Source organism: Podarcis raffonei, chromosome Z, assembly GCF_027172205.1.
Source record: "Podarcis raffonei isolate rPodRaf1 chromosome Z, rPodRaf1.pri, whole genome shotgun sequence".
Taxonomy (NCBI): Eukaryota; Metazoa; Chordata; class Lepidosauria; order Squamata; family Lacertidae; genus Podarcis; species Podarcis raffonei.
The window spans coordinates 40,176,138-40,386,504 of record NC_070621.1 but is presented as its reverse complement, the minus strand read 5'-3'; the positions used below and the strand labels follow the sequence as shown (position 1 = coordinate 40,386,504).

Below are 210,367 nucleotides of genomic sequence, written 5' to 3'. Positions count from 1 at the left end.
GAGGTTGCATGGTTGTGGTTGCTTCCAGTGAGATATTGCGAGAGCTCTGCAAGATCTTGTTAGAAGTTGCTGCAGCCACATGGCTTCAGTGGGGACAGTGGGTGTAGGTGGGTGGGCTTGCTTGTAGGACATGGAGCAGGGATCGTCATGAGGATCTTAAGGGCTGGCAGTTTATTATACTTCTACACCAGGGTGGGGAACCTCCGGACCACAGGCCAAATGCAACCTTGCAGGCCTATTTGGACTCTCTGCAGGCTACAGACCTGAGTTACCGCCTGAGGCATGAGGGATGAGGGACAACAGAGCCTTCTCTGCTGTGACACTCCAGTGTGGCAGTCTTCACTTGGCTCCTTCACCACACTGCAGTCCAATACAATCCTATTTCATCACACTTTTAAATATAGTCTCTTCTATTGTGTTTTGGCTACTATGATTTACTGAAACTGCTACCATGGTGATTTTGTGGCTCCTTTTCATCCATTGTGAACTACTTTTGGGTTCACATACTATAGGAAGGCATATATATATATAAATTAGCAGATGTCACAGGAGCAAACTCTTAGGAGCATAGGAAGCTGCCAAGGCAGACTAATTATTTTATCTAGGGATGTTCTCCAGGGTTTCATTCAGGGAGTTTTCCTAGCACTACCTGGAGATTGAACTCAGGGCTTCCTGTGTGCAAGGCATTAACTCTGATCACTGAACAACTTCCCTTGCAATGGAAGAACCAAGGCTCATCCCTTGCAAATGACAAGGTGAGACTTTGTGACTTCATTGCATGCAGGACTGTGCTACAGCCTTTAGCCATGTAAAAGGACTATAACCACCAATGGGTTCTAGCTAGTTGCCTGTGATCATTTTATTCCCTCTAGAATTTGTGATTCATGGCTATGCTGAAACTCATCAGAAGTGTCATTCAGAACAACTTTCCAGTCAACTTGATCCTCTTAGGAGGCAAGGTCTGCCTTTCAGGATGATTACCAAGCTGTGGGCTTTGCTCAGCTCTGTGACCTCAATACTCCAAGCCAGCTGGTGTCACAAAAGACTGCTGCTGGTGGTTTCTGTTAATTTCTCCTGCACATAAGTCTTGGGGGGTGGGAGGGAAGTGGCAAGCATCCTCTGTTCAACCACACAAGATGGCATTAAACAGAACAAATAAAACTACTAGTCAATGGGCAGAGACCTGGTGTCATGGACTGCATGTCCCATTTCCTTAAAAGGAAAGAAAAAAGCTCAACAACTTTGACTGCCCCCCTTAACAAAAATCCTGGTGATGCCCATGGTGGGCTGGCTGGATGCAGAGGATTGGTGGGAGGCAGGGGAAGAAGGCTTAGAGCCAGGGGAGTGAGGTGGGGAGATCAGCAGTCAGAGGGAGAAGATTGGGAGGAAGTGCCGTAACCTGAAGAGGCAACAGGGTTTAGTGAACAGGAGAGGCTGGGGCACAGAGTGGTTCAGAGGCAGGTGGTGTGGGGCCAACAGGCAGAGTGGAGGCAGGTTGCTGAAGAAGTCAAGGAATCTCATCCTAATGCAACCAGCTCCTCTTCCCCCTGGTCTCTCAGAACATGCAGAGAAATGAAGAGAGTGGTGCAAGAGAGACCAGGTGAAGGAGCATTAGAAGCCAGGGACCCTCAGTCCTTGCAACTGCCTCACTGGGGAAAGAACTACTGATAAAAGTTGCTGTTATCACTGTATTGTTTTGGTTTCTTTGAATAATGCAGGGGTTGGAAAGGTTTACCTTGCCTAGACCAGTTCACTCCAGCAGTCCCCTCCGTGGGCTGGATTGAGAGTGTGCACGTCTGCGATTTTTGGCGCTGCAGAAGCGAGTCCCCGTGCTGCGCTGTGCCGGTTTAGTGCAGGGACTTGCCAAGCGGGTGGCTCGGTTGGGGGGCGGCTTGTGGGCTGGTTAAGCGACCCCCGTGGGTCGCTTGTGGCTCATGGGCCTTAGGTTGCCGACCCCTGGAATAATCAATTAGCTTCACCGACACTGGGTGTTTTACTGCTGACCTGCCCGATTCTGGCTTCTGACACCTGGAGGGTCACATTTGGCCCCTGGCTTAACAAATCTTGGCTAGGTCAGCAGTTGTTGGCCCATATGGCTGGCTAACTTTAAGCAGGTGGGTGACAATGGAACCAGGTTTTTCCTGGCACAGGCATCTGTGCAGCTTTTGAAAGTTCATTTAAAAGTCTTCTCTGTATGTTACATCCAAAATACACAATGAGTGCATACTATGCCAGGACAAGGAGCCCAGGTCATTTGCTTTACCCACATTCATTGATTTCCATCTGCAGTTGATCTTCCTGGAAATACAAAGGAACCCGCCTCAGGGGGTTATATAGGGAACCAACCCCATGTCTCTTCTGTCATCTAAGAATTACTATTATAATGGCTAGAAATGCTATGTGAAAATGCTATTTTATTGGGCTTTTGGCCTTGAAAACAGCTCTATCTAAAATCAAATTAAGTTTTGCCAGATGTTTACCCACACTAAAGCAACCTTCTTAAGAACCACCAAGGAGTGGGCAAGCAGGCCTAAAGACAGCATCAATGTGGTATGTACAGCTGCACAATGGTACTGCAACAGTTTTTGGTACAGACCTCCTTGTGTCCAGCAGCCTAGAAAGGAGGGCAATTTTTCAAGGCTATACAAGTGCAAAGAATAAGACAAAAACTTGAGTTGCATGTGCATGGCACTTGTGCATGGCACATGCAACTCTGGAATGCGAGTGCCCCCCTTTCCAATTCCTTCTGCAACAAAGGTGTCTGACATTACTTCCCAAAGTGGTAAACTACAGTTGACCCTTCCCTTCGAAACTAGTATCAAATTTTGGCTTGCAATTCTGGCTTGGTGGGAAGGAAGCACAAACCATAATTTGGTAGCTTGGATTGAGCAGCAAACTATGGTTTGGTCTGAAGACGGATGTACAGGGGAAGAGGGCAAGAAGCTGAAACTTACATGTAATGCCAAACTAGTTTAAGTGCTTTCTTTGGGTTGGTTCAGGTGCAACTTTTTTGCCTGTGAGAATTCTTATGAATTTGTAAGTGGTCAAGAGAGAAAACAACACATTTTAACACTCCCAAATGTACATGGCACACATTCCATACCACATGACAAAATGAAGAGTTTAGCAACACAAAACTGTTTATTATTTATTAAATGACACAAAATACCTAGATAACAGACTCACTCTTTTTAAAGGACACATATTTACATTATTTACCAAAGGAAAGACTTGCTGTACCCATCCACTGACTTTGAAATTTTCACTCTTTTTTTTTTTTGCACTGAAGGATGCAATGCCCCATTTGCAGACCTGTGTATGTAGAACATTTTTTTTTTAAGGAACAGGTTATTTCTCCCTCCCACAAATGTGTGCCTCCTCCCACAACCCAACTCCAAAGGTATTCTTCTGAATAACTTCTTTATACAAAAAGTATATTACATTTTTGAATGCTGCTGTACTCTTAGAACTTTAAAATGTGTTCAAAAGGAGGAAATGCTCAACTATATGAATTCATCAAAAATGAAAGTGATACTTTAAGAATGCACAAAACCAAAAACATTTTGTCTTAAAAAGAAAGTTACGACAGATGCTCTGCTTTGGAAAAGTTAAGAGACCAGGACACACATACATATACACACAAACAGAAAAATAAGCATCTGAAAGAGATCAGGAAAGTAAAACCATAGCTAACGTAAGTTTTTTTAAATTCTACTTTTTAAAAAGTTTACCATATATACTTTGGCACCTTTTTGTAAGCTAGAGAACAAAACAATCTTTACAACACATTTGCCATTAGTTTTGAAAGAAAATGGTCACGGTTTTCTTTCAAATGTACTTAAATCAGAAAGAAAGAAAAAATAATTCATTTTATAGGGTATAAAGTTTTTTTTTTACAAATCCCCAAACAAAAATATTTGTCAGAATAAATTTGCAGTTTTTAAAAGAAATGCAACTGCTTTGAACTGCACACAACAGAGGAAGATCTGAAAATGTCTGGCCAGACAGACTGTTTGGGTCGCAGTCTAACCCCACTGCAAGAAAATGTATTTATATATATCTATTATAAATATCTTTATGGCTCAATAAAGCAGGCACATGATTCCAGCAAAAAACAGGAAAAAGAAAAAAGTTGCTGGAGAATATGGCTGGAAAGTAGTTTTTGCCATAGCTCAATATCAATTACAGGAAGATAGGGAAAGTGACTTAGTAATTTAGTAATGCTCATTGGGGAAAAAAATGTGAAGCAAAGGCATAGTTTGTTAGTTGTTCATATTTTAACACACTGCTTCTGGAAAATGACAATTGAATGGATCATAATCACAATTGTGGGCACATTTCAGAATAGGATTAAGGTGCAGTTTCCAAAGAACTTACCCCAGATAAGGGTTTGCTCTAGTTGAAATTCATCTTTTAAAAGGAATTATTTCCTTCCCCAAAAGGCATTCAAATCACAAATTTCTATCAGGCACACCAAATTGTACAGCAGCTTTCATTTCCATCCATCCCCCATTGTGAACTCCTCCTAAGTTTATTTTCTATAAATAATGCTCATTCTGGGGGACACTTTTGAGAAACATCACATATAAGTGGAGCAAGGATGGCAACAGCAGAAGAGGCATCCTGCAGCTGACGCAGAACAATCTTTAAAAGCACATCCTGTGATGAATTCTTAGTTACCGTCTCCAAGATTTCCCAAACCTCACTTGATCTAGCAATATTACTCTGTAAATTGCAGGCTCTCGTACTTGAAATGGGTCTATTTTGGTGCAAGCATTGCCCTTTCCTAGGTGGCCAGGGCAGAATCTGAAGATAAGCCATCAAAAGATTTTCTGGCTTAAGTAGTTGTGGGGAGCTTTGGGAAGTCAGCTCTGGTGAGCTGTAACTATTATCAATACTGTGTCATGCTCAGTATAGAATTGCTCAGCTTTTGTTAAACAGGAGCACTCCAACAGAAGCCTGAAGAGAAACCATGAGAACAAAAACAAATTTAACAAACAACATTCAGAAAAGTTGAGCTTCAAAAACAATGTAACACACAAAAGAAGGTTGAGGATATGATTATTCCCCCACCCCTGCAGCCAAACTAATGTCGACCCATTCGTGGGTATAAAGGTTTGGGGGGGGGGTGAAGGTTGTTCCAAAGTCAGAAAGAGGCTTCAATGCCCTTGTTGCCTTTCCCAACTTCCTGGTATCTTCTGAGGGTTGTGCAATACTTGAAGACTAGCTTTCTAGATTCTTTGCAGCTATACAGTTAAGGAGAGCCTGGGAAGCCTGGCAGATTGATTCAAGGCACAATGCAACTGACATTAGATGCATCTCTACAAAAAAGCCATCTAGATTCCTGGCCCAATAGGAAGCCCCATAGGATTCTGCAAAGGATGAAACCCCCTGCTTTTTGTTCTTGTAGTGCTTACGTAAAGACAGAGGGAATCCCAAACCAACAACTGTGGTATTATTAATTTCTGAGTATACAGTGTTAACATTTTCTTCTTTGCAATACTAAAAAAATGTATTTTACTAATACTAAAATACATTAATAATAAAGGGAGCATCAGTAGTTTTAACCCCTGCACTTTCAAGGTTGCACAAATCCAAGCATGGGGTGCCACAACAACGAACAGTATCAGCCTTACAAGTGCATTCACAGGAGTGTAATTTTATTTCCAAAGAAATAAAAACTTGGGTGAACGTGAGATTGGCCTTTGTTATTCAGAGTGATAGTGAAATCAATACTTTGGCTGTTTATTATCAAACCCTTAAAAAGGGCTTCCCTTTAGACCAAGGACCCAATGGAACCACAAAGACCAGATACTTCCATACAGTTTTCTGCACACCGTACTGAATATCATGCGAAGAGTTCAACAGCATTCTTCTGAAAATGTAAATACCAAAATGGGCATGTGAAAATCAATTGAAATGCCCACTCTACTATACCCCCACCCCACCCCTTGTGTTGCTTCCGTTCAGCCACTGGTAGTAGAAAAAGTTAATTTAATGGGATCAACAGGTTTGCTTATCCATCAGCAACCAAGTAGAACATCAAGTGTGCAGAAAAGGAAAGAAAGAAAGGCCCATTGTGTGTTTATGCAATGTAGTTGTACTGGTTCGGGTTCTCCTTGTCTCTTTCCATGTAGTCTCTGTCAATCAACGACTCTATTCTCTTCTTAAGGTCCGCGGGCTGTGAAAGCAATTCAGGAAGTCAGCAACCATTTTTTAATCATGGTAGTATTAAAATATGTATATAATGATCATTCAGTTTTTACATATTAGTGTACTAATTCAATTCCTTCACATGGGTGCAAAGGTTTATAAACAGAAAGAAATTAAGATTCACAACACAGGTGGGCTTTGGACATGCACTTTACTGCATCTACAAAATCTTCCTATTCTAACAACACATAGCATATAGGCATATGTTCTGAGTGTTGAAAGCTCACAGCCTTCCTAACTTATCCTATATTGGAATTCTTTATCATTTGCTGACTAAATCTTTTGGTTTTGCTATACTAAAGGTAAAGGTAAAGGGACCTCTGACCATTAGGTCCAGTCGCGGACGACTCTGGGGTTGCGGCGCTCATCTCGCTTTATTGGCAAAGGGAGCAGGCGTACAGCTTCCGGGTCATGTGGCCCGCATGACTAAGCCACTTCTGGCGAACCAGAGCAGCGCATGGAAACGCCGTTTACCTTCCCGCCGGAGCAGTACCTATTTATCTACTTGCACTTTGTGCTTTCGAACTGCTAGGTTGGCAGGAGCAGGGACCCAGCAACGGGAGCTCACGCCGTCGCGGGGATTCGAACCGCAACCTTTTGATTGACAAGCCCTAGGCTCTGTGGTTTAACCCACAGCGCCACCCGCATCCCTTTTTGCTACACTGGACATTCTCAAAAACAAAACTATTTTTATCTTGAAAGTTCTGTAACAAGCAGAGAATTTTCAGGACTAATTTTGATGCCGATAGTTTAAGCAAGAACACTCATACTCTACCTTTACTGGGAATTTAAGCTGGTTGTATACTTCAGACACGAGCAGATTGTGGCTCAACGTCTTGCGCATTTTCATGATTCTCACAATTGCAGCATCAATTTGGTACTGACGATCCTGAAAGACTCTCTCTGTAGTGCTTGCTTGTTCCTCCACCTACAGGAGCAGGACATTTGGGGGGAAAAGCATATCAGAAATGGAAAAAGTTTTTTAACTATGTCAACTATAAAGTGAATGGATTAATTTAAATCAGCCATTAATTTGGGATGGGTGGATGAAATTACATTGGTGTTCCACGAGGTACTACTTCTGATAAGAAAGGCCACCCCCCTAAACCTGAGTATCCTAAATATATATTTGTATTCTAAGTCACCTGCTTCTACACAAGCCATCTCTGTTCATCAAGTTAATTATTTGGGTGTCACCATTTAGAAGTCAGGCAGGCAGGCAAGCAATGACTAATTATTAGGATCTCTCAGGAGGAGAATCCTGGCTTTGAAATACCTTTCCCATAACTGTATATGCCTACTATCCTGCACCAGTTTGAAAAGCTGTTATTTGTTCAGGCCTTTGCAATAGTATTTAAAGGCTGATTATTGTATATCTGACTAAGAACAAACAGGAGTCCTGCTAGATCATACCCAAGGTCTAGCTGACCCAGCAATCTGTTCTTGCAGTGGTGAACTGGACACCACTGAGAAGCTTATAGAAGGGCATGAGCACAACAGCCCTCAGCCGTTCATAGCCGTCAACATCTGGTGTTCAGTGGTATCCTCTCTACAATACTGGAACAGGTACTTGGCTATCATTACTAATAGCCATTGATAACCTATTCCTCCATTGATTTGTCTAACCCCTCTTTAAAGCCATCCAAACTGGTGACTACCACTACATTGATTCAAATGAAGTTTTAGTGTTTTATGACTTTTATAGCTTTTTAAAAAACAACTGTCCTGTTTGTTTTCGTTTTTAAATGGTGAAGCTGCATGGAAAGTGATTTAAAAAAAAATTAAATAAATATTAAGTCTTTTTGCGGGGCGCGGGCGGTGTCAATGAGAAGGATGCACATTTTGTAACACCAACAGCAACTGAAAAACTGTGGGATGTAAGAGCTGGTGGCTCAGAGGAAGCTCTGATTTAAATATTTGCAATGAAACATGATTTCCACCCTCTTCCTGGTCATCTTTTAGAGGGCGTTTAGCGGCAGGAAGGAAATGGAAATAAACCAGTACAGTGGTACCTCTGGTTGCGGACGGGATCCGTTCCAGAACTCTGGTCAGACCCCGAGGTTTCCGCAGCTGGAGGGACCGCTTCTGCACATGCGTGGCGGCAAACCACTTCTACGCGTGCGAGAAACACTTCCAGGTTTGCCGCTTTCGCAACCTCAAGTTTACGTTAGCTGAGGGTAATGTAAGCCGAGGTGCTACTGTATATTATAAGAATAAGCTATAGCTAGCAAGCTATAGCTTGCTAACCCAGCAAGGAACTGATGGCCATGAATAATTCAACCAGTAAGCATGCAATGTCAAAAGATGCTTTGCCAAACACTAGGAAAATGAAAATCTAATTTAACGTAAAAGACAGGTTTCGTTTGCAATGAGTCAAGAGCAAGTGTCTTGATGTCCCAAGCTCAGAAAAAAGAAGTTTGTGTAACCCCTCCCTCTGGCATATCAAATAGCTCCTGATGACTCCAGCAGCATAAATGGAAAGCTGGAGTCAACATAGCTGCCACTGATCTGCTTCTGGGTGATTTAGCCCACTGATCAGGCGACCAGAAAACATATGACAGTAATCTGAAGGGGGTGGGGGAAAATAGGTACCGTTTCTTTCATCTGGATCTGATTGATTTTTATCCTGAATAGCTTATGCCTGAAGTCATCATTGCAGGTAAATTTGTCACCATCTTCCACATCTTTGCCTTTGGGGCTTTTTGTTAGCACTCTGGCCTTGCCACAGGCTAATGACTGGAGGGTTCGTCGGAGCTCTCCATCCTCTAGAATAGAAAGGAGATGGTTTAGTTTTTTAGTCACTAGTACTCAGAAACAACAAGGAGCATCCAATACTAACCTATTCCAGTAGCTTGTTTTATCTCCTCTAAACTGAATTCTTCACCTTCATTAAACATAAGCAGCACTAAAGTCTGGAATAACGAAACCTGCAGCTCCTTTTTCCCCTGTCAGAAAAAAAGAATGATAAAAACATTTCTGCATTTCCTTAGAAAACTTAAGAAATTTGTTTAATGATAGTTCTATATGCATGCAGAGGGAAGTCCTACAGCTTGCAGAAATAACATCCATTCTGCAGAAAAGGAAATATTATCCACATGACAACTGTGTTGTCTTTAGAGCAGAGTACTTATGCCCTATGAAGACATAATGTGTAACTATGGTTTGCCTTCCTTAACTATGTATCTGAAACACTTAGACCAGTTTAGGATTGGCTATGAATGTGGTTGTGAAATTGCAGACAGTCTGAATTAACAATGCTGAAATCTATACTGAGCAAACTCTTGTTAGGACAGTTTTCCCGATTCTCCAGCTATTCTGCCTTCCTAATGTTTCCCTGTTTCTAGGCTTAATTCAAAGTGCTGGTTTCAACCTATAAAGTCCTTTTACAGCTTGGAAACCAATACAAGTCTATGCTCATCCAGGGTTCAACCCCCCACAAATATATTTATATTTATATTTGGGGGGAAATGACCCTAATTGAATACTTTTGATGGATCATGGAAAGCCTTGTTCTTGTGGGTATTCACCAAAAGATGGGCATTTCATCCAATGATGGCACAGGATGTTGGTGGCAGAACTGATGAAGAAACGAAAGCACATTAAATGAAATAAGGCAGAAATGGTTCAATAAAACTGAACAAAAGCCAGAAACCAATTTTTTAAAAATGGGATTGATCACTTAAAAAGACCTGTTACATTCCACATTTACTAAATGACTTCAATGAGTGATTAACACTATACTGGTAAGAAAACATTACCTCTTTAAATTCTGCTTTGAGTACACAGTGTCCTAATGTTGATTGCCACTGAAGTTTTCTGCCACTGTGCTTTCCCAAATAAAATGTCTTGAATATCTCTTGCAGTTTCACCATCTGAAGAGAAGAGAAATATGAGCTTAAAGTTGAAATGATCAACTTCTGTTTCCTTATTTCTGCCCTCCCCCCCCCTCTACTTTTTGACTGCTTATCTGAAAAGGCTCTATCACTATTATATGTGTACCATGAAACTTTATACTCAAGTCATTTTAATACCAGCATTTTACAACCAAAAGGGTTTAAGATTAGAATTAGTTTCTAATCTTCAATTAAGGACTGCTAGTTTCAACTAAGTAAATCTTTATTGTGCCACAGCTTCTTAAGATAATTATTTAATAAAGTCACCTCTATCCCAAATTGTTTAAATATACTTTTTTTAAAAAGTGCAAGAAGCTTCAACTCTTCCCGAAGTTTTGTATATTTATTTTTGCTGCTACAAAGGGAGAGGCTCCCAAATTACTTACTTAACCTATTTAATTTAAATAATTACACCTCAAAATATCCAATCTAAAGCTTGATGCAATCTCAGGAGTTTCTTGGCCATCTTCCAGCTTTCTAATTATTAGGTAACTAATGTTTAATTTTAATCAGTAGTTTATAGTCATCAGCATCAAAGAAGGGCAGTAAATTTATTTCATTTTGGAAGTGTTGTTCAGCTATCTTACCTCTGGTGGCAAGTGCACCTCCATAGGCACATAGGTTGGCCAATAACCCATAGTCAAGATGTTCACGGTGAGTTCAATGTTACCAGGTACATTCTGATTTTGCATATACTACAACAGAATCAAATGGACAGAATTGCCATACAGAACTACAAACAAGCTATAGGCATTATTAGCCATTCACCCACTCCATATTTAGATCCAATCCTTTCTCCAAGCTCAGAGGGGCAGAAATCAACTCCCACCTCCCCACTCAATCACCTTGAAACTAACAGGGAGATGGAAACTGGGCATAGGTCACCCTGTAAATTTCATGAAATTGAAACCCAGATTTTTCAAGCTGAATTTCCTTATCTACTGCTACATCATACTGGCTCACACAAAAAACAAAAATCCTTAACAGCATTACAAATTTGGCATGCAGAAGCCAAAATGTGTTGATGGAACTAAAGTATGAGTAGTTCAGTTGGTAGAGCATGAGACTCTTAATCCCAGGATTGTGCGTTCAAGTCCCACATTGGGCAAAAGATTCCTGGATTGAAGGGGAGTTGGACTAGATGACCCTTGTGGCACCTTCCATCTCTACAATTCTATGAGAGGCAGGTATGCGTGTTGTGAGAAAGCAAAGCAAGAGGGAATCCTTGCAATGTCCTTTTCAGATGTAACTGAACACAAGCGGATAATGATGAAATAAGGATGGCCACTTTGTACCCATACCTGCTTAAACTGTATCATGATGTCTTTAGAAAGCTCCATGTCTTTAAACATTCCTTCAAGTTTACTGGTGAAAGCAGCTCCACATTCTACAAAAGGACAGTTGTGTATTGAATTTGCAGTTAGGAATTTTGTCACTGTCAACAGGTGACTAAGAGCGCATCATTAACAAGAGGGCAGAGATATATTTTCTGTTTCAGTTCAAGTTGAAGATTAGGGCAGTATTGCAGTGCTGCTCAGGAGTGGCTGGGTTTGGTGGCCACTGCTGCAGATTGGTTCTGCTGGTGTTCCCTCACTACTCTGTCCTAGTAAAGCAGTAGTGACACTGTCTTTCAGGAAACCTTCACACATGACATTGTTTTTCTATACAGTGGTACCTCGGGTTACATACGGTTCAGGTTATATACACTTCAGGTTACAAACCCCGGTAACCCAGAAATAGTACCTCGGGTTATGAACTTTGCTTCAGGATGAGAACAGAAATTGTGCTCCAGGGGCGTGGCGGCAGCGCAATGCCCCGTTAGCTAAAGTGGTACTTCAGGTTAAGAACAGTTTCAGGTTAAGAACGGACCTCCGGAACAAATAAAGTACTTAACCTGAGGTACCACTGTACAGGAATACGCTCTGTGCAGGAAAAAGGTATGCACATTACAACGGCTAAAGAATACTCAAGTGACTTATTGTACAAAAACAAACATTGGGGATTTCCTATGGATAGTATACACAAAAGAAATTAGCAGAGGATAAAACAAAAAAACCTTACCATGTTTGAGCTTGGAAAGCATAGATTTTTCAGCATCGACTGATGCACTTTTGCCGACTAATAGCCGCTTTGCTAAATCTTTTTTGTAAAAGGCCTCAAAAACATCTTTTCCTGTAGAAGAGAAGCAGATTTAAAGCTCCTTTCCAAGTACATGTTCTCCAGAGGGGAACCCTGAAGCTCCCCTCATTCCAAACAGGTCTAGGGTCTTGATAGATTATTTTGAGATGGCCGAGAGATTCAGTGGAAGGTTTGACCCAACCTTCTTATTATTTCCTCAGGGTGGCTCTATGCTAGAACCAGTTGCTATCTATGCATTCCGACCCACCAAATTTAACAACACAAATAGTTTACAGATTCATTTTTAAAAATTGATGTGCGTAGTTCCTGTGTGTTAAGGCAATGAACCTGAGTTATGCAATCTTGAGTATTTAATTAACTCTGATTCCTGCAGACCTAAACCCCAAAACAAGCTGGGAGAATAACAGTCTTATTCTCATTCATTAAGTCTTATTCAGTCAGCATTATTGGGCCTATATTTTTTGCTGATATGCAAGGGTGCCTAATGTAAAGAAGAAGACCAGGTCTTACCATAAATAAACCTAAATATAATCATAATTTTATCCAACATCTTTTCGAGCTCTTCATCAGTAGCCTCTTTGTTACCTGCACGAAGCTTTGAATCCACATACTTAGCTGAAGAAACACAAAACCAAAAAGGAAGAGATAGATCTGAGTGGGAACTCCTAAATCAAGTCTTAGTTTATTCTTGACTAGGCTAGAAACACAAAACCAAAAAGGAAAAGATAGATCTAAGTAGGAACGCCTAAATCAAGTCTTAGTTTATTCTTGACTAGGCTAGTGTTCTATAACCTCTACTGGCTCATTGTCAGTTCTAACAGAAAAGAAGTGTCATGCCAGCAACAGCCTTAGCATCTACCAAATGTGACATCACTGTGGAAAGCAAAGGGGAACTAAAAACTCTGAGCATTCAAAACCACCATATTCTCCAGCCTACCTTGCTGCTCCTAAGTACAGTGGCACCTCTGGATGCGAACAGGATCCGTTTCAGAGCCCCGTTTGCATCCTGAGCAAAATGCAACCCGCGTCTGCGTGGGTCGTCTGTGCATGAGCAGCAAAACCCAGAATTAGCCCGTTCCGTTACTTCCAGGTCACCGCGGAATGCAACCCGAAAACGCTCAACCTGGAGCTACGTTAACCCGAGGTATGACTGTATGACCAATTCTTAAATATCAGGTCTGATTGGAAGCCAGCCCTCTTATTCCCCCTCACAGCCAAGGGGCTGCAAAGCTCCATCAGAGGAACTAGACTGACCGAGAACCAAACTCAGAAATACAACTTTGCACAAGGTATCTGCTAGCTATAATAAGTATTTCACTAGACTATAATTGTGCCAGCTGTGATTATATGAATGTTTCCAGGAGTACTGGAGTTGCTGTCCAAGTTGGTTGCTGTCTTCTATCACTTGCCTTTTCTCCAAACTAAAGAGCCCCAAATGTTGTAATCTTTTCTCAAAGGGGAGTTACTTCATCCCCTTGATCATCTTGGTCACTCTTTTCTGAACCCTTTCCGGTTTCACAATATCCTTTTTGAGGCAAGGGAATGAGAATTGTACAGGGCATTCCAAGTGTGGTTGCTCCATATATTTGTGTAACGGCACTATAGTATTAGCAGCAGCTTTGTTTTGGATGCCTAATGATTACTAGCATGCAATTCATCTTTTTTACATGGTTCAGTATCTTCACTGAGCTTTCCATTACCATCTTGAGACTATTATTAGTAGGAGTCTTAATAAGTTGAAATAACAAGAAGAAGAAGAAGAAAAAGAAGAACTACCACCTATAAGCTCAGCTGGTTTATTTGGTCTTTTGTTGATGAAGGTCTCAAAGGCTTCTTTCATGGCATTAACAAACTTCTCGTTCTTCAAAAAGCAAATGTCAATTATATGATCAACTTTATCCTTGAAGTCTAGTAGCTCTTGTACCATGGTTTTGTCTTTTTCTGGATTGATTACTATGGTGCTGCCGAATGCCTGCGAAGGAGGAAAGTTATTTATCACACACTTGTGCTGGATGCCACATATAGTTCGAACAAGATCCAGTGCGTAAGGACACACATTGCATGCTTTACACAAAAGCAGTATGCACTAATCAATTTATTGCCTATTTCATTACACCCTGCCCTTTATTCAAGGAGCTCAAGGTGGTGTACATGGTTCCTACACCCCCATTTAATTACCACAACAACTCAATGAAGCTGGTACAAAGTCAGCCAGGGAAGCTTTATGTTAACCCATGAAGATTTTCAGAATGTTAAGTCAAGAAAGGGAATGAAATGGATCCAATAGAGATGATGGCTCCCCACTGTGCTCACAACAATGTTGATGCAAACTTGTTCAGCCTATATTTTAGAAAACTATGGCGACAGCTTAGCCACATGATTTGTCATATATGGCTTATAAACCAAGATTTTGCAGACATCTTTCCCCACCTCAATAAATTTAAGACTTGCTCCTCCAAGTTAACTTTTCGAAATAAGTCACATATTGATACCTTTATATATTCAATCCATTGCTGCAAGAGAGCTTGCACTCCATTTTTCACCCTACTGAACAACTGATACAATAGAGACAAATCCTGAATTCGATTTTCATCCAAAAGGTGATTTAAACCTGCAAGATAAAAATGTGTTACTAATTACTCCAAATGAAACAAATGCAACAGAGAATATTTAAGAAACTACAGGTCTAAAAGGTGGGAGAAGACTGAAAGTGAGACAACAGATGAATTGAGAAACCACATTGGATGAGACAGTTTTCAGAAGTGAAGGTCTTAAATCTATTGCTGAGGCTGCTGCTCCTGCCACATGATTTCTAGTGAAGAATGGGTTTTTTATCATTAAAATGGGATAACATTGAAAAAATGGTGGCAAGGAGAATAACAATGTACACCTTCAAACACCTAGGATAAAGGATGGGATAAAGCAAAACAAACACTTCCATTCTGTACAGCTAGAGGGAGCCATTTCAGTGCTTTCACACACCCCGTAAGAGTAAGCAAAATGTGATTTTAAAAACACCCCCTTCCCTCCATCAGCTTTGGCACAATAATGGCAGCATTCCTGGATGTTGCTCTAGAATCTCATGGACAATGCTTCTGTCTGTATCTCATGCACCCAACTCCCACCAATATGGGTTACAGGCTCTCTGGTAATCCTATGTTAACTGCCTCTAAGGAAAAGCAGATTTCGTTCTCTTTGAAAAGCATGGTGTCTTAAGCATAATGACCATTTTAAAAGGCAAGAAAGCAAAACATTTAGTTTATCTCACCTATCCGTTGTCTTCCACTGAAAGTTGACATCCATATTGCCTTGAAACTCTTAATGCTATATAGGGTTGACAAATCTTATCGGACAACCTATACCCAAACTTTCTCTTTTTCTGTTCCTAGGAATATTATGTTTTCATTCTGAAACACATCTGAAGGCACTACAGTGGCTCCTTACCTGCAATGAGGACAGGACTTGCAAGCAGGGGCGTAGCAAGGGGTGTGTGGTGAATGCAGTCTGCCCTGGGTGCCATCAGGAGGGGGGCGGGTGACAAAATGCTGGCTGAACTCATCTCTGAATTTGTACTTGAGGCGAAGGGCACACATGCAATTACCTCGAGGAACCGAGTGGGGTTGAGACTGAGTTGCATCAGGCACTGTCGGCCAGGCCAGGCCCTGCTCTCCCAGGCCATGCCCCGCCCTCGTACAGCTAGGAACTGAGCGGGGTTGAGTTGTATTACATCCCCTTTGCACCTCCATAGCCAGGCCCTGCTCTCCCTGCCTGAACATGTGCTGGGATGGGCCCCTGCGATAGAGCGGAGGCAGCAGGGATGCCACAGAGCCCTGCCTGCTCCTCCTATGTGCCCTGCTCTGCGCTTCTGGGGACACTAGCGTCGGTCCAGTAGGGATGGGGAGCCCAATGTCGCCAGCAGCGGGGGGCGGGGCTCAAGGCAAGCATCAATGGTATATTTACCTGTTAATGTGACATTCAGACTAAAAATTAACTGAAACCCATTCTTTATTACCTTCAACTGGATTTATGACTGGATTGTGAATACACCTTGGCTGGAGAGGTTTAAAGAAGATTGAGTTTGTTTTCAAAGAATTCTTATAGATAAATTGGAATTTTAAAGTTTGGAACAGACTAGAGTACAGGAAAGTACAGGAAGTGGTGTTTCCTGGGAAAGCAGCCTTGACAAAGTGATAAGGTACTGTTGTAAAACTGACTGTTTTGAGAACCAGGGAAGGCAGAGTAAATTATGTGAATTCCACACGGTCCTGAGTATTTTGAGTATTTAAAAACATATCAAGGAACAAGGTTTGCTTGGAATTGAGGGGACTTTTCTCTGTGTGGAAAGAAGAATTGATTAAAGAGATGAAGGAAATTTGGGATAATTTAGCAGACAAGATTCGAGCCCAAATGGATAAAAATATTGAAATAGTGTCAGAACTGACTACTAAGATAGAACCATTGATAACAGAAGAATTGAATGTCTTGAAGCAAGGAAGGGAGGAAATTAGGAAAAATAGATGAGACTAACATAAAAAAAACTCAGGAGACACATAGGGTAGATATAGATGGTAGGGGTGGGAAGCAGGCAACACTTAAGAATGCCTTGATGGTTGAAAAGAGATTAAAAATACAGTCTCTGAGACAAAGTTAGGGAAAAAACATTTTAGGTGCTTATGCTCACAATGTTAAGTAAATAAACCAGAAAATAACACTTGTGTAAGTATCTTTCCTTTTAATAATTTCAAATGGGGGGGGGGGGTTTGACAAAAAAAAAATCCACACTGGGTACCACCTGGCCTTGCTTACGCCACTGCTTGCAATTCCTGGATGTATACCGTTTCGTATACTGTTCAGTGCTATTTCATGAACTGGGTGGGGAAGAGGGACTTTAGAATCTGAATGGGTCGTTTCTGTTTAGTATAGGGAACTGAAAGCCCTGAAGAAGCAGTAAGAAGAAAGATTTATATGAAGGAAGATAGGTTACCTTTCTGTAGAATGGCTGTTAAATGTTCACCTAGCAGCTGCTTTTCTACAGTAGCAATTAGTGGTTTCCTATAGGAAAAAGTGTTTAGAATTACATTCTTTTTGCTTACCAGTTAACCATTTTCAACCCAACTGGAACACCTAGATGCTTCAAACAATAACATTTCAATTACTTGTTAACAATGTGTTTATGGTCCAGATTGGTGTGTGTGTGTGTGTGTGTGTGTGTGTGTGTGTGTGTGTATAAAAAACTGCTTCTGGTCTCTCCTGTCTTTTATATAAAGCAGATAAATAATCTAGAGCAGAGGTAGCCAATGCAATGCCCTCTCGATGTTGATGAGCTACAACTCTCATCTTTGACAATTTATTCCCAGAACTTGTTTAAGTTTTTCATGGTTTTAATGGTGTCAACGCTTGTCTTTTCTTCTGGAAACTATGTAATTTCTGACAACTGATGTGAGTGTGGCCTTGCTAGACATTATTCTTTATGTCTAGGAAATTAAACCACACTTTGGCAAAAAGAAATGCTGAAACTAGGAGGTCATTTTTAACATGTTTAACACACCAGGTTGAGGGAGTCCACACACTTACTGAGTGCTTTGATCCAAGTAGGTGATAATCCTGTCTGCTTCTTCTTCCAAGCGTTTGTTGACATGATGGAGGTACTCTGGAACCTGACAGATTGAATAAATTATGGAGAAAAGTTAAATAAGGTGAGAATGGTAAATCCTTTATTGGGGGAAAAATGTCTGAGAAACAAATTGGAGCGGCATTATTATATCTTGTCGTATTATTGCTGAAATACTTAATTGTAGCCCGTGTCAGCACAACAAAGCAAGTCTTGGGAGCTACTGTTCTGCCCTCATTAACCAGGAGGTTAATGTCCCCATGGTGCCCATGAGCAATAAGATAATAAAATACCTCTCTTTCTTGCATAAGCCTCTGTCCTTCCGCTGCATATAGGCGATTTGTTTCTTCTAAGAATTTATGTTCAAAAGAATCCTGATAAATCTGTGGAAAACAGAAATGGGTCATTTGCTTAGGATGCTCTCACAGCTTACTCTGACATTATTCATTCATTCATTCATTGAATTTATTTATTAATTAAATTTATATACCACCCATCATCAGAAGATCACAGGGCGGTTTACAACACAACACAACAAGTACAGGTTCAATGTGATGGGGCATCCCTTGCTTACCTGAAGATCTGAAAGCATGCTGAGAAGGCTGCGAAGAAGGCTCCTGTCAATAGCCTCGCCGCTCCTCTCTCGCTCAACCAACAAAAGGATGCCATCAATGGTCTTGTTTTGGACCTTCTGATCGCTAATTATATGAGTCCTAAACAATTCTAGCCCCATATCCCTGGAAACGAATAAATCATTATAAGGAAGCAGAGACCAACACAGAGAGGCAGCTTTGTTCTACATTTATTTTGTCTAAGTGCTCAACTGCAGAAGTAATCTACAGGCCTGATCAGGTATTACTTTCTGAATACAGCACAAGAGAAAGTGAGTCTTTGGCTCTTTCATGCATATATGACCTAACCCAGCAAGCCAGATTCTCATAAAGGGTTCAGAAACTAGTAGTTGACCAGGCCTTAAGTGATCTGTGTAAATGTCCATAGCAAGCTCTTACCCCAAGGGTGGAATGGGCCCATTTTACCTGTACATTTTTCCAAGGACCAAAAAATGTGTGTAAATGCATTTAAGAGGCATGTATTCATATGAATTGGATATACCTACTCATATAACCTGAAATTTGGATAAATACATACATACTAGGAACTCTTCCAGAGTTAAGTTGAGAATGGGATTTAAAAGATTAAAAAACAGGGACTTCCAGGTTAGCGCCAACAACAAATGGTGGAGTTCCTCTGATCGGAGGAACGGGCTCCGTGGAAATTGGGTCTTCCTGCCGCGGCGAAGGCGGGGGCCCGCTAGAAATCCCAGGCGGAGAAGCCTGGGAACGTGGGGTTCGGCAGAGCACCAAGAGCGCCTCCCCTACTCACGAGGAAACCCCTTTTCAGGGCTCCGGAGTGAAGTGGGGTGAGCAGCGTGGTGCTGCGAACCGATCGCTATTTCCATGGAGGGAAGCCGTGCAGCCATCGCCGGAGAGCGCTGACTTTTTCCTGATGACATTTGGACTCTAAATCAAGTACCCGTGAGTAAAAACGGAGAATTGGATCAAGAAAATTGCAAAATTTATGAATTAGGCACGAAGCGGGAAGGTTTAAACAGGAAGTCTGCCTCCCGTTTTTTTTTTTTTTTTTTGTATATAGACTGAAGCAAAGACCCTGCAACCTAATAGCCTGGAAAACTGCTTTAAAATTGGAAATTTCCTACATTTATAACTAATAAAACCCTCTTGGAAGCAGGAGAAAAGGGGGGGGGATTTGACTGTTCAATCCTGCAGGAGGAGAGTAAAGGAATTTAAGTTTCCACCGTCCCTAACCTGGGGACGGGGTGTCGGGACAGAAATTGTTCGAGACGTCCATTGATTGAAAGCGGAGTATCTTTGACAGATAGCTAAAGAGAAACAAATTAACTTCAACGCTACTTTCTGCATTTTTGTATTTTAAAGAAACAAAGTATCTGAAAATTGACAGGACTTGAAATCGAAAGTAATCTTCTTTGGTGGATATATTTTAAAATTGGATACAAATAGAAATTGTGTCCCCTAGAGGGAGCTTGTCAGTTTGTTGTCGCAGTTTATTTGTAGACAGCTGTGAGATTTGGATCGTGGGACCAGCCGTTTGACCTTCAGAAATGTGTGGGAAGGAAGATTTGGTGTCTGCCCTTGGCATGACAAATGTTTTGCTGGAGCAGCTGTGTGATAAAATGAACTTGATGCATGAAAAATTGGATTTGATGAGTGCAGTGGCCAGTGAATATGATTTAACAGAGAATAAGGATAAAGAAGCTATACAGCGATCAATTCAGGAAACTGGCTTAACAAGGCAAGTCGAAGGGCAGATGAAGAAGGAAGAGGTAGTGATTACTCCTCAAACAACACAAATGGAGAGATCTAAAGTCCTGCAGGAACAAAAGCCACTGCGTTGGAAGATGGAACTTGGAGAGTGCTGGGAAGTGTTTGAAATCAAGGAAGCTTTTAACTCTAGTAGGACTATGAAACAGGTGAAGAACTATTTTTTGGACAAGGTTCCTTTGGATTACAAAGATGTCAACGAGGAGTGGGACTGGGGGGAAGGGGCCAGTCTGATGAAGGAAAATGGAAATTATTACCGGGTGGAACCCTCCGGAGACCCACTCCCCAAGAATCTAATAATAGACAAAGAAGTGCGTAAGCACAAACAAGAACAAGAAAATCTGCGGAAGGGGCCTAGAAGAGACTTAAGGGCCTCGGACATTAGAACACCAGATTGATGGACTGGATGTATTGGACAGAAAGGACTGACACAATTCGAAACCAGGAAGAAGGGACCGCTGGATAAAAATTAGAGATACAAAGGGAAATTCTTTTGTTAATTTTGGAATCAGTGTAATATAAATATTAGGGAATATGCCGGAAAGGAATTAAATTGGCTTTAGTAGAAATGATTTAAGGAACATGTATGAATATGACGTAAACTTTGAAATTTTAAGATTTTTAAGATAAGGTTAAAGAGATTAAGGTAAATTGAACAACAGATAATGTTAAAAGATAGAAAGTTTATGTTGAATCAACAAATAAGATAGATTGTTAAGATTAATTATTTAAATTAAAATTGAGAAACATGGGAAGAATTTGCTGGAATAACAATTTAAACTAGAATACAAAAAGGGAGGTGTGAGGAGGTTCAAGAAATAAGCAAATGAAAAGTTGTAATCTGAGATTTGTATTTTTCTTTTCTCTTTTTTGGTTTTTTCTTTTTGTTTTATTTTTTTGCTGTACTTTTTTTTGTTTTTCTTGTCTCTTTTTTTGTGTTTATGTATGGATGAAAATTTGAATAAATATCATTTTAAAAAAAAAAGATTAAAAACAGGCAGTTGGCTGGGGGAGAAAACAAAAGGAGTGCTTCCAGAATTTAATACTAGTAGCAAGTTTAATACAAGCAATAAATAGGTTGGGAAAAAACTTATAGCTTCTTTCATGAAAGAAGTCCTTCTATAAACGGTATGATAAATTGAGGTCCAACCTAATGTGCACCACTTATAACACTGATACTGCACTGGGAACACAAGGCTCTAAACCAAACTCTGACACATTTTGTTCCTGTAAAAGTCACTGAGGAGATTTTAAATAAGTACACAGACAATGAGTAGAGCTCTGGAGGGCATAACCCAAAGGTCTGCATTTTGTTAAGCATGCTTAACTACATGGTTAAAAACAAAAACAAGCAGTCAATTGTTCCAGGCTAGCAGCATTCTACTTTTGCATCACCTGTTTTAAAATTTCAAGACTAAATTGCTATTTGCTTTTGCCACTGGCCCGTTTCATAGTAAAGCATAATTAATGGTTTACCATGAATGCGTCAACCTGGATTGTTTTGCTTCTCACTGTGAGCGTGCAGAGGAAACAAACCATGATAACACCTGCTTGGCATTATACCTGAACCAGGAATTGTTGTGCTCACGCAAACAGTGATTGAAAAACCAGGAACAAAAGAAACAATGCTAATTGTTCTTTGTTTCTCCACAGTGCTGGTGGAGAGGCAAGACGCAGGCATAAATGGCTTGTGTATGGCTTATTGTAATGTTTGAACACGGTGCCAGAAGACACGAGACCCTTTTGCCAAGCTGGTTCCTGATGGCTCAATTGTTTCCAACATTTAGCACTGCTGCCATTCTTGGTATCCAAACAATATGCACAGTGACCTCGTTCACCGTTCTGGAGCTAGTTGATACTTTCCAAATATGAACCTGGTTTAGCTTAACTTTAGCTTTAAACTGCCACACACACCCCTTGTGAAAATATGGGTGGTCAGGATAGCAAAGAAAACATATATACCAGCCATGCTACAAAGATTCTCTATTCACAGTCAGTTCACTGTGATCCTCAATCACAATGGAAGGGAAGAAAAACTGAATCTATATTTTTGACAAAGCATTTGGAAGTCTAAAATCAATACTTCTCTTTTCATTCTCACCAAATTGATGGCAGCATTGAATTTTGAAGAACGTATGTTCGATCCAGGAACAAAAAGATACTTCTAATCATTATCTGTAAGGAGGAGGGGGAAAAAATCAAGCCATAAACATTTTGACATAAAGCAAGATCATTCTTGTGCCCTGATCCTAAACATGATTACTTGGTTGGAAAGGCCACCAATTTTAACAGGCCTTGCTTCCAAATATGCCTTATTGACTGCAACTTTAGAAAGTCAAACATATGAACTGACTGACTCCTCCCTCTTGCTTTACCATGTTCCTTAAGATGAATGGTGCACATCCTCTTACTTGCCCCATTAATGTGCAGGTTTCCACAACCAGGACAGGGTAAGAGACACTGAAAAGCTGCTGCACTTCCTGTCACCTGGGGAAACTTCATTCCCTCCAGAGACTGAAGTGAGGGCACATTTTAATCTAATTCTTCATATAATATTCTGATGAAATACTTCTTTAAGCAGGTTTTATGGCGCTGCCCTTTTAAAATTACTGAGGCGCATTGCAAAAAGGGTTACCTTCCTAAGGGACCCCTAAAAATTATGCAGCTTAATGTACCAGATTTGAAGTAACAGAAACTGTCGCCAAGAGTTAAGAACTGAATGCCTAGGTGTCAGGACACAAAAGCAATACAACAAAAATAGGTCCTAAATATATAATTGCTTGCATCATTTCCTAATATTGGTATAAAACAAAAAGTTCTATTTGCCTAAATATCTGTGAGCAGAAAGCACTTCTCTCTCTGCACAGCTAATGATCTCCCCTGCCTCCACATCTATCTGTGACCCCTGGAAAGCTACTCAAGATGGTTCCTGTTCCAATTGGCAAGGCAGTTTTCAGGAAGTTGCAGGTGTTCGTGGGGGGAAACCATCTGGGACCCAAGTTCACAAAAGTATTATTTGGAAGGAAAACAAGCCTTACCATTTGTCTGCAGTGGTCTTGCCAACATTTGTCTATTTTCTTGAGAAAAAGAACACTGTCCAATGAATCCATGATGAAGGAGTTAAGAAATTTAACACAACAACTGGGACAACACAAATGCCTGATGACATTGTTCTTCTGCGTCATCGCTGGAAAACTCAATAGAAACAAAAGAAACTGCCAGCCCAATTTTAAAGCCTTTGTTTTAGGCTAGGATGCGATCATGAAAAAAATGTTTATTTAAAATCAGCTAAAGGCCAAGAGACCACCATTCTAATTTAATGGGCCACTATGTTAATCAAACACTTGTGATGACACAATTCCATTGAACTCAATAGCTTTAAAATTATGAAAGAACTTACCTTATCTTTCAAGTTAGGTGTCCACATTTGATAATACCCATATTCAAAGCATTGTGATCTAGTAATATCATAAGCATATACACAGCCTCAGAGGATATGAGCACCAAATCTCACCTACTTCCCAGTACTTATTGTTTCAAAAGACTATCCTAGACACTAAACTGATTTTTAAGACTCCAAGGATGTAAATATCCACTCTGAAGTTTGACAGGGAAGATGCTCAGAGGGAAACACAGAAGAACACAGATGTGTGTATGTATCTGGATTTCAGGCATTATAAAAATGAAGTCCACAAACAGACTTACTACACAAAAAGGATATTCTCTGAACTGATGGATCTGTGCTTTGATATGGTCTTCACAAATCTGTCTTAGCTGCTTGTACAAATTTGCAGAAATCTTATATGAGCAGAGATTTTCAACAGCCTAAAAAAGGAAAAGGAGGACACATGAAAAAAACTCCACCAACATTTGCAGGACTCCATCTACAATTCGTAACTTTTTCTGTACATGCCAGCTCTCAGAAAAACACAAGTCAAAATGATTCTTCCCAGCGAGTTTTTAAAAAAACATGCCTATCTGATGTGGGGGCATCACTAGACAATTAGCGATCAAAGTTAAGGGTGGTATTCAAAACTAGACCTACTCTGATTAGACCCAGTTAAATGAATATGACTAACCCACAAGAGTGGCTTTTCAGGAGATGCCAAGAACTTGTGGGAAATCCCCAGTATGTGAATGGAAGTCTGCTCACAGGTCTCAAGTCATTTGCAGTCTTTGGATACTTTCTGCACAAACACTACTCATTTAAAATGGGACTCCAAAGATCTGGCTCTCAATTTTGCTGTTAGTTCACAGAACAAAAATACATGCCAGAATGCACTGCAGTTGCATTCATGCTCCCCTGGGCAGAGTGCCTTTCAGCTGACTGAGCTCATTTAATATAACTACAGTAACATCGTGAAGAAGAAAATGGAAGAAAACAATGGAATACCAGACTAGCAAATGAGCAACATTTTAGACAAAGAACTCTGACACTTAAAGGACATGCAGCCCAAACAGGACCCAGTGATGAAGACTGCATAGCCTTAATTTTGCTTAGCAAAGATTCACAATTATAGTTCAAACATAAAATTATTTGTACGCTACTCTAAAACCAACGCTGCAATTTTAAGAACATTTACTAGTAAGTAAACTGCATTTTGAGGGACGCGGGTAGCACTATGGGTTAAACCACAGAGCCTAGGACTTGCCGATCAGAAGGTCGGCGGTTCGAATCTCCGCGACAGGGTGACCTCCCGTTGCTCGGCCCCTGCTCCTGCCAACCTAGCAGTTCGAAAGCACATCAAAGTGCAAGTAGATAAATAGGTTCCCGCTCTGGCGGGAAGGTAAACGGCGTTTCCGTGCCCTGCTCTGGTTCGCCAGAAGCGGTTTAGTCATGCTGGCCACATGACCCGGAAGCTGTACGCCGGCTCCCTCGGCCAGTAAAGTGAGATGAGCGCCGCAACCCCAGAGTCAGTCACGACTGGACCTAATGGTCAGGGGTCCCTTTACCTTTACTTAAACTGCATTTTCCGCAACAGAATTTACTTCAAAGTAAATATGGTTATGCTTCCATGCAACAAATATCTGCTGGGTGTTACTATTGAAGCCTGCTTGAATTTACTGTTTTACTGGCTGTTGAAACCACAAGGAATATATTTGTTGTGTTTTATTTTAGGTGCTGTATTTTAAAATTATTCAAATGTCATTTCAGTTGTTTGCTGGTATATGGAGACAGTACTCATCAAATAAGAACACAAAGCACTTATGAACACTTCAACTACACTATGTAAATACCACAAGCAGCCTTGAAACACACTGAAACATCAACATGTGACCCTCCATCCACATCAGCATGGCCAATGGTCAGGGATTATGGATCAGATAATCCCTTTGTTAGTCTTAAAGGCTAGCAAATTTATTGTGGCATAATCTTTTGTGGACCAGAACTATTATACCATAATACATTTGTAAGACTTCAAGAGTCTACAAGATTCTTTTGTTTTGCTGCAACAGTAATATAGCTACCTCTGTGAACATCGTCTATAAATGCTAAGTACCCTCATCAACTAAAACAAAGTCTATGTACATGTTAGTTGGATTTGCTCATATTAATTCTAACCTCTCGCCCTCCCCATGTTAAAGTATAGTGATTGTAACGACTTCAGGACAGAAATCTTTCTTTTGTTTATGTCACTTGTTCCCTTCTTCTGCAAAAGCACCAGGTCTACTGATGAAGAAGTTTAAACAAATTATTATGGACTAAATTAAGACAAATCTTGGAGAAGGAGATCCAAATTTATTCACTAATCTGAAATTTAGCACATTTGAGAGAAGGGGACTGGTATGAATAAGTTCACCTCTACTAAGGGGGTTTGAAGAAGTGGGAGACTCAAATAATCTAGTGTTGCTTTACAAGGATTTTTGCCAGCAGGGGAAGTAGTGCACTAAGGAGTATATTGCTGATCAAAACAATACTCGTAAGAATCTTTTTGAGGAATGTGGGAGAAAAATATCTTGTTGCTGTGGCATACATAATCGTGCATTAAAATGCACATTTGGAATTGGCTACATTTACTGGGCAGCTGCTCTTTAGCAGAACAGTTTTATCAAGTATTCACATCACCAGCAACTTATATTACTATTTTTAACACATGTTAAAAATAGATGAAAACAAATAGGGTCAATAGAAAATACAGTTACTTTGCTGTAAAAATATCTGGTGCTAGCTGAGAGATCACTTTGAACACATACTAGAGAGGGGTCCCCTAAGGCCCTAACCTTAGGAGGCTGACAGATTTCCACATATAAAAATATACTAGGATATCTTACCCTAAGATGTCAGAAGTACTGGTTGAAAACATGCAAGTTTATCCCCAAATAACCCTTAAATGAGCTTTTAACTATCTTCCACAAGGCTCGTCTATGGAATGTGAAAGAAAGAGCGGTTATCTAGTCCAAGCCCCTGTTCATTGAAGGATCCACAATACAAGATGAAACTCCTGCATCTCTAACAGATGACCACCCAATTCTTGCCTTAAAAACTCCAGCAAAAGGAGACCTGCTACCTCCGGAGGTAGTCAATTACTCTCCTAAAGAACCATTATTTCCTAATGTACAGCTAAGAAGCGGAGCTCATTACACAGGCTCTGCCTTGACACACTGACTAGACCCATCAAGCCTCCTCTCCCTCAACTGTCTTCTGGGGGAAGCCATTCCACCAGACTGCCTCAATGGGAGAGTAAGCAGGGTCAGTCCATTGGCTCTGCTGGAAGCCCAGCATCAGGCACCATCTGCCTCTGAACAGCGCCGACAGGTATATACGAAAAACAGTCTAGAAATTGGTGCCAGAGTTTTTATTTTTATTTTTCTCTTCCATCCTTTTCCCCTTGTGTGTTGTGGGGTTTGTTTGGTTGTTTTCTCAGATTGTAAACCTGTAGGTAAAGAGTGTCTTGTTTTGATTTTTAGTATGTCATTTTAGAGGCCTTTTTGGCTAAAGAGCAGGGTACAAATGCTATAAATAAATAATAAAGCAGAATGCCAATTGAATGCTTTGATAATTAATTCTCAGTAATTGCTGTGTGCCAGAAAGCACAATGCATTAACATTATCAATAACGTAGCAAGACACCCTTCTCAAAGTAAGAGGTAAGAGAAACATGGAGATAAGCCACAAGACAATTTGCATGGTATGCCTACAACTCAATTTCTAATTACTATTTCTTTTAAGTTTGACCAAACTGCGGGAGGTAGTGGAGGACAGAGGTGCCTGGCGTGCTCTGGTCCATGGGGTCACGAAGAGTCGGACACGACTAAACGAATAAACAACAACATTTCTTTTAAGGGACTCCCAAGGAGAAAAGATGTTGAAGGTTCTCCCATCAGCCGCAAAGCTTGGAATATATGTTAATCAACCTAGTACAGTATTCTACCTATGTGAATTCAAGAGTTGACACAGTTTTCGAAGGCCACGTAGTCCCATTCCCTGCTTGAGGCAGAAAATCCAGAGAAACATAGGAAGCAGTCTTGTATATAGTGAGATCACTGGCCTATCCAGCACAGTAGCATCTACACTGACTGGCAGCATTCTCTCCCAGCCCTGTTGGGAGATGATGACCTGCCCAGCCAGTGCCTGTAGGGTTTCAACAATGGAAAGCCTATCTTGTAATTGGTTCTATGGTTGAATTTTTCCAACCATTAAGATGTTTCTCTGAATGTTCAACCAAAATCTACCTTCTTGTAACTTAAGCCAATTAAATCGAGCTTTGTTTTCTGAGGCAAGAGAGATTCCCACAAGCCAATTAGAACAACAGCTCTTAGAAGCAAGGGCTGCCTGCTCGAGGCCGTTCCAACTCCAACTATGCAACTGTAAAATTTGGACTTTACTCCATTTGAAAGTTATGTCAGGAAATGTATGTGTATCAGATTTGTATCACAAGCAATAGGACTTATTCGTATGATGTTACTGTGTTAGCATTTTCTGTATTTTGCACTATACATTGTTTTACATTTTCTGGCTTTTATTGCTTTTATCTGCTGTATCTAATCTTGTAAGTCACTTTGAGAACTTTGTGGGTAAAAAACTAATTTAAAAAATATTAATAATAACTGAGTGTTGTTTTATATTTTAAATGTTAGGAACTTTTGTCCTAAACAGCCATGCAACAAGAAGCACTCTAACAAGATCCTTCCCACCCCCATTTTAAAATAGCAACATCAAATAGCCAAGGTTTCGGTCATTATTTTTGTTCAGTCTTTTGATTATACTATCCTATGGAATAATGTTCACTTCTTAATAGTGATAATAGTGATAATTTAAGAAATAATTCAACACCCCCCCTTAGATAAAAAGTACACTTAACAAGTGATATCCAAATAGTAGTTTCAAAGATTCAAAATCCTACACAGTTATTAACCGGAATACCTACAGAATACTCTACATTAAGAAGACCTTTGAAAGACAGGTATTGAACAAACTGAATACAAACTGCATGCAGATTAAGAATCTTTCCTTTGACATTCACTAAACCCAAAGTAAAGGTTATCTTTCCAAAAATCAGTGAAGATGCAAAGAAGCACACATAATCAGATTATAAAGTCTTAAGCAAAGGCTTAGTGGGTCTGTGAAATACTGCGGTTCTACAGAAAACTCAACAGTTAACTGGTAAAACTGAAGTGAGCGAGAAAAAACATGCATTCAAAATAATATAGGAACAGATAGGGAAGAAGGGATGGTAAGTGATAAAGAAGATGAGGTAATCCTGTAAAATATACACGAAAATGATACAAATGCTTAACTCTGCATATACCGTATTTTTCACTCTATAGGACACACTTTTTCCCCTCCAAAAATTAAGGGAAAATGTGTGTGTGCGTCCTATGGAGCGAATGCAGGCTCCTTGGCTTCAGCGATAGCAACGCGAAGCCTCCAAAGTACAGAGGGAGCGCTCCCTCCGCGCTCCGGAGGCTTCGGGTTCCTTATGCTGAAGCCGGGAGAGCAAGACTCTGCCTGAAGCCTCCGGAGTGCAGCGGGTTCCTTTTGCTGAAGCCAGGAGTGTAAGACTCTCCTGGCTTCAGCAGAGAGGGAGAGCTGCGCAGCGCCCCTTCAGCGAAGCAGGAGGAGAAATGGAAGGGGCTCCGTTTCTCCTGCTGCTTCGCTGAAGGGACGCTGAGCAGAGAGGGGGATTTTTTTTCTTGTTCTCCCCCTCTAAAACAAGGTGTGTCCTATAGAGCGAAAAATACGGTAAATGCTGCTTCTTTAAGGTAAGGGAATCTGTTACTTTTAAGGCAACAAAGAAAAGAATATACCAAGCATTTGTAGTAAAAGGGACTACTGAAGTTATGTCTTTTGATTTCTTAAGTGTGCTTCCTATAAAAACAAGCAAAATCCCAGGTGTTGAAGTATTTGAGGCTGGAGTTTGAAACATTTCATCATTGCTTCCTGCTTCTCTAGAAGTAAGTAAATACCACAATAAAAAAGTCAGTAAGCAACTTAAGTGCCCCATTTGTAGCAATACTGTAACTTGGATCTCCTTATGACAACTTGCCTTTCTAGCTTTTTCAGATTACTTTAACTTTACTCATTTGAAGAGTAAACTAATGGTAGTACACTAATTTACATTAGTGTTTAAAAGTATTTTAGCATCAAAAGTATTTTGAGTGCTGCAGAGCAGTGGATGACCTCATATTTCTGCAAGCACCAACAATTCCTCTTAATGTTTTATGGTATTTTTTATGTTCTATTATATGTGCCGAACACCATCTTGATACAGTGGTACCTCGGGTTACATATGCTTCAGGTTACAGACTCCGCTAACCCAGAAATATTACCTCAGGTTAAGAACTTTGCTTCAGGATGAGAACAGAAATTGTGCTCCGGCGGCACAGTGGCAGCAGGAGGCCCCATTAGGTAAAGTGGTGCTTCAGGTTAAGAACAGTTTCGGGTTAAGAACGGACCTCCGGAACGAATTAAGTACTTAACTCGAGGTACCACTGTACTTTAAACGAGTGTGCAATATATAATATATACATATATTACTAATAAATAATATCAAAAAACTGGGGAAGTTCTACTTCAATTTCATGTTAAAAGAGCCTCCCTGCCTGCGATGTTTCAACCTCACAATAGGTCTGTGTCAGCACACTAGGAACAAGAAACAAACTGGGATGGAAGTTGTCGTCCCAGCAATAAGCAGAACCTTTGTTTCCCTGTGAAGCTTATCATCCTATCTATCCAGAGAATCTTTGGTCACGCCAGCATAGTACTCTTGAAGATGTACTTCAAACTGTAGTTTGTCCCTCTCTGAAGTGCAGGACACCTAAAATTGTGACCAGTCTTCACTGTTTTGTTGAAGTGCCACTACAAATTCTAGAGTGCCTGAACCATAGTGAATGTACCAGAAAAAAGCCATTCAGATGAACATCTGAATATTTTACTGTGTTGATGGAAAAAGTATATCTGGCTTGATGAATTTGTGAAGGAGCTCTCGTTAGTTTTTTGAAGTACCATCAGTCCAACCTGGTCTTCACTGAGTGATTATGGGTCCTTATCCACACTTCAAACCCAGATAGTTTGAGGCCCTAGAAAGTGGGCTAAAAACCTCAGGGATGTTTACAGTCTTTACCTATGTTATTGAACGCTACAAGTTTTGACACTTACCTGATAGAGCTCTTCTAAGTTGTACTTAATTGAAGTACTGTTCTGAATAGCTTCTACAGCTTCCTTCAGTTTTTGCCAGGTTTCATCTGTGTAATTTTCAGGCAGTTTAGGTTTATCTGCAAGATATTAAAAATGAGTGTCTTTTACAGCAAATATATAATTTAAGAACATAAGAACAGCCTTTCTGGAGCAGACCAAAGGCCATTTAGTGAGCTTTCAATAGTGACCCACAAGATTTACTTCTTTGTCAAAACTCATGATCAAGGAAGCATTTGTACTTATGCTTACATACAAATAATCCCTCTAGGAGATGCTCAACATACCAGTTTCTGCCCCATCAGTAGCCAGGTCACAATAGTGACTTGCAAGTAAACAAATGAAAACTAGACATTGTCTCTGAACAATACAGATCTCTGCTAAACTGACCCATCAGAATGGTGAAATGGTTGAATTTGGGATGAGTCAAATGGATTGCGGGATGTGGGTAGTGCTGTGGGTTAAACCACAGAGCCTAGGACTTGTCGATCAGAAGGTCAGCGGTTCGAATCCCTGCGATGGGGCGAGCTCCTGTTGCTCGGTCCCTGCTCCTAGCAGTTTGAAAGCACGTCAAAGTGCAAGCAGATAAATAGGTACCCACTCCAGCGTTTCCATGCTCTGCTCTGGTTCGCCAGAAGCGGTTTAGTCATGCTGGCCACATGACCCAGAAGCTGTACGCCAGCTCCCTCGGCCAATAAAGTGAGATGAGCACCGCAACCCGAGAGTCGGCCACGACTGGACCTAATGGTCAGGGGTTCCTTTACCTTTACCAAATGGATTGCAGATCATGGGGACTTTGCTACTGAACTTGACAGTTCTATTAAGCAATAGTTGACCAGTACAAAACTAGATTGTCTTGGATTGCCAATCCCCGCCCCCCTAATTCAGAACTAAAAAGCATTTATGTTTTAAAAAATCAGCTGCTGTAATGTATTGTGTGCAAAGCTTTCTTGATTATTTTTCAGAATCTTCAGTATACAGACAATGCAACAGCCTGCCTCATGAAATGGAAATATCACAAAGAGCACATTACACAAGTATTCCAATATGCAAGTCTTCAAGGCAGGATTCAAGGTACAGTGGTGCCTCGCAAGACGAAAAGAATCCGTTCCGCGATTCTTTTCTTCTAGCGGGTTTTTCCGTCTTGCGAAGCAACCCCATTGGCGGCTAAGCGGATTAGCGCTATTAGCGGCTTAGCTGTTAAAAGGCTATTAACAGCTTAGCGGCTTTGAAAAAGGGGGGAAAAGCGGGGGGGGGGGAAATGGCGAGACTCGCAAGACGTTTTCGTCTTGCAAAGCAAGCCAATAGGGAACTTCATCTTGCGAAGCGCCTCCGCGACGGAAAACCCTTTCGTCTTGCGGGTTTTTCGTCTTGCGGGGCACCACTGTACTGGCTTTTATCTTACCATGTTCTAAATACTATATCCTCCTTACAAAGTGGATAAGATTCATTCTTCATGTGCTGCCACAGTTTCATGGATCAATTTTAAAATGCTCCCTTAAGCATATCATTTGTATGGAGTTTGAAAACCAAGCCATACAAATGTTCTTATTGACTTAGCATCATTTCAACATAATGTAATATCAAACTGATTAGTAGCCAGGGCTACTAATAAGCAGCTCTTGAGGCACTGTGCATATTCCTCATGTGGTGTGGCTTGAACATCAGATTTGCAGTACAGTTTATAAGCTAGCAGATGATGTTCCCTTTCTAGATCTACCATTTCAGCTGAAGATGTATCCTATCCTCATCCACAGACATTTCTACACTCTTCAATTGTGGCAAGAGTAGTATATATACAGCAAGGAAAGGAAAAGAAATACAGATTCTTCACAATACATACATAATTGGTACCAGTAATTTGTCAGTGAGGCATTTGCCCAACAGAAGCATAAAAAGAGTCAAATGGACGCTCAGTGAGAACTGGACTTATATACGAGTCAGGAAATCGAAATGCAAGATTCACATTTACCAGTCAGAAGCAAAGAAATGAGTGGAAAGTGTCTGGGAAAAGCAAACACGGTTTAACAAAAGACAGCTTGACCTGCATGTTAAGGGTAGACAAACAGGAATGTGTGTATGGTGGTGAGGCCAAAATTATAAAAATATTTTTTGTAATTACAAAAATAAGGACCATCTGTATTGTTTTTCTTTTGTAGAGTGATGGAAGGTACTTAGAAGTAAGGGCTTCCGGGTTAGCACCATTGACTAATGGCTGATTCCCTCCGAGCTCCGGAGGGAATCGGCTCCGCAGGATTTGGGTCTTGCCGCTGCGGCGACGCGGGGACCCTCAGAAATCACAGGCGCTGAAGCCTGTGAACCTGGTGACTCGGCAGGCACCATTTGCGCGCCCCCGACCCGCAAAGGAGCCTTTTTAAAGTTGGAGCTTTCGGGACATTTGGACTTAAAAGGAGTAAGAAACAAGATTCGGGCTCCACTTTTAAGTATGGAGGTCTGGCTGGAAGAAACATGGACCCTATTGGGACAGAGCTTCTCCGAGATCTGGTGTTTAATACTAAGGACTACCAAAAAAACCGGCAGAGAGGAATTGAGAGAGAATTAAGAGCCTCGGACGTGAGGTCTCCAGGCTGATAGTAGACTAAGACTGATGGACATTTGTTGGGGATCGAAACCGGGAAAGGGTGGGGTGGGGTTTGGGAATCCAAAGGGTGCACAATTATAATCTGTTTTTTTATTTTGTTTTGTTATTAGTATGAAAATTGGGGAATTCGTGGAAGGGAATTTGGGTCGACTTTAGAAAAAGGTTTTAAGAATGAGCACTGATGTACAAATATTGATGTTTATAAGTTAAAATTGGTTTTTCTAAAATGAATTAAATATAAAAAGGTCAAAAACTGGGGATAAGAACTTGTTGAACTAACAGTTTGAATTGGAATATAAGAAGGGGAGGTGTGGGGAAGTCAGGGAAATATGTTATTTAAAATACGGATTGTAAACTTTATGTGCTTTTAACTTTTTTGTTTTTTCTTTTTTGATTTTTTAATGTATTAAGGTGGAAAATCTCAATAAATATCTTTTAAAAAAAGAAGAAGTAAGAAACAGCCAATATACTCTATCATTTCCTGAAGTAAGATACTTCCTTTAAAAAAGCAAGTTAATTAACTTGATTAGAAAGCAGAAATGTTTTGAGACAGATATTTAAAAACAAAATATATTTTTTCAGAGACATAATGAAGCTCTTCAAAGCCAGAGATTAATACATCAAAGCCTGCTTTATCATTCTTGGTATGTGCATATCCATAAACTCCCCCCCTTACGTATACAGATATCAAAATTCACTAGAAAATGTTATATCCACCATTCACCCTAAGGTGGGTTGCAGCAGTTGCAACATAATATTAGAAACAGTTTTAAAAAAACTAACAGCAACAGAATTAAGGTTGGTACATCAGGTCCCCCATGGCTTTTTTGTCTTTTTACTGCAACAAATTAACACTACTACCCAGTGGCGTAGCGTGGGTTGTCAGCACCCGGGGCAAGGCAAGTAATTTGCGCCCCCCTAACCCATGGATTTTCGCCCCCTAACCCGTGGATTTGCGCCCCCTAACCCTAACCCCCAGATGTTGTGCCCGGTGCGGCTGGCCCCCCCTGCACCCCCCACGCTACGCCACTGCTACTACCCCATTTGAAGTTACAGTACCTAGTTTTGAGACTTTTGGTTAGGAATGGGCAATCTTCCCACTGCTCAGATCTACTATTTTTATTAGACTCCCAAGATTTGCCAACAAGTGACAAGTGCAAAAGAGGTGCAGTTAGAATTAAAGAGCAGGGTGCCTCTGAGCACATTCTGAGCATAGGAATTTCTTTTCAGAACCAGAACCAAACAGAACTCATTCTATCTAAGGAGTGCTACAACCCTAATTTAACACCCACATTACATGCTGCTTTAAAAACCTGAGTGTCCAGGCAAAATTCTTTGGCTTCCTCTCATTTTCCATCTAGCCTCCTCCATGTAATAAATATATGTATGCTGATTACAAGAATAATTTTAAGCTTTTTACTTGGGACTCAACCAAACATTAGAGGGAATATTTGACAGGTTCTCAAACTATGGAGACACACATGCCTCGAGAAAATACAAAATTCCAGAAATGATAGGATCCCCTCATTTCCTTCCCTACCATCCAAGATGAATGTCTCTGGCAAACAACTCTACAGGATTCACGTTATATTTGTGGAAATGATTGTATCCCTACAATTTTATCCTAAACTGACTGAGAAATAAGGAAAGGATGAAATAGCTGCTACCTCATTCTAATGAAAACTCCCAGTGTATGATTTTAGGAGGTCAAGGATGCTCTGCCCTGTTCTGTACCAGCACTGCATACTAGTACTTCAGAGCAGGGATCCTCACATGCAGCTGCAGGAAATAGCATACAACTTTCTTTAAAAATCTCTAAACACATGATTATGGAAAAGAGCTGTAATTTCACAAAAATGTTTAAGAAACAGAAGCATATACATCAATCTAAGTTTTTCTAAGCTGCAACTTAAAAATAGTCTGTCTTCAATATTATATCTTTTTGTCATACTTTTAAAAGCTTCACATTCCATTTAACTCAAGAACTGCAGCAAGAAAGGGGAAACCGGAGCATGGATGTATAGTGAAGAGCTGGGAATATGTTGAGAGGGACTGGTTTCATTTTTAGAGCCATTGGAGAAGTAATGAAAAATTCCTGTCCCTCCCCTCTGCAACCACCAATTACAGGGAGAGTTAACTCCACAAAACATATCTTTTTCAAACCAGCTATATGAATGAACACCTGACGCTTTTTTTGTTTGGCAAAAAAGAAAGCACTACACTTGGGGATAAAATTGTAATGGATCCCTGGTAAGTGGTCTGGTTTCCTCTAACAAGGGATTCCGTGGCAGAGTGGTGAATATGATCCCACACACCAAAGATTTCTGCAGAGTACGTGCCATCCCTCTTTATGTAGATACACATTTCAGAGATAAGGAATGAAATAACCATGTTACCTTTAAAGTTCTTGATCACTAACTTCTTGGCTGACCCAGGTTTACTGTTGGCAAAACTGGAGACAGTGGAAGAGGCAGCTTTGGTCAGGCCATTTGCGTGGTGTCCCACAGCTGAGGAAATTAAGAGGCTTTTGTTTTTGAACTGCTGCTGGTGGTGCTGCTGAGAAGAGGCAGCAGGTGACGAGGAGGAAGAGGAGGAGGAAGACTCTTCAGCCATCTTCGCATCAAGTCCAAAATAATCCAAGGAGTCCTCAAAGCGCAACTTCTTCTGCAGGTAATGGTTGGAAGAGGCAGCTCCTGATGAGGAGGAACAGGAGGCAGAGGTGGCAGGGGTGGTGGTGATGGTTGTGGTAGTAGTAGTAGCAGCAATAGAGGATGTGGAAGAGTTATTTCTGGGAAGAACGGAGGAGCAGGAGGTGATGGATTCAACCTCTTCTCTATCAGTGCTGCTGCTATTACTATTTAGCTTTCTTTTCTTGGAAGAAGATGAGGCGCCACCGCCGCCACCACTGCTGCTGCTGCTGCTGCTACCATCAGTGGCAGGTCTGACCTCCTGAGCTGCTGCTGCTGCTGAGGGGTTGGGGGAAGTGAAACCTGTGGGAAACATGAACACCACAGAGGTGAGCAGGCTGAAGGGCATCAAATCCTTCTGGTGGAACAGGTAGGAAGAGCAAGTCGCGGAAGATCTCTGCCTCGTCTGTCCAGGCAGAACAAGTGCCTCCTTGCCAGCCGGTTCGCTTCTCTTCTCTTCCCTCTCAGGAGGGAAGGAAGCCCTTGCCGGCCTTCCCTTCACCCCTTCTCGCTCGGATCGATCTCTCAGAAAAGGCGTCTGGCTCCCCGAGAGGGGAAGGGCAGCTCCGCCTGGCCACCCTGCCCCGGACTCCCGCGAACCTCTCTCAGCGACTCTGCCTCTGCCCGTCCCCTCACTTTCTCAGCTCCCGGAGGCGGCCAGGGTCCCCTCCACTCTCTGCCTCGCTCCTTTCCCCGAGATCACCTCTCTCCCGAGGAGGGGCGGAGAGGGGAGCCGGGCTCCCTTTCCCGCTCCCTCTCCCTCTCGCTTCCCCGCCACCTCCTTCGCGGCCGGGAGACGGGGAAACGAACAAGGGAGGCCGCCGCGCCGCTTGTTATTGTCAATACTACAGGCACAAGAGGCAGGGAGCCCAAAACATGGCGGTACATCCGGCCGCTCGGCATGCTGGGAGACCAACCCCGCCCGGAAGCTCCGAAAGAGGCGGCTGAGGGGGCTCTTCGGCAAGGGGAACTCCCGCTCCGGGTGTGCGGAGCCCGCGGGGGGAGACAGTCCCGAACATCCTGCCCTATTTCTCTCACTTACCCGCTCGCCCACTCGCCCCCGACCAGGCCCCGCGCCCCAACGTTCCCCCCCCCCCGGCTACCTGGCACCCGCTTTTCCTCCTGCCCTCTGACCTACCGGAAGTGCTCATGTTGCCGGGCGGCTGGTGGTGCTGCTGGCGGCGGCGGCGTCGGCGGCGCTGACGGCGCTGGGGGCGCGAGTCCTTCTCGTGCCCAGGCGGGGTGGTTGGGGAGTCCCGCGCTCCAGGCTCTGGTGATGTTTCTTCGCGGGAAGAGGCGGGGTTGCCGCCTTCGGAGTGCTGCATCTCCCCGGCGAAGTGTGTCGGCAGGTCTCCCGAACCACGCCGCTTGCCCTGGTCCTGGTTCTTGCTGCTTGCAGCAACTCTTCGTCCTCCTGGTCTTGGTCCTTCTTTTGCCTCGCCTTCCCAGCGCCCCAAACCCTCTGGCTTCCTTGGCTTCGGAGTTGCCTCGCGCACACGCGAGCGGAGGAGCTGGAGCTCCTTGAGAAACAACCTCTCCGTCTCACCGCTCTCTCCTCTCTGCCTTTTTGCAGGGGAAAGGGTGAGGAGGCGCGTGTCCCACCCCCTTTATTTCCTGGACAGAAATTGGTTGAGGGGATGGTCCCGGTTCCCGCCACGCCTCCATGCTTTCTTTTTTTATTATTGCAGTTCAGGAGCGACGTGAAGTGCGCCTCCGCTTTTCACCTACATTTTAAAAAATATAATAATAAAATAATAAATGCACATAGCATCATCCTGAGCAGGACGAGTGGGAAGTTGGACTTGGTAGATAGTTTCGTCCTCCTTGCTGGCTTGCGTTTTTTATCATTATCAGCCTGAAGTACAAATCGTATTTGCATTAGGGGAGGGGAGGGGTGAGATGGAAGCATCCAAGATGCTAATCAAAGGGTTAATACAAAGGCATTAGAACTCTGTGATGTCATACATCTGAGGCAAGTTATGTCAGTGGATACAGTTATGACTGTTATGAACAGCCTTTTGTGTGAAAGCAGCTGAAGTGTTGCACTGCTGTTTGCCTCAGAGTTTTAACCTGCAAGTGCACTAAGTAAAACTTATTTGTTATTTAAACTTTAAACAGGGAGTGTCTTCTGTAGTTTTTATAGGAGTAAAAATAGAACTAATTAAAGGGTCAAACAACCGGGCTCTTTTCCACATAATTCTGTAGAGTCTTAATTCCCACAGTGGGGACATTTAGGTAAAATATATTTAATGTTATGTTTAGTTTGTGGAGCAAGGAATCATTTCACAGTGGATCATACCTGTGCATTGTTACAAGAATTTAAGGTCTCAAATATGTAAATTAAATGTACAAGGCAAACACGTACATAAATATATAAACCACATGTCCAAAACAGTACAGGAAGATAGTCCTGAAACCATTTTGACTCTCCCAAACTGACCAAATGTTTCTCTGCAAGGAGGGAGGAAATGAAAAAAAAACTCCTCATTGTCTCTGTGCTCACAAATCCAGCCTTAAGGGCACATTTAAGGTGTGAATAGGGTGAGCCTGTGACCTGGCTCAGGAATTAAGTATTTATCATTACAAAAGAATGGCCAGGCTGCCCGTGTGATCCAATCAGTGACCATTGATGGGTTTTTTGCCAGACAGGATTTTGCTGGAGACCACCTTTTTCTGTGATTTATGTATGATGTATTGGGGTGGTGGTCTTGGGCTACACCCCTTCTGTGATGTATGTATGATGTTTCTGGGGGTGGTCTTGAGTTTGAGGGTGGGCAATTTCAAAAGTCTATACAGTGGTACCTCGGGTTACATACGCTTCAGGTTACAGACTCTGCTAACCCAGAAATAGTACCTTGGGTTAAGAACTTTGCTTCAGGATAAGAACAGAAATCGCGCGACGGCGGCAGCGGGAGGCCCCATTAGCTAAAGTGGTACCTCAGGTTAAGAACAGTTTCAGGTTAATAATGGACCTCCAGAATGAATTAAGTTCTTAACCCAAGGTACCACTGTATAAGGGCTGGCACACATTTGTTCTGGGTTCCTTCTCTTTCCTGCTTTGCTTCTCAATATTTTCTGGTTGGCCTCTGTTATTTTCTCCTACCGGTAGGGAACCCACTTTCTCCGTAAGGGAAAAAGGGCAGATTTTGTTTACAACAGCATATATGCCGAGAAATAAAGTTAATGAGGAATTTTAAAAAAGGAAGCATGATTATCATTTCACTCTTGTTTACTACAGAAGGCAACTAGATGACCCTTGGAGTCAACCAATCCTACAATTCTATGATTCCACTAGGGCAGGAAAGCTGGCTGTTTGTTGCTGTAGAGCACAATGAACTCACAGTATGCTACATTGTATATTAATAACAGCATTCTACAATGTGGACCTTCGCACACCAGAATGGCACTGCTCCCAGACAAACACACTTGTGAGGTATTAGTAAGCTTAGAAAAACCATAGAGTTTACACAAGTATAAAAGAAATAACCTGAAGGAGCACTCCAGAATAGTAAAATGAGGTTAGAGCATGTTCTGTGGTGGTGAAATATTGATTGACTTGGGAGTGTGAGGAGGAAATATAAGAGTATATTGGAAAAAGTTATGATTGTCTGAATGGAACTCTGAATCAAAGGCATTCTGCTCTGCAGTGTTTTGCCATATATCTCACTTTGGGACTTGGAAATCATGTCATTTGCTCTCTTCATGAGTACATTGGAAGCTGTATTAAACTGAGTTAAATCATTGGCCCCTTGAGCTGATAGCAGTTGTAGTTCAACAACATCAGGAGGAACAAAGGTTCCATGCTCTGGATGACGTTTGGACTACAACTCCCATCAGTCCCAACCAGCATGTTCAGTGATCAGGAATTATGGAAGTTGTAGTTCACCAGCACCCATGGTCTACCCTGAGTGGTAGCAGCTCTCTAGGCTTTCCTAATATGACTTATCTAAAGATGCCAGGGGGACCTTCCAACACGGGACCTTCCAAGCTGTATGTGACCTCAGAGACATAGCATAGCTATCTTAAATATACATGCAACTCAATAGTAGCCAGATTTTTAGCACTTCTGTTTGAAGAAGACTTCTTGCAATTCAGAAGTTTGTCAACTTTGTCTTATAAATATATAACATTTCAGAATGTGGCGCTTGTAGACACATGTTAAAATCATGTGAAATGGAGTCCAGCAAAATCTCCAGGAGAAGGAGGGTAGGGCAGGAAAGTTGTCTTGTTTTCCACAAGTATAGAGTATGGGAACTCTACTGTCCTAGTTTTGGTTTGTTTTTATTTTGAATAGTTTTAAAGTCAGTTAGCTCAGCAGTGTTAATTGCAACATACAGACAAGGAGCATATCTGTATTATCTGTTTTGCTTTTACGTGGGCTTGAAAGCCATATATTTTAATTGGCGGACAAGCACTGGGAGTGCAGCTGCTTTGGCTCAGCATTTAGCTGATAAGGAATGCTTACCCACTCCAACTTGCCCGAAAGATACTCTGTAGTTTTAAGATGGTTACCACATAAGCACGGACCCGCAGTGTTTTATACAAATCCTCCAGAACTTCACTGCCAAATTTAGTCCAGAAATTGTAACCCAGCAATAGGGGCAAGGGAGATGGAGATAACTGTAAAGAAATTGTAGCAAGATCTTCTTCTTCTTCTTTGGTGATCACTCGTAGCTGAGTAAGATTGTCTTCCATAAACATGGTTTTTAATAATGAGTCCGTAGGTGACTGTGGATGCCAATACTGGATCCACACGTCCTTCCACTGTGGGGACATTGGTTTCCTGGCAGGAGTGGATCACAGCATGGATTTGCCAAGCGTGCCTTCCTCTTAGCATGTTTCTCCCTTGCATCCTGTATTTGAGTGTCTTCAAACCCCATGACACCTTTGGTAAAGGCTGTTCTCCAGTTGGAGCGCTCACTGGCAAGCGTTTCCAAATTGTTGGTGTTTACACTACATTTTTTTAAATATTTGCCTTGAGACAGTCTTTAAATCTCTTTTGTTGACCACCAGCATTGCACTGTCCATTTTAAAGTTCGGAATAGAGAAGTTGCTTTGGAAGACGATAATCAGGAATCCGCACAACATGACCAGTCCAACGAAGTTGATGTTGAAGAATCATTGCTTCAACACTGTAGCAAGATATAGTTAATATGTCTTGTATAGATAGCCCTGGTCCTTTACATGGTAAGTGTGCAAGAAATTGAGCTGGATATGCCTTATCCCAAGTTAGAGGTTTTGCTACTTGTTCTTCTAATGAAATCTTAGCAAAGTGGTCAATTGATCTAGACTTGTTAGGAGCTGATACATATGCCTATAGGCAACCTCAGCTTTCTTCATAGTACGAAACCTCAGCAATGCAGAATAACTATCTTTGCATAGTAGGCTCAGCCACAAAAGAAAATGAAATTCCCTCACTGTGGGAACAATGCAGAATCACTATCTTTGCCTAGTAGGCTCAGCCACAACAAAAAATTCCCTCACCATGGGAACTTTTATGTGAACAATGTTTATTATCTAAACAGATGTGGGGGGAAAACTTTTGTGTGCTGTAATTGGTACACTGGTCGGGTTAGTGGAGACAGGAATTCTGACTAGCCCTGCAGAAAATACCTACCAGCAAAGAAACTGAAGTTAGTGATGGTTTGAAGGTACATCAAGATGGGGATACGTCTGCTTTTGCCAAGTCCCTTTCAGATTCTGTAACTAAATAATTAAATGACATCCATAAATATTGGAACTTGAATTCAGAAACCTGCTTTTGCACCAATATGAATGATCAAGAGATGGGCTTAGATGAGTTCTTTTCCATTCTTAATCTAAACCCTTCAGATCCAAGGCTACTGATAGTGGATGAGTATGCTGACAACTCAATTGCTACCTTCCAAAGAAATTATATTGGCCCTCCACCTACCGGTAATCTAATTTGTTCAAGACCCAATGTGGTGTCTTTTGATGGAATTTGAGAGGTTTCAGGTCAGTTCTCCACATTTCTTGCTGTACAGGAAGGAAGGAAAAGGCAGCGAACGATGGATAAACAAACATGCTCTGAAAGGTATGAGAGGGAAAGTCTAAATTCCGATGATGAATTCTTCTAGGAAGAGGCCTTCAGACAGATTGTCCTTCATAACTGGCCAGTGAAGAAATCCAGCAGAATAATGAAAACAAAATATGAACTTCAAGCAGGAATTCAAGCCATTTTTGGGACTTCCTTGGATTTAGGAAATTGTTTACATCATAAATGCCTGCCTAATTGTAACCAGAGGGGCAGCACTGAAGCTTTCAGGATCCTGATGTATAAGATAAATTTTGGTCTCTAACACATGTTTGCTGACAGAGTGCTGTTATTTGAATTAGAAGGTTGTCAAAATAATCACCCTCTGATGAAAAGTTAGATATCCATTCCCTGTATTTTCTAGAGAAAGGGAACTGCAGCCTGGAAAAGGCAACCTGAAAGGAAGGGGCAGGAAGTTTTTGAACCATAAGACTCCTGCCTTTGTCACCTGTCCTAATGATAATATAGATATGCTCCACTGGGGAAGGTAAGATTCATTGTATTCGCCCAAACACAGGTATTGGAAGAAATATGCCCAGGTTAGAGGAGCAAAACTCCTACCCTGCTAGCAATTTATTTTCCAGAAATCTATCCTGTATCAATTCTGATGTTTCTTACGATATACTGTGTTTCGATGTATTTTCCCCTAAAACAGCTTCAATCCAAATTGAGAAAACAACCTTGCTACATTTTAAGCTGGTAATGTGTACATAGCCCAGATCTGAATCTGATCAGTCCCTGTGCATGGTACATCACTCATATATATAGAACCTTGAATTCCATGTAGGAACAGTACAATGCAACTGTAAAAATGTTTGTTTGTTTGTTTATTTGTATACCACCTTTCACCCATAGATCTCAGAGCAGTTCACAACATTAAAAAATACAAGATAAAAACACAAAATACATAATTACAACAAAAACAAACCAAAACAACAACCCCCTCACACAAACGTTAAAAAGAGGTATAAAATGTTAATCAGCCCAAAGCCTGGTTGAAAAGGAATATTTTCACCTGGTGCCTAAAGATATGTAATAAAGGTGCCAGACAAGCCTCCCTTGGGAGTGTTGCCACTATCCAGTGTTATACAGTGGTACCTCGGATTACATACGCTTCAGGTTATAGACTCCGCTAACCCAGAAATAGTGCTTCAGGTTAAGAACTTTGCTTCAGGATGGGCACAGAAATCGTGCTCTGGTGGCGCGGTGGCAGCGGGAGGCCCCATTAGCTAAAGTGGTGCTTCAGGTTAAGAACAGTTTCAGTTTAAAAACGGGCCTCCGGAATGAATTAAGTACTTAACCCGATACTTAACCCGAGGTACCACTGTATATTTCTTTTACAGCACAGACATAATGGGCTGGATCAGTTCAACGTGTTGTAAACTCATACAGGGAAATCTGGTAGGGAAAGACGGGACTCCACAGCGCCATCTGTTGTCACAGTATTATTTCATATACTGTATGAAGGCTGCAAGGCTGCAACCCCGGGAGCATGACCTGCTTGTTTTATTAGGAGCTTGGTAAAATAATATTTGAAAGGGGTACTTGATGTCAGGCTGTGTGGGAAGAGGTGATTCCAGCCTGGTTAATGAATATATACATAATTTATTATTTATTGAATTTATATACCTGCAAGGCCCTATACTGTACCTGGAGTCTCAGGGCGGTTCACAGAATAAGAAGCAATCATATGGGAGGCCCTTTTGATTTTGGTGGCAATTCAGTTTGAAACTCTAGCCTGCATCAGTTTGGTAATGCAAATCAGCATTTCTAAGTAACTTGAAATACCAAGTGACAAAAATACTAGCATAAGTATAATAATTTGGTTGAAGCAACAGTTCTGATCAAATGTTGAACCTGTGTGGGACGACCATAAAGGTATGACCATAAAGCAAGGATGCAAGGGTGTGATTCTATTATTATTTTTAATTAAAAAACCCTTTCAAAAGCACTTAATTATACATACTGTACAGTGAATTATATATATGAATATATAATGAATGTACACACACACACAGTATGTATAGGTGTGTTTGAGAGGTGCTTAGGTTGCAATCTGAACAATGCCCACTCAGAAGTAAGTCCTGCTTGAATTCAGTGGGGCTGCACTCTCCAGGTAAGTGGGGTTAGACCTGCAGCTTTCATCTCCAGCCACAAAAAACAAAAGGGCACGCTAAACTGTGGTTGATTGGTCACCATAGCAACAGCAGCTCCAAAGTCCGGAAGGCAAAAAAAGTGAGCTACCGCATGGGTTTCTGGGAGTTGTAGTTCTACATTTTTATTTTGCTTTCCGGTTGCTGCTGTGTTCTCTCGGAAAAGGGCCCCGCGGAAAAAGCAGTCCTCCGCGACGCTAGGGGGCAGTAAAACCGCGAGGGTTTCCTTTGCGGCTGGTGCGGGGGATAAAGGAAGAGCCACGAGAGGCCTCGTGCTTGCGAGGGCTCGAGGGTGGGAACAGGGCTTGTGTGGGAGCTGCTGCTGCTGTCAGTCGCTGGCCTTCCAGGTCCTCGGTTCTTAGTGCTCTCCCGGGAACCCCGCCAAGATGTTCAAAAAGTGAGTAAGGGGCGGGCAGGAAACGTGGGCAGGATTTTGACACCCGAAGGCCTCACAGCCTGGGGCTTTCTGGCTGTTCACAGAGGGATCCTGGGCATGCTAGTTCAGAATCGAGCCCCTCCCTCACCCTTCTCCTCAAAGAAAATATGCCTAGGATTTCATGTCTTTTTTATTTTTATTTTTACTGCTGATGACCTTAAATAAAGCATACTCAGGAGTATGACCTGCCAGAATCAAATGGACTCAAGTTGCTTAAAACCACAGACTCTGCATTCGCACCCTCGGTGTGACTTAATGTTTTATGTACTGTGTTTCTTTATTGCCCGGAGTGGTATCTGTGTGCATCGGGAAGTCTCATCTGAAAATCTTGTTCCCTTTGGCAGATTTGATGAAAAGGAGAATGTGTCCAACTGCATCCAACTAAAAACGTCTGTTATTAAAGGCATTAAGAACCAGCTGATAGACCAGTTTCCTGGGATCGAACCATGGCTAAACCAAATTATGCCAAAGAAAGACCCTGTGAAGATAGTACGTTGGTCAGTATTTCTCTTCACACTGTTTTCCAAGTTATATTGGTCTATTCATGTTTGCCGGTAATAATATCCAGTAATCCTGGAATATTGCTCTGTCATGGTTTTTATTTAGATGAGTGGATGTAAATATTGAAAGTTAAACCATTTGGTTTTGAGGAATATATGAAATAATGTAGGCATGCACAGTCTGAAATATTCACTTCCTTATTGCTCAGAATTGTGAAATTTCTCATAAACTTTGTATCTTCCAGTCATGAACATATAGAAATCCTCACAGTAAATGGAGAATTGTTGTTCTTCAGGCAAAGGGAAGGACCATTTTATCCCACGCTCAGATTACTTCATAAATGTAAGTGTGTTGGAGAAGACATGTTGGGTTGCAGTTGAAAGAGTGCAGCAGTGGGGTTGTCATAACTATTAAAGCATGCAATTTTTTTCTGCACTCTGATATGTGTAAATAGGTGGCTTCATAACTACAAGTGAGAAGTGAAAAGCCTACTGGCTCATTGCTTTGTATCTGTATTAAGTTGTACATTCTCCAGTGTTTTCAGTTGCTGTATTGTGCATTATGGGTATATTCATATAGCACTGATGTGCTCTTCTGCTTATGTCCTTTATTTTGTTTAGTGTGCAACAGCTTCCTGCCCATTGCATTACATATTTATACTTCCCTTTTGCTTGCCTCCAACTTACACTTTGCCGTTTATGAGGCTTGCCTTTTTGGTTCAGTTATCTTCCTCCAGTGCATCCACTAAGTTGAGGGGAATAGAAGGTTAGCTACTACAGTTAGACCGTGTGAAGCAAGGGTCAGCAAACTTTTTCAGCAGGGGGCCGGTCCACTGTCCCTCAGACCTTGTGGGGGGCCAGACTATATTTTGGGGGGGAAATGAAAGAATTCCTATGCCCCACAGATAACCCAGAGATGCATTTTAAATAAAAGCACACATTCTACTCATGTAAAAACACCATGCAGGTCCCACAAATAACTCAGAGATGCATTTTAAATAAAAGGACACATTCTGCTCATGTAAAAACATGCTGATTCCCAGACTGTCCGCGGGCTGGATTTCGAAGGTGATTGGGCCGGATCCGGCCCCCAGGCCTTAGTTTGCCTACCCATAGTGTAAAGGAACATGGAGGTGGATAAAAAGAGAGAATTACTACCTGTTCAATATGTGTGCGATTGCCACAACCTGGAAATGGCCAGAAAAGGGGGTGGGCGGAGAGGGCTTATGCTCACTCCACTGACATTTGTGGGGGTCAGGAATGTAACCCCCATGCAAAATGGTCATTGCCTGCTTTAATTGCTGGTTTTGAACAGTGAGGATCTGCAGTGCTTACTATTATATTATTACATTTCCATATCAGCCTTCATCTGAGGATCACCAGGCGGTTTACAATATAGAAACACAAAAATACATAACTTAGTAACAAACAAATATAATACCCCACAGTTTAAAAGGCCATAGGTTGTTTAATTAGCCAGAGGCCTGGCTGAAGAGGAATGTTGTTGCCTGGAGCCTAAAGCTATGTAACAAAGGCACCAGGCAATTCTTCTGGGGAAGAGCATTCCACAAGCGGGGAGCCATCACAAAAAAGGCCCATTCTCAGGTTACCACCCTCCGGACCTCTTGTGGAGGAGGCACACAAAGAAGGGCCTAAGATTATGATTGCTGGGTCTGGGTTGGTTCATATGGAAAGAGGCAATCCTTGAGGTATTGTGGTCCTGAGATGTTGCTTTATAGGCCAAAACCAGCACTTTGAATTGGGCACGGAAACTAACTGGTAGCCAGCGGAGTTGTGAATGAATTGTTCCTTTTCTGCTGAAGGCTTTTTATGACTGCTTTTTTCAGTTTCATGGCTTCTTTTTCTCAGTGTCATAGTTTATTTCGTAATTTGTTTACAGAATTAACATGAATGATCATGCAAGCTGCTTTTAAAATACCTAATTGAAATAAATGTTTGAATAAATGGATTTAAATTTCATCAATGTATTAAGATTATAAATACCTAGAACATACCAAGTGTAAGATCACTTTTTAGAGAATACATGGAAGTGGTGGAATATTTTGCTGGTGACACCATTTTTCTTCCAATACAACTTCATATATCTTTAAAGTACACGTTTGTATAATCTAAATGACGACTGTATTAAATGTTCAGATAACAGTCAGTGTTGTATCTGTTCTAATTTTCCCCTGCCCCTTCTCAGATCCATTCATTCTACCACATCAACAAGTTGATAAAGGAGCCATTAAATTTGTACTTAGCGGAGCAAATATCATGTGCCCTGGTCTGACGTCTCCAGGAGCTAAACTTTACCCATCAGCTGCTGATACAATCGTGGTATCCTTGGATAGCTGCCCTGTGTTGCTCAATATTTCTTTTTCATCTGACAGGGCAAGCTGTACTGAACATAAAGGGTTATGTTTTTTTTTTAAAGTTGCATTAAATGTTTAGGTTTTATAGTTCAGTGTGGTGATCTTTCCACATAAATGTTGACACAACTTGGGGGACAGCAAACCATTGGATGATTGTAGAGGGTCCAGGGACTGGACTGGATGATCTCCTTCCTCTACCTTTCCCTCGCATGCTTTGTCTTCTTAGTTTGTTAGCTGGCTACTTAGTTTGATGTGAGCTGCATTGTGAGACAATATTTATGTCTGAAAAGTGTGATTAAAAATAAAACAAATAAATTGGGTGGACATAATTGGTTGCTTGGATGCGAAAGGGTTGAGGTTTTAGGGATTGAGAGTCTTGTATTTTTCAGTGCCTCTAGCTATACTATAAACCTAAATGTTCCATAGTTACAGGGAAAGGTTAGTTGCTTCAGCATGCTATTCTTGTGACCATTTTGAAATAGTGTTTCCCTTGTTAGTCTTTCTGCTGCTGTTCTTGTTGTCTTTTTTCATACTACATATCAGATGTTTTCCTTAGCTGGTGATTATAGGCAATAATGGCCGAAGGAAAGCAACATGCCCTGTGTGTTGGAGTCATGAAGATGTCGGCAGAGGATATGTGAGTTAATTTTCTAAGAAAAATAATGTACCTCTTTACTGTCATTGCCTGTTTTAGAGTGGGGTAGCTCAGGCCAACATGAAGGGCTTGGAAAACTTCAGACTTATTTTGACTCAGACCCACAAACTCATCCAGCTGCCACAGTAACATGGAAATGTAGCAGTAATAGTAGCAGTAGGTAATACAATAAATATACTTTCTGCCAAGATACCCAGGATGGCTTATAGTTCTCAAATACTAAAGCAAATGGTCCAAAATGTAGAATAAAATTCTCTCAGGCTGTTGGTGATCCCTTGAGGAGCTGATGCGATCCACAGCATCTACCTTCAAATAGGTCTTTCATTGTTTTTCACATCTCTGTGAATATCTAATATTGTCTGATGATCATTCATGATGGTGTTGGCCCAGCCTTGTAAATAAGCCCACAAAAGTTGCTAAGCTGTGAAGTTACCTTTTGTACTAATTTGGTACAGCTGGCACCAAAAGTTCCTGTATGTCCACTCCCATGTCTGCATTTGGGTGCAGAGGAGGAGATGTCTCTCCTTGGGCAGCCTGCTTGGTTCTCTTCTGGGTGCAGAAGAGCATTGCAATGCGCTCTCTCTCTCTCGCTCTCTCTCTCTCTCTCTCTCTCTCTCTCTCTCTCTCTCTCTCTTTCTGCCAGCCCACTTGCTTGCATGCAATTCTATGTCAATGTCACATATGACTACCAGGTGAATGCTTAAATACAAACTTGCATTGTCCTTTTCCATTACTGAATGACAAGGCTCTTCCCATCACCTCTAACGTTTCACTTTAAATTTGTTCTTCTATTTCCAAAAGTATTGGAAAGAAGCATGCATTAGTGTCATATTTCAGACAAGTCTCATCTGATAGAAGTTGGATTTTAACAAAGAAAAATTACTAACATGAGTATGATGCTGATAATGATAATGCTGTCACTTTATCTTGCCCGAGGCAACACAAAGCAACTTAAAACCAAACCAAACATAACCAAAACTGAGACATACAGGCAACCCTCTGTTTACACGTGTTCTATATGTGTGTGACTGTTTCACGCATATCATGCCAAACCTGGAAGTTACCCAGAAACAACATAAAGCTATCACTGAAACATCACTAAAAGGGCAGGGCAGAACAGGGAATTTGCTGGCTTTTTCAATGGGTTTGTTATACGTGATTTCACTGACATGCGTGGTGCCACACAATGTAACCCCCATGCAAATGGGGCCTGCCTGTATTCAATTATTGAATGGATTTCCAAGTCTAGCAGAATTATAGGTTTCATTGGAATCTTTTATTATATATTGCTGCATCTCCAAAACAAAGCAGTAGTTCCTTATGGGTGTAATTCAACTGCATATCAGTAATAGGAGTACTGTAAATAAATTTTCTGATCTAGGTTGAAAGCTCTCCTCCACAAAGAAAGACTTTAGGTTTTTCTCCATTTACATAATTGTTCGGAAAACCCATAAATTATTCACTTTTCATTGGTTATAACTGTACATCCTCTCCTCTTTTTTTCTTTTAAGTGGCAACTAAATAGTGAAATGAAGCTCTTAGACAAAATGTATATTTGCAATCTGTTTCATAAAAGATGCATATATTCAAAACTAAGATCCAGACATGGAATGTGGGCTTAACTATGAGTTTTGAGATTTCCCACAAAAATGAAATGTCCTCAGCTATAAATTTCCTCAGCCAGGATTTTGAAGTATATGCCTTAATAACATTCTATTGCACTTTTACTGCTAGCATTCTCTGAGCCCTTGAACAAATATGATGATGGATAGATCTTTTGTGGCTGGCTAGAAAGTTCGGGGAATCTTTTATTATTACATGAGATTGTGCCATTTATATCCCTTCCAATGAACTCAAGGTGATGTACATAGTTCTCTTCCCCACCCCTCCATTCCCCACCTTATGATGCCTGTTGGGCTGAGAGATGGCAGTGTCACTGAACTTTATGGCTGGTGGGGCTTTCAACCTGGGCCTCCCAGGACCTAATATTGGCAGTAACCAGCACACCATGCTGGTTTTGCACAGATCAGTAACTGGAGTTCCTTGCCCAGGTGATTTGCAAAACGAATTGCCTTCCAGACCAGCAGTAGATGTTCATCCAAATCTTCTTCCAATTGCATCTGTTAATAAGTGGTGGCAGTACTCCATATTATTTAATAAGAGGGGCTGTAGCTTAGTGGTTAAGCTTCTTATGCAGAAGGGCCCAGGATCTTGTTAAAAGGATCTGAAATAGTGCTGGAAGAAAATCTTTGCCTAAGAGCCATGTCATTCACTGTGCTTTAGCTAGCTACGTTATAGTATACCTATTGGCCTTAGGTTAGTCATGTCCACAAATTTTGAAGGGTCTACTCCAAGTATGATGTAGTTCGGTATAACACAGCGTTGGCAAGATGGACCAAGTAATCTGTTTTAGTATACAACAGTTTTAAATTACTGTATTAACTCAAATGTAATTTTTTGGCCAAATACACCACGAAAATTAGGGTGCGCATTAGATTCAATGGCGCATTAAAAGGTAAAGGTAAAGGTACCCCTGCCCGTACGGGCCAGTCTTGCCAGACTCTAGGGTTGTGCGCCCATCTCACTCAAGAGGCCGGGGGCCAGCGCTGTCCGGAGACACTTCCGGGTCACGTGGCCAGCGTGACATCGCTGCTCTGGCGAGCCAGAGCCGCACACGGAAACGCCGTTTACCTTCCCGCTTGTAAGCGGTCCCTATTTATCTACTTGCACCCGGGGGTGCTTTCGAACTGCTAGGTTGGCAGGCGCTGGGACCGAACGACGGGAGCGCACCCCGCCGCGGGGATTCGAACCGCCGACCTTTCGATCGGCAAGCCCTAGGCGCTGAGGCTTTTACCCACAGCGCCACCTGCAATGGCGCATTAGATTTACATAAATACAGTATGTAATTTGATGTATGATGGTGATCAAATTAACTCCCCTGCTTCCCTCTCATCAACTATCCTTCCCTATAAACTATTATGAATGTTTGAACAAGAAAAAAATGCACTCAAAATTATAAATAATAAAAAGAGCAAGTTTTCTGCTGAGACAGGATTAATATGCTGGAAGGAGGGAGGATGATTCACAGTTCTTATGCTTTAAAAGTGTAAAAGACACCCAAGGTGTGTATGTGTTTATAAAAAGTTCCCAATGTAGCCATTTCCCCCCAAAATAAAATGCTCATAGTTTTGAGAGTTGTTGTTAAGGGTCAATGGAAGAAGTATTTGTCTTAATTTAACAAGTTGGTGTGAAGGCTAGTCCTGTTGGTTTACATTCTAAATACCTATCCTGGAGATCTGGAAATCAATGTTTGCTGTTCTCTTCCCCTCCTTTCCTCTGCAGTGAGAAGGTCAACAAAGGAATTGGCATTGAGAATATCCACTATTTAAATGATGGTCTCTGGCATATGAAGACGTATAAGTGAAGCAGCAGGAAGAATCCATTGCCTTTCATCTTGGCCTGTTTTTAATTCTTCTTTCAAAATGTATGATTAAATGTAAACTTTGTGGTGATGCTAAATAAATCAAGTGAATGCTGAAATATCATCAGCTGAGATGGTTTTCTTTACACCTGTCCTTTGGCGTTTTAACTCTCATGAACTGTGGTGCCTACATCCATGAAATTGTCAAACCAAGTTTTTATGTGCTTCAGTAATAGCTAGTGTAATAAATGACTACTGCAAATAACCAGAGCATGTACAAAATGAGTTGGTAATGTGCAGCCCACAATATCTGAATATAACCCTGATGCTTAAAAGCTTGCCCTTATTTTGTTGAGGCAAGTTCAAGGTTCTTCTATTAATTTGCAAAGCCTGGTTACCTGAAGAACTGGCTGATTCCTTATATCCCTGCCCTGTCATTCAGATACTTGAGGGGGCCTCCGTTAGTGGCTTATCCACCAGGATCCATACATTCCGCGGTGTGATTCTGATTTTGCCCAACTCCCTCCTGCCTGAGATTAGACAGGTTCCCTCCCTGTTGAATTTCAGCTGCTTGCCAGAATCCTTTCTATTTCAGCAGGCATTTTAAGTAATTTGTACTACACCTGCTTATTGAACTTGAACTTGCCATATTCTTTTAAAAACACAAATCAGTATTTTTATTTATTATTGCAACCATTTAGGGTGAAAGCAGTTTATAAACAATGAAAATAAAAATTTTAAAAAGCTGCGAACCACAAAAAAACATACACCCACAACTTCAGAGTGACTTTTATGAGGCAGCAGTTACTCCAGAGGCCTAATTTATTTGGAAACTGAAAAGCTTCAGAAACAATGATAGTACCTGCAAGTTGCATCCAGTGCTCCATGATCAGAACTCTGTGCATGCAATGGGCCTTCTGTCTCTCCTTTCCCTATGTGCCCCAAAAATCTGCTCCAGAGGGTCCCCAGTCCTGCAGGGGGGGAGGAAAGGAGGGGGAAATTCTGATCCACAAGCAGAAGTCTCTTGCACTAGTGGAACTGGAGCTCTGGATACTCTAAGCCTGTTGCTTAAAAGGAAAAAGAACAGTCTACTAGGCATGCAGCAGTCCTTGGAAACATGAAACTGCAGTGGATAAACTTTTAAAGCCCATGAACTTCATTCCTTTTATCAGCAACCTGTGAGGCCAGAAGTAAAAGTGGGCAGAGCAATAGATGGCTGCTATTCACTAGGTTACAAGGCAGAAATGTTGACCCTCCCACCTCCATCCAGGCAAGTAAGTTCTTACAGTTCCAGGGATGCATCGCACTCACGCAAGAATACTCAAATGATGGATCAAGTGAGTTGTGGCCTGTGAAGAGTCCTTAGGCTAGAGGACCAAATTTGACTCCTACACTTGAGGTTTCCCCTAGGTTAGGTTTTCATTACCCACTGCCCCCTCAGTGCATCTATCTGCATTGCTGCATATACTCTGAATGGGGTCTAGCAGTAAGAACTGGCGTATGGATGGGGAGTAGTAGCCTCGGGGTGCCTAATGGAGTACGTACTTAACCACATTTTTACATGAATGACAAGAACAGAAATGTTTTATTTAAAAACAAACAATAAGGTTGAGTGCATCTCCCATCCCACCAAGTCAAAAGGAAATAACTGAAGGCTGTTTTGAAGGCATTATTTGTATTTTTCCATCCCCTTCAAGCATGAAAAGCTGCCACTGTGAAAGGATGGAAGACACACAAACCCCAAAACTGCAAAAAATAGATTTAATTTACAGTAGACTGAGGATGATTTTTCATTTTAAATATTCATATACCCACTAGAGATTTTTGTTGACAAGGAAACCTTGAACAATTTTTCAGAAGGCAACAACTCAAATTCTAGAAGAGAGAGTTGTTGTTTTTAAGCCCCTATCCCTTTCCCCCACTTGTAAAGATTATAAAACCAGTTTGTGCAAAACATGTAGTTACATCATTACCTTCAAATACAAAATTTGGATCAGCTTATGTACATGCTGTTTGCTGAAGGATCCTATACATTAAGACTACACATTTTACACCCTTCACATACAATCTCCTGAGGAACAAGTCTTAATCGTTATCAGAGCCTGGGGGAGGCAAGAAAACCAAGGCATCGTTAAAGCTATGCCCATATGCTCTGAGTCTGTAAACTCCATACATCATAACGTGCATGTGATTAGGAGCTAATCCGCTGAAGGTGATAGCCATATCTGAACAACAGCCTTCCACCACCTCATCTGGGTGAATTGACATGGCCTCTTTAATGAGAGAACCAACTGACTTGGTGTTGAAGATGTCCTTCTTTTCAGAGTCTTCTGCATTCTCAGCATGTACCCCAGTGTACTTCAAGCAGACAGCTAGCTGCTTATCCTCGGAGAGCTTCCAAATCATGCCCCCTTGTTCAGGACACTTGTCTGGATCCTCAAAAACTTTGTAAAGGCGCCTTAGTGACTCTATGCTTAAGACGATTCCTCCATCACCGTTCACATACTGCAAGTCTCCAGATGTCTCCGTTCTGCCCGTGTAGAATGGCTGGGACGAGTCTTGTTTCAGCAAGAAATATTTTAGGTTTTCAATAACGGCGAATGTGGTAGGGTGGGCCAGGAAGAACCAGTTGAAGTCATCTTTGTAGTTTTCATAGGCAAATTTGTATGCTTTTCTCATCATTGACCACATGTCATCTGTGTTTAGCACGATGGAGTCAAAGACTTTGACCTTCTCGGAACTGTAGAATTCTGCCTTGTCACAGTGTTTGCTCCATGTATCTTTAACAGCTGCCCAGTGCCCAAGATCCTTTGGTTTGACAAGGATGATGCAATACACACGGATGCTCTGGCTCAATTCCAGGCGCTCGTCCTCCGAGAGGTTTAAAACGTCCTCCTTTTTGGGAGCCTGGAGATGGCGGTGCTCGTGAGACGTAGTGCTGTGGCCCATCTTAATGTGTCCTAGAAGAGTGACCAAGACGCAGAAAATCCCTCCAAGCATCATGCCCTTCACAAATGAGCCACTTTCGGATATCATGTTTCCTAAGAGAGATCTGGGTGGGTGGGTAGGTGGGGAAGAAACACATGCTTTTTGCCAAACATATATACAAACAAATACCGCATCTGAATTTGTAACCAACTACGGCTGCAATCCTCAACACACTAAGGAGTAAATTGCATTGAGTATGGCAGGACTTTCTCCCAAGGAACCATAGCTCAATGAGCGCAGCACATGCTTTCCATGTGTGCACAATGGCTTGAGTTCAAGTTCCAGTGGCTTGTATCCAATGCAGCATTAAGTAACCATCCCCATCAGTGCAAGGATTTAACACTTGCAACAGGACTCCGCCCCCTCTTTCTCCCCTGCATCCTCCCCAAATCTATTCTGGAGTGTTAGGAGAACCCACCCACAGCATGGTGGGGATTGGTGTGCGTTGAAGTATCATTGTGCAAGTGTAAATGATGGGATGGTTACTTAGTGTTAAACTGAATACTAGCCAGCATCTCCAGTTAGGTAGCAGGTGGTGGGACAGTGGCCTCCTGAGATGATGAAGAGCTGTTGCCAGTCAGAGGAGACAACACTAGGCTCAATAAACAAACTGTCTACCTTGGGTTGTCAACCTGGTCCCTACCACCCACTAGTGGGTGTTTCAGGATTCTAGGTGGGCAGTGGGGATTCTACGGCACAAGCTGAATCCTCCTTCCATCGAGCACTGGTGGGCGGTAAGGAAATATTACCACGAAGAAAGATGCATTAGTGGGCAGTAGGTGTAAAAAACGTTGACTACCCCTGGTCTACCAGAAAAAGACTTGAGGGAATCTAATAGAATCTTGTAAATGTTCTAGCTTCAGTGTCATTATCTTAGAAAGGCAGCTGTTGCTTTCAAGTGCTTAAATGAAGAGGAGGTTTAGCATGATATTTTTCCCCACTGGTGATAAGGAACAAACACTCATAACACAGCATAAAGTAGGATGGTATTTCCTGTGCAGGAGTCTAGTGGTTATATGCAACTGAAGTCATACTCAGGGTAGAGCCACACAAATCAATGGACTAAAATAAGTCAAGTTGATTTATTTCAATTGGCATACTCTGAGAATGACATAGCTACATAAAATCCTAATATCTCTGTGAAAGGGAGGATGAGGAAAGAGAGAGCCTTTCATGCTGGCTTGTTGACAAAGACATTCTGGGACTGGCTAAACTGTGATAAAAGATAACAACCTCTTAATTGGAAAAAGTGGTCATTATACCAGCAATAGTCTAACAGCTACTTGCAGTGCAATCCTATGTTTAATTGGAATTAAGTTTCAAACAGTTCAGTGGGGCTTACTATAGGAACCAGCTGCACTATTGCAGCTATAGTAGCTTTTCTCTCATATCCTTGAACTGTTCTTTAATTATATTTAAATACCCTTCTTCACCTTAGGGAGATTAGGTCACCATATATATGTGCTGCACATAGGGTGCAGCAGATAACTGGCCTTGCCTCCTGAGCCACTATGTTGGATCTGGCTCCACATGCCTCCGGGGGTGGGGTACGGTTCTGGTTAGTGGTCTCCAAAGGTCTAGTAAAATGCAAGGTAGATCCTGCAGACCCGTCACCTGCAAACATGGAACTGAACATACCAAACACTCTCCTGCAGCTATGCAGCAGGGGAAATACTGATTATGGTAGGCAATGTGTCATTCAGGGAATGCCTGCTTTCCATTACTAGTCTTCTCAGAGAGCAACCCTGATAAGCTTCTAAGCAGCCACCACTCTAACAAATTCCACAAACTCTACCAACGCTGGTGGTGGTGGGGAAAGAGGACTTGTATCAAGTGGGCAGAGCTCACTTGTGCACTTGGCAAGCAGCTGTATCGCCAACCACCCGACACCGGAGAAGGAGGTGTATCAGTTCCTTTGAGCCAGGCGACACCATGGATCAGAAACTCAAAAAGTTTGCTTTTCGTCATCTTCCACTCTCTGCCAGTGACTTCCTCTGTGGCCATCAGGGTTGGATCTGCTCTGCTCCCCCTACTGTGTCTCCTCCATCTGTCCATCTGCCTGCCTGCTTCTCTCCGTACGCAGCTTTCCCTTCTGTCTCCTTCCTTCCTTTTTCTTCCTCCTGCAACTCTTGCCTGCTCTTCCTGTCTTTCTTCCCCCTCCCCAGCTCTGCTGGCCCACACCAGCAACCAAATTCCTCCATGGAGGTGCCCAGAGCAGCCTGCATGCCTTGCCTGGCTATCCAGAGCAGTGGAGGAGTACACAGATGAGTGGGCAGCCTCCTAGCCACTCAGAACCAGAGCTGAAAGGCATGATTTTGGCTCCCCCTTGGCAGAGCCCAACCTGGCCAACCCCTAGGTATGCCCCTACAAGTATGGGGTGTTATTCAATGTCAATCATACTCAGACCACACCCACTGAAATCAGTGGCGTTAACTGAACTCAAAACCATTGTTTCAGTAGGTCCACCTTGATTATGAAGTAGTTGAATATCACTCAGTAAACCTATTTCCACAAACCTGAAGGATATTTGTTCTGATGTCACACAGTGGTCTGGTCAGTAGGTGGGTTTTCCAAAAGGAAAAAAAAAATCAATAGCACTAAAAAAAGAAGAAAAGAAGTGTGGCATGTTAATTTTATGCGCTGTATAAAATCTGAAAGCTCCCACCACAAAACAGCCAGGCAGGCCAAAGTATATATTCTGTTTTCATTTGGGATTTATACGTCAATGTTTTAAGACAATGATCATTCTCTGGCATACATATCTCTCACCTACTGTTTAGGAGTTTACAGGAGAGAAATATAGTGACAGAAAACTGTTAGCAAACGAAGGACACAACCCTATGCTGCAGTTACCCTGCCTGAGGGGCTTTAGGAAGTGGCAGAATTTGGCAGATCTGGAGCAACAGTGCTGGTATGACATATTCACTGATAGAACTTAATTGACACGCCAGCAGAAAATTCCACCAGCAGCTAGCAGAGTGGAGAAAAGCAAAGCAGGAACAAAGGTGTAGTTCCAACATGCCTAATCTAGAAACAGTTGAACATGGAACAGAGGTCAACATTCTTTTCTTTGGCCAGCATATATGGGCAGAACTATATAATGTTCTGAACAGCATTGCTACCTTGCAAGACAAAGTTACAGAAAGGTAGCAGTGTTGGTCTGCCATAGTCAAAACAAAAAAATTTTTTCCTTCCAGTAGCACCTTAAAGACCAACTAAGTTAGTTCTTGGTATGAGCTTTCGTGTGCATGCACACTTCTTCAGATACATCTGAAGAAGTGTGCATGCACACGAAAGCTCATACCAAGAACTAACTTAGTTGGTCTTTAAGGTGCTACTGGAAGGAAAAATTTTTTTTGTTTTGCAAGACAAAGGCATTCTTGCGTCCAGATCTACAATTCTATGATCTATGAGAAAAGATACTCCAGCTCCAAATAAATCAACTTAATTTCTAGGTTTATCTGGTTATGAAAGTCTTTTAAATAATTTTCACCTTAGCATTGTACATTCTGAGGGACAAAAAAATGCAGAGCATAGCTGCTGTGAAGCTAACATACCAATAGCAGATGCCCACACTTTTTGTTTGAATATCACCTAGTTATCCTTTAACTATGCTGTTGTAGCAGCAAAACGCCACTGTACAATAATGTTCTTTATTTCTGGACACAGTGAGATAGAAATTTGCACTAGGGGATGACTATTCCTCTAGACTGAAGATAAATTAGATATTGTGCATATGGCAGGAAAGGACCTAAGGAAGGATTATACAGATTATTCAGTCTTCAGCTGAAATCAGCACAACACTGTTGGGTCTCGAACTGGTGGAGTGGGAAAAGATAAACTACCTTTTCCCTTCTCTATATTTAGTTAAAGGTAAAGGTAAATACACTGCAGTTAGGAGGATAGAACCTGTGGTCTTCTAGATGTTGTTGAACTACAACTCCCATCATCCTTGATCACTGGCCATGCTAGCTGAAGCTGATGGCAATTGGAGTTCAACAAGACCTAAAGGTCCACAGTGCCTATCACTGCATTAGAAAGCTACTGTAGTCTAGTGGGTGAGAGTGTGAGTAGGAAGGCCTTAGCTGGTTCAGATCTTGGTTGGTTGAACAGCTAAGGATTCACAAGGTGATCTTAGGCAAGCAACTATTCTCTTGGCTCCCCTCATTGCCACCCTGTAATATGGGGATACCTATACTAACATCTCTTGCCCAGTTGTTGTAAGGATGACTGAAGGCCTTGGAAAACATGACACATGGTATGCAGCAGCAAGACAAATAGGTTTGATGCCTTAGAACAGCCTTCCTCAGCCTGGTGCCATCCAGATGATTTGAACTACAACTTCATTTATCCCTGACCATAGTCCATGGTGCCTGGGACTGATGGGAGCTGGAGTCCAGCAATATCTGGACTGCATCAGTTTGGGGGAAGGCTGCTTTAGAGGCTGATTTTGGCACTCATTTCACAGGCCACTCCCTTGTTGTCAGTGTCCTAAGGCAGCCTTGAAAGTTTCAAAAGCAGATGTGTGTGAATATACTCCTTTTTGGGGGGTAAAATCAAGGCCACAAAGATAGAGACGATCCGCCCCCTTCCCTGCTCCCTCTCTCCTACTTAGGCAGTTTGCATCATCCAGCCCTGTGCTGGGATCTGGTCTTAGTGCAGCATCTGTGCCTCAATAATAAGTCTGAATGTGTATGGTATAGTCCTAGAAAGGCTGTGACTCAGTGGGAGAGCATCTGCTTTGCATGCATAAGGTCCCAGGTTCAATCCCCAATACCATCTCTAGGTAGGGCTGGGAGACTTCTTGTCTTGAACTCTGGACAGCCGCTGCCTGCCAGTGTAGAGAATATTTGCCTAGATGGACCAGCGGTGCGACTTTGTATAAGACAGTTTCCTTTGTTCAGCTCATTAAACGGATGCACAAATGCACAAAGCTTTCAAGGAGGCCACTGAAATAAGGGTTGGGGGTGAGAAAAAGACAATGTGGTACAGCAGACAGAGCATCAAAACGAGGAATGGTGGTGGTGGCCGGGGTGGGGGGAGAGAGGCAGAATACTTGTGTTTTAGACTTTTTTTGTGGTGGTGCCCTGCCTTTATAAGGAAGTTCAACTTGAATAATCACCACAATCTTTTTGCCACCTGCTCACATGATTATTGTTTGCTTAGGCATTTCAAACTGACTGTTGCCTGCTTTGCAGTGCTATAATAAATTGTAGCCTCTCGTTTTTTTCTACAGGGGGGATGTGACATTGCATTCTTATTACTGTATTATTACTATTCTCCAGCCTGCCAATTATTGTATACAGCCCTCTGCAATTTGTCAGGATGAAGAACAGTTTAGGGTTTTGGTTTTTTTAAAATTAAAAAAAACCCAGCCATCTCCTACTCAGCCATGAAACCCATGGTCTCTCTCAGCCTAAACCTAAAGGGTGGTTGTGAACATAAAATGGAGGTTTGGGGGGGAAAGAGGAAAGAAACGGCTATATTACCCCAAGCTCCTTGCAGGAAAACAGGGACAGAAAGAATATGAAGATCTACCCATTCAGCCACGAGGCCTGCCAACCATATCCCTCAACCTAACCTAACCTAGCCTACCTCGCAGGGCTGTTGTGGAGATAAAACAGAGAAGGGAGGGAGGAGGAAGGATGGGATGCGAATGCCATGATAATTAACAAATGCTTAAAAGTGTCCTTGCATCAGGGAAGGGGAAGGGGAAGGGCCCCCCCCCTCCTGACCTCATAAGACTCACCTAGGTAGGTTGGCAATAGCAGGAGCTGGGCCAAGAGAAGCCACCACCGACCTCCACTTTCCCCCCTCCCGCTCTAGGAAGAAAAACCGGATCCGATTCCGCTTCCTCTCTATGGTGGAACCCGCAGCTCCGCCTTGGCCACGCCCCCCACGCGGACTCGTTTCTGGAGGGAGGGCTTGGGAGGAGAAAGCGTGACGCAACTAGCCTCTTAGAGGTAGAAAGAAAAGAGCTCTCTGTGCACGCTTATCATTTCCGGTACTCATTCGAGCGCTTTAAAAAATAATATTAAAATAATAATCTAATAACATTATTATTTAATAATAATATGAAATAAGTCTTATTTCATCTTGGACATTCTCATTCCAGTTTCCAGGTGGAAACTTTCCCCTCCTGCGTTTTGCATGAGAAAGTGGTCGCCTAGTGAGGGATAATATGAACCCAGGTCCAAATCTTAAGAAACTCTCCACTACAGTATTTATCTCCTCTACAGTATTAATTTGCATTGGGAAACCGGAAGTGTTGCTCCAGTGGCATTAAATCTATGACCCCTTTGGGAACGGTCTAACTCCGCGAGTCTTCCTTCCCTCGTTCCAGTTCACTTGCGCATACGTCTTCTTTTTCCAGGCTGTGACGCTTCAGCTGCCTCTCCCTCATTCACCACCGGTGTTGCCACGGAAACAGTTCAGAAGCAATAATCCTGGGAGGCGTGGCGTCTTTAAATCGACTCGACAGAAGGGAGGGGAAATAAACATGCTGCATTTAAATAAAACTGCTTCGTACAGGGCTGCATATGCCTGAGCATGTGCACAGTTCACTTCCACCAAGTACAGATTCACTTGGGTCAGAGCATCTTTGAGCATGTGAAGAGTTCCCTACCAGCCATGTAGAAATTCACCCAAGCCTGCATATCTGTAGGACGTGCAGATTTCCTTCCCGATATGTAGAAATTCACTTGAGTTTGGGTATCTCTTGAGTACGTGCAGAGTTCCTTTCCACAAAGCAGAATTAATCATTATTATTTATTTTTAAGGGTGGGTAAGGAGTTGATGAACATGTGCAGAGGGCCTTGCCTTTGAAAAGGAACTGCTCCTTTGCCTGCTCAGAGATTGAGTCTACTGTGAAATCTGTTGCCCCTGGACCTCATTCTTCGCTTGCCAGTTTGCCTCCCTGCAATGGATAGCATAGAAGTCAACTCGCCTCTCAGATATTGCTCTGCCTGGCTAGCAGCCAGCTTCAGATGCCAGGCGATGGCCATGATAATGCTCCTAATACAAATGCAGTCATCTGCCCCAGGCATCTCCATTCCCTGCCCCGTATACAGTGGTACCTTGGGTTACATACGCTTCAGGTTACATACGCTTCAGGTTACAGACTCCACTAACCCAGAAATAGTACCTCAGGTTAAGAACTTTGCTTCAGGATGAGAACAGAAATTGTGCTCCGGCGGCGCAGCAGGAGGCCCCATTAGCTAAAGGGGTTCTTCAGGTTAAGAACAGTTTCAGGTTAAGAACGGACCTCCGGAACGAATTAAGTACTTAACCCAAGGTACCACTGTATTAGGGGTTGCAGGTGGATTCTGATCTATTGATGGGCCACTGCCCAATTCCAGCTGGATCACCTAGTGCTGTTACGTATATATAAACATATGCATCAGTCACCCACAATAAAACATACCAAGGTGGTGTACAGCAACATTATACAAATACTGTATATAAAATACAGTATCGTGATGGCTATATGGGACCTCCAGCTTCAGACACAATATGCCACTGAATACAATATGCCTGGGAACAACAGCAGAGGTAGACTATTGTGCTTATGCCCTGCTTGTGGGCTTCCTGAAGACATTGGTTGACTTCTGTCATTAGAAGCAAGCAGGACTAGACAAAGAACAGATCTTCTTACATTTTGCTGGCTGCTGCCAAGTACCTTGTGGGTCACAAGTTATGCAGGCCTTGTGAGCTGGATTCAGCTAAGTGGTCGCACTAGCTAGCAGAAGCTCACGCAAGGACCTCTGCTAGTGTAACAGGCTTCCGGGCTTCATCCCCTCACCCCTGCTAATTGGTGTGTGTGTCTGTCCGGAGAACCCTCAGAATGATGCATTGAGGGAGCAGAGGGAGATAATTGTCCTTTGTCATTTAATCCAAGGCATGGATAGCCATTCCCCTCCCCACCTTGAGTGATCTGGGCACCAAGGAGCAGGCATCCAATGACACTAGTTTGTTGGAAGGGCGTGACAAAATGCTACTGTGGCTTTCTTTAAATATCAGTATCTTGCCCAAATTAAGCTATTTGCCTTAATGGCAAACATAACAAAGGAAACAGATGTCATAAATGGCTCCACAGACTACACCTGTAGGGAACTTTTGGTTCTCCAGATGTTGCATCAGCCTCAGCAAGCATAGCCAGTGACCAGGGATGTTGGGAGAGGTAGTTTAGAAACGTCAGGAGGGCTGAAGCTATAGGCACACATATAACATTCAAGCTAGTCTTCATCTCTTTTATCCACAATAGTTTCACTAACATTTTATATTTGGGCAAAAGTCAAGAAAACAGCCGACTGTTGTCGTCTCAACTCTCCTTGAGTTCTCTTTCATGTAATGTGGAGCAGATTACAGAAAACAGCTGAAGCTAAATATTTATTTAAGAGGGCATCTGAGTGAGCTTTCTAACTGATGTATAGCATTAGGAGTCTATGATGCCCTCCCAGTTCACAGAAGAACTGAAGGAGGAGGTTCACTGATAACTTTGAAGCAACAGAGGAGTGACTGGCTACTGCCATGGGCCATATCTAATCTGGGAAACCACAGACAAGTCATAGAATCATAAAAGCGTAAAATGTTAAACAGTGAAAGCATCCAAATCCAACTTGAAAAGCTTCTGTTTTCCTTTCTTCCCTCTCGAGAAAACCATCCATAACAGTAATTATTACATTTCTAAGACAATAATGTGCTCTAGTTCTAAAGCAGGATATAATTTTGTAAATCTTTGAATATGAAGAGTAATTTGGAGCTTTTTCTTTCTTTCTTATGCCAGGCAGAAAAATTATATAGGTATATGTTTCTAAGTGTGTTGAGGGGGAGATGGATGAAAATGCTTTTAGAATCCAGGTAATGTCTGAGGAATATCAAAATAGTGTTTCTTATTGGGCAGGAATCCAAGGTAAGGTACAGGAGATTTTGAAGGGGCTTCAGAGATTGCACTGAGCACAGCCAAGTGGTGGGAAAGTCCTTTGTTTGAGATGCTGGAAACCTGCTGCCAGTTACTACTTGCCTTGATCATCTCCCACACCTGCAATATTTGGACATAATAGTCCAGATTTGCCTTTCAGGGCTCCTGCAAGGAGCATAATGTACACAAAATGTATTAAATGCTTGAAAGCACCATAGAAATGTTTATTGTAGTAGAATAATCTGAATTGGTATAGGGCAGATCCTGTGATCCATCACTTGTTAAAACCTTGATACAGGGCTCTGCTCTGCATTTTTTTTTTTTAACAGGAGGTTAGAACACCCTCAAGCAGCAAAACTCAAGGCTTTTTGTTACAGCTCCAAGATATATCAATGGTTCATCTATGGACCTCATTCCTGACCTTCGGGGTGTGTGGGAAGAGCAAAGCTCGTTTGTTCTGCCAGACTTTGGGTAAAAAAAAAAAGAAAGGGCAGAATAGCTCAGCTGTTGAGGGTACTGATTTTTGTTTCTTGTGGTTCTTAGCTCTTTCTTTTTAGGGTGTATCTAAGCATATAACAAATAGGCATATTTGTGTTTACATGAACAAAATTTTGTATCTTAGTCAAGAAGTGGGATGGTGGCCAGAGGAATAGTAGGCATACATCTAAATCAACAGGGAATTGGACTAGACAACCCTTAGGGTTCATTCCAACGTTACAATTCTAAGATAATATGTCTAGGGGAACAAGACTAAGGGTATATAGTAAGTGTATACATCTCCTTGCCTGCACCCAAGCAAACATGCATACATCCTTCATTTAAAAAGCAACATATATCACTTTGGCCAGGAATTCCCATCACACCTGGCCAGTGAGGTCAGAGGTGGCAACTGTCCAAAGCTGTTCCTGTCTCAGGGCCTAGAGCCCAGCATCCGGAGATAAACACAGCATCAAAGCAAGAAAATCAGCATAGATCAAAGCAAAAGAATATAAACATATATGAGCTCATTCTCACAACAACTACCAATTAGTTTGGGGTTATTCTGACTACCAAGATGGCGTTAAGGTGCATTCTCTGAATGTTCCAAGCAGTAATCATTTCTGTAGAACTTTCTGTTTGTTAATCCTTTCGGTAGAACCTTGCAGTCTGCAAAGTGATTCCAACACTTTTTTCTTTCAAGCCTCCTTGCGGCGCTGGGAGGGAGGGATTGCTCAGGGCTTTGGCAACACACCGATGGCGACACTCCAGTCCAGGCAAATACTTAGGCATTTATCTCTCTCCAGCAAATGTCTGTGACTGCTGGTTGGCATTTGACCTCCCGCCTTCCCTTTTATGAGGTGGACAGAAGAGGACCTACAAAAACTGCAAAAACGAACTTGGCCTGAAGGAGTCCATAATGGCCCAGGAAGGTCAAAGTTTGGGACAGGGAATATATGGCCCATACCCATCCAGTTGCTGCGAGACCAATTGATTGCTTGTTGCCTAAACATTCCCCAAGTGAATTAATTTTAAAAACATAAATACACCATACCATTAAAAAGTTCCTGTAAAACACCAATATTTTCATATGCCTATAACTCATTAATACACATACATGCACATATGCACACACATGTTCATATCTACCCACAAATGCATATCTATATAGACAACACACACACACCCTCCATAAACGCCACAGGAAGCCTTGGTAGCACTAACTGTAGAATCACAGAACTGTAGAGTTGGAAGGGACACTGAGTGTCATCTAGTCCAACCTCCTGTATGGTAGGAATCTTTTTGCTCAGCGTGAAGCTTGAACCCACAACCCTGAAATTAAGAGTCTTCTGCTCTACCAGCTGAGCTAAGTAGAACAAAATCAGCTCAGTTCAGCAAAAGCCTGGGGGGAAAGGCAAGCCTACCTAGCCCCGAAAAGATGTCAGCAACGGTCTTGGGTGGTCCTCACTGGGGAGAGCATTCTATAGATGTTGAGCCACAGCCGAAATGGCCCAACACCAATCTAGCCCAGTGGCATGGGCTATGGTCAAGGGCAATGGGACTCATGGTTCACTAACAGCTGGAGTGTCACAAGACTATGGCTCTCTCATTATCACATTTCTTTTTTTTTTTAAAAAAATATAATATTTATTAAAACTTCCAATTTAATACATAATCCAATACAAACCACATAAAGACATCCCAAATTACAACAACAACAACAACAATAATAAAGGCTAAATATAAATGCCGAATTTTATACCCCCATTTCTGTTTTTGAACAAGGGTCAGGCAAGGAGAGAAGCCCATTCTGTCTAAGAAGCCAGAATGAAACCCCATAACAGAAAATATTACTGAAAAAACCCTAAGGATTCTATCATGTGTGTGTGCAGTTGATGTCTCTTGGCTAACTAATAAAACCTTTGACTTTATTCCAGAGCTGAACTCTAGTACTGAAAACAGGGGTGAACTCTAGTGATCCTTGGGTGAAATTAAATCCTGAAATTATTCCCATGGGCAGAAGAAAAGCAGCCTGCTGATCTCAGAGAGAAGAAAAGCACTTATCTCAATCAGGGCTTCCCCCCCCCCAGCCGGAACTCACCAAAACTCAGTTCCGGCACCTCTCAGGTGGGCACCATTGCCATTAGAAGAGAACAAGGGGAGATGTTCGTGGTGAGTTCTGGCACCTGGTACCTCTGATCCAGTCCAGGAACTTCATAAGCAGGAAAGAGTCAGGGATCGGTAAGATTGCAGATTAATTTTACGCAATTGTAGTGACTGCGTGCTCTTGCTTTATTTGTTTAAAACACATTGGTGCGCTGTAGCAAGGGAAAGGGGCTTCTGCTAAATTTAGCCCACCCTGCAAGACTGAAGTCATTCAAGCTTTGCCGCGGATTTTTGCTCTTGCGAGCTCCTGTAGAATTTGAGAAGAATTAAAGAGAAGTAAGAAGGAAAAGCTTGCCATCTTGTGGCGAAGAAAAGAACGTCCCAGAATTTTCTGAACTGAATATTTCTTTGCTACAGTACAGTACAGTACAGTACAGTACAGTACAGTACAGTACAAGCAAACTGAATTGTTAAGCTCAATAAAAATAGGCAGACACACCAGGGGCAACTTGTGTATTTGGCAACATAATAAGTTACTGTTAGAAACATTTATGCTTATGATATATTCATATATAATTTTAAACCTCTTTATTCTATTACATCCTTTTACAAGTTAAGTTGTGTTTTTAACCCAGTTACATGGACCACTAATTTTGCAGAGCAATTCAGCCTTGAAACCAAGCCAAAATGGACAGAACAGTAACATTTGTGTGTGTGTGTGTGTGTTTGTATGAGAATGGATTTTGCTTACAAAGAGGGCTAAGAGGCAAAGAAGCAGATGAGCAAGCAGACAATCTGGACTTTTGTTACTTTGAGCTTTGTGCCTATGCGAAATGTGAGATGTTCCCATGCATGTGAAGAGGACCGTATTGAAACAAACCTGGATTTTGCCTATGCTACTTTAGCAGCCCAATGGCATTCTGGATCTTGTGAGATAGCACAGTGCTTCACCACCCCATATGGATATACGGACAATTTTGCCTCAGTGCTAATTTGGAGAAGGCAATTCGGTGGAGAAGCCAAGGTGGAGAAGGCAGGTTGGCACAGAAAAGCCCATTAAGGTCTAGTGTAACTGAAAAGACCAAGAACCAATTGGGAGGAAGACAAGTAAAAAATGGATTATAATTCGGAGAAGACTTAAACAGCAATATCCAATGAAGCACGTGTCTGCAATGTTCAACTGTTCCCCTATTTTTGCTTGTTGCAGGATCTCTTCCCTGAATCCTTATGTTATGTGTGAGAAATAGTATACCCTAGGTAGGATAAATCAGTTACTACAATTTCTATTCTCCATGTCAAGGTTTACTCTTCATGAGGGAGAGAACATCCTTGCTGTAACATTTGCTTATCATATAAAGCTTTAAACTTTTATTTTTGGTCTGGTTGGTTTTCCTGGCATTCTTGCATTCCTGTTTTGTAAATAATAGATCTTCTCTCTACCCACATTCTCCACACCATACATAATTCTGTATACATCTATCATATCTCCTGTCTTCCTCTTTTTCTTCCAACCAGAAACCCCAAATGATGCAATCATTCCTCGTAGCTGAACTTACATAGTTTTCTCATAGTTGCTCCATCCCCTTGATCATTTTGTGTGCCCTTTTCTGAGCCTTTTCCAACCCACAGCATCCCCCTGAGGTGAGAGCCCCAAACCCAGAGCGAGAAAGCAGGCAAAGTGGAAACATCCAGTGCAGCTTACTGGAGTTGAGAAGGGAAGCTTCTGTAAGGCAGGGAATTTACGCTTAAACAAAGACTGTGGTAATGTAGCAAGCAGTACAGTATACTTACAGAAGGAAGTGAAACATGCAAACGGACAGGAACAATGATGGGAAGAGCGCTCAGAATTGTGAGAGTAAAGGGCTCAGCCTAGAGTTCTGATTATCCTTATAATTGACATAGTGAGTATGGTATGACAATTACTTGTTATTATTTTAATAATAGTAACTTGGATGAGCTATCCCTCCTTTAAATGGTGAATTCAGGTAATGAGTGCCAGCAGGATTCAAGCCGAAAAGGGTATTGACATGCTCAGAGAGAAACCCCAAGGTTTGCAGAATCAAATCAAATCAAATCAAGTCAGATCAAATCAAATCAAAACAAACAAACAAACAAACAAACAAACAAACCCACACATAATAAAACAAAAAATAGAGGGAGAGGGGAGAGAACCGCCAGTCCAATGAAGACCTAATATGCTCAGAAACCACAGAATATTGAGTGTCAGCTGGGGGAGAACCCCCTTCCCCCAGTAAAACTGATGAACACCTTACAATTTATAGTATACATGGAGAGGGCATCACTGGCTGGCTGATGGTCTGAAACCCTGAAAAAGATCTCTCTGGTTCGGAGTTGAGGATATAGGTTTCATTTGTATATTCACATTTTGCATTCTGAGCACTGGCATTCAAGTCATAGCTCTGAACGCACACGGCCGGGGCAATCCGTGTTTCGGACCATTTCCCAGCATGAGATGCAGATGGTGGTGATCAAATCCTGCAGACTGGAGGTCATTCTGAAGTGTGCATTATATATCTTCTGTTCTGCATCATCAAGCCCTACTTCAGCTGCTGTTGATCATGTAACAGGGTGCTGGGGATGTTTTTCAATGAGTTGTAACTTGCTGCTTCAACAAATTGCTTTCCTGCTGCTGTTTAAGGCAGGTTCTCTCCATGCTCTTGACAGCATGACAAATGCAGCAGCAGATTTCAAGTGTCACCCCAATACATTTTTGACCTTTCTGTCCCCCTTTTACTGGAAAGAAGATTAGCAAGGAAAAGCTCTTAACCTGATGTGGCTCTTGAAGGCCTGTAACTGGACTGACAATATTGTTTGATACAGGAACGAGCTAGGTATGACACTCACAGAGTGAGAGTCAGAGATGGACGAATCTGTCAATTCTGATTTCTCTTATTTTTCCAACTTCAGCTCTCCACATTTCCACACAATTTGTGATATTTTTTAAAGGAAGCAATTCACACAAATATGCACACATGCTTGTGTTCTCCTAATAAGCACAGTTTTGGATGAAATTTTGCCTGAAATACACACTTTTGCAAACAATATCATTTAATATGTTGTTGTTGTTGTATGGTAATTTCACTAATGCACACATTTTCATAAACTCCATTCAAGGAGCAACGGGGGTTTGTTTAACCTGTCACTTCTCCATACCAGAATAAAAGCGCAGGGTGTTCTTATCCGAGAGATGTTGTTTTTAGATGACACCCTTGACTGTGCACTCCAAGAAAGGTCTGCAGATACTCATCAACCATTTTGCCCAAGCCTGCGTGAAGGTTGGACTCACTATCATCCTGACAAAAGCCAACATCCTGGGTCAGGACGTCGACAGCACTCTACGCATCAGCGTTGGTGACCACACATTTGAAGTCTGCCTGGGCTCCATTGAAACCAGCAACTTTTCCATCATGCTGAGCGGGACAAGCGTATTGGCAATGACTTGCCTCTCCAAAACGGTTTCGGAAAATGTGACACTTGCAAACAATACCAAGATGAAGGTCTACCAGGCTTGTGTGCTGAGCATGCTGCTTAATGGAAATGAGTCATAGGCAACTTACACTGACCAGGAGTGCTGCCTCAATGCCTTCCACATGCATTGCATCAAGAAGATTTTGGGCATCACATAGCAACACAGTCTCAAGCAAATATATGCTCTCTCAGCATGTTCACACTCCTGTTTCAGTGATGTCTACACTGGCTTGGTCATGCCCACAGAATGGAAGATGGAAGGCTCATCAAGGATGTGCTCTATGGAGAGCTGGCTCCAGGCACCATGCCTTTGGCAGACCAACTCTATGTTACAAAAAATGTCTGTAAACGTGACATGAAGGCTGGCAACATTAGCACCATCTTATAGGAATCGCTTGCAGATGACCACAGTGCCTGGAGACAGACAGGTGGTAAATACACAGCAATAAATAGAGGAGAAATGATTGCTGGGAGGAGTGCAGAGAGAAGAAATTCCATTGCGCAATTGTAACAGCAAAACAAGACACCTTCATTCGCTCCAGCTGCAATGAATGTCTCTGCCATATTGGTTTCTACAGCCACAGCAGGCACTGTAACCTCTAATGGTTTGACCTTACCCCGGATGGCACACTCTTTCATGGTCTCTCAGGACAGGAGAATGCCAACAGTAGCTGTCAGTATACTCCATTCTTGGTGGGTATGGAGTAAGAGTTAGTCTGCCTAGGTAGGATAATTCATGTAGTCCAATTTCTATTTTCCGTTTCTATGTTTACTCTTCATTAGAGAGACAACATCCTTGTTGTAGCGTTTGCTTAGCAAACGAAGCTGGTCTCCCGAGGCAGACGGATGCCAGCAATGTCTTATACAGGGCTGGGAAACCTGCAGCTTAACAATTGCATATAGTATTGGCTTAATTTTATTTGGCATTGGGCCTGATTTCATGCTGGTAGCAAGGAGAGAAATATGGGGGTAAGGGAAGAGAAAGGCAATGGCAGAGAAATAAATAAGAGAAAGAAATGGGGATAACAGAAAGAGAGAAAAATTCCCCTGCTTTGACTGCTAGCTCTCCCACTTTTGATGCTAGATCTGTCCATAACTCTCTTCAGCCCTGCCCACCACTGATTCTGGTCCCTCCCACATATTTTTGTCCCCACCCACCTCTGGCTCTGGCTCCACCCACTACTGACAAGTGGGCCTCTGAGTGAATGAAGCATTAAGCAGAAAAAACAAGGTGCCTCACCCTTGTCTAATAAGTTTCCACATGGACATTAAAACCACTGGTCATTACCTATGAGTCACAGCTTCCCCATTTCTGGAGATGAGCTATAATCAAGATATGCCTGATGGCAATTTTATTTCAAGTAATGTCAAACTGTAACCACTGACATGCCTACTGACGTCTTTTGCAGCGGCGGCATTTTAATGACCGTCCAGTCCCTGGAAAAAAGGTCTCATTTATCTCCCTGTAACCAGAGACTTCTGTCTGTTGATGGAGAGTTAGAGTTCCAGGCTGAAGTTATTCAAGGTTGGTAACTAAATTTAGAGGCAGAATTCACATCCATTATTCAATCTTTAATAGCATTTCTGCATCCAGTGGTGTGCATTGTCTGAGTTGTTGTCTATAAAGATAACATCAGCATAATTAACTAGCCAAGTGCTCAAAATGCAGTCAATTATTGGTGTCTCCTTTTGTAATTTACTTTCGATGCATCTGGAGTTCTTCACTATAAACCCTAAATTCTGCAAGCAGATTCAGTGAATGTCTATATCTATCCCTACACCTATCCATCTATCTGCATGCGTGTATATACCGTGTGTGTGTGTGTGTGTGTGTGTGTGTGTGTGTACAGGTAGAGCTGACTGATGCAACAAAACCCTGATGGAAAGGGATATTATGATCTGCACAGGAAAATAATTAATATTAGTACATGAATTAAAGCAGCTCACTTTGAATTCCCAAGTTATGAGCAGCAAGGGAGCACTGAGTGGCATGGGCCAGGATAAACAGTAGTTTGCAAAAAAAATCTATACATGGCTGGAGGGAGAGATTATTTTTATTTACTGAAATATACTCAGAGTCGAGAGTGGATTTCATGCTCTTTATTAAGCTCATAGTGGTGAGGAGGAATGGAAGTTCCCCACAATATCTGCTTTATTTACACAATGGGCTGCACGTGATTGGCTAATTCCGGGATTCTCCTGTAGGCCAATCAGGTGGTGGATTCACTTCCACCTGGAGCTGCATTGGGTGGCTCCTGCGGACCAATCATACTGCTGCATTGTTCTAGGACCAATCAGACTGCAGCATTCTGGATCCTATTGTTCTAGGACCAATCAGACTGCTGCATTTTGGATCCTATTGTTCTGGGATCAATCAGACTGCTGCATTTTGGATCCTATTGTTCTAGGATCAATCAGACTGCTGCATTTTGGATCCTATTCAACTCAGTACATAATGTTTACAATATTTGAATACTACCCAATAATGTTCTCTGGGCCAGGTCTGGCCCTACCATTAGGCAGAATGCAGTGACTGCCTTAGGCAGTGGAAACTGGTGTGTGTGTGTGTGTGTGTGTGTGTGTGTGTGTGGAGCACTGCCTCACCAATCGCAGTGTGCCTTCAGCTAGCCCGTACCTCCTGGTCTTCTCACTTGCCAGCAGTCCAAGGGATAGTATTGACTGTCAACCTTCTCTTCCTCCTTAGTCTCATCATTGCCCTTGTCAAACTAAGCAGGAACAAGGATGGGGATGGAATTAGAATGTGTAGGCTGTGGCCTCCTAGAGCCCTCCTCCTTCCGAAAGCTGTGAAAGAAAAGGGAAGAGGACTTTAGGACCCTGCCAGAGTCTGATGCCTCCTTCCTAAAGCCCAGAGCCTCCCTTACAGGGCTTTGAGATGTGGTACCCTCTCTGCTCAGTCCAGGTCTCCCTGCCTTCCACACTGCCTGATAGAGAGAGACAGCTAGACAGGAGAGAGGGACAGAGAAAGAGGAAAGTTAGAGAGAGAGAGTTAGAGAGGAAGACACACACAGAGAGAGGGAGAAAGAGAAAGAAAGAGTAAATGTGAGAAGACACACATACAGACCCATCCATACATATATTTAGAGAGAGAGGGAGCAGGGGAGAGATGCATGACAGTTGCTGGAAATATCTCCCTTGGTTTGCAGCAGTGCTTTTTTCTAAAATAATAATAATAATGTTTAGAGATACTCTCATTTTGACTCAAGAAAATCTCCATTTTATAGTTCAAATCGGGAAAAATAAACACAGTAAATGGACAAAAGTACAAAGATTCACAAATGTTTAGGGGTATGCGTACCCCTGCATCCCTCCAGAAAAAACAGCACTGGTTTGAAGTATCTGATCATTCTCACGATAACTCAGCCTTTGAGTTCCACATGTTGTTCAGACGCTTCTGCAGATGCACACCACACAACTAGGGTGAGAAGAGCAACAGCTTCAGCTGCCAAGGTAGATACGGCATCAAAGTCAATATGCAGTAATACATGCCTCTCAGAGAGTCAGGATGACAAGCTGTAACTTGGAAGAGGCAGGCATTAAAAGAGAAAAAAAGTGTGATTGGCACAATGTGAGCTAGATTCATAGATAGCATGACCAGATGCAAAAGATGCTGGGGATCCTGTTAGTGAGTTGATTGATACTTTTCAAGGATCATTTGGAAAACTGCCTGGCTTGTAGCAGACTTGAACAGATGTGCAGTCTACGCATTTTGCATGAGGGAAAACGAAAGATGTGCAATGACAAAATACAGCCAAAATAGTTTTTTTTAAAAAAAATTCAAGATACGTATTAGCATTAATAAAAAGCATATGTCTATTTGCTCTGCTATCAGAATCAAAGTTTGTTGCTGCTGCAAAATTCATCCCAGGAGGTATAGTCTTAAGTTGCAAGCACAATGAGCATTCCCTTTTATGGCCTGACATCTCATTCTGATTTGACTGCACAAAGTTTGCAGGGAGGTTATACAATGCCCACTGTTTATTGAGAATTGTTTATGGGGTGGTTTTGCAGTGGCACATCAAGCAATTGTTATTCCACATTTCCCAGTGCTTCCTCCCATCACTTTCTTTACTGTAAAAAGTCATTTAAATAAAAGCAAAAACTTGTCATATTGACAATCTAACTTCTGCATAAGTTTTGTGCAAACAAATCTGAACAAATGCTTAATAAAGATCAGGCGTAGTCTAACCCAGGCATAGGCAAACTCAGCCCTCCAGTTGTTTTGGGACTGCAACTCCCACCATCCCTGTTAGCTAGGGATGATGGGAGTTGTAGTCCCAAAACATCTGGAGGGCAGAGTTTGCCTATGCCTGGTCTAACCTCTGTGTAAGCTTTGTGCAAGTAAACCAGGATGAACGTCTGGAGGAGCCTTTTGCCTGGTTCTGAACCACCTCCGCCCCTAGATATTGTTCTCAACATCTTTCCTTGGATAAGTGTTCCTTTGCAGTTTCTACCCTCAACTGGCCTTCCTTCCTGAAACTCCTTTGAGCGAAAGGGCGATCTGCTTACCACCATGATTCCGAGCTCCTGCAATGGTTTTCCAAAAGAAACAGTAATCAAGATTTTTTATTTTTTTAAAAAAAATGCTGAACTGGTTCCATTTTATGTTTTCTTGGGGAACTATTTTGTTATTTCACAAGAGCACGTTGGCTGATGAGGTCTGCCAGCCCTTGTGGTAATAAATCAACGGAACACAAAACGCTATGTTGCAGCTGCACTGTAGCTGATTAGACTCCCATTCAAGGAAAAAGGCTTAGGCAATGCCTTTCCTTTCTTAGCCACCTGTACTGTGCTCCTCCTTTTCCCCTTGTGAAACAAGAGGAAAGAAAGACACTCAGAATGCAATTCTGCAATTTCTTCTTTGGAATGATAATCTACAAATGTATATAGGTCAGAAGAAGGAGAGACCTTGTAAATTGACGGAGTGTGAACCAGTAAAGGAAGTGGCCAAAAGTTAAGCGAGCGTCTGGTAAAAACACAGCTCTGCAACATTTTGTTGATGGTTAAGCCACTAACAAATGCTGGATTGATTTAAAGGCTGATCTTGACAAAACAGACAGCAGATTAAAACATTTTTTGTTAGAGTAGGGATAGCCAATGTTATGCCCCTCAGTCCCTTACAATCTGTGATGCTTGCTAGCACTGATGGGAATTGTAGCTCAATGTCAGGAGCGAGCCAGCAGCAAACTGATTAATTGAAACCAAATATATGTAAAAAAAGAATCACTGGCTTTTTGGTCTCAAAGGATTTTACCAATTGTTCTAATATTTCAGGTGTATGAGAGGCCGTGAAAGCTGCCGGTCCAAATAGTGTCCTCGGTGAGTTAAGGACATACCTTGCATGCAAAGACAGACTCCGGTGGATTGAGTGGATGAGACCAACAGTGGATTTCAAGAGGGAGAGTCTTCCAATTGACCTCTTCATCATGACAGCTTCTTATGCATTTGAAGAGTGTGAGCATGTGTTCCCCCTGACTGCCCCCCACCCCGGTTTTCTCTTCCCTAGATTAAATATTTCTTCTTAGGTCTTGGTTTGCTGACCATGGGAGGATCTGCACTTGTGGTTTATAACATTAATAATGTGTTATTGGGACGCGGGTGGCACTGTGGGTTAAACCACTGAGCCTAGGACTTGCCGATCAGAAGGTCGGCGGTTCGAACCCCTGCGATGGGGTGAGCTCCCATTGCTCGGTCCCTGCTCCTGCCAACCTAGCAGTTCGAAAGCACGTCAAAGTGCAAGTAGATAAATAGGTACCGCTCTGGCAGGAAGGTAAACGGCGTTTCTGTGTGCAGCTCTGGTTTGCCAGAAGTGGCTTAGTCATGCTGGCCACATGACCCGGAAGCAGTACGCCGGCTCCCTCGGCCAATAAAGCGAGATGAGCGCTGCAACCCCAGAGTCAGTCACGACTGGACCTAATGGTCAGGGGTCCCTTTACCTTTACCTAAAGTGTTATTAAAATGTGACACCAGAGGGTGCAATGAGCCACTAGCAGTAGGGAAACTGCATGTTAAAGGTAAGGTAAAGTTATAGAATGATATATCTAATGTTCTAATAACGTTTAAAAGATCAATGTAGATGCAGCCCATATTTTCCCTTCTCTGAACATGCTCCATTTGGACAACTCCAGCCTGCTCCCTCAGTTTTTTATATGCAGCCAATTATCTGGGTGATGAGGCTCCAGGAGTTCCTGCACCTAATCTAGGGTTTGACCTCCTTTGAATGATGTAACTGGATACTTAAGGCTTTTGGTATTATTTGCATTTATTTACAAATATGCAGGTTGAGCATGGATGGAGGCTTTGCAGCTTAAACCAGGGATAGGAAATTTGTGGCCTCTAGAAATGGCTGGACCTCAATCCCCATCATCCCTGAACTATTGGCCAAGCTAGCTAGCACTGATGGGAGTTGTAGTTCATAGCTTCTGGAATGCACTATGCCAGGGAAGGCTACATTACATACACAGATGACTGGAACTGATGCATTTATTTTTGTTCCGTTACTACTAACTCATTTCTGTCTAATTTTGGGTGGGATGGTGGCAGGGAAGGTGTAGCTGAGATTTGAAGCTTTTTCTGAGAAAGATATAACCAGAAGCTTAATTAAGGGGATGGAAAGCAATTTTTAGTGACAAGCCTACCTTCCTGCTGCAAACAGTCGTTTTGTGCTTCTTAGAAGTATAGACTGTATTGATTAACTCTCTCCATTCTTTCTTTTGTTGTCACTCGTCTGTTTCAAATACTGGCTCTAGTAGCAAATGGTGTGAATTTTCAATGAAGCAGAGAGGTGCTGTGTGTGTGTGCGCAAATAACAATCAGCATGCACACAAATCCCAAGAGGACGTATGGTTGCAGCACAGCAATAAGCAAGTAATTTTCTTTACAAAACCTTGGATATGTGAGCCGGATTGGGGTGCTGACTTTCTTTCAATGCCCTTTCTTGCTTCTCATCTCTTGTTGTTGCCACCCTACTGTCTCAAGACACAATGGAGTGTGCCTCCGAGGGTGAAGTCGAGCCGCTGTGTTAGCAGGACCCACATGGCCTCTCCGGGACTGCCCAGAAAACATAACCCCCTCATTGGCCTCCCTGATGTGGACCAACGAAAAGCAGAGCAATACATTTGGCACCAGCTTGGCTGCAGGAGTTGCCGGAAGGAGACATACAAGGCGTCATCCAACCCTCTTAGGGACTGCACTCTGGATTTGTGTTGGGTTTACACCCGAGCCTTTTCTTCTTCTGAAGATATCCCACAGGGCAGCAGAGGTTTAGGATTAGAGTTTCCCAGGTTAATGAGTCTTGTCTGCTCCTCATATTCCCCTACAGCATGTGCAGAAACTGCTTTCTTGACCGTTGAACCCACTATTGGTCTCATCCACTCAATAATGCTCTTTAGTTGTGTTAAAAAGACATTGTGGTGTTTTTTTTTATCCTGAACTTTCTGTCAAGGGTTACCTCAGAGAAGCAGAAGCAGCTGTACATGCAGTGTGCTTAAAACTGCATTAAATGTGAAACCTTCCTGCAGATATACCCACAGTGAGGAATGTGCAAGATGGATAAGAGAAGAGAGAATGGTTCAACATGGGATAGCAATGGGGAACCTGAGGCCATGGAGATGTTGCTGGATTCTAATTTCCATCATCCCTGACCAGGGGCTATGCTGGCTCCTGGAAGTGGTGGCTGGAGCCCATTGTGGCTGGTGGGGTGGAAAGCAGTGAGCCCAACAACGAACAACTGTCAAGAGTGCTTCCCAGCACATGGCAGATAGCCAACTATTTATTGTCAAGGGTCACTTCTACAGTCGCATCTACAGTTCTGTTTATTTACACACACCAATCTAGCGTCTAGGCAGCTATTCAGGGGGCCACTCCCCCTGCACCAGTTTATGTACCTTCCCTCAACGGGTTGCACGTGTGCAGCTGGAAACTGTGTCTGCACAAAAACTGCCTTTTCTCCTCCCTTTTCAACCCTCTCCTGATTCTGGGAGGCAGTGGTGCAGGAGAGGGTGAGGAAGCACTGACCTTTCACTTGCCTGACCTGCCTCTTCCTCTTCTGACCCATCCTGTGCTTCACCCTCCAGCTCTGATGCTTCCTTTGCTTCTAATTCTTGCCTCCTGGCTGGTACAGGTCCCCAGAAACCACTGCCCCCCTCTTCTGGTGCACACTTGTCAGTGTCCAACTTGAGTCCCTGGTTGTCCCAATTTATTCCCTCCTGAGTTCTTCAAGGCCAAACTTACTTTCAGGAGGAGGAAGCTGATAGGCAGTGTGCCCCCTGGATTGGTTGTAGGTAGGAAGGCAGGCAGGTGGGCTTGGAGGCATCAGAGGATGGAGGTTGGTGGGGCAGTGCCCCATTTGACCTAATGGATCAGTCTTCACTGATTCCTGGCATAGGGTCTCCTTTAAGCCAATTTGCTGGAAGGCCTGCAAGGTAGACCAGACAAGCAAAGTGAATGGTCCAAAGCTTTGCTTAGAAAGAAGCACACCACCCCCTTGAATAATTAAGACTCTCATTCCTCCAATAAAATGTAAAACAAGCCTGCCTAATTTGCAATTTCCCTCAACTGCTCCTAGTTACTCTGTTCGGCTGTTTTCATTGGGGAGTATTAATGGCACCGTTATCTTCCAATAATGTTGTCTTAATGCATGTTGTCTATCTGCCTCATTCCTATGTAATGAAGTGCTTGTGTTTGACAAACAACAAAATATATGTTTGGCTTTTGATTAAGAAGACCTGAAGAAATGTCTACAGCTTGTAGGCTGGGAGTGCACAAGCCCCAAAGAGGTTTATAAGCAGAAAATGTGTTTGTTGAGAAAGGCTTTGAGAAAGGGCAGCAATGCAGCATCTCTCAGGAATCCGTCCTGGCCCTCACTGCCAGGTGAAGAACTCATACTGCCAGCTTGGTTTCTGCCAAAGACTATAATGCTTAAATCAAAGGGGTACATAAGCAAGGCATGTTATACAATATAGTGGAATTGGATGACTAGGTATAAGCCAAGATGTTGATGCAACAAGTGACATGCTCTCTGCACCTCCCTTTGGAAAGGCAGCACCTACCATAGCAAATGGACAGAGTCCCAAAACTGGGCAGGTAAATGGGCACTGCTCTGAGTGGGTTGAGCTTGCAAGATGTATTTGTTTTGGTGCTGACACCTCTATGTCCTAAGAGATGGAGGCACAGTTGATGCTGGCTCAGCAATCCAACTTACTCTCAATAGCCGAGACAATGCTGAGTCAACCACCTGACTCAGTATAAGGCATCTTCTTATCTACCCTTGTAATGAGAGCAATGGTCACTTTTAGGCCCGGCTGAGACCTATTTATGTACAGTGGTACATCACAGAGCCTAGGACTTGCCGATCAGAAGGTTGGCGGTTCGAATCCACAACGGGGTGAGCTCCCGTTGCTCGGTCCCTGCTCCTGCCAATCTAGCAGTTTGAAAGCACCTCAAAGTGCAAGTAGATAAATAGGTACCGCTCCAGCGGGAAGGTAAACGGCGTTTCCGTGCGCTGCTCTGGTTCACCACATGACCCGGAAGCTGTATGCCGGCTCCCTCGGCCAATAAAGCGAGATGAGCGCCACAACCCCAGAGTCAGTCACGACTGGACCTAATGGTCAGGGGTCCCTTTACCTTTACCTTACCTTGTATTACCATTCTTCTTCAAATATTCTGCAATTTTTCCACTTTTTCGGGACCTTCTTTGTATAGTTCTCTGTAGCAGTTGACAAAACACCTGCTAATTTCCTTTGGGTCATCAAACCATTTATCGTCTATTCTGATTTTATTAATAATTCTTGTTTTTTCTTTAATTGCCGGGCCAAAAATTTGCCCGGCTTATTTCCGAATTCAAAATGTTTATGTTTTAGCCACTTGATCTTCCATTCCAACTCTTCAAACCTCAGGCTGATTTGTCGCTCAAGGATGCAAGGTTCTCCAACCTTTCTGGGCACATCTGAAAAAATAGAGAAGCTGTGGTGGTCAGTCACAACATAGTTGTTTGAGGGTGAGACATAAGACAAAATGGGTGCTGCAGGGGACACTGCATAACAAACTGGCTGCTGAATCTAAAAGAATAGAAAGTGAAACAGGACCACAAACAGGCGTGGGAATGCCCACAATTAGCTCACCCATCCATGGAAAAAGAAGACCCCTGTACCAGCCACCACTTTCGTCTCTCACATAGAGAAGTTATTTGCCCCTCTCTTCAGAACAGAAGGAAAGGCGAATGTCCAAACCTGGCATCAAGTGAAATATTGGCATCTCTGAAGGGGCATATTCAGTGTAGGAGAAGCTGAGCTGCTGCAAAGAGGAACTGACAGAAAGAGCACACTGTATCTCATGTACTGCAGATTTTAAAAGGGAGATATACAAATACCTTTTGTGACCTATCCATGGTCCTAAATCCTTCAACCAGCCTCACTGCTTTCTCCCAGCATCAGACCAGAACAGGATGTGTGCAATTCACAGGACTGCAGGATGGGGGTGACAAGAAACGACGCTAGCCATTTCTTCACTCCGCCTTCTTTCGCCATTAAAAGACAATTCATTGCCGGCTTTAGTGAAAATTGCCTGCCTAGAGGAGCAAGGAGCATGGAGGCTGTTTTGAGAACCTCATCCCTGACAGAATTGGTTAAAATGGAGAATCGCTGTAGCGTGAAGATCAGACTTAAAGACTCTGACAGGGTGCAGCAGGTTCAAATCAACCTTGATTAATCCATCACCATTGATTTAAAACTGAAGGTACACAGTTGACAAAGTCACGCTGGAGGTAAAGTAGGCCTGGAAGCTGAGATCTGGAAGAGAGGGGCTGCTTGCGGGTGGTGTTTTCAGGGTCCAACAAAAGGTGGTCTGGGTCCTAATATTTGGAGAACAGTTATCTTTTGGAAGGACTTCTATATTTTAAGGGCAGTCTGGTCTGAGTTTAAAGAACCTTAAGAAGGGATAGCAGCAGGGACCTTGAACTTGGCCTTCAGCACTTAGCTCCTGGACAGCAAACTGAGCAGCTCACCTGGTTGCAGTCCTCTTTTGGGAAAGATTTATTTATTTATTCCCCTGTGGCTTTGCACCCCCACCCTTTAGCCAAAAAGGCTCTCTCAGCACATCTTACAAACATCAGTTCTAAGGCATTCCCTGCCCTCAGGCTCCAATCTAAAAAAATAGACATGGCACACAAGGTGAAAGGAGTGGGAGGGAGAAGGGAAAAGCAAGCTCAAGCAAAAGTTTCTTAAAGCTACAGTCAGTAGCAGCTCCAGATGCCAAGGTTAGTCCCTCCCACAAAGCAACCCTCCTTTATAGGACCAGGTGGGATCTCATTGTCTCCTCATGCCACCTGATGCCTGCTGAATTGGTAGCTGCAAAGCCACTCTCTCGCCAGTCACAGCAGTGGCACAGAGTGTCTTGGAGAGGACACCAGCACCTCCCTCCCCTGGCAAGCTTCCATGATGGTGCAAGAACTCATCTGGGTTCCTTTGATAGGAATCCCTTTTTGGAGTCCTCTATTGTCTCGCAAATGGTCCTCATGTAGATGACATATTCTAACAATTTTTCACTGTCTTAATTGCTTAATTGTTGTTTCCGTGGGATTGTTTTAGTGGGATTATTTTAATTATGGATGTTTATACTCTAATGTTTGTGTGCTTGGTTTTCATTCTTTTTTTTTAAGTCACTTTTGGCATTCAGAGGTATATAAATTAATAAGAATGCTTGTGGATGATGGCAGTGACAGCAAACTTGTTCCCCAAGTGTGTGTTCTTATGTAGCCAAAATGACTTACATGCATGAGTCTTGGCTTTTAAACGTTTGTGGAAATACATTTGTTTGCTTATTTATTAGCACAGGGAGGAGAGTAAACTCCCAAGTCTATGGGAGGGAAGTAATCAATGAAGATTGAGCAACCTCAATCACCATGGGATGCTCAGACTGTTGTAGAGGAGGAACCAGGTGTGGCAATGGAATGGAGCACCTTGAAAATGGAGCATCTTGGCTGGCTGGCTAAACCTGGGACAGGAGCACTCTGCACTGCAACAATTTATTGCAGGTCTTCTTCTTGTTCTTTTGTTAACTTCCCACCATTCATGAGGTTGCAACAACAACTATGCCATTGCTTGCTGATCAGGCAGCACTTACACTTGGCAGAGTTAAAAGAGCACCCTTGCTGTCTGCATGGTCATCACTGTGCAGCAATTTATCATCGCCGGGAGCAGTGTAGTGAAAAAATATATGACAAGATCAAAAATTAGTCTGTCCATCTTTGAATGTTTCTTCTCTCCGACCTTCTAATATGAAATCTGTTGCTGTTCCAAGGAACCAAAGGGAGGGGGGCTGTTTCTCACCCCCACCACCCCCCACTTGCTCAGAGAGGTAATTATTCACAGTGACCTTCAAAAGGGATGCTGGCAAGATTATAGTTTATTTTGAAAAGGAAGTTTAGAGGGAGGGAAAACACAGCTAAAGGTTTTGCACCTCATTCAGCAAAAGGCCATTGCAGCAGAGTGGAGGAGAGCTGTTTGGGGAGAGGCAACTGGCAGACCTAGAAGCCTGTCATCGAAATCATGATGGCACACTGAAATATAGCCTGCATTGCTCAAGAGAGTGTTTTTATCTCTGTGCTTTTTAGAAACTGCTTTCCTTGCAAATAGTGCACTCACAGGGTCTCCCCCCTTTTTTTGATCCCACCACAGAAGGGATTTAATTTACGTTGTGTCAGAAGGTTGACGTGTCAAAGAAGAAATCGGTGTGTTGGGGGTGCTAGGTGGAGGGAAGGTTATTTATCACATCTTCTAATTTGTATTCCCTAGTCGTGGGGTAAAGCAGCCTTTGAAAGTAGCTGCAAGAGTGCATTCTGGCCTGTAGCCTTGAGAGAGTTACATAGATCCAAAATGCTACAGCCAGCAGTGGTGGCTCAAAGGAAGGCTTTGACAAGATGCTGCCCGTGGACCCCCACCTGGAAGGGACCCACCTCATCCCTCCTTTCCTGGAGTCCAGAGGGAGGTTGCAAAGCAAGTAGAGAATGCTGCTCTGCAGTAGTGGCCTGGTACCCCCCCCGTGTGTGTGTTGGCAGGCTACCAACAGTAGGTGGAGCCATATCCAATTTTGGATACAGCTAGTGAATTCTAGTTTTCTCCCCTTCCTGCTCTGTACTAAGTGCTACAAGGGCAACAGTGAGACTAAGCAGGAGCAAGCTGGCAGCCAGTGTTGCCCATCACTGGTAGGCAAGTGGGAGCTGGCTCAGAATAGCCTGAGGCTGGTGGGACAGTACCTCATTTGCTGTAAGAGACCAACATCGACTGTTGCTCCGCCTCATACTTTTTTTAAAGGTTTTTTTAAAATTAATTATAAGGAAAGCAAATATAATACAGATACAGTAAAAGCACCCCCTTCTGTGATTTTAGAGAAAGAAAAGACATATGAATGCCATAACTAAGTTCAAAAAGAGGGGTGGTGAAGATGGCGTAGAGTTGGGGTGATGTGGCCTGAGAATTGTTGTCAGAAGAGCAGCGATGCACGAGCGGAGAGCCCTATTACTGCTCTTGACCTCCAGATTTGCAAAGCTGTTTGTGAAAGTTTATTTATGAGCCCAAGATTGTGTATGCAATAAAGGACCACCATGTTGCAAATAAGCCATGTGTTCTTTCTCTTCCATGGGTCACTGTGACTATATGCGTAATCTTTTCTGATATTGCAAGTTTCCCAATATTTTTGCATCACAGTTCAAGAATGAGGCCCTGTAGATCATGCCATACTTGGGCTGCTGCCAGCCCTGCAGCAGCCAAGAAGGTCAGCAGTGCTTCATTCTTAAGCTGCTTGTTCTCTCCCACAAAGATGAAGAGAAGCAGCAGCTGTGGGGGTGAAAAAGCCCTGTTCCCCCAGTTATCTTCAATATTTCCTGACTACATTCCAGGATACCTTAAACTTTGTGCATTCCCACCAGAGATAGAAATATGTTCCTCTATGTCAGAAGTTTTCAACCTTTTTGAGTCCATGGCTCCCTTGACCAACTACATTCTTTCTGTGTCACCCCTGGGGGGCTCAGGAGCCCAGTTATGTCACCCCTTGCCTGCAGAGCTGGCAGCCTCCCACCCATTTTCAAACACTCCCTTGTGGAGCGTTTCTCCAACCTCCTCTCCTCTACCTTCTCCTTGGGTGTCCTCTGGGCAGTTGCTGCTGCTGCTGCCCCTGGTCTTTGAGCTGCCCCCTCTGCCCCAAAGAGAGGTGCCTCCTCACACTGCCCCATAGGGGCCTGGCAGAGGATGCCCCCAGCCTTAGTGGCCCAAAGAAGAATGGCCAAAGGTGAGTGTAAGGCCAGCACCTTAACTTGGGAGGCAGCAGTGGGAGCTGCTGGACCTGCATAGCGGACTGTCTCCCCTTCAGCACTGGGCACTCAACTCCCAGGCAGGCCTTGCACACAGCAACCACAAGAAAGGCCAGCACAGCACCTGCCTACCTGCCTGGCCTCCCACTTTTCTGTTCATTCCCAACAGCAAGGGCTGGTGGACAGGCTAGCTGGGCTCCCTCACCTGCTTGCTTGCTTGCTCACTCACTCACTCACTCTAAGGCTGCCTCAGCTCCTGGCAACCAGCACCCCCTGGTCAGCCCCAGAGGCACCCTTTGCCTGGGGAGCTTGTAGCCAGGGCTGCTGCAGCAAACAGCTGTGCAAGCCTTGGGGAGGCAAAGACACGAGAGGGCCTCAGAGGAGGGAGAGAAGGAAAGATGGAGTGACAGAGGCCAGTGTTGCCCACAGCACCCCTGATCATCATTTGAGGCACCCCAGGGTGCCATGGCACTCTGGTTGGAAGTCACTGGTTGGAAGTGGGTGCAGAATCTGAGGTTGGATTGGAGAGTTGGATTGGGCTCCTTTACCATCTGTGGGCAAGTTCCCTAATGTATGCTGATATGGATTTGACTGGTTTATGTAGCCAAATATTTTTCCAATCTTGATCTTCTATGCGCTCTTCAAGGTCCATTTCCCAGCTTTGCTTCAAACCCTGGAGTGTTTTGGTCTGACTTCCCACTAATTCCCATAGATAAGGGAGGCCGTTCCTTTGCAGTTGTAGCCTGTGTTCATGACCATGGATTCAAACCATGCAAGTGGCCCGCATGCATGTAGTTTGAGTGTTGTGTCTTTCAGTAGGTATTGGCGTTGTGAAGATTGTAGCCAGCCTCATTCGATGTTTTCTATGTCTGTGTGGAACCGCTCCAGCTCTGTCTCCTTATTCTGATCATGGTTTGTGTTCTTGGAGAGAGTGGGTTGCCCTCTTTTGCCAGGAAGCACCCATCATCAGCTGGCATGTCTCAAATGTATTCTTTTAAAAAACCTCAATGTTTATATACTGTAACAGTTTTGGTTTTTTTTACACAAACTGAATACCCCCACATATCCTCCTCACTCGTAATCGATAAAGTGAGCAATGAACTAACACAATGGTGGCATAAACAATCACAAAAGATCCAGTGAGAAGGGATGAAGTTCAATCTGAGATTTCTCAAGTCTTGCATAAGACCAGTTTGAGTCAGTTCAAGCTTTTTGAATCTGTCCAGACCAGTGACCGAGTTGATGATCTGGTAGCTGAGGAATACATTTGTCAGCCTTAAAAGAAATGCATTTTGTTTAATCAAGACTCCAGTATAACTTGTTTTGCTGAATAAATTCTTCAAACCCCAATGCATTTTTAAAAATCATTGTGGATCTTCCCAACAAACATTGGTTGTATCCAGCTAAATCATCCTCAGATTAGACCCAGTGAAATTAATGGAGCCAAATTAGTCATGCCCACTAATTTCAATGGGCCTATGCTGAGTATACCTAACCTTGGATACCACCCATTGTTTGAGAGTTTTGGGACAGGGACAGAGCTCCTGGTCATTGGGGCTGGCCTCAGATCTCCTGCCTGTTTCTGCCTCCTTTTGTTAAAACTTTGTTTTGAAGGCTGGGTGAGGCCTCAGGGCCCTGGCCTCTTAACTTCCTCAGAGGCCTAAAAATAAAAAGAACAGCAACTACCAGTGTGCCCACTAGTGCTCCCTATAGCGCCTGCAAAAAAGGATCTCAGTAAATATATATTTTGTGATATGCCATGTCCCCACAACAGCCATTTTGTGACTGGTACCCACAACGCTTTTTCAGATTTCTTGGTAGAGGTCATATCCACACTATTCTTTTAAAGCACTATCATGCTACTTTAACACTCAAGGAGAATCCTGGGAACTGTAGTTTATTAAGGGTGCTGGGAAGTGCAGCTCTCTGAGGGCGATGCCTTTAGAAGTTTCCAGGATTCTTTGGAGGAAGACATGATGGTTAACGTGTTGTAAGAGTGCTTTAAATGTTTGGTGTGGATTTGACCAGAGGCACCCTAAGAAAAGCCTTCGATGCAGAACTGAGTGCAAGAGACAACAGATGTGGGGAAAAAGGAATTATTTAGGTACACGGGTCCCAAGACTTTTTGGACTTTATAAGAAAGGGGAGGAACTAGTGCCCTTCCATCAGTTGTTGGGAGTACATTCCTGAACTTTGGCTGGAACTGATGGTAGTTGAAATGTCCACCAACTTATTGGGGTGTGTGTGTGTCACAGGCTCCCCATCCCTGTGTTAAAACCGGCACCTCATGTTGATCCTGGACATGTAGGGCTGCTGCACCCCACTCCCCCCATCTTAGAAGCACGTTGCTTTATAAACAAAACTTTCCTTTCATTCTGTTATCGTTAGGCTTTAAAAATTCAGATTGAAATTGGAATGAAGGAAATACTGCCTCAAGTTTTTGCAGGAATAAACTATGTAAAATATTGTCCTTGAGGCAGAATATTTGCCTTGATTGTGTAATGAAGCAGTCAGCCTTCAGTTGGCAGCTTTATATCACAGCGGTTGCTCGTCTCCCTTCCTCCTGCCCTTGGTTTTATTTGACAGCCATGTTCTTCCAAGCCAAACTCTGTCTTAAACATGTATTTATGGTGTGATCAGCTTTGGACTCCTCATAATAAAGAAGCGTTAGGAACATGTCACCGAGCAACTGCTGGCAAAAAGGAATAGCAATGAACTTAAATGTTTTAAGTGAACCTACTGCCACCTCCTTCTGAGTATAGAGTTCAGCTCCATTGCCATCATCATAGCACCCAATTCTGTCTTTCCTTGGTTCTTTCCCCCCCTCTTCGCAGAGCTGAAGCAGAAGGGGCAGAAAGCCCATCACAGATCCTAGGTTAGAGGTGTGTGACTTCCAAGACAAGCTGAATTGTACCTTCTGTATGAATTATGCAAGTTGAGCTAATTGGGCTCCCTTAAAGGTAGTTTCAAAAGAGAGGAAATCTACCAACTGAAAAACATCTACTCCCTCTAACAGCAAGCTCAAATGGCGAGTGCCCACAGATTTGATGCCAAAGCAGGGAGCCAATGAGAAACAGGCGTGAGGTATCAGCATTCTTGGGGGAATCCTGAAGTTTGCAGAATTTTTTTTTAAAAAATATTTAACCTCCCCTAATAGGCAACCACTAAAAACAATGAAAAAGACAATTATAAATACAATTCTAGATTCAGGTAGGTAGCTGTGTTGGTCTGACACAGTTGAAAAAAAAAAAAACTTACTTGGTCTCTAAGGTGCTACTGGACAATTTTTTTTTATTTATAAAAACAACAAAGCAACAAAAGCAATGAATCTGGACATGTCAGCCTGGTTCTAGAGTCCAGGGGAGTTGGCTGTCAGTTCAAGTAGCCCAAAAGCGGGTGCATGATCCAGAAACAAGCTACTGCAAAGTTCCAGAGCTGCAGACCAGGACTAGAAGAGCACAGTTCTTTCCAAGCATGAGTAATAATACAAGCCAGAAGCAGATGCCCCTTATTCCAGAGTGAAGGTGCTCAGAGGCTAGGGCTTTATAATAGGGCCTGGCAGTCAGAAATTGGCCCTTGGGAGTCAGCTGATGGAATAATGAAGCAGGTTGGTATTGCAGTCTAGGTGCGCTTGAAGCGCAGAACTTGCCAGGCTTGTAGGAGGAAGAGAACATTTGTTGGTGTAGGAGGTGAAGCTCCTGGAGCCTGCCTTTAATTTGGAAGTTAAGGACTTTGGCTGGGTACAGAAGAGCATGGGAGGCCAATGAAAAGATTTGAAGAGTAGTTCTTTTTTCTGTACCCTCTTTTGCCCTCTGCGCCTGGATAAGGTGGGATTTCATTATGTGCTTTATGAGAACACTGCTACTCTCCTCACTCACCACGGAACACTGGTTCTGATTGACCATTAAACATTAACCTTAGCTGTCCATTCAAACTGTATTTCATTCTTCTACTTTGCTTGACTTATTGCTGGACTTGTCTCAGCAGGGATGCAGGAAGCGTGGCTCCTACCTCCTCCTCCTGTGTAAAGACTTACCATTGCTCTTTAACATTTATCTGTTGAACTCTGCTAGCCAGGATAAAATGCTTGCAATGAGGGCTGGGAACATTTTGCAGCCTTGCAAGCTACACTGGGGTCATGTGGGTTGGTGCATTGCAGGCAAGTTGCACATGCAACACACATGCTTTCCACAAATGCACAAGCTTATAATATTTATTTACGCCTTGAAGGAGCCTGCTGATGATGGATATGGCTTCTCTCGGGACATCCGAAGGAATTACAGGAAATATGCCATGGATGCAGATCCCTAGCATCTCCAGAAAGGACTGGGAATGTCCCCTTTCTGAAACCCTGCAGAACTTCTGCCAGTCAGTGTAAACAAGACTGAGTTAGATAAACCCAATTGTCTGACTCTGTATAGGCAGCTTTCTGTGTTTCTCATTCCCTCTTTGGATGTGTAGCTAGAAAATGGTCTGGATGTATCTGATATCTATGCAGCAGCCTTTCCTAAACTGACACCCTTTAGATGTTGCTGGACCACACAGCTCCCATCATCCTTGAACATTGGCCTGGCAGGTTGGGCTGATGTGAAGCTACCCTATACTGAGTCTAGACCATGGTTCCATCTAGCTCATTATCATCTATGCTGACTGGCCATGGCTCTTCTGGAATGAGATTGTTACCCCTCTTTTATTGTCCATCCCGGGTCACCCAGCCACTGCCACAGTGTCCTTCCTCTTGGCAGATCAAGATGAGCAGGTGACAGCAGAGGCTGCAAGGTTTTTAGCTGGGGCAATTAGAATAAGATCCATTCTTTGACTACTGATTCAAAACCCTAAAATTCATTCATTTGACAGGGTACTCTCCCAGCTCTGGAGAGGGCGGTGAGTTATATCACTTCTCCATGGTTGTGGAAGTGTGTTCTAAAATAGAGAGGTGCTACCTGGACTTCCCATGAAGAACATAATAACTTCCTTCATGTATCAGACTTAGGGTTCATCTACACTTTCGCTTGACGCATATTTTGAACTTATTGTGTACCAATTAATTACCTCAAGGTCCATCCAGTTCAACATCCTGTTTCTCATAGTGAGTGGCCAAATGTCTCTGGAAACTTACAAAAATGGAATGATAGCGATGGTTCCCCCCCCTTGTTTCCACCATCTGATATTTAAGCTACGTACGCAGCTTACGTTTAAAGCGCTCCCCAATCCTGGGAACTATCAAATCTTTATCAGTAAGTTCAAGGCCCTTGATTGAACTTAATAAATCACTCAAAACAGCAAAAACAGAAGCATACCACCCAGCCTTCCACACTACAATACTAACAAACAATAGCATGTTACAAGGAGGAAGTGAATTGCTATACAAATTTATAATTTGGCTTGAAACTTAGTACCCAGCTTTCTTTCCTCCCCACAATCATCGTTTTGGTCATTTTGGCAGTCAACCATATGAGAATTGGGCCATTCCCTTTTAATGGGCAGAACTGCAACTGGGGAGCTGGCTTGATCAAATATGATTAGATGAATCTGGGATTGGAGACTGTTGTATACTCTACAGAGCTACAATTCCCAGCACCCTTAGCAAACTATAGTTCCTAAGCTTCTTTAAGGGGGAGGGAATGTGTTTACAATCTGCTTTAAATGTGTGTTGTGAATGTGACTTCCAAGAGAGACTGCCTATATAGATGGAGGTTCTAATAAGCTCTCATAGGTGATAGGCCTTGAATGACTTGTTTCCCATTCATAGCATGGTATGGAAAGAGCCATCTAAACTAGCTGTTAATCTTGAAAATAAAATACTGTAAATAAGCACTCATGGAATTTAGATAATTAAATATGAAATATGCTCCCACAAGTCTGCCACCTGTAATCTGCTCAAATGGGTTTCTAAACCTGGAGAAATCACAGCGCCAAAGACAGGCATTGTAAATCCTGCCTACTTGTTATTGGATGACATTATTGCTCCTTGACCCTCAATCATCAAGGCAGTTCAGAAATGTTCTTTTATCAGAATCCCATCTTTTTATCATTTGCTATCTTTCATTTCTGAGATTCAGGATCTGAACAAAATACATAATTTTCCAACACCCCCCCCCAATTCCTCTCGAAGAGGTATCCTACAGGACAGTTGGCAAATTGGATTTTCTATTCCCATTGCAGAACTCTTGCAGTTAATAAATGTGATTAGTGTAACAGTGGGAGATTGACTGTCCTGTCAAATCTTAATAAATGTATTATCTCTCCACTGGCAAGTTATAGCAATAGCTTTGCGCGGTTGCTGCTGTTATGACTGTCATCATTACTGTTAAAATCCCCATGTTTTTTTCTATTTCTTTTAAATAACCCATTCAAATATCTGAGTGCCCCCCATCATATCACATGTACTGCTGAAACATTACTGGCAGGGAGGGGGCAGGCAGGCTAAATATGATTTATGATTGTGAGCAAAAAGGTTTGATCATATGTACTTTGAATAGGGTAGGATAAGTTTGGTTCACTTTTTGCTGGGGACCAACACAAATCCTGACCTTGCTTGCAGATTGGATCATAACTCCCATTTAGATTATGCACTTCTCTGGATTTTGCAATGCCATTTCAGTGTACAAAAAGTGCACACAATGTATTTTATAATAAAAAAATGCATATAAAACATGTATTTTAAGGAATAAAATGCATTGACAAGTTTTGAAAATATGTATTTTAGAGGAAATGCACACAACAGTGTGTATAATAAATACACACAATCTAGATGGGCTCTAGTGGGCGTATGGCTCTTGTAATGGTGTCTTGGGTTTCTGAATGTGCCCAGGGGCCTAGCAAGGTTGGGGACTTCATTGCTGTGTTATTAGCAAGGGAGGGTCCTGGTTGTGTGCGGGCCCTGGGACTTCCCAGGTTAAGTGGTGGTGGGAGTAGCTATAGCCCTGGCCATAGCCCCTGGATCACGCCAAGCTGTTTTAGCCAATCCCCAGAGGGTGGCCTGATCCCAGGGGTTTTAAAAGGTGGCAGCATGATGCAGGTAGGGGCAATTGCGTCTCGCTGCCGAACACCCTCCCTCCCTAGAATTAGGTAGTTTCGTCTGGCCTTGCTTTGGTTTGGGTCACCTGTTTTGGAACAGGGGCTGGGCAGGAATTTTTTCCATTTGGCAAATTGGCTCTAGCCACTTGGTTTTTGCCTGCCCCTTAGCAATCGTCACAACTTGTAAGGTGGTGGTTAGGCATTGGCTCAGTTAGATTGTGGGGAGGAGAAGTGTGGCCATCACCTACCCCTCCAAGAACTGGGTATTTTGTTAAAGGAATCTGGGGGTCCTGGATCTCGTCCAAAGCCCGCTTGAGGGGCTAGGGCCATGCCAGGACCACAGGAACCCCAGGGTGAGCTTTGGTTGGTCCGCATTGACGTTGCTCCCTCGTTTGGTTTACCCCATTGGACTGCCACCCAGAGAGGTGGAGCCAGTTATAGTCGGGAGCCAATGCCTAAGCCAATACCGCTCATGTGATTGTAATTCAATAAAGCTGTGGCCAAAATTTGCCCAAAAAGTTAAAACTAAAATATGTGTCCGAGTGAAGTTATTATTGGGGGTGGGTCCTGGGTGCTCGAGGCGCAATGAAGTCCATTTTGTTCACTTTTGTTCCTCAGTGGTCATAAAGATGTCCTTGGAAGCTCACAAGGAAGCACTGGGGAGACAGCCTGTTTTATTCCCCAGCACCTGGTATTCAGAGCTATATTATTTCTGCATGTAGAGGATACATTAAGCAGTATCCAGAAGTTGTTGGACTCCAGTTCCCATTAGCTCCAGCCAGTATGGCCAATGACAGTTGTAGTCCAGCAACATCTGGGAGGTACTAGGTTCCCCATCCCTGACTAGTATCCATGGACAGAGCTATCCCAGCCTTTGCCAACTTGGTGCCCTCCACATGCTCTGCTCCTCAACTCCCATCACCCCCAGGCAACATATGCTACCTGGGGCTGATGAGAGTTGTAGTCCAAAATATCTAGAGAGTACTGAAGTCTCAGTGACCCTCTTGACTAATCCAGAGCACAGGGACCTGTGGCTTTCCAGACATTGTTGGACTCCCAATCCATTAATCCGCAGCCAGCATGGCCAATGGTCAGAGACAGTGGGAGCTGTAATGCAGAAACCACTGGAGAGACATAGGTTCCCTTTGCCTGGCCTTGTCCTATTTGGAAAAGTGCCATCTAGGCTGGGGGCCATTACTATGCCAAGAGAGCTTATCTCGTGTTGCATGAGAAAGAAATGAATGTTTGGGAGATCCAGGTCACGATAACTTATTCTTGCCCCAGGTGACCATGGGCAAAGGGTGGGAAAGGGCTTCTTAATGCACATTCCTAAGCTAGAACATTTTCGCACAAAGAGATAAAGAAGCTTGCCATATGTTAGCTAAACAAAGAAGAAAAGAACTAGTATGGCCTCGACAACTTAAGATGTTCCTTAGCTTAATTTTTAAATAATTTTAAATAACCTGATGCAACAGGAAATATCAGTCAGCAGGATTGTTGCTGGCCACACATTTGCACCAGTAAACAATGCAAAATGGTTTGTCAGTTTTATCCCCCAAAGAGCTCATTATCCTCTACCACAAAAGTGGTTATCAGATTTACTGGAAGTGAGAATAGACCATTACGTACTGAAGCACTACGTCCTCATTTAACGTCTCCCTTTCCTATAGGTCAGGGACATATTTTCAGAACATAACTGTTTCAAATATTTAGTTTTTGAAATTAACTACAGCTGCAGGATCGAAGAATTTTTTAAAGTTAGTTCTAAAACCAATCTACATCTTATGTTATGTTATGTTATTATGTACTTGCACTTAGATGTTGATCTGAAACTTTGAATTGATAAGTCACAGGTTTTCTTTTTCTTAAAAAAAATGACATTATAGTTTCATTACAATTCTGGTCTAAAAAAAAAAAGGATATTGTTGAGCTTGAAAATGTTTAGAAATAAGCAGCCAAAATGATCAGCGGGATGGAGCCACTCCCCTATGAGGAGGGGCTACACTATTTGAGGCTTTTTAGTTAGAAAACATAGTGAGTAAGGAGGAACATGAAAAAGGTGTACAAAATTATGTGTAGGGATAAGAAAGCAGATAGGGAGACATTTTTCTTCCTCTCTCATTCAGTGAAGCAGGATGCTGGAAGATTTGGGCTAGGCAAAAAAAGTAGTTCACACAGTGTAGAGTGTAGTTTGGAGTTTGCATCTGCACAATTATAGGATGGCCACCAACCTAGACGGCTTTCAAAAGGGATTATAGAAATACATGGAAGACAAAGCTATCAACAGCACACTAGGCGTGATGGTTATGTTCTTCCTCTATAGCAGTGTTTCACAAACTTGGGTCTCCAGCTGCCTTTGGACCACAATTCCCATCATCCCTGACTAGCTAGGTACTGCTAGCTAGGAATGATGGGAGTTGTAGTCCAAAAACAGATGGAGACCCAAGTTTGGAAAACCCTGTTCTACTGTATGCCTCTGAATGCCAGTTGCTGGGAATCACAAGGAGCTGAGGGTGCTCTTGCACTCCAGACTCGCTTTGGGGGCTTCCAGCAGGCATCTGGTTGGGATGCTGACAGAACAGGATGCTGAACTAGATGGGCCTTTGACCTGATCTAGTAGGGCTCTTATAATAAAAGAAGAGCAGTGTTTTATGAGGGGTAGGCATCAGAAAATTTTTTGACTGGACAGCCCAAGGTCACCACAGTTTTGCAGTGTAGGTAAGCCATTGAAAGTGGCTAGGGGGATTAATGCCCAGAGAGTATGTGCTCTGCATGGGGGCAGAGGATCTTCCTCAGTGGGGAGTTGTGGGTAATTTGGGGCATGATGAGAAGATTGCAGGCCACGAGCAACTGAAGGGACCTATGCTGATCCCAGCTGGGTGCTCAAACAAATGGGCTTCAGCATTCTTCTTCACACAGTGCATAGTTAAACAAGAACTAGTGATGGTGAGCAACTTGGAAGGCTTTCAAAGACAATTAGACAAATGCATGGTGGATATGGTAATGAAGGGCTACTAACCCTGATAGATTTTTTCTTCCTTTCCCATCGGAGGTAGTATGTGTTTCAAGTTGTGTTAATTATCATTAAGGACCAGACAGGAGTATTATAAAACACAGAACTTTATTTAAACAAGCTTTCTTTAACTCCAACTCTCTCTGTTTTGAAATTATATAGATAATTGTGATAATAACTTTCTTTTGCTAAAGTTATAAACTGAAAGATACATCAATGTATGTGGAGCTCAGTAAGAAGATTAAGACAGCAGTCAGGGTGCAGGACTAAATGGGCCTTTGGCCCAATCCAGGAGAGCCCTTTTTATATTCTTAGAAAGTTCAAGTTTGAACTGATCAGGGGCAAAGTCCAGAGCAGGTCTTTGAGTGAATAACAAGGGATGTTAGATAGCCTTCCGCTTATGTTTAAAATGAATGTCATCACAGCTCTTCCAAACTGTGAAATAGAGTTTAGACCTTATGAACTAGGAATGGCATCTGATTCCTTTTTGTCGACCGCAAAGCTGTGACCCTTAAACTGGTGTAAAACCAATACAAGTTTTGACTATAGAAAGATTTCAAATGCATCATAAAGAATGACACATATACAGAAATGAACCTGAGTAAGTTTTCAGAGTAGCCAAAAGAGGTCAGAAGGTGTTCAATTAAAAAAGAGAAGAAAAGCTGCTTGCTTGCAATCTCTGTACTGTTTGCTGAAAGGTTAATCCACTGCAGTCTGTTGGTGTAATATAAATGTGTCGGAGGAAATGTGTTGGGATCCTGGAGGTGGTAGAATGAGATGGCATTTTTGAAAGGAAGAAAAAAGGGTCTTGTGGAAGCTGACGATGAAATAAATGAGACAAAGAACGCAGCTTATTTACCTAACACTGAGATGCATGTGAGGGCTGCAAAGAGGATTTAAAAAATGCTGTTATGCTACAGCACCACAGCAGTAGCCATTTTCTTTACTTCTGAGCAATATTGTGCTTCTTTACCTTATGAGTTGTTGAATTTAAAAACATCCCCTCCTTAAACACAGTTGCTGGTCTAATTAACAGAATGATGAAAAGCCCTACCGTCTGCTGGAAGCAATATAATTAACAAGACATTTCTGTCTCCCCACCCCCTTTTAAAATTTAAAAACCCTCTATGACAGAAACAGATATTAAGGGCCAAAGTGGATATTTCCTTCAAAGTGGAAGGGTGTATCTGGGTATTAGATTTCTTCTCCCCCCCCCTACATTTGCTTGTACAGATCCCCAGGCAGTCCGTCTGGGCTAGGCAACCTAAAGCGTTTTGATTTTTAATTATCTCTTTAATTACTCCTTTGATATTAACTCATTTCATACTTCTCTATACTCCTCTAAGAAAGGACAAATGTTATGTTTATTCAAAACCTGCTTGATCTGGGAGGCATCAGGGTAAGAGGAAGTATACAAATTTGTGTAATATTCTGCAAAAGCTGCACCAACGCCTCTCTATGTGGATCCCAGGCCCTTTCTTTCTTCATTGACCAAATTCCCCTCTCCTTCTTACACAACGCACAACAATGCCCTGTGGAGGTTTGGTTGAGAACCAGGTTCATTCTACTTCCTCAGAGGAAGGAGGTCTAATAGTTATTCAGGGTCCTACTGGCTGGAAGACATGGACCTGCCACCATCCTGTCTCGGATAATGTGTCCCTGCAGTACCTCTCTGCCTCTCCAGCCTTGCAGAAGCCAAAGATTGCTGAGCATCCATCTAGTGGTGATACCAGGGGTGGCGGGTGGGATATATCTCAGGGGGCAGAAATCTAAGGTGAGCCAGCAGCCTGGCACCGGAAGAGCAATGGACAGAGCCAGAAGCCAAGATCAAAGAATAACCAATGATACAGGAAGACCATGTTGCTCAAAGCAGCCTCAACTGCCATGGGAAGCCCCTTTGTTCTCCTTCCTGCCGAGGATGACCCAGTGGTCAACCTGTGTGGGTGGAACCAGCCCAGGCCGGGAAGCTATGTCCGTCAGTGACTCAATAAGTCACCCGATGGAGAAACTGCAAACATATCCAGCAACATCTCATAGAATATTGCTTAGGATACTTGAAGGGTTTTTCTTTTTTCCATGGAAAGATTCAGCTTCCATTTACTGTAACCTCTTTTTATTCATTCACAATTCATATTTGCTGCCTGCGGAGGCAAAGAGCAATCCAAGATACATGCAGCCGGGGGACTAAAATAGGAGTGTTAGAAACAAATACTGCTCTGTTCCCAAACACTGAATATATTAACTAACTCTCTGATTCCCCCCCAACCCAGCAAGCTTGACAGTTTGCCCTCCACCCCAAAGCTCGCACTAACTTCGGTTCTGTTTGGATGCAGCCAGGAAGCAGGGCGGTTTCATTCTGGATGCAGGAATGCCCTTCATTCTCAGGGAAAAACGATGTCTGTTGCCCGCACTGCAGAGAAATCAGTTCTCCAAAAGACGGCTGTAGGTGTCACTGTTTCTCTAGCAGAGTATCCCTCGGCTGCTCTGCAGTGTTCATTAAACTCGCCTTTAGATTCTTCTTGCTTCCCCCCCTGCAATGGGAACAAATGTGTTTCCCAAAGATGGAATCAGCTTGCTTGACAAGAGCATTTGCCTGCAGGAAAACAGCAGACCCTCTCCGCTCCGCTCCCCTCCTTTGCTTTGCAATCCTCCCAGACTTTCGCTGCTTTCGCAATCAATTATTCCCTCTCTGGAGCTTCTGTCCTGCCAGAAGAACTTTGGAAACTACTGTTAACTCCCGCCCCCCGCAAAAAAACCCAACCCCATTGTTGCAAGCAAACAAACAAATAAATAAATCTCACCGCACTACCTGTTAGATAGGAAACTATTTTCAGTCTCTAAAATGATGTCTATTATTTTCCAAATACCATTGGATGGCTCCTGGGAAGGATGCATTTGGCAAGTGTAGAAACGCTCCTGACTGGCACCGCGACACCTCCTCTCTCCAATCTGGGGGAGTGCTCAAGCCTTGAACAATTTGCGATCAGGTTACCTGAAAGACAGTCTGTCTCTGTGCAGACTTGTAAGATAGAAAATTCTATCATGCCCTACAAACTGGAAAATGGGGATTTTCTGCTGTTGCCCCTGTAGTGTGGAATGTCCTTCCCTGCGCCATATGTGAAGCAGGAACAATCAGTTGCTTCAAACATCTTGAAAAACCCATATTTTCTGCCTATGCTTTTTCTGCCCCATTAGACCAAGCCCTGTTCTTATTTGTTTGAATTCCCCGACTACCTGTTTTTATAGGGTTTTATACAGCTCTTCCATTAGTTTTAAGCTGCATTTTTGCTTTAATGGTATTGTTTATTGTTTTACATTGTGCACTGCTTAAATATTTTAAAAATCATAAGCAGTTTATAGATGCCTTTAAATGAATAAAGATGACAGGATGAAGCTTGTCCATGCTCCACTTTTAACACTTAACATTCCTGGTTGCCCTACTCACCCAATATGAGGAATGCAAAAGGATAGGCACCAAAACCCAATATCCTGTGTCCTGTGCTTGAGGCTGGTCAACTGTTGGTGACTGTTCTAGAGTGGGGGACAGCATCTTGACATTCAAGCAGAAAGCAGCAGTAGCTGAACCAGACCTGGAATGGGCTGTGTGTGTACACGTGCTTGTGCAGTCCTGTCACCTAGAACCAGGTACTGGCTTCACAGATGGGAACAGAGCAACCACCCTGTCAGAGGATGTGCTTGCAATCTAGGCAGTCTCGCAGGACAAGAGTCCCATGATGGAGCATGCCTTTGAAAGTGTGGTGGGAGGGAAGGGGACTTTTGCTGTGGCATCTTCATTCCTTCTGTCCATTCTTGAAGTTCATGCCTTGCTCCTGGGCTTCTGAATTGTCCCTCCGAAGCACGGTGCCAGCTGCTGAGCCTGTACCATTGCTTGCCTGAATAAATATCTCTATTTTACTTATGGGTAAGACCCTCTGTCTGCATGTGATAGGTGGGATCCCTTGCTGTAACTTGGTTTCTAGTAGGTGCTCTCTACCATGTTTCTTAACCTGTAGGCTTCTTGATTCACATTCTATTGATCTTATCTCTGTCTGCTTTGAGTGTCCCATGTTGAGACAGAAAAGGGGGATTAAAAACAACTTTTGTTCACACACACACACCCCACAAATTGCTGCAGCTATTGTGTGTCTTCCCTCCTCTCCCTGGTTCTGATGCTAGGCTGAAGTAGCAGGCTTTCTGTGTTTTTGAAATGTGATAGTCAAATATCGTCTGCAGACACTTCTGTAGATTGCTGCTCCTACCCGAGTGCAGTTCTCGAAAGCAGATTGAACAACTCTTAGATGAGACTTCATACCATATTCTTAGAAGAAGAAAAAAATAAACTCAGGCTATAGCTGCGGGTGTAGAACAGATCTAATGTGACTCACGATCAATGCTGAGATGACAAGTCCTGATTTATAGACACCTTATTTCGTGTGTGCGCATTTTTTTTTAATAAAAAGAACAGCTTGACTTGTGCTGGACAGTCAGAGTGAGAGAAAGCATTTCATTAGATGATGAAACCCATTTTACAGAAGCTGTAAACTTTGATGGTGGTTTAATGGCATTTCAGTGCAGAATTGAAACCAATAAGTGAAGGTCTGAAAGGTTCAGTCCACCATCTCAGTTCAAAATAGAGTCTGATAGTATCCAAACATAACCAAAACCAGCCACCAGGAACTGCTACGGCAAACTGGGCCACAGTATCTTCAGTAGTGTTCAAATCAGTGCAGCTTGGAATGATTCAGTCCACCATCTCAATTCAAAATGGTGTCTGATAATACCCCGGTATAGTCCCAAACCCACTCCTTCATCTCAGAAATTGTCATGCCAAACAGGGCAATGACATCTTTAGAAGCGAACAAAACAGTACAGTTTGGAATGGTTCAGTTCCCCATCTTTCAAAACTGGATGGTTTCCAAACATGGATGAAAAGTGACTCCTTCATCTTGGGAGCCTTCTTGCCAAGTTTGGTGGTAATATTTCAAGAGGCATCTGCATGCATAGAGAACATACTTTGGTTTCTCTTCAGATCGTATAAATCTTTCACCTTTTACTGAATGCATAGAGAACGGATGGACAGACAGACAGACAGGTGGACAAACAGCTCTCCAAAACATACAGTAGGTTTATTTATTTATTATAACATTACTTATATAGTGTCAGCAATGTAAATGGAAGTTTACCAAGTAACGTAAGCAAAAAGTGCAGATGCTTGCCCTAAGGAGCTCACAATCAGCTTACAATCGGTGGAAAGAGGAGGAAATGCAGATGAGGAGAAAAGTCAAATAAGTGTTGGGATTCATTCTGCACAGAAACATGTTTGTACCTTTAAGAACAGTTTTTGTGAGCTCTGGGCTAATTGGCTGCAGCTGGCCATGGCTACAAAAGGAGAAAAGCTGCAGTTTGAACTCTGCCTGCAGGAAAAACACCCACAAGATTTGCTGTTTGTTGTTTTGTAATAAAGTCCTTATTTTAGTTTGGTTTTACACCGGTCTCATGGTGTCACAGTCTTCTGTCATCTGCCACCAGTGGGAAATCCCCCTCTAACAATAAGAACCAAAGGTAAGGAATTACTGGAGGCAGGGAACAATGGGAGTAGAAAGGGAAATGAGAGACGAATGTTAGCAAATGTGGCATCAGGTACTTTAAGCCCGGGGCTGTGCATATTTCCTTGGAAGAGAGCCTCTGAGGTCCAGATCTTGTTGTATTCATGAGCAAGTGGTAGCCAGGTGAGAGTGTAGAGCTCTCCATTCTGCATAAAAACAAGCACCCAACTGCTTCAATAAGGCCTGGATTAGCATCACACACATATGGCAATGTGCATCCTGCCTCTGTACCAACTAAAGTCACATTCACACCAAATATTTTAAATACATGGCTTCTCCCAAGAATCCTGGGAACTGAAGTCTGTTAAGGGTGCTGGGAATTGTAGATAAAGTAGAATTCCTGAAGGTCATAATCTTTAAATGTGTAGTTGGATGTGACCTTTGCATACGGAAGGCTTCTTATGCATGCGGATTTACTATGTCAGATGGGTGTGACTGTGGGCTCCTTGGTTTTGTCTTGCTAGGGCACGGGTGTCAAACACAAGGCCCGCGGGCCAAATCCGGCCCGCCAGACCTCGTCATGTGGCCCGTGTAGCCGCTGCCGGCCTTCACCTTTTATTCTCGCTTTTTTTTTTGACACAAGAAAGCCGCCTCTTCAGCGCATGCGCGGCAGCCTACAAGCCAGAGAACGTCTGCCCTCTAGCGGCGCCGGCCGTTCTACACAGGAAACCTCCACTTTACATGCATTCAGGAAACCTCCACTTGTTTTTATATTGAGCGCATGCCATCCTGTGATGTGACAGATCCAACGGCTGCCTGAACCCTTCTCTCCTGTACTGTAAGTCCTACAGATACAACTGGCCCTTTGAGGATGACCAAACTGCTGATGCGGCCCCCGATGAATTTGAGTTAGATACCCTTGTGCTAGGGCAAGTACTTTACTCTGCAAACCAGAATTCCCAGTGCCCTTGAACTGATCCCTGCAAGATGATGACTGTCAGGAGACGACCAGAGTAATGATGGGTTGAATCTCAAGTGATCATGGCTGTGCATAGGATTGCAAACATAGATTTTTTGTTCAGATGGGGGAACTGGGAATAAAGAGTTAAGTTACTGAATATGTGGCCGGCTTGCACCAAAACTGTTTATAAGACAACTGATCCTGACCACATACTGCAAGTTATAAAAGGCAGAACCTGTGACTCACAAGCACAGGAAGCTCGCCAGCAATCCTTTCCCATTACATATGTTTTCTGTTTTCCAAGCATCACCTGAAATACAACCTGCCACATTGGCAGCCTGAAGTGAATTGAACCTGGTGTCTTTCCTTCATTCACCACTCAGGTGCTGTCTCTGGTGACAGATGGAATCAGATGGCCCAAGACATATGGGGCAAGTGCTTGGTTGATCACAAGAGATTTCACAGTGAAGATGCTTTCCCAGCTTCATGCAGGTCCTTTTATATACAGTAACAGCCTGCATGGGGGGGGGGGCGGGAAAACCACAAGCCCCAATATAGCATGTGGCTATCTCCCTGCATGCTCTCCCCCTGGTCCAAGATGTCCTCTAAATCAATGGCTTTTTACTCTGAGGATGGGGAGTCAGCACCCTGGGTCAGGACAAAACATGATGGTCTGCCTGAAGTTAGTCACTGAAGGGAACTCAAAACATATTTTGATGCTCACAAAGGAAATTCAAGGTGAAGGAGGCTTTCAGGTAGGAAAACAAATGCAATCATGCAATTCCTAGAAAATAATACTTTCACACCTGTGTTAATGGGTGCGGACCTTTTGGGAGGGGTCACAGTGGTGGATTATTGGCTTTGTGTTCAGAAAGGCCCAGGTTTAATCTTCAGGTTTAATCTGCCTTGCATTCTGGGGTTGGACTGGAATGTCCTCCATCTTGGAGAGATGCTGCCAGTCAGTGTAGATAATACTGCACCAGATGGGCCAGGGGTCTGACCTGGTATAAGGCAGCTTCCTGTGGTCCTATTTAAATCAACACTTTCTTAAGAACCTTGAGGACTGGAAACTTAGCTTTGTTTTTAAGAAAAGCAATGCAGGAAGCACATCAGGTTAAGGAATGAAGGAGGATTTCCTGTCTTCAGGCCAGAGGGTTGGTCCTTTACAGCTCTGAAATTCTTCACCTAGGAGTGAAATCTGGAGGAGTTTGTTTGGAGAAAGAGGCTGAAAAGACCTCAGTGTACTTCCAAATTTTGTTGGAGCTAGCTGATTGCTTGGAGCTGTCTGTGGTCCTGTAACATCAGAGCGGCATTGCTTTGCTGCCTCCTCCTTGGGATCAGGCATTGGACCAGACCATAACAAGAGGGCCTTCTGTGTGATGGCCCCCTGCTTATAGAAGCCCCTCTCTTTGGAAATGTGCCTGCCCTCTCAACTGATGATCTTTTGTTGATGGTTCAAGACTTATCTCATCACATAGGGATTTTGGGGTGGAGGGTAGATTGTATAAGGGTTTAATAATGCCCACTACTGGCCAGTATTCATTTTTTATACTGAGATTTTAACTATTTGTTATGTATGTTATATTGTGGTTGTGCATCGCCCTGGAATCTTGAGGAATGAAGGACATTTTATTCTAAAAATAAAATAACTAAAATAACTAAATGGAACAAATCTTTGGCCACGATAAAAGGAAAGTGTACTTTCTGACTTGAACATATCCAGAAGGCACAACCTTTTGCTCTCTCCCTTTCTAATGCTTTGCTCCCCGAAACTAATTGCTCCCTTCAAAGAGCAATTATTTGCTTTTAAACTCCAGCCATGCATGATTATGGGGAGGAACATTGCATGCCCAAGTGACAGATTCTATTTGCCAAATGGAAACTGCTGTCCCGGCAGTTGATAAATTAAAGGATCAGAAGCAAATAGCCAAGCCAAGGTTTATAAATTACACACCCACCATGCACATACAGAGACACCCCGCAACCCTCACTCACTTTTGTCTTCTGCTACTTGTACTGCGAGGCATATAGTATGTGGAAAAGAGGACAGCTAAAGAACTGTACCCTCAGTGGTTCAGCAATGTTCTGCCCTGAGGGCTATTAATGCCAAAATAAATTTTAGAGATAAGACTAGAGAGGGATGACATTACAACGGTAGTGTGTATGGAAAAGCTTTCAGGTTCAATCCCTAGCAGGGCCAGCCCCTACCATTGGGCAGAGTGGGGCATCTGCCTTAGGCAGGAAGGAACCTCCTGACCTTGGGTGGAGGACACTATCCTATCACCAAACAGGGGTGATATAAGATTCAGCTGCCAAACTGGTCGTATCCTGCAACATGGAATAACAGGAGGCACCATCTTATCCTTTACCTCAGGCAGCAAGATGTCCTGGGCCAGTCCTGATCCCTGGAATCTTCAATTTAAAAGTAGCCAGGGATGGGCAAGATTATTTTTATCCCTGAGCCCCTAGAGATATGTACCCAAACAGATTGCACATATTGGGTTACATGGGCAAAAGAAGCCCCAACTGCCCTATACCACATAGTTTCATGGGTTTTATAGCCCTTCTCAGCTTCAGGCGGTGGCGAGATTTGGGGCAGAGGAGAGGTGGCGGTACAGCATACTAGTGCATATCTACTTAAAAAAAAAAAAGCACTGGTTATTTGTATCAGTTATTCCAAATGATTAACCACTGTGGACAGTTCATCTGATTTTCCTTCACTTGTTCCAATTCACATGCCATTGAAAAAGTTTCCTATACACTGATGCCTAGATATTTAAACCCTCAGTGAAGGTCCTCAATGGAAGTCATTTTGGACATCCAAAAAATAGGTTTACAACTGACATACATTTTTATTCGTATGGGGATTTTTTCCCCACCTGAAATTGACATTAAATCAAAAGGATTAAAATGCTACTACTACTACGACTATGATTACAATGATGAAGTTGGTGAGAATCCCATTGAGGGGCCTCCTGGGTTGATACCTGATAAAAGAAACCCCTAGATTCCCCAGAAGAGGAGGTGAAGCTGCCTCAAGTCCTTTAGGGCACTGGCAAGAAAGGCTTCCTCTGTTCTAATCTTGGCCTCAGAACCCATTCACCTTACTATTTTTATGGCATTTACAGGATGCCCAAGAACAACAATTCATTCCCCCAAGAAGTAGTGATAGCCACTGACTTTGGTGGCTTGAAAAGAGAATATGACAAATTCATGGGGGGGCAAGGCAATAATAGCCTTGTGACTACTTGCCACAATGGCTATGTTCTGTCCCCACCACCAAAGCCAGTTATGCCTCTGAATACAAGTTGCTGATAACTTCAGGAAGGGAGAGCACAGGTAGACAGCTCCTCCTTGTGGGCTTCCCATAAGGTATCTGGTGGGCCACTGTGAGCACAAGATGTTGGACTTGATGGTCTTTGGTCTGATTCAGCAGGCACCTCCTTAACAGTTCTATGGGCTGCTTATGCACAATGTCTCCTCGGGAATTCTATAATGCTTCCTAAAAGAAGTGTGTGTTTTCATCTAAGGAATGCTTTCTGCTGTGGAAGTGACTTGCCTTGTAATTTCAAAAAAGAAAAAGAAAAGGTAAAAAATACTGCTGACCTTTGGTCTGCCCTGTTCTGACTCCCTCTGTCTGATACAGTCATGTTAGTGAGCCTGCTGGAACTTGATTCGTTAAGAGAAGGATGGTGGATCAGTATCAGCAACATTCATCATTGCCTGGGAGCAACTTGAAAAGGGCAGAGAGGAGTTGACACGCCACTGGGAACATCCTTGTTACAGCTCAATTTTGGTGCAGCTTGCACAGAAGGGAATAGACTGCTCAGATGCACAGAGGAGAGGGAAGCAGAGCACTCCTTTTGGAACCTCTGATATTCTTCCACATATAGCAGCCAGCGCTTACCCTTTTCCAGGAGATCTGCTTGGTTATCTGTGATTAGAAAGAAAAAAACAGTAACCCTACACTAAGACTGAGAGACAGGATTCTGTGACATGTATAAATAATGCACATTTGCTTGTTTTCTCCTCTTTTCCAATCTTCCTTTCCTTTTCCTCTGCATCTTTTAGTCTGGTTTTGCTAGTCATGACAGGCGGCAGGAGCTGTGGGGTCTATAGCCAGAGAACCATAGCTCCCTGGACCCAGCATCCCCATGTGGGCTGGTGTAGTGTTATGGATGGGGAACCTCTGGGCAAGAGGTGAAATGCAGCTCTCTGACTGTTTCTAGATGTTGTTGAACTGCAACTCCCATCATTCCTGGCCACTGGCTGTGCTTGTGGGGGCTGATAGGATTTGTAGCTCAGCAACATCTGAAGGGCCAAAAGTTCCCCACAACTGATGTAAACAAGCTAGATGGATGGTAGATCTGACTCAGGTCCCTATGTTGCCCTAGTTTTTCAGAATACAGTGGTACCTCGGGTTAAGTACTTAATTCGTTCCAGAGGTCCGTTCTTAACCTGAAGCACCACTTTAGCTAATGGGGCCTCCCGCTGCTGCCGTGCCACCGGAGCACAATTTCTGTTCTCATCCTGAAGCAAAGTTCTTAACCTGAAGCACTATTTCCAGGTTAGTGGAGTCTGTAACCTGAAGCATATGTAACCTGAAGCGTATGTAACCCGAGGTACCACTGTAACTATTGTGGCTTAGACTTTAGCATCAAAAAGGCATCAAATAAAAATTCAGCTGGATCCATCTTTTTTCTTTTTAGGAAAGAAAAACTGAGCCATTGTGGTGGCATGGTTAGAGCTAAGATTGGAACACCAGAGACCTGGATTCAAATACCCCTCAGCTGTGAAACTTACTGGATAACCTTTGGGCACCTATTTCACCACCTATTTCACAGGATTGTTAATTAATAATAATAATTTTATTATTTATACCCCATCCATCTGGCTAGGTTGCCGCAGCCCCTCTCGGTGACTTCCAACACATATAAAAACACCAAACATTAAAAACTTCCTGATACAGGGCTGCCTTCAGATGTCTTCTACAAGTTATATAGTTATTTATCTCCCTGACATCTGAAGAGAGGGTATTCCATAAGAGAGCGCCACTACCGAAAAGCCCCTCTGCTTGGTTCCCTGTAACTTCACTTCTTGCAGTGAGGGAACCATGAGCTGGACCTCAGTGTCAGGGGTGAATGATGGGGGTGGAGACACTCCTTCAGGTATACAGGGCCAAAGCCATTTAGGGCTTTAAAGTTCACTTTGAAATGTGTTTGGAAATGTACTGGGAGCCAATGTAGGTTTTTAAGGACTGGTGTCTTGGTGGCCACTCCTAGTCACCAGTCCAACTGCCACATTATGGATTAGTTGTAATTTCAGGGTCACCTTCAAAGGTAGCACCACATAGAGCACATTGCAGTAGTCCAAGTGGGAGATAACTAGAGCATGCACCACTCTGGCGAGACAGTCCGCGGGCAGGTAGGGTCTCAGCCTGTGTACTAGGTGGAGCTGGTAAACAGCTGCCCTGGACACACAATTAACCTGTGCCTCCATGGACAGCTGTGAGTCCAAAATGACTCCCAGGCTGCACACCTGGTCCTTCAGAGGTACAGTTACCCTATTCAGGACCAGGGAGTCCCCCACAACTACCCACCGCATATTGCCCCAATACAGTACTTGTTGTGAGAATGAATCCACCATATATATCACCTTGAGTTTCTTAGAGGCAAGGTAGGAAATACATGAGAGAGGCAGAATGAACGCAAAATGCATAGTAGAAAGGAAAGTGAATGCTACAGCCTTGCAACAAAAGGACCAATGCCAAATTAATATCTCTGTGCGATGGCTTCAAAGATAGCCAAGAGACTAGACAGGTTTGATCCCATGCCCTCAGTTCTAATTTACCAGAGACTTATACATACAACAGGAGTTTTTTTCATGATGCCTCTTACCCTCTGGAACAGCCTCCTTTTGGAGATCAGGTGGCACTACTGGTTGTTGTCTTTCACCATCAATTAAAGACTTGCCTTTTTGCCCAGGTGCCCCCGAGAGAGAGAGCAATATTTGCTTAAGAGAGAGCTGTTGTTTGCAAAAAGCAATGGCAAGAACGCGAGGTTAATATAGATCTAAAAAATCTACACCACTTGTGAAGGGAGATGACACTTTCTAATAAGATTCTGAAATCCCAGTCTTATAAATATTAATAAGGCAAAGGGCTTTTCAACACATTCCAATTTTGTTGTTATCATTATGAAGTTTCATTCATATAAACTGTCTTGCAGGTTTGTTCCTCTGTCTTGCTTGTAGGAGAAACAGACACAGAGTGAAATTTGGAGTCACGCCACCTACCCTCTTGTCTATCAACCCTCTTGTGCCCATTGTGCGTCTGATTAAAAAAAAAAAAGGTATTGCAGCTCACTTTCACTGTCTGGATGATGCCAATCAGGCTAAAAGCTTGCAGCTATCTCAAGCAAGTGTGCTACTGAACCTCTGACAACTGCAGCCCACTCTCCCCTCCCTTCTGCTCCCTTACCACCCACCCCAAAACACAATGCCTAGCTTTTAGAAATGCATAAGGCTGCAGTGTGCCACCACATTTTGCAGGTGGGATTCACTTGCAAATCAGCAAATCAGGTTACACTTTGAAGCAGTGGTGTGTGGTCAGTGGACTAGGGGTTTTAGGCTAGGTCCCTAAATGTTCTCCAAAGCCCCCAGAAGCTTCTGCCCAGCTTAGGGTCTGATGGGGTCCAAGAGCCATCTCACCATCCCAAAGCCCACCTAGCTTTGGGAAGGGGGGCTCCAGCATCCTGTCAGAGAACTGGCTCCTCCTCCCCAAAGCCTGGGAAGCTTCTGCCTGGCTTAGGGAGGGGGCGGTGTGATGCTCATGTGTGTGACATTGCCCTCCTAAGTGCCCTTGCAATCTGGTGCTCTAACTGTTCTCCTTTGATAATTTTTGCTGCCTGCCACTGCTTCTAAGGTTGATTTGGGGCGCTTTCACAACAATCCCAATTCCCCCCGCCCCCGACTTTTTAAAGAAAGTGATGGGGGAAATATACTGGAAAGAGCAAAGAACAAATACGTGATGCAACATTGTACAAACTCCTCACAAAAAAGCCAGAACGAATGCTTGATAAACAGTGGGCACTGTGTAACCTACCTGCAAACTTTGCACAAACAAACTAGGATGGATGCTCAATAAAAAGGTCATCCAGAAGTGATAAGGATAAGAACAGTGAACAGTAGCTTTTCGCAGGCCTGTTCAGAGGGAGGGGGCAGCCTGGTATACTTGCCCTGGGCCTTGGAGGGCTAAACTGGCTGGGTGGCCCTGCCAGGGACTGGCTGATTTATTGTTTAAGTTCATAACTTTATTCTAACAAGACTCCCATCCCGAGCCTCAGACAAGCTCTGCGTGGGCCTACCTTTTCACATAGTACCTAGTGAACACATGTGCAATACATGGTGATTGCTAGCTAAGATGGCTTTCAAAAATGACTGGACAAATGTATAGAGGATAGGCATGAGAAAAGGGAAGCTGAGCCACTCCATCTGCTCTGCTGAGAGACCAGCTCCACTGGGGCCACCCCTCCCTCAATTTTCATCTCGGCTAAAAGCAGATGTTCCATCTGGTTGCAGCTGAGGCAGTGGCGGAGCAAGCCGATTGGGTGCCTGGGGCAGCATGCGTGCCCTGCTCCTAGGGGCGGGGCCAGCTTTGCATGGGGCCAGCTGTGCAGGGTGAGCCAGGGCAGGACGCTCTGTGGGGCCTCTGAGGAGTCTGACTGCCTCCTCCCACTCAGCCACCCTACAGCTGAGATAGAGGCAGCGGGCGGAGACGTGTGGCTCGGGTGTGCTGCAGGCCTCGCAGTGAGTGCCACCTGGCATTTTGTCACCCCCCTCAGTGGTGACACTCGGGGCGGCCCACCCCCCCTTTCTCTGCCCCTGTGCTGAGGGACCAGCTCCAATGGGCTCTTCTCTCAACTTTGATTTAAGCTAGCAGCAGCCTTTCCATCCAGCTGCAGCAGAGTGAGAGGTAGTAGGCGGGTCCATGCCATCAGTTCTGTTAAGATACCAGCTCCATTAGGCTCCTCCAGCAGCTACTCCATCACGCTGCAGCAGAGGGAAAGATGAGAGAAACCCGTTGCTCACCTGTGGCTTGGAAAGAAGTATATCATTTTTGTGTGTGCCAGGTGAACATCTCTAGAGAGCACATTCCATAATTTGGGAAGCGTGACCTGGGAAAGCATTATATCTTCATGGCTGAAACCTCATGTTGCATCTGAAAAAATCAGCAAGTACATGAAATGGGTTAAACACTTTGGCGTACTTAAAATCCTTTCAAAAATACTGATAATGTACTTGTCCTTTTTAGAATAGGAACTTGTCTGGAGCAGAACACACAATAAAATATGCATTCTCTGCTACTAGAGGCTGGCAGGTTGCTAAAATGGATTTCTCATTAGACTATGACTTCATGGTGGATAGCAAGGACGCTGTATTCCTGCACTCAATGTATTGTGAAGATTCCTAGAGAGATGAATTGCATTGGTTCAGGAGTACTTATACAGAAATGGGGTAGGGGTGGGGTGGGGTGGGGAAGAAGGATTCCTTGAACTGCTTTCAGCAAATTCAAATATTGCATTTCTTCTGCTATCCTAAATAAGAGCAGACAGACACATCCTTTGTAATTATGTATAAAAAGAGAGTGTGGCTCAATGACTCTCCTCTTTATGAAAGAATAATGGAATATTACTTACAGATGTGTCCTTGATCACAAACTGTTTTCAATGGCAATTGGCAGAAAAATAGAATGTCCTTGCTTTGGAGGCCACTGAGAGAAGATTCTTGAACAATATTGCTAATGCTCCTCCAAAGTTGTCTTCCCAATAGCTACACTACACCAGGGGTTGCCAGTCTTTTTTGGTCTGTCAGTCTTTTTGAGTGATTTGTTGTGGGCACAATCATTTCCTGATCAGTTTTCTACCCTGGACATAAACGTGAGTGTGTGCACTTGGGATGGGTTTTTTGTTTGCATTATAATGAGGAGCCACCTCATTTGTACAAACTGAAACATGGTTAATGTTCAAGAAGTGTGCTTCTCCAAATTTTGCAATGCAGTTCCCCAAGGAAATACGTGCAAGAACGCCTACAAGTGTGCACAAATATGCACGTTTTCGCAAAAATATACCAAAAACATCACATTTCATTGGGGGAAATTGCTTGCAGAAATGTGTGTACCAATCAAAGTTGCACTGGAATGTGTTCATTAGGAGAAATTCACATTAAAATGCCGACAAATATGCTCTATAAAGTTACAGTTTTTGACCAACATTGTTCAGGAAGATCGGATGGAAAAATAGCTGCTTTGATCCAGTCGCTCCTGGCCTTCTTATTTCTGCATGACCTACATACATGCTTCTGCATCACCTCACCCACCATCTGGATACACAAACAGTCCTCTTGGCAGCAGCAGGTTATGAGTACAGAAGAATGAGCACCACCATCGCCAATGGCAGAGCTCTTTCTTACCTGGATAGTTCATTCACATATGTTGGGGTATTGATCCTTACTTACGGATTTGCCGCTTTTTAAGAAACAGTTTTGCAACAGATAGAAGTGCAATAAGTGAAACTTTGGCTTTGCTTCACTACTGTTGTGAGTTTGGTACCTGATTGCTGTAAATGAATATGGGGTTTGATTTTTTGTTGGGTGTGTGGAGTGTTAATGGGACAGAATGACTGGATAATGATTCTGAATAGTCCATGGCCACCCTGTGTCAGTCACAACTTTAGTTAGCGATATGACATGTTAACGGTTCAGGGAAATATCTCTCAATGGGAACCAAAGGGAGTTGGATAATGTGACTTGAATGGAGAAACAGGAAACACATTGGCCTCCCTTCCAGGTATTGGCTAGCATGCATTGGTGCACACATACCAAGTGTCTGTGAGAATAAGAAAGGAGATTACCATTAGATGTCATGGGGAACCTTCTCTGTGTGTACAAGATTTGTACAGGCACAGAAGCTTCTTGTGCAGAGATATTTCTGTTTTGTTTATCAACTTGGTCAAGTGTTATGGACACTGATGCTGCTATCCACTCTTTTAATACTGAACTTATTGAGCCTGTGTCAACAGGGCAAGGTGTTAAAACAGGCCTGGTGAGAAACAAGGAATACCAAGGGATGTTTTTTAAAATTATTATTTTTAAAAAGTCTATAGGGACCTGACCACTCTGGAAATAGCCCAGTGAGAGATGAGTATGCATCAGTTGAGTGGCAGTTGGAAAATGAAAATGGGAAAGGTGGTGTGTGTGTGTGTGAGTGAGAGAGAGAGAGAGAGAGAGAGGGGTCCGCTTGAACTCCTTATAGTTTACAATAGCTTATCTGTTGTTTTCCTGAATTTTTGATCTGCTACTAGTTATTACAGTTTACATTTGTTATCTGTTTGTTTATTTTATAGCATTTTAAAGCACTTTTTCCAAATCTCTAAGTAAAAGCAGTAAACATTGTTGGTAAAACCAAAATACAAACTGAAATCAGTAGAACAGTAGTATGAAAGCACATGAAAAAATAATAATCAAGAATTCAGACAAAGGAAGACAGATTCTGATCTTATGGGTCAGAAAAAGCCTGGGCAAAAAGATATGCCAAAAAGGGAAAACATAATAAATTATATATCGTTTGTGGACTGAAAGCAGCAACAATGGCAAATACCAGTCATAATCACTATATTGATTTCTGCTCTAGAAATGGGATGAATAAGCAATTTCCACTCCAGGTTTCTTTTTCTTTGGAATTCTCTAATATCTGTGGGATACATGGTACCATTTTGTTGCAGATCCCACTTTTATAGGTAATAACAGGAAACACAATTCTGGGGCATTCATCCATGAAAATTTTTTGCTACCTTGACAAGATGTACAGCTTTGCATTTAGCCGATGGTGGAAATGTGACAGCAATGTGAACATCTGCTGGAGGAAGGGAAACATCTGGTGGTGAGAGAGAAGTGGAAAGAAAGGATGAGAACAGAATATTTTCCCTTTTTTTTCCTGGACCACCTGATTTTTTCTGTAGCGAGGTTTGCTAATAATTGCTGTGGTTCTTAATGCTTCGTGTTTTGTGCTGGAGGCAAGGTGGGAGGAGGGAGCAGAGATCACTTTTTGGTTGTTGCTGTCACCACAAAGCAATGTCCCATTTTGTGTAGAAGTTAGCAGCCCCTGCTGGCTTTCTGGCACCTGATCTAGACAGATGCAGGAAAGGTGAGGCAGGGTTCAGCCACTGTAGATAAGGGCAGCAATGAGCTCAAGCAGGGTGGAATGATGATCTTGCTGCCTGACTGGCAAAGGCAGGAACTGGCTGTCAAACTGAGCAGCTTGACAGGTGCTCGGTGTAGTCTCCTCCAGAAGCAATTGCCTGGAGGTTTGTGAATAGCTAAGATGCTGTGCTGTGCTTTCCCCCGTTGTTGGACATTTGGATTAGCAACACTAGAGGAAAGAGGTGCTGTTCATTATTTTCTGCTTTGAATAAACTATATTGCAGTCTCTTTTAGTGAATAGGACTTTCAACACACAACACAATAAGCAGACTGACACTGAGTCACACTCTTGGTTTGTCTAGCTCAGTAATGCCTATGCCATCAGCCCTAGACACTGACTATGCTGGGTGGGTATGATGGGAGCTATAGTCCAACAGCATCTGGAGGGGAACCACATTCACTATCTCTGGACTACACTTGTACTTCAGTGGCAGGACATTCACCTGGCAAGTATGAGATCCCAGGTTCAATCCCTGGTTCTGCCACGCAAGGCTAGGAAAGACTGCCTGAAACCCTGGAAAGCTGCGACCAGTCAGCAGAATACTGCGCTAAATGGGCCAGTGGTATGACTCAGTATAAGGCAGCTTCCCATGTTTCCTCTTTGACCCTGGGCCAGTCCATCTCTCTCTCTCCATCAACCTTGGTGGCTGTGGTGCTATAAATACTATTCATATTACATGCCCAGTTTGCAGTGATCCAACCACCACCCTGGCAACACACAGCTTCCACTTTCTTGACTCAATGATCTGACCTTCTTTTCTTATTTGTTCTTCCACTGAGGGAGGGAGGCATCACTGGCTTTTATGCCTTGCTGGCTCCTTGAACAGATGGGCAGTCAATGCCCTTTCAGCTAGTGAGGCCCCTCATTGGCAAATTTGAAATGAGAAAGAAATGAAAAAATTGCTTCTTTCCCATTTTCTTCCTCAAAGACTATCTATCTATCTATCTATCTATCTATCATCTATCTATCTATCTATCTATCTATCTATCTATCTATCTATCATCTATCTACCGTATTTTTCCCTCTATAACACGCAGATTTTTTCTCCTAAAAAGGAAGGGGAAATGTCTGTGCGTGTTATTGAGCGAATGTGTGGTCCCTGGAGCCGAAAAATCAGGCAAAAATCAAATCGCGCTTCACGGAGAAGGGAAACCTGAAAAGAGGAAGTGGCTGCTTTCCTGCATTCTGCCTCAGGGTCTTACTGCCCACCCGTCTCTGTTTCCTTGCTGTGTTTGCTGAAACGGAACAAAGAGCAGGGAAAGCCCCTCCCCTCCAGGCAAGCAGAGGGGAAAGCAGAGTGTGTTCCTTCTAATTCCTCTCTGTGCTCCGGTGCTGCTGGGGGAGAGGGAGAGAGAGAGGGGGAGGGAGAGAGAGAGGGGGGAGGGAGAGAGGGGGGGAGAGAGAGAGAGAGAGAGAGATGGCTGGCTTGGGTGGGGGGAAACTTTTGCCTTTCTTTTCTCCCTCCCGTTAAATCCCTCTCCTGCATTCTTAGCCAGCTGCTTCTCTGCACACCCCCTCATGTCCCTTCTTTGTTTTTCCTTCACTCCCCACTTAAAATGTGGTTACAAAGCATAGATCCACATGGATCCTCAGGATCTTTGCATTGGGTCACCCCAAATTCACCATCAGATCACATAGCATGTCCATGGCTACAGCCTGCCCCCCCAAAATCACGCACCCACTGTTGCCTGGGGCTGCAATGGTGCAAAAACGTGGTTACAAAGCATGGATCCACAGGAATTCTCAGGATTTTTGCATTGGGTCACCCCAAATTCACCATCAGATCACATGTCTGTGGCCACAGCATGAAGCACAAAAATGATACATCCACTGTTTCATTCAGAATGTTTTTTCCCTTGTTTTCCTCCTCTAAAAACGATGTGCGTGTTATGGTCAGGTGCGTGTTATAGAGCGAAAAATACGGTATCTATCATCTATCTATATCTATCTATCTATCTATCTATCTATCTATCTATCTATCTATCTATCATCTATCTATCTATCATCTATATCTATCTATCTATCATCTATCTATCTATCTATATCTATCTATCTATCTATCTATCTATCTATCTATCTATCTATCATCATCTATCATCTATCTATCTATGTATCATCTATCTATCATCTATCTATCTATCGGGGTTGAATCTAACAACTGCTTTGCATGCAAAAGGTCCCAGGTTCAATCCTCAGCATCTCTAGGTAGGGCTGAGAAAGAGTCTTTGCCTGAAACCCTGGAGAACCTCTCCCAGTTCAGCAGGCAATATTGAACCAAGGATTTGCCATGGTAGAAGACAGTGGCAATGTGTTTGTTAGTGAAGCACTAGTAATGTAATGTACTACTGGGGAAAAAACATTCCATCTGGAAAGGTCATAAATGCCTGGCTGATTGTCATATTTGGGATTGTGAATGAATTAGTACCTGGCCTAATTGACCAGTGACCTTGATTTCTGAGGTTGTGTGTGCATAGGAATGCCCTTCCTCTGCAGCTTCAGTCTGGCTTGTTTGGTTGCTAATTAGGTTTAAAGTGAAAATCGCAATAATGCCTGCTACAAACCGGTTTGCTAAAGGGTTGCAAGTGCAGGCTTAAAGAAGGACCAGGGAGATAAAATGAAATATTGTACACCAGCCCTTAATTTGGGCTAACCAAATGATTGTGGGTGTTAAAACTTCTCATCCCTTTAATGCAGTCCCCCTGGAACTTATTGTCAAAGCAAATAGATCAATCCAGCGGTGCATCGATACTGCTCAAATATTTTGAAAAACTTGACATCCTGAATTACCCCTTGGGATGCCAGAGTGCTATTACCCTGAGAAATTGAGCCACAGAGGCATTCTTCAATTAGAAGCTAGTGTCAGAGGAGGAGTACTGGAGGTGCGATGTGCTGAGAGGAGAATTGGAAAAGCTTAGGGAAGTAAACAACTACCTGGGAGCATATTGCAGGCCTAGGATATTGGAAAAATATGCTGGGAAGAAGGGCAGCAGAGAGATAAAGCATTTAAGGTGTTAAGAACACAAGAAGAGCCCTGCTGGATCAGGCAAAAGGCTCATCTAGCCCACCATCCTAGTCTCACAGTGGGCAACCATATGCAAGCAGCACTTGAGTACAACTTGAGATACGTAACAACTGGTATTCAGAGGCACACTGCCTCCAACAGTGTAGGTAGAACATAGCCCTTTGTGGTTATTAGCTATCAATGATCATGTCCTCCATAGCACTGGTTGAGTGCTCATTTGGAACATCTAAGGCCATGTGCCAAGGGTCCCTCTAGCTCAGATCTATAGACCTTTGGGAGATGATATTTCCAAACTTAAGTATAGTTAGCCTCCAACTTATGTGCATTTAACTTGTGCACATTCAGCCTTACATGCATGGCAAAAAAGGGGGGTGGGGTTCTAGGAAAAATGACTTTGACAACCCCATCTGCCATGGAACTCAATGGGTTTTGACTATACCTGATTTTGGCTTTAGGCAAAATCCCTGGAACATAACTTCAGTGTAAGTTGCAGGCTTATTATATATCCCTTAGCATCCTGACACCTCTAATGTTTTCTCTCTGCGAGTAATTGCACTAAGCATAGGATTCTGCAGCGTGGAAGTTGACAATGGTGGATGTTGGCTGTCCTCCCTTGTTGCAATTAGGCATACCCTCATTGCCTGTGTCCTGCCAACCTAGCAGTTCAAAAGCACATCAAAATGCAAGTAGATAAATAGGTACCACTCCGGCGGGAAGGTAAACGTTTCTGTGCGCTGCTCTGGTTTGCCAGAAGTGGCTTAGTCATGCTGGCCACATGACCCGGAAGCTGTCTGTGGACAAACGCCGGCTCCCTCGGCCAATAAAGAGAGATGAGCGCTGCAACCCCAGAATCGTTCGTGACTGGACTTAACTGTCAGGGGTCCTTTACCTTTACCTTTACATTGCCTGTGAGGTGCAAGGACTCCAGTGCAAATGCCTTACTTGGCACCTGAGCACTTTTGAACATAAGAACACAAATAAGACAAGTTTGCTGGATCAGGCAAACAGCCCATCTAGCCCAGGATTCTGTTGTCACAGTGACCAAGCGGAGGGCTGTGAGAAACCCGCAAGAAAGACATGAGCCCAAGAGCATTTTCCCCTCCTGCAGTTTCTAGCAACTGGTTACAACCATTTAACAAGCAGACCACAGATATCCTCTGTTAAATCTGGGAGAGTCTGCTGTCTTGTCTGAAAACTTAAAATAGAACCAACAGCTTCTTTATTTTCTCTGTCTTTCGTATACTTGTTTGCTGAATGTGGGAGGGGAATAGATTCCCAAAGCCACCAGTTTTGACTGCATCCTAATTTCATCTCATAAAAAAAAGAGAAAATCTGCTCACCGATTCCAGAAGCACCATGTAAAGATGCAGCTATTTCCTGGCTTTTCTTATAAGTGGAAGAAAATTAAGTTTCCTGTGATACAACATTGCTTATTGCGCTACGATTTATGAAGAGTTTTTGAGACTTGATATGCTCAGAGCAAGAGGTTGTATATTCCAACCCCAAGCTGTATTTTGTTTTGTAGTTAACTGTACTTGTAAGCATCTCTGACAGCTGAGACAGATTCATTTTATGTGTCCCAATTGCTTAGTTATGAGGCATCTTTTCCACTTTAGCTGCAAAAGCTGCTGAGATTTTATTTTTCACAAAGAAAGACTTGCAGTTGGGGTGGCAAAGCCTTGTTAACCAACTTTCAGTCTCGATGTTTTTTTGTCACCTGCTAAAACAGGAATGGGAAACTTTGGCCTCTGGGGTCTTTGCCTGGCCCTTAGAACTCTGCCCAAGCCACAACCCTCACCAGCCATGCTTTGCACCTCCCTTGAGTGTTTCTGACTGACTGGATGGTGCCCTTGAACTCTGATCATGCCCCTTGTTAACCTATAAGCTAACATACAAGACTCTATGCAGCTTAGGACCAGGTTACTTGAGACACTATCCCATATAGTCTTGGAAGGACACTGTGTTCTTGTGGGAGAGTTTCTTTTTAACAACCCAAAAATATCAGAGGTCCACTCCACAGTAACTTGGAGCAGGATACCCCTGCTTTGTGGAGAAACATTTCTGGTGAGATATGATAGGCACCCACGACCTGCAGTTTCTGGAAACAATTGAGGGCATAAGTAAAGGTAAAGGTAAAGGGACCCCTGACCATTAGGTCCAGTCGTGGCCGACTCTGGGGTTGCGGCGCTCATCTCGCTTTATTGGCCGAGGGAGCCGGCGTACAGCTTCCGGGTCATGTGGCCAGCATGACTAAGCCGCTTCTGGCAAACCAGAGCAGCGCACGGAAACACCGTTTACCTTCCCGCCGGAGCGGTACCTATTTATCTACTTGCACTTTGACATGCTTTCGAACTGCTAGGTTGGCAGGAGCAGGGACCAAGCAACAGGAGCTCACCCCGTTGCAGGGATTCGAACTGCTGACCTTCTGGTCAGCAAGTCCTAGTCTCTTTGGTTTAACCCACAGCGCCACCCGTGTCCCTAATTGAGGGCATACCGGTATTTGTATCCAAAAGCCTTTTCAGCTGGATAAAAAGGTCTCTGTCTTAGATGCTCATTTTGTATTATTTAAAAACCTATCTTTAGTTAGGTTTTTGTTTGTTTTTTGGTACTGTTCTTCTAAAACTATTTTTTAGCTATGCATGGTACATTTTAAAATTGCCTGGCAACAAATGTAAAAGGCAATCCATTAATTAAATCAATATCATTCTGTGAAATAATAGTACTTGGCATTGTGTAGCACGTTCAAGAGTTCAGAGTGCTTCACGTGTATAATCTAGTTTCATGAGAGCCAAGTCAGTAGTATCACCATATTACAGATGTGAGGACTGAGGCTGAGAGTGGCTTGCTTCAGGCAGCCTACTCAGTTCATGTCAGGATGTGAACTCGGGGCTTCCTGATTGATAGCGCATTCTCTTAAACCACTATGCTTCACCAGGAAAAGCACTAAGCCCTGACTGTTAAAATTAATGGAGCTTAAAAGTGCTTGACCTTGTTTTTCCTATCTAAAATTCTTATATTCTGACAGCATTCATAATCTAGAAAACCGCTGGGTTTGGAGAATAGGCATTCACTTTTACAAGCATGATTAAGTTAGGAGAATTTGTTTGAGAAATCTGCCCATTTCAGCTCTACAACCACTAAGCCATTAAGGCTCTTTTTCGACTGACCCTCAGTTGTTGCGTCGGCGAATGCTGCAGATATTAAAAGCAATTTATTTGAAGCTGAAATGTGCTTTCATGACAAGATCATGCATTTAAAGGCCTCCATTCTGTTCTTACAGACAGCACATTGCATCTTCAACTTGTCGCTTGCAAAACATAATAAAAAAGCCATCTTATGCAACTTGGAGCTGAACGAGGTGGTGTTGCTATGATAGCAGACCATGATGTCTTTAAGAACAGTGCATTTCTGCTACCCTTCCTTGCTCTAAACACACAAAACAAAAGCCAGGATTATCATGTACAGTATCACACTGCTCCCTATAATGCAGTCAATCGTTCTCAACAATCCCATTTTGGATAACAGCACAGACGGTGCAGAGCTTGCTATGGTATGATTATGTTGCTAAAGTTCGAGAGACAAGGGCATAATGTGAAAATTAGACCTTCCCTAAGAGTTGCTTGCAGTGCTCCTGGTGTGCAAAAAAGCTGCAATTAAACATCGTGTTGCATCAGGAAAGTGGCAGAGTTCCCTTGAACATTTAAGCGGTTAGGAAGTTTCTGTAGCCTACATGCTTTATGTAGATGGCTAGAAAAGGAGAATCAAAGGAGTGCCCTGTCCTCTGGCCATTTTGCTTGCTATTCTTTTGTGTTACAAAAATCACTATGGATGAAGGAATTTCATTCTGCTGCAGTTTGATTTTTAACCAGTACTCCCCTATTCAGCCAGCCTTCAGCTTGTAACGCGCGTTACTTACATATTTACATAAAACATATTCATTTCAATGTAAATAAAGCATCAAAACAATGTAAAAAAGGGCAAAAGCTTCATACAATCTGAAGAGAAACCAGCGTACTCACAACTGGCCCTTCTGTCTGTATGGCAGTGAACTGGTTGGACGTTTACTTACTGCTGTCATTGCAAGATTCTGGAGAGACATGGTGGGAGCAGATATACAGTGGTACCTCGGGTTAAGAGCTTAATTTGTTCTGGAGGTCTGTTCTTAACCTGAAACTGTTCTTAACCTGAGGTACCACTTTAGCTAATGGCGCCTCCCGCTGCCGCCACGCCACCACTGCGCGATTTCTGTTCTCACCCTGAAGCAAAGTTCTTAACCCGAGGTACTATTTCTGGGTTAGCGGAGTCTGTAACCTGTAGCGTCTGTAACCTGAGGTACCACTGTAGACTGTTGATATACAAAGATGCATGCAATGAGGCCAGAGAGCAGGGCTATTGAGGGGTGTGGCCTGGTGAGTGGAATGTGGTCTGGTGAGAGTTCTGAGGGCCAAACTGAGGGGCCTGGAGGGCCACACGTCTTCTCATTTCTGATCCAACCAATCAGGTAACTTTAGGAGACGCATGGAATTGCTAATTGCTTAGCTCACATTTAAAACCCCCACAAAAAAACAGCAACAGAAGATTGATCAGGATGGGGACCCTTTTAGGGGGTGGAGTGGCTTTACCTGTCACTATAGTTTTGATCTGGATCAGGCCTTCTTCCTTCATTGTAAAGAAAAGCTTGCATTGGCTCAAATGGGAATCTATCTTTTAATGTGAATTGCTAGCATAGAGGTGTTGATAGGGCAATCCAGATCTGGACTGCAGCAGGAAAGCAAAGGCTTGCTGTTCCCTTTGTCCATGCCAGATTCCCAGGCTGGGTGAAAACTCCCCTCCCCTGTCCTCCTCCTTGCTGTTTATTGTTTTAAAAGCCATTAATGCAATGACTAATAGTGTGATTGACTCTCATATAGTTTGGCCCTAAGAAGTGCACATTTACAATGATCTGTGAAAGCTCCAGTGTACCTTTTGCTATTTCCTACAGCTCAAATGTGGCTAGTTAGGAGTCCTGCTCATACAGCGATTAAAAGAGCTTTTAATAACTTTAATCAAGTGCTTTCCCACGAAATAGCCTAGTCGTGCACAAGCCTCAGCAGTAGAGAGGGACTTGCCCAGGAGATCTTTTTTTTGTCATCCTTTAATTAGCCCTGATAATGAGGCCTCGTTTTAGAGGAAATCTTAATTTAATAGCCTTGGTATTGAATGACCTTGTTGTGGGAAAAGGCATTTGTCTGTCTGCATGTGTGGAGGAAATGCAAATAATAAAGGTTGCTTTGGCCCGCTGCCAAGCAGCCATAACAAACTGAACGTCATTGCTTGAAATGTGCTTGCTTTGCAGGTCGTGCTGAAGAAGTCCCTTGCCTGGCTGGCAAAACATGTTTCCTAACCACAGGAATGATTTAGCCAGGGACAGAACAGTGAATACAGTATGCTATATGAGCTGGTCGGTGTGGGGTAGAGCTTAAGAGTGTTGGGTTAGGACTCCAGAGACCAGGGTTCAAATCTCCACTCAGGCATGAAGCTTGCTGGGTGGCCTGAGGTCATTCACTGTCTATCACTCTAACCTACCCCACAGGCTTGTTGTGAGGATAAAATGGAGAGGAAGAGAATCCTGCATGTTGCCTTGGAAGAAAAGTGGGATATAAGTGCAGTAAGTACCGTATTTTTCGCTCTATAAGACACACCAGACCACAAGACGCACCTAGTTTTTGGAGGAGGAAAACAAGAAAAAAAATAATCTGAATCTCAGAAGCCAGAACAGCAAGAGGGATCGCTGCGCAGTGAAAGCAGCAATCCCTCTTGCTGTTCTGGCTTCTGGGATAGCTGCGCAGCCTGCATTCGCTCCATAAGACGCACACACAGTTCCCCTTACTTTTTAGGAGGGAAAAAGTGAGTCTTATAGAACAAAAAATATGGTAAACAACGAAAGCACTGAATATTAACTGTGGCTTTGTTTGCTTGAAGCTCAAAGCAAGTGCTTATTTTACCCCAGGAAATAAACTGCCACAGGGGCCGGATTAAACCGACCAGCGGGCCGGATTAGGCCCCCAAAACAGACTTGGACATGCTTGCTGTATGTTTTTGTTCTTACAAAGATGTACTCCTTGCTGTCTGCCTCTTGTCACGTGCCTGGCTGGGACAGAAAGAGCATCCCAGAGCCTTGGAACAAGCTGGGACCCAATGACCAGTACAAGGTATGGTACGAAATATTTAACTAGGATTATGATGCTGGGTTATGATAGGTTATGATGATGAAGCCATCTGCACAACTCATATGCTTAAATCATCTAGGAAATCTTAAAATTGATTGCACAATGCACTTAATGTCCAAAGTCCATTTTGGGGGCCTAATCCGGCCTGTTGGTCGGTTTAATCTGGCCCCTGTGGCAGTTTATTTCCTGGGGTAAAAATATCACTAAAAAACCTCAACAACTTCAATCCAAAAAAAAGGCTAACAATTTTAGTTGGTCCTTTGGTCGGCCCTCACAGCCCTTCACTTCATCAAATCTGGCCCTCTTTGAAAAAGTTTGGACACCACTGAAGGGTTAAAGTCAAAGAGTTCAAGAGGAGCAGAGAAGGGCGTAATGGATACTGACCCCCCCATGCCACTTCTGTTGAAAAAGGGGTGTGGTTTAAGTAGCCTGGTTGCCCCACCCCTTTCCATTGTGCCCTGCCCCTTTCCCTGCAAGGGTTCAGGTGAGAGAAAACTGCCTTGGGGTGCAGCGAGCTTTGGTGGGGGGGGCTGGGGGAGGATGCAATGCCAGTGGGATGATGGAGGGGGAGATAGCAGGCAGGGAAGCTGCTGGGCAGGTGGGGGAGGGAGAGAGACCCTCCCCAAATGAAGGGAGGTGGGTGTGCAGCTGAGCCCCCCCCCTTTTGAGTATTCTGAATAGCATTATGGATACTATAAACACATGCAGAAATACAAACATTTCCTAAATTTCAGCTGAGTTCCCTTCATTCCAGGGGGTTGGACAACCTATTTCTTAATAGGTTTAATTGGGTTTGGTGCTTCCTCTCTGAATGTCATTCCTTGAACAGCTTCCTGTGCAAAGATATGGCTTGCTTTCATTGATCTGTTCATTTGTACATTTGACTAGTGTTGTGTTAAGTTGTGGGTGAACATATCAGACGACACAGCGATTCTTCAAACAGCTCTTTATTTGTAAGCTGGAACAGAACTGAACAGCAAATAGCTCAGCCGGCCTGCTTTTATAGGCAGCCAGCTATCAACATTATAGCAACAACAACCCAGGGTTTCCCGCCTAAAGTAACTGACATGGACCTGAGTGAAAACTATATACACAATACCCCTGGTGGCCAGGGTGAGAACTTCAATACATAACATGTGTGGAGGGAAATGCAGCCCCTGGGCTGAAAAATGTCCCCCTCCTGTGTTTGAAATTGTAGAATAAGAAACTGCCTCTTTCCCCTCAGCTGCTATGTCTCTTTGTGACATCACAGGAGACCATCCATAGACAGGGCTGGGGAAACTAGGCTTCCAAACCAGTTTGCATCCATCTCAGCCAGCGCAGCCTCATGGCATCTACTAGCCTGAATGCAAACTCTTCCGACAACCATCCACCAGCTGCTGCCTAGCCAGGTCCATTGCCAGAAGTCAACCAACTTCAGAGCTGAGTATCAGTCGCCTTCAAGTAGCGATCCCACCAGCAAGTAAACTTTGTACTTGCCTTCTCCTTGCTCCACAGCATCCCAGCACCGGGCGATTGCCTCCTTCCGCTTGCCAGCTTCCCGCCATGGGGCAGGAGACCACCTGGGCTGAGTGCCACCGAGCTGCCCATTTCTCTCTGGGGAGGGCAACTGCCGAGGCTTGCACCTTGGCCCACATTTATACCCACTCAGCAGCCAAATGTTTTTGTCACATCACAGTCAACCCACAGACAATGGCAGCAGCTGGGGTGGTATCAGATTAGGCCCTTGCTGCTCGCGGCAGCTCACACCCGATGGCTTTTACAAACTACTCTTGAGTTCCTGTACCAATAATTTAGGGGTTTTCACCACTTTGTAACTAGTTCAAGTTTTACTGCCTGCACAACTATTTCTGATGAATCTGACCTTTGGAGAGTTTGTAAGTAACACAAACACATGCTCATTTTCTAAACAAGGTGTTGTTAAAATGAATCTCTTCTAGCCAAGCCAAGCCAAGCATGGTGGTGGTTAAAGATTCAGAAATCACTTTGCTTCAGTTGAAGATTTATGAGCATAGAAAGCCTTTTCTGCATTTCGTTATGATTTGACCCTGACCTCATTCTTCTTGGATGCAAAACACAAAGTGAGTTATGCTGTGACATCAGCTCACTGGAAACCTATAAAAGCTACTCTTGTGTTTAAGTGATTCATATTCTTGCTGTATAAACCTTGAGTTTCATGAAGATGGATAGGAAATATGTTGGTTGCAGGAAGTATACAGGAGCAGACTTAAAAATGGAAATAAGTAGCCAAGATACTCAACTTTCCACTTTGTATTTAGGACAAGCACAATGTCTGGCTTGGAGCTGAGCTACAAATCTGTTGCAGCTCTTGCTGGATTGTGCCATTTCAGAATGCAGGGATGGAAATAATACATTTGTATGTTACAATGAAAACAAAGCTCCCTGCAGACATATTGGTTGGGGGCTTGTTCTTGGTTAGGGAAACAGTCTAGAAGAGGTATTGAGGCATCTGATCAAGATCTGTATTATGAGGCATCTGATCAAGATCTGCATTTTAAAATGAGCTTAAATATATATATATATATTTGCAGATGCTTGTGTGCAGAAGACCAGCTGGCTAAAAAGACTTTGGCAGATGTTTATCTTCCTAAACAGGGCCCCTCTGATTTGTATTAGCATTAGCAGGAGACGAGTGCCTCAGGGTTGTAAAAGGAAATTACAGGCTAGGAGCGAAAGGTCACACTGACCATACAAATTACAGAATACAATCAAGCTGCAAAGACACAATTAAAAGTTGGTAAATAGTAAGAATTATTGTGCCTCCCATTAGAGACTTGAGCCACATTTTCCTAAGGTTAAAAGGGCAAAAGCTAATGGAAATAGGGAAAGGGGGGCTTCTCTCTGAAGAAAGTGTTTTTAAGTTTCTTCTTACTTTGGAAAGGTCTTCTAAAAATCTATATATGTTATGTATGAAATATATTGGCTTAAATGTAATTATGCAAAGGATTTAGAAAGTAAGAAATGTTAGATTCTTATGTTAGATTCTTATTTCATAGATGGTGTGTGAGAAGGTGAACCCAAGATCTCTTTAAAATGAAATTTAAAAAACCATGCACCATCTGCTTTAGCCATCTGTTTTGCAGTGAATAGGGCAAGAGGGGCCAAAGGTTATCTGGTAATTAAGGTGCCTGGTCGAGGCAAATGTAAGATATATGACTATTTATTTGCCATTTATAGATAGAAGGAAATATAGCTCTTTGTCTCCCATAAAAGGTAATAGGAAATGGGTGTATCTTTTATGATTGGTTCTAGCAAACAGCCAATAGGAATTTCAACCAGGCTGATTGGACAGAGGCAGCCAAAGGAGGAGCAAGGGGGCTGGGCTGAGGGAATATAAGTGCTGACCATCAGGGCTGGAGTGGGCAGAGCTTTGGTAACCATATACCACTGTGTCTCTCATTTATTTGTCTGACAAATAAATTATTATTTTAATTTCTCTATTGCTGTGTTGAATATTTCATTCCAGCTAAGCGTTAACCACAAGCAGGGTGCTACAGTATAGCTGGATATATTGATATCTGATTATTTTTTGCTCCAGGAGTAATTACTTCAACAGTAAAATTAAGTTTTCCTCCTCTTTCTTTTCTAAATTCACTTTTTTCAAAAAGCATTTAACTTGTTGCTTTCCTTGAAATTTAGTAAAAGCATAATTTGTGTTGGAAAAATTGGGCCTGGGGACATGTTAATCACACCACTTCAAAGTGCCACACCACTCTTACCAGTATTGGGAGTAAATTGGGCTAGTTAAAGGGGTTGTTTAGTGAAGGCTAGAGAAGAATAAAGTTTGCCACTTGGTGGCATTGGTGAAGTTAACAACAAAACTACCAGACTTTTAGAAGACATCTGAAGGCAGCCCTGTTTAGGGAAGCTTTTAATGTATTAAAACAGACTATTGTATTTTAATATTTTGCTGGAAGCCGCCCAGAGTGGCTGGGGAAACCCAGTCAGATGGGCAGGGTATAAATAATAAATAATAATAATAATTATTATTATTATTATTTGGCTGGTTTACTTGCCTCCTTTCCCTCTCAATGTGTATGCCACAGCCTGTGCCATCACAAAAGACAAGCACAGATCAGCAGGAATTAAAATAGCTCCTATTGTATGTTTTTAAAGACCAAGCTAAATAAAAAATATCTTCACGAGCTGCAGAAAAAAATTAAGATATAGCATCAGCCAAAACACTTCATTGGGAGAGTGCCACAACTGAGGAGGCCCTTCCTCTGGCTGAAACTGCCTAATCTTTGAAGCTGCAGAAGGACTTCGGAAGGCAACCTTTATATTTGTCAGAGATGGTCCTTTAGATGGTAGATTGGCTTTTTAAAATTTCCTTCTGGTTGCTAGTTCTGCCTCTCTGGCTTATAAATGTTGCCTATTGTGATTTTTAAAAATACATTTTCAAAATGCAGTTATAACAAGGCTAATGTAAGTGTTGTATTTTTAAGAACTGCCCCTTGGGGGCAGAGCATGGTTAGAGATTAGAGAAATCCGCTTCTCTCTCTGTGTGTCTCTCTCTCTGTCTGTCTGTCTCTCTCTGGATCTTATTGCTAATTTTTTGATCATTTTGAGAACGTTTAGTTGAGCCCTAGTGAGGGATTATCGTTTCTATGTACATTGCCCTGTGAAATGTCAGGGCCTGTAAAAGGGAAAGGAAATAAAATATTTCATTTCCCTTCTGTGGTCTTGCAACTCAGATTGAACTGCACCTTTTTGACCCCTGCAGCCTGCCGTGGATATGGCCATCTTCCAGAGGTCTCTCACATTGTCACTTCCTGCCTACCTTCATTAAGGAAAAATGGCCGATTCGATGGGAAACATGACAAGATGTACAGGATTCTTCTAACCTCATTAGACAGTGAGGTTGAGGGAGTCCTGATGATGCTGATCGTAATGGAAAGCTTGGTAGAGAGAGGTCAGATAGTTGTGTCTGGAAAAAGAGATGACCGAGGCATTTAACAGGACACACTATGCAGATGTGCAGCAAATTAAGGGACACACACAGTACAAACAACTGGGGGGAAATCCAGCACTAGGTTGGTTTTTTTGGGTGGGTGGTAGTCTTGGTGCCCCTGAGTGTAGGCCTCCTTCTTTGTACAAACCCTTACCATCCTCGCTACCATTGCCACTGGCTGCTCTCATGCCAGGGAGGGTTCTGATGATGTAGGCAGGAACATCTTTTGCTTATCCTGCTTTCGGTTGGTCTGCTTGCTTGCTTATCTCCTCTGGACCAGATGAAGGGTGAATAAACAAGTAGCAACAACATGGAAGAGGAGGAGGCAGTGGTGAGATGTTAGACTCTTCACAGATTCCTAAACATAAAGGGCACTGGCAAATGTCTGACCACACCTACCCCTGATGCTGCTGGAAAAAGAGGGCATGGAAACTTGTAAGGAAGAGAAAGAAAGAAAAATCCCAGAATCTAGAGTTTGTAATATTTGAAAATATATTGATTCCTATTACTAGAGCAATTGTTATCCCAGGCTCAGTATGTTAGAAGAGCAACAGCAGGGATCATTCTGTTAGTAACCTATGGGTTAACTCTATTGACTGCTAGACATCCAGCCAAGAGGGCAGTTGTGGTGTAGAAGGTGTTACCTAGCAACCAGTCAGCGTGGCATGATTGTTCCTGAGGTAACTGAAGTTCTGATGCGCTGTGTAGTTCTGAAGGAGTTGAATATCTAACCCTGCTCTTAACAAGGCCTGAATTAGCAAAGACAAACCATCATCTGTCCCTTTCCCCTCAAATTATATGCTGTTTTAATTCAGTTTACACAGCAAAATGGTAGCTTCTTTTTTCTCTGGAGTCTGTCTGAGTTATTCAAGTGATTCTACTAGCACTATATACATGCCCCTCTTGTCATAATACTAGGAGGAAGGGCAGTAGCTCAGTGGTAGAGCATCTGCTTTGCATGTGTAAAGCTCCAGGATCCCCAGGTAGGGCTAGGTGAGAACCCTGTTTGAAACCCTGGAGAGCTGGCTGCTGCCAGTCAGTGTAGACAATTCTGAGGTAGATGGATGCAATGGTCTGATTCTGCACAAGGCAGCTTCCTATGTTCCTATATTAGAATTCAGGGACATCTAATTAAGCCAAATGTTGGAAGGAAAAAAGGAAAGTACTTTACACATCTCATGGTATATGCACTTCCCCAGGAGACAGTGAAGGCCACCAACTTGGATGGCTTTAAAAGAGGATTGGACAAAACCATGGAGGATGAGGAGATCAGTGCTATGCTTTATCTCTACTGTTGGAGAAATCACAGGTGCTGCCGAGTTCAGACTCTGCTTGTGTTTATATGGTTGGTTCCTGTGAGGAGAGGATGCTGGATGGGCATTTCACCTGATCCAGCAGAGCTGTTCTTCAATCTTTATGTTCTTGGCAGAAATGTTGATAGCCTTATCCTCTGCTATGCACTCCCCACCTCTATCTTATTCAACATCTTTATCAACGACTTGGATGATGGACTCAAGGGCATCCTGATCAAATTTGCAGATGACACCAAACTGGGAGGGGTGGCTAACACCCCAGAGGAGAGGATCACACTTCAAAACGACCTTGACAGATTAGAGAACTGGGCCAAAACAAACAAGATGAATTTTAACAGGGAGAAATGTAAAGTATTGCACTTGGGCAAAAAAAATGAGAGGCACAAATACAAGATGGGTGACACCTGGCTTGAGAGCACTACATGTGAAAAGGATCTAGGAGTCTTGGTTGACCACAAACTTGACATGAGCCAACAGTGTGACGCGGCAGCTAAAAAAGCCAATGCAATTCTGGGCTGCATCAATAGGAGTATAGCATCTAGATCAAGGGAAGTAATAGTGCCACTGTATTCTGCTCTGGTCAGACCTCACCTGGAGTACTGTGTCCAGTTCTGGGCACCACAGTTCAAGAAGGACATTGACAAACTGGAACGTGTCCAGAGGAGGGCAACCAAAATGGTCAAAGGCCTGGAAACGATGCCTTATGAGGAACGGCTAAGGGAGCTGGGCATGTTTAGCCTGGAGAAGAGGAGGTTAAGGGGTGATATGATAGCCATGTTCAAATATATAAAAGGATGTCACATAGAGGAGGGAGAAAGGTTGTTTTCTGCTGCTCCAGAGAAGCGGACACGGAGCAATGGATCCAAACTACAAGAAAGAAGATTCCACCTAAACATTAGGAAGAACTTCCTGACAGTAAGAGCTGTTCGACAGTGGAATTTGCTGCCAAGGAGTGTGGTGGAGTCTCCTTCTTTGGAGGTCTTTAAGCAGAGGCTTGACAACCATATGTCAGGAGTGCTCTGATGGTGTTTCCTGCTTGGCAGGGGGTTGGACTCGATGGCCCTTGTGGTCTCTTCCAACTCTATGATTCTATGATTCTATGATTCTATGATTCTAAGGTGGATGAGTCAAATAAATAAAATAATAAACCACATTGGTAAAGGACTGGATGCAAGCCAACCAACTTGAGGCTCAATCCAGATAAGACTGTTAGTGAGTGGTTCTCTAGACCAGATGAATGAGAGTTTGCCTGTTTTTTGGTGGGGTTACATTTCCTCTGAAAGGGCAGATACATAGCTTAGGGGTACTCCTGGATCCTTTGCTGTTGCTTGAGGCTCAGGATACCTCAATGGCCTACCATCAATTTCAACTGGTAGCCCAGTTTCTGAGCCTAGGTCAAACTGCTGTTTTTGACTTATAAAGCTCAGGACCGCAATATCTCAAGAATCACCTCTCTTCATATGCGGTCCAGAGAGACAGCAACAGGAGAATGGGGCTTTTCTGTGGAGGCTTCCCATTTGTGGAATACTCTCCGCAGGGAGTCTTGCCTGCCACCTTCATTACATACCATTAGGCAAAAACTTTATAACCAGGCCTCTGGCTGAGTAAACATTCTATGCCCTTTTAAATATATAGGAGGTGGGAGGGTGGGCGTGTTTATTGACTTGTTTTTCTTGTGTATTTTGTGTTCTCATTTTGTATTTTTTATGTTTACAACATAAAATTATGTTTACAACATAATCTTTAGATGAAAGGCGGTATGCAAATGTAATAAATAATAATGATTTGAAATGAGGTGAGCCAATCTTTTTGCCTTCTGAAAGTTATTGTGTGTGTCTGTGTTAAGTGGTGGGTATTCTGGAAGATGGAGCTGTGTTGAATTAGAGTGCTTCTCAAACTTGCAAATCAGATTTTGAGTTTTCATTTCCATTGATGAATAGTCAATTTTGATGTGTGTAGTTCCGGAACTCCAACCTGGAATTATTCATTTTGGCAAAACATTTAATTTGCTTCATGAGCTCTCATTTTGGCTAATTCACTTTGACATCAAGGCATACATTTGTGTTTCCATTAACATGATGAAGTGTGTGTGTGTGTGTGTGTGTGTGTGTGTGTGTGTAGTTGCCAATGATGGCATTAAGCTACAAAGTCACAAAATTTGGAGAAGCCCAGGAATGCACTGGCAATCTTTAAGAATTTTTAAAGTACTGTACATTTAAAGAGAGTATTTGTTTTGAGTATCCATTATGAGAAGTTCTCAAATGGTGGTTCACAGATCACTAGCAGCCTGTGAGCTCCAGGCAGCTGATTTGCAGAAAGCCCATGGAGTAATCAAGAATATCTGTACTTGATTTATTCTTTTTGATAATGGAGATGGAGGCCATATTGATCAGGACTGGATATCAACCTGTTACATTGTAGCCTATTTGCTTCCTGGTGTATCTGAGTAGGATTGTTGTGCCCAGTGGGTTTAAAATAGGATTGGACAAATCCATGAAGGTGGAATAAAGGTTTGAGGCTGTATACCTCTGAATGTTGGTTGCTGGGAATCACAGGTGGGGAGAGTGCTGTTGTGCTCAGGTCCCTCTTTCAGGCTTCCTATGGGCATTTGGTAGGCCACAGTATTAATAGGATACTGGGAACATTGTCCTTTGTCTCAGGTAGCAAAAATTTCTTGGGTTCTTATGATAGGTTGGCTAGTGTGTATCCATCATCATAGCCAAATTGAACTCCCAGGTTCAAAGGCAGTACAGTGGTACCTTGGGTTACATATGCTTCAGGTTACATACGCTTCAGGTTACAGACTCCACTAACCCAGAAATAGTACCTTGGGTTAAGAACTTTGCTTCAGGATAAGAACAGAAATTGTGCTGCGGCGGCGCAACAGCAGTGGGAGGCCCCATTAGCGAAAGTGGTGCTTCAGGTTAAGAACAGTTTCAGGTTAAGAATGGACCTTCGGAACGAATTAAGTACTTAACCCGAGGTACTACTGTATGTCCCCAAATATCAGCTGCCAGGGAGCAAAAGTATAAGAGGGGCACTACTTTTAAACCTTTCTGAAGGCATCTGGTTAGCTACCATAGGAAACATTATGTAATAGAAATTGTTTGCGTGTGTTATCCTATACAGCACCTCTTATGAATGTGTGTCTACCACCAGATGACCTCCTGGCCAACATTTTACGGAGATGTCAATGGACTTAAATTGTGGGAAAGGTTGGAACCCCAAGTTTACCAAACATTTGTAATTTTAATGTTTCTTGGACCTTTTCTACAACTTAGTTCCACGTGGATCATTATGGTAGGCTGCTTAGAAAACAAAAATCAGTTGTCTCCTTCCTCCCACACGCCCCTGCCCTTGTAAGGTTGTTGTTGTTTTTGAGGCATTGGTTGGAGAAAGAGGATTCAGTCCATTTGCACCCACCTGCCCTCTTCCTTGGATGGTATGGATAAAGGGGAAGGGGAACAATGAGATGGAAAGAGTCCTGTGAGTCTTCTCCTCCAAACTTACACTGCTCACATGAGTGGACCATTTCTGCAAGCACTTACATTAGGAGTGTGGAACCTCAGGCCTAGGGGGAGAATGTGGTCCTGCCGGCCTCCTCTCAGACCATGCCCCTCTTCCCAAGCCATACCTCTCACTGGCCCTGCTTTTTTACCCTGAGTTGTGGTGGGTTTGTTTTTGTTTTTTTTGTTTTAAAAAAATCTGTCTGGAACATTCCCTTGAACTCTGATAATGCCCTTTGCTTGCCTGCTTGGAGGATAGAGAGGGATGTGCAAGTGTGTGTAGAAACAAGCCTATTGTCAATTTAAGATCTGTTGCTCTACCTGAATCAGTTCTGAACAGAGTGCGACTAGGCTGGTGAAGTGTAGTGTAGTGGGTTTGATTGTTTGGTTTTTGGAGCTAGGTTCCATGAAACCTGAATAGTTGAAGTGGGACTTGGAATCTCCCCCTTCCAACCTTCTGCATTAGAGTATTGATTCTTATTTATTTATTTATTTATTTATTTATTTATTTATTTATTTAGGTAAGCAAGCACTATTTTCCTCTGCTCAATCTTTTAGTGCTGTTTTTTTACTCCACTTGTCAGGCAAAGCAATATAAGTCATTCTTGTGACAAGCATACAGCCAACACCGTGTACCAAGCACTGACAATTAGATAAAATAATACGGATTATTAGTGAAAATCTGCTGACATAACTTGGCTGGAAACACAGGCATCCTTGTATTCTTGGCAAACTTCGCCTTGTTGTTTAACCGCTTAATCCTTTTGCTTCCTGCATTTTGTAAGCCTCGCGGAAGGCTCAACTTGCCATGACTTTGTGCTTTCTGGTCAGAAGAGAAGGACCCTGAGGGTGATGATGGTTGGCCCCTGAAATTCCCCAAGAGGTAGACTCTCAAATGCAGGCCTCAGACTTGCATGCGGGAGAAGCCTTAACAGAGAGTGAGGCTTCTGTCCTTGGTCGTAGAGGAGATAATTTGCTGGCCTCCTGGGTCTCAGATGACTCCTTCCCTGAACTGCATGCCAGGCAAGAGAGCTTTCCTCCTCTGCATTTCTATGCCTGGGGTCTAAAAAAGGTCTTTCAATCTCAACCAGGAACACGTGCACTAAATATGCAGGTGTCTATTCAGAAGTGAGCCGCACTGAATTTAAGGGGGTTACTTTCAAATGAATATATGGATAATTTTTAAAGACATTACTGCTGAACAATATGGCTCTTGTTTTGCTAACCAAGTGAAAGTAATTCCTTTCTGACTTTACTGTATTCTGCACATAGAGAGAGATGCAGAGCACAGAAGCCTACCAATTGTTGTCAGACAGCTAGGAAAAAAACCCTTTAAAAAAGTAAAATGATGATGGTGAGAATGGTTTATCCAATAAAATGCTGCCCATTCCGAAAGTTCTGAAACAGATCTGTTCATATATCCATTTGTCCATCTATCTTATGCAGAGAGAGAGAAACAATTTCAAAAGCCAGAAAAAATGCAGGGGAAACTATCAGGGAGAAACTCTGATAGGATGGGAAAATGTGGCATCTCCAAGAGGTGTTTGGCAGGGTCACATAAAATGAAGTTGGGGACCTTTTAGGATTCTTGGCCAATAGTTGACCACCTGTGATATAAAACGTCTGTCAGATCCAGGTCAGCGCTGGAGCAGAATTGCTGACTTCCTACTGATCTTTGACTATCCAGACCAGGGGTCAGCAACCCGCGGCTCCGGAGCCGCATGTGGCTCTTTTACACCTTTGCCGTGGCTCCGGGGCGGATACTAGCGAGGGGAGGAGGCGCATTGTGACCCCGACACTCCCCACTGTGGCGGGCACTGTACTGGCTGTGACGTCGCATGGGGGCGGTGCGCGCGTTAGTCACGCACCGTCCCGATGTCACCTTCCCGCCCGCCCGCCCGCTACATTGTAAGGGACATGTACGCTGGTCACTGCATTGAAAGGGGGCATGTACGCTGGTCACTGTTTTGAAGGGGAGTGGAGAACACACACACACAAAAAGGTAACTTGTTAATTTAACGTTTATTTCTATGAGGAGGAGTAATTCTGAGGGGTCAAACAAAGAAATAATAAAAAAGTGACAAAAAAGTTATTTTTATAATGACGAGTTTTGTGGCTCCCAGTTTTTTTTTCTTTCGGAAACGGGTCCAAGTGGCTCTTTTTGTCTTAAAGGTTGCAGACCCCTGATCCAGACCAATACTACTTCATTGGGAGCTATCCATGGTTCTGACTTCACCATCCAAAGTGGCCAATACCACAATAAGCCTGCAATTTGTGCACATTTAAGTTGTGCACATTCAGCTTTACGCACATGGCATTTAAAAAAAAAAGTGTGTGTGTGTGTGTGTGTGTGTGTGTGAGAAAAATAGGAGGGATTCCAGGAAAAATAACTTTAGCAATTCCAATTGACTATATCCAATTTTGTCTTTTGGCTAAATCTCCAGAACATAACCCCTGTGTAAGTTGAGGGTTTATTGTAAAGATTCCAGCCCTGAACTGGAGATAAATTACATAGGCCTAGGGTGGTGTAGACTGTTGGTTGAACTGGAGGGACCTGGGTTCAAATGATTACATAGCCATGAAGTTCACTCCAGGGGTTAGTCTTTCACCTGCTGTATTTTAGCCTTGTTGTTGTTTACTCATTTAGTCGTGTCTGACTCTTCGTGACCCCATGGACCAGAGCACGCCAGGCACTCCTGTCTTCTACTGCCTCCCGCAGTTTGGTCAAACTCATGTTGGTAGCTTCGAGAACACCGTCCAATCATCTCGTCCTCTGTCGTCCCCTTCTCCTTGTGCCCCCAATCTTTCCCAACATTAGGGTCTTTTCCAGGGAGTCTTCTCTTCCCATGAGGTGGCCAAAGTATTGGAGCCTCAGCTTCAGGATCTGTCCTTCCAGTGGACATCACTATTGGGAAAACCATAGCTTTAACTATACGAACCTTTGTCGGCAACGTCTATGCTTTTTAAGATGCTGTCTAGGTTTGTCATTGCTTTTCTCCCAAGAAGCAGGCGTCTTTTAATTTCATGACTGCTGTCTCATCTGCAGTGATCATGGAACCCAAGAAAGAAAAATCTCTCACTGCCTTCATTTCTTCCCCTTCTATTTGCCAGGAGGTGATGGGCCCAGTGGCCATGATCTTAGTTTTTTTGATGTTGAGCTTCAGACCATATTTTGTGCTCTCTTCTTTCACCCTCATTAAAAGGTTCTTTAAATCCTCCTCACTTTCTGCCATCAAGGTTGTGTCATATACATATCTGAGGTTGTTGATATTTCTTCTGGCAATCTTAATTCTGGCTTGGGATTCATCCAGTCCAGCCTTTCGCATGATGAATTTAGCCTAGTCATCCTTAAAGGGTTGTTGCAAAGATAACATGAGAAAACCTTATGGAAGCCATTCTGAACTCCTTGGAGAAAGGGTGGGATACAACTGTTTTGCATTTTTAGAAAGCACATACCTCCTTAGACTTTTCCATGTGTAAATGCAATCAGTTAGACTGAATTAATCGAATAAGAACCAGGCAGTGAATCAGCCTTTTTTAAAAAAACAAAACAAAAAGACTTTAAATGGTTGACAGCCTTAGGAGGACAGAAACCATTTTGAATTTTGTTTTTCCTCAAGAAGGAAGATAATTATGTTCTGAAAAGCTTGAAGGCTGTTATTGCTAAGTTTCTGGATTTTTATTTTTTTCATGTAGAGAAAGGATGTTGTGTTTGAAAATCACAGTGGGACAACCATGACAGTGGGACAGTCAGATACTTAGTTTAAAATGAATACAGTTGTAAACTTATTTCCAGAGTGATATTAATCAGTATTATTCCTCCTTGATTTATCTTATGAAAATAAACTGGTTAAATGTTATAAAATATTTATACCCCAGCTCTGAATTACAGGAATCCATGAGGCAAGTTGCAAAATAAAGTCACAATAAAACTTTAAAACAGGGTCATGGAACCTTTCTTTCAGCCTGAAGGTTGTATTTATATATTCAGCAATGTATTTGCTACTTATCGCCGGAAGCTACTCCCAGAATTAACCTTTCCCCTCTAGCTCTAATTGCAGCCTGTCTAGTTTTCATTCTGCCTCGCCTCACCTTCTCTGTTCTCTTCCACTTATAAACTTCCTGGGACTTGATTTTATTTGAATGAGCCAGAAGAAGAATGTGGTGGGAGTCAGCTGGAGCTGCAACACCTGCACCCTCCTGACTGTTCTGGCTCTTGTTGGATGAAGAACTCAAACCTGGATTATTGGCCAACAACTTCAGCACAGCAAGGGTTAAAGGCACAACAGGTGTTAAGCATGGCTAAGCTAACTTATACATTTATCTGACCATTGCGCCTCCTGCTTTAAAAGAGCGCGGTGGGCACAGCTTTAGCGTGGCAAGCAAAAAAATCATCTTTGGATTGAGCAAGCTAATGGGCAATCCTTCAAGAGGGCTGTACCTGAGCTGTCTGATCATGTTGGAGCTGGTGTCTCTGTGCCCTAGATGATAGAGCAGGAGGAGACTTCTCTTCTGGCACCTATCCTGAGGGTGGGGAGAGTACTGAGATGAAGAAATGGGAGTGTCTGATAGTACCTTAGTGGGCTTCTCTTCTGACAACCTGCCTGACCCTTCCCTGGAGTCTGACACCTGTGGTGTCCTTCACAGATAATTCTGCAGCTTTCCAGGCACCAGATATGACCCAGCCCAGCCCATTGTGTCCCTCTTCAGGATCACCAGGCTCCATCTCTTCAAGCTCCCCCACTCTTCTTCTTGATCTGACCAGGCCCTCCAAGACATATCCATGGAAATAATGGCACTGCAAGGATTATTCCTTAGTTTGTATACCAACTATACAGTTGTCAACCTTCATGTGTTGTTAGCCTTCACCTCCCATAATCCCTGGTCACTGGCCATGCCTTCTGGGGTTGATGGGAGCTGGAGTCTAGCGACATCTGGAGGGCCTTTGGCTACCCACCAATGGTACACATTAATAGTTATTCCAATTCTCAGTGTACTGGGCCTTATGGCACCACACACCCACAAGAGAGACATGTCAGTAGGCTCAGGGGACAAAAATATATATGATGTTTTTAAAGAAACCCCCAGAACAGCCCAGGGAATATGGATTACTCTTGTGGGGAGAGGTGGGGGGACGACAGAAAACCAGGGGAATGGGATGAATATCTTTGAAAAGGCCATAGCTGGTTGGCATCCTGAACAGAACTACTCCACGTTGGACCATTTTTGTTGTGGGTCTCGCCTGTATTCATCTAATGCTTCCCTGGTTTCCAAGCAATTTGCAGAGTTATAATCAATGCAGGAGGCCAGACTTCTATTAAAGACCTTTGAATCATTTCTCCCTTTCCTCTGTATTATTACTTTCAAGACATGAGGTGAAGGATTGTGAAATGTTAACCTTCTGTATTTCTCCAATCAGATGCTGCAACATTAATTGCAAACCTCTTGATCTTCTAGAGGTGTTGAATAGAATTCAGTTGATGAATGAAATGGTGATAATTGGTTAATGGCTTATATTGCCCCCATTCTACTCTCCCCAGCCTTTTATCTTAATTGTCCGCTGAAGTGCTCTGACTAACTTCTTTCAACCCCCCACTTTACCTCATGTTTCTTCAATTAATTTCAGAGACTAACCTTCTCTTGTCAAGATGCTGGCCCTCAAAACTTCAGTATTTTAATGCATGGTTATCCTTTTGCTTGGGGTTTAGTCCCTAGCCTTGCAGAAATGAGGCAGGCAGCTACATTCTCATCATTGATGACACATACAGGATATGAACAGCATTCCCAACCTGGTGCCTTCTGATTATTTCGAACTCCAACTCTCTTAAGCCCCAGCCAACGCACTGTAGTCCAAAAAGAAAATGACTGTGCTGATTGGGGCTGATGGGAGTTGGAGTCCAACAAGATTGGGCAGAGGTTGATTTAGGGCAGTGTGCGTGGTGTGCTTGCACTAGGCGTGCAGCCAAGGAGGGTCCCTTTTCAAAGCCCGGTAAGCACTTGCCTGGCTTTGGGAAGGAGACTTTGGAAAGGAGGACCCTCATACTATGCTGCAAGGCCATTTAATGCCCTCCCCCAGCCCTTGTGGCAGCACCTTAAGCTGGGCTTTGGGAGGGCATGAGGGCTCTGACAGGGTCAAAGAGTCCTCCTGCCTCTTTCCCAATCTGAGCAAGTGCTTACTGGGTTTTAGGAAGGAGGTAGGAGGGTTCTAGGGATGCAGGTGGCACTGTGGTCTAAACCACAGAGCCTAGGGCTTGCTGATCAGAAGGGGTGAGCTCCCATTGCTCGGTCTCTGCTCCTGCCAACCTAGCAGTTCAAAAGCATGCCAAGTGCAAGTAGATAAATAGGTACCGCTCCAGCGGGAAGATAAACGGCATTTCTGTGCACTGCTCTGGTTCGCCAGAAGTGCCTTTGTCATGCTGGCCACATGACCTGGAAGCTGTCTGCAGACAAATGCCGGCTCCCTCGGCCAGTAAAGCGAGATGAGCGCCGCAACCCCAGAGTTGTCAGTGACTGGACCTAACAGTCAGTGGTCCCTTTACCTTTACCTTTAGGAGGGCTCTGGGACCTTGCTAGAGCCTCACGCCTATTTCCCAAAGCCTAGCTTAATCTGCTGCTACAAGGGCTGAGGGGAGGGCATCAAATGGCCTTGCACAGGGCAGCATAGTACTAGGGTCAACCCCAGGTTGTGGAAGAATGGTCAAGTGAGAGACATATTAGAGCAGTGTTGGAGAAGCTGTGACACACCAGGCCCCAACTCCCATAATCCCTAATCAGTAGCCATGTTGATTGGGGCTGATGGGAGTTGGCCTCCACAGTCAAGGGTTCCTTGCCTCTATCAGGATCTGGCATGGTTTGGTAGCCCCAGATGAATGAGGAGGAAGGAGGAGCAGGAGATGTTTGGGGATGGAAGACTGGCACCCGTGGATGGCAAAAGGAGGTCTTCCTCTTGCGACTCTAGATGTCCGAGAGAGGAAAGTAGATCTGGTGGCTCTCTTCTCAGCCCTGCTCATGGAGTGCAGAGTCACACTGGGGAGTGGGGAGGACTTTGACCAGCCAGTCAGAGGGGCTGAGCAGGAGGAGGTAGCAGTGGAGCTGAAGGCAGAAGGGCAGGACACAGTCTTGTTACTGAAAACCAGGTGCCACCTTCATAGATAGTATCAGGTGCATCTGCAGGTGTGCATGCAGCAGACTTGTTGCAAGAGTCCTATGGGTGACCTTAACTTTAAAAGCTTGATGGGATGGGTGTGTCAATTGTTGGGACATCTTCATAGCTTCTGTTTGGTCATGAACCTCTTGCCTTGCTCATGTACTTCTGGCATGGATACTGACTTCTGGACCTTGTGCTTGCTGTTGAACTTGTACTGCTATTAGACTGAATAAAGATCTCTCACTTATTCTTAAGTAAGAGCCATTATTGTGGTGTTTTGGGATGGGAGTCTGACAGGTTCCCCATCCTTTGATTGTGAGCTTGTATTCTTATCAGAAAAGCATAAGCAATAGGACAGCTTGGTGGTTTTGTACTTCCTGCCATTTTATAGTTCTTCAACAAGCTTGCCATCTTGCTTTTTGCTTGCCCTGACTTAAACAGAGTTATTTTGACTAACAAATGCATTTTTATGCTAAATGTACACTAGTATATACATTTTTGTACACATTACTTAGCTGGAGAACTGCATGGCAAAATTCAGAGAAAGGCAAATTTTGAAGGATGACTGTGTTTTGGTTCACATATTGGAAAATGAGAATTAGGTAGATTCACCTCTGAATACAAACTGAACTGAATGCTTCCCATATCCTTACCTGTACTTTTATCAGCTGTGCTGCAGAGGGAATTTCAGTAGATACAGCTAGCTAGACAAGAAAGAAAGAAAAATCTCCATTTGCTGAAGTTCTCCCTTATACCCCACAATTACAGGCAATCCCTCATGGCACATGTTTGTTGTGCATGGCATAGCATTTGCAATCCTTATCTTTGAGCTGGTGTGGCTAGGAAACTGAGCTACAGATCAGGAGGTCCCAGCACCAGCTTTTCATATTTGCATTGTGGAGGGAATCATATTGATCTACCTTACACATTTGTTGGAAGACAGGATGGTTAACTAGTGGGTCTCCAAATGTTGCTGGACTCCACTTCTCATCATCTCCAGCATGGCCAAAGGGCAACTGTGGTCCAGCAATATTTGGAGGGCCACAGGCCCTCCATCCCTGCTTTATAAGTAATACATACATGCTAAGCATTGATGGTTTTTGTTCTGCTGCACTTTTTTCAGACACAATGCAGAAATAGAAGGAACTTTTCTTCAACTATCTGTATCTTTTAGAATGTTATTAAATTGTGACAGGTGCTCTAGGTTCCTCCCCACCCTTAATGTGTGATCCGCAGAATGGCTTCCCTAATACAGCCTCTCACTGAACACTCTGATTCCTATACCAGTTGTGTCTCATGTCCATTTTATAGCAAAGGCAGGGATCCTGTAGCTCTCCTGATATTGCAGGGCTGCTGTTCCCCTAATCTCTGATGGTTTTCTATGCTAACTGGGGCTGATGGGAATTGGAACCCATCATCATCTGCAGTACTAAGAGTACTTCATCCCTATTTTATAGTTTTTACTTGGTTAAAATAATCCCTGTATGTTTGACAACTGCAGTCTTTGAATATTAGCATTAACTACTTACACAATTTGAGAGCTGGAATTGGCTCTTCTAAATCCAGAGGTGCATTTAGCCACAGCTGGTGCCATGTTTTATCTCTGCTGGCAAGATGAACTCTCAGTATGAGCTCTCAGGCTTTTGCCCATTTGGTTCATGTATGGTAACGAGGCGAATATATCAAGGTACACAGCTCCTGTCAGCTTGGTTTTCTAAAATGGATGATCATTTCAACAATACCCGCCTTTTGTGGATTGCTCCTGTCAGGGAATTGGTTGCATGTTAGGCTTTGATTTATTACAGAATGTATCAAAGACAATTTAATTTTGCTTTAATGACAGGGAAGCAAACAAATTAGAAGCAGATGTATTAATTTACAAAAATAATTTTCTCTTAGTGTTGGCAATTGCACAGTCTGGCTAACGATTAGTATTGACTCATGTCATAATATTGGCTGCTATTGTCATCTTGATTTATTGTTGCACCAATGTTCATGGGTGAATGTGTTAAGCACGCATACACAATTTTAGGTAACAGAGAGAAATATTGTTTACATTTTCCTGCTCATTTTGTCATTGTTTAGGCAGATGTAAGGTGTTCTTCCATTTTGGTCAATTAGCAAAGATGCTCTTATCCATTATTACCAATAACATTTTGCAATATGACTTTAATCAACAGGAGCATCACACACTTGTAATGGAGTCTGATGCCCATGGTCATGCCAGCATCAAAGCTCTTGCAACATGGGAGTTGTGCTTAACATTGCTGTTTTACCTGACACCTGAAGATTTCAGCAGCATGGAGAGTGCGGGACTGTACATGGAATAGTCAAAACTTGCATGTGGAAGGCCTTTTGTTCAATCCTTGACATATTCAGTTTTAAAAAAGGAACAAGGAGCAGGTGATTATAAAAATGCTGGTATCTGAAACCTTGGTAAGGCAGTGAATAGATAATATTTACTTCAAGTTTCCAGACCTTCAAATTCTAAGTCTCCTTTCCCCAGTTCTGTCTCATTGGGAGTAAGTCCAAAACACCAGGGACAGTCAGTTCCTTTCAGAGATGCCTCGCAGTTTCAGTAGAGGCTCTTCCCACAAAAAAATAAGAATCTTCAACTTTAGTGCCCTAGGAAGGCTTAAATATAGGACTCCTATGCTGCCCCAGGAGCAGTGGGCAGGGTAGACAAACATACACTGTTGATATTTGTTGTCAGGCCACATCCAGTGGCTATAACTTGATGAAAACCTCCAACAGGGAAGCAAGGACCACCTTTCTCCAGTCTTTAGGCAGCAGCTTACCCATCCTATTTCTTGTGTTTTCATTCAGTTTCCTCTCCATCTCTCAGGTTTTATATATCTTCCCTGTCTCCCTTCTGTTCCTTTTGCCAAAGACATAGCAGCTGGGCTCCTTCCTGGCCATCAGGCACCTGCTGGAGAGTGCTCCGCCCTTCTTCTACAAGGTGGAGTCTCCAGGCAATTTCCATATGTGGCCTGTTCAGGAGTCATTACCTGGTTGGCGCCTGCTTTTGCAGATCAGGGCTCACTTAAAGCACTAGATGCCAGCAAATGACCAGCAAGCCCTGATGGCCCATTCCTCACCTGCTGCATATCGAAGTAAAAATAGAAGCATCCTGTCGTGATCATATTAACTCAATCATGGAGCACAGCAACACTTTAGTGCATTCCAAGAGATCCACTTACTCTAACAAAGCACAGGACTGGACTGAAGCCTTTTATTCCACCAGGATCAGATCACCACCTGACAGACTCAATCCCTTCCTTGAGGCCTTAAATGGATAGGCCTCTGGCTTAGAGCCTATTCTACCTTTCTGACAATTCCTTCCAGTTTCATTGCTTGCATATGGCTTGACTTGTGGGTTGTATGGGTGGGCAGGATTCCTTGTGGGAGCCCATGCTCTAAAAGAATGGACTTCAGAGGTCCTGATTTAGGGTTCCCGGGCTTAGGGCCCCCAAAACCTCTGGAGATCATGTTGAAGCCAAGGGGCTGGGATTCTAGCACCTCTGCATCTGGTACAGCAGGTCTGAAGGATCTGGCTGCCCTTTCTTTTCTGAGTCAAAGAAGGGTCCTGATGAGGCATAGTACTAAATTTGTTTGGATTGGGATGAAGCACTTCTGTTTCCTTTTGCAATATTTATTAAGGGTTGTTTCCAATGCTGGTTGTACTCAAGAATAGACTCACTTAGGTTCATTAATTTCAATGGACCTACTCTGAGTAGAACTTAGCAACAACCCCATATGTCGCAATGTTAAGACAACAACACAATGTGCTTTTCTTACATTTTTATATTGTATATATGTTTGACCGTGTAAAAATAAAATAATATATATATATATTGTTGTTGTTGTTGTTTAGTCGTTCAGTCATGTCTGACTCTTCGTGACCCCATGGACCAGAGCACACCAGGCACTCCTGTCTTCCACTGCCTCCCGCAGTTTGGTCAAACTCATGATGGTAGCTTTGAGAACACTGTCCAATCATCTTGTCCTCTGTCGTCCCCTTCTCCTTGTGCCCTCCATCTTTCCCAACATCAGGGTCTTTTCCAGGGAGTCTTCTCTTCTCATGAGGTGGCCAAAGTATTGGAGCCTCAGCTTCAGGATCTGTCCTTCCAGTGAGCACTCAGGGCTGGTTTCCTTAAGAATGGATAGGTTTGATCTTCTTGCAGTCTATGGGACTCTCAAGAGTCTCCTCCAGCACCATAATTCAAAAGCATCAATTGTTTGGCGATCAGCCTTCTTTATGATCCAGCTCTCACTTCCATACATCACTACTGGGAAAACCATAGCTTTAACTATACAAACCTTTGTCTGCAAGGTGATGTCTCTGCTTTTTAAGATGATCCTAGCGATCTCTGCTGTAAATTATGCCACGACTGCAGCCCTCATTTGCCCTTCATATCCAATCTGGCTCCATTTCTTTAATCTGTGCTTCAAGCATGATAGAGATCATGGACATTACTTCAGGGCTGCATCATGTGGCACTCCAGGAAGCAGTAAAACAATTAGGATGCAAATATTGTCAGCATTTCATTATGCTGTGGCTGGAGATTCATGCCTGCACCGATATGCTGTGTTCCAAACCAAAAAGGCTTCTCCTATAAAATTGATTCACTGATTCCAAGGAGCCATTTCAGAAGCCTGCTCCCAATGTTGTTGGTAATAGAAAAATAAATGCAGAGTAAATAGAATTTCACAGCAGTGAGACTCACTGGGAAATCATCTTTAATACATTAGAAGTAGCTTCTTTCAGAAGCAGCAAGTTGTTAAAGGGAAAAGGGAGAGAAAAGGCCCACTTTAGGCCCTGATAGCTTGCATCTAACTTGATATCTGTTTCTTTTTGGTCCTTTGTTTTGACTTAACAGTGTAAGTAGCATCAGACCTTATTCTTCCAAAGTGATTGAGGATGTCTGCTTTAAAGGTTGCACCCTTAGAAATCCCCCCCAAACATTATTCTTAATCAGCTTTTAGAAATAATAACATCAAACCAACAGAGCTGAATTGAAATCTATATAATAATAATATCAATATTACATTAATTAATCTATACCATGGAGATATTAATGACATTGCATTTCCAGCCAATCATTTTATTTCTCCAGTGTTCACATACTGGTCAAATCTAAATAGGTGCATTGTACCTCAGAAAGCATTGACAACTGTCATTATCATCAGTTGGTCCTCTAATGGATGACCCTGTGAACTGCTGCTATTGAAAAATGTTGACTTCAAGGTGATACTCTAAGCTGAATAAGATCCATCTCTGGAGTTTCATCCAAGATGGCTTATTCATATGTGCAGCTCCTAAGAAGAGACCTGCTGCATGTACGGCTCATGTAGTCCAGCATTCTGGTCTCACAGTAGCCAACCAAATGCTTATGTTCCCAAAAGCAGGAATGGAAGGTAACAACACTCTCTTCACTTGTGATTCCCACCAACTGACATCCTGCCTCCAACATCACTACTGGACAAATGCTAAGTTATAGCATGAAAACTAATGTGCACACAGAACCAGCTACTATAATTCAGCAAAGGAGATCCACCTGTGCAGTGCTGATGAACATCTGGATGTGCATTTTTGGCAGAGAAGGCCCATAGCCCAGTGGTAGAGCACCTGCTTTGCATGAAGATGGTCCCAGGTGCAATCACTGGCATCTCCAGGTAGGGCTGAGACATTTCCCTTTCTGAAATCTTTGAGAGTCACTGCCAATCAGTGTAGCAAATACTGAGCTATATGGATCATGGATGCTCCTCTGGGTCATGACTTCAACATACAATAGTGACCCAGACATGGACAGAGAGGCTGTTGGACAGGGGTGCTGAGTGAAGAGGCACTGGGACCAAGCCCTACCATTTAACCACAACCCCTCCCCCCAAAAACCCTCAACTTGGGAGCTCTTGAGACTCCCAAGCCTGGAAACTGCAACCCTCAAGGGCCTCACACTCAGAGAGAAGGGTTAGTCTTCAAGACAAGTGACTATGTACACACTGTAAAGCACATTCAAAGCACAGTTACATCTGGGCACTAGTTTATTAAGGGGCTGGTGGGAATTGTAACTCTCTGAAGGGGAAACTACAGCACCAAGAATTATTTGAGGGAAAGTGTGATTTGGAAGTGGTTGAAAGGTGTATCATGTATGCAATCAAATATGCTTCATTTCTCAAGGGAATGGGGACCGAGAAAGTCAGACAGGCGCAGGGAGCATGAAAGGAATCAGGTGAGATGGCTTCCTTGACTCTATCCAAGGTCCTGAAAGATCTGCTTCAAACTGCGCTTGCTGGTATGTGGGATTCTTGTTCCTGCTTGTGCCACTCACCAGACCTGCAGTCTCCTGCTTGTGGGATTCACTACACCAGAACTGGACATCCTGTACTTTGCTTCTTCTTCTTTTGTTACTGAACTGCTAATAAAGCAACAGATCTGTCTGGAAATGGAAGCAGATTCAGCCCATTGATCAGGACAACACTTGCGTACCTAATTCCTCCCTTCTTTTTCTGGTCTTCTGTCCTCTAGTGATTGCTCAGGTAGAGTTATTTATCATCTTGCTTCCACAGGCACCACATCATCAGAGTGATGTAGCTCTTGTGATTTAATAGCCATTTTAGGGAGTCTGGCAGACTGCATCCCAGAAGGAGCAGGAAATGCATTCCATCAAGCTGTTTGACAATGGAGCTGGGATGTAACAAATGAACAAAACTCATTTGGCATGAAACTGATTTGGCTGGAGAAGCAAGTCTTCACCTCTGTGATGAGACAGCAAAATGTGTCCACTACCCTTTCCACAGGTAATGCACTTGGGAGGCAAAGAGTGATGGGATGAATGCAGGACTAACAGTGCAATCCTAGGCATGCCTGGGTTCAACAGAACTTACTCCCAGGTACGAATGGATAGGATTGCAGTCAAGGTTAACTCAGGTGTCATCTACACTATAAATTTAAAGTAATATCACACCAATTTAATGGCTTCCCCCAAAGAATCCTTAAAATGGTAGTTTGTTAAGGGTGATGAGAGGTTTTAGGAGATCCCTGTGCCTCTCACAGAGCTACATTTCCCAGAGTTCCCTAGAAAGAGGGATTGACTTTTAAACCACTATGCAGACCAGCTCTAAGAGGTGAATAGGTGTCTCTTAACAACACTTTGGGAGAAGCTATGGTGGCCTGATACTGCTTTAAATGCATAGTGCTGATGGGGAGAGTGACAGAACTTGGTAAAGCAGTCGAAAGGGAAATATGCTTCTAAGTGCTTTACAAGTGTTGGTGCTGACCTTTAAAGCCCTAAACGGCCTTGGTCCAGTATACCTGAAGGAGCGTCTCCACCCCCATCATTCTGCCCGGACGCTGAGGTCCAGCGCCGAGGGCCTTCTGGCGGTTCCCTCATTGCGAGAAGCAAAGCTACAGGGAACCAGGCAGAGGGCCTTCTCGGTAGTGGTGCCCGCCCTGTGGAACGCCCTTCCAGCAGATGTCAAAGCGATAAACAACTACCTGGCATTCAGAAGACATCTTAAGGCAGCCCTGTTCAGGGAAGTTTTTAACGTGTGATATTTTACTGTATTTTTGGTTTCTATGGAAGCCGCCCAGAGTGGCTGGGGAGGCCCAGCCAGATGGGCGGGGTATAAATAATAAATTATTATTATTATTATTATTATTATTATTATTATTATTATTACAAGCACAAAAACCAGTCACACAAACATAAAAATATAAGCATGCATAATTAAAAAACACAATAAAACAATTCCATCAAAATATTAACATATAAGCAGCTATAACTGAAACATGCAATAAAAACAATGCAGCAACTGAAACAGGTGACGGTTTAAGAGATAAAGGGGATGCCTGTATAAATCAGGTGTAGCTGGATATCATATTTTCTTTCTTTCTTTTTTGAATATATCTTCTATACTGTGGTTGTGAAAATGAAGGACTTTGCTTGTCCTGCACCTAGAAAGCATGGGTCTGAGAGGTTTTCTGCTTGTCCTATGATTTTTAGACATGGGTCAGGGCGGTTTTCCATTTGCCCAGCTGATTTCTCCTGGAAAACCTGCTCTTGACCACTGAAATGAGCAAATGTCAGTCCACTGAAAACCTGATTGACATTTGCTTTGGTTCAGCAGTAATGAGGTGGTTTTCTAGGGGGAAAGTGGTGGGACTAGCAAAAGTGTGGATAACCCTAACTCTTGGCTCTGTTACTTGTGACAGTTCTGAAATGCCACTATAGAGGAAAAAGCACCTTTTTGAATTACTGGTCAGGGCTACTTACCAGTCACTTGTATCTGTTTCTTTCTCACACCCTGCAGACTTCATTCACAAATAATGGAGTAGGAAAAAGACAAATCAGCTGCCATTTGCCATTAGCTCCTTACTTAATAACTTCTGATCCTGTCCAGTTACAGAAGTGGCAATCCAGCATAGAACACATTGCTCTTCCTATTCCCAAGAGGAGCAACATGGATGTGGGAAGGAACCACAGCATGGTATTCTTCCATATGATCTCAGACTCATAACCCTGAGCAGCCTGGGAAGGAGTTTGCCATGCTGCAGTGTCTCTGAGATCACCAAATGTAGCAGGGATTGTCTTTTTTTAAAAATGATATTTATTAGATTTTCAACAATATAACAAAGGTAAAACAATCACACAAAAACAACAAACACAAAGGAAAAAAGACAAAACATTACATAAAAATCAAATACACTTCAATAATGTATCTTTCTTTAGCGTAGTTCTTTGACTTCCTCTCACCTCCCTTTTTTGTATTCTGCTTCAATTTGATATTTTAGCAAATCCTTTCCATCTTTCCAAATTTTTACATATATATAACATACTTTCCTTAACCTTACTGACTTTAAATTCTTAACTTATAAGTACATAACTTTTTCCACAAACTTCTGCTTAAACCTATGGATACCTATCCACCATTATACAATTTCTCTTACAACCTGTTTTACTTTAAAATAATTTTTAAATTTTATAACACTTTATAACTTTGTAACACATTTCAATAAAAACTTTAAATTTCCCAAACCTCTCCCCACAACTCCTCCCCTGGACACCAAAAAAGAAAAAAAATTGCCAGTCCTTTCCGTTGATGGCCTCAAGCTCATTAGTCCGGGAACCTAATGTCAGAGCTGCTGCATCTGAACCCTTCAACCCAATTTTCAGATTTGTATTTTAAGAGATCTTTCCAAAAATATTTCCCAGTGCATCTAAATCTGGTAGCCCCAACCCCTTCATACATTTCCAAACACATATCCATCTTCCAACAATCCAAAGACCCCTGCATAATGGCATCCTTCCATCCTTTCAGTTCAAACTGAGGGCCAACCATTACAGTCTGGTCTGTACCACAGTCCGTCGTATATGGTCTCAACTTGTGGTCCACAAACAAATTTAATTTATAGTCCTCAGTTAAGTTAAATTTTCCCTCTTCTTCTTGGCCCGACTCATCGTCCAGCACCAGTTCTTCCTCTTCTTCCAGTTTTTCTTCTTCCAGTTTTCCTTTTGACACCGGTTGTGATAACAAAATCGATTCCTGGAATTCCACTTTCCTGTGGAGTTCCTCCAACAAAAATTTGTTCTTAACAATGCATTCAACATTGCTTCCGAGATCTGCATTTTGAGTATTTGAAGGTCAAACTGTAAATTCCAGACTTGTTTATCTGCAACTCTCAATTGTACATGCCACAGTTCCAAATTCCCCCACTAGAGGCATGCAGTTTCCAACAGTAACATTCTAAGAAACTTCTCAGCTTCTAAATATGAAGACATAACATTGTTGCGTACGCCATCTTTAAATCAGAAGGGTAGAGGGAATTATGTATATTTTCCATTAATTTTCAAAAGTCCACCTGTCAAAAGTTCTTGAGAAAAAAAAAATTCCTTAACATCAGACAGCTCATTCCCAGGTTTGAGCTGTAAGGTTCCCGATCTCAGAGCTTTATCAAGTTCAAAGTCTCCCCCTTCTTCTTCGAAAGAAAAAAAAAGGGGGGTAGTTTCTTCAAAACAGTGGATATTTAGATCTTTAAATCAAAGTTTCAGAGATTTTAGCCTGTAGTCTCTTTGCTTTAGTCTATTTACAAAGCAGGAGGCGGACTTCCTGTTTAGACCTTCCCGCTGTAGCTCCAAATTAGAATTTGAATGGATGTAATTTCCCAGAGTTAGATAGTCTTTAACAGGTTCTTAATTGTCTTTCAAGTTGTTCTACTCATGGGTAATTGTTGCTAATCCAATTGGTTACAGAAAAAAAGTTGGCGCTTTCCGGTCACGGCTATGCGGCTTCGCTCCGTGAGGAAGCGATCACCTCGCAGCACCGCGCCGCTCTCTCCTCTCCGCTCCGAAAAACCTCCCAAAAAGGGGGGTTTCCTTACGGAGGGAGGGGGCGCTGAAGGTGCCAGCCGAGTCACCACGTCACAGGCTTCTCCCGCCTGTGTTTTAAAACGGTCCCCACTTTCGCCGTAGTGGTCAGGACCCGAACTCACGGAGGGGCGCAGCCATGATCCGTTGGCACCAACCCGGAAGCTCTGTAGCAGGGATTGTCAATCCTTCTGGGCCAGCGGGCACATTTTGAATTTTGAGGAAGTGCCATTAGCACCAGTTCCAAAATGGCTGCCATTGGAACAACACAGAAATGGGCGCTGCACGTGAAAGAGCAGAAAAAGAGACAATGCCCCCAATTAGTGCAAGTATCCATCATTAGGGGAAGATGAGGAACCTACACCAGCCACTACTGCACTTGGTTGCAGAGAAAACTCCTTTTATCTCTCCTCTGTTCAGCATGAGATGCATCGGCATCCTGACATCCAGTGAAATGGAGGCGTGTTTAAGGGGGCAACTTCAATTTAGGATGTGCCAAGGCAGCATGGACACAAACTAACCAAGAAGAACAAACAGTCTCCTGTGGCTGTGGATTGTGAGGGGATCTTTACCATGACCCAGGTGGTAATGGCGGGCGCAGTGACACCCATGGGTGCTGGAGTGTCAACCCTTAAAATACAGTGCTGGAAAAGCCCCTAATTGACTTGTTAGCTACAGGAGAAGCAAGTGGCCGTGTGTTTTATTAAGCGGAATGCTGTTTTCTCTGCTAAATTGCTTAGTTTGGCAGCGGAAATTAGTTCTACTGCTGCCTTTAAAGAACCATTCGGCAGATTAGCTGTGTTGATCTCCTGTATTCTGTCTCCATGATATTCCTTTGAAATAAATTTTCATTCTTAAAGTCATTCATCAAGGTGGGCGGGCTTTGTAGAAAAAGGGCGCAGCACTGTCAGTCACTGTGACTCGTTTCCAAAGTTGCTTGCGAAGTCATCTTATATCCTGTTGCACAGAGAAGACAATGCTGTGGAAATGAAAAATGAGTTTGTGTAAAAAGTTATCTTCCCTCAAAGAGACTACGGAAATAGCATTTCACAGCAGGGTTTATTACTTTCCCTTAAGATATATAGACATGTGTTATCAGTTTAATGCAGCGATTGGACTCAGCCTCATGGAGCAATAACATCGCTTTCAAAGTCAAAGGAAGAGTTTAGCTGGCTTTTATGAAATTGCTTGCAGACTGACCCTGCATGTGTTTACTTGGGAGTAAGTATCATTTAGTTCAATGGGGCTGACTGTCAAGGAAGCATGCACATAATTAAACCCTCTTTTATAAGCTGGGATTTGTGTTCTGTGAACCTCTAGTCTTATTGAGAGCTTTGAGGGTCATGTTTCTTGCTAATTTCTAGACCCCAAAATTATGACCGAAACAGGTATTTCTCTCTCTCTCTTTTTAATATCAACTGCCATTTTCTCTCTCCAGTGAAATGCTAAGGTATTCTAAATGCAAATACCAAAAGGAAGAAATAAGATGCATTGCATCTCATGTGGTAGGCATTATAAACTAGTCATACTTTGTGTATGGAGGTTATTTAAGTAAAAGATAACATGTAATCTGCTAGCAGGCAAATAATTTTTTTTTTTTTTTAAATCATGAGAATTTCTTGCATTGGAGAATTTTTTTTTAAATGCACAAGGGAAATATTAAGGCACCAGGGACTTAACAGGGTTTAAAACTGATTCTTCAGGAATTCTTTTCAATACCATTTGTCTTTGACATGCTACAAAGAACAGGAGGGAGTGTCAGCCACTCTTTTGATTGCCCTTGATAAACAGCTGTTGCCTTTCCTATGTTGCTGAAATTTAGATGGGAAAATATTTGGGGCAGGGAACTAATTTGTCTGCCTTCATATAACCTTGTAAAGGGCCCTATACATTGATGGTAGTGAATGAATGAATAATAATAATAATGGTTAATAATAATAATAATAATAATATCTTTATTGTCATTGCCCCCTCTCAGGGACAACGAAATTACTCGACTGCTGCATAAAAACACTAATTAAAACAATACAGTATAGTACAGCAAGGAGGATTAGATGACTTTCAAAGTCCAGGCTTCCCATTCAGGGCTGAGATCGCTCTGGAGAAGAAGCTGTTCTTAAGACGGCTCGTTCTTGTCTTCATCGTCCTGTATCTCCGTCCCGACGGCAGGAGCTCGAAGAGACAGTGACCAGGATGCGATGGATCTTTTACTATGTCCAGTGCCTTCCTATGGCACCTTGTGGCATAAATCTGCTCTAAGGTGGAGAGTGGGCAGCCAACAATGCTCTCTGCTGCCTTAACAACTCTGCACAACCCCATCCTGTCCTGGGTAGTACAGCTTCCGTACCACACACATAAGCCATAAGTGAGCACGCTCTCAATGGCACAGTGATAGAAGGCAAGCAGCAGTTTCTGCGGAAGATGGTTTTTCCTTAGAATTCTCAAAAAGTACAGTCTCTGCTGCGCCTTCTTCACAAGCCCCCTTGTGTTGACACTCCAGGACAGATCCTCTTGTAATTCAATGCCCAAAAATCTGAACGTTGTTACCCTCTCCACACAGACCCCATCAATCAAAAGTGGCTGGATATTGCTCTTCTGTCTCCTGAAGTCCACCACAAGCTCCTTTGTCTCCTTTGTTAACATTTGGCTAACATTTTTAAACATACAAAGTGCTTCACATGCATTTTCTAGCTGTAATCTTCACCACAACAGGGTAAGTATTATTGCCCCCAATTTGCAGATAGAAAGACTGAGGTAGGAAGGTACTGACTTGCCTAAGGCCACCTAGTAAGTTAATGCTGTGCTAGAGGTAAGATATAAAACAGACCAAGATGAATGACTTAGTGTCAAAGTATAATGCATTGTGGAGTTTTCAAATGAGCAATCCTGTAGGGAAATCCGAGATGGCACAGCTGGATAATAGGACTGCACCAAAACAGCTATAGGTCAGGCTGTCTATATACCACCTCCAGAATTAGAGGCAGCATGCCTTGAATATTAGTCACTGTGGATTGTGAGTAGGAAAGGACTCTTGCCTTCAAATTGTACTTGTGGGTTTCTGCTTGGCCAGAAGCAGCTCACTGGACGGGGCAGAGCTGCTGCACGAATTTCCTGGCAGACTGGTCACTGCTGCTTGCTGGAAGGAAAGAGGAAGGCTATGCAGCAAGGAGGTTGGTGCAGTGCAAACATGCTTGCAGAGCCAATCGGTCACTCCTGGCAGTACACTTTCACTACATCAACCTCCCTGCTGCCTTGGCATGCCCTCTCTCCCTTCCAGTAAGCACCTGATAGATTATTAGTGTAGTGGCTCTACTCCATCTAGCCAGCCAATTTTGTGGCGCTGGCTGCTGTGGGAAACAGGATGTTGATTTAGATAAACCCTTGGTCTGATTCAGAAGGGCTCTTCTTGTGTTAGTTATTGGACACTGGATTCATTCCTCAGTCTCAAAGAGTGTGCAGTTTGCATTGCAGTGCTATAAAACCTGCCGAATCCCTAAACCCAAGCCACACATTTTTATTTGAAGGCAGTGAATCATAAATGTTGACTCCCAGTGAAACATCAGAGCCAAATTGAGCATCTCATTTCAGACCGTACAGAGGAACGGGGCTGCTTAAATATGCAGATTGATAAACATGAAAACAATCTTTCTATGTATACACCTTGAAATTGCTAATCTGCTGCTACAGGGCTGGCGCCTTGGAGAAATCGGAAATTATTAGAGGGCCAACGTTTATCTTGATCTGTCTATATTTAGTAAGCACAAGTCCTATAGGCATTCAACACTTCGCTGAGTACAAATTGCTACAGCTGTGGAAAATATGAAATAGATATATATTGCATGCAAAGCCAATCTAAATGCAGCATCCATCTGTTCCATAGACACAATATAAATTCACTTCTGCTTTGGTTCAAGGAAACTATTGGCTAGGCATGACATCACAAAGTTTTGTTAAGATGACTTGTAGGTTTGTGGTAAAGTCACCATGCTAGGGACAGCGGAATCTGTCAGTTTCTATCTTACTCTCCCTATTTTTCCAAACTTAAGTTTGACATGTCCTGTTTCCACATACTCTTGTGATTTATTTATGGTCAGTATGAACATTCAATCACATTATTAATTTCTAGGGATAAGAACATAAGAATAGCCTGCTAGATCAGCCGAATGAGCCGTTTAGTCCAGCATCCTGTTCTCATAGTGCCCAACCTGATGCCTATAGGAAGCCCACAAGCAGCACCTGAGAATTCATTTGTGTTCATTATTAAACTATATATGCCCTTTTGTCTGCATTTTTCACTGGTATGGATTTTTATACAACCTGTGTAGTTGGAGAACTGTATTGCAAAAGTACAAACCTGAAAGGAGAGCTGTGTTTTGGTTCATGCATTGATTTAGGAAGCAGAATCCAAAGAACTTCACATTAAAATGCAAACGAAGCAGATTCTAACACACACACCCTGGCATTTTGTGCATAAGCATTTTAACCAATATGCACTGATCCAGGAAGAGAGATCTGTATGCAGATGCAGGCTACTGTTAGTGGATTCTTAGATCAATAGTAGAGCCCATGCTTTACATGCAGAATGTTCCAGGTTCAATTTGCTGATATATTCAGTTAAGTGGACCAGGTAGCTAGTGATTGGAAGGACCTCTCTCTGAGACCTAGATGAGTCATTACTAGTCAGTGAAGGCAACACTGAGAAAAGTTGCCTGACTATAAGCCTGGTTCATATGTTCAGCTGTTAATCCACAGTGTTCAGCTGTTAATCCACGCTCTTCATGTGGCTGGAGTGATGCCTTTCTGGAACCAAAGCATGGCACTGATTAACAAAAGCAGGCAGTGGGTTCAGTAATTTCCTGGTCTTCATGCAGAAAAGCCTTTGAAGACAGTTTTGATATTTATCCTGGTCCAGAATACAGCTAGATCTAGAAATAAATAGTATCTTGCTAGTTGCCAGGAACTGCTGCATCTGTGTGCAGCTGCCCCATGTGGTGAATGGCTGAACTACAGGTGGCAACTTCTCAATGAAGCCTCTTCAGGCTGTGTGTGTATACTCTTGGGCAGAAAGGAGTCCAAAGGGTTTCCTGCTCCAACTCAGTCCTGGCTGAGCAACATGGTCTTCCTGAGCTTTGGTGTAAGTCTTGGTTATTATTCAGTCCTGGTTTCCCCCCATGCTCCATTACTTTTTCTCCAGGTTGTGGTCCTGACTTTTGGCTTGTTCCTCAGCCCTGCCTCCTTCAGCTTCAACTTGTTCTTCAGTCTTGACTTTTGGTTTACTTCACTCAACCCTGTATCCTGGTTTCTCCTCTTCAGTCCTTAGCAATGACTGGCCCCATGGCTCCTGTCTCCCCACCTGTCTCTGTGTATGGCTCAGGCACCGTTCAAAGAACTGGTTTTTACACTTGGAGGACCTAAATGGTTTTGGATTAGGGTATTTGAAGGGCCACTGATTCTCAAATAAACCTGCTCAATCAGAGGCCCAGTTCCTATCCCTCCCACCTTTTGAGGTGAACTAGCCACAGGGATATTTTGGTGGCGCTGCCTTATCAGCTCCCCCAGTGTCATGTTCGATGTTTTATTGGGTTTTCATTAGTTTATAAATGGGCTTTCCGATTGCTTTTTGTTGTTTGCTGCTGGCCCCCAAAGCAGATGTTTCAGTTGAATAATTGCTTTGTTGCTGTCTAATTGTTTGCTTTTATTTTATGGGCTTTTTAAATAGTATTACCTAAACACTCTCCAGTATGGTGCCTACTGGAGACCATGTTCTGAACCAAGCAATGCTAAATTTATGTTAACAGTAAGAGAATAAGGGAGTAAGTAAGTAATAAAAGAATAAAGAACACATACAAAGGCTATTTTGCTTCTTTCTTGCGCTTAATTCCTCTGTTCCATATATTACACATCTCTCTACCACGTGTGCTGATCAATCCATAGTCTTTTATCCTCTTTCACTATCTCCATCCTCTTTGGGCTGTCTCTTTCTGATTGGCAAGCCCAATTATTGCTTTCCTGTTTAAGCCCAGTCAGCAATTTTAGTCTCCTGACACAGTACACCACGTCCTGTCTCCAAATCCTCACTTAGACACTTGTCACGCAGTCCTTCACAAAAACAAAACAAAATGAAGCAAAAAAAAAAAACTTGTGTCAATCACCTTTCTGTTTAGAACTCTTGCCCAGACATGCTATGTGTGTCTTGCTTTGCTAATGTTGCAAGTTCCCGTCTGCTTTTAGCTTATGATATGCTGTTAGTCTCCTGATTCCATGTTATTGTAAACTTGCACACTCTTTATTCCCCCTGAATCATGAAGCGATCGATCAACTTGCATGAATATGCACATGCTGTTTTAGTCCTACCCTTCTGGTATGAGGAGGAATCCAAAACCACAGTAGTAGTATCAGGAATGATATACAGGAGCCCATGTTTCGGCTCTGCTTTGGCTCCATCAGCACTGACAATCTCTTTTTGTTCTTGCTTGATTCTCTGCCTCAGCGCTCCCCCCCCCCCGCATTTGATGCATTTGCCCATAAGCAGTAATTGTAGCAAGGCTCAATTTTGGATGCGCTGCCAAAATTAAAAAAGAAAGCGAGTGATGTGGTGAAAGTAAAACGGAGACAAAATGGGTCCCATGATAAAAAAGGAAAAAAATTGCAAGAATACCGTCCATACAGATGAGCTTTCAGTACTCTTCCTCAGGGAAAATAAATTAAATTCAGGCTAATCAACACACCCCTTGGAGGAGGAGAAATGACTTCAGGGTTCCTGCAAGAATGATAAGCTCCATATGGTTCCTCTGCCCTTAAATCCAATCTATAAAAGCACATTCAGACTTCCAGATAGAATGAAAAGTCGTGGAGAGAAATAGCACATGCAACACTTTGCACTAAATTCCCTTGAATTAGTTATCTCTCTTTTTAAAAATTTTCTGACAGTATTAATTTTCATATTTGTTGCTCAGATTCCTTTTCATGCGCATGTCCCACAGATGTTTCCTATAGGGCTGGTGGTCCTCCCACCATTGCTGACCCACATCATGTGTCAGCACAGAAGAGTCTCAGCAAAACGTTATGCAGCCTGGGATGTGGAGCCAGGCATATCCCATTATAACAAGTCTCAATAGCCATGGGAAATAGGGTGCCCCTTTCTTGTGATTCCTGGTAAAATGGGACCTGGGAATTACAGCATTGATGCCACTTGATACACAGCCAGTAGGGCGCTCTCTATGATGCTTGTCTTATCATATGGTCTAAAGCAGGGCTGGAGAACCTCAGCTCCTATTGGCCCCAGCCAGCATGGTCAATGGTCAAGAATGATAAGATTTGTAGTCTAGCAACACCTGGAGGACCACAGGTACCCCACTCCTGATCTAAAGGTACAGGTGCGCCTCCTTCCCTTGGAGGTTTTTAAGCAAAGCTTGCATGGCCATCTGTCATGGATGCTTTAGATGAGGCTTGTACTGTGGGGTCCCAGGAAAAGGCATTTTCATTGCTGGCTCCTCATGTGTGGACCTTCCTTCTTCCTTACTGAGGTGCATCAGACCCCACATCCCAATCATTTTAGGCCACTAGTTAATACTTTTCTAGCAAGTGACTGGAGGGTGAGGGACCTGACTGATGCAGCTATCAGAAATAAGAATTGTGTTATATTTGCCTGTTGCAAATACATTCACTGCCTCTTACAAGTAGATAATTTACCTAAATAAATAAATAAAGTTGTAGGTGGAGCCTTTGATATTAAGACCACACATGATTGGCCAGCTGCTACAAGCTCATATGACTCAAGTTTACCTGCCTGAATTTTAAGTTCTTTGGGAGAGGCTTTTCTTTATGTCCCATAAATAGGTGAGGCATGTTGGACAGGGGCAAGAGAAAAGAAAGAAGAGTGTGGTGTTGTAGTTAGAATGCCATAGTAGTATCTGGGAGACCATGGTTTGAATCCCTACTTGGTGATGAAACTCCGGGGGTGGTATTGGGCCAGTCACTGCCTCTCAGGCTAACTGATCCCAAAGGGCTGCTTTGGGAATTAAAAGAGGTGGCGCAGAACCATGAATGCCACTTTGAGGTCCTTGGAGAAAAAGCTTAGATGCAAATGCAATTTTAAAAGAGGGATTTTTTTGATTGATGTTCTGAGGTTTAGGAGCACCCTTTTCCAGAGATGCTCATTTAATTCCCCCTCGATAAATCACGGGTAGTCAGTGTGGTGTCCTGGACTTTCCTTGAACCTGCTGGCATCTTCTTGTACTGGAAGGCATATAAGAAGCTATACTTGGAACCTGAGTTCACTATGAGTACATAGCAGCCATTACCAACCTCATGCCTTCTAGGTGTTTTGTGCAGCCATGGAGCTGCTGATGGGAGATTACCTTACCTCATAGGCCAACTTGACCTCTTTGCTCTGTGGAACTGGCATTGCTACAGGTGCCATATAATACTTGTAATACTCATTTCACATTTGTAAGAAATCCATCTTTTAGTGTGGCAGCACCCACAGTTTGGAACTCCCTCCATATTGACATCAGTCAGGCACCTGATTAGTCTTTTTTGGTGCCTGCTATAAACATTTTTGTTTAGGCAAGCCTATCCAGACATGTAGAGCGTTGACATGTGTTTTAATCTGATATTTAGGTTATCATTGACTTTAATTATTTTTAAATGCATGAAATAGTTGTTTTGTCCGTTTTTTTCTTACTGATAATCTTAATTTTGTATTCTCTTTGTAAGCAGCTTTGTAGTTTCATTGCAATCAAGTGGTATCTAAATCTTGTGAAATAAACAAACAAATGGAAGCCCTAGCCCAAAATATCTGGAGAATGCCGGGTCAATGAAGGCTACTTATATACTTGCTGGGTGGGATATAAATTTAAATAACAAATGAATAAACAGTGGTCTCCAAGTGAAGAAAACTGGCTTGGATGTTTCCATTGAATTTGCTTGTTTAGTTGTGTAAAGTTGAAAGTCCTTGAGAAAAAAAGTTAGGATGAACTGAATGAATGTTGATGCTTGTGAACAGCTGATCAAGCAAAACCGAGTCAAATTCAAAAGTGCTTTCTCTGCCCAGTTTCAAAGACGCATTGTGAGACTGCAAGCCCCACTCACTCTAAGGTTATTGATTGAAATTATTCAGGTGAGGTGTTTGAATATCAGGCTCTGCAAGCTGTCTTATTTAAAGTGCTTATAGCCGCTTGCAAAGGGAACAGGCTGGGTTATATAATAAACTGCTTAGAAGATGCAGACATGCTGAATTGCTGAATTAGTTTAGCTGAATGAAGAGGGAAGATGGTGCCAGATGTTCTGAGACCAACTACTAGCAAAGGCTGAGATGGGTCGGTATAAGGAAGCAAAACAGCTTGGCTAGGACCCAGGTGAGGGTATCACTTGCCAATTGTGGAAAGATACTGTGAAGTCATCAAAGTATTATTTGGATAATAGATGAAGAAGTGACAGCTACTATGCAACATGAAACTTGTGAGTTTCAGCAATAAATTTGCTTACACTCAGAGCTGGTGTGAAACATTATCTCAGAGTGTGAACAGGACATCGAGGAAACTATTTTTAAGATGACCAGGATGGATGTTAGAGTCTCAGCTAGCACATGAATATAGGATAGGATATGAATATTAGGGAAGTTGGCTCAGTTTCAATCTTATCAACAGAATCAGATGGCATGTAATCTGTAATGATCTAATGGTGGTCTCATTATCTGTGCTTGACCAATAGAAATGTTCATAACTTTGGTCTCCTGTTGTAATCTTTACATTGCATTTCTGTTTAAGGGAATCCAATTCCTATAATAAATTCTCTTATTATGTCTGGTGTCCTGGTGTAGCTGGCCTTCTTCTTTTTTTTATAATAATATTTTATTAAGTTTAACAATAAAGAGATACAACCAAACATAGAACAGTAAAAACACAGGGAAAATATAAAACACAACAATACAAGCTTTCACAATACATAAAATACAAACATTTAACCTAACAAGGGGGAAAACAAACAATCAACACACAAAAAATAGAATAGGAAAAACACAAGTCACTCTTTTCTAATTATTCATCTTTGATTAACTTATTTTCCTGACTTCCTCACGCCTCCCTTTTTTATATCCCTTTTTAACAGTTAGTTCAGCAAATTCATATCCTACTACTTTGTCCTTATATATTTCACCTCCCAAATTTATAACTTCAATTTTTTATCTCTTGTTACTAGAACCCCTTCATTTTATTTCAATGTCATCCGCATTCATACATTTTACAGTACTTCTGTAAATAAATTTTAAATTTCCTCCAATCTTCTTCCACCAACTCTTCTCCCTGATCTCGGATTCTGCCAGTCATCTCAGCCATTTCCATATAGTCAATTACTTGCATCTGCCATTCTTCCAAGGTGGGTAATTCTTGTGTCTTCCAATGCTTTGCGATGAGTATTCTTGCTGCTGCTGTGGCATACATAAAGAAAGTTCTATCCTTCTTTGGCACCAATTGGCCAGCTATGCCCAGGTGAAAGGCCTCTGGTTTCTTCACAAAAGTGTATTTAAGTACCTTTTTTATTTCATTATAAATCGTCTCCCAGAAAGCCTTAATCCTCGGGCACGTCCACCAAAGGTGAAAGAATGTACCTTCAATTTCTTTACATTTCCAACATTTATTATCGGGCAAGTGGTATATTTTTGCAAGCTTGACTGGGGTCATGTACCACCTATACATCATTTTCATAATATTCTCTCTTAGGGCATTACATGCCGTAAATTTAATCCCAGTGGTCCACAACTGCTCCCAGTCAGCAAACATGATATTATGTCCTATATCTTGTGCCCATTTAATCATAGCAGATTTTACCATTTCTTCCTCAGTACTCCATTTCAACAGCAAATTATACATTCTTGATAATATCTTAGCATTGGGTTCTAACAATTCTGTTTCCAACTTTGATTTTTCCACCTGAAAACCAATTTTTTTATCTTTATTATAAACCTCTCTTATTTGAAAATAATGTAACCAGTCTCGCACCTTCCCTTTGAGCTTCTCATAACTCTGCAATTTCAGCTTGTCACCTTCCTGTTCCAAAATTTCACAATACTTTGGCCATTTTTCCTCCATATTAAGTTTTTTCATAGCTTTCGCTAGATGATAACCACCTTGGGGTTTTGTTCTCCAAAAAATCTTTATATCTTGTCCAGACATTAAATAGTGCTTTCCTGACAATTTGGTTTTTGAATGCTTTATGCGCTTTAACCTTGCCATACCACAAATATGCATGCCACCCAAATACATTATCATAACCTTTAAGATCTAGGATGTCAGTCTTCTGAAGAAGTAGCCATTCCTTCAACCAGCAAAAAGCTGCTGATTCATAATAAAGTTTAAAGTCCGGCAGGGCAAACCCCCCTCTATCTTTAGCATCAGTAAGTATCTTAAATTTTATTCTGGGCTTTTTGCCCTGCCAGACAAATCTAGAGATATCTCTTTGCCACCTCTTGAAACAGTCCATCTTGTCAATGATTTGTAGTGATTGAAACAAAAACAACATTCTCGGCAGTACATTCATCTTAATGACAGCAATCCGACCCAGCAAGGAAAGCTTCAAATTCGACCAAATCTCTAAATCTTTCTTCACTTCTGACCAACATTTCTCATAATTATCTTTAAACAAATTTGCATTCTTAGCAGTCATATTCACCCCCAAGTATTTTACCTTCTTTACTAATGTCAGATCTGTCTCTTTCTGAAACCTCTCTCTCTCCATCGGTGTAAAGTTTTTCTTCAAAACTTTAGTTTTTGACTTGTTTAACTTAAAGCCTGCCACATGACCAAACTCCTGGATTAATTCTAAAGCCCTCTTGGTATACCATGAATCAGCTGGTCCCTTCTTATCATATTTAGCAAAACCTCCAGGACCGAAATAAAGAGCAGTGGGGAAATTGGGCAGCCTTGTCGTGTCCCTTTCTCAATTTTAAATTCTTCTGTCACTATGTTATTAACTTGGCCTTCTTGTCTGACAACCTAGAATCTTGCCTAACAGTTTTAAAGAGCTGTCTCCAATTAGCTATCTCAATTTCAGTAATCTCACACTTTCAGAGAGGTCACCGTAAATTAAAATCCTTCACATACTGGCACCCTTTGTTGAATAATAGCTAGCCTGTTCTTTAAAAAAATAGAATACATTCAATCCACGACCATCATGCTTCCCTGAGTACATGTTTCTTTGCAAGATGCAACAACTGTCATTGGAAACTGTGCTAATTGGCATCTCCCTGTTGACATTTTGTCAACACAGTTGACTGTAAATTCAGAAAGGTATTTATCCTTCCTTTTATGAGGCAACTGACTTCATAAGGGTTAGAGAGGAGAAAAGAAAATGTCCTTTAAGGCACAGTAATGTCTGGCCAAAATATATTTTGTTCGTCCTTAACATTTAAGCAAAAGCTTTTACGATATCAACTAAGAGCAGGTTCCTGCAAATAAGGACACTGCTTGATTTCTCATCTCTTGAAGCTGCATTTGTGAATAAAAAAAAGCTTTCTCTTTAAGTGCTATAAAAGATAATGAGGAATGAATCCTGATGGATACATTGTACCTCCACAGTTGGAGGTGGTATGATTCTGAGTACCAGTTGCTAGAAACCACAGGAGGTGAGAATGCTGTTGTGCTCAGATCCTGTCTGTGGGCTTTCAACAGACATCTGTTTGGCAACTGTGAGAACAAGATGCTGGATTAGGAGAGTCACCGGCCAGATCTATTAGGGCTCTTCTTATGTTCTTATCTCCATATACTCATTCAGACATGCAAGTTGTCACCTGATGACATGTCAGTTGAGAACTGGCCTAGATATTGCATCTATATTTCCCATGGTGTTCTAATTTTTCGGTGGTGGGGGAAATGTAGAGGGAAAGTCTGATAAAAGCTCCCCCCATATCATCCTCTGAGGCCCTTCTTTGTGTCGTGTGCCTCCTTTGTGAGAGGTTCAGAGGATAGCAGCATGAGAACGGGTTTTCTGCAGTGTCTCCCTGTTTGTGAAATGCTCTCCCCAGGGATTTGATGGAGTATCACAGAATACTTGAGGTGCATTTTTCTTTAGGCCACCTGTATTTCAAACACTTCCTTCCTTCCTTCCCTGGCTGCATTGCTGATAAGAGTTCACTGTTATTCACCATTGCTATGGACCATGGGGAACATGGCTATCTAGAAATTGCTAGACTTCCATTATCACTGACCACTGACCATGCTGGCTGGGGTTGATAGGAGCTGGAGTTCAATAATATCTGGAGGGCCACAGGTTCTCCATTGCTGGCATAGTGAGTTTCCTGTAGAGATTGCTGGCAAAGGCAAGGAAAGTTATGCAGCGAGTTCAGTGGGGATGGGAAATGTGTGATGAGCATGATAAATGCCATGTCTAATGTTTCAAGCAGTATATGGAAAAACACTGCTCTAAAAAGAATATGTTGATATGCATGGATTAAGTATGTAAAGAGGGAATATAAATTAGAAATGGATATAAGATGTATTATCCAAAGAATGCAATGACAATATTCAAATTTGAACTAAAGGAAGTTGAGTCGTGGTGGAGGGAAGTCACGGGGGTGTATAGGGTTTATGTTTGTAGTGTAGGCTGTATATGTTTGTTTGCTTTTTGTTTTTTTTTGTATCAGTATTTGTTTGTTTATTTTACTTTTATTTTCTGTATCATTTATCAGGAAATAAATATTTTTTTTTTAAAAAAAAGATAAATGCCATGTCTAGACTGTCTCTGAGTAATGTATATACATATGCAGCCCGGTTTTGTGATATAATAATAACCCAAAGAGAGTTGCCAAGTTTCAGGGTGGCCCATAGGAAATAATCACTGAGAATAAGTTGTCTCTGAACTTTGCTGTCAGAGCAGCTCATGCCCTAGTTGGTCCTTGCTAGGCCTATGGAGGAAACCATGCCGTCGTGCTTCTCCATACAATTCAGCCAGGGGAGATTAACACAATTCAGGCAAGTTAGGAGCAGAGGAGGGGACGCGGGTGGTGCTGTGGGTAAAAGCCTCAGTGCCTAGGGCTTGCCGATCGAAAGGTCGGCGGTTCGAATCCCCGCGGCGGGGTGCGCTCCCGTTGCTCAGTCCCAGCGCCTGCCAACCTAGCAGTTCGAAAGCACCCCCGGGTGCAAGTAGATAAATAGGGACCGCTTACCAGCGGGAAGGTAAACGGCGTTTCCGTGTGCGGCTCTGGCTCGCCAGATGCAGCTTTGTCACGCTGGCCACGTGACCCGGAAGTGTCTCCGGACAGCGCTGGCCCCCGGCCTCTTAAGTGAGATGGGCGCACAACCCTAGAGTCTGGCAAGACTGGCCCGTACGGGCAGGGGTACCTTTACCTTTACCTAGGAGCAGAGGAATCCATGGAGTGAGCATTTGCAGAACTTGATAGTTTTTTACAAGTTCCTCTCCCCTACTCCAATAAAGCTCAAAGAAGACTTTAATTACTCGTCTGACATGCAACTTCCTAATAAAGTAGATTTACTGGGAACAGCATCAGTTCCGTTCCATGATCTTACATTGATTACATTTTCAGAGAGGAGATATGTAGATTAAAGACATTAACCTTCAGCCAGTCCTCTTTCCCGGTCATTTGCTGTTAAGGGCCTTTTAAAAGAATGGAACCTCACATGAAAAATAAACTGTGACTGAGGAATGGAAGTTGAATAAAGAGAGCTATGTTATGGACTATGCTGAGAAATTCAAGGTTAGGGGAGGAGCAAAACATACAGAATGAAGACGTTGTCACTGTTTCTTTGAACACAAGACATTGTCTTAGACCAAGGCAGATTTCTGGTCCATCTATATCTGTGCAGTCTACACTGACTGGCAGTAGCTCTCCAGAGTTTCAGATCAGAGTCTTTCTTGCCCTACCTGGAGATGCCAGGGATTGAATCAGGGTTCTTCGAAAAAAGAATTGATTTTCCCCTTCCAGTGAGACACAAAAGTATCTTGGAGCACATAAGGTAGCAAGAGGACACAAAAAGCCAACTGCAACTGCTGCTGCTGATAACCCTAAGGTCCCAGAGTAGGTCACATCTTTGGCCCTCCAGATGTTGTTGAACTACAGCTCCCACCAGCCCTTGCATCAGGAATAATGGGAGTTGTAGTTCAGCAACATCTTCAAGGACAAAGATTTCTCACACCTGGGTTAGGAGTTTCAAGGGCTATTTGAGGAGTGGGCAACCTTCAGTTGTTGTTGGAATGTAGCTCCCTTCAGCTCAAGCCAATGTGGTCCATGGGTAGGGATGATAGAAATTGTAGTTTACAGTATTTGGAGGGCCATAGGCTTCCTATCTCTTGACTATTCTCCAACTGAGACTGAAAACCTTTACACCATACACTGAGTTTCTGGAATGGATTGCTTTGCTTTATTATTTTGTTTTCATTCAATTGCTGCCAGCCACCTGATGCCAGGACAGAAAGTATGAGGCATAAATCTTCTAATAAATAGAAAGCAGTTCAAAGCAATTTGAGCTTCAGGTAGCATCACGGCAAACAGGATGAGCTGTGCAATGACATGTTCCAATCTTCCCTAAGCCATAAACCCTCATGTTAGTTTAAAACAAGCCTTCCCAGAATCAAGAACCTTGCTCACAATATGGGAATAATAATGCTTTGAAAGACACTTCTTTCTTTTAAGTTGATTTAATTTGCCAACCTTTTCCTCTGTCTGGTCATGACCTTGACAAAATTTAGACGAATGGCTTCAGAGTTATCCAGGGATGCAAATGACATTAAGTTGCTTCAGTGGACTTGTAAAATTGTGAGGTGTAATGTTGAGTTCAGTAAACCCAATCAGGAAGTGTATGAAACATATGAGCCATATTTATATTCATTATTTTTGCTATCCTAATGGAATCATAGAAATGTAGAGTTGGATGGGACCCTGAGGATCACCAACATGTAAAGCACATGGCTCCCCCTCCCAGAATCTAGCTGCAATTCCCAGCACCCTTAAGAAACTACAGTTCCCAGGATTCTTCAGGGGAAGTAACATGCTTTAAATGTACGGCATGAATGTACTCCATCTAAGAAGGCCCTTGGTGCTTTCCCCTATTTTTTAGTAAGGGCAAGGTGGATGGCTACAGATAGACTATAAAAGGGGGATTATGTTTAAGTTTGAACTCAGAGCTGGTCACAGTAATTCAGCCAAGGAGATCCATGTATGCAATCAATGTTGATGAAGATGAGTCGTTGACAGGGAAGAGGAGCAGAGCAGGTACTCTGCATTCATAAGACCCCATGTTCAATCCCTGGCATCTCCAGGTAGTCTACTAAAGACTCCAGGAAGGGGAATCATGGTCAATCAGTGTAGACCAGCTATCCACAACATGATGTCATCTAGATCATGTTGGGAATAGCTGGTCGATACTGACCAGATATTGTAAACTAGGAGTCAGCAAACTTCAGCCCTGTTAGATCTACTTTGTTTGTTTGTTTACTAGAACACCAACTACAGTCAAGGAGAAAACACATATAGTAAAAATCAAAGAACAGGGTGCCTCTGAGCACAGAAGCTAACAATTTGTTTTCAGTACGAGGACTGTACTGAGCTCACACTATCCACAACAGGTTAGCATTCTTCACTTCATCCACCTAATTTAGGAGGGGAATGTGATTTTGTTGCTGCTATCAAAATACTGAGAACCATTGCCGATCTAATGTAGATTTAGCGAGAGATCTACCAGTAGATCCTGATCTAGCTTCTGCTTACCCCTGGTGTAGACAACAATTCTCATCATCCCTGACCATTGGCCATGTTGGTTAGGGCAGATAGGAGTTGGAGTCCAAATAATCTGGAGGTCACCCTGGCTGGAGAAGGATGGTATGGACTATAATGGGCTAGGTGGACCAATGGTTTGATTCATTATGCTTATGATACTTACAAGGTCCCTGCTGAACTTAATGCATGCATGGGAACAGACGTCTACAACTATGCATATGCAAACATACTGGAGCCTCTGTTTGAATATGCAGAACTAGTTTTGTAAGCTTTCCAAATGGAAGTTCATTAAATAAATTGTTGCTAGAACAATGACATTTGGATTTATGAATGGCTTCCGTATGGCATCCCCTTGGAATTGTTTGATTCTTTAAATAAAAAGTTTCTTTCCCTTGCAAGAAAAAAAAAGAGTGTGTTCCAAAAGGAACTATCTTTTTAATTGCTGTTTCTCTCTCAAATGGCTTGACGCTGAATCTTTGATTTACTACCTTCATAAGTGTGGACAGCGTGGGGAGTTTGCATTTTCATGTTTGCTCTATGGTTTTTATTAAATATGAATGTGATGTTGCCTCAGAGGGGGGAAAGAGTTAAATCAGTGTAAATTTGTTGCACTTTTACTTAATTATGCATTGAGAAGAACCCATGATTAATCAAGTAATCTTAAAAGCAGCTTGTAGGCCAGTGGTATAATGAAATATATACTTTTGGGGTGGGGGAGAAATGAAGCCTGAATTCTACCCCCTGCCAATAGTGGTGCCTTAATAATTAATAAATCTATCAAGATCAAATATGCCCCTCTACTGATTCTAGTCAAGAAGTTTCTTTAAACTGAGTGGGGGGAATCATAACAGAAAAGAAACCTCCCCCTCTCTTTATTTTTGCCATGGGTACTCAGTTTAGGTTTAAAAGCCAGCTCTTGCTTTTGACATGAATAAAGTCTAATTAAAGTTTTACCAAGAAAAAAATGCTTTTATGTGCAAGAAGTGAAAAAAAGAGACAATTCTTGGCCTCTTTGCCAGGAATAAGAAGGCAGAAAGGCAGAATATAACAAGGTCTGCCTAGCTGTAATGAGTCTTGTCAAAATGTCCATTTATTGTCTTCAATTAAAACTGTATGTAAATGTTGGCACGGAAAGGGCATAGATGGTTCACTTCCTGAAAGTTAATTTTGCAGGGCTTCTTCTTTAATTACTTATTGTCAAGACATTCTTCACCTAGTGAGTTGCTAGAGTTGCGTGAGGCAGCCTTTTGTGAATGATCATTGGTAATGTCTAGCTGGATTTGGCCACAGGTACATCAGTCCAGCAATCCAACACGATGTCAACCAGAGAAGAGAACAGGGAACTGGTACTCTAAGGAATTTCAAAGTGCCCAATGATTATGTGAAATGACCACCAGCTCAGTGGTAGAGCTTTGTCCATATAAGGTCCGAAGTTCAATCCTTCACATCTTCAGGTAGGGCTCAGAAAAACTCCTTCCTGAAACCAAGAAGAGCTGTTGCTAGTCAGCGGGCTCATCCATATTTCCTTTTGTGCCAGTGCAGGATTACCAAATAGGCAGAGTAGGCACCAGCCTATGGGTCCTATGTCTCTTACGGGCCCTGCAACAATGGAGCAAAATAATATTGATTTGATCTTGGAAGAAAATTACATTCAACCTTTCTTAATTCAATGTTATCCCACTAGAGTGTGTGCATGAGAAACCTCTAGGTATTAAGCTTTCTGTGAGTTAATGTGTCATGAGTTCCCACTGACTCAAGTCTGCTTAAGGGCCTCCATAGAGTTAAATCCAGCATTATTTTGTGCCACATCCAAATGCTGTTGGGGTTTTCCCCCTCCTGGCACTTTCCCTGGGAAAACCAGCATGTTTTTCACTAAATTGGAACAAAAGGCAATCAGGTTTCAATGGTAAAATACAGGTTTTCCTGGAGGAAGCACCAGGACCAAACACACACACCTGTTCAGAGGCAGTTCCACAAAAGAAAGCCTGATGAAAAGTTTGGATAGAAGTCTGGAAGTTGTCAGCACTGGACATGATGAAACTGTGGTCTGACTCAATGTAAGGCAGCTTTCTGCTTTCCTAAATCCCTTTAGAGAGGGACTGCTGCTTGGTAGTAGAACATCTGCTATGCATGCAGAAGGTTCCAGGCTCAATTCCTGGCTTCTCTAGGTGGTGCTGTGAATCTCAATTGTCTGAAACCTTGGAGAACAACTCCCAATCAGTGTGGGCAATACGGAGCTAGCTGGACTGGTGGCCTGATTCTGTGGAAGATAGCTTCCATTGCTCCTATCCATTGTTAGGTGCCTGCACATAGGCAAAGCTGGACAAGTGCAAAGCTATTGGGGGGAAATCTGGACAAGTGCTTTTTTTAAAAAAAGAATGAAGGGTGTGCAATCACACAGGCAGAGTGAGCAAAGGACAACTCTCTTGCAAAAGACAAGGCATGAGCTCTGGCACCCTGATCCACATCTTACTCATCATAATGATTAATCCAGCTTTGACGTGCAGAAAGATGAGGGGATTTTGCAAAGCGGTTGCAATAATTCATATGTCTTTGCCCTCTATGGCAAGCAGCCATGTTGTACATTAGCAGCAGCTTCCAGTAGCCAAAGATGGAATATATATGGTCTGAGTGTAAAATTATTATATCCTACATCTGTTTTCACTGATGAAGTTGGGAGCTCCATTGTGCAGAAACCTCGACTACAAGTGCAGTCTGTTACGTTATTAAAAAGCATTGCTTGCATGGCAATTGATAAATGTACCCAAGGAATGGGAAACTCTTTCCACCACTATTCATATTCCCTTCTGAGGGGTATTCTAAGAGCTTCATGCGAGTGATGGGCAGGGCCAGAGGCAATAGTGAGTGAAGCTGTGAATGCCAACACTGCCTTTGCACAGTGGGCTAGTTTCTACACCCCTCCCTCTATCCCTCATCCAGAGAAGCAGGAAGCATAGTCAGAGTTCAAGGACACATTCCAGCCAGGCAAAAACAATCAAGGAGGACTGGTGAGGTGTGTGGCATGTAGGTAGTTGCAAGGACCAGATAGAGATGGTTGGGAGGCTGCATGTGACTCCTGGGCCTGGTCATTGGCCATGTTGGTTGGTGGGGCAGGCAGGAGTTGCAGTTTAACAACATCTGGAGGACAGCTGTGTCCCACCAACATCTTGTTATCACTTCTTGCCTTCCAGCATCAGCCATGAAAGGCTGACACCTCACTGTACTCAATGGTAGGGCCGGCTCTGGCCCATATATATACATGCACGCAGAGGCTGCTCCTCCTTTTCCCATCACTCAGAGATGGCAGGTACATAGACAGTGACAGATATGGCCTCCCTGATGGAGGCATCGGCCTTGTCAGGTATTTGTAGATGCTGGCCCCTGATCCCTCAAGCGTTCAGCAACTTTAAAAACCATTCTTTGAAGGCTGCCTCCTTCATTTTTAGCAATAGGCAGTTGTACACTGCGCCTTCCTGGACTATCTTTCCTGTGCTCCATTGGTCCAGTGTACATTAGCAAATCAGATGATTGATTTACTTCTTACAAGGTAAAATGACTGGATGTTGTCCAGGAAGAAGTGATTGATCTGAGGAATGACACAAGTCTCTCTCTCTCTCTCTCTCTCTCTCTCTCTCTCTCTCTCTCTCTCTCTCTGTGTGTGTGTGTGTGTGTTGTGGTAGAGTGAAGAATGTTCCAAGTACAAGCAAGGATTGTTTTTAAATAGTCAAACGGCAAAGAGCTTTTTCTTATGTGGTTATTTAATGATACTGGAGTGCTCTTTCAGGCGTTTGAAAAACAATATACTTTCAAGATTGTTGAGCAGATGGGGAAAAAGGCAGGCAGACAGATAGAAGGATGTCACTGAGGTAGCCTGCCACGTACCCTCAAACATTTTTCCAATGAAAATAGGAAGGCCCTATTATTATTATTAATAATAATTTTATTATTTATATACCACCCATCTGCCTAGGCTTCCCCAGCCACTCTGGGTGGCTTCCAACATATATGAAAACATAATGAAACATTAAGAAACCTCCCTATACAGGGCTGCCTTCAGATGTCTTCTAAAGGTTGTATAGTTATCTCCTTGGCTGTGGGGGTCACATAACTCCATACCCTCCAGCATTTCTCCAATTAAAATAGGGATGTCCTAAGGAAAAGCGGGACATTCTGGGATCAAATCAGAAACAGGGATGGCTTCTGTAAAACTGGGACTGTCCCTGGAAAATAGGGACACTTGGAAGGTCTGGCCTACCAGGTGAATTAACTGTGTACCATATTTTTTGGCTCCGGATTGCTTTGTTTGTTTAAAAATGGGGTTTGTTGCTGGTTAGTAACACGGACAGGGTGGCTTACCACACAGTACTAAACACAGGTGTTCACACTGGTGTTTAAAACACCACAAGACGAAATCTGATATCTGAAAATCATCAAGTGAAGGGCTGCAGTTTTGAGGTAGAGCATCTGTTTTGCATGCAGAGGGTCCCAGGTTCAATCCCCAGCATCTCCAGGTATGACTGGGACAGACCTCTGAAATCCTGGACAAACCACTGCATCCTGGCTTACCTGTCTTACCTGTGATGACAGAGACTCTTACTTTATGAGGCAGAAAAGAGATACAGGCCCAGCAACAGATCATGAGTCCCAGCAGCTGCTACACTTGGGCTAGATGGACAGGAAAGGCAGGGCCAACCAGGATAGAAACAGTAGTCCATGTTTAATTATTCCAAGATCAAGGCAAAGAGTTCAGATCTGTGTGGAAGCAATGGAGTTGTCTCAACAGGTTTGGTACCTTCTGCCACTCTTTTAAGGATAGGTCAGGTGCTTGAGAGACTCATGTGCACTGTGAGACCATGGAGCATGCATAAGTGCAATGCCTTTGTTAAGATGTGTCTGTTCCCAGTGATGGGAGAATTGCTGGATCCTGGATGAGCAGGCCTCTAGTGGTTGGCTGATGCCCTCTTCCTTTGATGCCCTCTTTTCCCTAGGAGGGAGGGGGGAAGTGTGGGTGCTGTTTTACAAGCCAGGGCAGCTCTATCCTTGGATGCATAAGTACTTGATTCCTCCAGCCTCTGTTGCCCAGTGTCACCCACTCCTGCTCTCCCTCCTTGTCCATCTCTCCCTACAACACTCCTGAGCCCAACAACACATCATCGTCAGTCAATATGGACCAACGGGTCTGACTCAGGATAAGGCAATTTCCTGCATTCCTGTGAAGAACACAGGCATATGAACAACCTATCAGCCATGAGCTCACTCAGTGGTCTAAGGCCACTTTCAGTATTGGGGTTCCCATCTGCCGCATGAGTATGACAATAATTCCCATGTTCGGATGATGAGTGCTGCTGCTTATGTAGCAAAACGGCACCATTCATGTTGAAGAGGGAGGTATCAGAAGACTTTGGTGGGTGTCTGCAAGGGATTGCAGAAGTGCAGAAAAAAGTAGAAAGAAAACTTAAAGAGAGGTATACTGACTATACTGGTTGAGGGCACTGGGAGTTGGGAATCACAAGTTATCCAGCTCTGGTTCAATGCAAGGCATCCTGCCACCCTTATAGAGAAAAAAAATTCAAACCATTTGTGGAATCAATATTGTAGATCAGGGTGGGAAACCTCTGGCCCAGGGACCAAATATGACCCTCCAGGCCTATCTGGTCCCATGCACTCTCCCTAGATTTTGCCCCCTTGTAGGTCATACCCCTTTTGCCTCCACTCCATGTCCCATTGAGTGTTTCGTCTTTGAATTGTGACAATGCCTTTCTTTGCCTGGATAGAGTATGGAGGGGTGTGTGTCAGTATGACATATTTTGCTCTACCCAGCTTTGCCACTGGCATGTGCCCCCCCCAAAAGGTTGCTCAAGAGGGAAGGCAGCCCCTGGGATGAAAAAGATCCCCCCCCCGCCTTGTTGAAGATCCTTGCATTTTTATCTAGTGTTTGCTTCTTTATGTACATGTAATTTGGGTTTGCTTTCCCCTCTGTATTTAAAACACTTTGCTTAACTTCTGCAATCTGACTCTGGTTGGTAAATATGTCGCTCCAGCATCTGTAGTTTGAGCGCCTTTGATTTGATTAAGTGTGCAATGGTTTATTTGGCAAACAACATTTTGATTATTTCGAGCCTGGCAATTGTGTTCCTATTTAATTTCCTCCAGCGGCGGTGGAATAATGGAGAAGCATTGCTGCAGTGGTTGATTTCTTGGCTGTAGCACCCCAAAGCACAAAGGGAAATGAAGTGTGATGGGAGGGTGGCGAAGCTTGAAGATGCTTCATTGTCATCAGAAGGGGCAGCTTTTCGGATTTTGTTTACAGCTGGCATGAACTGGGCTGAAAGCTGAAGTTACAAGATAAAATAACAGAGAACCAACTTAGGCTGTTCTGATGCCCTCTGCATACAAATTGGGATGGAAATGTCAGTGTGTGGATGTGTTAGAGGTTTGAGCTGAGCTGTAGGAACTCAGAAACAGGATGGTTACCTGCTGGTAGGGATGGAGGACAAATGAGATTCACTTTGTATATCTAAAGGTGAACCTAATTCACACTTTCTGATGCACTACGCATATCAAAACACAGCCAGCCTTTGAAAGTTGCACTTAATCCACATTTCCCAGTCTTCCTGCCAAGTAATGTGTACAGAAACATTATATATGAAGTGTACATATATATGAAGTGTACATTAGTGTACATTAATGAATGATTAATTTTCATGAGGACTCTTTTTTAAAAATCAAATCAAATCACATGCTGATGTGGAAATGTGGAGCGCTGAACTTAATGCTGGAAAAATGAGAAACTGAGAGAAACCCAAATTGACAGATTCATCCATCACTGTATCAAGGATGCTACTTCAAACCAGTACTTTAAATCAGGCCCAGAAACTTACTGGAAGCCAGTAAGTTGGCAGAGAGAATAGATAATGGTGGTATTAACCTTGGAAACAGTAAATGGAGTTTAATATGTTCCATCTCTTGACTTTTTCTAAGGTTTTCTAGAAGTGGGAATGTGATTGTAACTGCAATTACAGGCCAACCCCTTTCTCCAAATCCTACCTTAGCCCTACTATCTTTGGACATAGACTTAGTCTTTGGACATAGACTCTGCACCACAGAGAACTAGTAGGTTCCTACCAGATGCAGCACAGTCAGTGATAGCTCAGCAGTGGAAGAACCAGACTGAAATACCCATGAACATTAAGGAAAAATAATATCTGGGATACAGCAATATCTGAGCGTCTCACCAGACACAGGAAGGCAATTAAAGGCTTAACAAATAGAAACACCTTCCAAGAAACAGGGACCCCTTTCTTTAACTCTGTTAATGACCAGAATCTAGACCTTATACCAACCACTCAGTATTCTCAGTGGAGGAGTTAAGTAATATGTTTGAATGTCGAATGTGTAAGTGTATGTCTAGAGACAATGGATAAAACATATAAAAAAATTGTCCAGTAGCACCTAGAGACCAACTAAGTTTGTTCTTGGTACAGTGGTACTTCGGGTTAAGAACTTAATTTGTTCTGGAGGTCTGTTCTGAACCTGAACCTGTTCTTAACCTGAGGTACCACTTTGGCTAATGGGGCCTCCCGCTGCTGCCGCCGCACGATTTCTGTTCTCATCCTGAGGAAAAGTTCTTAACCCGAGGTACTACTTCCAGGTTAGTGGAGTCTGTAACCTGAAGCGTTTGTAACCTGAACCGTGCATGCACATGAAAGCTTATACCAAGAACAAACTTAGTTGGTCTCTAAGGTGCTACTGGACAATTTATTATTATTTTTATATATATTTCGACTGCATCAGACCAACACGGCTACCACCTGAATGTATGAAACAAACACTGTTAGATGTGCTGTTGCATAAATGTTTAATGGTTATTGTATCTGTATTTGTTTAAAAAACAATAAAAAATTGTTTGGAAAAGAAGTAAAATGAAAAAGCAAGTCAACTGGTTAGGCCAGGACTGGGGAAGCTTTGACCCTTAGATGTTATTAAACTCCAACTCCCATCAGCCCCAGACTATAGTAAAGGATGATGGGAGTTGTAGTTCAACATCTGGAGGGTCCCAGGTTCCCCACTTCAAGGTTAGGCCATACATATTTTTTAAGAGTTGAGATCCTCTCCACTTCCAACAAAAAGAGGTAAATCTTGCTATATATTATAAGAACCATGACCATGCTGTTGTTTTGAACTGAAAATCTATAAACCCCTATCAGGAAGTGTGGGTATTTATGTTCATTATTTCCTCATTCTCTGAATCTATTTAAACAACTGTGCAGTTTGTTGTCCCTGAACTCTACACAATATGCACTCAAGACTGTTCGTGGGCAGCAGCAAAGAAAATAATTGTTTCCGAGGGAGAAGGATTGAATGAACATTCATTGTCTGAAGAATGGAATAAGTAAAGACACTGGCATTGGGTACAATGCATTCAATCGCCATTTCTTAAACTGCCATTCAGGGTTTATTGTAAATATCTCATTACTTACAGGAATAAATGTTTTCTTCTCTGATCTCCTGTGGTGTAGTGGTGTTTGAAGAAAAATGACCCATGCAACCTTTCTCTTCCAGAAAATTGGCTACATGGCCATTTGCCTTTTTTTTTGTATTAATAGAGTAGTGTCTGTTTATAAATCAGAACAGCTTTGTCCTTAGCTCATTTTTCCAAAGTAAATAAATAAAAAACCATTGCAAACAACAGACATTACTCGATAAGTATCTTGAATATTCTCTTTATGAAATATGTGCTATTACTAGTGTTTTGTGCTTAATAGCCTTGAGGCGTCCAAACTTAGGGACATATTTTCTTACCTCAAACTTGTATTGGAGGAAATCCTAACAATCTAAATCTCAATTCATTTCCTTCCTGTGAAGTAAATATACTTGGACCTAGAACTTGTGAAAGAGAAAAGCTATCAGTGACAAAGGACCCAGGGCAACCACCCAAAATGCATGTCCCTGTATCAAGATTCCCTATCCCGAAATGTAATGTGTAATTCATATGCCACCAACATGGCTCCCATGGGTAGATGCTATAGCACAGGGGTCAGCAAACTTTTTCAGCAGGGGGCCGGTTCACTGTCCCTCAGACCTTGTGGGGGGCCGGACTATATTTTGGGGAAAAAAATGAACAAATTCCTATGCCCCACAAATAACCCAGAGATGCATTCTAAATAAAAGCACACATTCTACTCATATAAAAACACGCTGATTCCCAGACCATCCGTGGGCCGGATTTAGAAAGTGATTGGGCTGGATCTGGCCCCTGGGCCTTAGTTTGCCTACCCATGCTATAGCAACGGTACAATGTCCCAATAAACAGGGCTGTTCAATGCTCCCTGGTCTGACTCCAGAACTCTGGTTCTCTGCTACCTCAAGTCAACTTTCTCATGCACATTGTTTTTGACCAACCTTACCCAGCCTGGCAAGGGACACGGGTGGCGCTGTGGGTTAAACCACAGAGCCTAGGAGTTGCCGATCAGAAGGTCGGTGGTTCGAATCCCTGTGACGGGGTGAGCTCCTGTTGCTCGGTCCCTGCTCCTGCCAACCTAGCAGTTCGAAAGCACGTCAAGGTGCAAGTAGATAAATAGGTACCACTCCGGCGGGAAGGTAAACGGCGTTTCCGTGCGCTGCTCTGGTTCACCAGAAGTGGCTTAGTCATGCTGGCCACATGACCGGCTGTACGCCGGCTCCCTCAACCAATAAAGCGAGATGAGCTCCGTAGCCCCAAAGTCGGCCACGACTGGACCAAATGGTCAGGGGTCCCTTTATCTTTACCTTTACCCAGCCTGGCGTCCTCCATCAACCACGACCATCATGGATAATGGAATGGGATGATGGGAATTGTAGTTCAGCAGCTTCCGGAGGACACCAGGCTGGAGAAGAATTGATTTGGAACAGGGGTGAGGAACCTGTAGTCTTCCAGATTCCCTTCACAGAGCTACTATTTCCAGAGTTTCTTAGGAATAGGAATTGATTGTTAAACCACTCTGGGAATTGTGGCTCTGTGAGAAGAATAGAGGGTCTCCTAACAACTCTCAGCACCCTTAACAAGAACTTCAGGATTCTTTGGGCAAAGGCCATAAAGTGAAACAATACTGCTTTATATGTATGGTGCGGATGGGACCGGAGTTGCTGGTATCTCACCCTGACCCTGAGCCCACAGTTCAAGAAGGACACTGACAAACTGGAACGTGTCCAGAGGAGGGCAACCAAAATGGTCAAAGGCCTGGAAACGATGCCTTATGAGGAACGGCTAAGGGAGCTGGGCATGTTTAGCCTGGAGAAGAGGAGGTTAAGGGGTGATATGATAGCCATGGTCAAATATATAAAAGGATGTCACATAGAGGAGGGAGAAAGGTTGTTTTCTGCTGCTCCAGAGAAGCGGACACGGAGCAATGGATCCAAACTACAAGAAAGAAGATTCCACCTAAACATTAGGAAGAACTTCCTGACAGTAAGAGCTGTTCAACAGTGGAATTTGCTGCCAAGGAGTGTGGTGGAGTCTCCTTCTTTGGAGGTCTTTAAGCAGAGGCTTGACAACCATATGTCAGGAGTGCTCTGATGGTGTTTTCTGCTTGGCAGGGGGTTGGACTCGATGGCCCTTGTGGTCTCTTCCAACTCTATGATTCTATGATTCCTCTTTGTCCTGGCTTTTGACACTTGAGATGTGCATTTTAGAACCCACCTTATTTTTCTCATTTTAGGTTGTTTTAAACTGTTTTTAATATTGTATAACTGTGTTTTAATATTAATGTTATTTTTAAGATAAATTTATTTATTTATATGCTGACAGATAGACTTGACATACAAACATATAACAATTAAACATAAAAAGTGAAAAGCATTATAATAAAAAGATGTTAATACACAAAACAGAAAAAAACAATATTAACAAAAAGAAAAAAGAAGAAAAAGAAAATAATGATTAAAATAAGCACATATCTCAATAATAAGTGATATATGTAACCAAATTTCATATGTGTTTTCTTTGTTGACTTCCTTCGTCCTCTATGCGGTCTAATATCAACCTTAGTAATTTGTTTCCATTTGTCTACTTATTATCTCTCTTTGTAATTATCTTTTTTCTAATCATATGTCAATTTGCAGAAGTTAATTAAAACAAGTCCAAGCAGTAATATGTGGGCATTGCTTTTTCAAATATTCTTTGTATTTTCCCCAATCTTTCTGAAATTTTTGCTTGCTTAATGTTAATTGTTGTAACCTGCCCTGGGACCTTAGGGTGAAGAGTGGGTAATAAGTAATACAGTAATAATAGCAATATGATATATTGCCCAACTACACATTAAATTAGTTGTAGATAATAACACATTGCTTTCTGTTCTGCCCTATATTTGGTGTGCGCAGCACTGTTTCCATTCCACTGCATTTTGTATTCTGCAAAAACCCCCACAACAATCCTGCACTATTCGTCTTGCTCTCTTGTTTGGTGAAATTATGTAACTTACATAATTTATGTAAATAATTGCATATTGTATGTAAATCATGCAAGCTATGTTATTCCATCCCATTCCTTGCTTTCACTGCAAAGAAAATGCGATGCAAAAACGTAATCAGTTACATATTGCTTGTGGAATGAAAGCAACAACAGTGAATTCTAATCATATTTTCTGGATTGATTTCTCTTGGGATGAATAAGTGAACATTCTGTTTTTCCTGGAATTCTCTGACATCCCTTGTAAAAATCAAGAAACAAGTGTGTGTGTGTTTGTGTTTGTGTGTGAGGAGGGGGGGCGAATTTAGGTTTGATGAGCCCCTCAGCTACTGAAGGTAATGGGGCCATTTGTACATCTAGCTGTCCTTTGTCAACAACAAATTGTCGCTGTTTTTTGTGTTGAATATATGCTATATGGTAATTTATGGACCTAATAGGTATCTAAAGCCATTTACACAAAACAAAATATGTATTTTATCAAAGTAATTGTTGAGCTGAAATACAATTAAGAAGAAGTATATTAATAGTGAAAGTTTTTTAGGGCCCCCAAGAGAGTAGGGCCCTAAACTATAGCTTTAGCTTATATGTAAATCTGGCACTGTGTGTGTGTGTGTGTGTGTGTGTGTGAGAGAGAGAGAGAGAGAGAGAGAGAGAGAGAGAGAGAGCGAGCACCATCAGGGAACGGAGAGAACAGCATTGGACTTTTTGTTTCCACATTGTTCCTTCTATTTCTGATGTACAGGCATGAGTGCCATTTTTTATGTAGCAAAAATGAGCAGCACCTTCGCACAAGGAGGATGTTTATCAACAGGCCTGAAGGAAATCCAGAAGCAGAAAAAATTTGAGGGGGGGATCCTATGGGGGCCCACTCCCCAACCCAGCCCAATTTGGACTGAGCATGCTCCATGGGCAGAAAATGCTGACTGACTTGGGTGTATGAGAGAAGGAATGCAAAACCAGCTGGGAGGCAGAATGGAATCCTGGAAGATGTCATGACTATGTGCCGGGAACCACTGGCGGAGGAAGAGGGGTGTGGGGGGAGCGCACTGCTCCTGGCAGTGCGATCCTGGTGGGGTGCCATTGTGGCTGCCCCCCCCCCTGCGCTGGGCGCCACACCAGCCCTGCCCCTGCCTGCTCTCCACCCCCCAGTGCTGGAGCATGAAGCTCCACCATTGCCGGGAACGGTGAAAGATTTTGTTGCAGGTCTCACTTTCTTTCTTTCTCATTATTGCCCAGACGAAACAGTCATGTCCAAACAGTCCCTTTCAGACAATGCACAAATGCGGGGGAAATAGGATGAAACCCTTGTACTTCTCTATCCTCTTCCCCAAAATTTCATAACATATAAAGCTGCTCAGGGCTCAGCTAGGGATAGCAGCAAATCCTTGACTCATGGAACTGCCCTAGTCTCATAGTAATTGTTTGTATGTGTGTGATTTCAAAAGCTAAAGGGAGAAGGGGATGGGGAGTGCTCAACCATCCTATATCCCTGTAGCTTCTCTTGCCAGGTGCTTTTCTTCTTTGGACTGCAATGCTGGAAGTGACCTTGACGCAGAGAAAAAGTCCTTGGGGAAAAGAGCTGTATAGTGGTAAACCTTAGGAAGGGTGGCAGGTAGGATTGAACTCCACCCTCCCCTTTTGCTCTTAAACTGGATCTTTGCATTGCAAATGTGGCGATTTTCGTATCTAAACACACAGACCTTGGCCCACATGTAAACCATTGTACAGTGGATGCTCAGATTGCAAACATGATCCGTGCGGGATGCACATTCACAACCTGCAGTGTCTGCAACCCACAGTGGTGCGCCTGCTCCTGTGCAGGTTGCAATTTGGTGCTTCTGTGCATGCACAAAGTGCGATTTAGCGCCTCTGCACGTGCACCACTGCTGAAACCCAGAAGTAACCCTTTCTGGTACTTCCAGGTTTTGGCAGTCCGCAGCCCAAAAATCACAACCTGAAGTGTCTGTAACCTGAGGTATGACTGTACTCATTCTTTCAACGCTTGACCAGCCTTCTGCTTCCCGCCTTACCGTGAATTCCTCAGCTTCATGTAACTCCTAGAGTTATCATGCTCCTGTGGTCTATGAGCTGACTGGTCAATGTTTTCTATCTCTGTAAATTGGAGCCTGTTGCCTATTTCCTCGTTAACAAGTGATGTCTATTGTTGCACATTTGCATTGTCTGGGTTTGGGAAGTAAATCTTTTAATGCGCTGACTTTTTATTTCTTCCTTTCTTCCCTGCCAGCATATAATATCATTTGCCTAATGTTTGGATTTATTTATGTCCAAATGTTTGCCACTCTTGGAGCCAGGAATTAGCATTTTGTCACTGCACATTAGCACACTGTTCTTTTCAGAAACATCTCTGCCACGATTCCCACTAATCATGGACTGCTTGGGGAATTTCTCCTACCAGCGCCTGAGCCATTTAGTTTTATCAGCCTCCCAAGCTGTGTGGCTGTAATTCTCTCCACCATTTTTTGGTATGATTTTTCTTCCTAGGCATGATTTCATTCGGTTGCTTTACTATGATGCCCGCCAGTGTTCTGCAAGCCTGTGTATGATGTGGAATGCGACGGCATGTATGATTTGGATGAGGGACATGCAAACTAAGAACCTGTAGATCTCAGTTGATGCCACATGGATTTTGACTCTGATAAGAGAGGAGATCCTTGAGTGCAGTGGTTCTCAAAGGGTGTGGCAGTAGAGGATGAATAAAATATTGGGTGGGGGGCAGGTAAATCCCACCCCACATAATCTATCACAAGCTGTGGTGCACATGCACCATTTGGATGGCAATGCCCATCAACTTTGACACCCCTCCGTGCCCTCAAATAGTTTATTTGGAGTGTCTGTGCTGAAGGGACCTCAGTCCCTAGGAGTTGGCTCCCTTGATGGCAAGTGTGGCAGAAACATTCAAGGAAAATAAATATTATATTTTGGGGGTGATTCATGTTCTTATGTAGCTGCATTGTTTTATGCTTTGTGGATGTCTCATGATAATATAAAGTAGTTGTGTTCTGTGTTATAAATCAAGCACCTCTGGGAGTTGTATCTTTTTGTTTTCCAATGTATTTTTATCCATTAAAAATTCAGTGTGACATGAGCAATTCCCCCCCCCCCCGAAAGTGTAGCCCAGAGAAAAAAGTTTGAGAACTACTGCTTTAATGAAAGATTTGGATGTGGGCTGTGTACCAACCATACATTTAAAGTGCATGGTGTCCCCACCAAAGACTCTTGGGAACTGTAGTTTACCCCTTAGAGAGCTACAATTCCCAGCACCATTAACAATCTAAAGTTCTCCAGGGTTTGAGGAGGGGGAAGTCATCTGCTTTAAATGTATGATATGTACGCAACCTTGGACTGCACTGACTTTCATGGAAGAATTGTGTGTGTGTGTGTGTGTGTGTGTGTGTGTGTGTGTGTGTATGGAATTGTTATCACCGTCCCACTTTCCTACCCAATGTGGCTTATGTAAGTATAAGAATGTGCAATGCAATAAAAGACACACACACACACACACACACACATTGCAAACTAATCTTAAAACAATTATAAAAGCAATGTGTTAAAACAGCAGCAATTTAAAACCCAGCGACAACTGGCATAATAAAATCAAATGCTTCAAGCAGCCTCAAACAGGGAAAAAAAGCCTGGAGGTTAAAAGAGAGCAGCTCTAGAGGATCGCCACAGGGAGATCATTCTACAATTGTGATATGTGTCTGAGAAGTCACTGTCTTCTAATCTCACCTGGTTGCGAGACTCTGAGATTAGAGGTCACAACATGAGTGAATCTGTTTTATGCTTGAGAGGCTTTCTTGCTAGCCTTGCCTCTCTGCAGTTCCTGCTTTGATATTTATCCCCCATTCGACCTAGGACCCTCGTACCTACGGGACCGCCTCTTCTGGTATGCCCTGTGGAGGACCTTAAGGTCCACAAATAACAACACTTTGGAGGTCCCAAGCCACAAGGTCCCAACTAGGGCCTTTTCAGTACTGGCCCCGGCCTGGTGGAACGCTCATGTCACAAGACCAGGGCCCTGTGGGACTTGACATCTTTCCGCAGGGCCTGCAAGACAGAGCTGTTCCGCCTGGCCTTTAGTTTGGAGTCAGTCTGACCCTTATGTTCCCCTCCCCTTATGGTTTTGATCTATGGGCTACTATTAAAATGAGGCTGCATTTAAAATTATATTTTAACCCGTATTTTAATAAACTGGTTCCCCCCCATTATGTTTTGTTGTAATTTTATTGGTGTTAGCTGCCCTGAGCCTGGCTCTGACCGGGGAGGACAGGGTATAAATAAAATTTTATTATTATATTATTATTATTGCTTGGATGTCAGATCTACTGTGGACTTGGCAGTTGCTCCCACAAACTTGTGGGTATATCTAGCATATAGAGCCAGTGGAAGGAGCCTGTGGTCCTACAGATGTTGCTGGAATCCATTAGCCAACGTTTAGGAATAATAGGACTCATACACCTATAATATCTAGAGGACCACAGGATCCCCATCTCTACTGATGAGAGTTAGGTGTAGACGCTGGGATATCAGGGCCTCCCATGATGACCATGATGGAAATTCGGCCATTTCCAAACAGGCTTTCATTGCATCCAGTGGCAGTATGTGTCCTGGGGTAAAATCCTAAAAAAAGCTCAACAACTTGGGGCGGCCCTCATGCATGTTCACTTCATCAACTCTGGCCCTTTTTGAAAAAAGTTTGGGCACCCTTGTTATGCAATGGTGCCCTGTTTCCAGGTTCAGTTTACAGTGCTAGTGTTAACTCTTAAACACGCATAATACCTTGGGACCTGGTTATGCCATGGACTGCATTCTCTCATTGGGCCATTGCCAGTACCTAGTGGGTGAGCAGCCTCTGATGCTGATGACCTCAATAGAGAGCTGTTAAAACTGGCAAGGATGCAGAGGTGACTGAGAGAGGTTTATAGCCTCACTGCCAGCCTTCCTCCTGGTCACTTGCTGGGTCATTATTTTTAGCTGCAACATCTTCCTCTTCCTGAGTAGGCCCTTGCATTCTCGGAGGTCCCTTGCAACACAGTACTCATACAGTCATACACATTCTGGGTTTGATACCCACGGGAGAATGAGAGATGTATGGAGCTCAGGGCAGCGCTTGGGATGGACTCAGGGGGGTTATCAGGGACTAAGGTGAGGCATCCATGAAAGAAAGGCACTTCAGGTTACTTTGGGACTTTGGGCTGCTTTCCTGTAATTCTGGCAGAGTTCTCTGTGGAATCCCATCCCTCTTCCTCGAGGAGGTGTCACTGGAAGCTGGTGGTATCTATCTGGACCTGCTTGAGCTCTGTGATTCACTTCAGAATCCTAGACTCATAGAATAGGAAAGGATCCCCAATGGTCCAACCCCCTAGTCCAGCGATTCTCAACCTGTGAGTCCACATATGTTGTTGGACTACAACTCCCATCACCCCTGAGCTCTGGCCTTGCTAGCTAGGGGTGATGGGAGTTGTAGTTCAGCAACATCTGGGGACCCACAGGTTGAGAAAGGCTGCCCTAGTCCAACCCCTGTAATGCAGGAATCTTTTGCCCATCGTGGAGCTTGAACCCATGACTTTGAGATTAAGAATCTTGTGCTCTGCTCTGTGCTGTCGGTCTCTGAGCACTGAAATGTTTTCACAGAGCTTTTAATGTTTGAAAGCTGTCTTAAACAGCTTTAAGTTTAATTGATGCTGCTTTTAGCATTTATTGTGTGTCTTTAATAATTTTATTTTGCTCATATAGCTTTATTGTTAAGTTTCTTGTGTGCCACTTTGGGTATTTATACTGGAGAAAAGCAGGATATAATAATTGTTATTTTTGTTGCTTCTGTTGCTGTTGCTGTTGCATTACCCTGCCATGGATTTATTGGTTGGTCAGAGACAAATATTAGGACTTCTATTCACATGCAAACTGCAGTGAAGCATTTCATAGGGTTGTTGTGAGCGTGAACTTAAGAATTCATGTTGGACAGTGGTGGGGAATTGGTGGGTCTCCAGATGTTGCAGGACTACAACTCCCATCACTTCAGACTGTTAGACATGCTGGCTGAGGCTGATAGGTGTTGGAGTCCAATAACACATGGATGGTCCCAGAGTCTCCACCACTGGCATACAACCATTTGGGCTCCTTCAGATGAGACACCACTAGAGGGGATTTAGAGACAAAGAAAGCTATTCATTAAATGGATGGCCATTGTCTCTGTCCATCAATGTGATTGATTACACCTTTTGTACCAAAGAACATTGCAGACAGAAATATCTGCTCGGAGCTTAGCTGTGAAGTCTTCTGTGAAATAATCTAAGATTTAACATTCCCCACCTTCCTGAGGCTACTGAACTTCTCTTTGGAAGGCAATGAGATCCAGGAAATATCAAAATGGCTAGACAGATTGGGAGGGAAGCAGTCGCAGCCTCCAGCTTGGCATTTAACAATAAAACGAATGAAAGCAATCCAATTGGCCTTCTGGGTTTTGACAATCTTACACCTCAGGTGTGTGGGTTTTGAAGTTTGTCAGATTAAAAAGTATAACATTTGATATATCTTGCAGTGCCTCATGTTGAACTGAACAACACATCTGTGTGCAGTATACATTGCAGCTGTTTATTTTTTTATATTTTAAAAAGAAACCTTTTAATTTTTTCGAGCGGAGGTGCGGGGAGATTTTTAAAAATGAAGCACCTTGTTGGATCACACTGAGCCAACCCAGTTTAGTACTCTGTTTCCAACAGATGCCCCTGGATAACTCACTTTCAGGACACAGTCACTTGTCACAGAGTGAGCCGGTCTGTAAATCACACAGTTCAAAGGTGAAGTTAACTCTTTGTTAGAGAAACACAGACTTCGCAGAGGTTCAGGCCTAATGAGCACAACAGCTCATGCCCTGTAGGCCCTACTCCATGAAATCAGTTGTTGAGACTAAAATTTCTTGCCTCCACACAGTCATCTAAGTCTTCTCCTCTGCTGGGCTTCTTGCAAGCAATCAGAGACTATGCCTGCATGCAGTCTGTCTTTGCTTTGCCCATTTCATTCCTCTCCTGGTTCTGAGAGTCAGGGGGGAGGGGAGCTTGTCACAGCAGGAAGGGGAGACACCTGTGACTCTTCACCAGCCTAACCCATCCTTGCCTCTTGGCCTCCCTCTTCCCACTCACCTGCTTTGGCTTCTGCCTATGATTCTGGACTTCTCTCTGCCACAGACTCTCCCGACTCACTGAATCCTGTTACCTCTTCAGCTTCTGACACCTCCTCTTCCAGTCTTCTCCCTCTTCTCCCTGTGAGCACTCATCATTGTCCCACTCAGTGCTTTTTTGTAATCCAGGGGGGTACTCAAGGGCACGCAGTACCAGCACCTCTGTTGTTGTTGTTAAAAAGTGTGGCACTTACTGTCACAACTTCATGGTGTGTACTGGCACTTTTTTTTCTAGGGAAAAAAAAAAGCACTGGTCCCACTACCAAGCCCAGGGCCCTGTGCTCTCTTCTGTTGGTGGTTCCTCCCACCAGTCCTCTATGTCCAACCATTCTATGAGACTGAGGCTGGTGGAGCAGTGCCCCTTTTGACCTAATAAACCAGCCTCCTCTGAGGTGGACCAATGCTCTGACTCATTATAATGCAGCTTTCTATGTAGTCTGGCATTCTTTCCACAGCTTCTTCTCCCCCCTCCCCAACATTCAGAACGATGTTGCAGTAACCAACTTTCATCAGCTGACCTTGGGAACACCCATATTTATGGGATTTCTTCAGTGCAGGTGTTCACACTGTTACGGAAGGGGGGGGCATGTCTTCTTCACCTTCTTCTTCGCTACAATATATCCATTTATTCCCAATTGTCAATGTCAAAAGGGACTAAAATCTATAAAATCCATAGAAAATCAACGTGCCAATTTGCTCAATTTGTCTAGGACTCTATGACACCTCCCCTGTCCTCCATAATCCCTCAAGTAAGGTGCTCTGCCAAGCCTTTCCTCCGGGCAATCCCAGGTGGCAGACTATGCATACATGGACCATTGTCTTCCCATCACCGGCACTCAGGAAGCGCTTATCTGCGCATATCTCCAGCTCTGCATATTCCCCCCTCCCTCCTCCATATGTTAATCCGGTGTAACCCAACCTCTCCTTAATGTATTCATGATGTAACTGGGATGTATTTTGCACTGTATTCTGGGACATGGAGGGAGTTTCAAAAGTTCATGTCACCCCTTTCTCGCTGTTCAATCTCGCCTTGAACCTGTTGCGCAATAAACCTTGGATCTCCGCATCTTGCTCCTGTCTCCGGCTGAGCTCATTTTCTTCCGCAGGGACCCACGGACTTAGTCCGATGAGCTGGGTGGCAGAGTAGCCCCGCACCCAGATTTTAGCCGTAACAACGTGGATCAGTGTTCAAAGCTTCAGTGAAGGTATCAGCGTCTGTAACCTTGATGGGCAAACTTGGCTCAGTGATGCGCAGGTGAACTGGGTCTATGTGTGCAAAGTTTGCTTTATGAGGCCAGTTTACTAATGAGGACATCATTTTGTGGCTTAAAAAGTTTATTTAATAATAATAAAAATATAGCTGGGGCTTAATGATTTGTAACCAGAATGGAAGCCTATGTTATTGATTTTGCTTTAATTCCTTGGAAACAATATCGACCCTTAAGAGAGACGTTTCAACACTTTTGAAACTAGGACGTAAAGCATTTTCCGTCCCATTGATTAATAGATACTATTAATAGATACTTTTAATGAGGCACTTTCTCTTCAATGAAGCACTGTGTTAGAATAGAAGATCCAATCTAGATTTTGTACCAAGACGGACAAACAAAAAGGTTTCTTTTCCACTTCAGCCTTGAGGGCAATTTTCCCCTTTAAATAGCAAGTCATTCTATGGATAGTTGCAATAACAGTCACTTAAGTGTGTGCCTAGCCTATGCACACAGCAAAAATCTTTGCCCATTAGAGTTGACTAGGTATCATTAGCTTCAGTGCTACTTCTGGAACAGCGAGAAAGTCATCAGTGCTACAAAACAACCAAGATGAGAAGCTGAATCTGCAGACATTTACGCCAAGGTTAGACCAATGTGTGGGATTGAATGCATCATTTTACAGTGTTCAGTGAGCAAGTACCTTAGCAGGCCAGGCCAGGACCTTGTTGCATTTCCCAAGAAATTTATGACCCAAATAGATTTACATAGCCAATATTTTCCTTGACTTCAGTTTAATTTGTTATCAGGTGCTAAGGGCCACGTAAACACTACACGTTTAAAACACATGACTTCCCTCAAAGAATCCTGGGACCTATGGTTGTTAAGAGTGCTGGGAATTGTAGCTCTGTGAGGGATAAAATATTGTATGGTGTGTATGCTACAGATACTGGCTTTGAAAAATATTTGTTTCATGCAATCACACCAAGTGCACATCCGCATACTCTCTCTTCATAGGGGAGCTGTCGACAGCATCCTTCCAACTATGGCAGAGTGTACAGAATGGTATAAAGGCTTGGCACACCAAGAGGCACATTTAGACAGGCTGAAATGCAATCAGCACAAACACCATGATTTGAAATAATGAGATTTCATGGAGCAAGATGCGACTTCAAAGTATAAAGAGCTCAGAATGTCCAAAGAAAGACCATATTTATCAGTAACTTGTAGTATTTCTCAATTCCAAGATGGAGTCACTGTGTTGTTAAGACTCTCCTAGAAAGCAGAAAATACTAAAATGGGCCCTGTCCGCCCTTTTAAATTTAGGTATTTTAAGCCAATACCTAAGGCAAGGATACGCACCCTGTCCTTCACTGAACAAAGACTATCTTCCAAATGGAGTATGGAAGATGGTTGCCTTAGGCAGCTCAGAAACAGCACAAAGATATTTAATGTGGAGTATTTCCAGGTTTATTTTTTAAAAGAGATCTCCATAACAGATTTGTGAGATGACTTTGGCTTCAGAAATGTTGAGGGCTATGGGAATATGTCTATCTCCTCTACTCCAATGGAACCTTGATAGAGAATTCACTGTATCAATAGAGACTATGGTATTGTTTTTTATAAAGTTTCAAATTTGTTTTGTGTATGTAATATATTTCTATTTTATTTATAGGCTACTTTGGCTTTTTTCAAATATCTGCAGGAGGTAGCGCTGTCATGTTCTTATGTATGTTGGTAATGCCAAGTTACTAATGCATTAACTTTTTCTCCCACCCCCACCATTTAACATTTCTATAGCATTCTAGGTACTGTAAAAAACACAGATAATAAAATCCCTGTGTAGAGAGGCTTGCAATCTACATTGCTAAGCAGCCTATGCTCATCTGTAGAGCTCCTCAAAGAATTATTTACATCCTGATCCTTCTGAAATGCTAATCTGAATCATTATGAGCCAGTGAAAGGAAATGGAAGATAATTTCCTTTCATTACTTTATAGAAATACAGGAGGTCTTTTCTTCTTTCTCTCTCCACACCCCCCCTCTTTATGAGCCATTGTTTCCCAGATCAAAGACAGCCTGGGAGTTTTGCAGGTGGCCACTTATACCTTTTGAAGTTTTATTCCATCCATTTTTTTAAAAAGAAGAAAACACAAAAACCACTTTCAAACTAGCATTCAACTTGCATGAATTTTGCAAGCTGCAGATGGGCATGATTTAGGGGAGATGACCTAGAAAGAATGGCAATGGTGATGTTGATGCCCCCAAAATAAAAGTTTACAAGCTAATGTGTTAAGGGCATAGACTCCCCCCCAACCCCATTTGTATACCACCCTATACCCGCAGGTCTCAAGGTGGTTACAACATAAATAAGTATAAAATGCTTTTCAATGTAAGAGGGAAGAAAAGATGCTGTGATTACTTTGCAATTCCATGCCAGCCTAGATGCTGGTGCTGGGTCTGTTTTACTGCTGCAGCATAATCTGCTACTCTGTGGGTGGTTGAATTCAAATTATTATTATTTTTAATATATTTATCAAAAAAATTCTTTTTTCCTTTATAACAAACCAAATAAAATTTATTCATCACATATATCTTTGCTCAGATTGAGCTTTGACTTCATCCCGTCTCCCTCCCTGACTTCCATACGTAATCACTTTTATCTTAGCATTTCTTAATCACCCTATTTACCTTACCTTATCTCCATACTTAAAAAACTTACTTCTAATATTTATAAACAGGTATCAAATCATAACCTAACAAAATATTTTAAAGCAATCCTGCAAATGCTTTCAGATGTTTGCAATGTTCATGTATTGTACAAATTTACTCCAGTCCTTTTCAAACAGTTCGTCACGCTGGTTTTGGATTTCCCCCTTCAGTTTTGCCAGCTCGGCATATTCAATCATCTTCGTCTGCCATTCTTCCAACGTTGGAGAGGATGCACCTCCACAGGCACATACCTCCACATGTGGTGGGAATGCCCCCAAATCCAATTATTCTGGACAACACTCATACAAGAAATATGCAAAATAACTAAACAAATATTAGAAATAACCCCAGATCTGGCCCTATTAAACATCTTCCAAGATAATAATGCCCACTCACATCATAAAAAGCTCACAACCCACCTACTCTCAGCAGCCAGAAACATCATAGCCAAACACTGGAAAGGCTTGTCAGGAGTAAGCATGGACCAATGGTGCCAAATAATATGGGAAACAGCCTTATTAGAAAAGCTAACCAACAAACTGAAACTGACACGGGGACAAATAGAAGAAGATGCCTTCACCCCGGTATTGAGGCATCTGATCAAGACTTGTATTTTAAAATGAGCTTAAAAATATATATATATTTGCAGATGCTTGTGTGTTTTTATGCCAGGCAGAAGACCAGCTGGCTAAAAGACTTTGGCAGATGTTTATCCTCCTGGACAAAGGCCCCCCTGATTTATTTATAGCAGGAGCCAAAATTCTCAAAGTTGTAAAAAGGGAATTACAGGCTGGGAGCAAAGGTTACTAGGTTACTGACCCTACAGAATACAATCAAGCTGCAAAAGCACTAATTAAGAGTTGGTAAATAGTAGGATTCATTGTTTAACAAAATATAATACCATGTGTCTCCCATTAGAGACTTTAGCCACATTTCCCTAAGGTTAAAGGGCAAGAGCTAATGGGAAAAGCAGCTGGCCAGGAAAGGGGGGGGGTGTAAACTGAAGAAGTTTTACTTTGAAAAGGCCTTTGCTTCTAAAAATCTATATATGTTATGTATGAAATATATTGGCTTAAATGTAATTATGCAAAGGATTTAGAAAGTAAGAAATGTTAGATTCTTATTTCATTGATGGTGTGTGAGAATGTGAACCCAAGATCTCTGATCTCTGTTTAAGACAGAATGAGCATCTGTTTTAACCATCTGTTTTGGAGGGCAATGGGGCAAGAAGGGCAAAAGGTGATCTGGTAATTAAGGTGCCTTGTTGAGGCAAATGTAAGATATATGGCTACTTGTCTGCCATTTATGGATAGAAGGAAATATAGCTCTTTGTCTCCCATAAAAGGTAATAGGAAATGGGTGTATCTTTTATGATTGGTTCTAGCAAACAGCCAATAGGAATTTCAACCAGACTGATTGGACAGAGGCAGCCAAAGGAGGAGCAAGGGGGCTGGGCTGAGGAAATATAAGTGCTGGCCATCAGGGCTGGAGTGGGCAGAGCTTTGGTAACCATATACCACTGTGTCTCTAATTTATTTGTCTGACACATAAATTATTATTTTAATTTCTCTATTGCTGCATTGAATATTTCATTCCAGCTAAGCATTAACCACAAGCAGGGTGCTGCAGTATGGCTCCCCTTTATCACATACATAACCCAACAAGATAACGACAAGAATCCACCAACAGCATACAAATCAATATGGCTAACCTGATTCAAAAACACCCCCCACCCCACTCACACATGAAAACAAAGTTCACCACAGCCAATCCCAAACAAACAACTACACCCTATGCCAATCCCAACCTCTCTCACCGCCAAAGGAACACAAGTGAATAGTAAAGAGAACCCGCACAAGCGATGCTGACACAAAACCCCACACATACATTAAGTAGAATAGAAACATCGTCACCTAATCCCACCCCCACTCACTATTCCCCCCGTCACCTCTTTCCCCCTTTTCTTCCTAATGTCTCAACAAATGAAACTGATCTGTAGAAAATGTAACTTGAAGAAAGAGACATTGCACATACTTTTGTAAACCAAGAAATCTTTAATAAAAATATGTTTAAAAACAACAACAGAGCATGAAGCTAGTGCTTTCCAGAATACAACTCTCATCACCTCCAGACTGCAAGGCTCATCATCAGGGATGATGGAAGTTGTATTCTAGAAAGATATTGGGGGGGGGCACCTCGTTGGCTACTCCTGCTTTAGCCCTGACATCATATTGGGCCTCACTGCAAGTTTTTAGTCTACCTGATGTAAAGCAAATTTTAAAAGTCCAAGTTAAAGGCAGGCACGTGCATTAATTCTGACCTAAATCGATCCGACACCTTGATTGACTTTGAATTGAACTGGTTACCTCACATGCTTCATAAATTTAGTTCTGTTCTGCTAGGGACAAGAGCTATTGAGTAGGATCTGCATTTTATCTAGTGTGCTTTCCAGATTTATCTCCAGCTCTGCTAATTGGGGTTTGTTTGTTTCATCTTATCTGCTCTCTACCTTGCAAGGGTCCTAGGAGAGGGCCAGCTGGTGCTGGAGACAAATATGCCCTACAATTTCATCTTCCTCATCCAGGATTTCCTTCCCCTCCCCTCTGCCCATTGCCTTATCTCTGGGACTTTTGTAACCTGATACCATTGAAAATAAGCAAACAACTTGTAATCCAATTAACAGCTCTTATTTAATTTTTTCCACAGTTTCTTTTTTGGATCTTAAATACATGGATTTCATTCAGCTTAGTTAATAGTTGCCTGTATATTTAATACACATACTACATGGAGCCCTTTATGTAAATGGCATGATTGCCATGGCAGGGTATGGCACATTGATTTTTTTTAAATATATATATTTAAAATATGAATTACCCCTCACTTATAAAGGTAAAAAATCTTGACAAAGAAATTAGTATGGGAGCACTAGGAACACTGAAGAATTAAATCTTTGCAGATTCTGTTCCAAGTAGATCTGATCCACACCTCCAGGGCTAACATGTGTGTTGGAACTTTTTATTAGTTTATTAGTTGAATTTATATCTTACCCTTTGTTCCCAAAGTGTAGGCAGGACAGGAGGGCTCTGACATACACTGTCAAGTGTATGTGACATGGAGTGGAAATGAGCAATGGGGGAGAGTTTTGATTTAGTTTGCATTTGAAGGCGAAACTAGCAAAATCACACTTACCATAAATCTGCTCCCCTTCTCTGGGGGTGGTGGTGTTGCAGACTGGCATCGGGGGGGGGGGGAAGGGATGCTGAAACATATTAATCCTTTGAGATTCACACCAATGCATTGTATGGTGGGGGGTAACTGCTTTGCAAAAATGTGTATTTTAGGCAAAATACAACAAGAGGAGTATGTTAGGAAAAATGTGCATTAAAATGCCAATGAATTTTCAAGAGGGTATATGGAACCATGGAGAACTGAATTTTAAGACTGGAAAAGGAGACCCTGAGTGAAACAGAAATTGACAGATTCAGTCATCCCTAGCAGAAATAGACTGATGCATCCATTAAAAGGCAGCTCTGCTATAACTTCATTTGTTGTGGTTTGGGCAAAGCAGGCCTCCATTTTCTTTGGGGCAGGTGGTGGTGGGGAGCAGTTGGAATTAGAAATACAATAATAAAGTGCATAACACTGGAGCTAAATTGGTTCCTTAATTGGCAGGGGTGGGTTGTGGGTAGCAGTCTGAGGTGCGTGTGGAGCGTGCAATCAGGAGCTGTGGGATCAATCAGCTGTCAGAGAACCAAAGAGTTAAGACAGACTGACAGGGCCAACCAGCTGGCAGGGTCAAAGGGCAAAGCCAGGAGTCAGGGCTGAAGATCAAGTCAGAGCGGAGAACAGACCAGGAGGCAGGATCAAAAAGGAAGCCAGAAGTCAGGACCCAAGCCTGGAGGCAGAATCAAAGTCAGTGAGAAAAAATAACCAAGGACAAGAAGTTAAAAAGAACTCAAGGAAGGCTCAGTTGGAAGAGGAAGTCAAATTATACTCCTTCCTGTCTAGAAGGATCCAATAATCACCCTGGGTGGGTGGACACAGTACAGGGCTAAAAGCAGCCAAGGTGAAGCTGTGGTCTGCCAGATGTTGTTGGACTCCAACTCCCATCATCCCTAATCAGGGTGTTGTTGGCATCTGTCTGTCTTGGAAAACAATGGAGGAGTGTGCCTTTTGGGATGAAGTCAATCTGTTGGCGAGTTACAGTGTCTGCTGTGGCTGTAGAGGCCGATACAGGAAAGACATGTCTTGCTGCAGCTGGGGCAGATGAAGGCATCTGGTTGTGCTGCTGCAGAGGCACCATGACGTTTCTTCTCTGGACTACAGCTTTACAATTATTGGCCTGGTGGTTCATTCACTGAGAAACTGTCATCTGCAGTTTGGGGGTTTACTGCATGAGATAGCTACACACATTTGTGGCAAATGATTGGCTGGGGATTAGCTGTGATAGGAGCATGATTGGTGTGGGTGCTTGAGAATATTCCCAAGGACATATTTGGGAGATGTTATTGTGGTGAGGAAGTGTGAGTACAGCTTCTATCTCAGTTATTCAGTTTAGTGGCTAATGAGGTCATATATATGGAGTGTTGTTATATTTTTTTCATTTAATTTTTTGGGTAATCTTTCAGATAATATTTTATTCCCTCCCATTAATTGTGTTGCTTTAAATATGAATTTTGTGCTTGACCTTCATTTGCAATATTCTGTTTCAATATTTTTTCATAGCCTTCTATATGATGTTTTAAGATAGGCTGTAAACACTTTGAGATTTTTTTTAAAAAATGATTTGAATAAATAAAAAATAAATGATGTTGCAGCAGCACCAAACAGTAGGACCACCCATAGTCAAAGATGGAAGGGAACTTGCTGAATGAAGCGTAGAATTGTATAGTTGGTATGGACCCTGGGGGTCTTAGTCCAATCTCCTGCAATGCAGTAATCCCGCCACAGCCATCCCTGGGTGGGCTTGAACCATCAACCTTCTGGTTAAGAACCAAATGCACTGACCCATTGTGCCACCAACTTGGGTGTGGTTAATGGAGAAGCAGGCTCAAATAAAAAAAAAGACTGTAGGATCTTTTTCCTATTTAAAACTCTGCCTCGAAGAAGTCTCTGTAATTTGTACATTTCCAGTACTTTAAGCACAGTTTGTTCAATAAAAGCATTGCTAGCTCAGTGTTCCTCACTGTAACGATGTCTTCTGAGAATAAGGGAGGAAATTTAATTTAGAGTACTTTTTTTAAGGGGTGGGTGTATGGAAATGCTTTTTGCAAAACAAAATGAATTGCTTTAGATTTGTTTGCCTCCGGATTTAAATTTAATACTTCTGGAGTTAAATTTCTTCCTAATAAAGAGTTCAAAAGAGGCCAGGGCACTCTGGGTTTCAAGATACCACACCACCCACTTTCACAATATAATAATAGGGGTGTGCACTGGCCACAAGATTTCATCTGAACCCCAATTAGGTGTTTTGGGAAGCAGAACACTTCAGTCAGAGGTGTCTTGTAGGCTGCCTGATTCAGTTTGGAGGTCCATACAAGTCTGCTTCGTCTCCCCATATTCCTTGTTGTTTTAACTGACTTTAGTGTTGTGCTTTTACACCATTATAACCCACCCTGGGACCCTATGGTGGGCTGGATCAGTCAGCACTTCAGAAGCCTGGTGTCTGGACGTTTGTCCTATGCTATACTGAAGGTCCTGAAAAAACAATAGGAATGGCACCTGTCTGGTTTATAATGGGAAGAAGTTCCAACGGGTTGGTGCCTCTACACTAAGGATCTTATTCTTACATGATACAGAGCAGATCTCTTGATGAGATGGTATCTGCAGAGTGCAATGACTGCCTGGGTATCTAAGGTATGAAAGTATCTTTAGGTATCCTAGCCTGATTCTCCCAGATCTCCCAGCTAACCTCTGCAAATACATAATAAAAGTGCATGCATTCAAATAATATATAAAATCTACAACCCAGGTAATTGGGGTACCTTTTTGGTTGACGAGAAGATTTTAAATCCATTAATCAAGCAATTAAAAGTCAAAGCCTAATTACAGGTAACCAAGAGTTGAAATGTTAATATGTTTTTAAAAAACAACCCTGACCTGTTTCTCCTTTCCAGGCTTCATCTTGCATTTTCATCTTCAGATGGAGAAATTGAGCTTTCCTGATCTATAACCAAATGATATATTAATAATGCGTAAAAAGAAGACAGTGATAAAAAAATAATGGTTCTGAAAGCAAAGCCAGAAGGTCACTACAAATTTCATATTGAGTATCAAGCATAAAGAAACTGTTCAAAGCATTTATTCATCGTGTCTCCTTTTGGGCCAAGAGGTACTTATTAATGAGGACAGTCTGCCACTTGTGAGTTCTCCTTGCTGTCAATAACTGTCAGATAAGATATATTATTGCTCTTATAGGCACTTACCAAGAGACTCCTATGCTTGTAGCTGTTTTGGTCTTGCATGATTATGAGCGAACATGCCAGAAGCCTGTATTTCGAACAATACGCTTCATATTAATGCAATCATTATCTCATCTCAGACTGGTGAAGCAAAGGGGAACCTTGAAATTAAGTCATGTCACATTTAGCTAACTAACTAACTAACTAACTAACTCACGGAGCCATGGGCATACCATGGTTTGTATAGCCACTGGGAAATCCACTTGAAAATTTTGCATCCATCAGTTCAGGCCAGTGGTTGCCACCCTTTCAGGATGTGTGGGCTCATGCAGAATGTTCAGAAAGTGCTGAGTGCTAGTCACAAAATGACTGCCATGTGGTGTGGCATAACAAGAATGGGTTACCAACAGAGTAGGAAAAGAGGTGAAGCCACAAAACAGCGCAGACTGTGCCTCTGGTAGCAATTAGCTAAAAGCCTAGGTGTGAAGCAAGCATTGACGTACACCAGGAATGGTAAGGAGCAATGAGGAAAAGAGAAGGTAGCATTGTCCTGACTTCAGCCCCTGTGGAAGGAACGTAGCTCAGTGATAGAGCATCTGCTTTGCATGCAGATGGCCCTATGTTTGATCTGTGATCTGGGAGAGATCCCAGTCTGGAACCCTGGGGAGCTGCTGCTGGTCTATGTAGACAATACTGAGGTAGATGGACCAATGGTTTGGTTCAGTGTAAGGAGGCTTCGTATGATGACATAGGTAATGAGGAAGGCTGGGGTCCCAGAGAAAGCCCTGGAAATGCCCCCCCACAAACACACAATTCTGAATATAGCAACAAATATCCTGTCAATTACTGTTTCTCCCTCTTTCCCTGCATAACAACCCCAACAACGTCCAGCTGAATTAGCAATAGGAACAAAAGATTAATTCAGTAGCTGCCAATTTTAAAAGTGTCATTCCACAGGTTCCTGTGTTTCTTGGGTGATTTATACACATGTTTGTTCTTTGATTGGAGCCCTAGGTGCTAGATCTTCCAGTATCTCTTTTGCCTGAAGAGATAGCCAGGGCCAATCAAAGGCATTTTCCTGCCTATGGCAAAGGACAAGATGGCACCCAACACCATTCCATGTCCAGATGCCACTAGCGGTTGAAACTTGCTTCAACCCTGGTAATGGATGAGTGTCTTCTACTGCTCCTAGGAGCAGCAGGCTAGCTTGGGAGGGTGTGGTGGGGACATGGTGCTTCTAAGTCCCTGTTATGCTCAAGCAACTAAATGATGTCAACAAAAATAACAACAACAATTGTGGCACACACAACTCTCGTCTCTCCCACTACCACTACTGATGTCAGATGCATGGTAGGGCTCCTCTGATTCTCTGTGCTCTGGGGTGCAGGAGGAAACCTTGCTGCTATCCCCAACAAGCAATAGGAGCCCCCTTGCACCCCCAGGTTCACTGGAGCCAACTCTTGAGAAAGAGGGAACTGTCCCAACAGCATTCCACAGAGAGGATGGCACTAGAGGCAATGTCTTGTCTACAGATGGTGTGAAATGACACAAAATGAAGAATGCATTTGTGTTTCAGCATGCAGTCTTCTCCAGCAGATGTAAGCAGAGTGCCTTGAAGCATCTGTGAGCCTGCAACTAACTGAACAGAAGTTAGCATAGAGCCCATCATGAATTTCTAGGCCTTGACCCTCCCAAATGGGAGGCTATTGTAGGAAATGTTCAAGAGATGAGTCAAGTGTACTTGGAAGCATCACTGATTTTAAATTAAACAAGTTGTTCAGGTTCCCAGACGCTCTTGCTTTTGATCATCTGAAGTCTTGTGGCAGGCTTACTAAGCCCCGAAACAATGCTTCTAAATGCTTTCCCCTAGTTTAATCTTGAGAGCGGGCAGGTACAGAGAAAGCCAGACAATAAGGCAACAGCAACAACAACCAGCAACAAAAAAGCCCCTGCACTCTCCGAGATGACTTCCTTTTCTTTTGTGTTGACAAAATGGGGAAGCTGAGAGACAAAGTTGTTTTATTTTGTTTTGAAGAATAGACAGGAAACGAGTCTGACGGAACCCACCAGGAACTAAAAAGATAATTGAGGAGAGAAATAAAGGGTTTTGGGGAAATATAAACATGATTTTAACTGGAAAATCTCAGGAAAGAGTGTAAAGAGCAGACACGGGGGAAAGAGCCTTTTAAAAAGACGTACGCATAGTACGTAGATTGGGTTTCATTAAAGATGGGGACCAGTTCGGTTGCACTGGGTGCTACAAGGGATGCCACAACTATGATTTAGACTGCAGCATGAGAGGATGCTGCTGAAATTTGAGACCCCAAGGTCCACCACTGGTCCCAGCCTGTGGACACGTATTCCTGCTGGGAGATTTCAATGCCAGATTTGGGGATGATCATTACACATAGGCCACATTGGTACTGGCAGCATGAATGAGAACAGAAGGCTGCTTGAACTGTGCTCATATCAGGCAGAGGGCCTTCTCGGTAGTGGTGTCCAGCCTGTGCAACGCTCTACCACCAGATGCCAACTATCTGATTTTTAGAAGACATCTGAAGGCAGCCCTTAATGTCTGATGTTTTACCATTTTTTATGTCTGTAAGCTGCCCAGAGTGGCTGGGGAAACCCAGCCAGGTGGGTGGGGTATAATAATAATAATAATAATAATAATAATAATAATAATATTGCATCAGTGGATTTGTAACTGGCTGACTGACCGAACCCAAGGGGTGCTCATCAATGGTTTCTCTTCATCCTGGAGAAGAGTGACTAGTGGGGTGCCACAGGGTTCTGTCTTGGGCCCGGTCTTATTCAACATCTTTATCAATGACTTGGATGATGGACTCAAGGGCATCCTGATCAAATTTGCAGATGACACCAAACTGGGAGGGGTGGCTAACACCCCAGAGGACAGGATCACACTTCAAAACGACCTTGACAGATTAGAGAACTGGGCCAAAACAAACAAGATGAATTTTAACAGGGAGAAATGTAAAGTATTGCACTTGGGCAAAAAAAATGAGAGGCACAAATACAAGATGGGTGACACCTGGCTTGAGGGCACTACATGTGAAAAGGATCTAGGAGTCTTGGTTGACCACAAACTTGACATGAGCCAACAGTGTGACGCGGCAGCTAAAAAAGCCAATGCAATTCTGGGCTGCATCAATAGGAGTATAGCATCTAGATCAAGGGAAGTAATAGTGCCACTGTATTCTGCTCTGGTCAGACCTCACCTGGAGTACTGTGTCCAGTTCTGGGCACCACAGTTCAAGAAGGACACTGACAAACTGGAACGTGTCCAGAGGAGGGCAACCAAAATGGTCAAAGGCCTGGAAACGATGCCTTATGAGGAACGGCTAAGGGAGCTGGGCATGTTTAGCCTGGAGAAGAGGAGGTTAAGGGGTGATATGATAGCCATGTTCAAATATATAAAAGGATGTCACATAGAGGAGGGAGAAAGGTTGTTTTCTGCTGCTCCAGAGAAGCGGACACGGAGCAATGGTTCCAAACTACAAGAAAGAAGATTCCACCTAAACATTAGGAAGAACTTCCGGACAGTAAGAGCTGTTCGACAGTGGAATTTGCTGCTAAGGAGTGTGGTGGAGTCTCCTTCTTTGGAGGTCTTTAAGCAGAGGCTTGACAACCATATGTCAGGAGTGCTCTGATGGTGTTTCCTGCTTGGCAGGGGGTTGGACTCGATGGCCCTTGTGGTCTCTTCCAACTCTATGATTCTATGATTCTATGCTTCATGAACTCAATCTTCTCTACCAAGGTAAAACAGCGAATGTTCTGGAAACATCCAAGTTGAAGCCATTGGCATCAGCTGGACTTGATTGTCACCAGGCGATCGGCACTGAACTGTGTTCATGTCACATGGAGGTACCACTCCAGCCAAAGAGGACCCATAGCACAAAGCAGAAACTGCGGCAACTTCTATATAATGGCAGTGATGCTGATTTATTAAATGTCTATCCCTCCTTTCCTCCCAAAGGTAGCCTAGGGCAACATACAGCCCAGCAGTAAAACAACACAGTTTAAAATAAGACAAACACATCTTTAAAACATTTAATAACATTGGAAACAGCTAAAAACATTTTTTTAAAAATGTAAAGATCTAAAAATACTTTAACAAACAGCCGCATACACTCCTGTGGTATGCACTGGCATTGATTGGATCGCTGAAATAACATTGATAATACAAAGGGGAAAGAGCAATGGATGAAAGAAACAAAACACAAACTGCTCTTCCACCTCGTTTGCTATTAGCTGGCAGTAGCACCCCAGAAGGTTCCATGTTCAATTTCAGGCATCTCCAGGTAAGGCAGAAAAGACCCCCAGCTGAAACCCTTGAAAGCCATTGCCAGCTGGTATAGATAATTCTGGGTTAGATGGACCAATGGTCTGATGCAACATGAGGCAGCTTCTTGTGTTCCCATGTCGCTTCCTACAGTCCCAGCCAGCAGTCTTTCCCAACTCTGTCTGGGGAGGAACCAGTTAGAGCATCTGCTTGCATGTGGAAGGTAGCAGCTTCAGTCCTCAGCATCTACAGATGGAGCTGAGAGACAAGTAAAGAGCAAGTGTTAGCAAGATGGACCAATTAGATGAGCCAACAATGCAGCTTAGTTGGTACAATGGTCTGGCTTAGGTAACTCCATTTGTTCATTAGGAGTACCCACAGCTCAATGGGCTTTTCCTACAGGTTTTCTGCAGGTTCTCTCAGCATCTCCAGGTAGGTGTGGGAAAACCCCCTGCTTGTAACCCTAGAGAGCCTGCTGCCAGTCAGTCTAGACAGTATTGAGCTAGGTGGACCTATGGCCTGACTCAGCACAAGGCAGCTTCCTACGTCAAACGAGACCTGCAGCTCAGTGGTACGGCACGTGCACCTCATCCAAAATATACAAGGTAGTCTTTAGGTAGAGCCAAGAAGGATTTCTGCCTGAAACTGTGGACAGCAGCTGCCAGTCAGTGTATCCATTACTTAGCTACCAATAGGAGGCACTTTCCTGTGTTCATATCATTCCTGATCCAAACTGCTTTTTCTGGAATAACAACTCGGAGCTAAGTAGTGGTTGGCACACAATTTAGATTGGGAAAATGACATGGGGGGGGGGAAGGTTAGCTCCTCCCCTGCCATTCCAGAACCTCCAAGTGTCCCTATTTTCCAGGAATGTCCCTGATTTAGAGAAGCCATCCTGGTTTCTGATTTGATCCCAGAATGTCTCACTTTTCCTTAGGATGCCCCTATTTTCATTGGAGAAATGTTGGAGGGTATGCCATTGTGGCCCTGATCCAAATTTCCTTTACAGCTCGTATGGACATTTTTAACAAAACAACAAAACTGCAGGAAAGCCCCATGTCTTTTTTTGGCCCTGTGTGATAAAAAGAATTAAAGAGGGAGTGAGACAGAGTGTGCACCACCAGGCATTAAACGTTTGCTTCTGTGAAGTTGTCAGGAAAAGGCCAAAACCATGCCCTTAAGCACTGGAACCTGGATGGCAGCTCCACACTCCATGCGGCACATGTTCATTTCGTCTTTTACTGCTCTCCTTCCTACATCTGCCGAGCCAGGCCCTTCCAGGGTTCATTTAGAAGCATCCCCAGGTGACAGCTCTTAAGCATCTGCAGAGTTTATATTGCATCACTTCAGCTGTTTTTATATGGACACTGCTGTGGTAGACACAGTATAAAATGTCAGATGCTGCAGAAACACTAGATGTGGTGCAGCAGATAGAGCAAGTGGGGGAAAACACCCAACCCAATGGAACGTTTTGCCATCTCCCTGCAAATTAAAAAGGAAAAAGCTGCTTGCTTCTAGATTGTACTTGTAGGGATGGTGGGTAGATTCTGGGCACTGGGGATTGCTCAGGGTTGACTTTGACATTATTATTGTCCTTGGTGCCATCAGGGCAGGCACTTGGAGCAGAAGTTCAGGGTTCCACCTAGCAGATTGAGCAAGGAGGGCTGTCAAACACAGCAGCCAGCTTGGAACATATTGCAGGCATGGGGAACCTTTGGGCTTGCAGATGTTGCTGAACTACAACTCTCATCAGCCCCAGCATGACCAGGGATGGTGGGAGTTGTAGTTCATCAGTATCTGAAGGGAATGTGGTGCACTGGTGCAGTGAATGTGGATCCTCCAAGCCTAGCCTGCCAGCTTAACTGAAAAAGAAACTGATGACAAAAGGATTGATTATTGCACTGCTGTAGCTGCACACTGCATGCCACTGACAACAGGCAAGATTAATGAGCGCATGCAAGATGAGTGTGTGGAAGGCCATTTGTTGTTAGACATGATTAAGAAATTAAAAGCAGAAAGCTTTGCTGTTTATAAATGCTAAAGTGAAGCAGAGAGCTTTGCAATGGGAGATGCTGCTGCTGCAGAGGGGCAGTTCAAGAGGAACCTCTGCATTTGAAACAGCCTCTCTTAGGGATTGTAAACACAGTCAAGGGAGGAGCCTTCAGTATTCTATTTGTGAAGGATGCAATTGTCAATTAGCATTGACGGGCAAGGCTCCCCTGTGCAGAAGCGGCATACTTTGGAATACCAGGTTATCATTGCTTGGTAATTGTTTTTAATTAGGAACATGAGTACCTAAGAAGAGGCCTGCTGGATCAGGCCAAGGTCCACCTAGCTTAGCATTCTGTTCTCACAGTGGCCAGCCAGATCCCTATGGGAAACTTTCAGGCAGGACATGAGCACAGCAGCAACCTCCCCATTTACGATTCCCAGCGACTTGTATTCAGAGTCACATCACCTCCAACAGTGAAGGTAGAACATGATGTCATAGACACCAACTCCTAGGGACCGAGGGGTTTTTCCCCCCCCCAATAAAATATCTGTGGGGCCTGCCCTCCCCAAGTGGATGGGCATTGCCATTCAAATGGTGTGTGTGTGCCACATCTTGTGATTATGTGGGGCGGGGCTTACCTCCCCTTTATTCTAGATGGCACCCCTGCATGATGTTGTGAGTTTGTGGGGTGCAAGACTCCCTTAAATTCCTGGAATCAGGAAGGGTTTAGAATTTAAGCATACCCCAAAATTTCTGGATCCAGCAAGGGTCAGAAGTAACAGGCCAGCATGAGAATGACCACTAAGAACAGGCCATTAGCAGGGAGCAAAGGCAGGGAAATAAGTCATCAGCAAAGCTAAAACTAAGTGCCAACCAGCAGATAGGTAGAGCCGCACCCTGCACTCTGGGGAGTGAGCAAAAAAACCACAATGCCAAAGTCAGGAGTTTCAGAATCCAACTGGGTGATGATGTCAGTGGAAGAAGAAGAAAATGCTGTGTTTTGCTAGCTGCAGAGAAAAGGGGGTCAGAGCACCATGTAGACTGGGAGATTTGCTTGCAGTGTTATAGCCATGGGAGAAGCAAGGCACCCTCTTGGAATGTGAATGTTCTGAACGACCTCTACAGGAGGCTCAGGTTGCACATATGTGTAAACAAACCCTGTATCATAAAGACACCACAATCTCTGCAGTGTCTCATGGTCCAAAAGGGAACACAGACCCTGGTAAGCATTCCTGGAACCCCTGGAAGCTCACATCAGTCAGAAATTGTGGCAGTGTGTAACAACAGTCATTGTTGGCCTTTAGTCATTGGTAGCCTTGTCTGCCACGAATTTGTATAATCTTTTCTCAAAGACCAAGCTGGTCACCACCACTGCCTTTTGTGGGAGTAAATTGCAGAATTTAACCATGCACAGTGTGAATAATGAATCTGTCAATTTCAGTTTCTCGTTCTCATACTCCCAGTCTTAAATTCAGTTCTCTATGTTTCTGTGTCAGTTTGCAAAAGTCCTCATTGCAGTTGGCATTCTGGTGTACATTTCCCCAATGCACACATTTTTGCAATAATTTCCTCTAATATAGTGTATTTCTGCACATAAAGTGCATCAATATAAACATCGCTGTGCATACTTTCCCCCATTATAGGCATATTTGTGCACATTTCGTAGCCAGAACTGCATTGCAGAACTCAGAAAAGTGCAGATTTGAAACAGTAACTGTGCTTTGGTCCACACATAGTTTTGGAAAATGTGAATAAGCTTCACATTACAATGCGAACTAAACCAAATTTATCCCCCATCACTTGCAGGATGTAGAATGTTTTGCCCATGATCTCCTAAGAGTATTCATTCCTCCTTTAGCTATGAGCAACCTTGGCTATGCCTACAGCCTAGTTCTCCGTGTCCATGTTGGAGGCATGGCAATGTGATGGGCATGCATACTCATGACTCAGCCTGTTTGGATTGGCTCCCTGCATGCCCTTGTTGCATGTAGGTGCAGCCGCTGGCATTGTCCCTGATGGGTAGGCTGTGGTGGTTCCAGAAACACTGAGAGATTCTGCGGGTTTTGTTTTCGTATTTTCTGTACATTTCTCTCTCTCCTCCTGTGCTCAGGGCAATATGGTTATGGTGGCTCTTCTCCCTGTGTAACTGTGATATGTATTTTCAGTTCTAGGGTAATGTGAGCATTTTCTGTGTCTGGATAGAGGATACTGAGAGAGTATGTGAGTGTAGAAACAAGCTTACCGTACATAAGTAAATTTTACATCAGTTGCTTTGTTCACTTTTGCCTTGGGCTCCCTCCACCACTGGTATGTGGCTCTCAGAAAGTTGCCCAGAAGGGGATGCAGAACCTTAGCCTGAAAATCTTTCTTAAGCCCTGATATAGCAACTGATTTCTATAATTTTTTCCTCTTTGCTCACTTGGAAACAAAGTGTTTTTACATCATCTTACCAATTCCTGACCTGAAATGCAGTCATACTTAAATTAAAAGCCACACAGAGAGATACAGGAAACTTAACATCTGGACGGCTGATTCCACAGCATTAATTCAGACACAAATAAAATACTTTGGAACAAAAAGTCATGCCACCAGTTACTCTCCCCACCCCCTGGTGCAAACAATTTGTGCTGATTGCATGGCATCTTTACAGGGAACCCTTTAAACCTGACTAATTAGCCGCAGTGCTGAGTCTTAATGGCAATTAGTTTCCATCCACCAGTAAGGGTTCATCTTCCACCACTGGCTTTAATTATTCTGTTGTGGCTAATTGACTTGCAAATCTTTAAAGGATTCCTTTACTTCAAAATATGACATAAAAAGAATGAGTTTGATGCAAAGGCTAACTCTGCTGTTTGCTTATCAGTTAAAATAAATGAGTTTCTGTTTGAGATGGCTGTTGATAAAAAAAAAATAGAGCTGTGGTATGATTAAATAGTTTATTAACTGTACGGGGTGTTTGTTGATTTATCTGTTAAAATTTGCATAAATTGCCATATGAGGAAAAATGGGCTGTATTCAAACTAAGCCCTGCTCAGACTTTCCCACAGAAATTAAGGAATTTAAATCAAGTCCACAAGCTTAACATGAATCAGCAGTGTGATGCAGCTCCAAAGAAGAAAGAAAGAAAGAAAGAAAGAAAGAGAGAAAATCTAATGTTATTCTAGGCTGCATCAACAGAAGTATAGTGTCCAGATCAAGGGAAGTAATAGTACAACTCTATTCTGCCTTGGTCAGACCACACCTGGAATACTTTGTCCAGTTCTGGGTGCCACAATTTAAGAAGGATATTGACAAGCTGGAAGGTGTGCAGAGGAGGGCAACCAAGATGATCAAGGGTCTGGAAACTACCGTATTTTTTGCTCTATAAGACTCACTTTTTCTCTCCTAAAAAGTAAGGGGAAATGTGTGTGCGTCTTATGGAGCGAATGCAGGCTGCGCAGCTATCCCAGAAGCCAGAACAGCAAGAGGGATTGCTGCTTTCACTGCGCTGTTCTCTTGCTGTTCTGGCTTCTGAGATTCAGAATATTTTTTTTCTTGTTTTCCTCCTCCAAAAACTAGGTGTGTCTTATGGTCTGGTGCGTCTTATAGAGCGAAAAATACGGTAAGCCTTATGAGGAGCGCTTGAAGGAGCTGGGTATGTTTAGCCTGGAAAAGAGGACTGAGAGGAGATATGATAGCCATCTTCAAATATCTCAAGGGCCCCAAGTTACAAGAAAGGAGATTATGATTTAACATCAGGAAGAATTTTCTGATTGTAACAGCTATTCAACAATGAAACAGACTCCCTTGGAAGGTGATGAACTCTTTCCTTGGAGGCTTTTCCTTGGAGGTTGGATGACCATCTGTCATGGATGCTTTAGTTGAGATTCCTCTATAGCGGGGGTTGGACTGGATGACCCTGAGAGTCACTTCCAACTGTTCAAGTCTATGGAATATCCTAGCTTAAATGAAAAGCAGTTTGAGTTGTGAGATTCCCAAATAAGCAGAGAACAGACAGAGAATCCAGGGCTTCTTTCTTTTTTCCTTGCCTCAGGAGGATCAGATCAGAGGAAATTTTATCTTGATGTAGAAACAGCTGTAAGTATTTCAGTTGACCAGTTAAGAGACCAGATCATCAGAGGGCAAATTTCTACAGATGGTAATTTGCTTCTTTGATGTCCCCCTGATCAATGGTTTCTTGGAATGCACAAAGGGAGGCAGGCAGTAGCTGTACAGTTTTCCATATGACCAAAAACTAAGATATACAGTTTTTTGAAATATATCTATTCTGCCTGTTGATCTTATAGTTTGATAGCATGTGTATAACAGCAGCAGCAATAGTAGTAGAAGAGTAGTAACAACAAGAACAATCTTCCCAAGGCAATGAAAAAGCTGCACAGTAGTGCCTATCACAAAGGAAGGAAGGAAGGAAGGAAGAAGAGCAGCATGAAGCAACTACCGTATTTTTTGCTCCACAAGACGCACCAGACCATAAGACACACCTAGTTTTTGGAGGAGGAAAACAAGAAAAAAAAAAACATTCTGAATCTCAGAAGCCAGAACAGCAAGAGGCATCGCTGCACAGTGAAAGCAGCGATCCCTCTTGCTGTTCTGGCTTCTGGGATAGCTGCGCAGCATGCATTCGCTCCATAAGACGCACACACATTTCCCCTTACTTTTTAGGAGGGAAAAAGTGAGTCTTATAGAGCAAAAAATATGGTAAATCCTTTGACCATGCTGGCTGGGACTGATGAGAGTTGTAGTCCAGTAATTTGCAGAGGTTTCTGTATTGACCACTCCTTGTCTGTAACCTAAATCCAATCTAGGATCCATATAACCAATTGTATACACCCAAGGAAGCTTTTGGTGAGTAGGCAGGAGCATTCAGTGCTGACCACTCAACCACTATCTGACCATCTCAGTGAAAACAAGGCTGATAATTATTTTATTCCACTGATGAGCACTGGCAGCCAAATTCTTAATTTACTCAGATGTGAAGATCTCATCCTGAAACATCCCACATTTGGCCAAAAGTGACATTTCAATGTGAAAGTGGGGGGTATTTTTTGAAGGCAAGAACAGGCAATACAGGTTGTTGAAGTCTCCATCAGCCCCAGCCAGTGTGGCTTACGATAAGGAATGATGGGAATTAGAGTTAAGTCACATATGGATGATACCACATTGGCTACCCCAGTCTATGAAAATGCATCCAAGGAATTTCAAAATGAACAAAGGGAGTTTGGATAAAACTGACATAATTTCTCATTGTATCTCCACAATCCATAGCAATGTGGACTTCCATTGGAGGAGTCTATATCCATTGTTTTCTCCATAGAGTTGCATTGCTTTGAGCTATCCTCACTGCCTGTCCCTTAACTGGTGATGGTTTAGTTTCCTGGTAATGAAATTTCAATTCTACAGATGAAGTTCAGCAAAGCCTTTGGATTAATTTATTTGAGGAGGGTTTTTCACAGCTCACTGGCCTTGAGACTGTGGTTTAAAACCCTAATGAGTTCAGGGGGAAGAAAATATATTTCTTAAATGAAAAACATAACTCAAGGTCTTGTAGAGCAGTTTTCAATTAGCTCAGGAGAAACTGGCTAGAGGCCAGAATTTTAAGAACAAACCTACCATCGAGTGAATTGTTTTTGCCAACTTCAGATATGCTTGAACTACTTAGTAATAGGTTGCCCACTGATGGCAAGATGACCAAGTATTAGCTAAGTTCTCCATAACCACAGGAGTCACTTTGCATGGGAATCTGCTGTAGAAAAGAAAGGATAAGCAGTGTTCCTAAAATTGGGCAACCTTCAGTTTAATGAGAACAGCATACATATGCTTCCAATGGTACTGAAGTTAGTGGGGGAAAGTTTATAATTTCTGCTCTTAGCATGGAAATGAATAGACTTAAGCTGAAATCCTAAACACAGTATTGAATAAGCTCAAGTGATAATAATAATAATAAATTTTATTTATACCCCACCCTCCCTGGCCAGGACTCAGAGCAGCTAACACCAAATATATAATACAGTGGTACCTCTGGTTAAGAACTTAATTCGTTCTGGAGGGCTGTTCTTAACCTAAAACTATTCTTAACCTGAAGTACCACTTTAGCTAATGGGGCCTCCTGCTGCCACTGCGCCGCCGGAGCACGATTTCTGTTCTCATCCTGAAACAAAGTTCTTACCCTGAGGTAATATTTCTGGGTTAGCGGAGTCTGTAACCTGAAGCGTATGTAACCTGAAGCGTATGTAACCCGAGGTACCACTGTACATAAAAAACACAAAAATGGTTAAAATACAGTTCAAAATCACATGTAAAATCAAAATAAAATTAAGTGGGATTCCATGAGTCACAACTGTAGGGGTAAGGAATATTAAATGTTCACCAGGCCTGGCCACCCATGCTGGTCCCATATGGGCCGATAGAAAAAGCCAAGGGGGCCACTTACATACAGCTCTGTCTTATAGGCCCTGCGGAAAGATGTCAAATCCTGCAGGGCCCTGGTCTCACAGGGAGGGCCTTCACAGCACAATCCTGTGCTTATCTACTTAGAACATAATAAGTTGCCTTATGCTAAGCTGCATTGTTGGTCCATCTAGTTGGTCCATCTTGCCAACACTTACTTTACACAAAGAATTGTCTGTCAGCTCCATCTGTAGATGCTGGGGAATGAAGCTGGTACCTTCCGCATGCAAGCAGATGCTCCACTGCTGAGCTATGGCCCTTATAAGCCCCATTAAATTCATGGGACTTACTCCCAAGTAAGCATGTATAACATTGCAGCCTATGGATTGTCAGTAACAACTCTAAAGCCTTATTTGGGCATGCTTGCTCCCATGATGATCAGTCTTGGGAGTGCAGACACCCTGCGAAGCCCTGTCCATAGCCTTCATGTAAAGCAAGCATGTCCAAAGTCTGTTTTGGGGGCCTAATCCAGCCTGCCGGTCAATTTAATCCGGCCCCCATGGCAGTATATGTCCTGGGGTAAAATCCTAAAAAAAAGCTCAATAACTTTGGGGTAAATTTCAATCCTAAAAAAGCTTAACAACTCTTCAATCCTCACACATGTTTGAAAAAAGTTTGGGCACCCTGATGTGAAGCATGTAACTACCCATAGGGGTGGAGCTTCATGTGTACAGCTGCTGCTATAGGCAGTTGTGCTCTTTGTACAGATACAAGTTGACCTGTGCAAACCCACTCCAACATGGAGCATGAATGCCCAAATAGGCCTCAACTACAGATCCTTTCTTTAGTCAAAATTATTTCTTCTTTTACAATTTGTCTTCTGTTGTTTTTCTCTTTTCCTCTAGAACCGCAACTCAATTGGTTTTCCTTTCATTCTTTCCATCTTAATAAGTTATTTTAGCTCCTTAAAGAGATCTGCCTTGCATTTGGCAAAAGTGTCCATTCTGTGGGGAAACTGCACAAACATACTAAGCTCTATGTTGAAGCAGCGATGCAATAAAATGCTTCCATTACTGTGAAATCATGTATATTTAGCTTTGTACATTATGATTTATGAGCTTTTGAATTCATTTCTTGTTCCCTGTCCCCTTTATCTTTTTCGGCGCTATACTCCTGGAATACCAATCGATTTTAGCTGACTGTCTGAATAAACGTCTGAGGAAGCCTCTATCTCTTCTTATAAACAGAAAATAGTTTCTTTGATCAAGCGAGATGCAAATGTTTATTAAATGATTCAGGGATGAGTTTGCCGCATTTCTGGATAAATAGATTTTTTTAAAGACCCTTAATATGAAATTGTAACAATCACAGAAAATCTTGAGGCTGAGGTCTTGCATGGGTAACACAGCAATCCCATGGACAACTAGGGATTGCTACAAGCAAAACCTATTTAGAAATAAAATACTATTACAAATAGAATACTAATAGAAGAGAGAAGTGCCAGAGCTCTACTTTGCATGTAAAAGGTCCCAGATTTATTCCCTGACATCCCTTGGTTGGCCTCTGTCTCAAACCTTGGAGAACCACTGTTGGTCAGTACATAACAGTCTTTCCTACCTGTAGTCCAAAAGACCTGGAGGGTACTAAGTTGAGAAAGGCTGGCATAGATAATACATAACTGGACAGGCCCATGGTAGACTCAGTAGACAGTCACTGTTTATATTCCTAACTTTATTCTGCCCTTAATTCAGAACCATGAGGACTGGAAACTTACTTGATTTTTAGAGGAAGGACCATTGCTCAGATAAAGAGACCCTGCTTTGCCTGCAAAAGGCCACAGGTTTAATCTACATCATCACCAGGTAGGTGGAGAAAAGCCCCCTATTTGAAACCCTGGAGAGCTGCTAGATGGGTCACTGGCAGCTTCTGGTGTAAATATTTTAGTGGCAGGACACGTGGTTTGTTTGCTCAATTCCTGTTGAAAGGATCTTTTGGTAAAAGGACTTGGAAAGACCTGCGTCTGAGACACTGAAGATCTGCTGCCAATCCAAGTAGAAAATGCTGGCCTGGATAGATCCATGGCCAAACTTGAAACAAGGCAGCTTCATGTCATGGGGAGCCAGCGTGGTGTAGTGGTTAAGAGTGGTGGACTCGTAATCTGGTGAACAGGGTTCGCTTCCCCGCTCCTCCACATGCAGCTGCTGGGTGACCTTGGGCTAGTCACACTGAAGTCTCTCAGCCCCACTCACCTCACAGAGTGTTTGTTGTGGGGGAGGAAGGGAAAGGAGAATGTTAGCCACTTTGAGACTCCTTAGGGTAGTGATAAAGCGGGATATCAAATCCAAACTCCTCTTCCTCCTCCTATCCAATCCCATTCAGATCATTGGGGTTTTTATAAGAACATTGGAAGAGCCCTGCTCAATGAGACCAAATGTCCCATCTAGTCCAGCATTCTCCTTTCTACAAATGCCAACCATTTGTTGGAAAGCCAACAAGCAGAGTTTGAAGGCCAAGTCCTCTCCCACTGCTGCTTCCCAGAAATTCAATTATCAGCTTTAATCATGGGTAAAGCCCACATTCTATTGCAGAAACAATTTGGATTAATAACCCTGGAAATTTTATTCATAATCAAGAACTTAATGTGGATCAGGCACTGGATGGAGGTGCCTGGTTACCGGAGCTGTCTGCAAATGGCTTCTTGAAATGGTCTACCTTTATTTGTGGGAAGAGAACTTTGGAAAACCATTTCACTAAGTTGATCCTGATGGAAGGCAAATCCTCTATGATAGGCATGTCCAAAGTCTGTTTTGGGGGCCTAATATGGGCCACCGGCCGATGCAATCCGGCCCCTGTGGCAGTATATGTCCTAGGGTAAAATCGTAAAAAAAGCTCAGCAACTTCAATCCTAACAAAAGCTCAATAACTTTGGTCAGCCCTCACTTCATCAAATCTGGCCCTCTTTGAAATAAGTTTGGGCACCCTTGCTCTATGAGTTTCTCAGGGGCTGGGCTCACCATCAGCAGTGGCAATGGCACATAATAACATAAGAAAAAACTTGCTGAATCTGGCCAAGGGCCCATCTAGGGCCCATCTAGCCAAACAAATGCCCGTGGGGAACCTGAAAGCAGTACCAGAACCACAAGTGGCAAAACTACCAGCTACCTTGGCAGCCTCACTACCATTTTGTATCTTCTATAATGCCTTGTACCATTGTTCTAGCACATGTGTGGGAGAATGGCAGCTAGAGTGCGCATGCACACACACACACACACACACAGATAATATTTGAATAAAATTATGAATGTGGCAATTTTTTTCTCTATGGTATCTCTATAGGTTGCTGAACCAAAGCTTCCATCAGTCCCAGCAAGCACAGCCAATGGCCAGGGATGATGGGAGTTGTAGTTGAGCAACATTTGGAGATCCAAAGGTTCCCCACACCTGATCTAGTAGGCAGGGTAAGAATAAAAGGAACATCTCAGTTGTTGTTTTTTCAGGGGAAAAAATGTTTCCTGAGAGATTTTGGCATTGATGCCATCTCTTGATTCATATTTTTATATATAGATCATGCTTCGAGCCTTGCAGCAGTATTTTCTCATTTCCTAGTGAGCAGAAGA

At 42.9% G+C, this 210,367-nt stretch overlaps 3 protein-coding genes and 3 long non-coding RNA genes across 9 annotated transcripts; 3 read left to right on the top strand and 3 right to left on the bottom strand.

The window, feature by feature from the left end:
• Nucleotides 1–5,977: 5,977 nt before the first annotated feature.
• CUL4B (cullin 4B) lies at nt 5,978–37,729 on the bottom strand. Of its 2 annotated transcripts, XM_053374666.1 has the most exons (21): nt 37,279–37,728; nt 35,850–36,443; nt 30,816–30,931; nt 23,938–24,041; nt 23,255–23,324; nt 22,318–22,391; nt 18,431–18,593; nt 18,150–18,239; nt 17,820–17,902; nt 17,230–17,297; nt 14,738–14,856; nt 14,025–14,217; nt 12,756–12,860; nt 12,168–12,278; nt 11,408–11,493; nt 10,694–10,801; nt 9,972–10,085; nt 9,053–9,158; nt 8,806–8,978; nt 6,989–7,141; nt 5,978–6,181 (listed from the first exon to the last, which is right to left on the bottom strand). In XM_053374666.1, the coding sequence occupies exons 1-21, from the start codon at nt 37,463–37,465 to the stop codon at nt 6,086–6,088; spliced, it is 2,913 nt and encodes a 970-aa protein (XP_053230641.1). In that variant the 5' UTR covers nt 37,466–37,728; the 3' UTR covers nt 5,978–6,085. The 2 variants fall into 2 exon arrangements, with proteins under 2 accessions (XP_053230641.1, XP_053230642.1); XM_053374667.1 differs by lacking the exons at nt 12,168–12,278; nt 12,756–12,860 and having other exon boundaries at nt 37,279–37,729.
• Nucleotides 37,730–44,572: 6,843 nt separating this feature from the next.
• MCTS1 (MCTS1 re-initiation and release factor) lies at nt 44,573–51,859 on the top strand. Its single transcript, XM_053374671.1, has 6 exons — nt 44,573–44,745; nt 45,129–45,281; nt 45,530–45,627; nt 47,491–47,624; nt 48,229–48,296; nt 51,657–51,859. The coding sequence occupies exons 1-6, from the start codon at nt 44,735–44,737 to the stop codon at nt 51,736–51,738; spliced, it is 546 nt and encodes a 181-aa protein (XP_053230646.1). The 5' UTR covers nt 44,573–44,734; the 3' UTR covers nt 51,739–51,859.
• Nucleotides 51,860–53,301: 1,442 nt separating this feature from the next.
• C1GALT1C1 (C1GALT1 specific chaperone 1) lies at nt 53,302–60,592 on the bottom strand. 2 transcript variants are annotated; one of them, XM_053374668.1, is made up of 3 exons: nt 60,473–60,592; nt 57,240–57,320; nt 53,302–54,787 (listed from the first exon to the last, which is right to left on the bottom strand). In XM_053374668.1, the coding sequence occupies exon 3, from the start codon at nt 54,769–54,771 to the stop codon at nt 53,821–53,823; it is 951 nt and encodes a 316-aa protein (XP_053230643.1). In that variant the 5' UTR covers nt 54,772–54,787; nt 57,240–57,320; nt 60,473–60,592; the 3' UTR covers nt 53,302–53,820. The 2 variants fall into 2 exon arrangements, with proteins under 2 accessions (XP_053230643.1, XP_053230645.1); XM_053374670.1 differs by lacking the exon at nt 57,240–57,320 and having other exon boundaries at nt 60,473–60,569.
• On the top strand, nt 55,655–162,718 carry LOC128406874 (uncharacterized). Its single transcript, XR_008328646.1, has 2 exons — nt 55,655–55,709; nt 162,354–162,718. It is a non-coding gene; the product is annotated as an uncharacterized LOC128406874 (long non-coding RNA).
• Nucleotides 120,188–125,894, top strand: LOC128406872 (uncharacterized). 2 transcript variants are annotated; one of them, XR_008328644.1, is made up of 3 exons: nt 120,188–120,271; nt 123,007–123,147; nt 125,811–125,894. It is a non-coding gene; the product is annotated as an uncharacterized LOC128406872 (long non-coding RNA). The 2 variants fall into 2 exon arrangements; XR_008328643.1 differs by having other exon boundaries at nt 120,195–120,297.
• On the bottom strand, nt 125,933–126,753 carry LOC128406873 (uncharacterized). Its single transcript, XR_008328645.1, has 3 exons — nt 126,438–126,753; nt 126,193–126,307; nt 125,933–126,014 (listed from the first exon to the last, which is right to left on the bottom strand). It is a non-coding gene; the product is annotated as an uncharacterized LOC128406873 (long non-coding RNA).
• Nucleotides 162,719–210,367: the final 47,649 nt, after the last annotated feature.

Bases quoted from the DNA above. Each gene is read 5' to 3' on its own strand.
- CUL4B (XM_053374666.1), bottom strand. From the start codon at position 37,465: ATGCAGCACTCCGAAGGCGGCAACCCCGCCTCTTCCCGCGAAGAAACA. The intron at 14,857-17,229 runs GTAACCTATCTT...TTTATCTTGCAG, and splicing joins AACAGCCATTCTACAGAAAG to GTTTAAATCACCTTTTGGAT. The intron at 12,279-12,755 runs GTAAGACCTGGT...TCTCTTCTACAG, and splicing joins TATATTTAGGTTTATTTATG to GAAAAGATGTTTTTGAGGCC.
- MCTS1 (XM_053374671.1), top strand. The intron at 45,282-45,529 runs GTCAGTATTTCT...TGTATCTTCCAG, and splicing joins CCTGTGAAGATAGTACGTTG to TCATGAACATATAGAAATCC. The intron at 45,628-47,490 runs GTAAGTGTGTTG...GCCCCTTCTCAG, and splicing joins GCTCAGATTACTTCATAAAT to ATCCATTCATTCTACCACAT.
- C1GALT1C1 (XM_053374668.1), bottom strand. From the start codon at position 54,771: ATGATATCCGAAAGTGGCTCATTTGTGAAGGGCATGATGCTTGGAGGG.